The sequence below is a fragment of the Diabrotica undecimpunctata genome, chromosome 7 (genome assembly GCF_040954645.1).
Source record: "Diabrotica undecimpunctata isolate CICGRU chromosome 7, icDiaUnde3, whole genome shotgun sequence".
Classification (NCBI taxonomy): Eukaryota; Metazoa; Arthropoda; class Insecta; order Coleoptera; family Chrysomelidae; genus Diabrotica; species Diabrotica undecimpunctata.
In genome coordinates this window covers 97566226-97781775 of record NC_092809.1, presented here as the reverse complement: position 1 = coordinate 97781775, position 215550 = coordinate 97566226, and the positions used below count along the sequence as shown (strand labels likewise).

Sequence of the window (215550 nt, the reverse complement as noted above, 5' to 3'; positions counted from 1 at the left end):
CATTTTGTAATAAAAATTGACACGTTACTTTCTTGTTCTGAAAGCATTTTTCATACAAAAGAAACAATAAAATCTATGCGCACAGAAACATTAAGTGGGGTGTGCAGCCCTAATTCCCCCTAAACTTTTGAGTACGTTCAAATGAAATTAATTTTGTGGCATCATTAGTTTAACACATTATTTTTAAAACATTTTTGCCTCTTATCACTTTTTTCAAAAAATAGTTTTTATTGAGTTACGGCTTTTTTCATTAACCTTTAAAAAATTATGTTCAACTAAATAAATGGCTTAAATGAATTAACAAGTACAAAAAATGTCTATAACCTCTATAAATATGGTATTACAATAAATGTTCAAAATGACCCCCATTTTCTTTAATTCGGTATCGTTTTAATAAGGAAAACCGAATGCGCTGAAAAATCATATTTTTTTGACGAAATTGATTTGCAGCTTCAATTATTCTAACCCTCAATTGTTGTTCTTCCTCTATTGTAACAGAATACACTTTCCCTTGCATAAACCCCCAAAAGCAAAAGTCCATGGGATTAAGACATGGACTTCTGGGTGGCCAAAAAATAGGTGCGTCACGACCCCTTCCAATCCACCGAGCAGGATACTGCCTGCAAAGGTATTCCCGGACTTCATTGCTGCAATGCGGTGGAGCGCCATCTTATAGAAACCACATATTTTGCCTTATTGCAATATTCACTTCTTCCAAATACTCTTGTAAATCGTTTACCAAGAACTGCAAATAATTATCACCATTTAAATTGTTGGGAAGAAATACAAGGACTATTAGATTGTTATCCACAATTCCTGCTCAAACATTAACTTTGAAAGTCCTTTGGTGATGAGTCGTTTTTTTTGCGTGAGGATTTTCGTCGGCCCAAATGTGCTCCTTATAATGGTTTGTTATTCAATTTCTACTGAATGTAGCCTCATCGGTAAACAAAATATTTCTAATAAAATTAACATTTCAAGTATTTTCCATTAACAACCAATCGCAAAATCCAATCCTTTTAGGATAATCTTCAACCAATAACTCTTGAACCGTTGTTAAGTGATAGGGTTTAAGCAGCTGATCCTTCAAACGCCTCCAAACCCGTACGTGAGGAACATTTAGTTGAGCAGCTATTACCCTTTTACTTGTTCCAGGGACTTCTTCAATAATTTCTTAAATGTCTTCATCAGTTGCATCCATTATTAGACGACCACTATTGTCATCAACTTGCGGTTGGAATGTACGGATTTAGGGCTGCACACCTCCCTTAAAAATTTTTTGTGCGCTTAGATTTTGTTTTTTTTTGTTTGTATGAAAAATGCTTTCAGAACAAGAAAGTAACGTGTCCATTTTTATTACAAAATGTCAAGTAGTTTGAGAGATAATGCAAAAAAAAACAATTTTTATTTTGTAACTTCAAAGGGCTGTAACTTTTTTTGTGTACACTTTTGTACTAAGGTAAGTTGGATTCAATCAATTTATTTTTCTCTCCGGAATGCGTGCTTTAATTTATGACATACTTTTTTAAAACACCCTGTATAACGCCGCAATCAGTGCAGAAGAAACGATTGTGAAGGTCGCTTATCGCTCTAAACTCAGAAGGTGTTAATTCAGTACATTTTCTATTACTTTAAAATGCCATATAAACTCTTGTAGCTGATAATTGTAATTTTATCGTTAAACCCTCTCTTACATGTTTTACATACATTGTTAACCCAATAATGCCCACTGTATTTTACACACACTGCTACATATTTCGCCATCTACTAGTGAGAAAAAAAGTAAACATTAGTTGTTTTCCCAATATAGGTTACAGAATAGAAGTTAGAAGGTAACTGTTTATCATAACATTGGAAATCTAAAACAGTTTGGCGGTAAAGGGTGATTAGGTTTGTGCCCAGTTTTCTTAGGTTATATTATAGTTCTCCGGTTGCATTTAATGAGAGTGTATAGGACTTTGTCGACTTTTTAAAAAATCTCTTGTAGTGTTCAACTAGTAAGGCTTCTAAATATCAAATAGTGGTATAAAAAATAGTATTGAAATTTATACTGGTCAGTATTTTGAACATCTTTGATTCTTACGTATGATATATTATAATACGCTGGGCAATCGTGGTAACTAATCAATATTCTTTCTGTTTTAGAAAAAATCACAAACACATAAATATGATCCTTATTATCCCAAAGATGCAGAGGAATTGTTCAAAATCTATGAGAGTTTAGAAGATGACCATACTTTGGCTCAGGAAATTGACCAGTGTAACGAAGTTTAACTCACGTTGCATTATCCAAATAACGGAAATGATTCTGACAGAGATGATACCGGAAGTGATGGGGAAGATCAGTTCAATTACATTTTTCAAAGTATTGGCCGAGGTACACTATCTCAAAGCATGGATATTACAGCTGTTTCTCGAAAAATTACGGCAATTGATAAAACTGTGCTGTCAACTGCTGAAACTCACGTATGAGGTAACAAAAGAAAAAGGGAGGTTGCAGAAATTACACAAGATTCTAAAAAACGGGAAAAAGGAGGATTTTTTTTTTGATAAAAAATTCATGGACTGTCTTTGTAAAGAAATGTTAAAGTACGCTTCACAAAAATCCTGCCCTTTATCTTTGTTTGTTGATGATGTATGTAAATACTTTGGCATCCTTATTCTCTCTGGATACCACCCATTGCCTTCTAGGAGAATGTAGTGGCTTCTTTACCGCAACATTGAGGCAATTCCTTTATTAGAATTTTACAGGCGAATTGTGGAGACCCTGCTTACAGCTCCAGGTATTCCAACGCCACGTGGAGTACGTTTAAAATCTTCAAAACATTTTCTGATAAAATTCGTTTGGATAATGTGGGTCATTTGGTGGACAAAATTAAAAGATAACTAAGGTGCAGCAAACGTGGCAAGTGTATCAAATATCGATGCATTAAATATAATGTAGGACTTCATCCCGACCAATATTTTATCAAATATCACCCGTTGTAAAAATTTTAAAATAAATAATGTTTTATGAAATATTGTGCCCTTCATTGCCCAGCATATGATATATCATACGTCAAAAAAAGACAGTTAAAAAGAAAAAATACGTTAATTTATTTCATTTTGAAGTTTTGATTTCGTTTTGATAAAAATTTAATTTTGGGCATTAATGGGTTCATACTCATTTTTCACAACTCTGGAATAATAGTTAGTGCGCCACTGGAACTTCCGAAGAAACAAAAAGTACTGCTTTTTATACAACACAATTAATTAGTTGAATGAAAAGAAAAACCTTTTTCAAATGAGTTCCCATAACTAATAAGTACAAACAAGTTTTTACAGCATCCTGTAATTCACAAATCGGCAATATTTACGGACGACGCGCGACGGTCACGGACCATTTCCAAAATACGATTTTTAATGCGGACCGCACATTCAAATGTTACTTATTTAGTGTTTTTAGATCAGATACGAGTATAAATATTAATAAAACTATATTTACAAAAAACTTATTTATTATTGACATGTTATAATAACAATAATGTTAGAGACTAAAAATTTTACATTTCTTAAAAGGGAAAATAAAGAAAATACAATTCCAATAATATAGTACAGTCAGAGATTTAGTCTACAAAAGTCAATTTTGGCACCTCAAAATATACAAAAAAGTTTAACACTCCTACCCCACGCTTCCCCCTAAAACCCACAATACGGCGGGAAAAACGGGCAACAGGGAACATCGATTTACCAAGAATCTATACGCCGAAGAAAAAAGTGTTTTAAACAAAAAATGTAGCTCAGATAATTATTTTATAGCACTTTTTGTGTAGAACGAATTTTTCTCTAAGAAACAGCTTAAAATAAATTTTTTAAATAAAATTTGTATCATCTCTACGATAAAAATTCGATATCTTTTGATCAGAGTGTCCTATCGACAACAATTATAATGGGTTAAAGGTTAACACTGCAGCATAATTTTTGCGTTTTTCCGAAAATAAAGTCAGATTTTTTTTTAGATGACGCATCAACCAAGCAGGGTTATCAGCTTGAATGGATTGTTTCACAAAATTAGAACTAACTAAACCGGAGAACACATCTTAGGCCAGCCACGGACGTACATGCATGCATGACATGCATTCATGAACAGGCCTGCCTATCATGCAGAGAGCAGGGCACACACACGTTCATTCATATGCTCACCTTCTCAGTTCACCATGGACCAAAATGGCAAAAAATGGTGCAAAGAGTGGATGCAGAGACGAAATAAATTTACACACATTTCTCTCCTTATAGAATTAACAGATGAACCGGCTGATTATCAGAATTTTCTTTGCATGAATGAATCTGTGTACAATGAGTTACTTGAACTAGTATCTCCCTTGATTCAGAAGAAGGACACGGTTATGAAAGAAGCCATATCCCCACATGAAAGGATGACGCCACTTTAAGATATTTAGCAACCGGGCAATCAAATGTCTTACATTTTCTACAAGAATTTCACCACAAGCTCTTGGCCAAATTATTCACGAGACATGTGTGGCCCTCTACAAACTTCTAAGGAACACATAAAGGTATGCAAATTATGGTGTTAAATAAAAAGAATTTATTTTATTTTTATTTTTTTTTAACCTTCAAAAAAGGACCCTTGGGTCTAATTAAGGAATGGAAAAAACGACTTGGTAGGTGCAGTTTTTTTCCTAGAGAATTATAAATTGTCAAGTGCAAAATTTGAAAAATAATTTGCTGTTGAGCATGATGTACCTGTACTGTCTTCAGAAGTGCAACTGTGTAGACTTGGAGGGGGATATGTGGTGTAGTGCTGTAGACTTGGAGTGGGACATGGGTTGTTTTGTTGTAAATAATTCAAAGTTGAGTTTGGCTTGTTAAACACTCATCTCCATCTCAAATAAAATGTCATTAATTCGTTTTTCGTATATGAGGTGCAGACGCTTATCTTTGATTCCTCTCATTTTTACAGTGACTATTTTACCTAACAGCTCGCAGCAGTCGACACACACACACACACACACACACACACACACACACGCAGTGATCAACCCTGCCCCTAGGAACATGTGTATACCAATGTAAGAATGGGATCCACATGTCCGAAGATCAAACCGGTCACAGCTCGCTAGTCGAAGTGGTACCTATCTGACCCCCAGGCTTTTCCACCACCCCTCCTCATCGTATCACTTACGTGAGGAGGCTTATGATCTGAAATTTACTTAAGATGCCCTGGGTAATAGGACATCCTCGGATTTAGTGAATGTGGTTATGCCACCTAACTGTAGGGGTAGCCACATCTAGGCTTTTCTCCCTATTTACTTTACTGACTCTATTGATTTTACTCTAGCTTTACGTCGGGACTTGAGTCCCTAAAAAAAAGAAAAAAGAGTGTGTGTTCCGACCATAGAGCCATCAGCCTGAGTTGATGACTCTATGTCCGGAAAAGAGTGTGTGCTCGGTCACTCAGCCGCCGATTTGGCAAAATAAATTTTGTTCTCCTCACCGGCTGAGCACCCGAGAGGGGTCCGGCCACCAAGCCCATGTATGCCGCACATGACCTCAGTGCTCGGATTTCGCGAGTAGATCTTTCATTCGATCTGCCTTAAAGGCCTAGTCCGCGGAGCGGTATATAGAAGGCCTGACGGGCCCCTTCTATATTTGCTATATAAGGTAAATTTACGTTAAACGGTTTAATGAAAAGTATGAATATATCAATATGAATTTACGTTATTTAATCAGAAAACACATTTTTTTTTGTGGACTTCCTTGTGGCTTCGGGACTATAAAATGCCTGGGCAACAATTCTTTCCTTTTTTCCTTAATCCTATTTGTGTGCGTGTATTGGGGTGTGCATTCCCAAGTGTATAATGCTCTCACACACCCCGGTGTATATTGGACTTATAATTACCTAAAAACCTAAAAACCTAAAAACCTAAAAACCTAAAAACCTAAAAACCTAAAAACCTAAAAACCTAAAAACCTAAAAAGAAAAGCGTACCCTCTCGCCAGAGTTTTTTTGGTGTGTTTTCTGATTGACTGCATTTCTTTGTTTTTTCTTCTTGCAACCATCTCATTCTTTATTTATTCGTTCGGGTTCTCCCTATATCGAGCTATCTGTTGTTTTGGTCTTCTGTGTACCGTCCTTATGTTTTCATTGTAGTTAGTCAGCTCTCTTAACATTCTGCTTGGGTGGTTTCTTAGTCCGTTGAAAATTTCATATGCTCTCTCGTCTAGCGTGCGTAGGATTCTTGTTTGTCCTGAGTCTCTATATACGTATCTCAAGGGTACGTACCTTGGTATCTTAAGGGCATCTCTGACTATTTGATTCTGAGTGGTCTATATCTTTTTCCTGTTTGTTTTACAGGTGTGTCCCCACGCTGCGGATGCATATGTTAGGACTGGCAGGATAATACTATTCGCAACCCTGATTTTGGTTTTAAATCGTAGTTTACTTTTCCTTCCAATAAGTGTTGAGAGCTGACTTTTCAACGCTTTGGCTTTGCGTATTTGCTGATTGATGTGCTCAGTGAACGTTAGCTTCTTGTCTAGATGTACCCCTAGGTATTTAGCCTGGTTGGTCCAGTCTACTGGGGTGTTTTCAATTGTAATTTCGCGATTTGGTACACTTCTTCTGTGACTAAACATTACAGCCTGTGTTTTGTCTGGATTTAGGGCTATTTTCCATTTTATGCACCATCTTTGGAATCTGTTTAGTGCTCTTTGCAGATGATTAGCTGCATGATCCGGGTTTCTCCAGCTAACAGCTATTGCTGTGTCGTCAGCGTAAAGACTCAACAGAGAGCCTGGCTCTTTTGGCGTGTCGGCCGTATAGATGGTGTACAAGTAAGGAGACAGCACCGCTCCCTGAGGCACACCCGCCTCCAGGGTCCCGACTTCGGATAGGGTTGCCCCTATTCGAACTCTGAACCTTCTGTTGGCAAGATATGACGCAAGAAGGTATGTCATCGCCTCACTGTAACCAAATTCATTCATTTTATAGATTAATGCATGGTGCCAGACTCTGTCGAAGGCTTTGCTGACGTCCAGAAAAGCTGTAGCTGTGTACATTTTTTCATTAAATCCTTTGGTGATAAATTCTGTAACTCGTAGTACCTGTAATTCACAGGAGTGTTCGCTTCTGAACCCGAATTGAGCCTCTGGTATGGTTCCTAGCATTTGAGATTCTTCTTTGAGTCTTCTTAGTATGACTCTTTCCGCTATCTTGCTTATAGATGATAATAAGCTGATAGGTCTGTAATTTTGCGGAAATGTGCCGTTTTTACCAGGTTTTGCAATCATTATTACGTGTGCCTCTTTCCACCTATCTGGGAAATATCGCAGTTTTAGCATGCTGTTTATTATGTTAGTGATATAAACAATAGCTTTTGTTGGTAGATTTTTCAGCGCCCTGTTTGTGATGTTGTCGGGTCCTGGGGCTTTTTTGGCATTTGTCATTTTTATAAGTTCCTTTATTTCTTCGGGAGATGTATGTGTAATACCTATTCTGCCCTTTTTCCTTCTAAGTCTTCTCGCTGCTCTTTCTACCTCTTCTTCAAAGTCTATGTCATCGTCGGGGTGTTCGTTGTTTGTACACGCCCTTTCTAATTCGTCCTTCATGACTTCGGCTTTGTCGATTTCCGTATGGACAATCCCATTTACTCCGTGTAGGGGAGGTATGGGTTTCTTGTCCTTTCGGAGGATTTTAGATAACTTCCAGAAGGCGGATTTGTTAGGATTTAGCTCATCGATATAGGAGTCCCAGCTTTCATTTCTATGATTTTGAAGTTGTTTTTTCACTTCCCTGTCTAGCTCATTTGCAATCCTTTTGTCTTCCACCGTTCTTGTGCGGTAGGCTCTTCTTCTTTTCCGGTTTTTTTCTTTGATTAGGTTTTGAAGTTCTATACTTATATCCCTGAATCTTCCTTTTTCTCTTGTGATTGTTTCGGTTTTGGAGCTGGCATCGATAGCATTGTTTATTGCTTGTTCTAGTTTTATTGCACTATCTTCTAGTTCTGTAATATTATTAATTGTTGGGATGTTACCGATGTTCTCGCTCACAATTCTTCTGAAGTTTGGCCAACTTGTCTTCTTTCTGTTGTGGGGCTGCAAATAGTTCAATTCTAATGCACCCAGGGTCAGGACGATTAGGTTATGTATCGAATCACCTTCATTTAGAGAATGTATCTCGTATTGTTGACCTACGTTGTGTAGGATTGCAATGTCAAGATACGTAGGGAGTTTTCCGTGGAAACATGTCGGTTCTGTTGGTCCGATGACATGTGTGTTCAGTCTGTTCTCGAGATGGTTGCAGAGATATCTTCCGTTTCGGTTGGTCGTCCTGTCAAACCAATTGGGCGATCTAGCATTTAGGTCTCCAATAATTATAGTTGGCTCTTCTGAGTTCAGTATTAGGCTCAAATCTTCGTTAAAAATCGGATCATGTGGTCTGACGTAAGCTGACACTATTTTTAGTGTTTCGTTGTTGGCCTTAAGTCGAATAATTGTGGCTTCCATTGTCACCAGTCCGTCTGGTGTTGGGATGTGCTCGTGTTCGAGTCCCTTTTTGACTAATATAGCTGTTCGTCCTGATAATGCTCTATGATCCGTTCTATAGATATCGTAGCCTGGAAATTTTGTTTTTTTCCTTTCCACTAGTTTAGTTTCTTGAAGGGCTACAATATCGAGCTCTAATCTGTTTATTATTTCATCCAGAAGGTTGATCTTTTTGAATATTCCGCCGGAATTCCATGACCCAATGCGTAGATCTTCGTTTTGGTTTGCTAACATTTTCGGACGGCTTCTCCAAATGCAGTCATCATTTTTGTTGCTTTGTCCATCATGGACATCATTTCCATCATTTTGTTATTATACTCTGTATGGAAGTTTGCGATGAGGGTAGCTGCGTCCTGTACCGACACTTCTTGTGGTTGTGCTGGAGCTTCTGTGGTGGTTTCAGCGGATTTTTTCGCTGCCTGTGCGTAGCTGACTCCTTTGTTGATTGGAGCGCTGTTTATGGGTCTTCCTACCGGTCTTGTTGGGGCAGGCGTTTTCTTTTTGGGGGCCTTAGAGCATCCTCTATAATTTGCTGTGTGCGCTTCACCACAGTTTGCACATTTGGGGTCGGTTTCCCGGCTTTTCTCACAGTCGTTACTGATGTGGTTTTCTTCGCATTTTACACATCTGGATCCGCAATGGCAAGCCTTTGAGCTGTGATAGAACCCTTGACAGTTATAACACTGTAGGGTGTCTTTTGTGATTTTGAATTCATCCTCCACATAGATGCGCATGTAGCATATATCAGATATTTTTTTAATTTTTGCAACGTCTTCCTCTTTGAGGGTGACGATGAAATGTGGCAGTACTTTTTTATCAGCTTTTTTGGAGCTCATATTGATCACCCTTGTTGCTTCTAGTCCTTTATTGTATAGTTCGTCTTTAATTGCTACTGTGCTAGTAGTAGCAGATAGCCCTTTTATAATGACTCTTTTTAGTTTATCGCTATCTATGGGATATGCGATGAATTCTACTTTTGGAGTGTGTTCTTCTAGGATGTGTACCATTCCTAGGTAATCTTTTCTAGTTTTTGTGTTAATAACAATAGATCTGCCTGATCGTGCAAACTTATTGACTGATATTATGCCTTGGTTGGCTGCTCTCTGCAGGATTTTTTGGTGTTCTCCTACAGTTTTTAGGATTATCGCCGGTGGTTTCGGCTCTTTTACTATTGGCTCTTTACTGTAGGCTCCTCGCTTGTTTGCGGTGAGTCTTTTGCTACGTCGTTTTCTTTTTCAACTTGGCTATTTTTGCTCAAGTTATTTTGGGCAGTTTTCTTTTTCTGGCTTCTTTCATGAGCCTCTTTCGCAGCCTTGTTAAATTCGTTTTCTTTCCGCTGATTTATTATCTGCGTCTGCTTTTCGGCGACGCCTATTTTTGTTTTCACACTACTGTCTGATTTCTCAGTAGTGGTGCCTGTCTTTTTTCCTTTTTTGTTTTGGACTTGTGTCCAACCTGCAGGTTCTTTGGTTGTTATAATTCTTTCCGGCTCTTTAGGCTTGCCTTTGCTACCGGATGGTTTTGCGGGGGGAGGTGAACCGATTCCTAGTTCAACTAGCTTTACAACGTCGTTATCGAGGGAGGCTTTCCACGGGTCGATCTCCATTATTGACTCTTCTTTCTCCTTGGCTGCTGTTAATGCCATTATATGTTGTACAAGTTTTTGTATCTCCTTGTCCTTTTCCTTATTTTCGTTTCTCAGCTCAGTCATCTGAGCGAGAAGGTCTTGGATTTGTTTATTCGCCTTTTCCTCGCGGATACGGCTTTCTTCTTTTAGAGATTTGATCTGTTCCGTCAGTAGATTGACCGACCTTAAAAGCTCATTGGCCTTTTCCCTTTCCGCCATTTCTCTGGCCTTTTTCTTTACTTCTTCGTCTTCCGGAGAGTCTTCTTTGGGCCTTAGCCTTTTCATTTTCTTGCCGATTTCGGGCTCGGCTTCATTTTTGGAGACGTTGTCCACGACGGGTGGTGTCTCTACTACAGTTGGGGGCGGGGCTTCGCGTGATTCTGCGGCTGGGCTCGGCTCTTCGTCGATGGCGTTCATCGTATTAACATCGTCATCGGTGTCGATTTCGCTTTTTTCTTCCTCCGACTCGGGCAGATAGGAGTCATCGTCAGAAGATATCACGATTTCTATGTCATCGATCGCGGGATTAGTCGATTCAATAAATTTATTATATAGCTCAATCGAGCTGGCATCAGAGGGGTTTGATGATTTGGCTAAATCATTATCTTCTTCTTCTTGTGTTGTCACCTGCGTGACAACACTTTCTGGGGGGGGAATATCACTCATATTGCCGTAAGGCAGTGAACAAATAGTTCATAAGATATAAGAAAATTTTACTTAGACGACTCTGTTTTTTTTCCACCGACTGACCGCTGTCAGTACGGCTTACTGGGTGCCGTCCCAGGTACCTCGCGGTAGTTCACTCCCTGTATTCACAGTGAGGGATCCTCTTCCTGTTTCTCACACCTCAGGAGCACGGGCCGTTTCTGTCCGACCTTGTCAAATGTCAAGGCCTTACAGTGTCATCCCTGACGACACACTGAGGTGATCCCGAATTCTTCGCAAACGCGAAGCTATTATAGCCTCCGCGAGGAGCCTATAAAAACAGCTCCTCGACGGTTTAACTAGTAACAACCTCGCATCCGCTTTTCGCTAATATGTAGGACAAGTGCCTATGCCACACTCGGTGTCTTACCCACCGGGAGCTGAAAAGCTCCGTTGACAATAGGTCAGTCGCCCCCACCTAAGCACGCTTCTCTCTTGAGCACGTCCGTACTGTACGAGTCGAGTCGAACTCGCAGCAGTCGACTTGTGCTTTAGGGGCTTTAAATTGATCACGTACAGAGGTTATTATTTCTGTTGACAAATCATCATTTTCTTTTCTCTTTTTATTTGACCCAGGTCGTTGATTCCTGGTCGTGGGTGTGAGTAACAAATCCTGTTGTGCCATGGGTCGCGGTTGAATCTCCTCTGGAGGTGCTGGTCAATGTTTTCCTGGAAACATAAAGAATTCTCTTTTTTATAGTTCAAAACTTTAGTTTTTTATGCTTAAATTTTTATGTTTCAGTTTCCTAACACTGAAGACGAATGCAAAAATATATCCAAAAAATTTAAAAAGCGGTGGAATTTTCCACACTGCATCGGTGGCATGGATGAATAACATATTGAAATTATTCCCCCAAGAGATACTGGGTCTTACTATTATAACTACAAGGGAAAACATAGTATGGTTTTACTTGCTATTGTTGATGCAAATTATCGTTTACTTCTAGTGGACTTTGGAACCAATGGTCGCAAATCTGACGGCGGTGTATTACAGAATACACGCTTCTATGAAAAATTGATGGAAAAAAATACACATTTCTCAACCTGACAATGTCACTGAAAGTGTTAGAAATGTTCCATATGTATTTGTCGCCGACGATGCATTTCCTTTGACAGCCAATATTTTAAAGCCAATTAGACAGGAAAGCCTTGATTTGCCCGAGAAAGAGGTTTTTAAACTATCGGATATCTCGAGCTAGATAAATAGTTGAAAATGTGTTTGGTATTCTCGCTTCCCGATTTCGCATTTTCCATACGACAATAAATTTGGATACAGACAGAATTGGAAAAGTAATAATGGCTACTTGTGCCCTGCGTAACTATTTGATAGACACAACCTACTACCTATGCACCTGCTAATTGTTTAAATCAGGAAAGTCCTGAAAATGGAAATATTCTGTCTCTTGGCTGCGACAGTTCATAATCAAGTATGAACCCACTAGAAACTCGAAATCGAGGAAACGTAAGTCAGGATGCCAAAGAAGTCCGCAAACAATTCATGGAGTATTTTATGAACGAAGGAAAAGTAATAAGCACACAATTAGAAATAAAAGTAGGTCTATCAGAAGTTAACAGGTTCACTGTCCACAGACCACATATGGCCTGTGAACTAAAAGCACTTCCAGTTCACAGACCATATGTGGTCTGTTCGTCGATACAATTTTCAGGTTGTTTATAAAAGTGTACGTGGGGAGAATGGCCTTTATTAGACGCGGACTTGACAGAACATATCTCATATATTATAAATAGTGTTGGGACAAAGAGAAAAAATGTGTAATTTTATCGTAATTGCTATAAAATGTAATATCGAAACTAAACACCTATATTTTATTGCGTTTTCACTTTTAGCGAACTAAAGAATGGATATGTGAGATAAAATATTATACATACAATATAATGAAAAGTAAATATTTACTGAAAAAGAAAAAGCATCGAAAAAAAGTTACATGTTCAATGTACTTTTTGGAACCATTGTAGACAATACGGTTTGGTATAGATGTTGCATATATGTGAAACTCTTTTGTCTTTATTAGTGGCAGCTGCTGATGTTTCTCCTTTTTGACGAAATTCATTATAGCATCCGGCACACCTACGTCTAGTAATTTTTTCGTCCTTTCTATCCAGCGGTTTAAGAAAATGCTGTACTTGTGACGTGGACGGCGTAGATATGGCAGGTGTCTGGACAACGTTTATACCCAAAAGATTTTTTACAATACTCATTTGGACCTGCAGTATTGTACATTTATTTTGCTGGTTCAATTTATTGTAAATCACCCATTTAAAATAAACTGTATTTATGATACCCACTCCAAACAGAACATCGACAGCAGCTTTTTTGTACCAAGTCAAGGTCTTGCGAATTGGTGAATAGTAGCTAGCCAATTCGTCAGAAAGATCGATACCTTTTTTTCGATTATTTTATTCCAATATCATATTGGGCTTTGGACGCGGATTTCGACCTGTACTCATCGTTTCTTCATCTGCGTGACAAGTAGATATCATAAGGACGTTCCTCTTGTCCTTTCAGTGTATGATCGTCACATTATTTTTTTGTGCGGCAATTTGCTTTCCTCGCTTCAGTTTCTTGTTTTTGACCAATAAAGGTAAGTTTTTACGATTTTTTCTCAATGGCCCACAAAGGTCAGTTTTGCGTTGAAGTAAGTATTCAGCTAATGGAACACTGGTATACCAATTATTTGCAACAACCATTTTTCGCTGGCCTAAAAGTTCTTCACAAAGCTCGACAATTACGCTTCTAGGTTTATCAAGATTGGAGATTTGTGGATATTTTCCAGAATAAACTTTATGTTTCCAAACATATCCATCATCAGTTGTGACTTTGTAATTCTTTAGTCCATACTTGTGAGTTTTGTTTGGATTATGTTGACGAATCAGCAGTTGCCCCTGAAAGGGAACCATGGATTCATACACAACAACTCAATCTTTTGACGAAAGAGTCTTTCTGCAATTTCTCATTACAATGTCTATAACGGGTTGGATTTTGTATAAGCGATTATTGGTATCCCTTTCAATTATTGTATTGTCAATAAAATGGCAGCAGCGTAAAATTGTTACGAAGCGATTGTAGGACATTTGTATCTGGTGCAACAAAAGATGATAAAAAATGGGATATTTTTTCCAGTAGCATTCTAATGTAGGGAATTTGATTACACCAGTTAGCAACTTAATGCCCACTTTTACATTTCTTCCTTGTTTACCGGTTTCCAGCGACTCAAACGACCTCTAGAATTATTTGCAATAAGTTGTTCAGCGTATAGGTTGGTTTGTTCTATCACCAACTCAAAGAAATTATCATCAACTAAAAGACGAAATATTCGAAATATTGTAAACACGTTTGCATTTTCTGGAATGTTTTCAGTATGTATATAATTTTCTGAGTTACTAAATATTTGACGATCTAACGGCTGAATATCGTAATTATATCCATTTTTCTCATCATGTTCTTTCATTTGACGCCCTGTAGTTAGTATCATGCCAGTTTTTAGAGCTGTATTTACTTCAATATCTCTGTTGTCGTCAGAATCGAAATCATCCATACGTTGTTCAATTGCATGCTGAACGTTCATGTTTTCATTTATTAAGTACTGATTTCGATGCTGAGTCGTAAGCTATAGCCGCGTAGTCTAGCTGAGATCGTATAATAGTTCTGTATATAATTAACAATGTACTCCTGTCTGAACCCCAATTCTTGTGTGCTAGAATTTTTAGTAAATTTAATCTTCTGTAAAATTTACATGTTAGATTATTGATATGTTCTTTCCAATTCAACTTTCTGACAAAAGTAACTCCTAGCAATTTTAGCGTATCTTTTTGTTGTAGTGATTGGTTGTATAGATATAATGAGATTGGTGTTCTGACTTTGTTTTTAGAAAATACTATATATTTAGTTTTAGTTGTTGAAAAAATAAATCCAGTTTCCTATGACCATTTTTCAATATCTAACAAGAAACTCTGCGCAAGTTATGAGAGGTTGTTCAAGTTTTAGCTTTAACCAAATATTACGAGATCGTCAGCATATAAGCGGCCTTTAAGTGGAAGTTTTAAATTTCGTAGAACATCATTTATGGCAATTATAAATAGTGTAGGACTTATAACAGATCCCTGAGGAATTCCATTTTCCAATTCCACTTTTGACGACAAATTACCATTTACTCTTACTTGCATATACCTTTTATATAAGAAGTTTTTTATAAATGCAAGGCAATGTCCTTTAATTTCTAAATCGTACAGTAATCTGATGATACGGTGGCGCCAAGCTGTATCAAAGGCTCTTTTAATGTCGAAAAATATTCCAATACATTTTTGATTAAGGGAGAAGGCTTCATGTACACTGCTTTCTAGGTCTATAATATTGTCTAGAGTTGATCTATTTTGTTGGAAACCACTTTGTTCTGAAATAATAATATTTCGATCTTCAAGTGTCCAGAGGAGACGACGGTTGACCATTTTTTCTAACAGTTTGCATGCAGTACATGTTAGCGCAATTGGTCTACAAGACTCAGGATCTGTTTTGGGGCATTTTGGTTTTAATATTGGTATTATAATAGAATCTCTCCATGCTGTTGGAAATTTCTGTACTATCCAAATAATATTAAATATGTTAAGAAGATGATTGTGTGCATTCTCAGGTAAATGCTTAAGAAAAACCATTGGGATATTATCTGGACCCTCACTAGTCTCTTTAAATGAGTTTAATGCATATTTGTATTCATTTATATTAAATTTGGTGTTTAAAGCATCTGTGTCATCTACAAACGGTATAATTACATTGCATTCTTCATTATATTTGAAGTTGATAAAATTATTATTATAATTGCTTGTATTAGATCTATTTTTATACGTATTAGAAAATTCTTCTGCTATTTCTAGGTCATCTGTGATTATTCTATTATCTTTCTTTAGTTGAGTGATTTTGTTATAAGCCGGTATTCCAGATATTTTTTTGACATTCTTCCACATTTCAGACATAGGGGTCCTACTATTTATACTGGACACAAATTGAGCCCACGAATTTCTTTTTGAAGTTTTTATTGCTAACTGAGCTTTAGCTTTAAGTTTTTGAAATTCTATTTTATTGTTAAGTGTTTTATGTCTTTTGTATTTGTTAAAGGCTTTTTTGGAAGCTTCGATATATGTCTTACATTGTTCATTCCACCAAGGAACTGGTTTATGTTTTGTAACAAGTGCAGTTTTACCTCGGCCGCTTTTAAGATGCTGAAGAAGGTTCCGATGTCTGTGTCAATATTGTTGGATATTTTACAGTTTGTGACATGTTTTTCTATGATATCATCAAATAATGTCCAATTTTCTTCCTTCGTTTTCCACCTAGAGGCGTGCTTTCCATTTTTGGGCTTGAACAAGTTATTGGTGATTATTATTGGGTAATGATCACTGTTATAAGTGTAGTCTAATCTGTCCCATGTCATTAATACAGAGAAGTTATTATCCGCTATCGTTAAGTCCAAGGACGTTGATTCGCCTATTTGTATATTGAATCTTGTAGGGCGTTCATCATTCAACAGTGATAAGTTATACTGATCTATTAATTCTTTAATAATAAGTCCTCTTTTGTTATCATATTTAGAACCCCAAATACTGTTGTAAGCATTAAAATCACCTGTTAAAATACGCGGAGAATGTATTTGTCTCACGAGGTTAAAAAGGTCCTTTTTATCAATTAGTTGTCCAGGGGGTAAGTAAATCGTGCAAATATTTATTTTTGTGGTCCCTTCTAGAGAAATAGCTACAGCTTCTAAATGTGTTTGTAGGGGTAACCTACCTGCGGTTAATTTGTTATTTACAAGAATTGTCACTTCACCGCTTGCTATTATTTGGTTTACTCTATTTTTTGAAAAACTTTGGTAATTATGTAAACAAGATTCTTGGTTGCTCTTAAGATTCGTTTCTTGAAGACAAATAATATTTGGTAGATACTCTGATTGTAGAATTTTTAACATCGGTAAGTTATTATAGTATCCGTTTATATTGAATTAAACGACGCCATTTTTACTTTCTAGTTGTAAATAAGTTTTAATTTTATTAAAACTATGGGTCTATGTCATGTAAAAGGTCACTTCGTTGTCGGTAGAAGAGAGTTTTTTCTTTTTTCGTCATTTAGGTGTTTTGTGATTTTTTTTCCAAGTTTGGTACGTTTGATTTTAAGAGATCTATTTGTTATGTGAGCATATAAGTTACTAATCATTGCTAGTAATCCAGTAAAATCATGTGTATAATTAGTTATAGTGGTGATAATATTTGGAGAACCTGGTGCGTTTTCTAACAGATCTATAAATTGGTCGTGATTAAGGATATATGGTAGTGAATGTTCATTTATTATTGTTTTTAGGTCAGTATCAGAACTTTTCTTGGGTTTTTTGTTGGGTTTTTGTGTAGGTTTCCTAAAATTTATTTCTGTTTGTTTATCTTTTTTTGACAGAGTTGGTGTATATGTTGGTGAAGGTGATAGAATTTCATCTACGTCACGTTTACGGCTTGTCTGTTGAGTAATATCTACATAGTGATATAGCGCTGTTATTTTCTGGAGGTGTAATGGTATTGGTAACTGAGGATTCGTTTGGTTCGATATGTTCAGGATTTGTACTATTTGTTAAGGAAGTAGATTGCTGATTGGGAAGTTTTTCTATGGTGTCTATTTATGAAGGAGAATTTAACGATGTTGAAATAGTTTGAGGTGTGGGTGATTGTTGAGAGTTTGTGGGATTTTTACAATTATTAGCATTATGTCCTTGCTGTTTGTAGTTAAAGCATAACTGATTATCTTGGGATAAGAAAATTCGATAGGATTTGTTATCGTAATTAATCAAAAGACTCTGGTAAAGGATTTATAACAGGGTTGATAAAAACTTATCTTCTAATACTGTAAATATGATTGAATTCCGGTAAAGTATTGCTAATACGAAGAAATGCCATTGATGACATTTTCTTGAGACCTAGGTTTTCTAATTCGTGAATAAGAATATCATGGGGAATTGAGGGGCATACATTTGATAGAACTAACCTATCCGCTGGAGTAATATATTTTCTAGCTTGAACTGATTCATCATTTATTAGTATTACACCATCATATACCTGCATAAAGTTATCCACAATTTCTTTGCTTGCTAAATACATGCATACTCGATTATTGGACAGCCTTAAAGAAAATAAGATGTTTTTGGGCTGTATAAGTGCTTCTAGTGGTATGAGGTAGTCCTGTAGGCGTAATCCATCCTTTGAAGAGAAAACGATCGCTTGTTCAGGACTAAGGTATGTATGTTGGCTTAGAACTTTTGAGTAGGATTTAACTGTGTTGGTATGTTGTGAATCAAATAAAGTCCGACTCTGTTTATTTTAAAATAAGTTGATCGGTCTGGTATTTACCAAATTAGCTGAATAACGATATGAGTACAATTAGTTTTTTGGCTAATTTGTAACTACAATTATTGATGAGATATGTTATTGATGCTTAAAAGTGATATTTCTAACCAAACTAGGATTAATTGGAAAAGAAGTACTTACAGCACTTAACAAATCACTGTAAACTTCTTTGATATACCAGTTTTAATTATTTAAATTTATACTTTTTCTATTAAAAACTGTAAAAGTTGTGTAGCTTGAAACTAAGTCAACTTTCATGCCTGACATTCAGGGCCGGATTATTTTTAATATTCTTACCTCATCATTGTCCCTTTTTGGAGATGAGATGTTGGAGACTGATGCTCTAGGAGTGTCCTGGTCCCCCAAAAAATGAAAAAGGTCATTATTGTGACTTTTTCACTTACTTATTCACTAACTATAAGTAAGCTGCATTTTTCAGGTCCCTATTGTGGTATTCAGGGCACTTCACTTTCCACAAACACGAACACTATTTTTATAAATGTCAATAAACTCAGAAAGCACAGTCTATTCTAGGGTTTTGCGCTCTACAGTTGCCATATTTTTCAACAGTTCAACTAGTTAATTAATCAATAAACACAACACCTTTCGCTGGTATGATTCCAGAATGACTGGACTGACGCCTGCGACAGGCACTCTCCACACACGCTCAGGCATCATACGTGCGTGTCATGCATGCTGGTTTAATGATTGCATTTTCATCAGGCAATAGTCAGCATGAAAGAGCTTATGCGTGTGGTATTTTTTCACCACAGACGTACATGCATGCATGACAGGCAGGCCTCTTCATGCATGTATGTCATGCATGCATGTAGGTCTGTGGCCAGCCTAAGCGATCACGATCGCGATCGCGTCCACGATGGCAATGGCGATCTCGGTTTCTGTAGAAAGCGAACACATCGGACTGATAGGGACCTGCGATTTTAATAGTATGAATAATAAAATTGGAAATATAGTTTATAAAATGTGCGATTTACAAAAAGAAGCATTGTAAAAAATTAATAAAATTTAGGTTTATTTTGCAGAAAAACACGAGATGTTTGGGTACATGACGTAGACACAAGCAACAAAGACAATTTCATAAATTGTACCCAGAACTTCGCAGAGATGTGAACCGTTTCTATATACATTTTAGAACGAATTTTGAAAGTTTTGATGAAATTTTACATCAGACAAATAATTACAAGCAAACAGCAAACAAATTTTTCAGAACTAGTTAATACTAAAAAACGATTTTATTTTTAATACGTACGTTCTTGTAATATGGGTGGGACAAGTCAAACAATATATCATATTTTTTACAAATTTAATAAGTTTTTTAATATCGATTCTTATTTTACATCGACGGGACCAGGCATAAACGTAAACTGTTGCGTTCTGAACACTAATTATATTGCCGTGATTGTCGTCAGTACGCTGCACAAATTACTTTGTCAGAAGATCACGACCAGTATGTACTGGTTCACTTATTTGTTTGAGACGAGTCGAATTGTGGTCGCCTTTGTAAACGCCATCTCGTCGTGATCGTTTAGGTGTGTTTTCCGCTTAATAGAAAATTAAAGGCAGCTGTCCACTAGGAAGTAACTTGCGACAGTTCTTGCGAGAGCGACTTCTGCAAGTGTGTACTTCTTCTTCTTAAAGTGCCCTCTCCTCAATGGAGGTTGGCTACTACAATTTTAAAATCTTCTCTATCTTCAGCTGTTCTTATTAGCTGTTCAAAATTTAGCCCTGTCCATTGTCGGATGTTTCTGAGCCACGATAGTCTTTTCCTTCCTAGGCCTCTCTTTCCCTCGATTTTTCCTTTCACTATAAGTTGGGCATATTGGTACTTATTATTTCTCAGTATGTGGCCTAGGTATGATGTTTTTCTAACTTTTACTGTGTTAAAAAGTTCTCTTTCCTTGCCTATTCTATGCAGCACTTCTTCGTTTGAGGTATGCGATGTCCATGAAATTTTGAGCATTCTCCGGTAGGTCCACATTTCAAAGGCCTCCAATTTATTTACGGTTGATGTTTTTAGGGTCCACGTTTCAACTGCATATAGAAGAGTCGACCAAACGTAGCATTTTGATAAACGTAGTCGAATTTCGAGTTTTATTCGAGAATCACAAAGCAGTTTTTTTATTTTTTCGAAAGATTTTCTGGCCTGTTCTATTCTCGATCTTATTTCTAGATCAGGATTTAGGCTGCTATCGATCCAACATCCCAGGTACTTAAATCTATTGACCTGTTCTAAAATGTGCCCATTTATTGTGCAAGGTTGAGGTACGTTTTGGTTTTTTCGGATTGACATCACTTTGGTTTTTTTAATGTTTATTTTCATACCAAATTGCTCACAGGTGTGTACACATAACGCAAATATTGAGGCAAGTTGATCTCTGCAATTATTGTCGAGAGAGGTTTGTAAAGTTTTTGTGGAATAAATGTCGGAGGTTTATATACTGAATCTTGGAACATTTTGGCAAGTAGTTCAAGATCAGAAGTTGAAATGTTGCCTGTAAAAGTTAGATGTGCTGTTGCGTGTGTAGTAATTAAAAAAAAAACAAGAAATGTTTGGGTAAAAGATTGGATTTTAAGAAGAGACGAGGATCCTATAGAACTTAATAATTTCCTGCGTATGAGTATTATTGATTTCAATTATATCTTGAAACTTGTTAGCCCAATATCAAAAACTGACACAAAAATGTTTCAGTATATTTCAGCAAGAGAACGTTTAGGTGTAAGCCTGAGATTTTTGGCAAGAGGTAAGTGAAAATAATAATAAAATATAAGTCAAACGTATACTTATAGAAAGTTTTAATGAAGATCTGAAAACTAAATACCTTAGATTAAGTATAACTTGTTTAATGTACAAATATAAAATAAATAACCTTCTTGTGGTGAGCAAACATTGAAATTGGAAAAAAATGAGGGTGTTGATGAAGATCCTGAGGAACCTGATATAACAAGACTTGCAGTAATAACATCATCAATTTCTGATATTGTTAGAATTGCTCTCTGAATAATTCTTTTCAGTTTTGTTTGGTTTGCTGGGGACCGCAGATTTCTTAACGTACGTATGCTACGTAGTCACCAAAAATTTGAAATTCGTCAGTTTATTTATCGATAATTTTCATTGCTTTCTGTAACATAAAAGCATTCTCTGTTTGTTTAGATATTTTTCTTCATTTTTTTGCTTTCCCGGTTAGAGTTATCCAATTCTACTTTTCCATCTGTTTCTCATGCAAATTGACTACATTCACCCCTATTTTCAGAATCTGACTTTTCTGTTTTGGTATTATTAAGTTTTAAACTCCACATTAGATGTTTTCAATTGTAGTCTTTGTCACAAATAAACCTAGGTCCAAGTTTATCAAAAATGGTGTTAAATTCTATTTGCTTTTTTGGTGGCATTTTTTTGTGGACAGTATATAGCTGAAAATGTGTTCTTCTACCTCTAGAATTTAAATTATCAATACCTGAATCCGAAATATTACATTCACCACATGCTAGATTATATTCACTGTACGATTTAAATATCTAACTCGTATGTTTTTACTTCCTCATATAACGTCTAAACGAACTGGTCTATTTCATGATATTCAAAAAACTTCCTTTTATTTCTTTATCAGCCAACTCTAATGACCTATACATAATTTATCGATTTGGCAATAACTGTATATTTTAATGATCACCAATTCATCCTATTCGGGAAAACTATGTAGTATGGAATAAAATTTTTGCTATATATGAGTTTTCTACAGCTGGCACCGTTTCTCGCATCCTAATTTCCAGCGTTTTCTGTGCATCTTCGATATCTTCTCTCCATGACCGTCTTGGTCTATCTCGTTTTCTTATAGTGGGCAGAGACTATCTTTTTTGACCATCTATTTTCAGGCATTCGATATAGTATCTATTATGTCTAGGCATTAGGTTAATTTCAATTTCTCTCCTAATGTCTACGTTCCTCATCCTAACAAATCTAGTATGCCGGTAACATCATCTCTAGTCCATTTCTATTGCCTTCATTTTTGATTTGTTTTTTGATTAACTTCCCAAAGTTCGGCGCCGTACTACCCAACACTTTCTATTATTGTTTTATAAATTCTACTTTTATTTTCTTTTGTTATTTTATTATTCCACAATAGTCCGTGTAGCTATCTAGTGGCTTCTCCTCCAGTTTTCTAAGCATATAGTTTATATCGCTCTCGTCTTCAGCTAGAATGGCTTGGTCATCAGCAAAGTGTATCATGTACAATTTCTCGTCTTCGATTGGGATGCTCATATTGCAACATTTTTTTCTCCACACTGAGAAATGCGCCTCATTCAGATATATTTTGAAGAGTGTAGTGTACAGCAATCTTGCTTTAGACCCTTACTAATAGGAATTTCTCTAGTTAATTTTTTTCCAGTTTTAAAGTTTCTTGTCATATTTTTGTAAAGCTGTTGTACTGTCTTTATATTTTTTTTATTCCTTGTTTTTCCATTGCTACCCAGAGCATTGAAAGTGGTACACTATCGTATGCCTTTGTCAGATATATATAGACTACATGAGTTAAAAGGTTGTGGGCTAATCTTTTCTCAATAACCTGCTGTAGAGAAAATATGCTGTCTATACAAAAACTTCCTGCAGGAAAGCCATTTTGTTATTATTTTTTTTTCAATTTTAGTGTTTGCTAGAGTGTTGAGTGGTATAAGTCTTTGTAATACATAAATAAAGTAATTGTTTAAAAGTTTATTAAAAAATTACATATTTATATTAAACATAAATATTACTATTTATTACCAGCTTTAACGACGAAATAAGCTTATTTTGTAATTACTTAATCCTGGCTTAATCCACGTCCAATTTTTTGAAATTCCCATAGTATCCCAAAATTTCTGAATTTTCCAGTGGTTCCGGCCTTAGATCTTCATTTACCCTCATTTTTGTTTTTTTGTCAAATCTATCAGACCATGTAATAAACTCCTCTTTCCATAATTCTAAAAATAATAATAAATTTAATGGTAAGAGATAAATTATTAGGAAATAATACTAATAAACGTTCAGAGTGGTTACAAAATCATCATCATCATCATCTTGGCTTTACAACCCTGTGTGGGTCCTAGCCTCCCCAAGAATTTTTTTCCAGTCGTCCCTATCCATCGCCTTCCTCCGCCAAGCACGTATTTCCCTATTTCTCATATCTTGATCTATGTTATCTAGGAATCTTGTTCTGGGTCTTCCTCTTCTTCTTTTACCAATAGGTCTATCAAGGAGCGTTTTTCTAGCTGGGTCGGTTTGCTCCATCCGCATTACATGGCCTACGCACCTCAGACGTCCTATCTTAATGTGGGTTACAAAATCATTTGATCTAATATGTAACAAACGTTTTGGCGTTAATTTATTAAAAATATTACAGTAATGTTTTGAGTGAACAATAAGAATTTCCCTTTCTCGTATTTAAATCTTAACAAATATTGAAATAAACACCTTGATAAACTGATCTAAGAATTAGCAATCTTTACTAGAATCAAACATCGTCTATCCGTACAGAGGCAGAAGAATCCGATGATATCAAAATCAAATGTGAGGCCCGACAGGGATGTATACTATCACCCTTTCTATTCAACATCTACTCTAAAGATATATTTCAAGAAGCAGTAAATGATGTTGAAGCCGGAATTCGAATAAACGGAGAATGTATTAATAACATCAGATACGCGGATGACACGGTGGTATTCGCTGACAGTTATGAAGCCCTCCAGAAGTTATTGAGTAGAATCACAGAAGTGAGTCCGAGATATGGACTTTCAGTGAACATTAAGGAAACAAAATATATGATAATCTCTAAAAAGAAACAGCTAATTGAAATAAAGAATAGCTAATCTATTCAAATGCCATGATTTATGATTACCCATAAAAGTCAGGTTACTACGATGTTATGTCTTTGCTATACTGTTGTAGGAGTTAATTCGTGAACTCTTACAGAAGTTACCTGCAAGATGATTGATGCTTTCGAAATGTGGCTTTATCGTCAAATCCTAAAGATATCCTATACAGACCACGTGACTAATCAGGATGTTTTATTAAGAATGAAAAAAGCAAAAGAGTTGTTAACCACAATAAAAACAGCCAAAATCGAATTCCTTGGTCACATCATGAGAAACAGCGAAAATATATAGGTTACTGCAATTAATTCTACAAGGAAAAGTGGAAGGAAAACGCGGATCAGGAAGGCGAATGATTTCCTGGCTGAATAATTTACATTGTGGTGTTCTTCTTTTTGTTCTTTCTCTAGATATGTATGTTAGTATTTTTTTTCTTTATTGCTCATAATCTATCTATCATCGATATAGATTTTAAATTAGATGGAGCAGCGGTACATTGTTTTATAATGAAAGACAAGTGGGGGCGTGCTTAACGGGGACCGACTCAATTTCTAAAGAACGAACTTCATCTAATGAACTTAAAAAGTCAGCAAGAACTGAAGGGGAGCGAGAAATATTTGTTAAATAAGGAGCTAGGTCTGGTCTACTGGAGACTTTGGAATAAGAAGCTACAATATCTTCGTAAGTTTTCAAAAAAAAAACTCTCCAGTCTATCAATGATAAATATATTCTAAAGAATGTATTACAGAAGTCTTTCTTATCAGAGATTACGAATTTGACCCTACCAAACTCATGTCACATGCATATTGTTCCACATTTTACGAAAGTGACTGATGATGCTACCTTTAAGCCAATATCTTGTAGGGACTGATCAATTTAATTTAAGGTACCAATTTGGGTCTTTTGTCACTACGTCGATGATAACTTGATAGAATTATATTATTAATTTTACATTAAATCGTTAATTGTAATTATAGAAATAATATCTACTTATCATTTGTGCCTTCTAGACCCATTGCTGGATGGATAATTTCCATCGTTTTCTGTTCTTAGCTATCAGCTTCCAATCTCCCATCTCTCCTATCTTCCCATCTCTATGATATCTTCCATCACTACATCTCTCCATTTCTTTCTTATTCTACCTCTCTTTTTTTACCCTCATACTCTCCAAACAACATTCTTGACTAGTCTATTACTTTACATTCTTTCTAGATGTCTGAGCCATTCTAGTCTACGTCTTTTCAACACTTTTGTTATTGTAGGGTTAGCATACACATGGTACACTTCTGCATTAGTTCGTCTTCTCCATTCTCCCTCTACTACTTTTCCACCAAACATTCTACGAAGTATCTTTCTTTCCCATGCTTCCTCTAATCTGTTTTGTATGGTTTTATTTATAGTCCATGTCTCAGCAGCGTATAGCATTGTGGGTCCAATTATAGTTTTGTATACTCTTATTTTTGTATTACAAGATATATCTTTGGCCTTAATTATTTTGCTAATGGATCCAGCACATCTGTTGCTTTTAGTTAGTCTTAAGCTGATTGTTGATTTCAGTTTCTTCCTTACCTGTCTGATCAATAAGAGTACCTAAGTACATATATATTTATCCACCTTCTCGAATTCTTCAACTTATCCATCCTCCACCTCCAATTTAAAGGAACCCCTGGTAATTATTCCTTTTTTTGGTCGAGATTTCCATGTACTTCGATTTATTAATATTAACTTTCAGTCCCATTTTGGAACTTTCTCTTATCAGTCTTTTTGCTATATTTGCCAGTTCTTTTCCATTTCCTACAATGAGAACCACATCATCAGCATATGCCAAGCATTGGTGCAACTTACAATTTTTTCTAAAACTATTTTGAATAGCAAACAGGTCTGCTTGGTGAACACCTTTTTTCACTTCCGATTTTTCTGAGACTATACCGTTGCATTTCACAGCACAAATGGTTTGTCTAATTGTCATTTTTACCAATCTTACTATTTTTTCTGGCACTTGGTATTCTTTCAGCGTTTCTATTAATTTGTTTCTGTCTATTGTATCGTAGGCGGTTTGTAATTAATATAAAGTACTTAAAAAGTGCTAAAATGTTGTATTCATAGCAATTGATCAGGATTCGTTTTAGTATTTGATCGGTTGTTGATCTTCCTTTCCGAAATCCTCCCTGGTATTTTTCTAGATTCTTCTCTTTATATATTTCTAATGGTTTTTTAATTAGTATGGCGAGCACTATATATATTACCTCCAATAAGGATATTCCTCTAAACCTTGCGCATTCAGGTCTATCTATCTTTTTGTGTACAAAAATTATAATGGTCTTGTTGCATTCTTGAGGCATTTCGTCGGCATCCCACACTTCTAGTATTAGCTCGCTAATTTGGTTTATTAAAGCCTCTCCTCCATATTTTAAGTTTGTCTGCCACAACAATATTATCAATAAGTAACTATAAATAAAGCTTTATACATAAAGATTTTTATTTAAATGACTTGGAAAAAAGAGAAACACATTTTGCATGAAGTTCCTATTGAAGAAATAGTACGATCAAAAGTTGGTTTCATTTGCTTTGAATATGACCATTGTATGTTTACTACGTTCGTAAAAATAATCCATAAGCAAATATATAACAATTGTAAAGAAAAACAGAAGACACAGTTTGGTTTCAAAAATAACTCGAGCACAAGAGAGGCACTTTTTTGTATAAAGTTGCTGAACCACTGGAGAGAAATTCTTTAGGAGGTAGGACCTACACAGGGTTATTAAGCAAATATTTTTGTTATATAAAACAGGTTATTTTCTATAAAATTTAAACTATTATATACAAAATTTAAAGGATGAGATTATATTTATAGGTTATTACCGTTCAGTTCGTCCATTGACTTTTGTTTTCCGCCATAATCTTTTGGCAGGACTTCGGGAGAAATATGTTTGTAGAGATTCTCCAAGTTTTCATGTAAATATATCTGAAATAAATGTTTACTATATTAAACGATTTAAGTGAAAAGTTCTTATCGGTCACAAAATACCCTTTCCTCCTAACCCTAACCCAAAAACAATTCATTAAATCAATTTAAAATTTTTAAAAAGTTTTCATGGTTAGTTGAGGCTTTTACAAATCTTGTCAATTTTTTGTTTTTCCGTAGGTTGAGTCTACATAACCTAAAAATGCATTTTTTTTTCGAAAAAAGCGAACTAATTTTTTTTTGGAGATAATTACAGATTTTTTGATCAGTATTTTAAAAAAAAAATATATTTCTGATTTTTCCCAGATTTTTCCGTAAGCTGCGCCATCTTTAAAAGCCTGAAAAGCTGTTATTTTAGGAGAGTTTTGGAGATTTTCTTCATTTTATAGACTTCATTACTTAGATCAAATCAACCTTTTTTTATAGGTTATATATAATTTCAAGAGAGTCCTTTAGGACATTTAAGAGTTGAGGGAAACGTCTTTAAACTCCGAAAAAGCTATGTTTAGTCAAGGTTAATCATATTTTTTAGATTGATACAACCTGAATCAATGCGCCTTTAATTTATATTCACAATATATATGAAATAAAATATTTTTAGGCCTCAAAGAAAGAAATACACCCATCATTTATGCGAAAAACCCGGTTGTAAAGGGTTGTTTGTGGGTTTTTACTGGATTTACCCAACTTTTTTCACTTTACTACATCATTAAGTAGCGTGATTTCAAAAATTAGTAAAATAACATAAGACGATGTATTTCCCATATTCAGATAAGCTAGAGATTTCTTGAAATATGCAAAAAATCGCTGAAAACCAATTTTCACGTGATTTTTTTTGGGTTTTTGCTGGATTTTTCTAATTTTGTTGACTGTTGTGCGTTATGCTATAAGTTTTTGCCATTTAATGAGAACTATGTATATCTAGTCAAACCTGTTGCGTATAAGTTGGATTCTCAGTATAGTTTACTGATTGATTACTGATTCATACAACACTTCATCTACCTAATCAATTTCTGTCACCATATTAGTCCCTTCGATATAGATCGAACTATATTCTTGTACGAAATCATTAAAATAACTATCGTAAGCGTCTGTTTCTATTATCTCCAATAGTTCTTCATCAGTTACCTTTTAGATTTCGAAACTTTGTTGATTCTTGACAATGACTACAAATGTAATTAAACACACTACATACTAGAGCTAAAACTGTACTAGATAGTGAGGTAAACAAGTCTGCGTAGCAGCTATAAAATATATTTGAAATCTTCGAGAGCACTGACGTCGAGATACGGGCAATCCCCGTCATTCGAACATTTTTTTTGTAATTCGCTTACGTAATATGAAAACACGTAAAGTGTGGGCTAAATTAATGGTCGGATACGCCATTGTGACATGGCCTATCCGACCGTTGTGGTTGATTGTTGTTCTGTGCTCTAGATGATACTGGAGAGCATGGCACCCCAATTTAAGGGGGGCCATGTTGAGAGCCCAATTCTCATCCTTCTTCTTGGTTTAATTTTTTGATCGAGATGATTGGATAGAACGAGAATTTGCATTCCTGGTATGTGCTCAGGAGATAATAGATAGGGTTTGCTCAAACAGGATCATCCCTATTTGCTCTGACAGTTAAGCAGCGCTGAGGGCTTTGAAACTCAAGCTAAGCTGGTTCCTGAGTGCAAAAGAGCACTTGCTGATGTTGCGCGGACTAATAGGGATAATTTGGTATGGACACCGGGATACACAGGTATGGAAGGAAACGAATGGGCTGACGCTCTGACAGGGCTCATTCACTCTGCCAGTGAGATATAAACCTGTGATTGGAGTGCCCTATAGTACTGGTCGGGGTAGTCTCAGAGAGCTTATTCTGTGGAGGTTTCAGGATTCCTGGTCCAGTTGTGGAGGTATAATACAGGCTAGGGTCCACATAGTGGGGCCATCCAAAAGTCTTACAGCCCTAACTTCTAATTCTAGACCGTAGAAGGTGCTCTTTGGTGGTCAATATGCTTACTGGCCACTGTAGTCTCAGGCGGCAGCTTCATCTGCTTGGATTGGCTGAGTTATCCTTAAAGAGACTTGTGGCTTTCTGAGAAGCCACAAAGTTACTAAAGGATAAGACATACAGAACGGCAGGAAGGGCTCAGACTTGGAGCTCCTGCTGATTACTGCAGATATGTAAGTCCGGAATTGTCTGAGCCCCAGAAACGCTGAAGAATAGGTTTTTATGAGCCTATTCCATATGATAGGGGTAATATAATATGAAGGGCTTATAAACTTTGTTCTGCCCAGATCTACCATAACCATAACTACCATAATAATGGGCTGAACCCCAAGGAACAAACCTGATTATAACTTGTTGCAATAAACGGCAATCTATCAAAACTTTCTTATGCTAAACTATAAATATATTTAAGAATCAAATCTGAAAGGAAATTAAATAAATAAAATTATTTTTGAAAAAACTGATGACTGGGATTCTCTGCACTCCGCTCGGGTTTATGAAGGTTAAGCAATTATAGCTCGCTTGTCTAATTTATTATATTTACTAGGATATAACAGCGCTGTCGTATATCCTGATTGGTTTCTTAGTCTACGTGTACACAGAGCTCCAGATAATCGATCATCAGTATAGCCAATTGCTTCTGGTAAAGGTTGATTTCATTATTAATTTTATTTAATATTTTAACTAAAAATAGATAATTTTTCCCATTATGACCGAAAAGAGTGCCGCTTATACGCTATTAGAAAGATAAATCTTCTTTACTTACCCTGTCATATAGCTTCTTCTTTAAAATACCTTTGGCAACTGCCATTATTATATTAATATATGGGGGATAATGAAAAATATGAATTTCTTTTATTCGATTTCTCATTATGTTCTGTAACAAAGAGAGAGTATTTTTAGAACCTGTTTTATTTTTGTTCATCTAAACAAAATTAAAAAATTTTAATTTTTATCCAGATCAGATAATATATTAAATACAAGAAAAAAGTACAGGTAATGCTATGTATAGGAATTAATAGGTTTGATAAATTTGATAAGTTCGGAGTGTGTTCAGCTCTCAATTTTTTTTATTTAGCTTTACATGTATCGACAGCGTAGGTCACTGACACCGGTACAATTTTATTTAATTACATTACAAGAATATACAGTAACATTACAATCGATAAAGAAATACATTAAGTATTAGTACAATTAATAATTATCAAATTCTAAACTACGTTTCTCCTTTTAAATTTTCTGGTAAAGCTTGGTTTCATAGCGGAAATTAATAAGGTTTTGGAATTGATCTGGCGAGCTGAGAATATTGTGTAGATTTCGACTAAAAAGATTCTTTTTTCTGTTGTTGTTCTCAATAAATGTTTATGAGTTAGTCTTATATGGTCAATTCTCAGTCGGCGAATTATATTTTGTTTTTTCGTGTCATGGAAGGAAAGTCAAGATTTTAAACGCTGGGATGGATATCACGACGCTTAAAAGGGATTTTATTTCGGGGATCTTTCCAATACATTTGAGTGATGTTTTTAAAATACTACAGTCGTATTTTATGAAGTTGTGTTTTTAGTCTTCATATTCGAAGACGCGGCTTGTTTCGCAAAGTGGTCGGCTAGTTCGTTACCAGGGATTCCTACATGAGACGGAATCCAGATCATGGTTATGGATATTCCCAGTGAGATTAAACTTTCGAAAGAGTTTTGAATAACTTGATCCAAAGGACGTACCGAGTATATACTTTTGAGAGAATAGATAGACGCTAAAGAATCCGTACATATTGCTACTTTTTTATATTCTGGTGATAGTAAGTTTGTAGCTTGGAGAATAGTATGCAGCAGAAGAGCAGGAGATTATAAGATCTGATTAAATCTGTGTTTGAAGTCACAGCATATCCAACAACTAAAGGACTCTTAGAAGCATCTGTGTATACAATTTGGTCAAATCTGTTATTAGCAATTAATTATTTAAAGGTTTTCCTTTTAAAGGAAAACCTTTCTGGTTTTGTCTGATGCTTATTATAATTAGTTAACGAGAGATTAAAATCTACTTTCAGTTTATTCCAGGGAGGTTCAGGTGATATTAATATTGGAGTTGTGGCTAAAAGATCGATGTTATTTAGATGTGGTGAGAGATGCTGTGGCATAGATTGAAGTTTAATAGAAGAAGGAGAGTTTAAAAGGTAATTACTTAATAATTTATAGGCTGGATTTTCGGTATTAACTGAGATTCGAGATGAATATTTTAAAAGGAGTTGCCGGCGACGTCGTAGCCAGAGGGGAAGTTTATTAGCTTGTCCTTCCTCGATTTAGACAGAGATTTTAATATGTTAAAATTTGTCATGCACTTAGTTTGGAGATCTTTTAAATGACATTTCCAAGTAAGTTTACTGTTAAATGTGAGTCCTAACGTATACTCTTTAGTGTGAGGTAGACAAGTACAAATTACGGTAATGTCAGGATGTATAGTACTGGCTGTCCTGCGATAAAAAAATATGATTTTTGTCTTTTCAACAGAAAAGTTAAATCCACTTACTGAAGTCCATTCAAGCAATTGGTCAATAGCAAATTGAAGCAGTTTACAATGGCAACAGTGTCTTTGCCTTGACAGAAACATTTAAATCATCTGCGTAGAGTGCAAACTTGACTGGAAGCTTAATTTTTACATATATCGTTTAAAGCAAGTATAAAGAGTGTAGTACTCAATACCAACCCATGGGCCACGCCATAAGTTTGTTTGAAAGTTCTAGAGATTTTGCCATTTTCTCTTACGTCAAAGGTTCTATTTGTTAAAAATTGATTAATAAATGAAGATATATTTCCAGATGAACTATACTCCTCGAGTTTAGCTATAATAAGAGGCCTATGCAGAGTATCGAATGCTTTTTCGATATCAAACGAAACAACAATTACGTCTTGTTTGCACTGGAAGGCGTTAATGATTGATGTTTGGACTGCTAGATTGTCTGCTGTATTTCGATGGAATATAAAACCTGATTGTGACAAATTTATTATTTAAAATTTTCTAGGTACCACAGGATTTTTTTATTGATCATTTTCTCCCTAAGTTTGCACATTGTACATGTGAGAGAAATTGATCTGTAAGAATTTAGATCAGTTGAAGGTTTGCCTTATTTTTTAACAGAAATAATTATGGGCAGCTCTCAATTTTGTGTATATTGTGTTAGAAATAGAATTGTGTATTTGTTTGAGTAAAGAATGTTTTAAAAGAGTTTCTTCGTATTTAGTTCTTTAACGCAATAAGTAAGTATTAACCTCAATCAATGGATCAAGTCTAAATCTTAATTCATACGATACCCATAATTAGATATCGATAATGTACAACCAAATAAAGTTATAGTTATAACTACCAAATTTAAAAATATTTTTTATTATGTTATTAATTGTTTATGTAGTAATTACTCTTAAGTTAACTGATGAAGACGTTTTTAAACAATTGAAATTAATTTTTAGAAATTAATTTATTTTAGTGTTTAACTTTTTTCTGTTCGGTCATGCCTGTACAAAAAGTGTAAATATGTGAAATTGAAGACCTCTGTACAAGAACTAAGATTTATCTGATCAACCTGTAACGTTTTAGTCAACCAATTGGCTCCGCTTGGTACTTGTTCCCCGTACTATATTATTCCAAGCGACCTCACTAAATTATAAATATTTTTAATAGCCGTTCCATCCTATATAAGCCGATACAAATTTTTATTCGCTTTCTTTTCAATCATATCACTACAATCATTCTACAATGAAACTTTAGTCACACAAATTGGTTAGTCACACGGTGGTGAAAACATTTTAAATTTTATTTTTTTTTACTGTATACATGTACCTATATTACCTTATTTTCTTTAATATCTTTTCTATAATCTTTTCCTATAAATTTATTTTTATTAATGCCACGCTGTGATCAGAGATTTTGCTGAGATCTTTGTATGAATTTTCCAGCCACTACCGTAGGGAGCAAGCAATAGCCAACCACACTACCTTGGGAAGCAAACAACACCCAACCACACTACATTGGGAAATAATCAGCAACCCCTCATACTACCTTAAATCCACTGATGCATCAGAATATAATTTGAAACCCATTTACCAGCATGGGGACCAAAATGATTACTATAATCTAGACCAACAACCCCCCTTAACCTAACCAACAACCACCGACAGCGCCTAACTTCTACAAAGATCGGAACCCATCCTGGAGAACTGAACGACTCCTTTAGAACGAACTAAAGCTGAGTACTTTTTTATACTTTAATTGTTTTATACCCGCAACTGGACGAATCTTTGAGCCTCAGTTTAAAAATTATTTTTGTTTTACATTCATAATAATATGAATTCTGTTTATTATAATTTAATAAACATATATACCTTTACCACTACTTCGTAAGTTTTTTTTATTTCCTGTACCTTTTTGGGATTGGTCTGGGGAGAGAATGTACAGGTAACGAACCCAGGGCTGAGCAGTCGGACAGAGCATTTCTGATGGTTGGAATGGTGGGCGTTTTTCTCTTGAATATCCATAGGGATATTCGAAGAATTTCTCCCTTCGTTTCTTCCAGCAGTGTGGTGCTGCTTAACGTCCTGGTCTTAATAAGATTAGATGTTACAAACCATTACGGTTTAAGAATCAGGCAAGTCCAGAAGTTGCGTTGAGTCCAGGAGAGATCTGATTTTAGCACCGAAGTGGTCGCGTGTAGGGGGAGATATCGGAGTAGGGATAACACTCATTGGTCCGGTGGTAGAGTGGTACTGGTGTTTAGGTGTTTTGTTATTTGTTTTCAGTTTTGAAATTTTGTTAATAAAAACACATTGTAATTTTGTATTTATTATAGTACGTTTTATACTGTCATCGGAGTTGGAAATCGAGAACGCTCCTTTTCAAAATTCGGGTTGTGAATATGCTCCGAGTGATTTGGATCAACACAAAGAGACAACTTCATTTTTTCAAAACAACATTTTTGCCTCTACAATATGAATGAAAAGTAGAAAATAAATAAATAAGGCTTGTCTAATGTTCCTCTAAAGTGATTAATTTTATTGAGCATCACTTACTCACATTTTCTACAAATATTAATGTTTTTTTCGATTTCTCAACACCTCAGAAAATTGGAGTTACCCGGTTCTTGCACCGAGGTCTTCAATTATGAATATAATTGCGAAGTATGAGAACTGTATTAAATAGAGCTGGTTCAAAGTAATTAGGAGAGACATAATAGTCTCTCCTAGTAATAAACGGTTATACAGATAGGAACCAAATCAAGTTTATAAAAGTCTTACCAATATTGCTGGTGTATTCACTTACGAAATCGTAGTCTGCATATAGGTAGGGTTCACACGCGTGTTTTCTCATCTGTAGCGAACTAACGGTGTTTGCAAGTGTCTAGCGGTACTGTTTTTTGTCAACTAATATATCACAATATCAGGCCTTTCATGCACGAATACTAAGATTGAAGAGTTAAGCACACTGCTGAAGAATTCACAATTCGCTGCTGAAGAAGTCTCGTTGCTACCGGTACAAAAATCAGAGAGAAGTGTCAAAACATGCGTTTTTGACAGACATGCGCAGAGAGCGGAGAGAGTTTATTTTTTATTTTCTAAGTTATGTCTGTATTTCTTGAGGATAGAGTTAGAGTAAGAGTAGGAATGGTTACTAAGGGTTTGATTAGGGTAATAATTTATAATATTGAATTTAAAAATTATAGAAATTAATAAAGCGAAAAATATAACATGATTATTCGAATGTGAAAAATTGAACAATTCCCATGTTATTTGTATATGTCAATTTTCTTCGATTTTCTGTATTATCTTTTTAATTTTATGCCTTTGTACTTTTTAAATACTATTTAATAATATTATTTAATCTTACTTTAATTACTCATTTGTTAAACATAAGAGAAATTGTCGCCATTTATAAATTTTGATAGAGAAATAATAAAGTTTTTCTAAGAACTTACTTGTAAAATTAAAACTATTGTTTTAAACACAATTGGTGTGTATTTGAGCACATGACCCATTTTTAAATTACTTCCATCCATTATAAGAACTTCACCCATTACCAAATCAACGTGCGTCCTTATTTCGTACACATTTTGTAGATGAGTTACCATCATCATCGGATCAAAGTGAGTAGAGTCTTCTTTAATTGCAAATATTGATACTCGTTGTAAAGAATCTGTTAACTTCGGCATGGTTACTATCATTCTACAAAGTTAAAAACACAATTAATATTCAGCGATACAGTTTTCAAATTTGTAAATACGGTACTTTAGGCCAAAGTGAATGACTTTTACAATGTTAGCTTGTACGCTTCTATTATTTATCAGTTGCTATCAACAAGTCCTCACAGATACTTTGTCGCATGTAGCTAATTTCGTTAATAACTTAAACATCTTAGTTCTTTAACATCAATTTTTTTTATTAAATTTGCAAATCTACAATCTGTTATTACAAGCTACTAGTAAATGTGAGTATTGCAAATACATAAGAGGAGAAATTATCCACTGATAACACTCCCAATACTAACACTAAGAAATTAAATTAATGTAGGATTATAATTTAAAACTAAAATTGAAATGAAAATTAAAATTAAACCCGTAAAATAGTTTCGAAACACAATTCAGATTTCTGCCTTAATCTGAGCCTTCTAAAAATTGCAAGGCAAAGCAGACATTGATAAAGATGTTAATAGAGACATGAGGAATCTAAAATTTGCATTCCACGACATGTATCCTCAACTAAGCAGAAATAATTAGCGAATTGGTTTCTTGTACTCATACAGAGTAGATCCGAATAAAATGAAAAGACAGTCAAGATTTGATTTCACGTACAAAGCGTCTATGTATCTGTTTATACGTATTTCGCCCTAATAGGGCTCGTCAGAACAGATATTCATAGGCGTTCTCAACGTGAAAAATAAATCTTTTCTGTCTTTTAAGAAGCAACACTAAAATGGCTTCGAAATGGACGCAATAGCGACATCTGATCTGACAAATCCGTAAAATAGTTTCGAAACACAATTCAGATTTCTGCCTTAATCAGAGCCTTCTAAAAATTGCAAGGCAAAGCAGACGTTGATAAAGATGTTAATAGAGACATGGGAATTAAAATTAAAATTGAAATTAGTAAATAAAGTCTGTTGGCCACTGTCTCTTCAATCTTCGTCTGACTTCTGGTTGGAGGTGTAGTTGTCTTGTTTCCTCGTTGGAATGGATGGTTGGTGTTGTAAATAGAATAATGAGGTATCTTAAACATCATTTTGTCGGTGAAATGGGTTTTCGATATGAGCAGAACATCAATTTTGTTATGTTCAAGAAAGTTAGTAACTTCTGTGTTGAGGTTGCCTAGGCCGTTGGCATTCCATTGTGTAATTCGTGGTGACAAATTCCATTACTGAATTTATTTATTACTGTGAAAAGCATGTTTAAGATCACGCTATTTTGATTTATTAGTTGTTAAAACATAGCTTTGAATTCGTTAAGGAAACTCTTCATCATCTCTCCAATGTCACTGTTTGTATTACATACATGTGTTCCACTTGTTATTTGAGCGTAGGTTGCATGATTTTGGTTGTACGAGTTCGTATTATTAGGGACATTATTTACATTTGTTTCACCTGTTGCTTGTGTGTAAGTCGCGTGATTTTGATTGCTAAGTTTGGATTATTCTGTACTGTATTTCTGTTATATTGCAGTTGATTGTTCGCTGGAGTGTGCGATGATGCTCCTCTTGCTCTGTTTCTACTGCTAATTAACTCTTTATATATCATGCATCCTTTGTAATTTGCAATGTGTACTCCATTGCAGAGAGCGCATGTGGCAGGTGTGTCCCTAGATTTTTTAAAATCGGCTGACATATGGTTGCCTCCACATTTGACACAGCGATAAGGTCTATTACAGTATGTCTTAATTAGAGTGTCCATACAATTGGCATCTGGTACACTGGACAATATTATTCTTTTTATACATTATCATCATCACGTAGCGCTACAACCCTGGGTGGGTCTTGGCTGACTGTACAACTTTTTTCCAATTTGTTCGGTCTTTCATCAACCTAGGGTCAAATGGAATGTTCATTTTCTGGAGATCTGCTTGGATGTTATCTCTTCATCGTATTCTGGGACGTCCAAGTGGTCTTTTGCCTGTGTGAATCTCCTCCCATACACAATTCTTTTTATACGGTGGCTCAATAACTATTTTCGCGTTATTTATAAATTGAATTTCATATATCTTTTATTATTTTGATTAGGTTCTATATCAACGTAGAACATCATTAGAGGGTCCTTACTTACTCTGAGTTTTATATTTACAACATTGCGTACTAAATGCCCATGTTTTTCTATTTCACTTTTTATTATATTAATGGGCACTGTATGATGTAGATTACGAATTACAACTCTGTATGCTCTATCCTCTTTCATTTGGTACGTATGAAGCACAATTTTTTTGCTGTCTAAATGTCTTACCAGTTTTCGGTATGTCTCAGGGATTTTTTTTATGGTGTTGTTTTTTAATGCTGTAGAGTAGTATGTCTGTTTTTGTTACTTCCGATAGGTTATTAACCATTTTATTGTATTCAGTAATACCATATATAAAAATTGGTGGGGATTTAGAGGTTGCTGGAGTTTCGTTGGTATTTTCTGTACAGTTATTGTTGTCGTTTTCGTTTTCATTTTGTAGAATCTGAAATTTATTGCTGGTTACTACCGGGTCTTCATTTTCTGTTGATGTCGGAGGATTAATTTTACGTTTTTTGTTACTATGTTTTATAGTTTGCCATTCGTGGATGTCCGATGACTCAATGTCGCTGATTTCCCCTGAAGATTCTTCACTTTGTAATGTATGGGTTTGTAATGTATCTGTCTGAATAGAATCAGAAGCTTCATTTTGAGGTGTAGATAATGTGAGATTTATTTTAGGATTGTATTGACAGTTTGAGGAAGATTGTGATATTACTTGGTTAGGAACATAATATATTGTTGTTGGTGGGTTGTTTAAAATTTGTGCTGAATTTGGTTGTAAATTTTGAGAAAAAAAGACATTTGGGCATTCTGGTTGAATTTGCTGTTGCTGATATTGAATATTTGTAGGTTGGCCATTAACAGTAGCAGTATAAAAAGGAACACTCACCGATAAATCTGGTGGAGAATTCATTTTAATTGTTAAAACTGTATATTTTAATTTTTAAATAGTTTATAAGTAGTATATCCACTTGATACATGATCATGACGATAATAACGAGGCCGGAGCCCGTTTTTAATCACCACTATAAACTTTCGCCTAATTCCTATCGATGTTTACAGGTCAAGAGTCAAATGAATACTAACATCAAATATGTAATTTAAAATTAATTCAACAACATTTTAAGTGTTTTTACTTATGTATTTAGAAGATTCAAACATGCAAATCCAGATAGCACTGATGATGGAATAGTTATTCTGAAAAAGTTCTGTGATGTAGGCCGATAGGGTTTTTATATTATTAAACCTATACGATTTTTTTTTAATGAAGTTGCCCTTATGTTGTAGCTTATTTCATGAGAGTGCCGCCTCCTCAATACTTTGTCAGAGCTGTCCCTAATGCTGTCACGTCCAAAAATGACCTATAAAAAGCTGTACAACTTTTATACATTATTGCCAAAAATACACCTGTGAAATTTCCAAAATCGAAACAAAATTCATGGCCTGCCACGACAAAAAAAAGTTTCAGATCTGTATTGCTAATACCGGCTTGAAAAATCAATAATTTTAAACTTTTAGGATTTGACCTATCATACGGATATGCAAGTGACATATAAAATCTATCTTTAATAGAATTTGCGGCAGAATAAGAAGAATGATAGCTAATAAATGCACAAAAGATGCCTAATTAAAGTTTTGTAATACAATTGCTGTATCAACACTTCTGTATATTTGAGAGACGTGGTTAATAAAACAAAAATATATTTCATGAATCATCACGAGACGACAGAAATGAAATTTTTAAGAAGCGTTAAGGGATGTACAAAGATCAGTTAAGAAACATTGAAATCAGGAAAGACCTAGGCATATTCTCAATGAAACACAAAATACACCACTACCGTACCAACTGGTAGTTCTACGTAGATATATGTAGTGGATAACGCATGTCAAAAAAAGAAATAAAATACCACCCACGAGAAAGGCGCTGCATGAGACGCCGTCGAAAAAAATGGGCGGTTGAGGTGCAACAGTTCCTAATGCCTAATCCGTAAAGAAGGTGTCGAGGACGATGAAGGTGCTTTGTACCTCTTCCAAGCAATAAATAATTGATGGTTTAATTTTTCTGATACTACGATTGTCGTACCAAATAATGATAATACCGATTTTATTGTTAAAATATTCTTACAATCCTTTTGATAACTATTTCGTTGAAGTTCTGACAATTTTTTAAAGAAATATATTTTTTTTAAATATGTCAAGGAAATTTAATTCTCAGTACAAAATACGCAATTCCTTAATACTAGTCCGTTGGATTTTAATTTAATAATAACAAGTGCTAAACGATTACCAGCCTTGAGCCTTGTCCACTAACCTGCATCGTCGTTCGAAAATGTATTGCTTTTACTACCAAATATACAAAATAAAGTCCTACCAGAGATCTAAGAGAGTCATTAATATTTATTATCGATAAGTGTCTACCGCAAGACAGCGGAGTATCTTCCCGGGACAGAATTGTACTTTTATTTTCAATTTGCATTGCTTATTTAATTGTTAGGCGTGTTTAAAAGCCGGTCTTTATCTTTGTCTACGAAAGTTATAATAGTTGCAGAAATATTTACATACATTAGTCACATATATACAAAACTTTATCACTTCTAAATAGAGTACAAAAAGAACAGGCAAAAATACTTTGGAAAATTATTTTTAAAATTGAGGTGGGTCTAAAAGCTGGTTTTATACCGTTATCAACTGAATTTAAAAATATTTACATAAATTACGTATACATAGAAAGTTTACCATTTATAAATACAATTCAAAAAGTACTTACATTTAAAAAAAATTACATGGACAAGTCAGTTTCACTATCACTCTCGTTATCTAGATTTATAATAATTGTTTCTTTAAGCAACCTATCTGTATTTATATAAGATCTTTTTATTTTTAGAACATGGGCAACACTATTCTCCAGCTGTCATTGGCTATTTTCTCCATTTTTAATTCAATTTATATCATATGTGTTCAATCGGATTGAACATGCAATAGTAAGGAGGAAGTGTTAATACTGTATGACCCATTTCTTCCGCCAAACCATCGCAATAATATTGTTTTCTAAAGGAAAATGATTTTAAAGTTTCAATTAATTGTTTTTTAGAATAATTATCTTCATAATATATATCATTTTCCAGTATATATTCCTGGATTCTAAATTTGGTGTCATTAGAACATGAAACTTTATTCAGCCTACGACTGTGGTAGTGTGTCCATCATAATTACACTGTTTGGTGGTATATTTGGCAATAACTTCGTTGAAAATCAGTTTTCAAATAATTTTAGCATGAGATCATTATGATAGTCAACACGAGAGTTCTTAATGTTTTTGCATGGCAAGGCTAAAGCATTAGGTATAAAACCATTTTTTGTTCCTGCATGGATTATTGTAACACGTTTTCCTTTATTAGATAAATCTTTTGTTGTACAGCGACCGAAAGAATCTGCCCAACCATATTTTGGAACGTCATGGGTGTCAAACCACATCTCATCCAGATAAGCAATATTTCTCTTCCCCTTTCTCTGTATTTATGAATTTGAATTAAAAATTCTGTCCTCCATATTTGTAGACGAGCAGATTCCATAATCACTTGGCGTTTATCGATCATTTTTATTATAAACCCGTTTTTTAGACGACATTGACTTACTATATGACTGCAGCCCTTAAATTCCTGTGTCATCACTCTGCAAGTTTTGCATGATGGTTTTTAACATGGGGACCATCTGTTCTTCATACATGTTATACATTTTTCTTCTAATAATCTCCACATCACACCGGTCTAGTTTCCTACACATACCAGCGTGTTTTCTTTTTCTTCTACTTACTATCGATTGTTTTATTATGGACCACACTGTTCATTGGTCTTCGTGTTAAGCCTGCTAAGAAAAATTATAACATGTATGAAGAACAGATGGTCCCCATGTTAAAAACCATCATGCATATGTTGCAGAAGGTTAACATATGAATCAAGTGCTGCAGTGAGACAGTAAGGCAATGTCTTATAAAACACGGCTTTAAAATAAAAACAATCGATAAAAGCCAAGTGATTATGGAATCTGCTTGTCTACAAATATGGAGGACAAAATTTTTAATTCAAATTCATAAATACAGAGAAAGTGGAAGAGAAATTGTTTATCTGGATCGGATGTGGTTTGACATCCATGACGTTCCAAAATGTGGTTGGGCAGATTCTTCTTGTTGCTATACAACATAAGTTTTATCAAATAAAGAAAACGTATTACAATAATCCACGAAGGAAAAAAAATGGTTTTGTGCTTAATACTTTAGCCTTGTCATGTAAAAACATTAAGGATTCCCGTGTCAACTATCATAATGACACAACATCAGAATTATTTGAGAACTCATTTTCAACGAATTTATTACCAGATGTATCACCAAACTGTGTAATTGTGATGAACAAAGCCAGGTACTACAGTCGTAGGCCGAATAAAGTTCTAGTGACACAAAACTCAGAATCCAGGAATATATGCTGAAAAATGATATATTTTATGAAGATAATTATTTAAAAAATAATTACTTGAAACTTTAAAATAATTTTTCATCAGAAAATAATATTATTGCGACAGTTTGGCGAAAGAAATGGGTCATATAATATTAAGACTTCTTCCTTACTATTGCATTTTTAATCCTATTGAACCTAAAATGTTTTTGCCTCTGTTCTTTAGTAGACAATGATAAAGACCGGCTTTTAAACACACCTAACAATCAAATAAGTACTGCAAATCGAAAATAAAACTACGATTATGTCCAGAGGCGATCTCCCGCTGCCTTGCAGTAGCTACTTATCGATAATAAATATGAATGACTCTCTTAGATTTTTGGTAGGAGTATATTAATTTCGGCACTTCCGTTCTGATACAGTCAGTTTATTAAATATTTTTGTAGCTATTTTGCATATTTGTCGTACAAAATTAATATAATAAATTTATCGGTAAGGTGTTATCATCATCATTCTCTTTGCCTTTATCCCTATGCGGGGCCGACTTCCCTAATTACATTTCTTCGTAAGTGACTATCTTGGATCATATCAATATTAATACCCTTTACCGACATGTCCTGCAATCATATCAATATTAATACCCTTTACCTTTTTTGTTCTTCTCCTCCCACTACTTCTAGGAACGTGCAGATTAGCATTTCTTCGTATTGGGCGATTAACATCTCTACGTTAAACATGACCAAATTATCTTAACCTATGCTCTCTCAGCTTGGTAAAAATTGGTGCCACCCCTAGACTTCCCCTAATATACTTATTCCTAGTTTTATCCTTTTTTGTCACTACAATCATCCCTCTAAGTATTCTTAATTCCGACATACGCATTAAATGTATCTTTTTCTTTTTAACTGCTCAACATTCAGTTCCGTACATCATAGCTGGTCTTATGGCTGTTTTATAGAATTTTCCCTTCAGCTTCCTTGGAATTTTTCTGTCACACAATACACCACTCGCTTCCTTCAATTTTATTCATCCAACCCTATAGCATGCATCCTTATCTATTTCCCCATTTTCCCGTATTACCGATCCTAGATACTTAAAACTATTACTTTTCACAATCACTTCACCATCCAAATATATCATTCTATTTGTACTAACTTCGTCTTTATATAAATCTTCCAAATACACTGTTCACGTTTTTGTTCTCTCTTTCACTATTTTCTACTAACACTACATCACTAGCATACCATAAGCAGCACGAAATATTAGCCTGTAGTTTCGTTGTTATTTGATCTAGAACTAATAAGAATAAATAAGGACTAAGGCACCGAGCCTTGGTGCAATCCTACTTTCACATGAAATTTATCAGTTTCTCCCACACCTGTCATAAACTAGTTGTTACTCCCTCATACATGTCTCTCACAATTTTTACATATTCACCGGGGACTCCTTTCGTATTTAGTAACCACCACAGAATCTCCCGAGGAACTCTATTGTATGCTTTCTCAAGATCAATGAATTTCTCCCATATTTTGTGGTGTGACTAAGTAGTTTTAGGACTCTGAAGTTTGTACATTGTTGTACTGTACATCTCCCTTGTTTTTGTAGACAGGTACTAATAAACTGCTTCTCTATTCTTCTATTTGCATTTGTCCAACTTCCATAATTCTAATAAATAGACCTGTTAACCAATTTGTCCCTGTCGCTCCAAATGATTTCCACACTTCCCCAGGAATATCATTTGGCCTAACTGCTTTTCATTTCTTTATTTTTTGAATTGCTTGAGCAATTTTCTTCGTTTGTTTATTTCGGTCACCATTGCTGTTACCGTCTTCGTTAACTCAACTGGTTGTCTGTCAAATTCTTCATTTAACCCTCCAGTGTCCAAGCAGCGGCACTCCGTGCCGCAGTTTTAATATTTTAATAATTTTTACCAACATTCTTTCATATGAGCTACTGTCTATTTAGATATGTGCAGGTGACTATATTTAAAATATTACCTGCTGATGTCACATTTCCTAAAGTGTTGTATTAGTTTGATATTAACCATTGAAGTGGGAGTTGTCCAATAACGGCATTCTGTACAATTAAGTATTTGACAAAAATTGAGTTGCAAGAGATTGCGGAAAATCTGTCTGATTTCGACGAAGATATTGCTGATTTTAGTGATATAGGTGGAGAACAAGAAATTATTGAAAATGATAATCACGACAGCAAATCGGAACTATCTAGTAGCGATAATAACGATGATATATGTCCGTTACAAGAGCCTGACGATGGTGATTACCAATTTTATATGGGCAAGGATGAAGAAAATTTGAAAAAGTACCCCAATAGATTATGGCAATAAAACTAGAGAAAAGAATATTATGAAAGAAGTTCCTGGACCAAAAGGTAATGCAAAAAACGTATTGAATCCATTAAATTCGTTTCTTTTATTTATAAATGCAGCTATGATTGACAGTTACTTGCACTAATATATATCAACAACAGAAGAGCAAATAATCTATCTTGCCAGAGAGACGACAGAAATTGCAAATTATCCTCGTAATGAAATAAAAGCTTTGTTTGTAATCTTATTTATTCTTGCAGTAAAAAAAGGAAATCATGTAAACGTTCAAGAAATATGGGCATATAAAGAATCGGTATAATACGGGCCAGAGCTGCATTTGGTTACAAAAGATTCCTTTTTCTCCTTTGTGCTCTTTGTTTTGATTATGTTGGGACACGAAACGATAAATTAGCTGCTATTAAAAGTATATACACAGACTTACTGAATAATTGTATAAGTAACTACTGTTTGGGGAAATACGTCACTGCTTCACCCTTTTACCAAACCAGCCAAATATGTCATAAAACTCTATGCACTTTGAGATAGCAGGTTTTACTATACTTGAAATTTCGAGATATTGTCGTACGGCCGTAGCGTCCTCCTGGTTTTCAGGAGTTTCTGGACGATCTACGACCGCCGCTCTTGAAGAGGATCTCAAGTTTCGAGAGTCCATCTTCGTTTTCAAGGAGTTTATTGGGATACCGGCCGTTACGGGCAAGAAGATCCGCCGAACCTTTGTGGTAGGTGAGGGGACACCGGCAATCAGAATTCTCTAACCGTTCGAGCTTTCTTACAGATAAAATGTTCTTACATGAATTATATATATGTTAGAATTCTGATGCGTGGTGTATACCTCAAGTTCCACAGAGATGTCGGCCTTCTCACGTCGTGGAGCCGCGTTCCCTCTCCTCGAGAGAGGTACAAGAATGCCGGCCGTGTCGACCCTTCCTGCTGCCAGTCGCTTCGTATAGCTACCTTTTCGCTAACAGTATTTGATATAGTTACTATTTGCGTAAGGTTTCGGAGACGAAACGTTATTGCAGCTCAACCTGATCGGAAAAGCAATTACAAGTCCCCGTCGGGGCTTTTATTCGCTCTTTACCGTGACAGGCCCAAATAACGCTGTGGTCAGTTCGACACGATGTGAGGTAGTTCTAAGACCAATGTCTTTTCTATCTGAGTAAGTCGTGTTCTACTGTCAGGAAGCGTTTTGCAGTCGACACGCCGGTTCTCGTCCACTTGATGATTTAACTTCTAAATTGAATAACCATTATTAAGTATTTCTTCAATTCAGGACGTCTTCGACGATAACAGGATAGCGGTAATAAATAAAAACTCAAAGGTAGCTTGGTAGCGCACCGAACCAACAAGGTCTTACGGGGCTAGTAGTGTATGTGCGACTGGACCCCGATCGGAAGATGTGCTGTTCTTTTATACACATCGTGTTTGAGAAAATTCAGCACACTTCCGCCGAGAGGCCAATGACAGCGCAGTTAATAACGAGTACTGTGATTGGCCGGCCAAAGTAACAATCTTTGTCGTGATTGGTTACCTTGGCGACACTCCCTCCCCTCCGAAGACGTGTTGGTAGGGTGTTTTTTTATTGAAAAAAATTAAGAAAATTTACAAAAATTTTTCAGTAAACATATGAAATTCAAAATTAATAAACATATGTAAAAGAAACGAAAACATTGGTACAATATAATTTCAATATATAATTGTAGCAAAGGAAAATTCTTATAGCTAGGCCATTTATTAAAAATAAAAATAGTCATAATTAAGACATTAAATGTTCAAGTTATAAGTCAAAAAGGTATATATAAAACAAAGAAATTGTGATAAGGTTACAATTAATACACAGTGTGAAAATTGTTAAGTGGAATATCGACTCGGTATCTCTCCAAGTGCATAAATTCGTGAAACATATTTAATTGGTTACCGCAGAGTGTCTATCCAAGTTGAAATGTGCCTTGTACAATATTTTAAGGCATGAAATATTTATAAAACTTGAAATGATTGTGACACTTATAGAGCTGTAACGATAATATAAAATATATAATTTCACTCGAAAATACATGTTATGCGAAATATTCCTGCAAGGAAAATGTTTTAAGATAATTTATTAAGAAAATTAAACGTCAAAGTACAATAATTCTCAGCTAAATCTAAATCAGCTTCGAAATTATTCTAAGTTTTTACACTTCTATTGGGAAGTTGCCAGACAGACTAAAACTTTTGAACTGAAAATATATTACTTGTAAATAAAATTAGGTAAAATTGATTTCTGCAATCTTCCAATATAGTTGTAAAAATTAAAAAAAAATACTTAAAGAGTATGAAAAAAAAGAGAAAATTTTCAATATTAAATTGTCTTTTGAGGGTATAAAAATGTAGAAAAATCTAAAATGTCAATGTGTGGTGTTTAAACACTTGTAAAATTTCGCGGTTAAAATATCAAATTCACTTGGCAAAGTTTGTAAATATGACGAAAAGTTTTAAAGATTTACACTTAGAAAAGTTTGTAAAATGTTTTTATATGGGAAAAAAGAGAATTATTAGTCTGTTTAAACACTTACGTGGGGCTTATACGGGGGCATCCCGTGGTGGTGGAGCTGGCCTGATGTCGTCTACGTGGATGACTCTGTCGACATCTTGATCTCTACGTACTTCGTACGTATGGTCTCCTGCCACTCTGAGGATGGTGTGGGGGCCCGTCCAGGTGGGGCCGAAGTTCCCTCTGGTATGGTTCCTTACCAAGACTTGTTCGCCTTGTAAGTAGGTTCTGGGTTGGCGGACATCCTCGTTCTCTGGGAAGAGATTCCTGGCGTATAGGGTGGCTCGTTGAACGGCTCGTTCGACCCTCTGCTGGCGTGTCTCTTCTCGTCTCACCTGGTGCTCAGTTTCCTGAGATCTTCTCGGTCTGTAGCCCAGTAAAAGTTCCGCCGGAGTCTGGCCTGTGGCTTCATTTTGGCGGGTACGAAGGCTGAAAATAACATCAGCTAGGTAGGATTCCCATCTGGGGTCCTCAGTGGATGAATCTCGTGCACGAAGACCTTTCTTCAATTCTTGGACTCGTCTCTCTACCGGGTTGGCCCGCTGGTGGTAGATTGGACTCCGTTCGCCTTGGATATTATGTTTTCGGAGAAAACGTTCCCAAGCATCTGTCCTGAATTGAATACCATTATCCGTAATGATAGTGGATGGCCTGCCCCATATGTTACATATTTCTTCTTGTAGGAAACGGATGATGTCCCGGCTTTTTGCGGCTGTCGAACATCTGTACTCGATCCAATTACTGAGGCAGTCAGTGGCTAGAAGAACATATCTATTTTTGGTGCCTCTTGCGGCTGGATACGGCCCAAGAATGTCGAAAGATATCCTTTCCCAAGGATTTACAGGCTCTCTAGGAATAATGGGTGCTTTTGGCTGTCTGGCTGCGGCCTTCGTCGTGGCACATATCAGGCATGACCTGACATATTTCGTCACATCTTTTGCGATTGTTGGCCAGTAATATACTTCTTTAATGGCCCTTGTGGTCTCCTCCTGGCCGGGGTGATTTGCTTTCTCGCTGTCATGATAACACTCCAGGACTTCGGGTCTGAAAGCATCGGGTACGAGGATTTTTCTGGGGTTTTGGCCGGCTGTGTAGTAGGCTGTGTTGTTTTCTACTACAAATTCTTCTAGCAGGCTCTGCTCGAATTCGTTCCTCGGGCCTCTGGCGGTGATTTTATGCCATCTTCGAACGAACCTCTGCATGCCTGTTTGCACCTGGTGACTTCGTGCGATTCTGGTTTGCAGAGGCATTTCTCTCAAATCGTCGAGGATGGGGTGTTCTGCCCCTTCTTCTTCGTCGTCTAAAAGGCAGAGTAATGGGAAGTCCTCTGGTTCGGCTTCAGGCGGAGACTGTATTGGCCAGGAGATTCGGTCAATTTGACTGTCTATGTCTTCTTCTGTGGTTTGGTCATTTTCTGCTGGATTTCGTGAGAGGTGATCAGGAAGTTGGTTTTCTTTCCCTGGTATATGAACCACCTCGAAATTAAATTCCTGTAATAGCAGTGACCATCTTGACAGTTTGGCTTTGTCGGCTTGGTATTTGTCTAACCATAGCAACGCTGTACTGTCGGTGAGAAGAGTGAATTTTTTCTCCTGGAGGAAGTGACGAAATTTCTTAAGTGCCCATATAACTGCTAAGCACTCTTTTTCATTTATATGATATTTTCTTTCGGCTGGTCGAAGTTTAGTGGAAGCGTAAGCAATTATCTTCCGTTCTTCGGTCGAGCCTTGAAATAGGACAGCCCCCATACCATATTCGGAGGCATCAGTCTGCAGGCTAAATGGCTGGTTCATGTCAGGTCGCTCTAGGTGAAGATCTCCAGATAGGGCTGTTTTCAATGTGTTGAAAGCTGTCTCGGCTTCTGGCGTCCATTTGAAATATTTCTTTTTCGATGTTAAGTCAGTCAAAGGAGTGATAATGACTGCGAAGTTTGGAACAAAATCTCGGAGCCAATTTGCTGTCCCAATAAAACTTCTCAGTTGTTTGACAGATTTGGGTCGCTGAAAACCTTGGATTTTCTCACAATGTTTTTCCAAGGGTTGAGTATCTGTGTCGGTTACTTTGTGGCCCAAATACTCTAACGTGTTGGTAGCAAACCGACATTTCTTCAACGAAACCCAGAGTCCATGTGTTCTGAGTCGCTCTAGGACGAGGTGGAGATGCTTCTGATGATCTTCCCAGGAGTTGGAATAAATGATTATATCATCCATATAGACTTTTACAAATTCGTCTATGAAACCAGCGAAAACTGATGTAACGAATTTTTGGAAGGCTGCAGGTCCATTTTTGAGTCCGAATGGCATAACTACGAACTCATAAGACGATCCGTCGGGTAGACTGAATGCTGTCAGCGGAATCGAATCTTTGTGTAGTGGTATTTGCCAAAAACCACTCTTCAAATCTAATGTCGAAAATATTCTCGCCGTTCCTAGCTCTTTAATTGCATCGTGGATTGGCGGTAGGGCGGAGACCTCGTCGATTGTTATCTTGTTGATTTTACGATAATCAACACAAAATCGAGGCGTGCCATCCTTCTTCTTGACGATCACCACTGGGCTGTTATAGGGTGATCGACTTGGTCGGATGACACCTGCTGCAAGCATCTCCTGGACTTCATCGAACATTATTTTCTTCTTAGCTGGAGAACATTTAAATGGCTTCGTATTGATCGGCCGTGTGTCTGTCAGCTTGATTTCCATCACCGTGTCTCGGGTAGTGGGTTGTTTAAGTTTATCGTCGAAGACGTCTTCGTACTCCTGCAGGAGTTCCCTTACGGTTGGGACTGCAAATTGTGGAGCTTGGTCATCTTGGAGTTGAGTCTTTGAGTTGCATTGTTTGGCTGAATGCGACTTCCAGTAGAGGACTTTTCGTGATTCTTTTCCCACGTGTAGACATTTTCGGTTAATGTCTATTAGTACCTCTTCTTTTTGGAGCCATGGCATACCCAGAATTAGATCTTGGTTCAGATCTTTGACAATGGCACATCTCGTTGTGGACTGGAAACTTCCAAAATCGATCGTGACTTCGACTGTACCCTGACTATGTGTAGTGGTGTGTTTGCAAGCCAACTGGACCATTCTCCGCCTTTTATGGATATCTGCCGCTTGAACCAAGTCAGGATTGATATAATTCATCGATGCACCGGTATCGATGAGGACCTGGGCTTTCTTTGAATTGATGTTCACATCGATTCGTGGCAGATTTGAAACTTTCATGGCGTTGATTGGATTAAGTTGGGGCACCGCATCTGGAGAGAGGCTTAGTGGGTGCCCCTCTCGTCGTTTCCCTGGTTGTTAGGTTGTTGTCGGGGTTTCGGCGTTGGTTTCTGAGTTGGATTTCTATTTCTCCAATCATCTATAGTCTCAGAAGTTCTCGGTTGCCTCTGTGAAAATTGTCCCCTGGCTTGATTCTGGTTTGATTGTTTTGCGGCTTTTGGCGGGTCGGGTTGTCGATTTGCACGTCGTGAAATGTTCTCGTCTGCTTCCAATTCTTCGCAGATTCGCCTCAGGTCTTCTTCAGTTCTCGGCATGTTGTTGCGAAGACTTTTTCTGATTTCTGGGCGAATTAGGTTGGCAATGGCCCTGCACCGTTCTTCTTCGTCGATATGTGGTAATAATCGTCGAAAAAGAGCCATCTTGGTTGAAATAAATTCGGCTATTGGCTGATATTTTTGGTAATGTCCGTATAACTTGGACATTAGTGATGATCTCTTCGTTGTGTTGTCGAAGTGATCGATCAGCCTGTTTAAAAATGATTCGTAGTTTAGACCAGTCGTGAATTGGCTCTGTGCCCATTGAGCTGCCTCTCCTATTAGTGATTTTTCTAGGATGTAGGCTATCCAGTGTTTGGTATCGATGTTCATATTGCTCATGTGGTCTATTATGTCATCTACGAATTGTTGTGGATTTTCGGTATCATCGCCGGAGTATTGAGGTGGTGCAGGGGTCCATTTTGGTTGTGGGATCTCGATCTTTTTCTCCTGGGCTTCAGATTTGGGTTGTACCAGTGTTAAAGCTGTGACTGCTTGTATCAGCGTGGACAATACTGTAGCCAGGTCTGGGGTGTGGGTATCTTCTATGTGTTGGGCGCCATGTCGTACGGCCGTAGCGTCCTCCTGGGTTTCAGGAGTTTCTGGACGATCTACGACCGCCGCTCTTGAAGAGGATCTCAAGTTTCGAGAGTCCATCTTCGTTTTCAAGGAGTTTATTGGGATACCGGCCGTTACGGGCAAGAAGATCCGCCGAACCTTTGTGGTAGGTGAGGGGACACCGGCAATCAGAATTCTCTAACCGTTCGAGCTTTCTTACAGATAAAATGTTCTTACATGAATTATATATATGTTAGAATTCTGATGCGTGGTGTATACCTCAAGTTCCACAGAGATGTCGGCCTTCTCACGTCGTGGAGCCGCGTTCCCTCTCCTCGAGAGAGGTACAAGAATGCCGGCCGTGTCGACCCTTCCTGCTGCCAGTCGCTTCCTATAGCTACCTTTTCGCTAACAGTATTTGATATAGTTACTATTTGCGTAAGGTTTCGGAGACGAAACGTTATTGCAGCTCAACCTGATCGGAAAAGCAATTACAAGTCCCCGTCGGGGCTTTTATTCGCTCTTTACCGTGACAGGCCCAAATAACGCTGTGGTCAGTTCGACACGATGTGAGGTAGTTCTAAGACCAATGTCTTTTCTATCTCAGTAAGTCGTGTTCTACTGTCAGGAAGCGTTTTGCAGTCGACACGCCGGTTCTCGTCCACTTGATGATTTAACTTCTAAATTGAATAACCATTATTAAGTATTTCTTCAATTCAGGACGTTTTCGACGATAACAGGATAGCGGTAATAAATAAAAACTCAAAGGTAGCTTGGTAGCGCACCGAACCAACAAGGTCTTACGGGGCTAGTAGTGTATGTGCGACTGGACCCCGATCGGAAGATGTGCTGTTCTTTTATACACATCGTGTTTGAGAAAATTCAGCACACTTCCGCCGAGAGGCCAATGACAGCGCAGTTAATAACGAGCACTGTGATTGGCCGGCCAAAGTAACAATCTTTGTCGTGATTGGTTACCTTGGCGACAATATATTGTGAAATACAAAGAGACCCGTACAAATGTTCAAAGAAACCATTCGATATAGTACAACGTTTAGACTTTCCCAAAAAAAACTCCAAACGAAATATAACCATGGATAACTATTATACTAGTTATCCTTTTTTTTCATCTCTTTTTGACACCATTTTCGCGAATTAGTATCTTACTATTTTCGGTATAATCATGTTCACCAAAGAAATGACCACTTGCCAGTAATTTATTACTCTCTCAGTCCCAAATATCGTTTCAAATCTCTTGAAGTACTTACCCAAAGTTTTCAACTTTTTTCTGGTAATCCGGTAAATTGGGATGTCCCTTTTCGTACACCTCCGGTATTAATGGAGGGAGTGTGTAATACATATCAATATTCTTTTTTGCCTTTTCTATGCTATACTTGCAGTTAGTAAGAAAAAATTCTAACATGTTGTCATCTAGAAAAAAAATAAGTACTGGTAATTTTAATGTCATTTTTATGACAGTATCTTAATAGATATAAGATTAAATATAAAACCATAGAAAAAAGTCGTAAAAGAGATAGGCCATAAAATATGTCGTTTTTCTTTTGGGTAATTGGACGAAGTTATGCAAGAAGGAAGCAACTACCAAAATATTAAATTTGATATTATTGCCTATATGGCATAAGGAAGGTTAGAAAACTTTATTTAGCGAAAAGGAACCAATGGCTTCAGCATCAATATTTTGTGTTATAAAAGTTTGATTCAATTACCATTTACGTAACTATCCTTTTGAGATTTGCATTCAGGATCCAACCGCATAAAGTCAGTCGTGTGTTTTACAAGAGGGAACCATATTGCATATTGCGTCTTACAAAGGAGAACCAGTAACCAGTGTTGTTGACTTGTTGCTGTAGTAATTTTCCCTGTACCGCTATGTTTTTAGTTAGTGTTAATAAAAGTTAAATTAGTTTAAGAACATTCATTAAGAATGTATTTACGAGGCAAAATGATGGTAGATATGTGCAACGAACCACAGGAGAATAAAGCATCGTATTTTGAGGTTAGTTTGCTTTTTTTTTACTCTTATCAGATTACCGGTATCTACTTATGTTTTTTTAGTGATTTTTTTAACATTACTTTTTCATGTAATATTATCTATTGGCTGTTTTTTCCTTATCTACAATTTTTCCCTTAAACACAAGAAAGTTTTCTCACTATTTAATGGTGATTGGTTCCATATCGCAAACAGAGAATACAGAAATAATGATAGTTAAAGGTATGTTTGTGGTTTCAGAAAAATGTCCTGCTCCCTGTTTTTAATAGTGAAAATATGGTTTCTACTAGTAATGAGGATGAAACCATTGTGACTGACCTTGAAAATGTTCCTGGTAATAGCTATGATGAAAAATTAGTCATTAAAGTTAGTTATAGTGATGAAGATGTGATAATATTTACTGCAACATACAATAATGATAGCAATATGATCTCTAAGAGTAATAATGATGAAAATGTAATGATTTTTGAGATTCAGCCTAATTACGTAACTATCCTTTTGAGATTTGCATTCAGGATCCAACCGCATTAAATCAGTCATGTGTTTTGCAAGAGCGAACCACTACATCTGTGTTTACTAAAATAAATCAAAGGAGCCATATTGCGTTTTACAAAAGAGAACCAGTAACCAGTGTTGTTGACTTGTTGCTGTAGTAATTTTCCCTGTACCGCTATATGTTTTTAGTTAGTGTTAATAAAAGTTAAATTAGTTTAAAAACAATCATTAAGAATGTATTCACGAGGCAAAATGATGGTAGATATGTGCAACGAACCACAGGAGAATAAAGCATCGTATTTTGAGGTTAGTTTGTTTTTTTTTACTCTTATCAGATTACTGGTATCTACTTATGTTTTTTTAGTGATTTTTTTAACATTACTTTTTCATGTAATATTATCTATTGGCTGTTTTTTTCCTTATCTACAGTTTTTCTCTTAAACACAGGAAAGTTTTCTCACTATTTAATGGTGATTGGTTCCATATCGCAAACAGAGAATACAGAAATAATGATAGTTAAAGGTATGTTTGTGGTTTCAGAAAAATGTCCTGCTCCCTGTTTTTAATAGTGAAAATATGGTTTCTACTAGTAATGAGGATGAAACCATTGTGACTGACCTTGAAAATGTTCCTGGTAATAGCTATGATAAAAATTTAGTCATTCCAGTTAGTTATAGTGATGAAGATGTGATAATATTTACTACAACATACAATAATGATAGCAATATGATCTCTAAGAGTAATAATGATGAAAATGTAATGATTTTTGAGATTCAGCCTAATACTGATAAAAATTTACCGATTTTTCCTAGTACTGAAAATGAAAATTTAGAACCTCCACTTCCTGACAAAGAAATTATCATGCCATCTGCTCCTGATGTTAATGTTGCATTAACAGAAAGACAAAGTGTTTTTCAAAGTACTGAATATTCTTCTGATAGTTCAGTAGAAGTTACTTATACGAGTAGGCCCAAAAAGAATATAAAGAGAAAATATGGGAATTTGAGCAGGAAGGACAGAAAAAAAAAGAAAAAATCTTAATAAATCATATGTGAATACTAAAGGTGTTAAGGTTTATTCAAAGTCATTTAGAGATTATATATGTAACTGTAACAACAAATTTTATGAGCAAGTAAATGTTTAAGAAAGGAAAATTATATTTAATAAATTTTGGAGCTAGGGGATTACAACTCTCAAAACATAATGATTGGGACTACTTTTAGGAAATCTAAAGTTACATGTCATAGATGTAAGGATATTACCAAAAGATTATTCAGTAGAAAATATTACTTGGCTGAAAAGGAAGTATGTAGAAATTTTTTTGTACAAAGCTTGTGAATTTCTATTAAACGTATAGACACAACACTTAAAAAAATGCGTTCTAACTCTTTCCTAAACAAAAGAGGCATTAAAGAGGGACTCTGATTCCCGAAAAAATAATGTAGTCGAACATATAAATAAATTTCTAAAGTACAAAAGTCATCATCGACGAAACAATACAGATTCTTTGTACTTGCCAACTGATATTACGCTAATGAAAATGTATGATTTATATAAAAATGAGTACAACTTCCAATAATCATCCTCCATGGACCAATAAGCTACCTGCTTTCAATACTAGTCTAACTCGACATAAAAAAGAAGACACTCCTAACCACCTCTTTAGACAATTATTTCAAGAAGCAATAAATGCAAAACAGTACAATCAAGTTCTAACGTACCGACGCATCTAAAGATGAATATAATACTGGCTGTGTTGTCTGTACCGAAAACATACCCTTAGCTCTACACCGACTACCAACCACTTGTATTATTCATACTGAAGAATTATATGGTATCCTTAAAGCTCTTGAAATTACTTCTCATAATACAAAATATCTAGCTATCTGCACTGATTCTCTTTCTTCAATTTAGTCCATTGCCAACATATACTCGTTAAATACGATAGTCCAAAAAATTCAACACATCTGTCATCAAAACTACAGCAGAGGAACATCAATAACCATTCTTTGGACCCCATCTCATGTGGAGATGGGGTCCAAAGAATGGTTATTGATGGTGGAAATGAGTTTGCAGATATCGCAGCAAGAAAAGCAAGTTATTCTGACGTAAGTCTGGAAAAACTTCATCAAGATCTGACAGCAACCATAAAACAAAATACTCGTAAAACATGGCAAAATCATTGGAATGGATAAAATACAAAACTGTATATAATCAATCCCACTTTATACTCATTTAAGATACCTTGAATGACTAAGAGGGACAAACTCATCATTCGAAGACTCCGAATAGGACACACTCGCTTCACTCACGGATACCTGATGACTTCCGAAAACCCACCTGCTTGTGAACATTGTGATTCTCATCGCCTTACAGTAGAACACTAACTCGTTGAGTGCAGTTATTATAAACTATATAGACTAGGGCATAATATAAACGGTAACCTGAAACAGATAGGTACTTAGTTCGCCAAATGTGTACAGTGCTCTAATTGACTTTTTAAAAGATTGCAGATTATATTATCGTATATAACAAACATTGTTTGTTCAAAAAAAACAAAGTTTATAACACTATATTTTTTCAAATCTAATGTAACTTACTGTATTTATCTTATATAATGTAATAATCTTATATGTATAATGTAATACTCCAGACGTTTTTGTACCCGTGTCAATGGCCATAGATGTCGAGACACGTTAAATTCAAAAATTTCAAATTTCAAAAAAAAGAGTACAGCAACCCAGTGTCATTCAGCAAGTATAAACATATTTTTCTACAAGACTTTAATTTACGACGTAAACCCTTCAAAAAAGATACTAGCAATCAATGTGACACACTTATTCTACAGTTTAATGATGCTGAAAATAGTACTGAAAAACAGAAACTTCAGGATAATCATGAGGAGGAACTTAGCTCCAGTTCTAATGAAAGAGGATTTGAAGTTTGCAAAAGAAAACAAGCGTTTAGAGACATTAACCTTTGACTTGGACACTACAAAACTCTATTACAAGTATAGATATTGTACAATTGCGGAATCCACAGTGGCAAGAGTGGAAAGGGCTTTTGCTATGTTTGGAGAGAGGGACAAGCTGGTCGGGGCGCCCAGGAAGTTTCATCTTTATACAAACATATTATCGCTAATGTTGACAATAATGTCACCAATTTGACACTATGGAGTGATTCGTGTGGTGGCCAGAATAGAAATATCAAGATAGTTCTTATGCTAGAAACTGTGTTGGAAGTCCACCCTAGCCTTCAAAATATTAGGTTTTAGTCTCTGGGCACAGTTTCCTGCCATACGACAGTGAATTCGGTGACATTGAGTCTGCCCTGAAATTCCAGCAAAGTCTTTACACATCTGAAGACTATGGTTATGTGTTATGAAGAATGCTAGAAAACGAAATGTTTTAAACGTAGTAAAAATGGCATCTGTTGACTTTAAGTCTACAAGTGATATTGAAAAAATTATTGTCAACAGAAAAAAAGACACAACAAACACCAAGATAAACTTGTTGAAATTTAAACAAATCAGCATTATTAAAAATAAACCAATGTCTATTTACGTCAGTAACAACTACAATAACGAATTTGTTGAAATAAACGTGAAAAAAACGAGGAGTTTGCAGGCCCCCTTCTACGTCATCTTTGTTAAAAAGTCTGTGGCCAGAAGGAAAACCAATATCGCCTGAAAAGCTTAAGGATATCACATCATTTCTTCATTTAATTCCGAATGATTGTAAAAACTTTTATCGTAATTTATCATCTAATGAAGAAATTGAAGATGATATTGATAGGTACAATGGGATGGTGGACTTTAAAATTGAAACTGATTAAAATACTATTCCATTACATATATTAAAATTGAACAAAAACATCCTAATTTTTTCCATTACACTAGTATTGTTATAATTAATATTTTAAAATTTTTTTATTTTAGTTTTAAGATTTGCCTTTATTTTTTACTTAGTTTTTCGTATTATTATTGTCAAATAATTACAATAAAAATATAATCTAAAGAAGTTTGTGTTTTTATTTCTCTATTGTGAAATTTTATTAATTAATATGTATAATACGCAATAAGGAACCAATCATCATTTTTTGGGAATACCAAAGCTGCTATTATATATTATGTTAGTTTAAGTATCAACAATAAAAATACTATTTCTCTACAACACGGTACAACGTTCAGTAAGGTTGTAAGTTGTACCTGTAATTTACAACAGATAGCTTTGCGACAATGTCTCTCCTGAAAAACACACTTTCTGTTGCATAAGTCCTTGCATAACTACGTCCAATTAGTTCCTATTACACAAGAAATCCAACACAAATATAAAAATGTTCTAACTTTTGTAAATAAGAATTATAATTATATATAGTTTTTTTAGAACACAATTTCATGGAAAATAAAGTAATTCGTTACGCCAAGCCCTTGTTACACCCGCTATGATCCTTAACGGATTTACTTCACGGGGATTCAATCCACAACTGTTCTAAGGACCTGTACACATCGTTCACATGCAAGCGCGCGTTTAGAACCAAAGTCGTTAAAACGTAGCGTTCGTAAAATATACTTCAAACGCCACGTTTGCAGCACGATTCTAGTTACTAGGAGAGGTGTGTGATCGTACACATGTTCACAATTTTGCCCTGTTGACATCGGTATGCCATATTGAAAAGTGATCGTTTTAATGCGGAATTGTTCATCGATGAAGTATAAAAGAGAATATGTATTTAGAACATGGAATATGACTAATACAAGAACGGAGGTATACCCACTGCACTATTACACAACTTAGACTTAATGGTTTTCTTCCAATGATCTTTGATATCGTATGAATGAGATAACACAGCTCGGTACTTTGATAGATTATTTGCTTTAGTTGTACATTATTCGAAACTAAATAAACTTACTTTTGAGTTCAAATTTGTTCAAACAAATATTATTGGTCTTGTCTCTGTAAAGAAATGTCTCCGAAGGACATTGCAACAGTGGTGGATGTAACACAGGGAGTTGTGTCAAAAATTTGTGCTAGGCATCAGGAATTAGTAACGCTTCAGAATAGACTAAGGCAAACTGCCTAAAAAGTAACAATGACTTGCCACGATCGTTTCATTAGCCAATTACCTAAAAGACCCAACAATTTTTTACCCACAGCTACAAAGGCAAGTTTTAAAAGCTACAGGTGTAAGTGTTTCAGTTGAAATGATAAGAAAAGGACTTCGTACCCAAGGACTATACCACAGTAGACAGTTACGGGTTCTCGAGTTATCGAGACCACTCAATATTGATTGCTTAAATTGGTATCTTTAACATCAAAACTGGGACATTAGAAATTAGCAAAATGTGCTATTTTCAGTCGAAACCAGAATTCGTGAAAAATCAGATGATCGACGAATTCGACGATGATGAATTTGTGTACTAAGATAGTGAAGAAGACATGCAACCACGAAAATTACCAGATGTGTTCACAGAGGAAGTTTCATGTTCTTAAAAAAACATTAGGATCAGTAAAAAACTTCTTTAATTTTTATCCAACCAACTTTAATAGTCGAAGGTATGTTCATTTAGTTCTAGAACCTGCAGTTAGACTCTCGAGAGATGCACTGCGACAAAATTTAATTTTCATGCACGATAAAGCGCCTCCACATATCACCAGAGTGATTACAGACATCCTTGAAGCAGAAATATCACTGTTCTAGCGTGACCTGTTTGCTCAACCCTATAGAGCAATTGTGGGATATGCTCTTGAAGAATTTAACAACCTGCCACAACAAAATATTGACAACTTGTTCAGGAGCATGCCCACGCAAATTGAAGATTGCATAAGGGTTAAGGGTGGTTACACTGACCACTAATAAAAACACAAATAAATAAAAACAATTTAAAAATTAGTCGTTTCGCATTGAAAATTTTTATGTTATTAATATTAAAACAAGTGGTTTCAATTTATTATTTCAAGAGTTTACCATTTTTTGTTTTCTTTAGTTTTTATGTATTGGTGATTAAATTGCTAAATATTCTTTGGCTTCATATGTTGGTTTTTTTTTAAATTCGCTTTTTTAAATTTAATTTCGAAATAATAAGAAATACCAAATGATTCCATTTAAGTTTGGTTGTATATATATATATATATATATATATATATATATATATATATATATATGTATATATATATATATATGTATATATATATATATATATATATATATATATATATATATATATATATATATATATATATATATATATATATATATATATATAATAAAATAGAGGTTCTAACAATGTTGAGTGAAGACAATATAAAAGCCTTGGTAGATATTTTTAATGACATTTATGGATCCGGTCAAATACCACAGGATTGGCTTTAATCAACCTTTATACTAATCTCAAAAAAGCCAAACGCTAATAGTTGCGACCAATTTCGAATGATCAGCTTATTAAGCCAGGTCCTAGAGATTAGTAAAAAGATGTCTTCCTGTGCTTTATAGATTACTAGAAAGCGTTCGATTGTGTTAATTATTCAGAATTATAGTAAGATTGCTCCAGGAACGTTCGATAGATGAGAACGACCTTAAAATCATAAAGAACCTTTATATACTTGGTTGGCTATTTCCAGTCCGAACTGTCTAGTAAATTTAGTAATTATTTTTTGCGAAGTTAGTTACTTTTTGACAGACTAAAAGTGACTGGAAATTACTATACAACCAAGAACACGTACTGATAGCCAATAATAATAGTAAACAAACTAAATAGTAAATAAAATTGAACTTTGCGAATTACCGACAATCAATATTTATTTATCTGCACCATATAATAAATAGTTATGTTAAATTATAACAACTAAAATATATTTTTTAAATATATACTACCCAAAATTTGATGGGTTTATTATACACTTCCACTATTTAGAATAATTCTTCTTTTTTTAAAGAAAGAAGTCTGCAATAGTTGGATACTTGAGCTATTAATACTGACAAGTAGGAATTGTTGTGTTGTAGGTTTCCGACATCGAGTTAGAATCTATGGAGAAGCTATGAGCATATTAACGTATGTACTAAAAACGGCGTAGGTAGGCGTGGCTAACTGTGAAACCAATATGGCGGTGGAATCAGGGATGGACTCAATAATAATAAAACTACTAGAAAAATATGACTAGTTATTTAGAAGATTTAATCATAATCTAAAAAAGTGCAATACATTTTTAATAAAATATGATTTATTTATCCCGCGGTAAACACTAAAAACACGATATATTATACATAAAGATAAATTAATACAGTCAAATACTATTAATTTATTCTCTGAAGTACGGGCCATTACTTTGTTTACATGTTTGTATACAAACCTGTGGAACGATATTCCTGAAGATTTTTTATTAATACCGCTTCTGCTACTGCAACTACGTTGAGAACAAGAAACCATTATTATGCACTATCACAATATACTATTACAGTTTCTATAAAAGTATTATAAAACTAAAAATATTCGAAAAACAACCAACGTAAATAAACATATACGATCTGTCAAAAGTGGCAAAGCAATATGGCCGAAGTGAGGTCGTTTTTAGTCACGTGATGCCCTCTCTATAGATTCTAACTCGATGGTTTCCGACAATGAATCTGTCAAAATATGCCGGAGCTAAGCGAATGGAGTACATGACTCAAGTTACATCTGTGAGAGTAGGACTGGAATCTATATCATATTTCTCAATCGAAAAAGGTGTACGACAGGGTTGTGTTCTGTTACCCCTTCTTTTTAATCTTTACTCTGAAACGATTTTCGATAGAGCCTTAAGTGACACTGAAGATGAAATCAAAATCATCGGACAGACTATTAGTAATCTTCGCTATGCTGATGATGCTGTCATAATAGCTGATAGCCAAGAAGCGCTACAACGACTAATAGATAGAATAAACACTGAAGTAGAACGACTGGGCTTGAAGATTAATATAGACAAGACGAAGGTAATGGTGGTTAGTAGAACACGAAATATGCAATTAAATATAAGAGTAAACAATAAGAACATTCAAAAGGTCCCCAAGTTCAGATATCTCGGTAGTTGGATAACTGAAGATCTAAATCCAGACATAGAGATACGTAGCAGGATTGAGCAAGCCAGAACAGCATTTACTAATATGAGAACCTTGCTAAGCAACAGCAGCCTTAACTTAACGCTTCGATATCGTTTTGTAAAATGTTACATTTACTCCATACTGCTACATGGTGTAGAAACCTGGACCATAAAGGCCAATGTGACGAACCGATTGAAAGCCTTTGAAATGTGGGTATTTAGAAGACTACTTAAAATTCCCTGTATAGACCACACAATAAATGTCGAAGTATTAAATCGAATGGGCAGAGAACGAGAATTGTTGCCAATAATAAAAAGAAGAAAACTGCTTATGTGGGTCATATATTTCGAAATTCCAAGTACCAGTTCTTAAAACTTGTTATGAAAGGGAAGATAGAAGGAAAACGGGGCGTCGGAAGAAAGAAATACTCATGGCTTAAAATCATAAGGGATTGGACAAACCCCGATGTCCATGCACTCTTTAGAGCCACACAAGACCGAGAGGAGGATGCTAGAATTGTCATCAACATCCGCTAATTGGATAGAACACCATAAGAAAAACAAAATAAAATAAAATCATTAGTTTTAAGAATAAAGAAGCACCGATAACTGGTTATAAGCTAAGCTTAATTTAGTTTTAAACTTTTAATTATCCACCATATAGCCAGAACTTAAATCTGGTAGAGTACATATGGGTACAACTAAAACGTTGCTTAATAATTAATAATCATATTCCAAGTACAACAGAAGAACTTCGATTTGCAGCATAACCTAATGATATTGTTACGATAAATAATGACGCATAATATGACTCAAAACTGTAAACATGTTTTTCTAATAAGTATTTTTCTAGTAGGCAATATCCAAGGGACCCCTACGCTAAAACCAGTTCCATTGCGTTCGAGACCATTCAGCAAGGATCGCCGACCGAATTCTAGTAATTTCGCCGCTAAGCTGAAAGACCAGTCCGAGTGATCTTCTCGTCTATTCGAAGTGAATCGCCGGAATTCTCGATTAACGGCATTTTATATTTAAAGAGGGAATTTTGTTAAGGACAGTTAGTCTGAAAAATAACATCGCGTCGAGTTTTTAAAATATAACGCGCGTATCGTAATAAATGTAAATAAATTATTTAATTATTAGTGTGAAATAAATTAGTTATATTGTACAAATAAAGACTTTAAACTTGTAAGTGTTATATTGATAATAAATAAAGACAATAAATTAGATTAATAAAAAATACTACAATATATTATTTCTCAGAAAAATTCCGACCAGACATGAAAATTTTGGTTTAAAAAAATTGATTTTTTTGTGGTATTGGTATCATCCAAGGTACTGCCGTCCTTAGGAAAAACATCGCATATGTAAAAATTATGAAAATTTAGTTAAGCGTGGAAATTAGATCTAGAGAGTTTATCTTACATGATTATTTAAGAAGAGTACAGTATTTATAATCCCAAATATATATATTCTGAAAGAAATACTAAACCTAGCATCTACGAACACATGCGTGGAACTATGGAAGAACCCCGCAAATACAATATTACTTAACTTTACATAGGTAAAATCCAGCATATACATGACGGAGCCTGCAGTTTATTCTGTACACAATCGCGGTGTTTTTGCTACGTAATTCGCGCGTATTTCAATCGTCTACTCCTATTTGCTTAAAAAAAGATGGACGTGTGAAGGCGGCCTGTAAAAGCAAAATATCTACTCTGAACCTTGATGCTTGTATAAGGTTAATCAAAAGCATCTTAAAAATAAAAACGTATCTTTTACAAAGCTGGGCCATGAAGAGTGCGAACTGTGTAAAGCATTCCAACTACACAATAAAGAGCAAAATTCTGAGAACTTGAATCCAGCATGTAGTAAATATGATAGCTGTAAAGAACACATTCAACCTGCCAGAGATTCAAGAGAATTATATCATTTGGATACAAATGAACCAGATACATTAACGACCCCTAAAGTCTATGTTAGTAGAAGGGTAGCCACTTGAAGACACTTTGACCTTTGACCTCTGACGTCACAAGCGCCGTCTAAATTCGTCCCCACTCCACGCTCAAGCCGCTCAGGTCACGCAAACTGCTTAAAATTTGTTAAAGCTGTTCAAGACCTGATCAAGACCTGTTCGAGACCTGATCAAAACTTGTTCAAAACCTGATCAAGACCTGATCAAGACCTGATCAAGACCTGATCAAGACCTGATCAAAACCTGTTCGAGACCTAATCTAAAGCTGTTCAAAGATTGATCGTATACATACATTTTACGATGAATCAATCTTCTTGAATTATTTGTCCTTGTTTGAGTTGTCTCAATTTACTTAGGATGTTTCTCTGTTTTGTTATAAATTTTCTTTTCGAATCTTTATTCATAGTAAAATGTAGGTATACGATCAATCTTTGAACAGCTTTAGATCAGGTCTCAAACAAGTCTTGATCAGGTCTTGATCAGGTTTTGAACTGGTTTTGATCAGGTCTTGAACAGGTCTTGAACAGGTCTTGAACAGATTTTGATCAGGTCTCGAACAGGTCTTGAACAGGTTTTGATCAGGTTTTGAATAGGTTTTGATCAGGTCTCGAACAGGTCTTAATCAGATCTTGAACAGCTTTAACAAATTTTAAGCAACAAGGGAAATACGATTTCCTAAATTTTAAGCAGTTTGCATGACCTGGAGTGTGACCTTGAGCGTAGAGTGGGGATCAATGTAGACGGGGCTTGTGACGTCAGAGGTCAAAGCTCAAATTGTCTTCAAGTGGCTACCCTTCTACTTATGTTGACTTACAAAATGTTATAATGTTACTAAGAATCGATATGTTTAAGAAAGCAATATTTACCCAAAGAATATTGACATTCAATGAAAGCTTTGTATCCGTGGGTAAAGGAAAAAAACAAAAAACTTTTGCATGCCCGTGGTCTGACGATATAACTGGACGGGGAAAAGCAGAAATAATTACCTCATCAAATTCTTTCTTTTTACATTACAGGTATGTCGAACATTTTGTCCTTTGGGTTGATAAATGCTCAGGTCAAAATAAATATTTGAGTTTTTTATATTTCCTTGTATATATTGTAAATTCTTACGCTATATCTGATCAAGATATTTGTATTTAGTATTTTGAACCAGGACACACCTTCGTGTCCGCAGATGAGCTTCCACCATCAGGTGAAACTATCTTTAAAAAAACAAAAGAAAACCTACGATTTTAACGATTTTGTGACAGCTGTTGGAAATGCAAATTCAGAAAAGGTTAATATAAAAGCAATGCAGTATACAGGTTTTTTGTCAAGTGTCAAGATTTCGTGTCACAAGCAAAAATTAAAAAAATAGAGCCTCGTCCTCACTTGGCGAAAAAAGGAGAAATTGTTGTCAACAGAAGATCATTTTCTCTAAAGTACAAGTTAACAAATAACTCCGATAGTAGGTTCGGAATAAATTTTCTTGAAAATAAAGTTTTAAATAAAAAACTTCCCAGCCAGGCATTTACATCCCCATGTGGAGTATTAAAAAACAAAAAAGAAACCCTTATTAAAAATCTCGGGCAATACTCAATAATAATTTGTGTTATGAGAAGCTACAAATTTTAAATAAGTATAAAACTTGCCATATTTTTTTTGTAAACTGTATATGAAGGTTTAAAATATAAGTTACTTTTACGAAATTATAATTTGTATTATGAGAAGCTACAAGTTTTAAATAAGTATAAAACAAATATTTTCTGATGCTTTAAATGCAGTAAAATATTGTAAATTAGCACGTTCCAAATCTTATCTATTAGGACCTTATTATTAGGTGCGAATGGTCAACCCGCTACGCTAACTAATTTCAATGCATTTCTATTATATACGGTAATTTAATTAATACTATTAATTTTTTATGTCATTTTAATCAATTTTATTGTATATGCATTTAATTATTATCTTTAATTTAATTAAAATCTATGATTTTTTATATAATTTCAATGCATTTTTATAATATGTGAGAGTATGAAAAAACTGGAGACGTGGCAACTCTGACACCATTTAAGCGTATGTTAACTGTCATATAAAAGCTTGGTTATGTGTAGAGTGACCTAAACTGAGTATTGCCCAAAATCTCAAAACCATAATGCCTTCAAATAGATTACAATTTTGGCAAAACCTTAAGGGAGCTAAGGATTAATAAGATAATTTCTTTCTATATTTATTTTTTTTTCTTTTGTATTAAAATTTGTTTGTTACGGTTTATCCGGTCTAATAAATATGGCTATTTTTATTAAATATGCATTTTTAATGAATTATTCAAAAACTTATTTTGTTGTTTAATTATATTTTCTTTAACATTATGCTAAGAAAAAACACCGCAAAAACATAACATCCGTAGATGCTGTAGTTTTACTTAGCAATTCCTCATATTACTTACGCTTTTTTCCCAATATCTGCCATAGTAAGCATAAAATTAGGACAAACTACTGCTCCTTTTTTTTAAACATAGTTTATTTACAGATTTATTGATATAAATCCATAGTCCCTTGAAGTCCATTTACTCATTATTATAAGTACTTCAGAAACTGTGGTTTTCCTTAGGAGGGTAGGGTACTGCAATCATTTGAAATAAATAAGTCTGTAAACATACTGATACCGACTTTACTTTGGTAAACACTTCTTTCAAAAATATAGTTATCCGGCTTAACCAATCTTAATAGTTGATGCGGTCAATTGAAATAAAAAAAGCAACAATTTTGTGTTATCTAATGATTTAATTAGTTTAGTGAATTACCTGGAATTTCGGGAAAATGTTTTTGAGTTTCACACCACTCCTTTAATATCTGAATATCTTGGAGAACATCCTTTAAAGATTTACCCCATTGTTGACGCACTTTGGAATGTTCCGTTAACAACAACTCATTTGTAATCATACTGATGGTACTTATTTTGATCAAGAACGATAATAATCGGTTTGGTGTTATATTTATTTTGATTTGTGATTAAAAAAGGCGACTTTAAACAGCGGTCGAAAATAAAAACCAATGTCACTAGAGCTGTGTATAAGACAGAAATCAAGTTTTCTGCATAATAAATATTGCGGTTTGGAATATAATCTGAATAATGGAATTTGGAATATGATACCTGCTGATAAATCTAGTTAATTAACATACGTAATATATTTATAACTGAATATATTTTATGCAACGATTGTATTACAGTGTCGTATCAATGTTTAATTAAAATTTAAACCGTATTATATCTCTCTCTTTTAATTTTGGATTGTGAGTATTCAATACACGGTTTTGCTTTATACCGACTTAATCTATTAATCCCTGTTTTGTGTAAAACTAGAGGTCGCTGGTTAAATGAAATTAGAATAATATCGAAGAAAAAATGCAATATTTTGACTGTAAACAAATTAGCGAAAATAGCAAATATTAATTGTGAATAAATTACTAAAATTATCTAGCTTAACTCATTGCAGTTATCTGTACAAAGAAAAAGACTTACCTTTGAAATATTGGTGTATTAATCGCAGCCAGTGAAGTAGATTTGTATATGCCCGTCGCGACGCCGGTCGAGGCACGAAACAAGGACGTAACCGATCAACTGGATGTTTTCAGTACGCTGTCTCAATAGAAAGTGTGTTGAGATGGTCAGAAAAACCCTTTACCTGTTCTTAGGTGGTCTATGGGAGAAGCGCGTATTGTATTGCGATGTTGAATGGAAATAATTCAACTAAAATGGTCACAGAAATATGATACTTTACAGCGGTTTCTGTGTTTGCGACGTAATTTCCAAAATAACAAAGAGAAGTCAGATTCTTTGAACTTAAAAACAGACTAAATATGCTAGCCAGTTTAACAATGAAATATTACTGAATAGCAGAAAATAGTATCGTTTAAAGTAATTAGAATATACCATTAAATAAGATCATATTATAATAGTGATAACAATATTAAATGTAAAATATGAAAATAAATACTAAATACTTTCCCAAATAATCCCCAAAACTTGAAAATTAAATAAAGAGAGGTTGTTTTTAATAGCAATGTGCAAAATTTACGTTTTTTTTCTTTGTAACTGTCTTTTTTGACGTTTGATGTATCATACGCTTTGCAATAAAGAACATAATATTTCATAAAACATTATTTATTTTAAAATTTTTTACAACGTGTGATATTTGACAAAACATTGCTCGATATGAAGTCTTACATTACATTTTAATGCATCGATGTTTGGTACACTTGCCACATTTGCGCACTTTCGTTGTTTTTCAATATTGTCCACCAAATTACTCACATTATCTAAACGAATTTCTCACATCCAAAATTCTAATAAACAAATTGACTCAATGTTGTGGTAAAGAAGCCACATGTTGACTATAGTCCCATTTAAACAAAATCCAAATATCGCCCAATACCATTTTTTAGATCGAATTCGAATTGAGTCTATACCACCCATTTTCTTGTTATCTGGTCTTTTATGGACCATCTTTTACAGTCTCCCATAGTAAATAATTCTAAAGTTGAAATATTAGTTTTCATAGTAACTTTATTATTGTCATTTCAGTGAACAAGAGTGAGCTGATGTTCTTTGCTATGTAGAGCGTGGGAAGTTTTAACAATTTGTTTTTTTTTTTATTTCTTTGAGTGGGGCTCTTTCAATTCTGTCTTTTCTAATTGAGCCGATACAGTGCATCTTTTGATCTCGCAACCTTGTCAATAAAGGTAAAAATGTGAAAAAATTATCGGTATGGATAACAGATTCTTGTGGTAAAAACCCTGTACACAGATTTTCGGATATGGAACTTCCTAACGAGTTACCCTGTAATTTGTCTCCACTTCCAGTATAGGGATGAAATTTTGCAAGCTTACCTTTATTGATCGCAACGCACCAGAATTTATATCCGTAACAGATAGGTTTTCTTCGAATATACTGCTTCATTAAATGATGTTCATAATACGGCGTCGTTAATAATATGGCGTCGTCCACTACAAAGCTTCCGTTCACTGGCTGGAGGTAATGATGAAAACCTTCATTTAGATGGTCAATTAGAGGTTAAACTTTATTTTAACTCAATAAAGTGTAAAAATCTATGAATCTGTTCAAATCTGTTTCAACTCATAGTATTACTAACTAGATGTGAGTAAGAGTGCCCTCGACATTCCCAATACATTCTCCTAGAAGACAGTGGGTGGTCTCCAGAGAGAATAAAGATGCCAAAGTATTTATATAAATCATCAACGGACAAAGAGAATGGACAGGATTTTTGTGAAGCCTACTTTACCGTTTCTTTACAAAGATAGTCCATGAATTTTTCATCAAAAAATAATTTAAACACATCGATTGGCTTAAAATTTTGTTGTTTCTATTCATTTAGTATATGGGGTTTCATATAGGGCATCATTTATAGCTCATTTTTCCAATTTTTCTTCCCACTTACGAGCTATTCTTTTCGTAGATTTTTTCTGTTTTCAGAATCTTGTGAAATTTCTGCAACCTTCCTTTTTCTTTTGTTACCTGATTCGTGAGTTTCAGTCAAAGTTTTATTTGGACAGCACTGTTCTCTCAATTGCTGAAAATTTTGAGAAATAGCTGTAATATCCATACTTTGAGATAGTTTACCTCGGTAAATATTATGAAAAGTGTAATTGAACTGGTTTTTCTCATCAGTTTAGATATCATTTTTGTCAGAATTATTTCCGTCATTTGGATAATACAACATGAGTTAAACTTTATTACACTGGTCAATTTCCTGAGCCAAGGTATCGTCATATTCTAAACTCTCATATATTTTTAACAATTCTTCTGCATCTTTGGGATTATTAGGATCATATTTTGTCGTCATTTTTTCTAAAACAGAAACAATATTGATTAGTTAGCACGATTGCCCAGCATGTTAGTTATATATCATGCGCAAGAATCAAGGACCTTTAAAATATTCACCAGTATACATTTCAATACTATTTATATCTCTATTTGTTATTTAGAAGCCTTACTAGTTGATCATTACAAAAGATTTTTCAATATAAGTGAAAGGTGTTAAATTGTATATAATCAACAGCACTGTAATTATGCTCAGGTGTTATGACTTCATTACCCAACCATGCCATTCTGGCTAAATCTCTAGAAACCTACTCATCCTTCGTAGGCAGTTTCTGGCCACAAAACATATGAATATATTCCGGGATAAGGTTCACATAGAAATCTAATGAACTCTTAATGAAAAAATAAAAATTCTCCTCTCTTAGCTGAGGCTCTTATTAACATCAAATGGTGGTATAACATGTTAGAATCAATAAATATTCTTTTTGTCAGTTATTTACTCAGATCAGATACAAGCTACATATCGAGTTTACCTGACTCCAACTTGACTGAGAACACATAGGTAAAATCAGTGATAATAATTACAGGGTAGAATACACTAATAAGATTTTTGTTGTAATTAAGCCACAATTAAAGGGTAAACTAAGTTAATTGACGTTTCGATTTCCTGTTCGGAAACCGTTCTCAAAATACAAAACATTAATAAATTAAACAAATTTTATTTTTCTTCCTTGGTAAAATATTCTTTTAATAATTTTATTTTATCTGACTCATTCATATTATTAATTCAGACATGTATTATACATTTTAAAATAGACGACTTGCAAATAATATTGCCAATATTGCTAAGTTGCGTTCCTGGGACGACTTTATTGGAAGATAGTTCAATTAGTGTACATGGAATCTACTTTAACTTAAGAATACCTGTCAGAAAAATCAAAGGATTTTTGATGATGATTCAGAAAAGGATGTTTGTGGAGCCACAGATTCCTACGAAAATGAAGACTCCAGCGATATATTAGCCATTTTGAAGATGGACCTGAAAAAACACTTATACAGCGTGACAGCGGACTTGCAAAACGTATTCGTATTCTAAAGAAATTTATTCATTTGACATGAACAACTAAAACATTTTGGATACAGTATTTTAAGATTTTTACGTTTGTTTGATATTAGATTCGTATTTAGAAACGTCAAAAACCTTATAGGACACTGTTATGTCTAATTGTTGTAAATTTTTATAAGTTTTGTTCACCATTTAGGATTTGCCGTTAAGTCCATTCGTCAGAGAGTTGACCCCTAAAAATCATACAAACAAGCTGAATTTTGCCGAGAATATTAATTTTGGAACCCCAAAAACGATGCAAAAAAGTTTACCGCTTTAATCCCCGGGCTTCTCCTTAAAATACCCCTCGGAGGGAGGTAAAGACGCAAAAAAATCGATTTACCAAGAATCTTTATGCCACAAAAAAAAATGTTTTGAATAAAAAATATTGCTGAGATAATTTTCAATAAATATGTTTTCTTTTTCCACTTTTAGCGTGGAATGAACCGTTTTCTCAGAAACAACGCTTGAATGGACTTGCGATTTTAAATGTCAGTTCCGTGCGCCAAATCAATGTTAAATAAAATTTGTATCAACTCACCGGTAAAAATTCGATATCTTTTGAAAAAAGTGTCCAATTGACAAAAATCAAAATGCGTTTTAAAGGCAAAGAGTGCAGCTTTTGTATGCATGTTTTGTATTTTGCGGCAAATGAAGCCAGATTCTTTAAAGCTGTTCAATAAATAAACTTTGACCGCTTGTAGTAAAATTTTCATTGTTGGAGACCAGTTTTTAAAACCTATAACATGAAAATACAATTTTGATTTTTGGCAACAAATTTGAGGCATTTAAAATATGACTAAAAACGTAGAATTGAAACTTTTACATTACGAACGAATGCAGGTCACTGGAAATGCATCCGAAAAGACGATTTTGGATGTAGTGACTAGTAGTGTGTAGTGTAAGGTAATTTTAAAAAGCGTAATGGTTAAAAAAGAGCAATTTGAACGTTTTGGATCGTTTGTAATGTAAAAGTTTAAATTCGCCATTTTTTATGCATATTTCAAATGCCTCAAATTTGTGCCAAAACTCAAAACGAAAATTTCATGCTATAGGTTTTGAAAATTAAGTTATAGTTAGGGAAACTTCATAGTGGTCGGTCAATGTAAGGGATACATTGTATTAATCTCATGATTATTTATTCATCACCTTTATAAAATCTGAGTTCATTTCCAGCAAACTACAAAAATTGAAGACGAAAGTTGAACTCTTTACCTTTAAAACTCATCTTGATTCTTGTCAATAGGATATTCGGATCAAAAGATATTGAATTTTTTTGTACCTTTTTTAGTCTCCTAAAATTGACATTTTTGGTAAAATTCAGCTTGTTGGTATAATTTTTAGAGGTTCAGTGGCATTTTCGTCTCTGACGACTGGAGTATTTACAATATTAAAATTTTGATATCATAATTCGTATTCATAGCGGTCGAAAACCTTACAGTACCGACTTATCTCGAATTAATTCAAATTTTATGCGGTTTGGTCCGCAATATTTGATTCGCCATTTTGAATTTTTCAACTTTGTCGAATTAAATTCGTAATCAGCAAGGTTGAAAATCTTATAGTACACATTTATATCCAGATTGATACACATTCAGCAATTCGTCTCACTGTTCGCCGCGCGGCACCCACTGCAGAAAAAAGAAGAATTTTTAATCAATTTAGCTCTAAACTCAGAAGATGTTAATTTAGTACAGTTTTTATTACAATACTGTGCGAATTAATGAAATTATGGGCTGTTTTATTGATAAAACAGTTTATTTAGAAAAAAATATAGTTTGACAAAACTATAAAGGTAAACTTAGATTATTTAATAGAAAATATGTCCCCCTTTGGCTGCAATTACTACTTTTATCCATTTTTTCATAGATTCTACCAGCTTCTGATAGTTCCTAGATATCCTTTCATGTCGAAACCAAACCTAAATGATCTAACATTTTAATTTTTGTAAGTCGATTTTGCGCAGTCTACCTTTGTAAATGGCCCATAAATTTTCAATGTGGTTAAGGTCTGGTAAATTACCAAGTCAATCTAAAACATTAATCTTCTTATTTTTTAAAAATTCTATCGTTTGCTTTGACTTGTGACAGCGAGTAGAGTCCTGTTGTAGAATCGCTCCTCCTTGGGGCTGTCATTTCGTGAGTTCTGTATCCATACGCAGTTCCAACATGGATTTCTATATTTGGCTGTTCATCATGCCATAGACTGGTACCAAAGATCAAAGCTCCGTGTATGAAAAACATCCCAAAACATTTTTTTGACTAATGTTTTACGGTTTTATCAATATGAGATTTTGTAAGGTTTTCATTGTCAGACTTCCTGACGAATTTCGACCGCTGTCCATGAACTATAAAGTGAGTTTCCTCTGTAAATTGAACTTTTTTCCAGTCGTTCACAGTTTAATTAGAATATGTTTGGGGCACAATAGCCTTTGTTTCTTCATTCGTTCAGTTAGAAGCTGTTTTTTTTTGTATACACATTGTTATTCTACCATTCTTCAAAAGTCTTTTCCGAACAGTTGAGTCATAAATTACTATACCTGATGCTAGTAGATATTATTGAAGCTCTTGGCCTGTTTTTGTTGGGTCCAATTTGCTCTTTCGAAGTAAAAGTCTTTCATCTGCTGGTGTTGTTTTTCTTTTTCTTCTGTATTTTCCTAACCTTTTCACATCCATTGATCCCGTTTCTCGTTTACGCTTTAAAATCTTGCGTACTACCCCCTGACTCACTTCACACTTCTTGAGATTTCTCTTTGTGACATAGAAGTGTGTTCATTTAACGTGATAATCTTTTCGAGCTATCTAGGCGTAATATCCGTAATGCAATTAAACGAAACAAACTTACTAATTACCGAAAAAAACACATAATAGTACAAAACAACACAAACTTAGTGGGAAATGTCCTAAAACAGCCTCAAATATAAGGCAGAGAAAAGTAAGGTTATGTTTTCAATGCTTGGTTAGTGTTGTCAACTGTGATTATTGAAAAAAGTCACAATGATTTCATTAATACATAAAATACTGTACTATGAAATGCTATATTGTAGCTGATTTTTACAACTCGGGAAAAATAACTAGTGCGCCACTGTAACTACCGAAAAATAAAAGAATAAAAAAACGGTCCTCATCAAAAATTCAACTAATCAGTGGAAGAATACAAGTTTTTCCGCATCATGTAGTTCGGGGCTCGGCAACCTTTGTCGGACAGCATATCATCTCCAAATTTCCAAAAAACAAGTTTTTACCGTATCAAGTAGTTCTGGGGGTCGGCAAGCTGTGTCGGACAACGGACCATTTCCGAAATATATTTTTTTGCGGGCGGCATAGTCAAATATAACTTAAACAGTGCTTTTATAAATCATATACGAATATAAATATTAATTAAAAATTTAATATAGAATTTTTTTTTATTGACATGATATACCTAATAATAATGTCATCATCATCATCATTATCATTATCCAGCCCCCATTTATCACGTCCATTGCTGGACATAGGCCTTCCTTAAACTCCTCCATTCTTTGCGATTTTGTGCTCTTTGTTGCCAATTTTTCGTGATACGCCTAATGTCGTCAACGTGTAGGTGGTCTTCAACTACTACGTTTGTCTGCTTTTGGCCCACAATGTGTAATTTTGCTCGTCCATCGTGAATCATGCATTCTCGCTACATGGCCTGCCCAATTCAATTTTAGTTCCGCTATGCGTTCCACGTATCAGCAATACTCGTCCTTCTTCGCAGATCTTCGTTTCTTATTCGGTCCCGCAACGTCAATCCCAGCATAGACCGTTCCATTCGTCTCTGTGCCACTCTCAATTTCGAAGCCGTAGTCTTGGTTAGAGTCATAGTTTCTGCCCCATAGGTCATGACCGGTAATACGCACTGTTTAAATATTTTTTTTTCAGGCTAATTGCTATGTTGACCGTAAGTGTGTCTCGCAGTTTTCCAAAGGCTGCCCACGCTAAAGTAATTCGTCTTCGGATTTCGCATGTTTGGTTATCCCTGCTGATTCTTATTTTGTAACCCAAATACGTATATTTCTCCACATGTTCTACCACTTTGTTTTGAATAGTTAAATGGTTATTGGGGACCATATTTGTCATAAACTTAGTTTTGGACAAGTTCATTCTGAGGCCCACCTTCGAACATGCAAAGTCCAATTCATTTAATATATCTGTGGCTTCTCCTAAATTATCTGTCATAATGACATGTCATCTGCGAAACGGAGATGGTTAAGTTTTTCGCCGTTTATTGTTACTCCTCTGTGGTTCCAATTGACCATCTTAAAGGCATACTCTAATGCCGTTATGAATAATTTCGGTGACAATGTATCTCCTTGCCTTATCCCACGTTTTATTTTTATTGGTCGGGTTTTATCGTGTATCTTAACAGTCATAGTGGCATTTTTGTAAATGTTGTAAATAAGTTCACTATATCCATGGTCAATCCTGCTGTCATTCATTGCTTCTATTGTCTATTTCGATCGTGTCGAACGCTTTATGAAAATCTATGAAAGTGAGGACAAGAGGTTTTTTGTATTCTATAGATTTTTCAATGAGCGTCTTTACTGTATGGAGGTGATCATTGGTACCGAAATTTGATCCTGCTGATATGATTGAAGAATCCTGCCTGCAAGTGCTACTTTCATAGAAATCTAATTATTTCTCCAATCTTGATGTCCTTAACATAATGAAGAACTTGTATATGTGGTTCAACAGGCTAATAGGTCTATAATTCTCTAGGTCCGTTATTTATGTAAAGTAATGGTTACAGCATTGTTCCACTCTTTGGGCACCTCTCTTTGCTGCAAACATAGATTAAACAGTTTCCTTAATTGATAGCATATCTCCTCCATATACGATAGCTTCTATTACAATTTCATCCTTTCCTGGGGCTTTGTGATTTTTCATTTTTCTTAACGCTTGTCTAATCTCATCTAACTTTATTTCTGGCATTAGTTCGGAACCTTAATTCATGATCTTCTTTGAAATGGCTGTTTGTATTCCTGTTTGATCTTTTCGTCTACTTTCATATAATTCCTCGTAGAACTTTTCGACGACCTGTATTAACTCGTCTCTACGTGATATTATTTCATTTTGCTTGTTTCTTAATTTATGGATTTCGCATTTCCCATTCGTTAACTTTCTACGTAGAAATTTTAAGCTGGTATTTTCCTGTATAGTACGTTTAATATGATCGGTTTTAAATTTCCTTAAATCTCTCCTAATTGCCTTCGAAACAGTTTTATTCATTTCTATTAGAGTCTGGCTGTCTGCATTCTCATCGCTTCTCATTTGTCTTCTGTGATTTAGCAGCGTTTCAGTATATGGACTTATTTTACTATTTAATTTTCTTTTAGGACAGTGCACTCGGTGACTTTCTTGTACGGCGTTTATGATGCAATTATTCAAGTCGTTACGATCGTTCTCGGAGGTTTCATGCAGTAGTAGCTTATTATTGATATGTGCCTGATATTGGTTGATATCTAATGCGGGTATCCAGATACCATGAGATTTATTTTTAATCATTATGTTTAATTAATTGTTTTTCGTCACTTATGACGTAGTCGATTTCGTTCCATGTTCTACCGTTTGGACTTTTGCAGGTCCGTTTTCTGTGCATTTTTTGTAAAAGAAACTGTTCATATTGAATAAATTATTCTGGAATCCTAGTAGCGTTTCTCTTCTGTCGTTTCTTCCTGGCGAACCGAATTTTCCCAAGGATGTTTCTAGCTCTGCTTCTTTTACACATATTTTTGCGATGACATCGCCACATAGTTGATATCTACTGTTCCACTTCAGAATAAGATATGCCACTCTAGAGGATATACTTTGGATGTTTACTATTTTGTTCGCGTTCCAACTGATGTAGTTTCAGAGACAGTCTGATAGAATATATACCCTGATTTCAGTGTTTTTAAAGTTTCACCTCTCTTTCTATTTTCGCTGATACCTATGACATCTCATTTAATTTTATTCATTTCAGTTTCCATTTTTGTGATTCTCTCCTCGGATAGTAGACTTCTGGCATTGTATGTACTAACGTAAAGAGTTGTGGGGTTTTTGGGTTTCCGTATAGTCAGCTTTTTGTCTCCCACAGAATCCTTGGGACAGACTAATAAATCAGTGTGAGATTTTGGACGCATTCTACTCACCTGGGGTAAATCAGTATTTGTTTTAAAATCTGACATTGCGGTTTTAACCCTGCATTGGTGTGGTGCCTAAAACTTACGTGTCTGGTGTGGTGGGGTGTGACATACCCCATAGCAAAATACGTCTTGGAAAACTCAATACTTGAGTATCTGCATCAAAAGTATATACTTTTCGTTTGAAATAGTGCGTATTATTAAAAAAATTGAAAAAGTATTATCAGCTCAAACAATTTATTGCACAGTTCAAAAATAGCAGAAATAGCAACTTAAAATCATTACATTTTTCTGAAATGAAATAAAAGAACTAAAGACTTCTGAACACAAAACACAACACAATTTTCTTTATTGACTTATAAACAAATAAACATTATAAAGAATAATACATACATCAACAAAAGTTACAACATCATTTACTGACTTTCCTCGTTGACGCAACTATCGCATTTGAAACATGCTTGTTCTAAACAAACAAAATGTCTGCAATCATACCACACGTAGCGACTTTTTCTGTCTCTTGTTCTGGGACACACTACACATCTACCTTGTACTTTCTGATACATGATTGTGATGAACCAACGGTTCATCACAATCTGCAGTCTTATAGCCCGGTGTCTCACGCAGTTTTCTCGGCAACTGAGGATTGTGTTGTCTTTCTTCCAAATAATCTGTTATCAGTGACAAAATATAATATTTCATACTTATTATATTTTCGGCGCTTCAGAATATAGTCATTATTGTTGATCTTATAGATTACTTGGGAGTTAATTCCATACATATTCAAGAGCGCATAGAATACCGTCAACGGCCACCTTCTGCTGTTTCAGGAAACGTCGTATGTACCTGATAACTGGTCAACGGTGTCAACCCCTCCTTTAGTAACATTGTAGAATGTGACTATTTCTGACTTCCTAGCGTTTGCTGTAGATGAGTCTATTCTGTCATCATGGTGTAGTGTTGATAACAACAGAACATATTTGTTTTTCTGTGGGATATAGGATACTAAGGTTGTATTTTTTTGGAAACCCAAAAAGTGTAGAATACTGTTCTTGATTTTTTGTGTTGACCATTGTGGAAGGAATTTGCTTCTTGTTCTTTCGGACAGTACCCACAGATGTTAATTGGTGTTCTTCAAGAAGTTGTTGCATTAATGGATAATTAGTGAACCAATTATCGAATGTGATATTTCGTTTGCTGCCAGGCACTGGTGAAATCAATCGTAAAACTACATCTGTAGGCTTCATACTCAGTTGGACCAGGTCCAAAGGACCAAAGGCCCAAAGGACCATCCAGTTGAGAACCACAATAAATTTCCAAGTTTGTAGTATAATAACATATTGAATCGACTAAAGCACCTGCCACGAAATGCCTCCAATTTGACTGAAAATTGTCAACTACTCTTTGATTCTATCTACGCGTGTAGCTCCATTGTCAAACTGCAAGCACATTAGCAGAAATTGAAAGCGTTTTAGAGACATAGTTTTCTTGAATATTGGCATTTCTGTGCCGTCATTTGCCCAGAAATCTTCAAGGTTTCGCCGGGACTATCGATGAATTCCTGCTAAATAAAGTAATCCAAATAAAAAAAATTTCTTGCTCGGAGGTCACTTTTACTACGTATTGATGATCATCGTTGCAAAAATTCACTTACTGAATTGATTTTCTCATTAGTATGTTTTACAATATCAACAATGAGTATGTCACCCATGAAAAGCTTCCAACAATCAATTGCAGTTTTAGCTTCTTTATCGCGTCGTTTCACGCGAGGCAATTGAGAAATTATATTTTTGGCTCTAGTGTGAACCAATCGTAGTTCTACCTTTTTAGCCCATTTCGTCACTTTATCTCTACCCCAATAATATCTAGCAAATGTACTCGCATCATCTCCATTCTCTTGTTCACTTTCATCTTCCTCGCCATCTTGTTTTGTGTCTGTGTCATGCGAACTTTCAGTAACATTGTCGAGCTGCACTTCGTCTTCGGAATCAGGAATAGCCTCATCTTCATCACTTTGTACCTCTTCCCAGAATCTTAGCAACCTTGCTTGCTCTTGTTCATAACTACACATATTCATAACAAATTTTGAGCACAACAACCAGAGTAAAAACAAAAAAATCACGTGAAGTTCGGAAAAAATGTCCAGGCATCAACAATGATTAACTGACTGACGCCAGAGGTGTGGTGGGGTGTGACATACCCCTGCAGCATATTCTGACATCTATGTAAGTGGGTATTGAAGAAATTATGAAAGTAACAATGCTTCTTGATAGAGTGTTGTTATAGTAACAGCTACTGAACAGTAGAGGGCGGTAAGATGCTGTTTTTAAGAGAAAATCCATTTTTTGCATGCGTGGGGTGTATCACACCCCACCACACCAACGCAGGGTTAAGGGGTATATTGGCATTTAAAACACCATGCCTGCCAGACGGGTTGGTGAGTGTTCGCAGTATCACAGCCGGTTAAATCAACTTGATTGCCGCCTGTGACTTTGTGGTACCGCACCTATCAGGAATAATAATGTCAGAAATCAAAAATTTAAATACAATTCCAATTACATAACGTTTAAAAATATGCTTAATAAATATAAAGAAGACTTGATTTTTGCTAGTATTAAATTTAATTTTCTTTACATTTAATAAATATGATTGGTTAATATAATCTTTTATTTGTCCTGTGAAGGGCGGATACAGAAAAGGGGGCCATGGGGGTCATGCTCCCCCTCCCAGAGAATTTAAAAAAATTTATTATATATTTAAATATTTGCAATTCAAATGTTTTTAGTTTCAAATACATATCCCTCTTGCCACGAGAAACATTTTTTTAGTTTCATTTGAAGTACATATCCCACTTGCCACGAGAAAGATGTTTTTATAAGCTATGCGTGTATAAAGCAACCGCCCTCTGTTGGAGAAAACAACAGACTGAGCGACACTGAAAAGTAATAGAGCAATTTGCATATCAGCGAGCCAGACGACTCGAATTTGTTCTATTAGGTTTAGTGTACAAGAATAATTTTTCTACTAGACAAATAAAGTAACTTGACCAATATTATTCGTCTTTTATTTATGCTATTTTAATTTAATAAACTAAACTACACTTCTCTTTTTGCACTTGTTGGACTTCATAGGCTTTTCGGTTAAAATTTGCTGATTTTTCGTTGCTAGACAAATAAAAATTCTTTATTAATGATAGGTTTTAAATATCTTTATGGCACTCAAAAGTCTATGAAAAGTGCCTAAAATTCTGTTATTTACTGATTGTGTTAACGACCAGGCCTCGTTAGCTTTCTACAGACAGCTCTGCCACAAACAAACCAGTGAGTAAGTGTGTGAGGACATGGCAGTGGCGGCCACTACCATTTCGGCGTTGCTATCGTTCCTTCAGACGTTTATACATCTTCATCCAATTTCAGAACTGATGTATTGCACTAAAATTCCGTTATTCATCGTTTGCGTTAACGGCCAGGCCTCATTGCAGTTTAACAGTCTTAATCATCCTCGAACCAGTTGAGAAAATAGTTGCGACTATTTCTTCGTGTGGACGAACAGGTATCGTTGTTCATCCACCTCATATTCAATGAGATTGGGAAACCGCAAAAAACAACCAATCTCGTCCTGTCTGGGGTAAGGATAAGGATTTGATTAGAAATGGGTGCGGAATGCTAGGACTGAAAGGAAGATGAAGTTTTTTTTTATTTTTTGTGTGCGGGATCGTACGTGACTGTAAGAAGAACAGGAACTTTTTACGGCCTCTTGTGTGGAACGTAGCCGTTTATAACTTTGAAGGTAAAAACTTCCTGTTGAGAAAGTTTATTCTCTTAATAATAGTTGAGACTTTCGAGATATTATGAATTTTACGGGAGGGGAATCTCCAGCCTTTGTAGTTTGCACTACGGAAGATTTCACGTTCGGTTCTTAGAATTTTAAATGGCTGGTATCTTTTCAGTGGGCAGTATATGTTCGATTTATACTCTATGACAAGCTATGCCCCTCTCAATGTTTTTTCTAGTTACCTCCACCAATAATTAAGTTTTAAATTAACAAATATTTGTTCAGTGCACTATGAAAGTCGTTCCTGTCGAGATGTTAGTAAAAAATCTAACGCGGTCCCAATTACGTAGTTAAGAATTTTGATTAATGTAATATTATATTTTAAATATTGTTTGTAAACAAGACTTAATTTGGACTTTGTTGTTGTCTGTGATGGTGTATGAAAGGGAACACCAACGTTTACTAGCCCTTTGGGAGAGTGTAGAAGATGATCTGCAACAAAATGAAATCGATCAGTCGGACACAGAATTTTCAAAAGCCGCTTTACGTGACTAAGTAGAAGAATAGTATGCTTATACCCATAAGCCTTAATAATATAGAGGACATTATATTTAAAAAAAGGTAGTTTTGGTCAATTTTCAGATCACCAGAAATGGTAGTAGGCTCTAAATATTTTTAAATAATTGTTCATATCCTCATATCATAGATTTTTAATAAATATGTCAGGTTTCTCTAAAAGTCTAACTAAAACTCCAAAACTGATCCCGAAAAAACCCAAAAAAATCTGACGCCGAAAGTATCGAACTTGATGAACGACGAACTTTATATATGAATACAAAAAACAAATATTCTTATAACATAAATTCAAGTTGATCCCTTTTCAGCACATTTTGCACACCTTTTTTGCATAACTCTTACTTTCTCACTCTTTTTCTGACGTTTTGTCACAATATGTTGTTTTACAATTGACGGCTCTTCAGTTAGTTCTGAAGTCAACATATCTCTAATGACTGACAAATGAAACTCATAGAAGCTGATTTGTTTTCCGGATTATTGCTTATACAAGATGTGTGCATTTTGACTATCGGCTCTGATTTCATTTTATGGATTCCTTTTTTAAAAACAGTCTTTTGCATATTATTTCTAGTTTCTGTCGATATGTAAACGACGTATTTTTTCCTTGTATCCTTCCACTTTCCAATTATGGTACACCATCTCTGTATTTTGTAACGGTTTCACCGTTGATTATTATTTTTTGTGTAATATGTTTTGGATTATTTTTTCTCTAAGTCTAAGAGTGTCAGTACAAAGGGTCTAGCATCCAGAAGATTCTTGGCTAATTCTAAAGAACTGTAGAAATTGTCAGTAGTCTTGAACAGGTATCAGTCTTGAACAGGTAACAGTGATGTCGTCGAACGTATAGCCAAGCTGAAATGGAATTGGGCAGGTCACATAGCGAGACTGAAAGACACAAGATGGACCAGAAAACTAATTGACTGGCGCCCAAGAGAAGACAAACGCAGCAGAGGACGACCACCAACACGCTGGATGGACGACATTGGACGAATATCCAAGAAATGACAACAAGAAGCACAGAACCGTGAAGAGTGGCGAAAAATGGGAGAGACCTATGTCCAGCAGTGGACAGAAGAGGTTGCATGATGGTGTAGAAATTGTCCATGTAAACAGCATGAGAAACATTTAGTTTTTCCTGTAATAAATGCAATTCTAGATTCCTTTTTCCATTCCTTTTCCAAAGGTAGATATTGCATATTCGTTGGATTGGTTTTAAAGAGGTAATATTCTTGATTATTGTTAAGTTATTTTCCCATTAATAATTTGCTATTTTCTTTTTACGCATATAATCCATATTTATTAGTAGCAGAAATACATATCAATCCTGTCTACTTAGCAATAAACTAAAAAACCATGAATTCCTAATATTTAACATAATAAAACACTGATACATTATATCTGAGTGTATTTTTAGAAACAATATGCGAATTGGAAAGGAAGGACTTCTAATAAAAAACCAGAGTCAAAAATGTATGAAGTGAACCTTTATCTAGGTGCCTGCAAAACAAGAAGTAATTATGCGTAGAGCTGACTGGCAAAAGAACCTATTTATTTCCACAATTTGTGAACGTGAAGGCGGCAGTGGCACCTTACTGAAGTAAGGCGAAACACATTTTGGCGATAGTTTCACCATATTCACGCACGCAAAATGCCTTTTGGCGACAGGTGGCAGTGATTGTCTTAAAGAGTAATTACTAAAACTACGAATATGAATAAAACCTAAATTAATGAATAGAATTAATATTTTTTGAGAATGTTTATTATTTCCTTAGTCAATATCTAATTGTTTAAAATTTCCGTAGTATCCCAAAATTTCAGAGTTTTCTAGTGGTTTTTGTCGTAAAGCTTCATTTATTTTCATGTGGTGTAATGCATCAAATCTATCACCGTATTCTTTAAATTTAACTTTCCATAATTCTGAAAATAAAATTATATTACTTTTTAGTTTTGCACTGTTTAGATTAAGATATTAAAGATATTTTTCATTTTAGACAATATTTCAAATTAGGGAATATAAGAATTTGTTATTATTTGAGATGAAGAGTAAAATAAAAGTCGTTAGATAATTTTGAAGTATGTAAAAATTTTAATTCCTAGCTGAGCGCTTTCGGCTTACTAATCCATCCTCAGAGCTATGGTCAAGTTTTAAAAACCATCACTACCGTAAATTGTGGAGAAATTGATCACTCTAAATTTATTCATTCCAAAATATGATAGTAAATTGTAAAATTCACTTCATATTTTTTACTAATATGATTCAACAAGAGCTATTAAACATTTCTCCCTAAAAAATATTTTTTTGATTAGACTTTTAAAGACTAAAGAATTCAAACAACTGGATGAACAATTTCATACCGTGAATGGGGTGAAATTCATCACCCCTGTTTAAGCGAATAAAAATATCATAACGTCGGTCCAATTCCAAAACCGCGAATGTGCCGAATTGCCCATTTCCGCTTTATGTTATCAGCGTCTGTAATTATGTTCATAGTATACGGTGACAGAAGCACGAAAGTGTTGACCTATCCCCTCTGCCCCCCTCAACTGGAACGCATTCCACGAAAGCGTCAGTTGGAGATTTACTGCCATACCGAAAAGACGAATGTACCACGTTCGTGCTTTTGACGTTGCAAGTTATTTTACTATTTAAGATCCAAATTAACGAATGTGCCACATTCGTTGTATTGGCAGTGTGAATAATTAAGTTTCAAGGTATTCGTGAATTTAGTGATATTGTTGAAAAATGACTTCAAGGATAGCAAGAATAATGAAAAAGTGTCGATAATTAAAAGATTAAAGGTAAGTAAATATGTAATAGTAACTCTTATAAGGCCCGGTCTTTTCACCTCCGGATAACTAGATATTGGGAAGTTTATCTGACAGATCGGCGTGTCTGTAATCTGTCAGATAAATTCCCCGATAACTAGTTATCCGCAGGTGAAAAGACCGGACCTATGCAACTTATACAAAGTTTTAATATTTTAAGTTGTCATAACTTTGTTCATACACTCTTTTTATATAAATACCTGTGTTATGATTTTTCTTTTTTCTGTTTTCAGATGATCTATTTAACGAAGTTCTTTTAAGAACCACCATCAAGCATCCAGATGTACCTCAGTACCATGTAATGCAAAATGTACAAACATACACAGGTAAGAAAACATTAAAATCTTATTACTCCTATACAAGTTTTTTCAGTCATTGCCAGCAAAAAAATAAAAAAACCTAAAAGCTATGCTATGGCTGGCTTTTGTTTGGCTGTATGCACTTGTCAGCAATTTTCGATGTTGATTCTGAACAAATTGGTCTAAAAATCATGTCTGCATAATTTACGGACATTAAAACGTTTTTAAATGAAAATGGGAATGTGAAGAAACACGCATTCAAAAGTTCATTTTTATTTCAGGTGATATATCTGACCAGCACATGTCAACACCTCTTCTGGTTAACCATCCGAGCAATCTACTCCCAGCTTCGCCACAAACACTACAAGAAGATTTGATTGTGTCTGATTCATCTTCAGATGTCTATGAACCTTCACCTGCGTCAGACATACACAGTTCATTGGAAAGTGATATTGAAGGTGTTGCTGACCGTAAGAGAACTATACTAACAGACATAACACCTAAAAATCTGACGAAAAAAGAATCTATGAAGAGAAAAAGAAACGAGAAGTTGTGGCAGAAAAATGTTAAGAAAGTGAAAAGGCTTAAAGGAGAGTCTTACGTTGGCTATAGGGGAATCGAGGTACCTTCACGGCCTCTTTTGCCAGCACCTTGTCTAAATAAGCAAAAACATAAATGTGCAACCATTGTTTAAATAGAACTAGTTAGCCAACGCAATGTATAAATTTGTTTGATTCTAATTGAGACAGTCACTAGATGTCACCACTCTTTCTGTCTCAATAGATTTTAATATACCATTGTTTGTTTGATATACGTTATACTAGATGGTGCTATGTGAAAAAGTTAAAGACTAAACTTAACGTCCATTTTTGATCCATTGAATTAAATTCACCAGCGTTGCAATATTTCACTGACATAGTAGCAACATGTTTATTTACAAATAAACATGTAAAAAAACAGACCTTGAATAACTTAAGATATTCATTTAAAATAGAGTTATTACTATCAACTAGTAAATATCGTGTCAACTAAAATTGTACATAAACGTACTGTGGCTTCTAAATCTTCCTATATCTAAATAAGTTTAAAGAATTTAAATATTTTATTTTATTTGGAAGTGTATTACAAAAATTTGGTCCGAGGTAAGTAAAACATTTTAATTCTGTGTGTTTAAAATAAAAAACATTTGTATGAGAAATGAACAAATTAGGTATTTAGAAATAAATTTTAGCGGATAATACATACATTCGATAATATTTGAAAAAAGTGATTTTAAATTAAAATAATGTTACTTCCATAATAAATAAATCGTTTTTTACAGATGGCTGGAAATATTTTTGTTGTTATTACAAATGTGGTTTATCATCATACAAAATTCATGGCTTAAGAATGTTCAGATTTCCGACAAAAAATCTTTCGGCTTGTCAAACATGGATATTACACTCTGGTAAGTAAATAGAAACTTTTTTTTATATTCTTTTATTTTACACCGTTTCCGTTATGTAATTAACTTAAAAAAATGTTTATTTTTTTTTTTCATTCATCATTTGAATTTTACGTTTTCGTTGGTATTATAATTATGATATAATAAACTTCGGAAAAACAAATTATTGAATAAATATCAAGTTAATAAACATAAACAAAATATTAGATATTTAAATATGTATTTCTTTAGCTACCTATTTTTAGTTATTATACTGAAAAGTAGAAATAAGTTCATCTTTATCGGAGAACTAATTTATACACCAGTCCATCTGTAAAAAAATCATTGATTACACGTAAAAATCTTATAAAGATATTTGAAGGTTCTAAAAGATATACGAGTGTTAGTTAATAATAAATCTGTGAAGACATACAGGTATTTTGGTTTGTTTTTGTTTAAACAATTTTAAAAAGTGAGAGGTCATTCTTTTGCTTATAAAACGTTTTTTATCCAGTTTAGAGAAAAATAGTTAAAATAAAAATTGTAGATCTCAAAAAGTTCTTCCTTTTGTGAGTTTCTAAATTAAAATATATAAAGAATTCACCAAAATAGTTGCAAAAAACCCTTGATTTTGCAGAAATTTATAAATTTTAATAACTTTGTTTTTGCATAATGGTATGTAATGTAACTAATAAAAATAGTGACGATTTGTTTATCATGGAAAGCGATTATTTAAACAACTTTTTGTTGAGCTACCCCAGTTAAAAAAAAATTATGTTTTACGTGCCACAGCAGCCAAGATATTGCAAATTTTACAAGCGCGATTTATTTTAAAAAAGTTCAAATCTAAAAAAAAACGGAGCTCAGATGGTTCTCCATTCTACTTTTCCGAAGAGGTATTTTACGAGTACCATCAGTTTAACGGGTTATAAATTTTTACTTCTTTACCGCATATGCCATCTGTAAGCTGGATCGCACAATTCAGATCTTTATTTAGAGTCCCTTCAATTTTCATCTTTTACTGTTAATAGACAATGGAAGTATGATTTTAAGAATAAAATGCTTTGGTTTTAAATATAAAATGCTCTCTTGGCTCTTAATGGTCATAGAAGATTCTTTTTTTTTAGGAAGTGTGTTTTTCATCAGTTTTTCATTAGCCTCTATATAAGTTTGTGGCATAAACGATATCAAAGATATAAATGTTTATAAACAGATTAAATAACCTATAAACTATTTGCTCTGATTGACATTTAGCGCACTGTAATAACTTATTAATTTCCATAATTTCAAGGAGCTATGTTATATGTTTTTGCACAAAAAAGAGTTATTTTAATTTATAAATAACTGCAAAAATAAGGTTTTTTGCAACTATTTCGATTAATAGTTTCTTGTATTTTAATCTAGATACTCTCAAAAGTTACATTACTTTTTATGATCTACAACTCTAAAAAAGCTGAAAAAATCTTAAACAGATATTTAAAGTCTCTAAAAGGTATATGAGGGGTAGCTGATGACAATTATGTGAAGACTTTAGCTAATTTTGCTTTGCTTTAAACAATCGTAAAAAGTGAAAAAAGTTTATGCGCATAAAACGTTAAAATAAAAGTTATAGATCATAAAATGTTCTCTAATATTGATATTTTTATAATTAAAATACATAAAGAATTGACCGAGATAATTTAAAAACCCTTATTTTTAAAGTATAATTTATAAATGTTAATAACTTTCTTTTTGCATAACGATATGTAATACAACTATTTAAAATTATGGCAGTTTGATCCATTGAATTAAATTCACCAGCGTTGCAATATTTCACTGACATAGTAGCAACATGTTTATTTACAAATAAACATGTAAAAAAACAGACCTTGAATAACTTAAGATATTCATTTAAAATAGAGTTATTACTATCAACTAGTAAATATCGTGTCAACTAAAATTGTACATAAACGTACTGTGGCTTCTAAATCTTCCTATATCTAAATAAGTTTAAAGAATTTAAATATTTTATTTTATTTGGAAGTGTATTACAAAAATTTGGTCCGAGGTAAGTAAAACATTTTAATTCTGTGTGTTTAAAATAAAAAACATTTGTATGAGAAATGAACAAATTAGGTATTTAGAAATAAATTTTAGCGGATAATACATACATTCGATAATATTTGAAAAAAGTGATTTTAAATTAAAATAATGTTACTTCCATAATAAATAAATCGTTTTTTACAGATGGCTGGAAATATTTGAATCGCAAACTGCAGAAAGGCAACAAGTCCAAGTTTGCCAATTTTTCAGGAGAGATAAAAAACTTGGTAAACTCAAACACACTACTGGTATTAATTTTTTTGCATTTAAGGATTATGTGATTGGGCATTCTGGACTACTACAGACTTATAAAATATTTAAATATTTTAAGAGGAGAGGGTAGAGAATTTTTTTGTGTTAAGGACATTTTTTTGTTGAGCTACCCCAGTTAAAAAAAAAATATGTTTTACGTGCCACAGCAGCCAAGATATTGCAAATTTTACAAGCGCGATTTATTTTAAAAAAGTTCAAATCTAAAAAAAAACGGAGCTCAGATGGTTCTCCATTCTACTTTTCCGAAGAGGTATTTTACGAGTACCATCAGTTTAACGGGTTATAAATTTTTACTTCTTTACCGCATATGCCATCTGTAAGCTGGATCGCACAATTCAGATCTTTATTTAGAGTCCCTTCAATTTTCATCTTTTACTGTTAATAGACAATGGAAGTATGATTTTAAGAATAAAATGCTTTGGTTTTAAATATAAAATGCTCTCTTGGCTCTTAATGGTCATAGAAGATTCTTTTTTTTTTAGGAAGTGTGTTTTTCATCAGTTTTTCATTAGCCTCTATATAAGTTTGTGGCATAAACGATATCAAAGATATAAATGTTTATAAACAGATTAAATAACCTATAAACTATTTGCTCTGATTGACATTTAGCGCACTGTAATAACTTATTAATTTCCATAATTTCAAGGAGCTATGTTATATGTTTTTGCACAAAAAAGAGTTATTTTAATTTATAAATAACTGCAAAAATAAGGTTTTTTGCAACTATTTCGATTAATAGTTTCTTGTATTTTAATCTAGATACTCTCAAAAGTTACATTACTTTTTATGATCTACAACTCTAAAAAAGCTGAAAAAATCTTAAACAGATATTTAAAGTCTCTAAAAGGTATATGAGGGGTAGCTGATGACAATTATGTGAAGACTTTAGCTAATTTTGCTTTGCTTTAAACAATCGTAAAAAGTGAAAAAAGTTTATGCGCATAAAACGTTAAAATAAAAGTTATAGATCATAAAATGTTCTCTAATATTGATATTTTTATAATTAAAATACATAAAGAATTGACCGAGATAATTTAAAAACCCTTATTTTTAAAGTATAATTTATAAATGTTAATAACTTTCTTTTTGCATAACGATATGTAATACAACTATTTAAAATTATGGCAGTTAATGAGTTTTTAAAGTGTGCTAAATGTCATACAGAACGACCATACAGTTTATGAGTTATTCAATTTGTTTATCCAGGAGACCGATTATTTAAACAACTGTACTTGTCCAAACAGTCACTCTAGGGATATTTTGTAAATAGCAATCGATTTTTTATGGCTTCGTTTTAAATTATTTAAAAAAAAACATCAAGAATATAATAAATTTGTTTTTAAAAATCAGTTTGAAGAGTAACAAATTTTTAGCATATAAAAATTTCTAATAACTTTGACTTTTTTATGTCATACACTTGTATGTAGGCTCAATATAAAGCTAATAAAAAAACATTAAAAAAAACCAAAACCTTCTATGGCCCAGAGAAATGCAAATAGCATTTTTTTTTCTTGTTTAAGAAATTGCAAATATTTTCATTGTTTATTAACATTAAGAGCTGAAAATTGAACATTGTAAAAGAATATCTAATTTTTATAATTTGATTTATCAATAGCATACACAGTGAAAAAGTAAATTAGTTTTGAAACATTAAAATAATGGTACTCGTAAAATATCGCCACAGAAAAATGCAAGGGAGATCTGTCCGCTACAATATCTCATCTTGTTTCTTGTTAGTGGTTATAGAAAGTTCTGTTTTTTTTTTAAATTGTGCTTTTACGCCAGCTTTTCATTGAGCCTACGTACAGCCGTATGACATGAAAAATATCGAAAGTAGTATAAATGTTTAGAAGCTAAAAAGCACTTTTGCAAACCGTTTTTTTAATAATAAGTTTAATAAAATGGTGAAGTTTATAAATAAAGCTTCAAATAATCGATTCAAAAAACATCAAATCACTGTCAAAGGTTAAACACCCTTGTTAAAGTTCCTAATGGATTTTAAAGATTTAAACAGTGTTAAACAGATGAATTAATTCATCGATGAGTTAACAATACGAAGCGAAGTTCTTTAATCACAATGTGATAAGAAGACGAGTATCAAATTTGGTTTTATATTTCAATAGTCGAATTTAATTGTGGCTATATTGGTTTAATTAAAAAAAACCAGAGAAAATCCCAAGAAATAGGTGAGATCCTTTTTTTCTTTCTTTCCAGTTTGGGAGAGGGTCCTTTAGGTACTCACGTTTAGGTATTGTGTTACGGTCTGGGTAACCAGAACTACACATCATGAACAGTAATTAAATATTTACATTTACACAAAACAACTCCAGTTTCAACCCAAAATCATATGTCGTTGGCGCAGTCTCTAGACCTCCTTCCCGTTCGTTTTCTAAAAGGGGACAAGTTATTGTCATGCACTCCATTTTGAATACTGTTTTATTTGAATATATTAAAGAAATTGGTAAAATAGTTTATCCAAAAAATATTACTTTTAAATCTCGCATTTCGAATAATCGAATCTACATTTTCCTCACTTCTACTGACATCGTTGATCAACTAATACACCGAACGTCATAATTAATTTCACCGTCATCTTTATCGGCAGGCTTCTTTCTGTGACCAAAAGAATCCTTATTTCAAATGTATCTCCTTCCATCCCGCATTCACTAATCGAACAGTCCCTAAGAAATACGGAACATCAGATGATCAATAGGCATATATCATGAGTTTTCTGCTCTTTGTATATTTTTACTTCATCTTTTGCCAAATTTAGACACGATATTTAATTAAGTAAGAAAACTTTATGTACTTCAAATACTAGCCCAAGTCTAGTTTAAAAAAAATTGTTGATAAAAAATAACCTTAAAATATCCAATCCCTTTTTTAATCAAAAGGTTATACTTGATAAAATAAAAGTTTTGGAACAAATCTGGACCTAACCATATATATACTCTTTTCTTCCTTCACCCTTTCCTTATTCATCCTTAGTTTCACAAGATACCAATTATCCGAACTCTTTTATAAACTATTTCGAACTAAAAGCTGCACTCAAATCCTATAAATTTACAAAAATTAGGGTTTTCTAGAATTATCTTTAAAAATTTCTCGAAAATTCCTTAGGCACCAACGACCCTCTAAATGAAGCCAGTAAATTTACCACTGACATACCGCTGACAATCGTTAATGAAAGATCTTGCCCTAATCTATACTAATATAAAAGAAAAATCATTACAAAAAAAATTTTTTGTTAAAATCCATTATAAAAGGTATATAAATTAAAAAACCCAAATGGGCTATGTCATGAAGACAAAAGGTTTTTGGAATCTATATTCCATCATCGGTATCTAGGTGAACATCTTTTGAGCCGCTAAATATCTGGGTAAAAACCCGTTAAAAGTTATATGTTACAATTTAGTTTACATTATTTAGTCTTATATATTAGGATGTTAAAGCTACCAGTGGATATAATAACATGGCAAATGTTATCATATCCACTGGTAACTCAACCCTGGTGAGGTCCCAACCTCATATAAACTTATACAAAGTGTAGTAAATCTACTTCAAGATAGATCTAACGAACTAGGATTATCACTCACTGAGAACAAAACCAAATTAGTAAAATTTTCCAGAAGAATTTTCACTCCCATAACCAAAATTTTTATTTAACAATTCTCTACTTTCTGCTGTTAATTAATGTAAAATTCTCGGTTTTATGTTTGACTCCAGATTAAATTGAAAGAGTCAAATCTCTGAACTTAAAATCAATTGTTTTAAAAGTTTGTTTGTTTGTTTTAAAACCCTCAGTCATCTTCAATGGGGTGCCGATAAAACTTCTTCTAGGTCTGAGCGCTTTTCGCTTTAGTCCTATTGAGAGTGTATACCGTGAACCTAATGAACTTTCTCCTACCCTAAGACGATAATCACTTCTACTTTCGTATGCTGCATCAACATCCGCAAATCCATTTAATCCCGTTCATTCCCTAATTGCCACAATGGCGTCTTCTTCCACTAACAATAACCAACACCTTATCATAAAACCTATACCTCAATTAATTTGTCCACTACTTAAAAATATTGACCTTTTTCAGACTAGTTCATTTCCTCTAACTTTACTTCCCCTCTGGGCTAAAGATCTCCCTTCAATATATACCTCACTCACCATTTTTAACAAACTTGAATCTTCTAACCTTCTTGTAAAGAAAGCATTTTTAGAATTTAATTTTCTATACAGATGCTTCTAAAACTACCACTGGTATTGGTATTTCGATTTCCGAAGTGGAAATTGAAACGTCAATAAACGTATTTTAACCTTTAATTGTGGCTTATTCCCATTTAAATAGTAATTAATTTCTTTTTTTTCCTATCTAAAAATTTTTTTACTTACTCTTATATAATATATATATATATATATATATATATATATATATATATATATATATATATATATATATATTTATATATATATATATATTTATATATATATATATTTATATATATATATATATATTTATATATATATATATTTATATATATATATATATATATATATATATATATATAGATATAAACATATATTGGCATAACTGCCAAGTTATCTATATCTTAAATACAGAACTTATTTTTTTAATTTATTGTGCAGAAAGTTTTTTTCAGTTGTGTTAATAATAATATTATTGTTGTAGGTAATGCTGCATTGGAAAGTCTGGAGCTACCCGATTTAAAAAAAATCTATGCAGTAAGCATTTTGACCAAAAATATCTAAATGCAAAATATTTACCCAGTACTGCTATACCAAAAAAATATAGTGAGGTAGAAGAGGAAGGTTCGTTAACGACACCACGCGTTTTTCATACGTATTCAATAGAAAAACAACCATCAACCAGTGCCAATACTGTTTCGCACAGTGATAATTCTGAACTTGACGATTTTGTTGATGAGCTTTTTAGATATGCCGTTATCACCATTGGTCAAGAAAAAAAGATTTCATAATTATCACGCACTTTAAAGGAGATTACATGCATCTCGAATACGGATTAATCTTCTTAAAACTCGCATAACAGCACTAAAAAAAGAGACTGGTTAAGATTAGGACAAAATCTGTACAAACTGCACGAAAGCCACAAACTCAGTTTTCTGCTGCAGTTTTTCTTGAACACTTTGCTATCATAACGTTTGTTGGACTTGATACCATTGTAGTTAAACATCGATCTAATATTTTTAAACTAGTATTGCTGGTTCATACATAGATCCAACTCATACATTGCTTATTTTAGTTCATGCAAACAATGTTACAATCGATTTCTATAACTATTAATGTAAACAATTTTGTTTTGTTTTTTTACCTTGAATTATTATTTTGTTAATATTGTCTATGGTGTAGATATTAGAATTTTCATAAGTGTTATCTAACTATTAAAATAACGCGAATTTAATTTTTGCATAAACAGTCATATCGGGCGAGTTGATTGAAAAAAACATTCTCATTTATGTAAACAGAAATACAAAAATGGTGTGTATATTATAAAATACATAAATAAATAAAATAAAAAGTACTATTTATTAAAGTTTTGTTAATTATTATTCCTTTTATCCCAACACATAGATTAATTTGTCCCTAAATATGTGTTGCCTCTTGTTGTGGCATATCGATCTGTTTATTTGTTTCAAAACCATTATCAAAAAACCATACCCATAAATTTACTATATTTTCAAACGTCATTTTAAAGATTAAAAGATTGAAAATTTAATTTTCTCAAAACATACATAAAACCATTGTTTAAAAAGATTTTTTTTTAAACAATGATAAAACTCAAGTCTTGACTAAAAAATAAACCTCCGCATGAGTGTTCTAAGACGATAGCAGTCGAGTCTATTTCAATTAAATATTTAATCATTTTCTAACAAATCATATAACCAAATTAAATATCTGGTAAACTAATGAAAATTAAAAAAAGGCAGCATTTAACTGCTTCATTTAAATAGATTACTAACCGGTTTAGATTTATCAAGTCTCAAAGTAGAAAAACAATTTGAAATATTCGCTCGAAATAGTCAAGTTATGTTTCACAAAACGCATACAACGATAATAACAATAAGCATTTTATTAAAATCTTATATTTTCTTCACAATCTGGCACCCGTGTACAGGTTTGCATAAGTTACCAGACAGGTAAAAATATACTCGAATAGAATCCTGCTGAGAATTAAGTTTCTGTTAATAGTTTTTTAAATTTATGACTAGAGGCCGCCATATGACGGCAGAATAATAATCAAACGTTTGTTCCATAAGGATTGTCTAACTAGTCCTATTTAAACAATGGTGCAACTTTAATTTCCGAGCAAAACCGAATTAAAATTTATAATGATTTCCGTAATTTTACCTGCAATAACGATCAACGTCAATTTGTGTCTAATCACATTGAACAAAAAGATAAGAAACGCACGACAAGAGGAATCGAAAATTCAAGAAAAAATTACACCTACGTTTATAGTCTTACAGTTTGTAACCGTTTCAAAAGATAAAAGAAAATCATTATAAATTTCAATAATTTTTTTTTAAATAAAACTAATAGCCCCATCTATCTGTCAAGTACCTACCTGTAGCCGACTCAAGGATTCTCCTGTAATTCCCAAATATATCCGGTAGATGAGCATATTTTTCAACTTGTCACTCACGCCCAATTTCCAGATTCAGGCGCCATGACAGCGCTTCGCTCTTTTCTGTTAAGACCGTCCAACCGTTAAGACGTGTTTCCAAAGTGGGTCTCAATTCAGAGGTGAGTTAATAAATCCTTTTCTTGTCCATATTTCAGTTCAGATAGATATATTATTTTTTTAGACCCTCATTGGAGAGGCTATAATGCTGATATTATATTTCTAATACTCGTCGCAAGATAGTATTGCTATGGAGTTATTCCAGATCATGGCCCAGTAGCAGTATCTTTTTTTGGAATCCCTAACCCCTCTTATCTAGGATGGTGGTGATTTTATATAATACGTAGCTGAATCAATGGTTTATTTGGTGACTTATTAAACAAGAAGAGAAACAGAGCAGATTAAGGTTGTACCAATTTTTATTATACCTACTTTCAAGATAACAGAAATGATTATGAACTCAAAAAAAATGAAAATATAGTGAAGTGTTCTAATTTAATTTAAAGGTTTACTTTCTTCATTGTTGCTAGTTGATAAATAACTATATTATTTTCAATGTAAACAAATTTCGAAATTTGGGGTTAATATATATATATATATACATTCATTTTCTTTATAACCAATTCTTAATTTAATACGATACAAAGATTTTTTGTTTATGATAATGTTAACATAAAATAATATTTTGGAATCCCTTTGGGATGACGTAACTTTTAATGTTTTCTTTGTGTTCATTACTAAGAAATAATAAAGAATAGTTTTCTTGTAAACTTTCAATAAATCTTAATTTTTTTTTTCTTCCCCTTCGAGGATAAACCAGGGGTGGCGTCCAATAATAAATTATAACTTCATATTATCTAATTGTGCTTGGATTTAAAATACGATATAGTTTCTATATGTTTATGAAAACCCCGCCCAATTCTCTTCCGACAGTGAGCGATTCAGGCCTTGTGTATATTATTGTAGCATGGCAAGCGTTACAAAATGGCGCCCTCCGATGTGGGGCATGTATTAGATTTGCTCCATTTGTACCTTCGTTACAAAATGTCGCCCAGCGTGTGGGGCTTTTGAATATTCCTGTATCTTCAGTTTTTTTTCAATATTATTAGTTGTTTTGTACCCCCCTGTATATGTGGTTAATTAAGTCTGTATGTTTTGAACCATTTTTTTGGTTAAATTGTGTATTTGTTTTATCCAATTTTTCATTAAATCAACACTGCTACTATTTTAGAATTTTTTGCAAAGTATTTATATGTATTCGTTTTTAGTCTTCGTAAAATTACGTAGAAATATTTCCGTCTACTTTCTGAGATCAAAATAAAACGTATTTGGAATGATGTGATGTAAACATTCACTGCTTAATTTCTTTTTGTCGGTATTCTTAATGCGAACGATATTAATTTGTGTATTTACAGACTCGTCTATTTAAAGTAAACATTCCATAAGTGAAAAATGAATTTTGTTTATGTCCATAAATTAATTCGTATCTAAACGATGGCTTTCTTTGCAGTTCAGTCTTATTTGTTGATAGAACCATAATAATTATATTCCTCAATGTGTTTATTTTAAATAAACGAAATGGCTCTTAGGGTTTGTTATTTGAAAAATCAATTAAGTGAATTTTATTTCTTGACCTTGATTCATGGTTTCTATTTACGGCAATCAGTTGGGAATTATACCTATATACAGGCTGTCCCGATCTACCTAATTCTAAAATGTGTTATCTGGATTCGTGTAGAATACTTACGCGAAATATTTTTTTGCGAGGATTTAGTTGAGTTCCTTGATCTTGGATGTTTTTAAAATGTTTGGTCTGTTATCTGTTAAATTTTCTTTTTAATTTGTCTTTCGTTTATCTTAAAAATTTATTTTTTCATAGTTTAACTTTTTCGTACTGTGAAAAGAAAATTTTATTTCCTGAAGAGGAAAATGCTTTCTATAATTTACAGTCCATGGTTCTTTTGTTTTGTATGTATAAGGAAGTAATGATATAACTTCGTTTCTCTCTGCCTAAGGCGTCTTTGTTGAGAATATAGAGCGGAAATATTGTTATTCTCCTTCTGTTATGTTAATTTTATGTCTTTGTGTGGTCAGATGTAGTAGAAGTATGTTTTTGGTACTGGAATTTATTGTTATTTGTGGTTTTACCTTTTTTTTCTCGAGATGTCCTGTAGGACGTACAGGCACGTGACCTGTATTATTGTATCTTGAGTTATTTGTGTGATGTCAGACTGTTGTATACGCAGCAGCTTTCTTTTTTTTTTTTGTCGTTGACATTTTTGTGGTCTTCTAATATAGTTTACTAGACCACGTATATCTTTTTGCTTTGAAACTTTTGGCTAAGGCTCAAAAGCTTTCATTTATTATCTTGTGTTCATGATATGGTACAAGTGAGGTTGAAGTAGTTTGCTGTTGTCTATTGTGACTCTTTGTATATACAGAGGTGAAACAACCCGCTGCCGCCTATTGTGAATTTATCTTTTATCTTTATGTCGACGTTAAGACCACGTTTGTTTAACAATTGAAATAGTTCTGGTACTACCGTTAAATGACCCACTGAGAATTAAAAGTTTATATTATTTTGACTCTATTGGAGTTCTGCTAAAGAATGGTAAACATTTCTTTGTGATTTGTACGACGACCATATTGGATTCAATTAGGTGTCAAAAATGTTTTACTGTTCAACTTTTTTTATTGTTGTGGTGTGTTACATCCAACCTCACGATTTTTTTTATTATTGACGATGGATTGTAATATTTTTTTATTTCTTTGGAAGATTGTAATGATTCTTCCGTTCCTTTTAAGTCTTATCGTAAGTTTTTGTTTTGTGGAAGACTCTTACGATTTTTTTTGTTTCTTTTGGAAACATCAGTTTTAGACTACACTGTTTGTGTAGCGATTGTGGCTTGTATGCCATATACCCCTTTTCTTTCTGCTTCTCCAAGATGTGTATTAACGGTTTGGATTTATTTTCTTCTTTTTTCATTTTGGGAGTCTTCTTCTTGCTTGGAAATTTTCTGCTGTGATCAATCACAGAGGATATTCTTATGGAACTATTGGCCATCCTGTCTTTCTTCTTTTGCGTTAGTTTAATTTTCAACCAGTGGTTGGAAATTCATTCATTGCTTGACTGTCATAGTCAACTTTATTTTTGTTTGATGCTATTTAGGTTGTCTACCTAGTGGATAACCATAGCGAAGCTTGCTAAGACTACTTAGTTGGCCACCCGCCTTTGTTGAGCTGGAAGCATCCCTCTTTTCGCTCCCAGAAACTTTAACACTGGTCTGTTCCACACTTTTGGTTAGGTTAGAGCCATATTTATAGAAATCTGCCATTGGTCGTTGTGCCTAATAGCCAACGAACTGTACCTGATGTCGATTCATCAAATCGAGCATCCAGTTTAATTTTGCATGTAAATATGTCGTGATTTTTGTTTATTTTTTATTGTTTTATTTAGACCTAAAAGCTTATCAACCAGTCAGTGTTTCGACGGATAATTCAGATTTGTCTGAAACCGCATAAATCAGTTTTCTTAAACTTTTAATACCTTTCTTCTAAAATGTTCAGTCCATTCTTAATTTTTAATTTTTTGGTTGATTCCCTTTACGCCTTTGCGTACTTAATCTTTGCTACCTTCTCCAGCGACTATTCAATCCCTCCGTGGCCCGTGTACAGGAAGAGTTGCGCTAACGCGAACTTTATCCTGGAGAGGATTCGTTTCCTTTCCAAATTTTTTTTGGCGTGGGGTCAGTACAGCACTGATACCCTAGTACTTAGTACATTGAATACCACTTTGCTTCGGCAAATCTGTCCTTTAGTGCTTCTTTCCCTTCAGGAAGTTGACACGTTTCAATTTTTTTTTGAGCTGTCTCGACAACCCTTGTTTTATGTCGGTGGTGTTGACTATTAGTCAGGGAGCATCCTGCTATAGTCAAGTGGATTAGTGGACCTATCCCTATTCCAATTAATAATTTTGTGTATCTCAGATGTTGTCGCAAAGAGACGAGCCTCTGGAAGTAGTGTAGGAGACTCCGCACGTCGATCTCCAGAGCAACTCAGTTTGGCTCGCACCCCAGTTCGTTGAACTGTTTTACTTTTTATTATTATAATATTGATCATTTATTGTGTTCAATATGTCTATATATATGTATATATGTCGTATTTCTTTTCGACATAAATTTTATTTTTATCTTATCTTATTCTACTTCGGTATTATTCTCTCTCTAGTTTGTATTGATCGAGATCTTAAGTTTATGCTACCCCGACCAAGAACCTATATTGATTTTAAGGGTGTTTGCAAAATTTAATCTCATTTTATTTTTAGAATGCCTTGGTAGAATGTGATATTTTTATGCTTATGTTAGTTTATATTACAATAAATTGTACATACCTTTAGTTGTCTTCAAGTGGATACAAAATTCAATTTATCTTATTTTACGGATTTATAAATCCAAGTAATTTTTTTGGTATCTATACCAAGGATATCAAGATTCCTCTGTCTAGTTACCAATGATAGTTCATTATAGTATCTGTTCATTTTGCCTAAGTTTTACTCTTAGTGTGAAGACCTTAGAATTTCGACTCTCTATTCGAAACCCCCCAAAATAATGTTTGAAAAGATTATTGCTGTCTAACATCCTATATTCTGAATGGCCAGACACTGAGGAAGGCTAGGGATGAAGTAAGCGGATTCCCGCTAGTTGACTCGTCGGAATGATAAGCCATTCATAATTTTATTTCAGTAATAAATCTAGAATAACAGCCTCCCGCGTCAGGAAACTTTTTTAGTTCTCCAATACTTGTTTAGTTATGTAATCTAAACTTATTTAGACCCTACCCGGAGTTGACCCTACCCGAAGTTGACCCTACCCGAAGTTGACCTACCAATGTTGTCCCTATTATAGGCGGATGATACACGTTAGTTATCACAAATTCTAGTTGTCATACTAATAACTAAACATCAGCTTTTTTTGTTTCTAAATATAGATGTGTCTTACAGAAATTCTGATGTCTACCTTTCCCAGTAAACTTATTAAGGCTTGTCTTTGTAGAACTTTAATGTACCCAATTTTGAACTATTAGTAACTCTTTCCTTTTATTTGTGTATTTCTAAATGTGTCTATAATGACGCGCTGCGTTATTACCTTATGTTATTCGTGGATTAAGTCATAGATGAAAGACTCTATGCTTCCGAACAAACGATGACACATTTGTATTTTGTATCTTATGGCGTTAATGATACGATTGTATTATTATTCTTATGTTATTCGTGGATTAAGTCATAGATGAAAGACTCTACGCTTCCGAACAAACGATAACATTATTTTTTTTTGTGTTTTATTGTGTTAGGTCTCATAACGACTACGCAGTAAATTATCTGTTTTGTATCTTGGTGACAACACTAGTATGTTTTGCTTTATATTACTTATGAAATTTCAAATAATTATATTGTTTCGATTGAATGCGAGCATTTGGTCTCAAATAATGATTTGTAGATATGTTTTGTTTTATTCCGCTTTGTTCATGATATTGGTTATAGGTGAAATACCCTATGCATTTTGAGAGTGAGAATGCAATTTTTTTTTGTTTACATTTTTATAGTTGAGTCATTTCTATGCGTTCTGTTTCGCTTTGTTCTGAAATCTTTGAGTTGTTACCACGTGAGTTGTGAAAGAAGGATTCTGTGAGTCCAGATTGTAGCTACATTTGTCCATTCTGTTTGTCTTACCTCTCCGTATATCTATTTCCACTTTTGAAAAGGTTAGTATGGTGTGCCACCATGCCTAGTCCGATTCCACGCTGGTACCCAGTTGAAATCGTGGGGAGGGCTGTGTAACCGTTTCAAAAGATAAAAGAAAATCATTATAAATTTCAATAATTTTTTTTTTAAATAAAACTAATAGCCCCATCTATCTGTCAAGTACCTACCTGTAGCCGACTCAAGGATTCTCCTGTAATTCCCAAATATATCCGGTAGATGAGCATATTTTTCAACTTGTCACTCACGCCCAATTTCCAGATTCAGGCGCCATGACAGCGCTTCGCTCTTTTCTGTTAAGACCGTCCAACCGTTAAGACGTGTTTCCAAAGTGGGTCTCAATTCAGAGGTGAGTTAATAAATCCTTTTCTTGTCCATATTTCAGTTCAGATAGATATATTATTTTTTTAGACCCTCATTGGAGAGGCTATAATGCTGATATTATATTTCTAATACTCGTCGCAAGATAGTATTGCTATGGAGTTATTCCAGATCATGGCCCAGTAGCAGTATCTTTTTTTGGAATCCCTAACCCCTCTTATCTAGGATGGTGGTGATTTTATATAATACGTAGCTGAATCAATGGTTTATTTGGTGACTTATTAAACAAGAAGAGAAACAGAGCAGATTAAGGTTGTACCAATTTTTATTATACCTACTTTCAAGATAACAGAAATGATTATGAACTCAAAAAAAATGAAAATATAGTGAAGTGTTCTAATTTAATTTAAAGGTTTACTTTCTTCATTGTTGCTAGTTGATAAATAACTATATTATTTTCAATGTAAACAAATTTCGAAATTTGGGGTTAATATATATATATATATATATACATTCATTTTCTTTATAACCAATTCTTAATTTAATACGATACAAAGATTTTTTGTTTATGATAATGTTAACATAAAATAATATTTTGGAATCCCTTTGGGATGACGTAACTTTTAATGTTTTCTTTGTGTTCATTACTAAGAAATAATAAAGAATAGTTTTCTTGTAAACTTTCAATAAATCTTAATTTTTTTTTCTCTTCCCCTTCGAGGATAAACCAGGGGTGGCGTCCAATAATAAATTATAACTTCATATTATCTAATTGTGCTTGGATTTAAAATACGATATAGTTTCTATATGTTTATGAAAACCCCGCCCAATTCTCTTCCGACAGTGAGCGATTCAGGCCTTGTGTATATTATTGTAGCATGGCAAGCGTTACAAGTTGATGGTATTAAAGTTGCCGTATGTAGGGAATTTGTCATGGCCACATTAAACGTGACAGACGCCTTTATGCGAAGTGCAATAAACAAGCGCTCATCCCATGGAGTTTTAGAAAAAGATAAGCTCGGGAAACACCAACCATCAAACAAGTTAACCCAGGATGTCGAACAATTTATACGAAACCACATTCTATCCTTTCCAGCGGTAGAATCGCATTATTGTCGTAAATCGAGTACAAAGAAATACCTTGACTCATCCCTTAATATATCAATAATTTACAAAATGTATAAGGAGTTGTGCAGCACTAACAAAGACAAAACTGTATCATTTGAAAAATATCGCCAGATATTTTCCGAATATAACTTAATAATTCTCTCCCTAATATTCTCCGATCATAAGTTTCTTGAAACGGGACACACTGAAATGGAATGTGATTCCATTCATTCAAAATTAGAGAAGAAAGCAAAATATGTACCCGTTTATACCCCCGAGGGTTGGGCGCAACTTATAAGAGATGCACATATCACACCATCTCCCTTTGTTGTAAAGTCTTTGACGTTTGATGCCTTTTTAGATTTTAAAGGGTTTTTAAATAATAATTCCTTCAAATTAAGTGAAATTCCTTGGAGAAAGCTTTGCGGTCTTCAATTGATTAAAGAAAATAATGTCATAAAAGTTCTTTACAAAGTAAACTTTACCGATGATTTTATTGAAGTGGACTACAAAAAGAACACGAGGCCGCCCAAAACAAGCAGAGTTACAAAAGGCCTATCAAAATGACTTACCCATCAGCGAGGCAAAATGGAAGGACTTAGATAAAATGTGCAAGGATTTGACAATACCAAGAGATTACCATGATTTTTACGGCTCCCTAAAAAAAATCAAACGGTGAGGGACAATCTACCGGAACATGATATTGGTGAAGAATCCGATACTGACGAAGATTAAACGTTATTGTTTTATTAAGTTTTTAAAAAGAGTATACGACTATGATTTATTTTAATTTTCTTCTATAGAAAAAAAAGTTTTTCTTAGAAAACTTTGATGTTTGTTTTTTATTTTGTTCTATTATATATTATTGACTTATATTCTCAATAAAACTAGTTCATTTTATCGATAATATGGTTTTATTTGTTTTAACGAAACACAATATGACTTAAATTTTGAAAAGCCAAAACAACGAATATGTATTATTTTTTGGAAAAACAATAAAAATGTAGAAAATTTTCAGCCGTCATTATTTAATGCTGTATAAAAGTAATTTTTCAATAGTCGTTAGTTTCGTAAATTGAAATTTCTATTTTTAACAATGTCCCCAATGTTTAAAACGGCTCAAAACATCAAATATGCACATTCGTGACTTTGGCATTGGACCGACGATAATATGTAATGCCGGCTGATCATGTTCACTCAACGTTATAAATATTTTTCAAAAGCATTCTGAAAAATATATACTGGGTCAAAATTGATCATTGCAATTTAAACCACAATTTGCTTTTCTACAGATTTATTTTATTCACAAAAAACAAAAATATGCCAATACGCCCTAAATTGGGTTTTCCAAACAAAAGTTATCAATGAAAAACTAAACCAAACAGCCATATTCATTAAAAACCAATATTTTCCAAAAATTGTAATCGTATGAAACAGGTCAAGAAAAGTAAACTTTAATTAAAGTTTACTTTTCTACTACCAAGCATATTAATATGCTTGGTAGAATTAAACGGATATTTGATCAACAAATTAGGATGGCGATATTGCTACCATTTAAAACGTACTAAGTCTTGTAATTACTTCCTCCGAAGGATCACCCACTGGCGTGAGAAATAAGAACACAAGCAGTTCAAACAATACGTAATTTAATAATTGAATGTTACTACAACTAAGTTAATATCTAGCCAAAGTTTTAGCGCAAGTTCTTTATTAAAATAGCTCCGATCACTGTCTATACACTGGTCCACGACACACTACAAACACAAGCACTGATACAGATTAAATATTACTACTAACTATCACTTCAACTAAGGACGTTTTCTTATATATAAATAAACTTGATAACTAATGAGCGTTCAGCTTTTAACCCTAAGCTATGTAACGATAACTACAATGCTCGAGATAAAACTCTAAAAACAAGAAGCGACCAGCTCAGCTGGGATACAATTTGATACTGATTACGCGATAGTCTATAAACTCTACAATATTATACTGACTTAAAATTCCGATTTTCAATACCTGACTATTGCAAGGGATTTTCGAGCGGCGGGGGACAACTTCGATAGTTCTATACAGAGGTAGGTAAGAACCGACCTTTTGAATTCTTGTCTAACAGAAAATTTTTTTGAATTGGTCGGAGAAAGATAATCTACGGGTAAACATATCTTTTAAATACATTTTCGACTTTCATGAGAATTTACCTAGGTAGAAGTTAAGAATTGTAAGTTAATTGCTACCAGTGGCGTAGCAACACTTGGATACATTTCTTACAGAAATTTTATCAAATGCTTAAACCAAAGAATGACAAATTTCGGCTAGTACTGCAATGTAGATCACCAAAAAACATAATTCTAAACACCTTTGAACTTATGTATATTAAGTTTAAAGTGATATTCTACATTTACATTACATCAACCCGTTTTTTAAACATACAAGATGTTTCTGTTCAAATAAAGAATTCTGAATAGGCCAAAATAGCAATAATATCACTCACGTAAGCCGAAAATTTATCATGTTCGACCAGTTTGAAGGTCTTCTTTACTTCATCCGTAGATTTATATCCTACAATGTCTAGGTCGTTTTGGAAAATCTTTCTATCTATTGTGAATAATGTGGGGTAACAGTTTTTCCAATCACTAAAAGTTTCCTTCCAAGCTATTTGAAAGGGACGGATAAAACCGACATTATTTGGTTGGGTCAAATGTGTTGAGTTTTTGACCAATCATCTAAAGCCCAAGTTGTTTTGTTCGCATAAAGATATCACCTCATAGACAAAATGTGAGGAAAGGTTATCTCCTATGATGATTTTTTGCCCGTTAAGACATTTTGCATGTGGTAAAAAGGTCAAAGTAAACCAATCCCTAAGTGTCTATGAAGCTATCCATCCACGATGGGTGCGATTATATCGAGAACCTACAGAGCAGCATCTGTCAGTAAGGTAATACTTTTGGACCATTTTAGTCCATTGTAACCACATTTCTTCTACTTTATAAATTATATATGGTGATAACAGCAATCCTGAAGCCGAACCACACATCATTATTAAAATTAAAAACCTGTTCGAGATATTTCGTGCCGCGTTGTCAAATCATTTTCTTATTTCCGGGGTTATTTTGTGCATTGGTCGCGCCGTAATTAAATATGTTATTAGGTGGAATATTTTTCAATTCTCTACGCAGATTCTCGAAGTAGGCAACTAAAGTTTCTTTTGAAATATTAGCTCTAGGTCTTTTAATATTGGTCGCCACTTTTTGGGTAATTTCTCCTTAATGCCGTCTCAGTAATGAATATACCCAGTCAGTTTCAGGTAAATTGTTTTTGGAAAGGGGCACTTGTCGACCCCGGGCATCCAAAACACTTTTGTCTAAATATTTTTTATCTCGCAAGTCAAGCAAATTCTTACTCGCCGCATATTGTAGCACGCTGTATAATGGTTTTTTTTTCGTTCGCTGAAAATACAGTTTGCCCACCATATTTTCTTCCATGTCAGCCATTATAGCGATTATTAAGGGCTCCATAGGGAATTTTATATTCTTAATAGGATAAGGTAAAGAACATCTTTCCTCAAGAACTTTCTGGAGGGCGTTTTCCTCCCTTACTTTGTCATAGTCCTTATATAGACGAGCACCAAGTTTTCTTATTTAATTTCGAACCATTTTTTTCTGAAAAGACAGCACCAATTAACGATATTTTCAAAAAAAATGTTATGGAATTCGCTCCCGCTGGAGATCGATTTCGCCCCACAGACCTGATCAAATTAACCCCATAGTGAATTTTTAAATTTCCCGCGTAAACTATCATACCCTGAAAAATAGCGTGTTGATATATGGGTTGACAGAGATTGTAAATTGTTCCATCAAATGTAGTGATTTTTAAAACTTGACCGTAGCTCTGAGGTTGTCTTTGTAAACCGAAAGCGGTCAGCTAAAGGTGCGTACACATCTGACAAAGGCATGTGGCCGAAGCCTTGTGATCAAACGCCTTCGGTAAATATTAAAAAAGTTGTATTTTATTAATTTTATTTTTATTTATAATAAATGTTGTAAATTTTAAAATATGTGGTTCGTTGTTTAATTTACTATATAGCTCAGCTAGCTCAATTATGTGTTCTAAGCAATCTGTCACTGTGTGACGTCGACTCTGTAGTCTCCTGGTAGAGTTCAAAAAGAAAATAAACCAAAATTTACTTTAGACTTTTGATAAATCAACCCAAATGAAGCACGTTATTTATTAATATTGAACAAATTTAATATAAACAATAAAATTCGTCTGCAACTTGGGTTGCCTTTAAAAATTTACAAAAATAGGAATCGTATAAATCTTAATGTGGTTTAGTGTCGTGACAATAAAAATTTATTACAAAATGTGGAGACTCTCTAAAAGTACCTAAAAACTAAATAAATATTGCAACTTTATAAAGTGTTTAAATGAACTATAAAGAAAAAGAAAATGAACACTTTATTCCGCTGACTTTTAACTTGCATTCAAATATAATCAAAATTTCAAATGATCCCCACAATTATTATCCAACCTTACTTTAACACAGTTCTGATTTATTTAAAGAAAACTAACTACTCGCAAAATAATTGGTGAAACTGGAATATCAATCCTCTCTTCGGAAGTTAAGGTACGTACTATTCTATTTTTAATTTAATGATCATTAATATTTTCAATTTTTTTAAGGCCTATCGCAATTATGTTAATTCATGAATTTTAATTTTCTCAATTTAAATGACATTTCTGTACTCCAATAATAATTTATAAGTTAAATTGTTTCTCTTACTCTCTGGAACAAATTCTGGATATCTCTGCTGTGGAAACTGTGGAAAAACTAAAATTCTCTTTAGACGAGTTAAAAAAACACTCCCGACCTATTCCACAATTTCAGGACTCTCCTTTCAAAATTTCTTCTCGGCCTCGCCCAAAATCTATCATTCGTTGCTAACAGCAACCAACGTTCTTTTTTCTTTTCGTCTTCTATTTTTTTTTTTTTAAACCATAAAACTATCCTGTTCTGACACATTTGTCAATCCACATTAATTTCTCATAATCACTTTAATCACATCTAATTTGGGAATTTATAAAAAAAAAATGTTCAGATATAAAACTTATTCTATTACAATGCTAATACAATTTATTCTTTTCATCTCCACATCATTGTAATTTCTTATTTAACAAAACCCCTATTAATTTAGCTCCCATAGACTTGCTTGACAGTTTATTTTCTGACGTTTTCAAAATTTCTATGTTTAAATATTTTTAAGAATTCTTCTTTTTTTGTTCTTTTTAAGGTTTAGACGATTCACCTATACACTAGGCAACTATACTATTCAGAAATTATTAACACTATACCAGGTAAGTCAAAATTAATTTGTTTAACAATTTACTAATCTTTTTCTCTCTTTTATTTCAGAGTCGAACCCACATTGTGATGGCTTCATGAAATTCATGAACAACAAACTCATATAAAAATCCATTTAAGTTGTATCCTTTTTAACATATTGAAATCATTTCAATATGTACGCTCCAACAAACGATATCAAACGCAGAAGTTTGCATTCGCTAGAGTTCGCTCACTGAGCAGTACATCAAAAGAAAATTGAAGAACGAATTCGTTTGGCAGTGTTTAGTGTATACGCTTCCTAGTAAAAGTGTCGAACGTCGTCGCGATTTTTTTTTACTTTCTAATTTGCAATAATGTAGTGGACTAATTCTTCTTGTTTAAAACTTATTGGTTTATATCGAGAGCGGGAAGTTTTATTGAATCCAGTGCATAAATATTACAAAAATAAAATAAGGAATCAATCAATTTAAAATCAGTAGACTTCATTCTACAAAAATTTTGAAAAATCCCGTATTCCATTTCAGCTTTTAGATCATTAAATAAGTATCCCTCTATACCGGCTTCGGCTTTTGAACAATGATATTGTCCACCACCGCCTTTTTCGTCGTTTTTTTGGGGAGGTCTTTAACTGTTTCGGCCTTCGCCTCACTAATAATAATATACAACCAAGTTGCAATCATTATATCCTCATCCGATGTCATTTTTACTATTTACATCAAATAAATAACTGCCGCATCATGAATTGCCAAAAATACTCGCGAAACTGATCGAATGACTAGCAAACGAATTCGTTCGCTGTAATATGTACGAAACACCAAATTTTCCATCGAACGTCGAAAACATCGAATGAATTCGGTCGAAGGACTTCGGTCACATGTGTTCTCCAGATGTATACGCGCCTTTATAAATAAACTTTTACACACTTCAAAAATACTTTTCTTTTTCGTTCTCCCATTTTTGTCATAAATGTGTACAAAACATATATCAGTCTTTTCATTTATATAATATTTAGTTAAGGTCAAATAGACAAAATTAAAATAAACAATTAGGAATTGTTTTGTTTATCTCAAAGGTTTTCAAATATCCAGTAATTTCTTTTGGTCCATTTTTTTACTTTCAACATAGTTTTTTTGCACAGATCTCATATATATGATATGAATGATGTAATATATAATTTTAATATTATATCTATAGTAATATGTACCTTCTAGTTTATTTAATGACATCTGTTTACCGTCATAGTCACTTGGGAGAAGTTCTTGAGGAACTTGTTGATTTAGATCATTATAATCCTTATGAAAGAATATCTAAAAAAATACCAAATTAATTGAAATATTTATAACGTTAATAGATTGTTAATAATTCAGCTATTATCTTTAATAAGAATTAACAAGGATATTAGTTAAAAGTAAGTTTATTGTGACGTTTCGATTTCCATTTCGGAAATAGTTTCAAAAATACAAATTAAACAAATGATTAAAAGGAAATTTTAATTAAACATGGAAAATGACTCTTTTTTCATATTATACGAACACATTAAACAAACTATTTTATTTTATTACTTGATATTACAATATTTTTAAACCAAAAGCTGTAATTTTTTTTAAGCCCTTCTCTCTATTCGGATTGCCGAATATAGGCCTCTCCTAATTATCGCCATTCATCTCTGTTGTTTGTAAGGCGTTTCCACATTGGTCCTGCAGTTCTTTTAATATTGTCGGTCCAGCGCATTTGCGGTCTTCCTCTTTTGGCTTCATAGGGCCGCTAATTCCCGATTTTGTTATTCCATCGGCCATCCTTAAGACGTTCGTCATGTCCAGCCCATTTCCATTTCAGTTTAGCTGCCTGTTTGACAGCATCTTTTACTTTTGTTCTATTACGAATGTCTTCGTTGGTTTTATGGTCTTTGAGTGAGATACCCAGCATCTGTCTTTCCATAGCTCTCTGAGTTTTTTTGATCTTCTCCATGTTTATTTTAGTGAATGTCCAGGTTTGAGCTCCATATGTAAGTACAGGTAGGATACAGGAATTAAACATTTTGGTTCGCAGTTTCTGAGGTATATATTTATTTTTAAGTACGTGAGTCTTCCGAATGCTGCCTATTCCATTTTTACACGTCTGCTTATTTCGGTAGTCTGATTTTCTCTGCTTACCTTGACATTTTGACCCAGATATTTATATTCATCTACATGTTCTACCTCTGTCTCTTGGATGTTTATCATATGTTTGTCATCTTTGTTTGACATTAGTTTAGTTTTGCTGAAATTCATCTTCAGTAATTTTTTTAGGGATTCTGTGTGTAGCTTCTCAATCATCGTACTCAGTGCATTCCACGTGTCGGCTATTGGTGCTACATCATCTGCGTATCTAAGATGGTTCAAGTATCTTCTGTTAACAGGGATTCCCTTATTTTCCCAGTCTATTGACTTAAAAATATCTTCTAGGGCAGCTGTATTTAGGAGGTATTGTGTCTCCTTGTCTTTCGCCACGGTTGATTTTTACTGGTCTTGTATCGATTCTATTACCCAACGTCACTATCATTTCAGCTTGTTCGTAAATATTATGTATTAATATTCTGTAACTGGAGTCGATCCGGTTGTTGACTAATGCTTCTTCTATTGCCCACAGTTCTACGCTATCAAAAGTTTTTTTATAATCTATAAAAACCAGACATAATGGGAGATTGTATTCGTTAGTCTTTTCTATTAGGATTTCTAAAGTATATAGGTGGTCACAGGTGCTGTACTCTTTTCTAAATCCGACTTGTTATACTAGTTGATATCCGTCAAATTTAGTTGTTAACCTGTTTGTAATAATCTTTATAAAGATTTTGTAAAGTTGTGAAAGAAGTGAAATTGGTTGATAATTTTTCAGGTCTGTGGTGTCTCCCTTTTTGTGTATTAGTATTTTTTTAGCAGTATTCCATTATTCAGGTATATTGCCTTCGAAGAGACATTTATTAAATAGTATTTTTAGATATGTGGTGGCTTCTTCCCCGCGTTTCTTCAGCATTTCTGCTACGATTCCATCGCTTCCAGGAGCTTTATTCCTTTTTAATTTTTTTACTGCTCTTTCTATTTTTTCGTTGCTTATTTCGGGCATTATTTCTGAGTTGACATTTGTTATCTGCCTTTTCAAGTTCTGCTTTGAGTAGTTAGGTTGATCGTTTCTGGAACGACACAGATCGAAGTAGAACTTTTCAGTTGAGTTTGCTATATCAGATTTACTTTTTTCCAGTTGTCCTTGTTCATTTTTAATGGTTATTATGTTTTTCTTTCCTAGTTTCGCGTTGGTGCATTTAAGACTTCGATTTTTCTCTATGACTTGTTCTGTCTGGTCTTCTTGAATTTTTTTAATGTCATCTTTTATCTGTTTTCTAAATACTCGATATAGTTCCTTAAATTCTGCAGTGTTTGTTTTTTCATTTTGTCTCAGAAGATCTTTTCTTTGTTTCAGCATGTTTTGTGATTCTACACTTATTTTGGATTTTCGTTTTCTGTTAGCGGTCTGTAATAGAACATGTTTATTAACAACTTAAACAACTTTTTCGATACACCAAGAAGAAAAAAATTAAAATAATAATGAGCTGTTTAATTGCAAATATCAGGAAAAGGCCGAGTGGACAATATAGGTAATTATGGTTTAGAAACAAAAAATGCTAATGGAGACAGATTGGCTCAATTTTGTTAATAAGAGAGCCTGACAATAATGAATACATGGTTTCGACTACCATCCCACAGACTGTATACCTGGAGGTTTCTACAGGATGAACAAAATTATATTAGAAATCAGATCGACTTTATATTATTCAGCCTAAGATTTGAAAATTCCATTATAACCGATAAGATTTAGCCTATAGCAGATATCTCATCAGACCATCACCTCCTTGTCTCAAAAATGACTGTGAGGGTAAAAAAGATAATAAAATCCTATTTCTAAGATATCCTAAACACTCAGTTGTTTAGGATAAACGAAATACGTGATGAGACTTCAATTTGTATAAATCAAGAAATAAAAAGATTAACATTAGAAATGAAAAACTCTGAGAGTGTGACCATAATGTAGAGCAAAATCTAAGATTCTATTAGAAAGACAGAACACAACTTTATAAAAGCCAGAAGAAACCCACAAACCTTAGATGAAAAATAAAAATACGGAAAATCATGGAACAAAGAAAAAAATATAAAAACAAAAATCCAGATAAATATAGAGAAAAATATAAATTAATTAGAAATAAAATAAAAGAGGCCAAAGAATAGATGAGAATGGAAACATTGATTGAAATGAAGGAATTATAGAAAAAATAGGATCATTACAACATACATAAAAAATAAAGAATTTTCTGTAAAATTGCAAACAACGTCACCTAACTATTAAATTAAAAAAACAATTAACCTCTTAACAATGCAGATTAAATAAAATAAATAGGGATTCAATATATTAAAGATATTACGTAGAAGAGGACTCAACAAACTCAAATAGATAGCGAGAAAGCCTTAATAATATTAAAATCTGGAATTCACATCGAGTTAATTAAACCTTTTCATTCATGACAACAATTTAAGAGCAATAACTATGCTCTTTAAGAATGCCAAAAAACTCCTTGGTAACTTAAATCTCCACCATTCATGCCGTTTTTTGGTCAATCTTTTTCCTTACACTCGATTGTGCTGTGCGAATATTGGAGATATCTAGAAGTGTATGACTGAAAATGAATATTATTTAGACAATAATTTTGAATTTGAAGAGTAAACATTTACCACATACTTAGCTGCATCGAAATCCTTAGCTGCGTCTAAAAAGATTGTAGAGCGTACTTTGTTTTCTTCTAATGGTTTTTCAATTATGTTGGCAATTCTGTATACCTGATGAATCTTAGAATGTTTATTTCTGAAGCCAAATTGGTGGTTTGGAATCACTTTTTTCTCTTTTAATATTGGTTTTATTCTTTTTATTCTTTTTAGTTTTCTTTATTCTTTAATTTACTTTTTAATTTCTTTCAGATAGTTTCTTCCTTTTACATTTGATATTGAAGTAGGAGTAGTTTTCCATGCTAATTTTTGTATATTTTGAACAAATAACTCTACTAACTCAATTAATTGTTCAGGTTTTTTTAATGGCACTGCTAATTCAATTCTATCTTCAATAATTGATCTAAAACTTTTCCAGTCTGTTAATTTATTTGTTAGTATTGGATTACACTCCTTTATGATGACTATTAGTGAAATAGATCACTTTAAAATGGTACTGTCACTATTTTTGGAGTATATTTCTGGCCCGTCTGTATTAAAGAAAATGGAGAATTGAAATTAACCCGTAAAAAAATTATCACTTGTTTTAATATTTTAATATTTATAACGCATTAAAAGAATAATGTTTATTATTGTGTCAGAAACTTATTATGATTAATGATCTTGGATGTTCACGAGTCAGACTTTTCTTTTAGCCATGATCGGTCAAATAAATTATAATTTAATAAGGATAATAACTTACCCTATCCAAAAACTTTTTCTTCAAAAATTGTTTAGCAATCCTAAATAGTATTTCCATAAAACGTTGCTGGTGATTGATTATATGAATTTTTGCTATTCGAATACTCGAAGCATTCTGAAATATAAAAAGATAGGTGAATAAATATAGATGTTTCGATATGAAACATCTCTAACCATCTGCTTTCCATTATAAAAATAAATGGTCAACACACCAACAATATATGGTTTGCAGATAAAGACATAGCCTATGATAATCACAAAATTTAGAAATGTTTAGAATCCTTATCAATATACATGAAGAAACAATAAAGAATGTCCAAAACTAAAAATATATAGAAAAAGGTTATGTATACAAGTGTTACACTAAAGAACTGAAGGCAACAATATGACAAGCAAAAAATCCATTTATCATAAAGAAAAGGGAATGTTGTTTGTTCTTCAATATATTCCACAAAATGGAAGCTTGAACATTAAATATGCTCCTTGCATGTAGATTGAAGGCTTAACTATTATATGTCTACGTAAAAGTTGGTTAGATCTATTCACGAATATTGAAGTACTAAGAAGGATGGAAAATAATAAGGAAGTATGAACACCATCAAGATCAAAAAGCTACAGTATATACAGAATATAGCATGAGAGGAGAACTTTAACCATTATCATCATCATTCTGGCTTTACCACCCTACGTGGGCCCTAACCTCCTCAAGATTTTTTCTCCAGTCGTCCCTATCCATTGCCTGATCAAGAAACCTTGTTCTGGGTCTTTCTCTTCTTCTCTGACCAATGGATCGATCAAGCGTTTTTTAAGCTAGGTCATTTGGTTCCATCCGCATTACATGCCCTATCCACCTCAGACGTGCTGTCTTAATATGTTTTACGATATCTAGTTCCTGGTATCTTCTATAAAGTTCGAAGTTGTACCGTCTTCTGCACACACCGTTGTTATTCACTGCTTCATAGATTCACCTTAGTACTTTTCTTTCGAAACATCCTAACATGTTTTCATTACTTTTTGTTAGAATCCAGGTCTCTGAATCATATGCGAGGGCTGGGCGTATTATTATTTTGTAGAGTTTGTAGAATATATTTTTGTATTTTTCCATATAATTGTGGATTTAAGGAGGAGATTGAGCAAAAATAGCATCTGTTGCGGTAGTAATAATTTCAGAGTTAAGGAGCGCTTCCAGGTATACAAATTCGTTCACTGCTTCAATCACATCGTTTTCTATAACAAGTGGGCGTAGGATTTGTGGTTGCGTGCTTTTTTTCATATACTTCGTTTTGTTGGTGTTTATTATTATACCCATTTTTGTAGCTGATTCTTTTAATGCTAGAAACGCCTCTCGTACAGCTTTTTGCGTTCTCCGAACCATATTAATATCATCAGCATATGCAAGGATTTGCACTGATTTATTTTATATTGAACCACATCTCAAATGCTTTGAGTCTCTTCAGTTATGCTTCAGTTAAGGTCCATGACTCCATACGATATAAAAGAAAGGAGAATACGTAGCATTTTAGTAAACGAACTTTTTTTTCTTTTTATTTCCAATTTTATATCGTGGCTGTTAAAGATTTTTTTCATTTTGACAAAAGCTGATCTTGCCTTCTCGATCCTTATCTTAATTTCCGTCGAATGGTCCCACTGTTCATTTAAGTTTGCACCCAGATAACAAAAGTTGGTGATTTGTGTTATAGGTTGTTGGTTAACTAGTAATTGACTAGGTGGTATCCTATTTTTGCTTATAACCATGTATTTGGTTTTTTTGGTTTTAAAATCAAGCCCAAACCTGCTACTTACTTTTGCCACATAATGACAGTATCATCAGCGTATCTTATGTTGTTCAATCGTTCTCCGTTTATAAGTATTCCCTCGTCTATGTCCGTTAGCGCTAGGTTCATAATGTGCTCTGAATATGTATTGAACAATAATGGGGACAATATACATCCCTGTCGCACACCTCTTTTTATCTTTATGTCGTCTGTTAACTGATCCCCAACTCTAACAGCTGCAGTTTGTTCGTAATAGATATTGTGTATTATACGGCGATCTCTGCTGTCTAGACCAATTGAATTTAATATTTTCATCAGTTCGTCATGTTTTATTCTATCGAACGCTTTCTGGTAATCAACAAAACAGACGTATATATTACAATTCACGTCTCTACATCTTTGAAAGAGAACTTGTATTGCGAAAAGTGCCTTTCGAGTACCCAATGCATCCCTGAAGCCGAATTGTGTGTTTGTCATGTGTTCTTCACACTTTTTATAATATTCTTTTATGTATAATTTTTAAAAAAGTTTTCAGGAGATGGCTCATAAGGCTTATTATTCGATAATCTTCACATTTTTTGGCATTGGGTTTTTTAGGGATTGTTATAAAAGTTGATCTTAGCCACTGTTGGGGTATTTTTCCACTTTGGTTTATATTGTTAAAGATTAAGGTAAGTCTTTTTACTTCGTCTTTATCCATAATTTTCAAAAATTCTTAGTAGAACTCGTCTGGTCCTGCGGCTTTTCCCTCCTTAATGTTGTTTATAGCAGCTATCGTTAGGAGGTAATAGGAGACCTATTACCTCCAGGCAATATTGAAGGTGTGGATTATTGGAATAATTGAAAAACATACAAGTCACGCTCCGTATTCTTGATATTTAGGCATTTTATTTTAGTTTCTTTACGACAATAATTTAAATAACTTACCTCAAATATTGTTAAACCTTTTCTGAAAAATGTCGGTGTTAGTTTTTTAACATGTTCCATTTTCATATTTTTGTTGTCAAAAATAACAACCAGTCCCATCATAAGATCTTCATGAGATAATATTTCTAATAAATTAGCTGCATGTGCTATCATTTTGTAAGGACTATATGCTGAATTAACATTTTCACTGTATTTGACTACTACAATTCGCTGGAGTTCTGTCGTCATCTTTGGTAAAGGAATAATAGTCCTATAATTGTAAGTAAATAATCATGTTATAATGTTATGTTTATTTTTTGATGCAATCATTTAAAAGCTATTTACAATAGCGATATTTTTATTATTGAAAAAATAACTGTAATTATTAGCAAAGATACAAACTGGAAATGATCAAGATTCGAAATAAATTTCAACATTTTATTAACAATTGGACGGATTCCGGTAATATGATTCGCTCATTTCGTCTACAATTTCGCATAATTTTCATTTAGTACTTGCCCTCTTCTCTTTGATCATTTTAAAAAGCACAGCAGCATCCAATGAGAATACTGGTGATTATTGCGAGTACTTTTTTCTAAAAAGCTTAAAGTATTTTGTTAAAATAATATAATATATAATTTAGTGAACTGTTTGCTTGGCTTTTGTTACAGTATGCTGCAATAAATTTCTTTATATTTCGAAATACTGCAGAACCATTCTGGTCCATAAAAGGAGTATCACTAACTTCTCTTTTTAACAGAACAATATCTTCTTTTTTAAAGTTTAGCAGCGTTCTTGTAATAATTAAGTGATTATTCTTACATACCTTTCATCTAAGCAATATTTAAAGCAATAATGATAATCTCAACAAAATTTTTCCAGTTTTGTAACGTACATAAATTTAAAAAATCAAAATAATAAAATAATCAGTGGATGATCTGCAAAGAATAAATACTTACGTCATGGTGGACAGTGTTTCATGATAATATGGCAAATTAGGATTACTATTTTCAAAAATTTCTGGAAATATGAAACGTACTGTGTAGTGCATGTCCAAAGCATATTTTGTTTTTTCTATACTGTATTTACAATTTGTTAAAAAAAATTCTATTACTTCATCACCTAAAATGAATAAGAAAATGGATAAAAAGGTAAACTTAAAACTTAATTTTAAAATACTGCAAATCGGTCAAATAGTCTTTGAAAATAATACAATACCATTAAATTAAAAAAGCAAAAATATGGACCAGATATTGGGAGCAATAAACCATATTAAGAAACAAAACCAAAATACCAAAATTATAGTCACAGTGATAGCGTGAAAAACAAAATATAAAAAATATTGACAATTGACTATCTTAGCTCAGACGTCACAATGGGCGGAGTTTTTAAATTACCTTTCCAAACATTTCTAATTTGTGTGTATTTGCCCCTACTGTACTACTAACTAATAATAGTTAAACGCCACTGGCAATGTGCTGAGAATGGATTTTTTTTAATAACTTAGAAAGTTTGTGAATTGGCAACAACATTACGCAGTTCTCTATTAACAGTGTGTAAGTAAACAAGTGCAGTTATGGGAAGCAGAAGTAAAAAGTTGATAGACATGGTGTTGAGGCAGACGAGTCAATCGAGGTATTTACCTGATACATTACAAAATCAGAAATCGGATTCAATACATTCTTCACCAGCTCCCTCTGTTGATCCCGAATTAATGGACATTCATACCAGGTATGTTCCTGACGAAGATTCTGATAGTGAAGAATCACACAATATACCAACAGCTAAGACTTATTCGTCTGTAGAAGATAGCCACTGTTCTCCCAGTATATTAGAAAGGCCATTTATGGAAGTGGATAACTGCATCCAGAGCTCAAGTCAAATAAACAGTGATATTCATGCTGATAGAATTCCATTAATCCATTCCAACGCAGGAAGAATTATCAAATCATTTGCTAGAAAAATGCGAAAAAATAGAAAAAAATGTCTTCATAGCGGTAAAGAATTTGTAACTGTCAAAGACGAAAAAGTAAAAGCAAGGAAAATGTTAGAGTTGAAGGAATGCCGAAATAAGTATTGCGGCATTCATCAATAGTGCACAAAAAAAAACTATTCGTTCGAGAAATTTGGATAATCCCAAAAAACGTGAAGTGACACATCAATATTTTTTTGAAATAAGTGGAAGCAGAATTTCTGTATGCAAAGCATGTTTTTGTGCAACTCTAGATGAGAAACCAAGATTAATAACTGTTATAAACAAAAAAAGTCAAGTATATCAGGCATTCCAAGCTCTGACGCAAGAGGATGTAACGAAATATTTTGCCTACCCCATAGGGTATAATTATAGGGGGTTTGAAAACTGCGGACAGAAACTACTGGGGCAGAGATAGGGCAAGCAAAATAAACGAAACTGTGCGAACGGCACTCAGGGTTTGTTTGAAGAGCTGGGTCGTGGATAAGTGAATGGCAATGGGGTTGGATTGGGGCAACTACAATAATGAAACAAAGGGGTACTTACATAAGTCTCTTGGATCAAATAGGCAAACAAAACAACAAGAAGGACCTCTAGCAATTTAAAATGGACGCCGCTTCGAGGTACCAAATTATAACTATTACAACAACTAGTTGTAATAATTATTGGAAATGCAAAAATGGTTGTTTACAAACTCTGTTGCTACAAAACTTACAAATGTTACTGGGCTATAAACAGTTGCAAATATAAAATTATCTTTTTAAATAACGAAAGCAATTATTATTTTCAAAAAATGTCTATCTTGACGTTAAAATTTAACACAAAAAGTTACCTTAAATTGCACTAAATTTCACTCTGCATAATGTATGGGATGGGGAACTGGATCTATTAAATTTTCTGGGGGTAGAACTGGATGAAAAATTTCTGAACATGGACAAATTCATCTCCAAACTGCCAGAAAGCCTAGGATGACAACCAGGGAGAAACAAAACGAGGATGGAAATAACTATTCTTCCTAACCTCACTTAAACTGCAACTGAATCATTAAAGTGATTAAACTGCTACACATTTTCCATGAAAAGGAACAAAACAGAAAACTTTCAAATTCGACGTAGAATTTTGGACATAACGCTGAGGCCCACTGCTCTTGAAAGTGCCTCAGCGAAAGTGAACAATTATCTTGCCGATTTCAATTTAATAGATATAAGTACGAGGGAATTTCAAAATATATATCAAGAAAAATGCAAATGCTACAAGGACACAACCCACCACCATATACAAAGACGCCAAAAGATATGGAAGGTGTTAAAAATCATATACTTCCATTCCCATCGTACGAATCTAAACGTACTAACGACCAGAAATACTTGCAATTTCATTTTAACCTACGAATTATGTACGACCTATACTACCAAGACAAGGAAAATCCAGTCGAAAAATTTATGAGAAAACTTTCCGATCACTAAATTTATTAATTAAATAACCTAAACAGGATACATGCTGTACATATGATTTATTGAACATGAAAATAAAGACGGCAGTTGGTGATCCTGACAAAGCTGCCCTTACAATTCAACGCGAAGAGCATCACTCCAATGCAGATAAGGTATATAGCATGAAAAAATCCAAAACAGAAGAATTAAAAACAAGTGTCAAAAAGGCATGTTACACGTTTTACCTACAGCAATGTTTACTTACACCTTTCTTAGATCTTTCGTTGTGTTTTATAAAAGGCAGTAAAAGGTGAGAACAAAAATTCTCATGTGTCGGCGATGTTTTTGAAAAGAGGAATTCACCACTGTACAGATTATAAACCATAAGTTCTTAATTCCTGGGCACACACATATGGAAAGTTACATAGACCACGTCCTAATAGAAAAACAAAAGGAAAAAAGTGAAATTCCAATATACCATCCACATGACTGGTATATTGGTATTCGATCCACGGGGAAAAAGAACAAATTTGAGGTGTGTGAAATGAAGCAAGAAAACTTTTCCAAACTCTTCAATGACCAGCTAGTTTAGAAGAAAAAGAATGAAAATGGTTTGGTATTCAAGTGACAAATGATGTGAAGTGGTTGCAATATGATGTTAACGAGCCAAGAAAAATCAAAAATAAGAAAAACCTGACTGATGATAATTTTAATGTGATCAACTTTAGACGTCGTGGAAAATTTTCAACTCTCTCTGTATCTCACAGATATGATTCACAACTATGTATATCTACAGAGAAAAAAAAATTAATTTCAATTATTAATTTGATATCGGCTATTTTCCACCAATTTTATAATAATATATTGACATCCCTAATCTTCAAGATGAAACAGATGAACTTTAATGCACAAAAGTGTGCATTTGTGTTTTACTTTTATAATTATGTATTGATTTCAACTATATCTTAGTACCTAAAAATTTCAAATTTTTATTATGTTTTACTTCTAAATGGTTTTTAATAAATATTTATTTCTTGACTCACCTGTTTTATTATCAATCTATACAATATAACTTGGACCGGTAGAAAACACGCACGAAAAAAAAATTAATAAACTTTAAAAGTATGTCCTTTAAAAGTTACATTTTGGACATTGCTTCTATTGTACCGCCCTACATAGAAATAATTAACGATTTTGCCTTATTTTGTAGTTTTATAACCAACAAGGAGTCAACAAGTTTTAGCAGAGTCAGAGAGGGTGACTCGATTAGCCCACTTTTCTTTAATATAATAATGGACGAAATAATACAAACAGCACGTAAAGGGAAATCCAAATATTATGCTATGCAGACGACGCCGCATTAATTGCCGAGACAGAAGACGAGCTCCAAAGATTAACACACACCTTCAATACAACACCCAAGAAATACAATATGATAATATCAGCAGAAAAAAACAAATGTATAACAACATCTAAATACCCACTACGATGTCAAATGGAAATTGATGTGAAAATAATAAAGCAGGAAGCAAGGTTTAGATATATGGGAATAGATATAACTAGTTACGGATATGTTGAAGAACAAGTACGACAAGAAAGCTTAAAAGCAAGTAAAGCGGCGGGATCTCTTAATGACACAATCTGGAAGAACAAACACCTAAGACAAGATACAAAAACGAGAATCTATAAAGCAGCAATTAGACCTATATTAACATACACGGAGGAGACAAGACCTGGCACATCTAAAACGAGACGACCACTACAAACAACAGAGATGAAAATACTGCGACGAATATCAGCGAAAAGTCTGTTGGATAGGGAGAGAAGCGAAAACATAAAAAGAGCATGCAATATACAAGGCATAAATGGATGGGTGACAAAACGGAAATAGGAGTGGAACGAACACATTGGTAGAATGGCAGAGGATAGGATAGTACGAATAGCACGAGATATGTCACCAAATGGACGAAGAAGTTTTGGCAAACCAAGAAAAAGATGCTGCGATAATTTAAACAATTTAGGAGGCTAATATTAGAGAAGTAACAGACTTTATAGCCTACATACAAGAAGGAAGAAGAAGAAGAAGAAGAATCAACAAATTAATGTTACAACTTTTTGCAATCGCCATTTTAAAGCTTCGTTTTTATATTATAAGAGATAAAGTTTTGTAATTTTACCTCAAATATTAAGCTTTTCAAAAGTAAAAAAATTAAAAACATGAACGCCGAAATCTCTGCAAAACATGTATAATTTTTATTTCTATAGGCCTATAATAACTAAAAATAATTTCAGATATCTGGATGCTTTATTTTCCTTATATTTTTGCTTATTTTACTGTACTAAAAATGATTTTGGATGTAAGTACTAAGCAGATAAAAGTAAATTTATTTTTCTTCTACTAAAATCCCAAATATCGCGATTAGTAGCGAAAAATAATTTACGGTTTGTTTACATATGTGAATTTAAAAAGACTTCGTAATACAGCAGTGAGAAATTTCTGTAAAAAAAACTCACTTTCGGTAAAAACTAGTGTTTGAAGTGATAAAAGTAAGTAAGGTTCTCTTTCCTGTTGCCGACAGAATGTAGCTTCGACTTTTTAAATAATTTTAAACTATTTAAACTTGTTTGGTGTAGTGTTATGTTTAACTGTATGTTTAATTATATGTTTATGACATTCTGCAATTTTTGGATAGCCCAAAATTGACGAAATGCCCCTGAAGATGCTCTAGGGAGCGAAAGTACTTGGGCAAGATTTAATTAATAAAACTGTACTCGATATCTGCCTTTATTTTATAAAAGTTTAAAGTAGAAAGGATTGAAAAACAAATGAAAAGAAATAACATAGTAATTACGGGTCTATCAATAAACGCAACAGATGAAACACTCTTAAAAAATACCGTAAAATATTTTATACAAAAGCACCTAAAAGAGGATGTCGAATAGAATCTTCAATGAAGCTAAAAAAACAATATATGTCATATGGTACAAATGAAGGATTATGGAAAATTAAGGTAATGAAAGAAAAAAGCAAACTTAGATTTCTTACCGGAGAAAAAATCTTCATCAACAATGACCTGACCGAAAAAGAAGGACACATAAGGCAAAAAATCGTAAATAAGGGCAAAAAATTAATAGCTGAAGGAAAAAATGTGAAAATAGGGTACAAAAAACTAACTGTGGATGGCATAAAATGGGTATGGACCGGAAATGGTACTTTCAAACGAGAAAATTCTAGAAATATGGACCCAAAAACGGCATATAGTAGTGGAAAAAGAAAAAGATGGCCTATTATGCCAACGGACCCTAGCGATGAACAGGAAAATGAGTTTGAACATAAATAGCAAAATAAAAAATAAGAATATGTACCTAAATATTGCGACATGGAATGTACGAGGAGTATACGAGTAGGGAGCATTAATTTACCTAATAGAAGAACTTAAAAAATATAAAATACACATCATAGCAATACAGGAAACACATTTAACTGGAAACAACATCGAAAATATTAGCCCATACACGTTTTATACAAGTGGAGGCGACAGTAGGAATTTTGATAAATATACATGCCCCAACAGAAGAAAAAGAAGAAGAAGTGAAAGATGAATTTTATGAAAAATTAGAGTCATTGTCTGAAGAAATGCCCAGACAAGATATTAAAATTATTATAGGCGACGCCAAAAAAAAGGTCGGAAGAGATGATAATATATAAAAACATAACAGGGTGTTAAAGTAAACATTTGAATACAAATGATAAGCGACAAAGGTTGATTACATTCGCAATTGAAAACAGAATGAAAATAACGAGTACGTATTTCAGGAGAAAAAATATATATAAAGAAACGTGGAAAATTCCGGGATCGAATGAAACTAATCAACTAGACCACATTTTAATACAAGAGAAGTTCGCCAATTTAATAACAAATGTGAAAACGTGCAGAGGGGCTGACGTAGACTCAGATCATTTTTTGGTTAAAATTAATATGAAACAAGCAATAATTAAAAAGCATAAACGGAAAAAGAAAGTGCAACGTAAATTTAATTTTGAAAAACTGCTAAAATTTGAGGTAGCGCAAGTTTATCAAAAGGATATACAAAAAACCTACTCCAAACAAGATAGTACTGTTGTGACTAACATACAACAAAAGTTTCTTGAAAATGACAAACACTATAAAGGAAGCAACGTCGAAGAACATACCAAGAATAAAAAAATTTAGAAAAAACCACTGGTTTGATGACGAATGTAGAACAAAGTTAAAACAAAGATTAGATTTGAGATTAAAAAGTTTACGATCGCAAAAACAAGACGACCTAGAAAGGTATACCGAACAACGAAAAAAAGTAAAGAGAATCCTAAGGGAGCGGAAACAAAAGTATATGGATGATAAAATAAACCGCATTGAAGAAAATTACAAGAAAAATGAATTAAAAAATTTTTACAAAGAGGTAAAATATAATAAAACTGGGTACCAGGGAAGAACGATGAATGTAAAGATAAGTAAGGAAACCTGATAGTGGACGAAGACCAAATATGTGAAAGGTGGAAAGAATATTTCTAAGAGATACCAAATGACGGAGTGACTACTGAAGAAAATTATAATGTTCCTAAACTTCAAATAGTAATAGAAGAAATACCAAAGCCCACAAGAGAAGAAATTGAAGAAATAATAAATAAAAGATATGAAAAATCAAAAGAGCCCCGGTGAGAGCGGCATTGTGGCAGAGAACATAAAATATGGAGGAGAGGCCTTAATAAACCAACTTGGTGAGCTAATACTAGAAGTATGGGACCCCGAAGAAATGCCTCAAGAATGGAATAAGTCGATTATAATTTCTATACACAAAAAGGGAGATAGAACTAAATGTGCAAACTATAGAGGAGTATCCTTATTAGAGGTAATATATAAAGTACTCGCCATACTAATTAAAAAACGATTTGAAATATATATGGAGAAGAATCTACGAGAATAGCAGGGACGATTTCGGAAACATAGATTAACAACCGATCAAATTTTTATGCTAAAACAAATCCTGATCAACTGCTATGAATACAACATTTCAGCACAAGTACTTTTCATTGATTACAAAGCCGCCTACGATAAAATAGACAGAAACAAATTAATACAAACGCTAAAATAGTTCCAGGTGCCAGAAAAAATAATAAGATTGGTAAAAATGACAATTAGACAAACCATTTGTGCTGTGAGATACAACGGTACAGTCTCAGAAGAATTCGAAGTAAAAAAAGGTGTTCGCCAAGGAGACCCGTTGTCTACATTGCTATTCAATATAGTTCTAGAAAAAATTTTAAGGGTTAGTGGGATAAATAGGTCCAGAACTATATTAGATAAGGAGCACCAATGCTTAGCATACGCTGATGATGTAGTTCTCATTGCAAGAAATGGAAAAGAACTATCAAATATAGCCAAAAGACTGAGATCTCGAGCAAAAAAGGAATAAACACCAGGGGATCCTTTAAATTGGAGGTGGAGGATGGATCAGTTGTAGAATTCGAGAAGGTGGATGAATATATGTACTTACATATTATTATTATTACATGTAAGGAAGAAACTGAAATCAACCTGAGACTGACCAAGAGCAACAGGTGTACTGGAGCCATGAGCAAAATAATGAAGGCCAAAGATATATTATCTCGTAGGTAATACAAAAATATGAGTATACAAAACTATAATTATACCCACAATGCTATATGCTGCCGAGACATGGACTATGAACAAAATCATACAGAACACATTGAAAGCATGGGAAAGAAATATACTTCGCAGAATGTTTGGTGAAAAAGTAGTAGAGGGAGAATGGAGAAGACGAACTAATGCAGAAGTTTACCATTTGTATGCTAACTCTACAATAACAACCGTGGTGAAAAAACGTAGACTAGAATGGCTCGGTCATCTAGAAAGAATGCAAGGTAATAAACTAGTTAAGAATATTGCTTGGAGAGTACCTGAGGGCAAAAAAAAGAGAGGAAGACCAAGAAAGAAATGGAGAGATGTAGTGATGGAAGACGTCAGAGAGATGGGAATCAGAGATTGGAAGCTGATAGCTAAGAAAAGAAAACGATAGAAATTATCCATCCAGCAATGGACCTAAAAGGCCTGTTAACGCTGTTCATACATACAAAAATGATTTTAAGTAGATAACGTGCGAAAGTAACTAAACACACTTTTTGTAGTAGAAAACAGTAGGTATATTCATTTTAATAGTATATTAATATTATACATACATACTAGAGATTACCTGATATTTCGGGAAGATGTTTTTGAGTACCTAGCCATTTTTTAATAATTTGAATATCTTGTTCTATATCTGACATTGATTTTTCAATTTTTTTGCGCACTTTCTCACGTTCGGTTATAAGTAGACCTATTGTATCCATAGTCTACAAATTACATACTATTCTGTTACAAATAATGATAAACTGACTATGCCATTAAACGATATTTCAAAAGGCATTTAAAATGCATTTTTCGTGACCTTAGACTTTGATATCATGTCAAATTATAGACATTTAATTTCAGATTTTCATAAATAGGTATTTTTCGTAAAAATCATATGCAATTAGAAGTATTATTTTAAAATATACGGGGTATTATAAATCATTTACCAAAGATTGACAATTTTTTATTAGACTTTATTTGGTATCTTTAATTACAATTAACGACAATTTCAGTTGAAAATATATTTATTTTGATGTTTTTATTTTAAATTATATTGTCAATGTTTTTGGAGTGCCTTCCCGAGGTGACTTTATCAGATGAAAGATGATTTCTTTCTTTCTTTCTCCCCTTCCTTTTACCCTAACAGGGTGTCGGATTTGGGCTAGCTATTTTAATTTCCGTTTACCTACCTCTTCCGTTCTTTTCTGTTTCCTGCCATTATTTTCAATTCCTCGAGTGATTTTTGTTTAAGTTTTCCCGCCTCTACTACTTGCTGTATCCATTTTTTTCTTGGTCTGCCTCTTTTTCTTTTTCCAATGTTTTTTGCTTCATGAATTTTTCTTGTTATTCTATTGGATTGCATCCTCATCAGATGCCCATACCAGTTCATTTGTCTCTTTGCTATTTTGTTCATTATCGGTTCCTGGTTGGCCATTCTCCTAATAGTCTCGTTGCTTAATCTATCCCATTTTGTCTTTCCAACTATCCTTCTTAGATGTCTCATCTCCATTGCGTTTATCCTGCTCTTATGTTTTTCCAGAATTGTCCAGTTTTCACTTGCATAGAGCACAGTCGGTATCACTATTGTGTTATATATTTTTATTCTTGTTTCTCGTGCAAGTTCTCTTTTTCCCATTATTGGGGCTAACGCATTATATAACTTGTTTGATTTCTTTGCTCTATATGTTATTTCCCAGTCTATTTTTCCATCATTAGTTATTATACTTCCCAGGTATTCGTAAGTTGTTACTATTTCCAATTCTGAGTTTTTACATTTTATATTTATTTGATTATCTTCCTTATCTTCTTTGCCGCTGATTATCATTATCTTACTTTTTTCCTCGTTTATCTCCATTTTAAGTTCTTCTATTTGTTCTACCCATATATCCATTAGTTTCTGCATTTTATTCTCGGAATCTGCTATTAGTACTATGTCGTCTGCATACATTAAGGACTCTATTGTTACCGGTTGTAATCTACGGTAACCTATTATTGTCTGTAGTTGATTAGTTCTGACTCTAGTGTTTCTTATCAATTCGTTCATTACTATTATGAATAGCAAACGGCTGAGACTATCTCCTTGTTTAATACCTCTCTTCCAATTAAATGCTTCCGATCTTTCCCCTGTTATTTGTACCCTTCCTTTTACCTCTTTGTAAGTACTTTCTATAATTTTTATCAATGCATTAGGTACGTTAATTTTCCTCAAGCATTTCCCTATAATATGTCTTTCTATCGTGTCAAATGCTGCTCTTAGGTCTATGAATGCTAATACTAGTTTTTTCCCCGTATCTATGCTTCTTTCTATTAGGTTTCTAATGATATATTATATGTTGTCATTTGTCTGTCTTCCCGGTCTAAATTCCATTTGTTCTTCTCCCAATACCATTTCTACTTCTTGTCTCAGTCTCTTCTCTATTATTTTCGTATATATTTTAAAGCACACCGATGAAAGATGATAGTTCATTTAATTACGTAAAGCTGTAACAATTTTTATTTGCGTAACACGTTGGGTGTCAGCAAAATATCTGGGCATGAATCTAGATGTCAGGCTAAAATGGAAAGAACACATCAGAAATAACAAAAGATACTGACTCTTTAAAAGTGTGGTTCAACTACCTGTAAGCATTTTTCAATACACTGTTTTGTTTTCCATTGTAGTCCCCTTGATTTTCTTCTCAAAATTTGAGGCAATACTAGTTATTCTGCTGTCATTGTAAGAAACAATCTTCGCTTTTCATTTTTGTTTTCGTTCCATTTTGGATGTAAATTGGTCCAAGTAATAAATGAGGCTACCACTGCCACGTCTAAAATATTCGTAAAAGGCCAACGGTTAGTTCGTGTTTTGCACATATAAACCATTTGGTCTAGCGTATCGACAGTAGCAAAGTAAGCATTGTAGTACATGGTAGACAGGACCACGAGTCTTCTTTGTTTTTTCGGAATATGAGAAACAGGAGATGGCTTTCGGAGTGAATCCGAAAATTGAAGATTTCTCTAAACGGTTCTTGTTTGGCAGAAATTCCCGAATAACAATTCTCTTATTTTGTTTTTCATTGTCTCCATAAGAGTTAGTGAATTTACCAGTAATTCATGTGCAAGAGCAAGATCAGTGAAATAGTTATAGCAAGTCATGTTCCTCTTGGAATTATAATAAGGCTCAACGAGTTGCTTTACAACTTGAAATGCACGACTTTGGCTACTGTATTTCCGTTTTTCCCTGTATATGGTATTCCACCTAAAGGGTAATACGTTTCCGAGTCACAGACCTACCATATTTTTATGCCATACTACTCTGGCTTTGAAGACATATACTGCTTCAAAGGACATCTACCTCGATACGAAACAAGTTGCTTATTTACCGTTATGGTTTTTCTGGTAAATAGATTTTTTCAAAAAGGTTTCCGTTGACTTGATTTCTCACATCCCGTATTACTGCTAATTTGTCGTTCCTTCTTCGTTCAGACTTGATGTCCTTATCGTCAAATCGAACAAATCTTAACATATCTTTGAATCTTTTTAACCCCATGGTAGCTTTAAATATAGTAGGTCCATAAAACTTACTCAAAAATATATCTTCATTGGGTTAGCATAGGTGCCCTGCAGTTAGCAGTAGTTCACTAAAGGCATATAGCTCTGTAGAGTCGCAATATTTTCAGTTCTCTATCCCCAGGATTTTTCAGCTTCTTTATTTGTACACTTCACTACAAATCCGTCCACAAAGAAACAAATGGAATCAACAGGATCATCTACACTTTGACGAAGGGCTAACATTACTTTGTGCACTTTGCTTTTTATTATGTCGCAGGATTGCATACGCCCTGTCGGTTGTGGTTGACTCTTTCAGTTAATTCCATACTTAGTTTCAAAATTACTCTCTGAAATCTGGGAACTTGTAGCTACACATTCTTCTTCATTATCATTCAATACTACTTGCTGATTATCCTCTTCACTTGCTTCCAAAAGATGATCTTTAATTTTAGACTCACTTGCAATGCCACCTCCTTCAGTAGATTCTGTTATCTACACTAACATCAATATCAAACGACTGATAGCAGATGCTTTATTTATTTTAAAATATGTATAGGTCCCTACCTAACAATATTATTGCATTCCAACAATGATTAGAAGTTTTAAAATACTCATTTAGAATAAATATAACATCTATTGTAACCATCTCTTTGATGTTCACATCAAAGAGAAGTTTACATTGTTTGTTGCACGTTTAGAGTTTATTATTGGATTTCCGGAATCATAATCCACAAAACATTACCTCACTGCCAGATTATGTTCTATAGCAAAGATTTAGACTTAAGGTATAAATACAAATAGGGTCCAACGTGCTCGTGTTGTCCCTTTACTTGATAAAATTTTTCGACGCAATAATTTCAAAAATAATAATGAATATTTTGAATAGCTCATGACTATGTTGAAGAAAACATACTTCTAAATAAATTCAGTGACGCATAAAATTCAATAAAAATTGTTTTATCAGTTTATGATAAAAGAAGTCTCGTCTCGGGCCCTTTGGACCTACCTTGCCCGGATAAGGGTTAATGCGTGTGTGTTGTTGCTAAATAAAGCGGCATTTTACTTATGCTCGGGCGCCAATTTGTAATGGGTAAGTCTATTAGACATCAGACTTAGTAAAACGCAAGTTTACTGTAAATAAAAATACATTCTAATAAAATACCAAACAAAATATAATTAACTGATGAATTCATAGTGTGAAGGAATGTCTTTAGTGAATACCCAAAGATCGGGTAGTGATCGATCAAAACTTGGTCAAGGTGAGGTGCGGTACAGAAGGATAATAGAAGCTTTTGATCAACGTTCAACCGATGCAACGAGATGGACAGTGAGCTCTCATCACTACTCAGAGACCGGGGTAGAAATTCTTGACAGATCAATACTCCGGATCGAACTTAGATCTCGTCGCTCTGCACAGAATTTTATACTCGGTTTTCCATTTCCAGCGCACATCGATGGTAGTGCTCATTTGTTGGCAGAAGTGCAGGCATATGGAGACCTGGTTGTTAGCAAACGATGATGCTGGTTGGCGAAGATATCGTTACAACACCGTGATATACATAAACGTCGAAGAACTTTTCTTTTAAATATTACCAGTTCGTTCGAATCGTTCAATTTTGACAGTACTTAGGTAGGAGTTATTGGTGAACAAAAATACCAAAAAGTTACAAAATTTTTTGCAGAAAAGATTCAAGGGGGAATCAACTTAAAGAAAGCCTAGCTTTGAGCTTGGCACCTTACAGCCTGGACAAACGTGCATACACAAAACACATAAGAACATACACAAATAAGGAATAATGGAAAAAAAAGCGCTACCTTAAATAGCAAGTGGCTCAACCGCAAAATAAAGCGATTTGCCTTTTAATGTTTCTTAAAACAATTCCAAACGACAAAAATGACGATAGTAACCGCGCTACAAGTCCATATAATAGCATTGGGTAAAGGTGGTAAAGTACTTGTAGCTTGAAGAGAACTCTTTCTGAAGCACAAGACCTTCAAAGGGACTCCTGGCTCTTGGTCTTTTACCTGGTGCTCCACCTCTACGAAACTGAGATTGCAAATTTTTTGCAAGTGTAATTTTCAGCACTTAGACTCTTTATTAATCTTCAATTTTCACTTTCGTAGATAAATACTGGTGTGGTTATTGATTCAAAGAACTTCATTATTATTCCACTAAGTTTTTTTACAAAAAAGATTGATGTATATAAGGAACAGAATATTTACATATTACTTATTTAAAAATATAACGCAGTTTGTATTATTATGGTTAATTAAACAATGTAATATCATTAAAATATGTTAAGGTAAATTAAGTGGTCTATTATAATCAAATTACTTTATTAAAAGTTAGATACATGCAATGTATTTTTACAAGGTGCTTCACGATCTTAGTCAACTTCGATCTTTTTAAAATTGCCGTGATATCCTAAAATTTCGCTATTTTCCAATTTTTCTGGCCGAAGGCTTTCGTTTACTTTGAGTGTGTCTAATGTATTAAATCTTTCTTTATTTTCTTCAAACTTTTGTGACCATACTCCTAAAATCAAAGTATTTGTTTTTAATAAAAAATATTCTCCAAAAAAGTTGGTTTGCCTTTTATTGGCAGTTTATTTCTTTTTATATACTTAGAATAATAAATGATATACCGTAACAAAATATAGATGTGGAAGCCAATTAATTTTTTACATTAGTCTACAATTATATTTTTGTGTTATATCTAATTTGTACGTATGTATATAGAATATATCAGGAAGCACATATCGTAAAACATTTTAAGATATGACGTCTGAGGCGGATAGGATATGTAATAAGGATGGAACCAGCTAGGAAAACTCTCCTTGATAGACCCATTGGTCAGAGAAGAAAAGGAAGACCCAAAACAAGGTTCCTTGATAACATCGATGAAAACATAAGAAACAGGGGAATACGTGCTTGACGGAGGAAGGCGATGGATAGGGACGACTGGAAAGAAATTCTTGAGGAGACTATGACCCACGCAGGGTTGTAAAGCCAAAATGATGATGATTAATCTGTATTTTTAGAACAATTTTCAAATTATAAAATGGAAACGTTGAGTTTTCAAGTTTTCCTTAAAACATAATATAAGAATTTTCTGCAAATACTAGCAGTTGTTTTCACAAATATTTCCATAAAAGTTCTCATATCGGTTTTCATAAAGGTTTTCTAGAGATTTTCATTAAGACTTCCATAAAGGTCTCTCTCTCTCTCTCTCTTGTTGTTGCCCCATTAGTAAGAATCGTGATTTCTTACAAAATTCCTAACAACTTTTCTCCATTGGTCTCTATCTTCAGCTGCTCTGAGAATTCTTAATTTGGTCAGACCATCTAGTTGGTGATCGTCCTCTTGATCTCCTCCCCGGAACGTTTCTAGAAACAATTCATTCCTCCAAACTATCGTCACCTCTGCGTACCACGTGATCTAAAAATTGCAGAATACATGGCAGACATATTGTGGACAGCCTTTTTTTAATCTTGAGTTGGTTTAGAATAGAAACTGACTGACTGTCAACTGACATATTAGTCAGTGAAATAGTGTAGAATCTGTCGACAATCATTATTTTTGTCTTAGATTTATTGATTTCCAGACCAACTTTTGTCAGTGTGTGTCACCAGGTGCATTGTTGTGTCCATTTCTATTAAAATGGACCACAGATTTATCCAGCTTACACAATCAAATGCCTTTTGATAGTCAAGGAAGCTTATAATCACAGATACTTGAAATATTTTAGATTTTTTAATGAGTTGTCTCAGGTTCAGGATTTGTTCCTGTGTACCTTTACCCTTTACAAACTCAGCTTGTTCCTGAGGTATTTGGTAATGTAGATAGATTTTTAATCTGTTTTTGATGATATGCAACAACATTTAACTAGCATGTGTTATTAGTGACAGTGTGTGGTAGTTTTCATATCTGGCAGTAGTTCCTTTTTTGTGTAGCGGAATATAAATTAAGGTACACCAATCAGATGGCCATTTTCCTGAATTCCAAACAATGACACAGATAGAATAAATGATATGTAATCCTTTGTTATCTAATAACTATAGTATTTCACCTAGTATTGAATCAATGCATGGGGATTTATTTGTCTTTAGCGATTTAATTGCATCATTGACTTCAGCGAGTAAGACAGTAGGTTCTCTAAGATAGTCAGAGGGTCATTGATTTTCTGCTGGTACCTCGTTATTTTTATATAGCTCGCCACAGCAGTTTCGCACTGTTTCCAATATTTCGTCAGTATCGGTCTTTAAATTACCTTCCTTATCTATGACAGACCACGTTTGAGATTTAAATTTTCTGGTAAGGAGTTTGATCTTCTGAAATAAATCCCTCGGTTCATTTCGACAGCCATGTTCTTCTATCTCTCTGCATATTTGAGAGATCTAATCAGCTTTGTCGATGTGGAACTGTTTTCTCATTTCTTTCGATAACTCTCTGTATTCACCGTTTGTTCCCATAAAGGTATTCATAAAGAATTTAATATATTGCGTTTGGTAGAGGTTTCTTAGAGTATTATTAAAGGATTACAACTCACTTTCGTCTCCTCCTACATTTATCATTCAGCAACACCAGATACTATCGGATCAAACGCCTGCAGTCTCTACCGTGGTATCCTCTGTCGACAAGAACACTACTGGACACAATCTAACTCCAGTTATCCAGTTATCCAGTTGAATTTAACCATGGTTTGGTGTTAAACGTTACTTATCTAATTTGGTCTCTTCATGTTCAAAGACCGACAGAGGAGATAAGCAAAAAAAAATAGAGTTTGATAGTTCTCTGATGTAATTGTTTGTTAATTTTTAACATTTAATTAAGCTTATTTATCGTCAATTTACAAACAGTTTACAAGTGACATATTATTAATATCAAAATTTAAGATGAAAATAATCAAAACAAATATTAACCCTTCAACGGCTAAGATAACCCCATGTTAGAAGTGGCAACATGGTTTTTGGTTTCATTGGAATAAGTTGGTTATTTGTGAACATTCTTTTAGCACAGTATATTGCTTGAAAAAGTAGGTAACGGGTAGGATCTCCATTGGTTAGTCCATTGGATAGTCCTATCAGGGAAAATGAATCAATCCCTGCCTTCCGCAGATTCCAGGTGTTTCCTGGCCCGAGAAACTAGTACCTGTTTAGAGTCCCTTGTCCAGGGTTACGGATGAAGTCCACAACGGCATTCGTGGCGGGGAAGAATATCTTCACTACGGCATGGAGGGCGGAAGTGGCAACCTTTGATTTTAGGGTTTGTATAGAATCAAGCTGCTACGTTGTAGTTATAGTCGTTGGATCGTCAAAGGCTAGAGGAAGAAAACCTTGATCACAAATTACCCGGTCCTAAAGGTTGGGGGTTGTGGCATTGGACTGGTTCGCCAATACTCGTCAAAATTTTAACATACCAAAAATCCTAAACAAAGCCTCGGAACTTTAGATGGGTTTTCAAGGAAACGACCAAAGCTAAGAAAACGGATTATGAATATTGGTACATGGAATATACAGGGGATAAAACAAAAGATTGATATCATTGTGCCTGATCTAGAACAAATGAAAATGGATATTATAGCACTAACTGAAACAAAAAAAGGAACTGGCACTGATATGGTAGGAAATTATATACATATATTTACTGGAGTCCCGAAAGATAAAAGAGCCGCTAGGAGAGTATCAATACTAATAAAGAAAAAACTTAAGAATAATATCACAGACTGGGAAACAATTGATGAGAATATCCTAAGAGTAAATATAGACATATATGGGCACAAGATTACCATGATAGCCACTTATGCCCCCTCTGATGATGCAACAATCAACGTGAAAGACGATTTCTTTCAAAAAATCGAGGATATACTTATAACAACATAGGAAAAAACAGAGAAATAATTATGCTTGGGGACTTCAATAGTAGAACGGGATATCAGGAAAACAGTAGAGTAGTAGGACCTTTTGGAGAAATGGCAACTAATGATAATGGCGGTAGACTTATACACTTATGGGAGAGCTATGAGTTAAAAATTAGCAATGGATTCTACAAACATAAGGACATACATTCAACAACACAAGGATTCAACAAACACGCAATCTAAAATCAGTCATCGATTACATTATTAGTAAACAAAAATCTGTATTGCAGTGGAATGATATAAGAGTTCTCCGAGCAATAACATGTGGATCCGATCACTACTTAGTAAGAGCGAAAATTTTGTTCCCACTTAAGATAATACACGGAGACCAAAACCTAGAAGACAAGCAAGACTTGCAGACAGTAGATACTCCGAAGTACAACTTCAATAGTTTTATAAATGATAGTACTAAACAGCTATACCAACGACGACTGGATGAAAAACTACGAGAAATAGAGAGACAAACATTTTCAGATATTTACGAGAATATTATTGCTAGTTTACACCAGGCCTCTAAGGAGACACTCGTGACACAGCAAAACAAAATTAGTAACAAAATATGGTGGAACGCAGAAATCGAATATATGGTAAAACAGAAAAAAGAAGCTTACAAAGAAGCCGATAGACAACTACGAAAAATGATAAAACAAGAAAAGAATAAAACATGGGATCAGAAATGTCAAGAAATCAATACATACATCGGAGGGAAGCAATGTACAGAGGTATGGATCATACATACATACACACCTTAAAACCAAGACAATGGAAAGATCATTATGAAAGCTTGCTGACAGAGACAAGACAAGAATACCTAGCGAACTCCCCAACACAGTCAGTACATATACAAGGAGAGGAAGCGAGGGTAGACATCGAAACAGTAAGGAAGGCTGTAATGACCCTAAAGAATGGTAAATCCGCTGGACCTGAGGCAATCTATGCTGAAATGCTTAAGAATGGAACTCATAAACTATTTGAAATATTAACTTATGTGATTAATCAGTGTATAAATGGACACCCAGTAGCAGAACAATGGAGAACGGCATACATGTCCTCAATACACAAAAAGGGGGACAAAAGGAATTGTAATAATTATAGCGGCATCTCAGTAACCAGCACCCTGAGCAGACTGTATGGACGAATTTTGAGAAATATGATCGAGGAAGAATATAAGCACAATGAAGAGGAAGAACAAAGCGGGTTCCATGCAGGAAGATCGTGCACCGAAAACGTATTTTGTCTTAAACAAATAATAGAAAAAAGATCGGCTAAGAATCTAGAAACTCATATTACTTTTGTAGACCTGCAAAAAGCATAATATGACAACATCCCCTTAACAAAACTGTGAACAACGTTGAAAAGATCTAACATCAACCACACATTGATAAATGCTGTACAAGAACTATATAGAAACTCAAAGGCACAGATAAAAACAGGAAAATATCTAACGGAAGAATTCCTGGTTACAAAAGGCTTGCGACAGGGATGCTGTATCTCACCAACCTTATTCAAGATATATGTTGCAGCGGCATTGGAAAGATGGAAAAGAAAGGTACATAGGATGGGTATAGAGCTTAGCAATGAATGTATATATACACTCCAGTTTGCTGATGACCAGGTAGTGCTAGCGACCGACAGGGAAGACAAGCAGTACATGCTAAGAAAACTGATAGAAGAATATAACGACCGGGGAATTAATGTCAATACAACAAAAACCAAATATCTTTGTATTGGAAACGAGTCAGATAACATAGACCTCGAAAACGGACAACATATTTCCAGCTGTCAGAGCTATGACTACTTGGGTGTTGCCTTTGACAATACAGGAACTGATACACGGGAAATAAAAAAACGAATCACTCAAGCAAAGAAAGTCTTAGGATGTCTCAATGGTATACTGTGGAGTAAAGAGATAACGAAAGGAAGGAAATTTAATATATATGAGACCATGATTAAAACTACTCTTCTTTAGGGCGCTGAAACATGGAGAATTAGTGAAAAGAACAAAAAGCGAATAGAAGCAGTAGAGATGGATGCAATGAGAAGATCTTTAGGTATTTCCAGAAGAGACCGAATCAGAAATGATGTAATAAAACAACGTATGGGAATAGAAGGAAATATAACTCAAGATATAGAGATGAAACAATTAAGGTAGTATGGGCATGTTCAACGGATGCCAGCATCAAGACTCCCCAAAAAAGTAATAGAATGGCAACCGATAGGTCGACGGAAAAGAGGAAGACCCAGATTAGAATGGCAACACGGCGTAAACAAGTCTATGAGTGAAAGAAATTTAACAACAAACGACTGCGAAGATAGGAATATGGATATATATATATATATATATATATATATATATATATATATATATATATATATATATATATATATATATATATATATATTGCTTGAAAAGAATTGAAACTCTTTTAAGCAATAAACTGTGCTTTTATTAAGTAAACGAACTCATTGTTGGTTACATCGTCGACGTAAAATCTGTTTGGCAGTTGGTTTTTAAATTATCATAAAAAATACTTACAAGAGGGTATGATTATTATTCTTTAGTTCTAGACCAAATTTTGTTATGAAAGTATTTTAAGTTTTGTAATATTTTAGCATAATTTTTTTCAAGTATCGAATATTAAATATATAAAAAAATTATTTGATACGCCCCTGGCTGATGCGTGACAACGACATGAAATTGTTTATTTAAAAATGTTTTTGCCGAATTATCTGGAAACTAATATTAACGGCGTAATTGTCGAATTTGACCTCGCCTTAATTGCGTTTTAATTTTAAATAAAATTCCACATAAATTTGAAGACCCAGCAGAATCCAAGGCATTGCAGAAGAGAGATCCGGTTGGCTGCGAGTAAAATCTGATACAAAATAGTACGAACTTGATACAAGGAGTCAAGGAGAGAATTGGCGGTGGAGGAGAATAATTCAAGGTCTGGGTGAACATAGTTTTTAGTAGAGTTTTAAAAACCAGCAAAATTTTCCCTTAGTCCATGAGTTTTGGTGAGAAGAAGGTGATTTGAACTTAATATATTGCCTATTAATATGCCAGTAAAGTGAGTTAATCACCATTCTGTTGTAAGCAGTATCCTGTGACAAGAGATTTGATAACAGCATCCTGAGAGCTAAGAAAGCTGATATGGTTTTAAGTGGAAAATAGGCAGCTGAGTTTGAAAAATCACATATTGTTATCATCCAGGCTAACCTAAAGTACAGTTTTGGTATTTAATTTTATTTCTCCCAAGATTTGTCCAGCCTCGATTTATTTAGTGTCTTCCAAAGGCCAGGTTTTGATTGTTTGAAGTTTGTGTGACAATGTTTTTTATTCAAATGTTAGGAAAGAAAAGATAGCTTTCATTCTAAGGAGCAGAAGAATTTTTTAAAACGGCGTCCTAATTTTAAATAGTTTAGAAATCTTCGTGTTTAGTATTTTCCCAGGACATATATGTAAGTATTTTTTGATTTCTTGTTCGTAGTTCGTTCTTTCAGTTATCTCCAAAAAAGAAATTCTTGTCCTTGCTCACCAACCAAAACACGAGTAGCCATTCGCAAACGTTTTAATTTATTTGCTTACTCTATCTCCAAGCCCAATAATTGTTCAGTCACCCTTTTAGCACCTAATAAGGAAATAAAATTGTTACAATAAAACCTCAAAATATTGATATTAGCGTATGGTAACTTTGGAATTCATCTAAACAAGGTTTCTTCTTTCACTTACTTTGAAATTCATCTAAAGAAGGTTCCTGTCCGCCATAATCAGATGGCAGCAGTTCCCTTGGGACCATTTTAAATAGTTCCTCCATATCTGAATGTATGTACACCTAAAATTAATTAGACTTATTAGTAACTAATTAATAACTAATACTTAATTAAAGTATAAGAAAAATATAATTTGAATTGCTTACCCTTTCTTGTAGTTTTTTACTGAAGAACGCTTTAACTAGAGCCATGATCCTATCTATGTATACGGGAGCATTGATAAAATGCAATTCTCTTAATCTATTAGACCAAACTTTCTGTAATAAAAAAAAATATTTATTATATGTATTATATTAGAAAGGTTCTCAAATTATTTTTTTGTGGCATATTTAGGTTAAATATTATAATTACAGATGTGCAAACATGGGATAATACAATGAAAAGATGCATTGATATTCATCGATGCATTAACAAACAGACATGAAAAAGAGAAAATTAAAAGAAGTAGCTCTCATTCTACTTAATGAAGAAAAATGTATAACAAACACATTAGCAGATGTATACCGGGATACTTCACCGGGATATCCACATGGATATTCTACCCATTTTTTTGACAGTAACACATTAAGAAATGACAGTCCGATATCATATTTATGATTATTGAGATGCAGACGCCGTATATTGAATGTGTGGGATGGTACATATTTCGAAATCCATGATTTTGAAAAATGGACACTTCAAAGCTCTAGTAGTAAATAAGAAATACGCCAAGAATATTTCCACGAATACGACAACCAATGAGGCTAAGAGTTGAATATTGTGTCATGTTTTAGGGAGGTCATTTTGAACATTTTGTGAAGCTTTACGCCTATTTAAAATTTTATTATTGTATTAGATAGTTCTTGAGATTCTTCTTCTTCCTTCTTATATGTAAGCTTTAAAGCCTGTTTCTTTTTCAACATTAGCCCCCTAAATTGTTTAAATTATCGCCAACTTTTTCTTGGTCTGCCAATACTTCTTCGTCCATTTGGTGATTTATCTCGTGCTATTGGTACTATCATATCCTTTGCCATTCGACTAATATGTTCATTCCACTCCTGTTTACGTTTTCTCACCCATCCATTTCTGTCTTCTATATTGCATGCTCTTCTTATGTTTTCGCTTCTATTCCTATCAAACAAATTTTTCCCTAATATTCGTCGAAGTATTTTCATCTCTGACGTTTCTAGTGGTCGTTTCGTTTCAGATGTGTTAGGTCTTGTCTCCGTCGTGTATGTTAATATAGGTCTAATTGCTGCTTTATAGATTCTTGTTTTTGTGTCTTGTGTTAGGTGTTTGTTCTTCCATATTTTGTGATTAAGAGATTCCACCACTTAACTTGCTTTTAAGCGTTGTTGTCGTACTTCTTCTTCAACATCTTCGTAACTAGTTATATCTATTTCCAGATATCTAAACCTTGCTTCCTGTTTTATTATTTTCCCATCAATTTCGATTTTACATCGTAGTATTTATGGTAACACCAACTCCAACAAAACCATTAGAAATCATTCATATGGACACATTCCAAGCTAAGGGACAAAAATTTCTTATAATAATTGATGCATTCTCAAAATATGGCCAAGCATATCCCATAAAAGAATCCATCGCAATAAATGTGCTTAATTCCTTTATCCTCTTTATAACCCACCATGGACTGCCACACATGATAATCGCAGATAGTGGAACCGAATTCAAAAACGGCTTTGTTTAGGAATTCGTCGATACACACAAAAATTCGATTCAGTACACAACACCAGATAATTCACAATCGAACGGAATGCTAAAACATTTTTACTCTACAATTTTGGAACACCTACGAATAATTAGAGAAAAAGGAAGACTCTGAGTATTAAAGAACATATGTTATATGATATTTTAGGAAATAACAACTCCATTCATTCATCAACTAAAGCCAATCGAAATTCCCAATGGCAATATCGATACTCAAGATCCATTTGACGTCAATATTAATAGAACCCTAATAAATACCTATACACAGAGCCACAGATTAAAGACAAAAGAAATCTACAGTGAAATAAACAAAAAGCTACAAGAAACCAAATAGAAAAATTTTGAGAAAATAAATGAAAAAAGGCAAACACCAATAACCCATCACAAAAGTTTACACTAGAAAAACAGTAAAAAGAAACAAACTTCTTCCAAGATTTCCTTCCCGCATTGTGAAAAATATCAATCCTGTAACAATAGATACACAAGATACGTCGATATATAAAAAGAAAAACATGAGCCAAAGATTAACGCTAAAACAGCTTTACAGATGTAACTTAGTAGCAGCCCAACAAGTTCAAATTCAAAACCTGAAGGACAATCCGTAAATCCTCCCAGTTAAACTTGGACAAGCGAGGATAGAGACCAGCACTCATGATTTTATCCACTATTTTCGTCTAGAACCCATCGCTGAAGAGATTGAATCCATAGAATATTATCCTCAGTATATTACTAACAACAGAGCAATAGAAAATAAACTTAGTCAACCATATTTTGACAGCCTACAAAATATTAATAAAACTGTACAGTACCTTCTCCAAACAGCAAAAGAGAAACTAGACACAATATATCCAATATCCAGAAGCAAAAGAGGACTTATAAATGGATTTAGAGGTGTAATAAATTCTATTTCTGGTAATCTAGATTAAAAATATGCTGAAAGATACAACGCTTCCATTAAATCACTTGAAAATAACCAACAGAATATTATTACCGACATCAATATCCCACTCAGTCTCAATAAGAGAATATTGACAAATTTGAACCAAACAGTTTCATTACTTACACACACATTCAAGAAATCATAGCTGAAGAGGCCAACAAAATTAACTTAGAGATGAACCAATTGGTTTTCGATTTTAATGATTATATGCAAGTTCGAAATATTCTTGGCCAGATAAATCTAAATTTACAAACAATTATACAAATACTGGATGATCTACAAACAACAATTACATTTGCAAGAATCAAAACTTCACACAACGGTATCATCAAACCTGAAGAAATAAAATGGACTTTACAAAAGATGCTTGATGCCTTATATTCCAGAAGAAGATTTAACCAAATACTATGAAATCATAGACATTGGTGGTTATTACACGAATCACACCCTTGTTTTTATTTTACATTTTCCTATCTTTCATTCCAAGTCGTTCACATACTTATATTTATAGTCACTTCCAACTAATAATCACCCAATAATGATTCCACCTGGTCCATACTTAGTTCACAACTCGGACCTTTTTTAATATATGGATCTACTATGCAAAAGAGTCCGATCCAAATCATTCATCTGTCCTGAGAAATTTCCACAAGAGAATGACCAGACTAATGACTGCATCATCCAAATTCTCTAGTTAATCAATAATGCTGCCTAATGCCAAAGTATTCCTGTCACTGTCACTACAACGATCATCCAAACAGTATCGGATGCACAATACATTGCTATTTTTCCAAAGGCTACGAAAGTATCTAACTATTGCACCACCACTGAAATAGAAGTACTCGAAGGGAGCTATCTAATTGAGTTACCGCCAGGATGTGAACTCATCATCATCATCACTTAACCCGGATCTATCCACTGCTGGATATAGGTCTCCCTCAGTCTTTTCCATGTATTTCTGTTTTGTGCTGTTTGCATCCAATTTTTGTCGATCCGTTTTATGTCATCAGACCATCTTGTTGGTGGACGACCTCTACTTCGATGTGCTTCTTGTCTCGGTCTCCACTGTATTATTCGCTGTGTCCATCTGTTATCCGACATTCTAGCTATGTGCCCCACCCAGTTCCACTTAAGGGTCATAATTCTTTCTATGGCATCTGTCACTCCTGTTCTCCGTCTTATTTCCTTGTTCGTGATCCGATCCCTACGAGAAATGCCTAACATCGATCGTTCCATGGCTCTTTGGGTAACATAAATTTTATTTCTTACTTTCTTGGTTAGTGTTAATGTCTCTGCACCATATGTAAGTACTGGCAACACGCACTGATTAAAGACTTTTCTTTTAAGACACATAGGCAGTTCTGATTTAAAAACACAGCTTAGCTTGCCGAATGCCACCCAAGTGAGTCCTATGCGGCGACTTAGTTCGCACGTTTGATTATCTCTTCCTATGCTTATCTCATGTCCTAAGTACTTATATGAGGTGGTTTCTTCAATATGCATGGCATTTACTAAAATCTTTTCGCTTAACATAAGATTTGTCATGATTTGTGTTTTTGTGTGGTTGATTTTTAATCCTACTTGTAGAAAGGCTAGGTATAGTTTCTCCAGTTGCGATACTGCATCATCGATTCTGTCAGCAAAAAGGACAATATCGTCAGCAAACCTCAAATGACTAAGCATTTCTCCATTGACATTAATTTCTTTTTCACTCAGATTTGCGTTCTGAAACATATGCTCTAATAATGTTGTAAACAATTTTGGCGAAATTGTGTCTCCCTGTCGCACTCCCCGTTTTATTTTAAATACGTTGGTATTTCTATCTGCCAGTTTCACACTTGCTGTCCCATTTTGATAGATGTATTTTATCATGTTTATATAGCGATGATCTATACGGCTCTCTGTTAAGGCTTTTAACATCTTTTGATGACTTATTGTGTCGAAAGCTTTTTCGTAGTCAACAAATATCATGACTAATGGCTTGTTATATTCAACACTCTTTTCTATTAAGTTCTTAATTACTTGTAAATGATCATTCGTGCCATATCCTGCTCTAAAACCTGCTTGATTTTAACTATGTGAACTACGAATGTAACGTAGGATGTGAACTACGAACCAATAATGAAGTTTACACTAATTCCAAAACAACAATTAAAGAAGAACCACTAAAATTTCCAAAAGTCAAGACTACCACTATTTCAAAGAAACACCTAATAGTCAAACCTCCAAAATTGGACAGAATTCTTTTAAACGAACTACACAAGAAACAGAAAGAACAAAGGTTCCAGTACATCCTCCCAACACAAATGGACTACAGCTTCATGTAGACACCACCAATATATATTTTAGTAGCAATCCTTTTAATTTTTGGTTTTCTCAAGCTATACAAACTGAAAAAAAAAAGATGAGAAGGATCCAATCACTGCAGAAGATATCCCTGACCAAAGCCAAGAGTCCTCAGAAACAGTACACAGAGTTTTGTTCATCCCTCACAGAACTTCCTCAGGGGATGGAGAAATTACGATACATTAACCCCGATTGTCAGCCGTATTGCAATTCAATAGTCTAGCCGATCAGCAGTTTCGACATATATTGCAGACAGGTCGTTATCAGATCGTATATAATTTCCTGTAAATACTGTAAATTTTTATTTTAAAGTCAGTTGTAATTTAATTAAATAAAGTGCTGTTACTCTGTTAGTTGTACCTTTAAAAGGGTCTTTTAAAAAGTACTTTTGGGAATGAGTACATTAGTTGTACTTTTAAAAGGGTCTTTTTAAAAGTACTTTTGGGAATGACAACCCTTAAGTCGCTTCACGCGTTGTTTCTAAGAGAACGGTTCATACTACACGAAAAGTGCTAATTAATGTTTTTGTTCAAAATTATCTTAGCTACATTTCTTGTTTAAAACATTTTTTAACAGCCTATAGGTTTTTGCGTAATCGATTGTTTTCCGTATGCCCCTCTAAAAAATTTAGCTTGTTTGTCTCGTTTTTAGAGATCAAATCTCTGACGACTGGACTACTAGTAGCTATTTTTTTACATCTTGCTTTATATAATTTAAGGAGTAGATTATAAATTTACCTTCAATAAATAAAAAGAAACTTAATATAGATAATAAAATAACTTACTTCTAAAATAAATGCACAGTTTTTTGCAAACAACGGTGATATTTTAATAACGTGACCAAACTTAAAATATTTAAAATCAATTACGAATATTTCACCCAATGTCAGATCTTCTCGATTTTTAATTTCAAATATATTCCTAAAGAGAAACGAGGAATAGTTTACAGGAACGAATAAATCAGGATCACTATCCTTAAATTTTACCACTGTTATTCTGTGTAAATCTTCGGTTAAACGTGGCAAAGGTATCATATATCTGCAAAATAAAAATATAATTAAGTTAGTTTCTATTAAAGAAACTTAAGATTGTTTTGGTACAATAAAATAACAAACTTATAAAGCTGCAAGGGCAAGTGGGGGAATGCTGTGCACTTTCTTGCAACAGAAAACGCTTCTGTTGTAAATTCTTTAAATATATCGTAACTACCAGTACATTACAGTAAGCTCTAATTATTCTACTTTGTATATTTAAAAGATTTAAAAAAATACAAAGTGCAAAAGCGTAATAATTAAAAAAATAAAGAAATACCTTTATGCATGATTCCCATAAGGGTAATCATGCCCACGGATTAGGAAATGGTGCGCACCAAATTAATAGTAAAAAAAACAGATATTTATATGAACTTTGATCAGATAAAAGGCATATATCGAGCACAGTTTAATTAAATCTTGCCCAAGTACTTTCGATCCCTAGATCATCTTCAGGGGCATTTCGTCAATTGTGGCCTATCCGGCAAGAACAAGATGTCATAAACATATAAATGTACATTACACTACAATACAAATGGACAAACACTTTAAAATAATTTAAGGAAGGCTACATTACTTGAAGAAGCCGGAGACAGAATGGCTCCTGAGGAGCCCTCCTCAGGAGCCTCCTGAGGACTCCTGAGACTCCTGAGCCTCCTGAGGACAGAATGGCTCCTCAGGAGCCATTCTGTCTCCGGCTTCTTCAAGTAATGTAGCCTTCCTTAAATTATTTTAAAGTGTTTGTTTGTCCATTTGTATTGTAGTGTAATGTACATTTATATGTTTATGACATCTTGTTCTTGCCGGATAGGCCACAATTGACGAAATGCCCCTGAAGATGATCTAGGGATCGAAAGTACTTGGGCAAGATTTAATTAAACTGTGCTCGATATATGCCTTTTATCTGATCAAAGTTCATTTATTCGAGCATTCAACCTTATATTTAGATATTTATATAAAATCAATGGAATAAAAATATTAACAAAATTGTCAAAAGTATAATAATGTTAAGAAAATATATTAATTGTATGGTATACGTAAATGACAGTTAAAGAGCAGCTTATCTCATGCTGCTTTATGGAAAATTTTAGAGCTAAGAAACATCCCGCATAAAATAATTTCCATTATAAAGTCACTGTACACTGTGGCGAAATGCAGCGTGAGACACAATGGAATCAACAGCGACGAATTTGACATACTTACTCGAGTCAGACAAGGATGCGTGCTTTCTCCGTTTCTTTTTAACATAGCAGTAGACTATGTTCTCTCCAAACTAGACTCCGACACAAGAGGAATACAATGGACGTTAACTACACGCCTAAGCGATCTGGAATACGCCGACGATATCTGCCTGTTAGGACAAAGTTTCCAAGATGTGGCTGATCAATTGGAAACACTTTCCACTGAAGCCAATATCCATGAGGGTAAATGCAAGAAACAACACGCTATATACTATCAACAACATGCAGATTGAAAATGTGGAAAACTTTACGTATCTTGAAAGTGTCATAACGGAAATCGGAGTACAGAGGACGATCTTCGTATGAGCTTAACAAGCATTCAACATGCTCAACCCTGTTTGGAGATCTGGCGAGTATACTACAAGGACAAAGATCCGCATATTCTAGTCAAATGTCATATCTGTTCTTATTTTATGGCCTAACATCATCATAAACTAAGATCTACTATATCTGACCGAACAAAAAAGGGTAGAACATCAAATAAAGTCCAGAAAATGGGGTTGGATTGGTCACACACTCAGAAAAAATAATTCCAGTATTGCAAATATTGCCTTATTGGAATCCCACAGGGATTCCACTCTAAGACACAAACTTGGAGAAGATCCATTATGGATGAGATAAGAGGTCAAGGAAAGTCTTGGAATGAGGTGAAGGCCTTAGAGCAAAATAGAAACCGATGGCGCGTTTTCACTGAAGCTCTATGCTCCACTTAAGAGTTTAAGAAGCGTATGGAATATTTTTTACAACAAAAAGTCGCATTTAATTTTCTGGTATATTTACATCTGTAAATTCTGTGCGATTCCACGACCTACAGAACACACATCTATACCATATGTCTTTCTTTTTTCTCTTTCTCCACAAAGACATGTTTCTTTAGCTACAGTTGATTTTTCTAATGGTGATAGAATTAAGCTTAATTTAACATTATCTAATTCGTCTTAATCGATAATATCTGACAAATTACTGTCTGTTACATCAGACGACTCAGGTGTTAGCTCTATCTGTACTCTCTTTTTGTTTGTTTGCCTTTAAGTTGTTTTCTGTCTGGCGAGTCTTTATCAAAATTTCTTCAAACAGTTGCCTTTCTTGCTGCTTTCTCCTTTCTCTTGAGATTCTCGTCCCTAAATCGCGGTTTTTCTCCAATTTTGTCTTCATTGGTGTGTTTGTAAGAATTTCCGATTGTTGTTTATTACGAGATTATCTTTTAATTTCTGGTGTAACAGTTTTCGCTGTTAGCAAAAACAAAAAAAAAAAAAGAATTAACCTTAGATTTAGAATTCTGAACATTTGTAATACACTCTGGGCCAAAATTAACCGGCCACCTTAAAAATGGGTAATTTTTGATTTCTTATATCTCCTAAACGTGTTGTCCGATTTAAGTGATTTTTTTAATATGTTATAGCCTTATTCCTTGACAATATCTTTATAATAATACTGTTGCTAAACAGGTAAATTTTCATTGTATACCGGGTGTACAAATTAAACTGTGTTGTTTTCTTAAAGTTTGCATCACCCTGTGGAATATTCTAGCATTTGTAGAATACTGAAATTAAATTGTAACTATAGCCTCATACTTTCTCAACATTTTGTTTTTTGGTTGATTTGCTTATGTTGGACAATACAAAAGTTAAGAGCTTTAACAACTAGACATGTTTTTTATCAATTTTTATCTCCGCGGAAGAGAAAAAATATTTTTTTTGAAAAAAGTCATTTGTTAAAGTAAAAAATCTTCGAAGAAAATTCAAATTAACAATATTTTGGAAATCAAAGTCTAATTGGAAAAAAAAATAGTTATCAATAATGGGTGTTGCCGCCTCTAACCCTTAGAACTTCTTGGAGCTAGTTTGGCAATCCATTTATAATATCCTGGATATCAGATTGGGGGATATTGTGCCACTCCTCTACCGCAGCTGTCTTCAGCTTTTCAAATGATGCAGGAGCTAGTACTCTTGCTCTTACCTGTTTTTTGAGGTTGTCCCAGATATGCTCAATTGGGTTAATATCAGGACTGTGTGCTGGCCATGGTAGAACTTGAATCCCGATCTCATTAATGTACTCATATGTATATTTTGCTGTATGGCAACGTGTATTGTCTTGCATTAGTCTGAAGTTATCACCATGACATGGTCTTGGAGAACTTCTTGCATTCACACTATCTCTACCGAACACAACAAGATCAGTACTCGCTTCGTAAGAAATACCTCCCCAAACGATTTTTACCCTCCTCGGTAAGCCACTGTTTAGGTTATAGCGCATGCAGCAAACCTTTCATTTTGACGCCTATAGACACGTTGGCGTCCATCTGGACTTTTTAGGGCTATTCTGCTCTCATCTGAAAACAGTATATTCTTTCATTACGCCATAGTCCAGTTAGCATATTCTCGCATAAAATGAAGTCTAGCTCTACGGTGTTATGGGAGCAGTTGTAGTGCGCGAGCTGGACGAAAAGCCCTCAAGTTTATTTTTGACAGTCTTCTTCTAATTGTTTGTCTACTCACACTAACATTTCTTACCTCAAGAAGAGACCTACGATCTTCAGAAGCGGTGCAAAAGCGATTTCTCAATACTTTAGTGACAATGAAGCGGTCATCCCGAACTGAAATACATCATTTTCGGCCTTGACCTGGCCTGCGCTTGTACGATCCTTTCTCTCGAAATCGTCTGATGGCATCTTTTACCGTAGTTCTCAGTACATCGAGTATACCAACGATATGAGGTTGACTGTAACCAGCATCAACTAAAGCCACTGCCCTAGCATCATCAGTTGGAACCAGTGGCATTTTTAAAATCACAAACAATAAATAAGCACTAAAATTTCAACTTAAACAATATTCGCTCACAATGATATAAAATTACAATTTTAATTACAAATTTAATTTTAATTACAAATTGTTCAAGAATTGTTATTAGCACGGAAACAGATTTGCAACAATATCGTACAACGACTATATGTCAAAAATCCTTCGATAACACAAATTTAGGAAACAAACTGTCACAGGTAATGTAAACAAAACAATAATAAAGGTGGTGGGGTTAATTTTGCTGGTGAGTTAAATCGTCTGTATTGATGAAAAACATGGCTAGTTGTTAAACTACCTAACTTTTGTATTATACAACATAAGCGAATAAATCAAAAAACAGAATGTTGAGAAAATATGAGGCTATAGTTAGATTTTAATTTTAATATTTTATAAATGCTAGAATATTCCACAGGGTGATGCAAACTTTAAGAAATAAACACAGTTTAATTCAACATTTGTATCAAGCACCAAAAGGTCTATTCTTTTAAGTGTAAGAGACATTTTTTTTTCTCGAGGATAGATCATCACGGGAGAAATATAATTTCCTGTAGTACTCACGCAGAAAACGATTGTGATAGTTTTTCTACGTTCGGCAGATACAGCAGATCCTACGTTTTTGGCTCCTTTAGGTCCATAAACCTTTAGACATTTTTTTGGACTGTTGTAATGCCAGTTTCATCTATGTTAAAAATTCTATTTCGCTCAAACTTAAAATTGTCCTTAAGTAATTTGATATTAGAACAAAATATCGTTGTTGACTTTCTGATTAAGCACCAATACTCTTTAAACTTGTTCCTTCTGGTTGTCTTAATGCTACATCAGGATTCCTTTTTATTAACCCATAAAGCCAATCTTTGCCGGCTAACCTCTTTATTAGAATTATTGAAGATATTATTTTCTTTAGCATACCTGAATACCAATCGTCAAAGTTCTTTAGATGTTTAAGTCAAGTCAAGTCAAGTCAAATTTATTGATCACATGCGACATTGCACAAAGTACATGTATGAGACAAGTCAAAGTTACAAACATACATCTTAAAAGTATATAAATTAATAAACACGATAAAACAGACTTAAAATTTATCTTTAGAATATGGCTCTAGCTCACAAATGTATTGATGTACACACCTCCGAAAGTTTGGCTGATGTAAATTCATTCGTATATCTATTGGTAATTTGTTAAAGAAACTTATGGCTGCATAATGTGTGCTACCTTCCAACAAAACAGAACGATGTTGTGGAAGCATAAAGTGATTGTCTCTGAATTGAAATTTATTAAATTCATAAATTTTGCTATGTAAATACATTATACACGAAAATATATACAGACCAGGAATTGAAAGAATATTGTTTTGTCTAAAGATGCCTCTACAAGAATCTCTAAATTTCATTTTATACATTATCCTAATAGCTCTTTTCTGAAGTACGAATATCTGCTCTAATTCAGAGGTACAGCCCCAGACTTCAATGCCATATTTGGCTATTGAGTAAAAATGGGCAAAGTATACTGTTTTTAATATTGATGTATGAAAGAGACGTGAAAGAATTCTCAATGCATAACATGCGCTACTTAATCTGCATTTCAAATTAGAAATGTAGTTTGACCATTTAAAATTACTGTCTAGAAGTACCCCCAGCAACTTCGTGCAGTCTGTTTTATCTATTGCTGCTTCTATAGTGGCTTGATGGTTTAATAAATTATTTGACGTGAAAATCATATACTTTGATTTCTCTTAATTCAAAACTAATTTGTTGGGTAAGAAATAACTGTTGATGGTGGATAGTATCTGTGTAGTTTTATTTTGCTAATTTTGATCAGACGTTCCTGTGACTAGAATGTTAGTATCATCCTAGAATGTTAACCCCAGTCAGTGAATTAGTTACCAAAGCTATATCAATAATAAATACTATAAAAAGTAGAGGACCGAATACACTACCCTAAGGATTACCATAATGGATATCCAATGTGTTTGATTCGTTTACAAGTTCATTAGATGTTATCTTTACTTTTTGTCTTCTATTCGATTTATCCTCAGCAGGAATTGTATTAAATACTTCTGACCAATTTGTTGACTCAAGGGTTTGAACAAAACGATTTATTTTCCTTTCACTATAGGCATCATTGTCTGTGTTAATGCTACATTGGAACAATGGCGCACGATGATCAGAGATAAAACCTTCCACAACCATTGTTTTTTGTGGGTGATTTATATTTGTAGCAATATAATCAATTTGAGTTTTACTAGTTGCAGTTACTCTTGTATAATCATTCACAGTTACGATTAAGCCATAAGAATCTAAAACATTCACCAAGTTCTGCTTACTACTTAGTGCATTTAATTTGAAATCTATAATAAAATCAACTCTTATAGCCTTACCTTCGGAGACTAGTACATCAAGTATTAGATCCAGTTTTGACATAAAAACATCAATAGAGCCACGTCCAGGCAGATAAATACACAACACAACACAATTAAAAAGGCAATAGTCTATTTCAACAGCACTAACTTCAAAATAATATTTCTCAGATTGAGAACATATATTAGAACGTTCCTTCCAAACCACACCCTCTTTCACATGAATTGAAGACCCTCCATGTTCCCCTTGGTCACGGCAGAAAGATGAAGCCAGAGAAAATTTATTTATATGGTGTCGTTCTAGTTGTTCTTTAGATTTCCAGTGCTCAGTTAAACAGATACATATATTATGTAGACCTTCGCACTGCAGGAAGAACTCTAGTTTTTCAATGCTTGTTGATATACATTGTATATTTTGATGAAGTAAGCCAAAACTTTTTGATTGAAAGTTGAAGCATTTTTACCAACTGTGTCAAAATTAGGAGAATTGAATACTTCTAACTTATCCAATTTAAAACCAGTTTTCTGACTAACGCTTGGGATATTTAATAATGTAATATCTGGATCAAAAACTAAGCTTCCTCTGTCTGTTTTTTCTTGCGGTAAAAAAACGACTTACAACAGCTCCGTGCGGCCAAACTTTGGCCTCATGGCTTCATGGCTTCATGGCCTGGTTTGAAGTTCCCTGAACATATATTTACTTTGAACGATGAGTAAATTGTTGTATGTTTTGATTGAATCATTTCACATGTTGCTTCAGGAAAATTAACTTTAATTAACTCGGTTAGAGGGTCAGTTGTAGTTTCTTTATTAATTCTTGTAACATGTAGAGTTGAAATGTTTGGAACACCCTTAACCTCATCGCTATCTCTATTGCTACCTACTATAATTTTTCTTCGTCCGTTAAACTAATGTCGCCTAGGCCTAATTGTTTTCCATTCTTGATCATTTTTCGCCTCATTTATATGTATTTCATCGTTAGTCGGTTTTTCGTCCTGTACTAAATTAATAAACTGATCCATTTTTAATCTGTTTTGTTCAAAAAGCAGTCCTTTCGAAACATCTGTTTTTGTTATTGTTTGGGAATTCCCTTGTTTATTTACGTCAGGCTTTTTCTGAGTAATTACCAGTTCACTTTTTGCTGCTCTGCCCATAAAGTTTTGTTTGTGTACTTCTTTCTTTTTTTCGGCAATATTTAAATTGGTCTTATAATGTGTTTTGAAGTTCGTAATAGTACTAGTAGATGGCGTTATATGTATCTTTGGCAAATCTGAATTCTCTTTTAATTGTTTTACGAGAAAAATTAGATCTTCTTATTCTTGGCACCTTTTTTCTAGATGTAAGTTTACTTACAGCGCCAAATTCCTTTTTAATGGTAATGGTCCTGTCTGATAATTTGTCACAGTGAGAACAGGTTATGTTACCTATCTACCAAATCATAAAATTTATTGTCGCTCTTGCTGTTTATAAATTCACCAATTTTATTTATGTAGGCAATCACTTGTGGATTTGCAACATTCACTGGTACTTTTAACGTCACAATTATGTCGATTAGTTCATTTTTCTTTAATTTATTTAATTCAATCGTTAACATGGTTGTATCACACGCCGCCATCTTTTTCAATAATAATCTTTAAGCCACAAAATAATTTAGCAAGCGTTAACACATACTTTCTTAATTATTTTTCTACTTTATCAGAAAATACAGCTGTCAGACCTGTTAAAGCCGATTCAGGAATGTTGAAAGCTCTTCCTGTTTCCGTTATTTTTTGCCGTCATTTCTAATTACATATAGATCATTTTGTAAATCTTGTAAGAAAATATGTAAGAATCGTAGATTATCTATTACAGTTTCATGGCATTTGGAAATAAAAATGGTAATTTTTAGCAGAGAATCTTGCGCATACTTATGCACTATTTCCCAGCACTATTGCCCCTTATGCTACTTAAATACCAAACGTCATCACAAACAGCAAAGTACTTAACGATATGAATCAACAGATGCACCAAAATACGGAAAATAGCATGTTTTAAATCAATAATAAATTCATAGCAACTAAAGAAAGCTTACGTACTTACCGCCTTAATTTTTTATGCAAAAAAACTGGAAGAATTCTTGCAATTTTTAATAATCAGATCTTGCTTAGTCCATGTGCAACGACGGTCGACTTAAGATGGCGTCAGCCGTTTACGAGATCGGTCAAAAGGAGTAGGATGGATTAGGTTTGTAAAATCTTTCACGGAATTTTAAATACAATGCAGTGCACCCGCAGAGCACCATTCCTCCACTTTCCCTTACTTGTACGGTTCACAGTATATAAAAAAATATATGGTAAAACAACTCAAAAAATATAATATAGACAAAAACAACAAATATGTAATGTAGAGTCCACATTATTATCATCATTATTCTCCTTGCCTTTATACGGTGTATTTTGGATCATACCAATATTGATCCCCTTTATCGACATGTCCTGTCCAAGCGATTTCCCAGGTCTTCTTTGATCTTCTTCTCCTACTTCTCAATCTTAACCTTTGGTCTCCCATTTTGGCATCTATTGGTGCTACCTATAGACTACCCCTAATCTACTTAATCCTAATTTTTTCCTTTTTAACACTCCGCTCATCGATCTAAGCACTCTAATTTTCGCCAATACATTCGTACATCTTTTTTTTAAACTGTTCAACATTTAGTTCCATACATAAATAATAACATTTTTATTAATGAAAGTAAAGAAAAAACACACTTACGCAACTTCCTTTACTGCTGTCATATTATCTCGACAAGGATGCTTATTTTCATACATTTCTGGCAATAAGTTTGGAATTGTATAATACATGTCTAAATTCTGTTTGGTTTTTTCGATGCTAAATTTGCAGTTTGTTAAAAAATATTCTATCGTATTATCACCTAAAAAATATATTTAATCATAGTATGCTAGTACTCGTAGCTGATATAAAATATTATTTAAATGATATCAAAATGCTTTTTTAAATTTATTTATGCCTCAGCCTTAAACAGTTTTTCGTGTATTTCTTGTCAAATCTAGGATCCATCTTCAAAATCTTGCAATCGCCACACCCACTTGATGCACAGTAAAATTACCGGAAATATATTAGTAGAGGTAAACAACTCGACCTGTTAACTTGGGTCGGTAAAGTCTGTGACAGTTTTTTTGAAGAACAGTGACATTGATGTGAAATGAAATATTTATCAACATTTCAATCGAAGACTTTTGTCCAGGCAAATGTTATGCATTTAATGCAACTAGAAACGCGTTGCAACAGTAACAGGTATAGCTTTAACCACCATAAAACAATTTTGAGGTAAATTAAGTTCATCAAGGAAGGTACGGCATCATCATTTATTACTCCAAATAAAAAAGAAATGGGTGAGCTTTAAAATCTAAGTGGGAAGAATGCAACAAAAGAGAGTTTCGTAGATCTATAATGAATTTTTTTACTACTACCGAAAACTAGGTTCATTGTATTTCCGAAAACTAGGTTCCAACTCTACGACGACTACATAGAAGATATATATCTGAATACAACTATAATAAAAGCCACCGTTCATGTCGGCACAGTGGTAGGTGTGTTGTAGTTTGGCGATTGACTGAGAAATCAGGACCGTACGGGCTTCGTTTCAAAATTTTGTAACGTTATAAACGTCACATCTTTATTAATTTATATTTAAATAATTATTTTATTTTAATTTCTTTATTAATTTATTAATTCCTTTACCTTCAGTTTCTTTTCTTAACTATTTTTTCTTCAAAAAGTAGTTGGCACCCTCTTCTATAATCTATATTCTATAATTCTGACAGCATTCTCAATATTGATAACCTTACTTCTTTTAAACCACGTTTTTCAATTTTGTTAAGTAGGAATCTTAACAAAATTTGGTTAAGTTCAATAAAAATTAAATTTCATTTTATCCTTGCCATCTGCTATTTGTTTCATTGCTAATTTTGTAAAATCGCAAAGTTTTTAAACCCCTTTTGATGTTGTCTAACACAGGCTGTTATTGCATTTTAATTTATTGTCTATATTCAAGATTTTATTGGCTGTATTGAAGATTTTACTGGATTTATTAAAACACTTTATTGGATATTTTATGGGATATATCTAAACCTTATATATTTATGGAACAACATGCTCTGGAGGACCTAACCACCTAATTGGGAGGCCACACAATCGCCCATCGATGCCATAAGTATCGCCAAATTTATTTATTGTAAAGCATTGGCAGGGTTTTTTTCTGCTACTTAAATATTATTTTTTTATTTTAAATAAATATTTCTAGTTAAATAATTGTTTTATTTGCTATCAGCTAAGAGCTCATGGTTTAATTCCTAGTTTAAGACAAGACGATAGACGATAGACGATAAGCTTCCATGGTTGATTAAAGTATTATTTTTATTATAGTATTTCAATTCTCTTTGGTAGTCTTATCGTTACAATTTTTACTCATTAATTTAACTGACTAAAAGAAGAGAATAAACAAAAAAACAAATTAATTCTATAAAAAATGCCTGTATACATAAAATATCTAATACCACGTATATACTTATATACATACTGCTAGTAGTTTACCCTATACGACACAATAAATATAGATTCATACAATACACAAGAAGGTCATAACTGAAATTAGCTAAAAAAATAACTTAGATATTTCTCGTTAAATAATAATAATCGCAATCCATATCTAAATCGTCCTTATCCTTTGAATCATCTGTATCTCCTCTTAAATCATCTCCTCAAATTGTCCACCGCAAACATTTTTTCTTCTACTTTCTTGACATCTTTCACATAATTATGGCACTGCTCTTTAGATACGCGTTGGTATTTTGGTGAGCTTCTTTTATCAACCGTTCTATAGGTTTTTCTTTAAAATCGACGTTGTTTGAAGTCACGTACCTTTCCACTAGACTCGACACCATCTCAATTAGATTCAGCTAGCAATAGTAAGGCGGCAGTCTCAAAATCTTAACGCCATATTTTTTCTCAAAGAATCTTCCTCAAAGAAAATGTTCTTTTCCATCAGCGAATCCTTTAATTGCCTTTTGTTGCAAAATTTTTTCAGGAAATCAAATTTGCGGGAGTGACTTGACGCGTTATCCAAAACAACAACGTTTTCTTTTTCTTTTGGCAAGTTTGGAATTAACGTCTTCTCAAACCATTCGTCATATAGATCCTCGTCCATTTCGCCGTAGTAATCAGCGGTTCCCTTCTTGACCAAAAAAGTTAATTCGGCCTATGCCACAAAACCAGTTTCGCTTCCAGCATGAAAAAGAACAAACTGAAGACCTCGTTGGGTTGGAGCTTTCAGTCCAGTAGAGAGCCCTTTTATGAAGGCATCTCGTGAATTCTTCATCGTTGTGTCCCTCCATTCTTTTTTGACTGAAGCACCGACGTTAGTCCAAGATTCATCGGTATAAATATAGTTTACGTAATCCTTCTTCTTTAATGTTTTTATTTGCCTAAGATACTTGTGTCTTCAGGAAATGATATCTTTTCTTTCCATTATTATCGAATCTCGACCTCTTTTACCATATTTAAAACCCATGCCATTTAGCATGCCATGCCTACAAAAACGTAGACATTTACAAAAGCAAACATGGACAAAATCATAAAAACCCACAGAAGCAATGGAAAGACAAATGTTGCACATAAGACTTATGGATAAAAAGAGAAACGAGTGGATAAGAGAGAAAACAAAAGTGAGGAATGTTAGACAACAAGTTGCAAAATTAAAATGGAGATTTGCCGGACACAATATAAGACAAAAACAAGACCGATGGAACAAAATTCTTATAAGTTGGAGACCGTGGGAATATAAACGAAGCAGAGGAAGGCCCCAAATGAGATGGGCAGATTATAAGAAGAAGCAAGTGGGCTCTAGGTGGATGACTATAGCGACATACAGAGAAGAATGGAAAAGGCTTGGGGAGGCCTATGTCCAAAGATGGACAAAAGAAGGCTAATTAGATAGCTAGTATTTTTCTTCATGTTATTGTTTAGTTCGACAATGTAACGCTGTTATTTATACATCGATGATTGAATAATGCTTTAGTTGAACCGTAGTCTTTTATACAACCGTAGGCAATTGGTGTGTGCGTGTATATTCCAGTGGTATGATTCTTAAATCCGGTCCTGATGCGCCGCTCGGGGCAAACCGGCAACGTGGTTGGCTGTTCTCCCGTAAGAAATACATTGCCTATCTTACCGACACTGCATTCTAACTGTGGCTTCTACTATACAATAGAATTTTATGAATATTTCTGAAAAACCATGAAAAATAGGGTTCCTTTAATAAAAAACAAAAAGTATTAGACAACTTGTAATGAAATAACCGGAAATACAATAATTAAAAAGCTTTTTTTCGATATCTTAAAAATACTGAAAAGAGAAGTGACCTATAATATCCATGGACGAGACCTACACTCATTACTTCTATATTTACTCCAAAAGTTGAAGCGACAACTTCAATGACCGATTAAATGCTCCGTTTTCAAAAGGTCAGTGACTGTTAATGTGAAATAAATTATGAAAATTATAAAAAATGGCTTCAAGAAAAGCTTATTCTCAATTTTTCTCTACATAGTGTACTAGTTTCTGACAGCGCTTATTATCACAACGTGCAAGCTTAAAAATTTCAGTTCAAGTTCAAGTTCAGTTTCAGTTCAGTCAAAAAAAATTTGAGTTCAACGAAAAATGTAATGAACGACTAGCTAAGACAATAAGTGTATTGTCCTTTTTCAGAAAATATATTAAAAGTTGATTGTTACAGCCTTAGACAAAGCAATAAATGCAGATTTAAAGTGTATGAAATTGAGAGAAACTGTAATAGTGATTATTCGGTTATTAGGCTACCTCCTTATCATCCAGATCTCAATCCTTTAGAATTACTGTGGGTATCTCTTAAGAAATACGTCAAACATTAGTTTTAAGATTGTTATAGAGAAAATTTGCTCGTTAGACTAATCTTTTGTGACTAGTTGTAAGTAAGCAAGGCACTGATTAGCTGTTCTTTTAAATAAAAATAAAATGTATACAATTTATAAATGTTTAGTGAACTTACATGGTATCTCCGGAAGGTGCTTCTGCGTTTTACACCATTTTCTTATAATATCAATTTCTATGCCAAGTTGAAACTCCGATTTTTTCCATTGCTCCCTTATTTTTTTCCGATCTGTGAGTAGAAGATTTGAAGTCGTCAACATGGTGTTCCTTTTCTGTAACAAAATTTTAAATTATTACTATATCCATTTTAAATAACAAATTTTATCAAAACTGTTTTACGGCATAAAGTCACAACTGGACTATTATCCATTATTATATGAAGCGTTAAAACCCATTATTTAAGGAAAACATATTAGGTTTAACACGTTAGCTGCATTCAGAGATATGAATGCAGCTATAATAATTATAATAAATTATATTATTATAAACTTACTTTGAGTGCATTACGAATCATATTCTGGGTGTAGTACAAGGAAATCGTAAAGTCGAGTCCATCGATATTTCGTCCGTCGGCAAATTCAAACAGATTATATTTGTATGTTATGAAATTCGAGTAACCGATGTCCAGGGACGTCTCGCGATATTGGTTTTTTCATCGACACAAATTTTTTGATACAAGTATTAAACCATAAAATAACGATGTGTAATGTGTATATTATAGTCAAAGAGTAGAAAATCTGATTTTGGAAAAACATCTGATAACCAAAAACATATGGTTATATTTCTTTGTTTTTTAAACGGTTGAAAGTGAAATGTAAAAAAAATTATCACTCTACCACCCTGTCGAAAAATATACTGGGTGATACAACGGCATCTTCTATAGGACTTTTTAACGCTTCTCATTTGTTTCAGGCACTTGTTATATGTCATACAATTTTGTCTACCTCATACGTCTTTGGTATGTATAGTTATTGGTATATACTATTATACCAATAACGTATGACGTAGATAGGTATATTAAACTTATACGACATATCACAAGTGCCTGAAACATATGAGAAGCGTTGAAAAGCTCTATTGGCGTTTAACGATGACGTACATAGACGAAACTGTGGAAAAGTATTTTACGTTTAAGAAAATATTGTTTTAAACAAAGTTAGCAATTTATAATGAAAAACTGAGTTGTTTTAACTGAAATAATCATCATATTGGCGTACCTTGTCTAAAATATTCCTCCTGCAGGCGAGCTCTCATCATCGTCACTATCCACCAGATTAATAATAAGTTGTCCACTGTTTGAAAATAATTGTCCTAGTCTTCTGTACTCATTTTCTACTTTGACTACATGGTTTACTGCTTTTTTCCAGTCGACACTTGTAATCTCTGATAGTTCATATCGAATTAAATCGACCACTTTTGCGTCAAATTTTGGAAAACTATTTTTCCTTCGAATCCGTTTTTTACTTGTCCCCAAATAAGTTTCAGTATATATTGTTTCTTATAAGCTTTAGTACGAAGCACTTCAAGTAATTGTTTCTTATTATAGTTGTCTTCAAAATACAAATCATTATCTGAGAGGAAATCTTTTAGTGCCTATTTTGAAGACGAACTGTTAGGAATTTTTTTGAGAAGCCTTGAGTGGTAGCTAGCATTGAGAGCCTTTATTCGGAGGTACTTCTTTCAACTGGCACCTAAGTGAACCATCAGTCCAACCCTTACTAGCGGTGTCATGCGTTTCATACCATGTCTCGTCTAAATAATATATAGTCTGCTGTTGGTCTCGATATTCTTGAATTTTTTTTAAATAATCTAGTAATCAACGCCAGTGTACTATCCTCTTACTTTCCATAATAGACACCCGTTTATCAACGATTTTGTATTTGAACCCAAATTTTTTCAGTCGTCTACGTAAATTGGTTTTAGGGCAGCTTCTTCTCATCACAAGCTTAGTGTATATAATATCAATTGTTGGTATTACATTTTTTTTGTATTCCCCGTAAACCAAATTCCTTAAACATTTAGCAGTCACGATAATAATTTGTTTAGGTTTTCCAGCATCCGATCTTTTTTTTGTCTCTCTTTAACACCACTTTTCAAGATGTCGCGGATGATAGAATACGGAATTCCTGTTAGAAAGGCCGTTTTTCTTATATTACTGCCTTTACAACTACATTTACACTTAAAAGATTGTTGCCTACTACACTTTCTCTACTACTACTTGGGTTTTCTTGCTCCCATCCACGAAAAACTGTAGGTGATTTTTCCCATGGTCTAAACATTTTTTTTATACACAAATAAACAGTTTCAAAAAAACAAACAACAAAAAATATTACAATTATTATAACTACTCACAACAAAATTTCAACACAACTCAAAATTAAAGCAATGCACAATGCACATCTATCTATAAACAAGCTAGTTGCAAAGATACAACTAAACCAAAAATTTGCAAGTCCAGTCTTTTAGATAAGGCAAATGCCGGTATTTTTACAACCGGATTACTCATCGTAAATCAATCAGTTTAAAACTTGAAAATTGATACTTGGGCATTAGTACAGTTAAAATTTGTAGACGATTATATTTAGACGAAATATTAAGTAATATAATTCAAACTTTTTTTTACTTTTAAGGACAAAAAAGCAAGTTCATTAGCGGAACGTAATTCAAAATTATTCTGCACATTATATTTGAAGCATTATTTGGCTAAAATATCTCATTTTTGGTGGTAAAAAATATATTAAACGCATATATTAATTTGTCTGGACTAAAGGTGGTAAAAGATGGTCTGGAAGTTATATTTTTATTTGAATTTGCCGACCGACGATAGATAGGTGGTGTTAACTATAATTACTCATTTGTCGTATAAGATATGAAAAAAATTATTTAAGTAAAATCTAGAGCACAGATAGGAACAAACTTTAAAATAGTATATTAAAGTATAAGTGGATATTAAGGTCTTTAAAACACGCGCGATTTTTCGAGCATTACGGCGCATCCGGAGTGCTCGAAACAATATCATCTATTTCAAACAATACCAACTGTACTTTTCACATTCATTTAAAAGATTAAGATTTCCAAATATTTGAATAAAGCTTTTGGAATATTTGTTAGTGATAGTTTATTCATATTTTATTTATTTGACGTTACAATGTGTCCAATATCAAATCTTTAGAATTCATATCCGAAATTGGACAGTATAATTTTATCACCCAGTAGACCGAATGAATCTATTTGTTATTAAATACACACACGTAGTTAATTAGGTTACATACACATTTGGTCAATTATCAATAATATAATTTGGACATCAGTCAAAAGTGCTGACAAAGTTAAACTATTTACATAAATTAAATACATATGTCACGCGAGGTCCGCGAAAATATTGACCCAATTAAAGTTTATATAAAACTAAGATCTCTTGCCTAGAGAAGCATTCAATTAATATTCACTCAACGAACTTGATAGTCTTCAACGATCAACTTCGTCAGTCTCTACTCAAAGTAATCCCGGATTTACACCCATAGTGTATGTCTCTACAATAAACTCTGCTACTATTATTTGGTGTTTCCATTACAACTGAACGAACATCTTCACTGAGTCAACGAAGGGGATTTGTTCATGGTCCTATCGAGAAACAGAATACTTCAAGGAAGTTTGAGAGAGCCTATACAGTCCACGCCAGCAACACCCTCAGTAGCAGAGAGAGACCACTAGACCCGGGAGAACGAGAGCCATACCAAAGCCGAGAGCCACACTAGAGCCGAGAGCAGTACCAAAGCCGAGAGCCACACTAGAGCCGAGAGCAGTACCAAAGCCGAGAGCCACACTAGAGCCGAGAGCAGTACCAAAGCCGAGAGCCATACTAGAGCCTAGAGCAGTACCAAAGCCGAGAGCCACACTAGAGCCGAGAGCAGTACCAAAGCCGAGAGCCATACTAGAGCCGCAGAGCAGCCAAAGGACAGGACCGATTGCAGAACCCACCAGAAGCGAGGGATCCTCAACGTCTAAGAACACAAAAAACCGTAAGTTTTTGAATAATTACAAAATCTTCAAAATTTTACAATCTTACAATTTAACAAGTTTTTTTTTATTACAATTTAACAATTTAGAACAACAATCTCCACTCTATCAATCGTATAATAATGTACTTTAGAATGTATACCATTTAAATAATACAGAGAATTGATAAAACAAAAAATAAACGTCATTCACAACTATTATAACTTACTAAACAGTAATTTTGTATGACAATTTGAAAAAAGAAACGTTCATACATATAGCTTGCTTTTAATTTCAATTAAATACCTTATTTCGAAAAATTAAAATAATTACGTAGCAAATAATTTCATTTATTTTGATAACAATATATATATATATATATATATATATATATATATATATATATATATATATATATATATATATATATATATATATATATATGTATATATATCATTATAAGAGTGTGTGGATTACATCTTGACCTACCTCAGTACAAAGAATAGCACAGCAGGCAAGGTCAAACTCATATTTCGCTAAATTGCACATTCCGATAGAAAAGAAAGTGTTATAGTACAGGTATACTTATTTAATAAATAACGTACATTTCGTATTGTCTAATATATTTACCGCTGAATGTAAAAATTTATAAGAATAATCATGGAAAGCATATACCTTAAGCAAGCGGAATTAGGAACACAAATAACGAAACTCGTTTCAAATACAAAAAAGGATTCCCAATCTCGGAAAAATCAACAATACATCCGGGATAGACAGGAAAAATTAGAAGAATATTGGGCAAAATTTTTAAATAACCACGAAAAGCTGCTAGAAGGGGGTATAACGAAAGAAAAATATTTTGAAACAAAATACTATGATCAGGTATTTAAGATATACATTGAGGGGAAAACCCTGTTGGAAGAATATGGAAGGGTGCTGAAAAGAGGAAAAGCACCGAAAGTAAAGGAGATACAGATAAGAAAACAAAGAATCGAGGAATTATTACGGCCAGAAAATGAACAAGACTTGCAGGAGGATGAAGAATTGCAGTCAGAGTTAAGAGAATACATGGAAAAGGTGAATACACTAATGATTGAAGCAGCAGTAAATAAGGAATTAGACGCTACAGATAATGGAGAAGTAGAGAGAATAAATCATCTAAAGAGGAAAGTCAGGGAAGTTTTAAAGAAAATAAGGCCAGGAATGCAACGGCCAGAAAGCACACAGAGGAGGGACGGTGTGACATAGCCGCAGGTAAAAATACCTGTGTATGAAGGCAGATATGAAACGTGGAGAACTTTCCACGATCTGTTTACTAAAGTAATACATGAAAACGACCAGTTATCAAACGCAGAAAAAATGCAGTACCTAAAAACTCAAGTAAGAGGGGAAGCCAACAGAATGATACAACACTTAAACATATCCGAGGCCAACTACGAAGTGGCCTGAAACATGCTAAAAGATAGGTATGAGAACCCAAGGATGATATTGTTTAAATTAATAGACAGGATGCTACTAGCGCAGGAAGTAAAGGAATCTTCTGCTAGAGCATTGAAATCACTACATGACACCTTCCACGAAAGTCTGGAAGCCATAGGAGGGTTAGGAACAGACACGGAAGCGTGGAGCCCATTGATAGTCCGAATTATCATAACGAAATGGGACAATGAAACTAGGAGGCTGTACGAAAACCACATTGGAGAGAGTAGAGAGATACCGACGTACAAATCGACACAAACATTCTTACGGCGAAGATTTCAGACACTGGAACTGCTGGAGTCAGAAAAAAGACAAGAGAAGCAAGGAGGATCTCTTAGGAAACCAAGAACACATTGCGTGATATGCAACGGAGATCACGGAGTACCGAACTGCAGAGAATTTCAGGAACTCAATGTAAGAGACCGGAACAGGATGATAAAAAAAAAGGATTGTGTACAAACTGCCTAGCACATAAAAAAGAAAAACAATGTTATTCACAATATAGGTGCAGACACTGTGGCGGAGACCACCACCATATGTTGCATTATGAAAAAGGAAACACAAGCAACAAAAGAAACTCCAATGGAACGAAAGGAGAACAAACACAAGAAAGAAATGGAAGAGATTCAAACAATAGAAGAAACGGGTACCAAGCTGATAGGTACAGAGGAGGAAATAATAATCCATACAACGCCAGAGAACAAAATAACGGAAGGCGAGAAAATACACAAGATACCAATGGGCCTAGGAATAGCAACGACCAACAAAGAGGGCTGAATTCAGTAAACTGTGCAAGCCATAAGGAAGGTAAAGCATTACTAGCGACAGCTGTGGTACGCATAAGAGATGCGAAAGGAGATTCACACATAATGAGAGCACTAATCGACCAAGGGTCACAATGCGCATTTATAACGGAACAAGCTGCGACGACGCTAGGAACAACAAGGAAGCCCATACAGGCGACCATATCCGGGATAGGCTCGTCAGGAGAAAAAACAGCCAACTGGAGTATGAAACTTATAATCGAAACTCATTACGAAAGTGACTTCGAGATGGAAATAGAAGCACTAGTACTACCGAAGATAACAAGGAATTTACCGGAACAGGATATAATTCTACCGGACTATAACGAGAAAAATGCAACACTGGCAGATCCAAGATATTACAAGGTAGGGAAGATAGACTTACTACTAGGAGTAAAAGAATACAGTTACATATTGACAGAAGGGGTGCACAGAATAAGTAATGGACTCCTGAGTCAAAACACCAAACTAGGATGGATAGTTTCGGGAATAGCACGAGAAAGGGAGAATATAAAAGCAGAAGTATGCTGTATGATATCAAGACAAGAAATGGACGTACAAATAAAGAACTTCTGGGAATTAGAAGAAGTAAATCAGGACACAAGTTTCTCAGTGGAAGAACAAGAATGTGAAGAACTGTATCGACAGACTGTAAAAAGGAATGAAGAAGGGAGATATGAAGTAAAAATTCCGTTTAGGGAAGACGTCGCAAAGTTAGGAGAATCTAAACAGCAAGCATTCGCCAGATTGATGCAACTAGAAAGGAAGTTTGCAAAAGACAAACAGTTAGAAGCGAATTACAGACAATTCATGGAAGATTATAAAAACCAAGGTCATATGGTAATAGCAGAAAACCAGGGAGATGGGTACTACTTACCTCATCATCCAGTGAGAAAAGAGGACAGTACTACAACGAAAATAAGAGCCGTGTTTGATGCATCAAGCAAAAGCTCATCGGCAGTAAGCCTGAATGATATTATGCACACAGGGCCGAAATTACAACAAGATTTGACAAATATACTATTACGATGGGGATCCAATAAGGTAGCATACTCAGCGGATCTGGAAAAAATGTTTAGACAAATCAGAATGGCAGAAGAAGACCAAAAATATCAAAAAAAATTGTGGAGAAAGGACACAAAGGACCACATACAAGAGTATAACTTAACGACGGTGACATACGGCACGGCCGCAGCACCCTTTTTAGCGTTAAGAACAATACAACAATTACAAGAAGACGAAGGAGCGAGGTACCCGTTGGCATCGAAAATTGTAAAAGAAAACATGTATGTAGACGATATACTAGGAGGAGCTGAGACAGTGCAGGAAGCAGAAACAGCCCAAAAGGAATTAATACAACTGTTCAGAAAAGGAGGTTTCATTCTTAGAAAATGGTTGAGCAACGAAGAAAAAATAATGGAGAACGTACCGGAGGATATGAGGAACGTAGACTCCAAGGCATTCAAATAAGAAGAAGTACGGAAAACGTTAGGAATACACTGGTCACCTAAAGAGGATATAATCACATTCAAAATAGGGATAACGACGGCAAAGAAAATAACGAAAAGACACGTACTGTCAGAAGTAGCAAAATTAAACGACCCACTGGGATGGATAGCACCTGTAGTAATTCAGGCGAAAATGTTCATACAGGAATTATGGGAGCAAAAGACCAGTTGGGATAAAGAATTAACTAGCAACCAACAAAGCAGGTGGAATACATACCAGGCGCAATTAGTAAATCTGGAGAAAATAACATTGCCCAGGTGGAACAACTTAAGCAAGATAAACAGAGTAGAACTACATGGATTTGCAGATGCGTCTATGAAAGGATATGGAGCGGTAATCTACTCAAGGGTATTAGGCCCAGAAATTAAAACGAATCTAATGATAGCAAAATCGAAAGTCGCACCATTGAAAGGGAAAACGACGTTACCGAGGCTCGAGCTGTGTGCCGCGGTACTACTAGCAAATTTAATGAAGAAAACCCTACAAGCATTGAACAGGGAAAACATTGAGGTATATGCATGGTCGGACTCAACGATAACCCTGGCTTGGATAAGGGGATCATCAAAAAGGTGGAAAATGTTCGTCGCCAACAGAGTAGAGGAAATAAGAGGCGTTATAGGACCGAAAAATTGGCATAAGGTAGATACAAAGGAAAATCCAGCGGACATCCTCTCACGTGGAAGTACCGCATTAGAATTATTAGAAGCAGAGCTATGGTGGAAGGGACCAACTTGGCTGACTAGTAACAAAACTTTAACGCAGGAATCAGAAGAAATACCAGAGACAAATGAGGAGGAAGTCAAAACGAAAATAACGGTGCACACGACAACGATAAAGGAGGACATATGCGAGAGATTCTCAAATTTAGAAAGAATGAGAAGAGTACTTTCATATTGTAGGAGATTTGCAGACAAATGCAGAAAAAAGAAAGACAATGGACAAAGTCAGCTTACAGTCCAAGAATTAGAGGAAACGCTATTAAAGGCGATAAAGCACACACAGCACGCCTACTTCAAACAAGAAATAAATAAGCTGGAGAAGAAACAGCAATTAGACAAGAAAAATAAATTAGCGTCATTGGTACCATTCCTGGATAGACAAGGAATTCTAAGAGTCATCGGAAGACTGAGACACACGAATCTAAAGTACGGAGAAAAACATCCGATAATTTTGCCAAAGGATAGTGCATTAACAAAGTTACTTATAACAGATAGTCACGCAAGAAATCTACATAGCGGATTACAACAAACACTACAGTACATAAAAAGGAAATACTGGATAATCAACGGCAGAAGAACCGTGAAAGATCATCTAGCAAAATGTTTAAGGTGCAGGAGGTATAAAAGCCAACAGCACAACAATTAATGGAAGATCTACCGAAAGACAGAGTGAACCACAGGGATAGATTATGCCGGGCCAATAAAAATAAGTACCACGAGAGGCAGAGGACAGAGGAGCTATAAGGGCTACATCTCAGTATTTGTGTGTCTGTCAACGAAGGCAGTACACCTTGAGGTAGTAAGCGATATGTCTACGGATGCATTCATCGCAGCGTTCAAGAGATTTACGGCACGCAGAGGACAGTGCAACAACGTATACAGCGATAACGGAACCACATTCGTAGGAACAGCAAATTTGTTGAAAAAAGAAAATCAAAAAATAGATGACGAGATAAAACAAGGATTACTGGCACTAGGTACCCAGTGGCATGTCATACCTGCATATGCACCACATTTCGGAGGATTATGGGAGAGCGCAGTGCGAATAATGAAATATCACTTGAAAAGAATCATCGGGGAAACAGTTCTAACATATGAAGAATTGAGTACGGTGCTGGCACAAATAGAAGCATGTATGAACTCGAGACCATTATGTGGGTCATCAGAAGACCCTGAAGGGAAAATAGCCCTGACACCAGCTCACTTCCTTATAGGAAGAGAAATTATATCACCAAATCGGGAAGAAGAGCTTACGACTTATTTGAAGATGCCGACGAGGTGGAGATTAGTGGAGAAAATAAAAAGAGACTTCTGGAAAATTTGGAAACAGGAATACCTGCACCAATTACAACAGAGAAATAGATGGCATAAGGCGCACCCTAACATAAAAGAAGAAGAAATAGTTATAATTAAAGAAGAGGATACACCTCCAGGCAGATGGCCATTAGCAAGGGTAACAGAAACACACCCTGGAGCGGAGGGATTAACCAGAGTAGTAACAGTGAGAAAGGCAAACGGGAAACTGACTAAAAGACCCATACATAAGCTAATACGACTGGAAGAAGAGAAACAGGAAAAGCCGAAGAAGGCAGCAGCACTAAGATGGAAGAAAATACTAGTAGCTATAATGTTTTTAACGATGTTAAAACCCATAAAGGCAGAACCGTATAAAATATATAATCCGGTACCAGGATTTTTCACAGAAGACCTTGGAGAGGTCGTCATAGACCGGGGAACATTTCGAATAAAGGTGTTACTCGAAAAAGGAAGAATTCGAACAGAGCACCAACTAATAGGAAATATGATACAAGGCGTACGAGAACTGTGTCATGAGATAAAAATCGTGAATTGTAAGGATATAATAGAGAAGTTAGAGGAAGGACAAAGAAAGGCGGAGTCAGTAAGCGAGGGGTTGACAGTAGAAATAAAAGGAAGGGAAAGAAGAGGAATATTAGGAACAATATTAACCTCAGTATTTGGAGTCAATGACGAAGCCTACAGTAACATTGAAGCATTAGATAATAACCAAAAGGAGCTAATAAAGGGATCACAGCACCAGGCGAAGATAATGTTAGAAACAATAACATCAATCAATCACACAGAGAACAGGATAAACGAGAAAATGAACAAGTTTAACAAAGCACTAATCACAGGTCTACAAGAAATATCTAAAGGACTTAACGAAGTAGAAGACAAAGCACAAAAACTAGAAACCGAATATAGCACGTTACGAATACAAACGATAGCATTACAAGTTATGGACTTCATAAACGAATATACTCAATTTTACGAGGGAATATTAAACCTTCACTATAACCACGGACACTTCATTGATATAGTGAAACCGGGTGAAATAACCAAATTAATAGGGAAAGCAGGGCAGATACTGCCTCAAGGGGTCGAAATACGACGACAACCCATTATAGAAACAGAAGTCAGTCATGACGACAAATATATAACAGTCATCGGCTACTTCATAGTGACAGGGAAAATAAGTACAGCATGCTCAAAGTCACGGCCATACCACTTAACGTTGAGGGGTCGGTGTTGCGCACATTTGTCGCCCCAAGGAATCTACTGGTCGTAGATTATAACACACTGCACTACTTCGAATTGACCGCGGAAGATAGAGAAAGATGATTACTGTTGACAAAGGCGCAGATAGCGTGCTCACCAACGGCTATAAGAAACATGGATACCCAACCAAACTGCATACTTGAAGAAATTTATGAGCGATCTAAGAATAGCACATGTCCAGTGGTAGCCAGGACAATACAGACAGCTCAATGGAGTAAGATGGGTACTCCCAACCTCTGGCTAGTTATCACGCCAGTCACGATACACATATCCATTATTTGCGATGGAAATCGGAACGAAAGAGTACTGGAACGAGTCAAATTCATGAAGCTTTCACCCAAATGTATCGCCCAAACGAAAAATATTACATTACTCCCCACTAGCAGTGGGGTGGACAGAGCAGTGACGAGTTACCTGAAGTCGCCAATCACGCCCGTGGCCCAACTGTTGGCGAGGACACCCCGCAAGTTTAACACGCCTCTAAACACCTACCTTGACATACCAGGAGGAGAGCTACGTCATGTGTTACTTGAGGAGGAGAGTCTGGAACAAGAAATGACGCATACGCAGTGGCGATCGATTCACGAATCTAATTGGCATTATTTTGTGGCCACCGGGATCATTACTATAATGGTAATAATTGGGATACTCACGTTATGGAAGTACCGTCCTGTTGCACGACTATGTCGTTCAGGGAATCCACAAACTCAGACTAACGAACAGGAAGTACCTGTATTAGTTAGTAATCGGCACAACAATGTACCGTCGACTTCCCAAGTTGACATCCCACTTTCCACATTTTCATCCAATTGCCCTAATTTTAATCTAGAGATAGAGTCGGACATTGATAGCTAGGGTACGGTTGGAAGATTGTTGATTATTCTTAAACTATTTATAATTTATCATGTTTGAATTTTACTATGTTATGTAATACTTATATGTAAACTTTGAGTATTGACACTTGGGCCAGATTGCCCGATTCCGCAGTATGTCCAATATCAAATCTTTAGAATTCATATCCGAAATTGGACAGTATAATTTTATCACCCAGTAGACCGAATGAATCTATTTGTTATTAAATACACACACGTAGTTAATTAGGTTACATACACATTTGGTCAATTACCAATAATATAATTTGGACATCAGTCAAAAGTGCTGACAAAGTTAAACTATTTACATAAATTAAATAAACATGTCACGCGAGGTCCGCGAAAATATTGACCCAATTAAAGTTTATATAAAACTAAGATCTCTTGCCTAGAGAAACATTCAATCAATATTCACTCAACGAACTTGATAGTCTTCAACGATCAACTTCGTCAGTCTCTACTCAAAGTAATCCCGGGTCTACACCCATAGTGTACGTCTCTACAATAAACTCTGCTACTATTATTTGGTGTTTCCATTACAACTGAACGAACATCTTCACTGAGCCAACGAAGGGGATTTGTTCACAATGTATGTACTCCTGTTAGGTCAGATAATAATTTAAAACTGTTAATGTAGCCATAGTGAAGTCGTTTCACCCTCTAGTATTTCGGATTAACGCCCGAAAAATAATTTATGACTCTAGTTACAGCCACTCTGTTATGCTTTCCCTTTTCTACCTGCTTTGTGGTATCGAACCTTCTACTGGTCGTCTTTAGTACTTGAGGATAAATCAGCGCTACCAAAACAGTTTTTTTATAAATCGTGAAAAAACGCAAATTTGATGCGTTGTGATGATAATTTATTGAAAAAACTTTTATATATCTCCGAGTGAGCGTCGAATTGTGTTGAAAGTGGAAAATTATTTTACTTTAGAAAAAATCAACATGGAACCAATTACATCAGTACTGGCAGTTCAAAAAAGAACAAGTGCAGCTTGTGGAATTTCAGAACGGACCTTGCAAAGAGTTTGCAAAATGAGTGAGGAGGAATTAAGTTGGGAAAATAAAAGTATTCGTTTGCATCCGAAAACCCTCGACTTGCCACAAGGTATTAAAACCTCAATCAGAAATATCATTTATGACATGTACAAAGCAAAAGAACATGTTACGAGAAAGACACTTATTTAAAAAATAAAGGACAGAGAACTTTGTGATATGGGTTTGACCAGTTTATCAAAAGTATTAAAAGCTATGGGTTTTAGATACAAAAAAACCAATAATCGTAAAGTGTTGTGCGAGCTGTCCAATGTTGTTGGAAAAAGGTGTAAATTTATAAGAAACTATTTAAAAAACAAGAATTCCGAATTTGCCAAATAATTTGTGTTTCTTGACGAAACATGGATTTTTGCGAAAGGAAATAATACCAAATCATCCTGGCAAGATGATTCTACCAAATGCTATTCGAGTACTAGTTCGAGTAATGGCAAAAGATATATTATATTGCATGCAGGAAATACGGAAGGTTTTATACCCAATGCTAGTCTTATATTTTCTTCGACAAAAAAAACTGATGATTACCACGGAAATATGGACGCTGATATTTTTGAACATTGGTTTGAGAAAAAATTATTAAAAAATCTGGAAAATCCGTCATTAATAGTCTTAGACAATGTTTCGTATCACATCAGAGAGGAGGAAAAGTTTCCCACAAGCAGCTGGAAAAAAGAAGACTTAAGAAAGTGGCTGTCGGAGAAAAATATAGAACACGAACATCTAGTTTTAAAAGCTGAATTATTAAATAAGTGCAAAGAACACATTACTGAGAAAAAATTTGTCGTTGACCAAATGGCACTAAAATATGATCATGAGGTCCTAAAACTACCACCATATCACTGCCAGTACAATCCAATTGAATTGGTGTGGAGCATCACTAAAAACTACTATGATAAACATGCATGTAAGACCACCGACGAAGCCAGCGTTTTACAACTCTGTCAAGATGCACTAAACCAAGTCAATAAGGAACAATGGCGGAAATGTATTGAGCATACTGAAAAAAAATTTTTTAGAGTCATATGAAATAGAATAAGTTGTTGATGAAGTAAGACCTTTAATTATTCGTAATGATGAAGATTCAGATGGATCGGATAGCGAGACAGATAGTGATGATACCTGTCCATAGATTAAGACGTAGATAGAAAAATTAACACAAAAGGGTACCAACCACCAAAAAAAAAACAAAAAAAAATAAGACAAAAACCGCATGCAGGAGAGAGCCGGAGGCACGCCGCACGACGCTCTTGAATGCAAGCACCAAAAAAATTAGATTAGCAAGTAAGGTAGATTAAGGACATGACTAGACAAATGACTGGGTATTAGACGACGGATGAAAGGATTCGATGCTTGCTCGCTCTCGACTGCACTTGGTGCAGAAAAGGGAAAGCAAGTATCGGCACACACAACCATCATTAGATCGCCAAACAATTGCTTTGACCGGTAGTGATAAAACCAAATGGGCTAACCTACCACTTAAATGTAAATACACAGAACTCCCATTGCCTGACGGGGGATACCGCGAAATAATCGAGACCTGGCTCCAAAGACCAGGGGGCGGAGAAAAGCCGGGGCTGGTTGTACCGCAGGAGGACAACCTATCTCGTTGGGTTTGGGAAGGTGTGTGTGGGAAGTAGGAATAAGTCTTTGTTTTATATATATATATATATATATATATATATATATATATATATATATATATATATATATATTTATAGATATATTTATAAAATATATAAAAATAAAAATATAATACAAAATTTGGAACACCCAGTATTAACATTGGCAAATTTTTTTATGCTTAAATAAAAATAGAGTTTAGTACACGCTGAAAAAGAATTTTTGTTTTTTCAGCATAAATATTAACCACAATATTAATTTTTGAAGTTGCATGTGTAACATGAAAAATTTTTCAAAAACTTTAAATATTTCAAAAACGGCTATTTTTTCGAGAATGTTATCCCAATAAAAATCGATCCAGAATTTTACGTAGATTCTAAAAAAAATAACAAAAAGCACAGTTTCTATTTAAAATAAGAAACTTAATGGCGACTTCCGGTACAACCGGAAGTGCTAGAAGAATGCAAATATATATACATGGTCACCTATATGGAGAGGATGGAACAAACTTATCTTTTTTAATGGAACACCCTATATATTTTTACACTTTTGGACTTTTATTGATGATGTATTTTTTACAATATACGAGTTTGCAGTATTATACGAGGTAGTTTAAAATATAATTAAGTTTTTTAATGAATTTCGTAACAAAATTAACACCCTATAGAAGTATAGATATCTGACAACAAAAAATATATTTATGTTCAGAAGATTTTTCATGTACTATACGATTGTCCAATAATATCAACAAAGCAAAATATTTAATTGTAGTATACAGGATTGGTCGAAACTTAAAGTAGGTATTTTTGGAGTGAGTTTTTTTTTTAAATGGAACACCCTTGATTTCAGAATCATAATGGAATATTATCTTGTGGTACTTTATTATTTCTTAAACATTTCCTTTACTTCATCATCATCAACTTATTATAATATTTTTTGATCTTTCTAAAGTATTAAATAGACAAATTAGAAATATTTTCTTTAAAAGGAAACTTTCAAATTACCTTTCCAAAATGCAGGTACTGGTTCGGCTATCACACTTTCTTTACAAAATAAATCCACCAATAAAAATGATTTAAAAATTGAACTAAACTGTAGTTAAAGTTAGTACCTTTGCTAGTTAATGTTATTTAATACCTGTTTATTACTGCTTAATATTTCTTTATGTATATTTAATGTAAATATGTTTTTAACAACTTTTTATCAGTTACTGAAGGCTACAACTTAAACCAACCGATAAGAGCACAAGAATAATCAAATCATTTACCTAATAACATAATTTTTAGTCTATTTTCATTTCAGTAGCAACTGAGCAAATCCAAAATATATGATTTCTAGTTAGGCACGTAATTAAATCCAGTTAATTGAATTCAGTCTAGATAACAGTTCGGAGTTTTAAATTTTTAAAACATTTTGATAGATGTATTTTTACTCACTTCAATTAAAGGTGAGTGTCCAAAGGGATACTAAATTTTGTTGACACATGAGAAATTTATTTCTGATGCGTTTCTACAGAATATGAGATATTTCTCTGAAACACCTGAGTTTATGCTACTCGAATGCAATATGGACCAAATACATACAAGAACTCTTTGGTGATAATATGTTCCAACAACCTCCGTTCTATATATGTAATGACCACTTACCAATAACATCAGATGAGGTGGACAAAGCAATATCACAACTAAAAGATGGCAAAGCTTCTAGACCTGACAATGCATATGCTTGATTCAGAAAGCTATTTAACACCGACGGTAAACGACTAACAAAAATATTCAATGACATATATTTAAACGGAGTAATAACAAGATGGCTGAAGTCAATGTTTATCGCTCTACTCAAGAAAACAAAACCCGTATCCTGCAATGATTTCCGAAACATCAGTTTAATAAGCCACATTTTAATGTAATTTCTGAAAATCATACATCAAAGGATATAGACTATGCGAAGAAAAAATCAGCCGTACACAGTTTGGTTTTCGGAACGCAGTGGGTACGAGAGAGGTTCTCTTTTGCATACAAGTACTATTTTAACGATGTAGAGACGTAAAAAAGCTAATGTATTTGCAGAAAATTAAGAAAATATTTATTCCAAATTTAGGTCAAAATATAAATGATTATGTAGTTAGCGAATTACCAACTGATTGGTTAAAGTCGACATTTGTCACAATACCTAAGACACATCGTCCAAAGACATGCGGTGATTATCAGACAATAAGTCTGATGAATCACGTTTTGAAGATCTTCCTGCGAGTAATACACAGCAGAATTTACACGCTGTTAGAGGACAGAATTAGCAATACTCAATTTGGGTTTAGGAGTGGCTTGGGTACAAGAGAAGCCTTGTTTAGTATACAGGTGCTAGTACAGAGATGCAGAGATATAAATCAAAATGTGTAAATTTGTGCAATCGATTTTGAAGAGGCTTTTGACAAAGTGCGACATAACAAAATGGTAGAAATATTGGAAACAGCTGGATTGGACGATAAAGATCTATGAATAATTACAAATCTATACTGGCATCAAGTGTCAAGAATAAAGGTTGAACAAGAACTGTCGGATAAAATAAATATAAAAAAAGGAGTGAGACAAGGCTGTATATTGTCGATTTTACTTTTTAACTTATATTCGGAGGAAATATCTAAGGAAGCCTTAATGGCGACAACCGAAGGTATTACTGTGAGTGGAGTAACCGAAGTAACAATATTAGATATGCCGACGATACCTTAGTGCTTGGTAATTGCGGAGAAGACCTTCAAAATCTAATGAACAAAATAAAACAGACTTGTGATCAGTATGGATTCAAACTCAACGTTAAGAAAACTAAATATATGATAGTTAGCAAACAAAATTATATACAGGATGACGGTATCAAAATCGGAGATGCCACACTGGACAGAGTAGAGAAACTCGTGTATCTCGGCAGTAATATCAATGAGAGCTGGGATCCAACCGCAGAAATTAAAAGCCGAATAGAACAAGCCCGAGCTGCCTTTGTAAAAATGAGAAACGTACTTTGCAGTCACGATCTTAGCATTGACCTTAGAGTTCGAATGACATCTTGCTACATCTTTGCTGTCCTGCTGTATGGAGTGGAAGCGTGGAATTTGACTAAGACTATCCTTAGACGCTTGACAGCCTTTGAGATGTGAGTATACAGACGACTACTGAAAATAAGCTGGGTCGACAAAGTTAGAAATAAGGAGGTCCTTAGACGGCTGAACCAAACAACACAACTGGTCAATATAATAAAGACACGCAAGCTGGAATACTTTGGCCACATTATGAGACACCCCGAAAAATATGATCTTTTACATCTGATCATTCAGGGAAAGATCCAAGGTAATCGTGGTCCTGGTAGAAGAAGAACATCATGGCTGAAAAATCTAAGGCAATGGGATGGAAAATCAACTACATCGTTATTTAGAGCTGCTGTCAATAAAGTCACGATAGCGAATATGGTAGCCAACATGATATTTAACGATCGATAACGGTCATGGAACTAGAAGAAGAAGTTAGTGAATATCTAGATGCACCCTGCCAACTATCATTTTCAATGAAAGCATTCTGTCCATTCAATAATGAAGTAAAACCACAAAAGGGATCAATTCGATTATATTTTTTAAGATATATACGCAATACTCTACTAAACTAATACTCTAATAATAAAACTAATAAATAGAAAAATATTATAAATTGATAAACCCAAATTAAAATATAAAGCTAACATTTTTATTGTGTGTTTCAGAATAGAAGAAATCAAATACCAAATTATATGAGACGTTGGGAGAAAAAATTAAATTTATTTAAAAACCAAAGAAAACGTGCTTAAAAAAACACCAAATTACAAGCATCAACTATTTTTGACATTTATTTTCTATACTAATTATATAGGTTGTAAAGTAGGATTGTAAACGAATTAAATTCCATCTTTAACCTCTTCCAAACCGACTTAATATATCATATTTCGCTACCGAAGGTTAAGTCAAGATTTTCAGTCACGCCGACACGTGGCAAAGAAATTCATTAATTAGTAATACAGTAAAACCTCCGTTAACAGAAATAATTGGGGGGGAGGCCGTTTCGGATAACAAGAATTTAGGTTAAAAATAACATTGTTTTTTATAATATTCTTGATCAAAGTATTGGTATTAAAAATACTATGAGTTGATTTCGTAATGATTTCTAATAAGTAAATCCAAAATAAAGTAATAAAATTAAGGAAAATGAACAAGTTTAACATGCTTTTTTTACAGAAATCTGCTATTTTTTTGCGTTTTCGTTTGACAACGATGTTTCTCTCTCCCTCCATCGTTAATTTGCAGAACGTCATGAGTTTGCCTTATTCGATTGTTCGACGAAACGTAAAGCAATCTGAAAAGGACAAAACTTTATGTAATGACAACAAAAATTAAGAATCTAGTCGTGTCCCTAACTAATTAGGCGTACTGTATAAAATTCTTTAAAGCATTGAAAATCTCGTCTACGATCTTGTGCTGCCTGCTCTTGGGTCGTCATCTTCGTCATCTGATATGCTCAGGTTGTCTTGATAAAGAACCATATCAATGATGTCCTGGTCGATGAATTCACGTTCTGAGTCATCAGCTGCTAACCAGTCACGTATCTCTTCTTAGTTAATTTCGTCATGTCCCGGCAAATTTTTAATAAAAGGTTTAATTTTTTCTGTCATTTTCTTACCATTTTCTTCTTCAGGATCGTCAAAATCGATCAAAATCTTATCAAAAAGTTTGTTCCAGCATTTTTCCAAAGTTGAAGATTTGATCTTGGCCCACGACTCAGCTCACCAATAAAAATGTTTTATTGTTAAAGATTTGAGAATTTCGGGAACACTTTTGGATTAATTCGTCTCCTGTAATAACAGATGTCTTAAGAATGCTTCTCTATAATGTCTCTTGAATGTCTCTATGACTCCCTGGTCTAACGGCTGGATTAAGCTTGTGACATTCGGTGGCAAAAATCTGATAATTGTCACCATTTTGTAGATTTTGAGGGTGAGGGCGCATTATCAACAAGCAACAATGCTTTGATGGGAAGGTTTTTTGATTTTAAAAACGATTTTACACTTGAGACGAATTCATTTTCAAACCATTCTAAAAATAAAGTGGTCGACATCCATGGACTTTTTTGGCTTCTATACCTTAAAATGCCTTTTCGGAAATATCTTTTAGAGCTCTTGGTTTTTGTGATTTCCCAACACACATAGACATCAAAATTGGTGAGTGAAATTAATGGAATTGTTTACGTTCTGCGACAAACATTTACTTTTTATTGAGAAAATTATTGAAACTGTCAGCTGTTTCGGTTAAACGATGTTTCGGTTAAAAAGATTTCGGATAAGGGAGGTTTTACTGTATTTATTTACTTTTCTTTATCATACAAATTTAATCAAACGCTATTTAGACAGAAAAATGCATAATATTAAATTGTTTTACTTATTATTGTTTAATGTTACATGTCAGAAACATTATGCATTATTTTTTTTATATTGTTGTATTTATATTAAATTGGATTTACTCTTTACCCTTAGCTGGTGATACCAAATTTTCTGGTGTAACATAACTGGTGACAAAAGGTCTCTCAGATTCGTTGTCTATATTCGGGTAAATTTAATATACAAAATTAATTTTTTTTATTAAATATTTATATTAAATAACAACTATCTTTCTTTTATACATTTCTTTATTTGAATTTTTACACAACAAATAAAACTTCCCTCTAAATAGAAAAAAATTGACACTGGAAAAAATATATTAAAAAGTCAACGTAATCAAAAATTTAGATATGTTATATATAAACAAGCCAAATGATGATTACATTTTTTTTCATAAAAAAGTGTTTTTAATAGGTGTCCTATCGTAAATGGAATCTATTGATTACGAATCTGTATTTAGTTTTTTTCCAACACGTCAGGTATTCAAGAAAAGCGTGTTTGAAATTTTTCATAGAAACTACCAAAAATACTGAGAAAATATTTATTGAAACTTTATTTATTACAAAATTACACTGCAAAATTGAGTTGTTCATAAAAAAAAATAATTCAGTAGAACCTACGTTAGACAATATTTGATTTTTTTTTAATAAAACCGTTCTATTTATCCATGAAAACTGCGTTTTGTGGTCGTAAAGTCTCTCCATCTCCTTTATATCTTGATGGAACCTCTCTACCTGCTCCTTTTAAGATGCATCCCAATTTTTTATAATTTTCGACCATGTTAGCTACAATTTCTTTATAGTTTGGAGACTTTTTGTTTCCAATAACACCGTCTATGACTTCTACGAAAGAACTCCATGCTTCAGATTTATCCTGGGTCATTGTATTCTAAAACAATCTGTTTGATTTTAAAGTTCGAATTTGGGGGCCTACTAAAATTCCTTCTCTAAGTTTAGCTTTAGAAAGTGCAGGAAATTTTTTGCACAGATATTTAAAGCAGTCACCTTATTTATCTTAAGCTTTGATAAACTGCTTCATCAATCCTAACTTTATGTGAAGAGCAGGCAAAAGAACTAATTCTAGGTCAATTAGTGTATCACGTTGCACATTTTTTTGTCCTGGTACAAATCTTTCTCTGAGTGGCAACTCTTTCTTAACGTAATGTAAATTTCGCACTTGACTATCCCACTCGCACAAAAAACATGAATACTTTGTGAATCCAGACTGCTGACCCAAAAGGATAGATATTATTTTGAGATCTCCACAGAGTTGCCAACAATATTCGCTATACTTTATTTTATTTAGCAACAGCTCAAGATTCTCATATGTTTCTTTGAGATGTACGGAGTGAGCAACAGACACTGAGGCATAAGTATTACCATTGTGCAACAAGACATCCTTCAGACTTCTCTTAGAAGAATCAAGAAATAACCGCCATGATGTGGAATCGTAGTTGTCAGCTCCCAGTTTCATAACTACTTCAGGAATATTATGACAATACACCAGTGAGCCCTCTTGAGAAAAATATTTCGCGAACTCTTTTTCACGATACCCATACCACGAAATTTCGTACCTGGAGCCAATAGATTTTTATCTTTCAGTCGCGATTCTAAGATTTGTGGAGCATGCTTCGATAGGCCCAAATCTCTCACTAAGTCATTTAGTTCAGCTTGGATAAACTTTTGAGCATCGATTTTTTCATCTGAACTTTCATCTGATGATTGTTGTTGGATGGTGCGAAGGAAAGGTGGAGAAATAGATGTTTCTGTTCCATATGATGGTCGTTTAGCAGAAGGTACTTCAGGATATTGAATTTTGTGTTTATTTTTTGAATTGAAACCATTTATATGGCAGGAGCAAAAGTAGCAGTCGTCTTCATGGTTTCTTGGTTCCCTATATACCATAGAAATGCGGAACGGTAAAGAGTTACCTGTACCTTTTGTCCATTTTCTCAGTAGTTCGACACTGAAAGCACAGTTTGTGTGGTACCCAAGATTTGTCCTGATCACTAAGCTTTACACCGAAGTAAGCGTGATAAGCTTTCTTTATCAAGTCTGTTATGTTTCGTTGATGCTTTTTTATTGTTAAATCACCACACACGTAACGTGCACTTTTATTGATGACATTATGCCGCGATAAACACTTATAAAAGAAAATACAACTCTATAACTGCCAGTGCCGTCGAGTTGACGGTATCGGCAGTGTTGTCATTCAAATGAAATTAACATAATGTATGAAAATATTGAATAAAATAAAATTAATATAGTGTATTTCTTTCGAAAAATAAGTATTTTAAATAAATAATTTTAATGCAATTTACGAAATATCAATAAGTTACTTGTTTGCGCTAGTATGTAATATCCCACAAGGTTTTTCTAATTTTGTGAAAAATTTTGACGTGATGGGCTTAAACCGAATTTATATTCAGAATCAGCGGACCCGTATTAGCTAAGGACACAAGGACACATGTCAAACTCAAAACACCAAATATCATGTCGGCCTGTGTTATTTAGTTAACACTAGAAGCACTAGAGCGGTCATTTTGACTGCTTTTCATTTTTGACACTCTGTATTACCTATTCATAAATGTTTTAGAAACTTGATAATGTATGACTTTTCCTAGATCTATTTGAAGATTATAATTTCTCTTTTACAGGTACTTAGCGTAATTACTTTTTAAGATATGGTAACGTATACCTAGAACTACCATATAGCAGTCATTTTGACTGCTTTCTATTTTCGACCCTCATTAGTCTAGAGTATTACTCATTCATATTTATTTTACAAAATTTATGATTTGGGACTTTATTATTTACTTGAGGATTATAATTTCTCTTTTACAGGTACTTAGTATAATTACATTTTGAATATATTTATGTTGATGTCTACCTAGAAAAATGCGGTCCTAATGACGAGGTAGTCTAATTTTTGTTCTACTTTTCTGGGAAGTTTTTACTTATTTTATGTATAAAATACATCGAAAATATTTGTTATTATGTAGTTTGAGTATACTCTTTGCAATTGCATGTTCAATCTGTATTTTGATTAATTTTACATTGTGATTTTTATTATTTCTGCTGTTATCATGTCTCGCCGATATTTGACTCAGCAGGAGCTATTAGAGTGTCTACAGAATTTGTCAGAAGATGAATCTGTAGCAGAGTTATCTAATGAAGATGTATCCGATAATGAAGTTGACGAGTATGTGCCTAATACAGTTGATCAAAGACATTCATCGGGCAGTGATTCTGAAGGTGAAGTTGAGATTGAGGTGATGCCCAGTACTTCTGCTTCAACTTCTAATGCAGACTTCAATACATCTTCAGAAATGATTACCAACCAGGTAAGAGGAATTCGCAGAAGCAATTAAGAGAATTCTTCCATAGATACCATAGGATGGGAGTTACTTGACAACAATGCTAGTACACCAGGTAAGCAACTATATTATATTAGTAGCTTCTATTTATGTATTCACTTAGGTGTATAATATTTTTGAGCATATTCTTCTTGATGTCACGAATATTGGCGATAATCATGGCAATATTTACCTTATCTGCAGGATGTTTTTCTTCCTGGATCCCGTTTTCCAAATATTTTTCCTTGCAGGATGGCTTGTAGAAGGGCGCATTTAGATTCATTTCGCATAATGTTTTCGAAATATTGTAACTTTCGAGATTTGATAGTGGTCCACGGGATTTGAAGTGTTCTCCGATTTAGCCACAGCTCGAATGCTTTCAATTTTCTGCATATATTTTCGTCAAGGTCAACTATTCAACACCATAAAAAAGAACAGAGAAGACGTAGCATCGCAGCATCCTTACTTTTATACCAAGAGAGAGGTTATGGCTCTTGAAGAAGGCCCCCATCTGGTTGAAGGTGGATCTAGCTTTTCCGATGTGCGCTCTTATTTCTTGGTTGTTGTTCCATTCTTTATTTATTAAGGTGCCATTTATTTAAATAAATAAATAAATGAGTATATACCTGCATACTAATTTATCTCGTTCATTTTAGGAAGGCGTACCATGACATGAATGCGTGCCCTCCAAGTAAAAACTCGGCAGGACCCTGGGCTACCTGGCCTTTCGGCATACGCCCGTTAACGAAACCTCTGCCCCTACGAGTCCGACACCAAAGTGAAGGTGCCACGGGGCGCGTACCAAAGACGTCCCGTGGGTCCCCCCGTGGGGGTACCCCGTAGGGTTACCACGACACGTCTAGCACACGCAACCCGCGGAGGCTCCACCTTCCCCGTAGTACCTGTGTTGTGAGTACCTTGCCTACCCGTTACTCCCACACTACGGGCGGGTAGGTTCGGCAGGCGGAGGAATTTCCACCTCACACGTAGACAGGTCGCCGCCGAGGATCTCTCCTCTACCACTCTTGGATCTCCCGGTGGGTACGTGCCGGGGCACCTACACCATTCCTGACCGCCGTCAGGAGCGGTATATCCACACCCCTCCTGACCGAGGTCAGGAGAGGTATTTACGGGCCCAGCTCGTTCAACCTCACCAGGCTCTTTTGGAATGGGAGTAGAGTGGTCCCACGAGTAGTCTCGTCTCGGATACTAGGAGTGTAGACCGGTGACCGTGTCGCCGAAGCGACCGTGTGCGTTTCTACAAACCCGACACCTCAGTCGTACCAGTCAAAATGTTCTAAAGGAAGTTGCTGGACCAACCCCTCATGCTAAGAGAAGCATTATTAGAGATTCTGCAGCTAGTGCATGGCGGCTGTTGATTGATGAATGCATACTCCGTAACATAAAATCATGTACTGTTGCTGAAGGTAGAAGAAAACTCAAAGATGAAAATTGGCAAATTTCTATTGAAGAAATGGAAGCATTTATATCCTTACTGTATGATAGGGGAGCTTATATGGCACGAAATGTTAGCATAAAGATGCTGTGGTCTGGAACATGGGGCCCAAAATTTTTTCAAGGGGCGATGTCTAGAAACAAATTTACACAAATAATGAGTTTTATCCGTTTTGATATGAGAAATACCAGGACTGAGCGATTATCAACAGATAAATTTGCACTTGCGTCGGGAATATGGAACCCATTTATAGAGAATTGTATATTATGTTATACACCTGGCGAAAATATAACTATCGACGAACAGCTTTTTTCCACGAAGGCAAGATGCCGCTTTACCCAGTACATGGCGAATAAACCCGATAAGTTTGGAATTAAATTCTGGCTTGCAGCTGATGTCGAGTCCAAATATTTGTTAAACGGATTTCCTTACCTAGGGAAAGATGAACAACGACCAGCCAATCAACTTCTGGGGGAACATGTTGTTAGCCGTCTAATGGAACCATTTATAAATAAAGGAAGAAATGTCACGACGGATAATTTCTTTACGTCCATAAAGTTGGCAAAAGAATTACGAAAGAAGGCTACCAGCGTTGTTGGAACAATCAACCGAACAAGAAAGGATATTCCACCGTCAGTAAAAAATAAAAAGATGGAATTGTACAAAACAAAAATTTTCAAACACGAAGACTTGAGGCTAACGGCGTACCAGGGAAAAGTCAACAAAAATGTTCTAGTGCTGAGTTCTTTACACTCGAATGATATTAAAATGGGCACAGATAAAAAGAAAAAACCGGAAACCATCATCTTCTACAACTAGACAAAATACGGAGTAGACGTTGTAGATCAGATGGCTGGACTGTATTCAACCAAATCTGCTTCAAGAAGATGGCCGTTGCAAGTTTGTTTAAATATTTTAGATATGGTAGGAATAAATGCTTGGGTTCTGTATATCAAAGTTACGGGCAGTCAAATATCTAGGCAGGATTTCCTACTTCAGTTAGCAGAAGAATTGCGAGAAGATCACATGAATAAGGGCAGGGCAACATCAACGGATACAAATCCAAGAGGTACAAAAAAAACACCAAATAATAAACGTAAGCAGTGTCAAACAGGGAATTGCAACAAAAATAAAACATTTGAAATTTGTCATATATATAAAAAATTTGTGTGTGGGTCATGTACAAGCAAAATTGAAAAATTTGGCCGCTGCATAAATTGTACTTAAATAATTAAATAATTTATTTAAATATATTAAACATGTCTTTTATTATTAGTTATTTACTCAATATAGGTTTTTATCAAATAAAAAAGAATACAAAAACGGCTGGCAATAGAAAATTCTAATATCCGTCATTTTGACCGCCGGTGGTGCTTCTAGGTATACACAAATGCTGGTGCTTCTAGTGTTACAGGGCGATTTTTTCTTGTAAAGTAAAAACAACAGAAAATAACAAGATATAAGAAATCGCTACTAAAATTAATGATAATTCTTATATTCGCAACACTTACATTATTTTCGGCAATATTTACGATAATACTGAAGACAAATTGGTATATTGCAATTCTTACATAAACAATAGGTTTTCCTTCGCTCTGAAACGGACAAACTACAATATTTTTGAAATTCAAAGTATAATTCTTCGATTTCCATCGCGATATCTTCAATCTTTAGGATCCTAGAAACAATACTTCTCAGTGCGCGTGGAATATTTGTTTGTAGTCTTCTGCGCATGTGTTCTTTGACCAATTCTCAAACCAAAGCCTTTATTAAATTGCATCTAGTTTAATCATTTTCCATAATAGAAGTGTATATAATACATAAATTCACACTACACATATTTACAATTTTATAAAAGATTGCCATAGACCACCTTCGAGTTAGGCAACTACAAGAATATTTGGCGGTTTTTTTATCCAAAGTATCCACACCCCCTTTTGTAAGATTACACCGTAACATAATTTCTGGCTTGCTCGTGCCTTCGTCGATAACTTGCATAGATAACAGCAGAAGAACATATTTATTTTTCTTTGGAGTGTAAGACAACAATGTCAGATCTTTCGTAAAACCGTATAAGCTTTCACCAGGTTCTCTTGTTTTATTCGGTTAAAATAGTGGTGGAATTTCTCTTTTAATGATTTTAGGGTCCTAACAAAAGTTAACTTGTTATCCAGTAAGTGATTAGCCAGTTCTACCGAACTGTACCAGTTATCAGCTGATACATTTCTATTAGAATTATACAGTGGCTTAGAAAGTCTGATAAACGCTTGAGTTGGAATAGATTTATTTTTTTCCTTATCAGAAAGACAAAGACCGAACTAAAATTTCTGATAAGAGACTGGAATGCACAAATGGGTGGATATGAGAACGAGATAATAGGATGTACAGTGAACCACAAGGAAATTAAACTACTAATTGAACTATTTGAATTTTGTCTTATGAACATTTTTTAAATCGTAACACAATAGAAGAAAGATATTCTTATATAGGAAAGCAAAAAATTTGAAGAGGAAGAATGGCATTATAGTATACATACAAAAGATCCATGTTTTGGTAGAAATCATCAAGACAGTGCAGATTAAAAACACAGCACAGATTATAGTCATATGATGTTTGAAAAATATAAATAAAGTACCTACTATCAGAAAACAAAAGACGAAGTGTGAAACAAGAGATAAGATAAATAAAAATTGGAAAATATTTGAGATCTGTTTAGAAATGCTTTGAGGCCGGTGGGTGGATTGAGTAGCTTATCAGCTGTCACTGCTGGTCCTTAGACCTGATAAAGGAGGAAGGAGTCTTCAGACCAGGTTAGTACTCTATCTGAGAACTATAAATACAGCAGTGCTCATACAACCAAGGATGTGCCACACCGAAGACGACAAACTTCAGTAATCGGACAACGCACCATTAAAAAAAGAGAATATATTAGGAATAGCCGCTTGGAGCATTAAATCTCTAACAAGAGAACAAGAACTCATTAAAGAACTCGCTGATGCTCAGATATAGATATGTGCTATCGAAAAAAAAACAGAAGAAAAAAAGTAAAAGACCAAACCATGTTAGACAACTACCTAATGGTATGCAGAGGCGTACCAAAAGAAACAAGACCTAAAGAAGGAATCACTTTATTAATTAATTGAAAATTAATTATTTAGGTAAGAGAGTGTGAGTGGAATTTAGAAAGAATTATTGGTATCAGAATAAAACTAGGAGGAAAACAGAATAATATCATCAATACACGCACCGGAAAATAATAAAAAGCAACAGAGCAATACTTTATCCCTATCTATATTCATACCAGTACTCGCATTAATCATTTTTTTATTATAAAACATTCTGGCGTTTCTTGCTACAGGTAGTTGCAGCTTCCTCTGTGGCTGTATTAGTTATAGCTGTGGAACTTCAGGGTTTTTTGACATTATTGCCACAAAATAGTCATATTACTTCTGTAGTGATCCTTTCCAAAGTTAATTTACTCCTGTTCTTACTTAGCTGTACCGTACTGATGACAACCAAATAGTCAGAAATTCGTATCTACAGTTTCCTTCCACCTTTTTTTATCTACACTTGAGTGCAAAAAAATTGACTCAAAATTATTTTGCGAAAGTTCGTCTCCTGTTTCAATCAAAAAAGGTGTAAATTTAAAAATATTTAGTATACAATTATTAACCTCATTATTGAGTTTGAAAAAAGTTTTGATTTTTGGTAAATCGGGTGACGTCTTACAAATAAATAATGCAATACGTAGAGAGGGGGTCAGAATTTGACTCATTGAAATCGACACGCACCGACTTAACGCGTTCGGTGAACATCGTAAGCATTAATTTCCATAGCAAACCACTAATACATCAGTCAATTAAGTTCGCAACTTCATGACAAATGGATACCACATCCGTCAAAGCAGCTCAAGCAGTAGCATTATTGAGAGAAGACCTGAGCCAGAGAGCCGTGGCAAATCGACTAAATTTAAGCCAATCTGCTGTGTCTCGAGTGTATCGTTGGTACCAAGATACTGGTGCTTATGTCCGCCGACAAGGAGGAGGTCGTAAACGAATAACAACAGAGAGAGATGATCAATTTCTTGTATCTAAATCTCTGAGAAATCGACATTTGACTGGTGTTAATCTCAAAGAAGAGCTTAGAGAGGTTCGAGGTGTGGTTACCAGCGTTTGGACAGTCAGAAGGAGACTGAAAGCAGCCAACCTGACACCAAAAAGGGCAGCTACGGATCCCAAGCTAACTGCAGCCCACAAGCAAAGGCGACTAGAATTTGCTCGCGAACATCTGGATTGGGACGACTATTAATGGAGTCCGGTATTATTCTCCGACGAAAGTAGGATCTGCCTACATGGCAACGACAAGAGGCGTCGAGTCTATAGAAGGCCAGGGGAACGATTTGCTCAATGTTGTATACGAGAAATTGTGTCGGCAATGGTGGCGGTTCTTGTATGTTTTGGGCAGACATTTCTATGGATGGGAAAACCGAGTTGGTTTTCGTGCCTGGTGGAGGACGTGGAGGAGGTTTAACGGCGGATCGTTACATCAGAGATATTTTGGAAGAACATGTGGTTCCATACGCGGGATTTATTGGTAATGCCTTTATTTTATTGCATGATAATTAACGATGTCATACCGCACGAGTCACCACCACCTATCTGACTGAGATCGGTATACCTACAATAAATTGGCCTGCGTTGAGCCCGGACATAAATCCAATAGAGCATGTTTGGGATGAGCTTAAACGAAGGGTCCGGAACAGAAATCATGCACCAAGGAGCATAATGGAATTGAGAGCTGCACTTAATGATGAATGGGAAGCAATGCCTCAAGAATTTATTAGAAAAGTCATCCGATCCATGCGAAATCGATTGAAAAGTGTAATTAGGAGTAGGGGTGGTAATATTAAATACTGAATAATTAAGAAATTCATGTTGTAACTGATGATTTCTCTGTTCATAATGTCTTTCTTGCGTTAGTTCCAATGATGAATATTTAGGAAACTCTGTTTGTATTGCATATTATTTTTAAAATGCGACTTTCAAATAATGAAATAGAAGTTTTTGTAAGTTCAATAATAAAGTTATTGTTTGCACATTATTTTTTTTTATTTTCATAATTTTTACATTGAAACAGAAGGTGTAATCTCAAATGTTGCTTTTGAGTCGATTATTTTGCACTCAAGTGTAGTTTCCTTATTATAAGAGCGGGAAATTAGATGAAGGGCGAGAAATTATAGAATGGAGCGAAAAGTCAAGAGATTCATTGAGATAAATTAATGTTAAACCCGATTTAATTGATGAATGATGGGCTAAATGACAAAAGCTACCAGAAAACTTTTTTTAAAGACGTTGTTGAGTGACTTTAATAGCAATCATTTGAAATAATTTATTGAAATGGTAGGTTTATCTACCTGCCAAATAAATAACTTGAACGTGTGTTTTTTTATTAGATGCTTTCTTACGTAAATATAAAATTTTAATTATTATAATAATAATTCTTCGAATTAATTATAAATATTTAGATCTGATATTTATTAGTATTTTGCATAATACATTAATACGAAATTTTAGGAAAAGAGTTACGATAATTTGATTCAAATTTGCCTATTTTGCTGGACAAAAAACTAGATATCTTTATCTTTGAAATTATGACGCTAATATCATTTAAACGAAAATGTGAATAAAAGTTAATATTATGCAAACCAACATCAAGTTCTGTCCATTTCTCCAGCCCTTAATCTCTGCGACTTCACAAATCTCTTCAAACATAGATAGATACGGCGAAAAGATCGGGTTCGTTCAAAAAAATATTTCCATAAGATACTTATTTGCTTAATAACTTCTTGAGCTTCCGCATGTTTAAAGAGAGTAACAAGATTTATGGCAGAAAGCGTACTCCCGTTAAGATTGACAAAATGCCCTTAATCCTAGAATTAAATTTTTTTCATTTTTTTGTTTTTATGTAATTAAAAATAAGGCTCAGGCAATTTTAGCCCAACACCCCCTCAACCCTGCCACAAAACTTCAATTTTTTGGTTTTTATTTTTTTTTTTGAGGTGGAATACATTCAACTTGGGAATTTCATAAAATTCACACATATAACTGAAGCTTTTACAAATATTGAGTATATAACCTAAGAATTGTTTTTTGTATAACTTTTTTTTTCGAGGTATCTGGAGATTCATTTTTTTTTATTTTGTGTATTTGATTAAAAATTATATCTCTGACTTTTTTAAGATGTTTTCATATGGAGAGCTCTTCAAATTTCCGAAAAACTTTTTTTTAAGGATTTGATATATTTTGAAATCTGTAAAATCCCACAAAATCCCAACTATCAGTTTTCGGATTTTTTGACATGGTGCACCTTAGAAAAATATCTGAAAAATCAGAGATACAGTTTTTGAACAAATAAACAAAATAAAAAAATTTGGCTTACAGCCATCTCCAAAAAAAATTGTAACCTAAAAAAAATGAATTTTTAGGTTATGTACATCAACATAAGAGTATATAAAACATAGAAAAGTTTTGTATAAGCCTTAGCCATGCCTGTGAATTTTTTGAAAGTTTTGGTCACAACTTACAAAAAAAAAACAAAAATCACGTTTTTAGGAAAGGGCAGGGGTGTTGCAAGCTAAAATTACGTGTTTTATTTTTTTAATGACCTAAAGATTACTTAGGATGTATTGATTTTAAAAATATGATTAACCCCGCAAAAACTCTAAAAAACTAAAAAGAAAACATGGTTTTTTGGAGGTTTAAAGGTGTTTCGCCTTATTTTTGAATGCTCTAAAGTCCTCTTTTAATTTAAAATATTTATAACCTATAAAAAACTTAGTTTGATCCATTTCGAAGTCTATAAAATAGAAAAAATTACCCAAAACCCCTAAAATAACAGTTTTTCGGATTTTTTAAAAATGACGCACTATACGGAAAATTGTGAAAAAATTAGAGAAATAGTTTTTAATCAAATACACATAGTAAAAAAAATTGGACCTGCAGTCACCTTCTTCTAAATATGTCTATCTTCTAGAGATGTTGGCGACCACATTGACCCATTTTATTCTATTCACAACAGCTCGCAGCCAAGATGTATTTTTAATCACATAAATGGTAACATATGAGAAAATTGATTCAGGTTGTGTCGATGTCAAAAAATATGATTAATCTCACCAAAACCCTTAAAAACCAAGAAAAACTTTAATTTTTAGGACGAGCTTAAAGGTTTATCACCCAATTTTTAAATTGGGTGATAAACCTCATAAAGTCATAAAGATCTCATTTAATTTAAAATATATATAACTTATAAAAAAACTTTGATTTGATCTATATAAGTCTATAAAATGTACAAAATCCCCTAAAACCAAAAAAAATACAGCTTTTCGGATGTTTTTAATTCGAAAATATCAAATATTCTGAAAAATATCAAAGATATCATTTTTGATCCAATAAACAAAGTAAAAAGAAATTCACCTGCAGCCACCCCCAAAAAAAAGTTCGACGTTTTTTAAGCATTTTTAGGTTATGTACATTCAACATAAGATGAAATTATGAGAAAGTTAATTCAGGTTGTATGAAAAATATAATTAACCCCGCCAAAACGAAAGCCAATTTTATTTGAACAAATCAGGTCTTTCCATCTGTATGGTCAGACAACATTATAATTCCTCTGGCCAAACCCAACAAAGATAGAACAAACATAGACTTGTACAGTCCCATATCACTTACTAATGTATCATGAAAAGTTCTAAAAAAAATTATAAATAAAAGACTAATGTGGTACTTAGAACAACAAAAACATTTAATTTCTCAGAAAAGTGCATTCCATCAAAATAGATCAGGCGATCAATGGATCAACAACTTATTAGATTTAGAGTCAGAGATACACGAAGGTTTTCCAAATAATCAAGAGACCATCGCAGTATTTTTCAATATTACCAAGGCATACAACACGGTTTGGAGGTTTATTATTATATCAAAATTACGCAAATGTGGAATCAGGATAATATTCTTAGATTAATAAAAAACTTTCGTCATTCAAGAGTTTTCTGTGTTCGAACCAAGAATTTCACTTCAACAAAAATGAATCAGTAAAACAGAACACCTCAGGGGTCAGTTATGAGCCCACCTCTCTTTCTCGTAGCTATCAATGATATACTGGATCACTGCTCCCCGCTAATTAAGGGAAGACTATATGCGGACGATTCGGTTGTATTTGCAAAGAGAAAGAATATAAGAATGATTTAAAAGCACTTACAAGAATCCATATATAAACTAGATATATGGTATGATATTATGTAATATCATATTTACAATATATTTCAAAAATAAAAAAGTCCTGCCAAAATGGATTAAATGTAATGAAAACATTATCAAATAGAAAATGGGGAACCGACAAAACTACATTATTAAATCACTATTTAGATCAAAAATAGAATATGAGGCTATTTTATAAGCCTTTGCTAAAAAACATGTTACCAAGCAACTTGAAATCATTCAAAACACAGCACTTCGCATTGCCACAGATGCATTTAGAATCACACCAGTTCAGAATCTTCAATGCCTAACAGGAGAACCACCTTTTACCCTAGGAAGGAAGTATTTATGCCTCTCATATGCATCTTCAGTTGCCAGTAACAAATTATAAGAATAACATATTATATTATTATATTAGAAACTTATAAAAAAAATGAGTTCGATTCGCCATTCTACGAAAGAGTCCAAAGAAATTAAAAAAATCTGCAACTCCAAATTCCTGACCTCTCTCCTTCAAATGTAAAAACTCCCCCTCCTTGGTTAATCATGATTCTCGAAATCAATACGACACTATTCCAATGTCACAAATCAGAGACATCAACCAATGTAATTCGACAGTTATTTTTAAAGGAACTCAAGACTTGCAGGGAAAGTTTCTGCATTTATACTGATCCCTCCAAATCTGCAAACAGCGTAAGAGCAGCAATTGTCACTCCACATTCCTCTTCTTAATTTAAATTAATGTCAGCCACTCCTGTGTATACAGCAGAATTATATGCAATATTACAAGCCCTCATGGATTCCAAAAGTATAAACCATTCTTTCTCCATCATTATCACAGATTCTTTAAACTCGTTAACAACAATTATTGTTCAACTATACACTAAGAACCTTATAGTTTTACTGGTCAAGAAAGAACTTGCTACCTTACAAGAATCTGGTTCGGAAGTCAAATTTATGTGGGTTTCATCTTACATTGGAATACAAGGTAATGAAAAATCAAACCTCCAAGCGAGAGATGCTACCAACAACGGCCATGCTATAATAGTGTGAAAGACTATCTCCAGTGACATAAAACAGTTCGTCAAAGAAAAAGTGAACAATACTTGGCAAAATAAGTGGGATTTATCGGTATCTAAGTTAAAAGAAATTAAATCGACAGTAAACCTATGCCTAAACCTAAAAAGAGCTCACCAAGTCAAAATTTCTCGACTTCGAGTAGGTCACACTAATATTACACAAAAGTATCTAATGACCAAGGAAGAAATTCCAGTGTGTGAATATTGTCGTCAAAGTTACTGTTAAACACCTCTGTGGAAAATATACAGTAAACAGACAAAACAACAATATTTCCAGTGATTTACAGACAATATTAAGTGAACATTTAACTTCCAAAAACTTAATTAGCTTTCTTAAAGATACGTCTTTATATAATTTAATATAATGTAATAACTAATGTCGCTAATGACTAATGACCCAGGTGGTTAAAGCGACTATTTTTTGAAAACAAAAAAAAATCATTTTTTATAAAAAATATTGATGAATAAATTACTAGTTACTATAAACAATATCTTTTTCTCTTAAGAAAAACAATCTACCATTCATTTCTATTAAGCTACTTTAAAACCTATTGTAATTGTATAATAAACTTGTTTCACTCACCGCTTTTAAGGAAAATTTAAAAATATCCGTTATTTTCTATATATATTGATCGGAGTTGTGACGGAACACCGATGGTTTGCAGACAAAGATACCAATGTCACAATATTAACACGATGTTACTACTTGGCATAAAGATAACCTCTTTAATACAAATGTTGGGATGGAACTCGACTGGGTGGAAGTCAAGGACGATAATTTTAGGAAGTTGGGCTATAAAATCCGACCGGTGAATTAAATTAAAACTATTTATATTTTATCAGCTGATAAAAATTGTATATGTAGTTGATTACTCACATCCAAAATAAAAAAAATCTTTATACGCATAAGATCGCGATAGCTGAAAAAATAGTCACGGTTTATTATGTATACTTGGATTAAAACGTACCTTCTATCTGGTATTCTGTACTGTCATTCTGCCTGTACATGCCCGTACCACTGGAGGGCTCTGTTTTCCAGCTCTTTTGTAATTAAGCATTCTACTTCAATTCTGTTTCATATTTCCAGTGTTCTGATTCTATCCTTTCTGGTGATTTGTACATATCCTCATGAAGTCTAATTCAACTGTTCTTATTTTATTTCGTATTGTTATTGTCATTGGCCATACTTCCGCTCCATATAGAATAATATTCAGCAGTTTGCTGAAAGATCCTTTTGTTGTTGTCTTTGTTTACAGTTTTGTTTCATATCACTCCATGTGAGAGTTTTCGTGGCTTGTTTACTCCGTGCTATTTTCATTTCTATAATTTCATACAAGTACCTTCTCGGACTATCGGCACTACCGTCTCGGCAACACCAACTGGCATATCAATCTACTGAATTAATCTTATTTTGTTCTTGAAACGATACGTTTAATTAATAGTACAAAAAATATTAATTACATCCTAATATAATTAATAATACGATTATTTTTTTCGCAAAATTGCCAAAAATATTGGTTGCTGTAATTTTATAGACACTTATTATATCTAAGACACATATTGAGATACAATAAGTAGGTGCTGTCTACTTCAATTGATTATGCAGGAAAAATTAGGCGGGGACTAAGCAGAAGAAAACACTCGTGGCTCCAAAATCTGCGACACTGTTTGTAGGTTACATCAGTGGAGCTATTTAGAACTGCCGTAAGCAAAATCAGAATTACCATGTTTATAGACAACTTTAGCGATGGATAAAGCACCTGAAGAAGGATTTGACAGATACAAGGTAATCGTATTAAAGTATCTTAACCGAATAAACCACGAACATAATACGATGTCATTAGTATTATGATCCAATAAAATGTAAGTTCTAATGTCAGTAGTCTTCTACTAAAGCCCGATTAATCCTTGCTTATCTTGTCAGATCCAAAATACGGAAACAAGTAAATATAACGTGTTTTAAATTTTGTTTTAAATTACATTAAAATCATCACGTTTTATATACTTTATAAATCAATTTATATACAGTTTTAAATAAAAATACATTATCAAAAAAAAAGTTTTGATTAATAATAAGTAAACACTTCTCTTACGAAGCAAAAAAACTGCCAGAAACCCAAGCAAAAAAAACCGAGGGAAGAAGATTCAGAGGATGAGGACGACGTTATGAGTATATTTAAGAAGATAATGGGAGAACTAAAAGAAATCAGGAACGGAAATAAGGAATATAGAGAAGAGATAATACCGCTGAAAAAATAAACTACAGCAAGAATTGGAAGATTAACCCAAAAAGCAGATTAACCCAGGTTGAAAACAAAGTAAAAAGAATTAAAACACAGATGAAAAGAAATAACATAGTAATTACGGGTCTACCAATAGTCGCAACAGATGAAACACTCTTAAAAAATAACGTAAAAGATTTTATACAAAACCACCTAAAAGAGGATGTCGAAATAGAATCTGCAATGAAGCTAAAAAACAATGTCTGGTTCAAATGAACGATTACGGCAAAAATTAAGGTAATGATAGAAAAAAGCCAATTCAGATTTCTTACTGGAGAAAAGATCTTCATCAACGATGACCTGACTGAAAAGGAAAGACACATGAGGCAGGAAATTGTAAATAAAGGCAAGGATTAATAGCTGAAGGTAAAAACGTGAAGATAGGGTACAAAAAACCAACTGTGGATGGCATAAAATGGGAATGGGCCGGAAATGGTATTTTAAACGAAACAATTCTAGAAATATGGACCCAAAAAACGGCATATAGTAGTGAAACAAGAAAAAGACGACCCATTAGGCCGACGGACCCTAGCGATGAACAGGAAAATGAGATTGAACATAAATAGCAAAACCAAAAATAAGAATACGTATCTAAATATTGCGACATGGAATATACAAGGAGTATACGAGGAGGGAGCATAATTAATTAATCTAGAACCTAAATAAAAGAACTTAAAAAACATAAAATATACACCATAGCAATACAAGAAACACATTTGACTGGAAACAAGATTAAAAAGATTAGTCCATACACGTTTTATACTATTGGAGGCGATAATATTAATTTTGGAGTGGGCTTTTTGGTACATGTAGTAGAAGGTGGATAAATATATGTACTTAGGTTAATCAGAAGTGTAAGAAAGAATATGAAATCAACCTAAGACTGACCAAGAGCAACATATGTGCTGAAACCATGAGCAAAATAATTAAGGCCAAAGATATATCTGGTAATACAAAAATAAGAGTATACAAAACTATAATTAGACCCACAATGCTATAAGCTTCCGCGACATGGACTATGAAGAAAACCATACAGAGCAGATTGGAAGCATGTGAAAGAAGGATACTTGGCAAAATGTTCGGTGGAAAAGTAGTAAAGGGAGAATGAAGAAGACGAACTAATGCAGAAGTATGCTAATTATATTATATATTATAAATTGTATGCTAATTCTACATTAACAAAACTGGCGAAAAAACGTAGACTAGAATGGCTCGGATATCTAGAAAGAATGCAAGATAATAGACTAGTAAAGAATATTGTTTGTAAAGTACCTGACGGCAAAAAAAGAGTGAAAAACCAAAAAATAAATGGAGAAATGTAGAAGAGGAAACCTGGGTAAATAAAAACAATGACCAAAGTAGAGAAATAAGGACATGTATTGAAATTGCAAGACAAGAATTTATAAAAATGAAAACAAGGTTTGTTAATTGAGACCTTCCTCTGGAGCTGAGGATGAGCCTTAGGATGCTACGTGTTCTCGACTTTGTTGTATGGAATAGAAAGCTGGACACTAAAAGTGAATAATATAAAGAAGTTGGAATCATTTGAGATGTGGTGCTATAGAAGGATTTTGAAAATACCATGGACACAACGAGTTACAAATGCAGAAGTGTTAAGAAGGCTACAAAAGGAATGCGAGGTCATAAAGCACATCAAAACAAGAAAGCTGTAATATTTAGGTCACATTACCAGAGGTGCGAAATATAAGAGATTAAGGCTCATAATGCAAGGTAAAATCAAGCGTAAAAGATCCATAGGAAGACGAAAAATTTCTTGGCTAAGAAACCTAAGAGAGTAGTATAGTTGCAGCTTAGTAGATCTTTTCAGAGCAGCCGCCAATAAGGTACGGATAGCTGTGATGATAGCCAATCTCCGATAGGAGATTGAACTACAAGAAGAAGAAGTGATGGAATATGTCAAAGAAATGGGAATCAGAGATTGGAAGCTGATACCTAAGAACAGAAAACAATGGAAATTAACATACAGAAATGGGCCTAAAAGGCCCATTAACGCTATACATACGTACCTAAACTTCTTGTGTGACGTTAAACTCAAGGGTGACTTGTGATCTTTTTATTACATCCTGTTTTCGCTATGGCACTTTATTATGACTTTTTTTCGATGGTTAGTTACTTCTGTCGTGAATGTAATACTACATAATCGATACATTGTTTAATTTATAATTCATGATAAGTTGTCGTTGAACTGTGTATTATCTTATGTCATTTTCCATAGATATACAGCAATCGAATATGTATTACCATAGTTAATTGCGTTATCTCATGGATTAAGGTTATTTATAGACGCTTAAATACAATAAATCTTAAGTAAAATATTTTGACGTATACGCATATCCGAAAACTGAAGGATCGCAGGTATATTAAAATATTTTATTTTGTAGAACAATTTAAAATACATTTAAAGGAAACTTACTAGTTCTATTACCTTTTGTAATGGGTAGTACCTAACTTACTAGTTCCATTACCTTTTGATACGTTTTAGATGAAGACTTTAGAAAACTAAAACTCTATCCATCTATAGCTATAGTTTAACAGTTTATGCGTTCACCTCCTCTTCTATTTTTTAAGACATCTTCTAAGACATATTTTTCAAAGTATAACATTTTAATAGAATAGAATAGAATAGAAGGAATAGTGACAATTTACATACATACATATAAAATATTTGCAAATTTAAACATTACAAACAAATATTTAATATTAACAATTTAAGAAACAACAAACACACTAAATAAAAATATAAAACCATAAAATATCATCATAATAGGCAAATACACTGACCAAACTAGTACTATTGTGTAAAAACTGTACTTAGGTACTCCGTTTTTGAATAGAAACAATGTTTCAAAAAATGTGATTTGATTTTAAGCTTAAACGATAACAAGTGAAGACTTTTTACTTCATCTGGCAAAAAGTTATACAAACTAACAGTCGAATTTTTTATACTCTTTGTCAACCTAAAACGTTGTGCTCTAATAGCATCTCTAGATCTTGTATGGTGATCATGGAAGTTGGAGTTTATATTAAACTTACCTTTGTTGGCATGAAAGTAGTAGCATAATACCTAAATCCAGAAATAAAAGTTTATTGTGCCCTATATTCTGCTCTTGCAAGTATCCTAACTACTCTTTTTTGTAGTTTAAAAATTCGATCTGCGTGAGAAGAATTAACCCAAACAGTTATTCCGTACTGTAAATAGCTATGAAATAGTGCAAAGTAGCACATTCTAAGAGTACTTTTAGGAATCATCTTATATACTAAAAGGCTAAGCCCTTTTCTTTCTCTAAGTTTTTCTCTAAGTAAATCAACAGAGACAAGAAAATTTTATCAGAGACTAAACAAAAGCAGAAAAGACTTCAAACCGAGAACAACGATGTGTAGAGATAAGGAAGGTCATATATTGACAGAACAGCAAGAGATACTAAGTAGATGGACAGAACATTTTACGGAAAAGTTTGAAGGAGACAAGAGAGAGACGACCCCTGACATACCATTAGACCAAACAGACAACAGAGAAAAGACTCCACCAACAATAGCCGAGATTAGAGCAGCAGTAGAAAAATTAAAGAACAATAAAGCACCGGGATCGGACCAAATAGCATCGGAGTTACTAAAGGAAGGAGGAGACGCACTACAAAAAACAATACATGAACAAAGATATGGTCGAATAAACAGCTACCAAGGGAGTGGAATAGTGGTATTATTGTACCATTACATAAAAAAGGAAATCAGTTAGAATGTGGAAACTACCGTGGAATCACGCTGCTGAATGCAGCATACAAAATAATGTCCAATGTCATTTATGAAAGACTTAGACCACACGCTGAAAAAATAGTTGGCAAATACCAAAGTGGCTTCTGTAGACAGAAGTCAACAATAGACCAGATATTTGTTCTGCGACAGATCCTCGAAAAAACAAGTGAATATAACATCGAAACACATCATCTCTTCATAGACTTTGAAAGCGCATATGACAATATAAACCGAGAATTCTTAATAAAATCAATGAAAGAATTTAATATACCAACACAACTAATAGAACTGATAAAAGAATCTCTAAAAGTAGAAAGTAGAATCCGGATACAAAATGAATTAACGGAAAGAATAGATGTGAAAAAGGGACTACGCCAGGGAGACGCTCTATCATGCATCTTGTTCAACATCGTACTCAAGAAAATACTGAGGGACACAACAGTCAATACACGAGGAACAATCATTAATAAAAGCGTGCAAATACTAGCATTTGCAGATGATGTTGACATAATCGCAAGATCAAGAAGAGAAATGATAGAACGAGCTGCACAAAATAGTGGTCTTAAAATCAATCAGACCAAAACAAAATATATGCAGGTAAGTAAAAACGCAGAAATAAGGCAGCCACGAAACATAACAATAGGAGAATACAATATAGAGGGGGTAAAAAACTTTATATACTTGGGATTCCTAGTCACGTCTGATAATAACGTTACGGAGGAAGTGAAGAGGCGAATATTTATTGCAAATAAATGTTACCATGGCTTAATTAGACACCTAAGATCAGATAACGTCGCAAGAAAGACAAAATGCCAAATATATAAAACCCTAATAAGACCGGTACTCACATATGGCTCAGAAACCTGGACACTCACTAAAAGAGAAGAAACGTTGTTAGCCACCTTCGAAAGAAAAATCTTGCGACACATATATAAGGGCACAAAAGAAAACGGAATATGGCGAAAACGATACAACTCTGAACTATACAAAATATACCAGGATCCGGATATTATCACATTCAATAAAATAGGACGGCTGCGTTGGATAGGACATGTAGAAAGAATGGAAGAAGGCGAAATACCAAACAAAATATTCAAACAGATGCCAGTAGGAAAAAGAACAAGAGGAAGACCGAAACTGAGATACTTAGAACAAATAGAAAATGATATAACAACCTTAAAAATAAAAAACTGGAGAAAAAAAGTACGAAACAGATCAGAATGGAGAAGAATCCTGGAACAGGCCAAGACCCAAAAAGGGTTGTCGAGCCAGTGATGATGATGATGATAAGCCCTTTTCTTGCGCGCAATACTCTTCCTAAACGGTGATAGATAGGAGAATAATTTTTACGAATAATTAAACAGATTGTTGGGTAGATTCCCCCTAAGGTTTAAAATTCGAACCGGTTTAAAAATGGCGGCCATAAAATGAATTTTTCCTATAGTAAAGTATAGGAATTCAATATTATACACAATGCAACAACGCGTCAATTCTCGAATGCTGGAATGCACCAACAAGTGTTTCCACTTAAGGAATAACGATAATGACCACTTAAAATTCGGGATCCTCCTGTCTCCGATTTTAATTTATGGGGTCTGTTTTACACTATCTGATGAGTTGGTATTTTTTTAATTTTTATGTTTAGTTAGACAGTATTCTGTTTCCAACAAGTGCAGCGTGTGTGAGGTGTTGTGATTGATATTTAGAGATTTAGACTAAATTTTGAGTTTAATACTTGAAGAATTAAATAATGAGGTAAGCATTACTTTGTTTTTAATTTATTAGTTAGAAATATATTATTAATTTTGTTAGGAATAAGCCACAATTTTACTTTAAATTAGGTTTATTTTAAATAAATAAATAAAAAATAAACTTATTATAAAGTAAAATTGTGGTGTATTCTCAAAAAAGTGGAACAGTAGGCGGTAGTGTAGACTAGCGCGGAGCATCATACTGTTTTCTGTATTTTTTAAATTTAAATAATATTTATATATAAATTTAGTTAGTTAGTTAGTTAGAGTTCTTAAACCGACTTCTTTTTCTTAAACGTGGCATTTTACAATCTAAAATATACAAAAAAAAAGTTACTTTCGGTTTTACTTCCGTTTTTTATTTAAGAGGGGCGGAGTCTAACAATCATATTGTTTCCGTTTCCTAATGTAAATCTTCCTGTAAATCCTAAAAAACTACTGTATAGATTTTCAATTTAAGAAAATTGGCGTCGATACAGTTTATTTTTAGGATTTTTGGAACATTTACACCAGGCGACGGAAACGATGGATCGTAAGACTCCGCCCCTCTTAAATATCAGCAAAACTTACATCAAAACTCAATGTCGAGTTGGTCCGCTAGTATAAACTAAGTTGCGTATTAAAAATATACTTGTAGCAAGTCTAGAACTTATGTAATCAGTATGAGCACTCCAATTAAAATTATCATCTAGAAAGATTCTTAATAGTTTAACACTATTTCTTAACATATACTTCCAATCGGAACTAAAAATCAAATTCTGATTTTTCTCTTCATTTAGCTTCAGCCCATTATGTACAAACCAGTTTTTTGCTTTCTTCTTCTTCTCATTGCGCCGTCTCCTTTCGAAGGTTGGCGATCCAAATGGCAATTGTAGTTTTGGAAACTGCTGCGCGAAAGATCTCTGCGGATGAGCGGTCGAACGATCTCCTCAGGTCTTTCAGCCACGAGTTCTGGCATCTTCCTACTGATCTTTTGCCCTGTACTTTTCCTTCCAGTATAACTTGAAATAATTCATATCTTTCGCCTCTCAGCACATGACCCAAGTATTGCATTTTCCTCTCTTTGATTATTCTTAGTAATTCTTTTTGTTTACACATGCGACGAAGTACCTCAACATTAGTAACTCTTTGTACCCATGGAATCCTCAACATTCGTCTGTATATATACATCTCAAAGGCATCTATTCTTTTTTCTACTTCGGAGTCCATTGTCCAACTTTCACAGCCATACAGTAAGACAGAAAAAACGTAACATCTGATCATTCGGATTCTAAGCTGTAGACTAAGGTCTGATCTTGTAAAAAATGTTTTAATGCTCATGAATGTTTTCCTTGCTTGTTCGATTCTTGACAGGGATCTTTTGCTTTCTGGGTATCACTATTTATTTTAATTTTTAAATTATGCTGATTAATATCAGTATTAATGAGAGTTGTATCATCTGCAAAGCAAACGCATTTTATATGAAAAGTATAGTGAAATAAATCGTTTAGATAAATAAGAAACAAAGTGGGTCCTCATATCGAACCTTGAGGTACCCCATATTCGACAGTGTTAAACTCAGAATAGCTGTTATTAAGACAAACTGCTTGTTTTCTATTTGTTAGGTACGATTTAAATAGATTAAGAGTGTTTCCCCTAATACCGTATTTATGCATTTTTTCGAACAGTAATTCATGTGAAAAACAGTCAAAAGTTTTGGATAAGTCACACAATGTCAAAGACACAAAATGACCTTCCTCCAAGCCATCAACTATATCTCTTACTATTTTGTGTATAGCTAGTATAGTGCTACACTTTTTTCTAAAGCCATATTGATTACAGTGAAGTTTTTTGTGTTTTTCTAGATATTCTATCAAACGAACATTTAGAATACTCTCAAAAATTTTGCCGAAAACGGGAATGATTGAGATGATACGATAATTTCCAATTTCATCTAAAGCTCCCTTTTTGAACACCGGCAGCACTTATGTTACTTTTAATACATCTGGGAAAATCCCTACAATAAGCCAATTATTATAAAGTATAATTAATTTTGTCAATTATTTGTCAATAATTATGTCGATTGCTTCCACAATTATTTTTTTGTTTAAGAAATAAAAATTCGTTCAGTGTGAATTTTTCAATCTATGCAAAACATTTCTGATTTCAGTATCACTAACAGGTAATAAAAATAAAGAGTCACAAGGAGAGTGTACATCTTTCAAAAAATCTATGGCTACTCAAAAAATCGTTTGATGTATTTGCGCGTGGACAGACTTTTTTATTTTTAAAGTTATTTCTCTGATAATGTATAACTTTTCAACTGTTACGAGATACATTTTCTGAATTGGAAAAGAAATTCTCATAAGCCAGTTTTTTCTTTAATGATATTGTTGATTTATAGTGCTTTTTAAACTTTTTATACTCACTATATTCCTTTGTAACCTCCCAACAACCTTGTAATCAGCCATTATCTTGACTGTGGCAAGATTTTCTCGCAATACTCTTAGTTCATCATCAAACCAAGAAATTGGAGTTTTACTATGAGTTCGTGATTTTTTTATTGGAAAATTAATTTCAGTTATCTTTTGTTTTGAGAGAAACAACTGAAGCCCAGTCAACGTTATGTAACGACTGTTTTAACATCAGAATGCCATTGCTTGTTATATGTCTTCTGTATGTATTAGCACTATGACTTTTTTCAGATTTTATTTTTAAGTAGAGAAATTGAGCAATATGATCAGAAATACATGGGTCCACAATTATTGAGAACCTTGCTGCAAGAAGGGGGTAGATCAATTTTTGGTCAAATTTTAGTTTATAGATGCATATTATGTAAAAAAATTAGTTGAATCGATTGGTGCAAGAAAGAAGCAGATCCATTTATAAATGGTAAACCTATAACTGTTTATGTACCTGCCTCCGAAATTGTTTGCTGCAAGAAGGATGCAGCTCCGGAGCTGCCCCCTTCTTTCGTCGAACAACGAGACGCTTCGGCTGTAACCATTAGCTTGGCCTCGAATGGAATTAACGGAAGTGTAAGTTTAGTATTAGTATTCAGTCTATGATTCAGTCCATTCAAGTACATTGCTCTAACGGTCTAACGTATTCTCGCAGTGCATTTTACGAAAGTTGACCACGTGTGTTTCTATACAACTGTTTATTTATTTTTTTAAGTGTTTTTTATTATTTATTTGTATCATTAGTTGTACAGAATCTTATTTTGATAATGTTGTCTGTTTAGTAGAGGTTCGTCTGATCTGTATAATCCATCCGAATCGGAAAAAAGCTCTGATCCTGATGAAGCAGGGCCTTCAGTGAAAAAAAGGATTGTAAAAAAACTCAATCTTCCAATCAATATAGTTGAAAACGAGATTCAGAGTGTTTCGTTTGCGAAGAATAGAAAAAGTATTGATCCAGCTAAGTGGAAACGGAACATTAAGAAAAAGTGTATTGCAGAAGGAAAAAGTTATGTTAACTAGAATGGTAGTAGTGTGGGACCTAGGCAAAGTAGACCTAATTGTGAATGTAAGTATAAATGTTTTGAAAAGGTGAACGAAGAACAGAGGCAATCCGTTTTAGTAAACTTTAATGAAATATGAGACAAACAGATTCAAACTATCTACTTGGATGGTTTAATAACAACAAGCAATGTTGCCAGAACTCAAGCTAAAACTGGTGAGCGAGAAAGGCATAATTGTACTCACAAGTACTATATTAAGCTGGGTATGAAAAAAATACGAATCTGTAGGAGTGCATTCGGAGCAATACACGGGGTATCCAAAAAACGAGTGGATAATATTACTAAAACTTTGCGCAGTAACATTACATCCCCGAACAGCAAACAAGGTAAACATAAAAATAGAAAAAACCGCATTTCAAAAGATTTACTGCAGAAAGTAGATATTCACATAAAAAGTTTTCCACGACGTGTGTCACACTGCAGCCGAGTGAAAACGTCCCGTTTTTATTTGTTTCCTGATCTCAATGTTAAAAAGATGCATGTACTTTATTTGCAAGTGAATGAACCGGAAATTGTTGTTGATAAAAACTATAAACCTAAAGTAACCTAACATTTTTATTTTAGGTATTTTAAAGCAAATTTTAATTATAGTTTTGGGGCGCCTCTATTAGACACTTGCAAAAGATGTGACATCTTACACAATAGCCTTCAAGATCGAGCTCTTAATGATACTGAAAAGGAAAATTTACGACTTGAAAAGAAAGTACATGAGGTTAAAGCAAGTCGTTTTTTACAGACTTAAAAGAAAAGATAAAACTGAGCTAACAAAATAACGACATAGACATTTTAACGTGTGATTTTCAGCAGAATCTTCCTCTGCCGAAAATTCTGGCCGGCGAAGCCTTCTACAAACTTTAACTATGGGTCTACAATTTGTGCATACATTTGGGCAAGACCGACAAAGCTCATTTTTACATTTACGATAAAACAAACACTAGAAAATCACCGAATGAAGTTGTTTCTTTTCTTTATCACTACATAAAAAATATCCTTCCAAAAAATGTCAGACAACTGTACCTCTTTTCTGATAATGCTACAGCTCAAAATAAAAATTCAACGATACTACAGTTTCTGCATCATCTTGTAAGAACCACGTCTTTGGAGAATATTCAACATTATTTTCCTGAACCAGGGCACAGTTTCCTACCGTGTGACCGTTGTTACGTGTTATAGAAAAGTTTTACGAAAAAAAGATTATATTTTCTCTCCTACACAATACTGTCTAGTTTATTCAACAGACATCCAAATATTTCATACCCATTATGGTTCATCAAGATAAGATCTTCAACTTTAGCAGTCATTTTGAGAACCATTTTAAAAAAGTTATAATGAATTCTCAGAAACAGAGGTTTTAGATTTCTTAACACCGGATTTTTGAATACAGCAAGGACCACATGGATACAGTAAATGTGTCTGTTACAACTGGTATTCCTATTTTTGAATCGTACTACATTTTGAGGGACAGTAAAGACAATCTTTCACTTAAAGCTAACTTGATGGTGTACGAGTCATCAATACCCGTAAAAAAGGCCAAGTACAAAGACGTAATTCAGTTAGCTACCAACTACGTTCCAGCCAACGAAATGGATGTTTACCAATCCCTTAAATTTGATGACGTTGGTAATGATAACCATGATTCCCAGATTTCAGGCACGGATGACGACGACCAAGCAGACGAATAGACTGATTTTCTGTTTGAATATAAAAGAAAAATTTGGTTTTTTTGTTAATTTTTAATAATAATAAACATATTTTACAGTAACTTTTTTTATTTTCCAATATAACTACAATGGATATTATCTCCAGCTCCAAATTTTTTGGAAAAAGAAGCTTAAATAAATAAAGGAAAGAGTTGGCAGGTGTACCAATATGATTATCTTTTAACTAAACTGCTTTATTGTTATTAATACATGAGTAAATTTTTATAAAACATTTTTTCTATTTTCCCAAAAGTTACAATAAATGGAGCTACCCCCTTCTTGTAGCAAGGTCCTTAACTCCACAACCAACTATCTCACTGCTTATGTTTGTTAAAATGTTATCTAAACAAGTTGCTGATCTAGTTGTGATTCTAGTAAATTTATTAATGTTTATGGTTATTTATTTATTAATGGTTAAGCCAAAATTAGATCACGGAAACTGTTTAATTCATTAGAAGCTTTTTTGAAATCAATGTTGAAATCTCCAATTATTATTATTTCTAAAAAATTAGTAGAGCAAAATACCAATAACTTTTTAAATAGGTCTAGAAAAACTTTAAAATTACCTTTTCCAGTTTTATATACTGTTACTAAAATAGTTTTAATATCTATAATTTCTAATGCACAAAATTCACCCTCATATTCACATGATATATCATTTTTTAGATAGAGATGTTATTATCGCTAAAAACTGCAACACCTCCATGTTCCCTTACCTTACGACAATAAAAAGTTGACAAAAAATATCCATCAAACTTTAATGTTGTTAATTCGTTTTCTATGAGCCAGTGTTCAGACAAACATAATAGATTGTTGTATCTTTTATTTTTCAAACAAATATTAAGCTGGTCTATTTTGTTTAATAAACTTTGTGTGTTTACACGAAAAATATTAACTAGACTAATCTGGCCAGCGTTTGCTAAAGATTTTTGTTTAATATAAAATGGTACAGATGTATTCGAAATAACACTTTCACTTCTGTTTTTTCGGTTAATGTATCTGGTTTGCCTATAAGATTTATCGACGGAATGTTTTCTACACCTCCATGAGACTTGACCGTCCTGCAAAATCCAGAAACCATACGATAGCTTTTAATATTGACAGTATGTAGCTCATCAGGAAGAAGCCAGTGCTTATTAAGACACAAACAATCAGCTGAAACATCATTGACTAGAACTTCAAAATTGTTTATATATTACATACAAATTGGTAGAAGGCGTTAGTGGCAAAAATGCCAACATATTTAATCAGTTTTGTATTTATTCTATCTATACCTGGATGTTTTATAATTTTCATATTTTCAATTGAGTTTACAGGTAATCCATTGGTATTACCTGTGTACATTACATTGAATTGCACTGAAAACTTTTGTTTACTAACAACACGTTAAAGGTTATCATGTGGCCGTGAAGTTTTAAAGTACAATTATAGTAACCTTAAATAAAATCACATACATTCTGTTCGAGGAAAACCAGAGTGCAATTTTTTAGATAGCGCAAAGATAATTTTAGAAATATAAAATATATTTAACATTTTATACGCGAATATGTATATTTCATTGCTTCAAAATCGACATACATTTACATACTTTTACTGTATTGGTTTTACGTGGAATAAATTATTTTCTCAATGGAAAGCTCTACCGGTTAATTGATTATACAGAGTGCGGCTAAATTATCGAACCAATTCATTACTTTGCAAAAAATTTATTTGAGACAAAAATTCTGAAATACCAAATACAAAAATAAATTTTTAATTTTGAATGCTCATTTTTTTAATAATGTGCGAAAGTGTGCATATCACCAGTTTTGACACGGTGGCGTAATCATTGATTTTTTAACTTAAAATGTGGGCCTTGTAGTACCTCATTTAAAAGAGCTAATGTATTCAGAAGTATCGTACTTATCTGTATAATGCTTATACATAGAAAATAAAATTTAATTAATTGCAATATTAAATTAATTATTAAATAATACTTTTCAGCTAAATTAAATGCTCAAAAATTCATCCAATTATGTTTTTCAACAAGCAAAGTAACGCACATATTCTTTTTAAAAATTCTGAATGACTTCCGGAGTAATTTTATTATCTTCGTCTCTAATTTGGTATTAAAACTCCTGTAGATTTTGCGGTTTATTTACATAAATCTTTGATTTTAAATAACCCCACAGAAAAAAATCTAGCGGTATAAGATTTAGAGATATTGTGGACTATTCTATTGGTCCTCGATTACCAATAATGCAGCATCTGCACCATCTTGTTGTAATTAAATACTATTATCTAGTCAGTTAGGATTGTTGGCATTAGAAAACATAATGACAAGGACTGGTGTAACTTCTTTTCGCAGAAATTGCAGAAGACTTTACCCCGTAAGATTTTCTTCAAAAAAACAAGTACCAATAATTTTTCCATTAATAATTATTCCCACCCAGTCATTAATATTTTGATAATGGTGTTTAGTATGACCTTTAGTTATCCATTGAGGATTTATGCTTATTCCAGTATCTGCAATTTCACAGGACCGAGAATCGGCGACGGGTAAACCCAGAAACACGTGTTAGAGAATGGTAAGAGACTCAAATTAAATTCAAATGCAACCGTCTACGTATATTTATTTTGTTATAGTCCTTATTCGACGAAATGAGAACAAAAATGATGGTAATTTATATGAGTAAATTTTTGATGCATAGTGGAATATAAATATTCCCAGCATCGCTCTATATGGCTTGATTAAGCTTGGGTATACAGTTTACTTTAATTGCTATCGATATTTCACTTCATCTTCCCTAGCTAGAGGTCGCTAGTAGCATACTCTGGTAATTATTTTTTCTATAATTGCCATACTGGTCGGTGCATTTTGATTTTGTTTGAGTCTTCTTACAAGTCTCTTTGATGACGGGTAGACCCAGGAACACGTGTTATAGAATGGTAAGAGACTCAAATTAAATCCAAATGCAACCAAATTTGAAATTTCCGCGGGAGCTATATGTGGTTTCAGTTATTTTCCGGGTTTGACTCCGCGTTAAATAGTTTTGGTTTTTTGAAAAACCATTGTTTTGGCGACGTTTCGGCAAAGTCATACTTGCCATTGTCAAGTCAGATTAGTTCTGCTTCTTCTTGGTGTTCCAGGAGAACTGATTAGTTCTTTACTGTAACCTTTTTTTCCGACATACACCTACAGTTCTCCCTTGAAAAAACACTCTTTTTTACTGTTTACATAGAGAAAAGACGTTAAAATGATAGGAAACGATTCATTTCAGTTTAATTCGTTTCACCATTGTTCTCAACGTGTTTCGATTTATATCAACCTTGTTAGGAACACTTGTGGAACTTCAAAGAAACTAAAATTAAATGCACTCTGGTATTTGGCCGTTATAATAAAAATAACATGCCTGGTACGCTAGCAGCGACATCCATACGAAGCAAAAAAATAGTCGGGAGACCTCTCTACGATATCGAATTAGGTAAACCGCAAATTCAAACCTTCTTGCTAGAGGCTATTGACGGTACCAGGTATAACTTTTGATTCTGACATGCATTTACAGTTCACCTTTGATAACACTATCTTCTTCACTCTTTACGTGGAGATAAGACGTTAAAATAATAGTAAAAGATTGCATTTTAATCAAAAATACGTGGAAAAAAAGAACTGCTTCAATGTGGATAACAATAAATGGAATTTTTTTAGCGGTCACTATACGAGACCAATCTGTAGGAATGTAAATTTCTTTATACTACTTTTACTCTTTATCGACAATGCCGAAGTCCTGATCACAAGCAAGATACAAGTGACCAAAAACTAGAAAATTTTCATTCACTAATTCTTTCGCTTTGATCTCTCTAGATAAATAGTCTGCTGGATTTTTTTTTACATCTACTTTAAACCAGCGATCAGGTTATATGATGTCTACTATTTCCGTTACTCTGTTCGCTACAAATATTTTCCATCTATTTGGTTGTCCTTGTATCCACGCCAGAGTTATTGTGGAATCAGACCATGCATATATTTCCGCATAACTGCAATTTAGCGCTTGAATTGTTCTTTTCATGAGTCTGCTAAGCAGCAATGCTGCACACAATTCTAACCTCGGCAGTGTTGTTAAACCTTTAACTAAAACTGTTAAACTTAATTAAATCTTGACTATTACTAAGCCCTTTTCTTAATACAAAACCCCCTTTCTTGAACATTTCTGTTAACTCTGTTTGAGCTTGATAAGCTTCAGCCAACGTTTCTGATTCAGCTGGAGTGGATATTTTAATTTCTCGTCATTATATAATTCCTATATCGTTCTTAATGCAAGCTATGGCGCTGCCTTCGTAACGTATGTTACTGTTGACAACTGATACTCCTTTATTGGTTCTTTTACAGACTGTCTCCATAATATCTTCTGGTAAACTTGAGCTTCTTTAGCTATCTTTATTTGCTTAAACATTTTCTCTAGATTTGCCGGATATGCTATTTTGTACAACTTTTAATTTATTAATACATTTGTAAGATCTTGTTGCAAACGAGGTCCAGAGTGCATTAAATCATTGAGACTGATTCCTATTGAACTTTTAGTAGAAGCGTCAAACACGGCCCTGCGTTTTGTTGTGATACTATCCTCTTTTAGTACTGCTTATTTATGGTTTTTGTTTTATTCAATTTCATATCACATAAGTCTTCATATTCCTTGATAAATTTCCTGTATTTTTTTTCTAGGTTTCTGTCTCTTTGAAATTTCGTCTCGTATTGCAGCAGTCTCGCATATGCTTGCTGTTTTGAATTCCCTAATAGGCTCGTATTAGAATTGAAGGGTATTTTAACTTCAAATCTTCCTTCGTTATCCCTTTTTACTGTTCTTTTATAATATTCTGCACACTCTTTTTCTTCTACTGAAACAGTACTGCTTTGATCTACTTCTTCTAACTTCCAGTATTTTTTATTTCTTCATCCATCTGTCATCTAGATATCATGTTGAGTACTTGTATATTAGGGATATTATCTTGCTGTGCTATCCCTGACATTATTTAACCCAATTTTGTATTTTGAGTGAGCAAACTCTCCTTTGTTCGATCTACTCCATCTAGTAATATCAAACTATATTCTTTTGCTTATAATAGAATATCTATTGCACCTGTTTCATTAAAATTTGGATCCGCCAGGACTAAGTTCCTATGGTTCCTTTCTTTTATCTGTATCTCCTTCTCCGGTAGAGTTTTTGTTATTTTTCGTAGTACAAGTGCTTCGGCCTTCATTTCAAATTCATTTTTGAAATGCGCCTGTAAGTTTAATGTAGTTGAATATCACGCTCCACTTCGACGTCCTTTGGCCTTCATTGCCAATTCCAGATATCTGAGCGTAAACAGCCTTTATTTTTATTCCGAGAAGCGGCCTGCTCCGTAATGAATGATGATTGCGAGCCTTGGTCAATTAATGTTCTTATCAATTGTGAGCTTCCTTTTGAGTCTTTTACTCGTAATAATGCCGTTGCAAGTAGCACTTCTTCATTTTGATGACTTAAACAGCTCACAATATTCTCTTGTCTTCTTGATGATCCGTCGTAACTGTTGTCACGTCTGGTCCCACTAGAATTGGGTCTATTTTGTGGTCTTCTGTTTTCAGAACATCTGTTATTATACTGACCTTCTAACCCACTAGAATTTGGTCTGTTTTGTGGCCTTCTGTTTTCGTAATTCCTTCTGTTATCATACTGAACTTCTGACATGTGTAGTAGTGAATGGTGCTGTCCACCATATTCTGCACATCTAAGGACTAGACTTAAGGACTGCTATTCAAGTTCTCTGGTGCTCAAAGGCTCTTGTAAGGCTTCTACTCCTAATTTCGGGACTTTCTGGTCTTTGTTTTATTTTTTCTTTTCTCCACACTTCAAATTCGATAGTCGATCTTGTACGGAACTGGGGAACAGCTATTCAGGTCGCTAAGGGTCGTCTCCTTTAAAGCTCCAATCCAATTAACACCCTTTTGATGTTTTTTTTTTTTCGAAGGGCCAATGGACAATTTCGAATGTAGTTATAAGGATTGAATTGTTTTCTGATGCCCCTTTGTCCGATTCTTCTCGATCGATGATAGTAACTAAATGGTTGAAGAGTGGAGAAAAAATTATAGTTTTATTAATAGCTACTCATAATTACACTCTAGTTGTTGGTTAGGTAACTTTATACGTTAGATAACTTAATACAATAGACTGCGCTCAAATGAGCACAAATCCCCAATTTATAATTTACAAATTAATAATGTATACCTCAGCATAGAGGCTAGTGCTTCTATCATACTAACAATCTTTGTACTATGAGCTTACAATACAATTTAATCTAGGCCGCTATTGCAACACTTAGAAAGTTCAATTAGAAAATATATTATTGGCAATTTATTAAGTTTGCTGATTTGCTGGTTTAATGGACTCTAATTATTAAAATATTACTCGATATATTTCACAATGTTTCAATTATACACGGTGAAAGTATAAAAGAAGAATTTTTAGAAGAATTCGTCAAAGGAGGATGAAATCGTAAATTAAATTCCTTATGAACAATGTTTCTAAAACGGAACATGGAAACGGGAGATTCACTTTGTTCCATGTATAAATTATACGTTTTGGTAAACACAAGTCAGGTGCCAAGTACTGCCACTCAGGATTCTTCTTTTTTGAATAGTGTGATTGGTATACTGAAAAACGGTTTTTAAATTGTTTAACTTCATTATCTTCACCTTCTGAAGGTTTGTTTGACGGTATATGTTTCCTTCTCCTGTCCACTGGTAAAGAACCCACAGTAGCTTTATTCTTGAGAGCCCGAGTAATACGACTATGAGATACTTAAAATGCGGTCTTGAAGAAAATTGTGCATACTTTAATTTTATCACCATTTTCCGACGCTAAATATTATAAACGCGTTTTTTCTCTTTCCTTGATTTCCCTTTACATTATTCATAACGTCGTGAAACATTAGAAACTTTTATAACAGAACAAATATTTGCAGTTTTGGAGATCGAATGATGCTGTAAAAAGCATTGAACAAGTTTCTTTGACGTTCTTCTGTAATCGTTAGATGACATTATTGTACCTTTCGAATTAGCGTATTCCTGCTGCTCTCTTTCTTTGCGCTATAGTTCTTCTAGAAATGTTTCGGATTCCTCCCTTTTTTGGCAGCGGCATTTGTGGCTGTTGTTATTTAGAGCTTGAGTGTACAAACGGGTCCTCCGGACCAGAAATATCGACGTCTGGGGATAAAAGAAGTAAGAATTAGTGACTTCATGAAAACACTAGTTGGTTGTATTAACGAAGCTATTTTTTATTTATGGACTTCTCGCCTAGTATCGTCGGACATTGCTTTTTATTAGAATGTCTTTCTACACAATTCCTTTAATTTTTGACAATTTTCTAACCAACAAACGGAAACAATTTTAATATTGAACAGTACTTAACAAAATCATTAAAAATGGTTAAATTTTACTTGTGCCAGTAAAAACACTGAAATAATCCTCCTAAATATTTTCTCCTTCGCAAGGATGTATTGGCGTCATGTAATTTGTTTGACTATTTTTGTCCAATTATCTCTCTCCTGTGCGTGTTGTTTTGCTTCGGAGAATGAGTAACCAGGCATGTCCTTTATTTGGTCCGACCATCGTACTGTAGATCTTCTTCTGGATCTTTTACCCGCTACGTTACCTTCAACTATCATTCGCTCCGATAGTTGTGACGAGTCTAGTTTTCATTTTAAATTTGTTATTTGTGTGGTGGGTGGTCCATGGTATGCGCAACATTCTACGGTAGACCCACAGTTCAAATGCCATTATACTCTTTTTTTATTGTCTAAGTTTCGGAAGCATAGGTGGCGATAGGAAATATCAATGCACAAACAAGGTGTATTTTGTGTTTTTTATGATGTCAGTGTTCTTTCAAATTTTTGTAAGTTTGGCTGTTGACGATCTGGCTCTTGTGATGCGTCGACATATCTCGTCTTCGCATCCTCCACTGTTAGGAATAACGAAGCCTTAGTAATTAAATTGCCTCACCACTTCGTAACCTGGCATGATTCTTGTCTCTTCTTCTTCTTCTTCTTCTTCTTCTCGTAGCACTACAACCCGAGGTGGGTTTTGGCTGACTGCACAACTTGCTTCCATCTTGAACGGTCATCCATAATAGTTGGGTCAGTGGGTAGCCCCATTGTTCTTAGATCTGACCATATATTGTTTCTCCATCGCATTCGTGGACGTCCTAAGGGCATTCTTCCTGTGGGGGCTTCTTCCCATATTAGCTTGGCAAGGCGGTCATTAGGGAGTCTATGGACATGGCCAGCCCATCCTAGACGTTGGGATTTAATCTCTTGGACTATATCGCTCGTTCTATACATCTGCTTGACCTCAGCATTTATTCTCATTCGGTATTGGTTGCTATTAATGTCGTGATAAGGCCCAAAGATTCTTCTTAGGATTTTCCTCTCAAAACGTCTAAGTTTTCTTTCAGTTTCTTTGGTCAGGGTCCACGTCTCACATCCATACATGAGCACCGGTCTAATCACCGTTTAATTAATTCTAATTTTTGATGTTCTTGCTAGGCTTTTAGAATTAATAGTATTGTGGAGGTTGTACATACATCTATTTGCTGCCTGAATTCTTCCTTTAATCTCTTCGCGATATCGTTATCTGCAGTGATTGTTGCTCCGAGATATTTAAAACTCTCCACTCTTTTTAAGTTATATGGGTCTATTGTGACATTTTGCCCTATTCTATCTTGTCACTTTTGTCTGTTAATGCACATGTATTTGGTTTTCTCTTCATTTACTCTTGGGCCAGTTTTCTTGGCCTCTACCTCCAATTTATTAAAAGATTCTTGTCTCTGCCTGGTTGTTTCTAATTCAATCGATAATCATCACTTTGATTTTCTGCATATTTATTTTTAAACCATATTTCGTACTCACCATGCCTAGCCTATTCATAATTTGTTCCAGTTCTTCTGGTGATGACGCCAATATAACAGTGTCATCAGCATAACGTAGGTTTTTGATTTTTCTTTGATTTTTTCCTCCTATCGTTGTTCCACCTTGCCATTCCTCAAAAACTTGACGCATAATTTGTTCACTATATATTAAATTGAATAGAATAGGGGATATTATACATCCCTGTCGAACTCCAGATTTTAATTTGAAGTTTTTCGAAACCACATTATTAACTCTTACATTAGCAGTATTATTTACATATAGTTTTTACGACATCGAAGGCCTTGGAATAGTCAGCAAAGCATAAATATGTTTCTATGTTAAATTCTCCAGATTTTTCGATAATTTGACAAATATTAAGAATATGTTCTCTTGTTCCTCTACCTGGGACGAATCCACATTATTCTTGGGGAATTTGTGGTAAGAGAATTGATTTTAGTCTTTCATTGTTGATGGTTAGAAGTACTTTGCTCGCGTGTGATATCAATGCTCCTGTACGGTAATTACTGCAATCTGTCGGTGAACCTTTTTTATATATGGGAATAAACGTGAGTTTATTCCCATATATAAAATTGGAATAAACGTGAGTTTATTCCAGTCACTTGGCCACTTTCTGGTATTCCAGATCTCATTGCAAATTTTAAGCATTACTTGCGTCCCTAATTCTATCATTTCTTTGAGTGTTTCAGCTGTTATTCCATCTTCTCCTTGTGCTTTTCTGAATTTTAGCTTTTTAATTGCCGCTTAATTCTGATTTCAATATTTGAGGTTCTTTTTCATAACTTATTTTCTCTGTATTGAAATAATACCATTGACAATATAAAAAAACTATTCATAGGCACAACATTTTTTTCTCAAACCGTATTATTTAGTTGTTACCATAACCCCTTAAAGTTACTTTCATAATAAACTAGATGTAACCAATATGCTTGTTGTAACCTACCCAAATAGGTACCTACCGATGCTTTGTGCCATTTTGCACCAAAAATACACCTTCTAACGACAATAATTTTCTTAACAGTACTGTATATGTGGGTTAAGTCAGAATTACGTTTTGAGATACTATGAGAATAATTTAAATGCACATCTACCAATCGGTAGCCGAATGTTGCTTGAGCCACTCTGTATCTGAAGATAATTAAATAAGGGACAACCATAATGTAATAAACGCGTTTTGATACAATTGTGGGTTAGGCCACTTTGCATCTCATAACGATATTATATTGTCACACATTTGATCATTTCCAGGACTCCATTATATTTGATATTAAAAAATTAATTTATTATCTAAAATACATACCGGTAATAGTTATTTAATCTACGTTCAAGAACATCTTTGATTAATTGGAAACGAACTAGAGAATGAAATGTTCTGAGATATTAAAAATTGCAAAGATTCTCACATTTAAAGGTCTACTTTCTACTATCAGGAGTATTAGCAGGGAAGAAGAAGGCCAAAATATATATAAAAAGATCCAGAAGATTTTCAGAAATCATATTTTATTATTCATCCATAGTTACCAAAAAGTATTCTCGATTTTAACTATAACTATAATAAAATTCTTCGTTCATAATCTGGCTAAAATTTAACCATAGTTTATTTCTAGAACATCTTAAGGTCAGCGCCACGTTAACGTCGGCCCAACTGGAAAAGGGCACTACCATAGAGTAAATTATACGACCGACAATTACGTTCGTATAATTTACTCCAAGGTAATGGCATTGTTCTTATAATAACGAATCTATCGGAGATTTAATTAGGGTATTTTTCGAATCTCTCATTATCTTCCTTATACTGGCTTTACAACCCTGTGTTTGATTTTAGCCTCCTGAAGAATCTCTTTCTAGTCGTCTCTATCCATATGTTCCGGACTGGGTGTATTATTATTTTATAGAGTTTTACCATTGTACTTCTCGATATATTTGAGGATGTTGAAGAAGGAGATTGAGCTTAAAATAGCGTCTGTTGACCGTGGAAATTTTACGGTTTATCTCTGCGGTAGTGATATTTTCAGTACTGACGAAAAGTGCTACTCATACAGCGTTTTCCGTTCTCCCAGCAATATTAATATAATCAGCATAGGCAAGGATTTAAACTGATTTGTTTTATATTGACTCGATGGTTGTGATTTTTGACGTACGAATTAGTTTTTCAGAGCCAGATTGAACAGTATATAGGAGAGAGGCTCTCTTAGTTGTTTTAAATGGTTTAGACAGTTTCCCCTGAAATCATATTCTACATTCAACTTTTTTAAGTTTTGTTAAATTTACCAACTGATTTGGCACGCCTAGCTCTTTCATTGCTCTTAACATTTATCTTTTATTTATAGAGTCGGAGGCTGCCTTGTAGTCCATAAATATGTGATGAGTATAATGCCATATTCCAGTATTTTTTCTCAAATTTATCTCATTGTTTCCATCCGATGAATTTTCGATTTTCAACTTATGAAACCAGCCTGGTATTTTTCTATTATTTGTTCTGTATATGGTGCCATACGATGGCATAGTATAGTGGAAAATATTTTATAGGCTACATTTAGAATGTGTGCGTGATTCCTTTGTGGTTAGAGTACTCAAAGAAATCTCTTTTTTGTGTATGGTGCAAAGTATTCCAACCACTGGGAAGGGATTTCTGTATGCATATTTCTTTTAAGAGCTGCTGTAGTGCCG

At 34.0% G+C, this 215550-nt stretch overlaps 4 protein-coding genes across 9 annotated transcripts; 1 reads left to right on the top strand and 3 right to left on the bottom strand.

Annotated features, from left to right (window-relative positions):
• Window positions 1-22996: 22996 nt before the first annotated feature.
• LOC140446887 (alpha-tocopherol transfer protein-like) lies at window positions 22997-66443 on the bottom strand. The gene is made up of 6 exons (XM_072539471.1): window positions 66116-66443; window positions 52037-52199; window positions 35069-35315; window positions 29873-29983; window positions 27005-27107; window positions 22997-23254 (listed from the first exon to the last, which is right to left on the bottom strand). The coding sequence occupies exons 1-6, from the start codon at window positions 66252-66254 to the stop codon at window positions 23106-23108; spliced, it is 912 nt and encodes a 303-aa protein (XP_072395572.1). The 5' UTR covers window positions 66255-66443; the 3' UTR covers window positions 22997-23105.
• Window positions 66444-82492: 16049 nt separating this feature from the next.
• Window positions 82493-124847, bottom strand: LOC140446886 (alpha-tocopherol transfer protein-like). 4 transcript variants are annotated; one of them, XM_072539467.1, is made up of 6 exons: window positions 124670-124847; window positions 115969-116131; window positions 115031-115280; window positions 112330-112443; window positions 108041-108143; window positions 82493-82667 (listed from the first exon to the last, which is right to left on the bottom strand). In XM_072539467.1, exons 1-6 carry the CDS (start codon window positions 124806-124808, stop codon window positions 82519-82521), a joined length of 918 nt encoding a protein of 305 aa, XP_072395568.1. In that variant the 5' UTR covers window positions 124809-124847; the 3' UTR covers window positions 82493-82518. The 4 variants fall into 4 exon arrangements, with proteins under 4 accessions (XP_072395568.1, XP_072395569.1, XP_072395570.1 ...); XM_072539468.1 differs by having other exon boundaries at window positions 108071-108143; XM_072539469.1 differs by having other exon boundaries at window positions 124656-124793.
• LOC140446885 (uncharacterized) lies at window positions 83299-84792 on the top strand. Its single transcript, XM_072539466.1, has 3 exons — window positions 83299-83549; window positions 83810-83902; window positions 84157-84792. The coding sequence occupies exons 2-3, from the start codon at window positions 83878-83880 to the stop codon at window positions 84567-84569; spliced, it is 438 nt and encodes a 145-aa protein (XP_072395567.1). The 5' UTR covers window positions 83299-83549; window positions 83810-83877; the 3' UTR covers window positions 84570-84792.
• Window positions 124848-129940: 5093 nt separating the features above from the next.
• LOC140446884 (alpha-tocopherol transfer protein-like) lies at window positions 129941-195408 on the bottom strand. Of its 3 annotated transcripts, none has more exons than XM_072539463.1 (7): window positions 195241-195408; window positions 156823-156976; window positions 152490-152649; window positions 143095-143347; window positions 137461-137571; window positions 137274-137376; window positions 129941-130156 (listed from the first exon to the last, which is right to left on the bottom strand). In XM_072539463.1, the coding sequence occupies exons 2-7, from the start codon at window positions 156962-156964 to the stop codon at window positions 130008-130010; spliced, it is 918 nt and encodes a 305-aa protein (XP_072395564.1). In that variant the 5' UTR covers window positions 156965-156976; window positions 195241-195408; the 3' UTR covers window positions 129941-130007. The 3 variants fall into 3 exon arrangements, with proteins under 3 accessions (XP_072395564.1, XP_072395563.1, XP_072395565.1); XM_072539462.1 differs by lacking the exon at window positions 195241-195408 and adding an exon at window positions 191515-191680; XM_072539464.1 differs by lacking the exon at window positions 195241-195408 and adding an exon at window positions 172340-172422.
• Window positions 195409-215550: the final 20142 nt, after the last annotated feature.

What these genes read in the sequence shown, in the direction of transcription:
- LOC140446887 (XM_072539471.1), bottom strand. Translation starts at nt 66,254, where the DNA reads ATGATTACAAATGAGTTGTTGTTAACGGAACATTCCAAAGTGCGTCAA. An exon ending in AAAAAAGTTGAAAACTTTGG is followed by an intron (nt 35,316 to 52,036) that starts GTAAGTACTTCA and finishes TTAACTTTGTAG; the next exon opens with AATGATAGTAACCATGCCGA. An exon ending in AGAAGAAGCTATATGACAGG is followed by an intron (nt 27,108 to 29,872) that starts GTAAGTAAAGAA and finishes CATTTATTTCAG; the next exon opens with ATATATTTACATGAAAACTT.
- LOC140446885 (XM_072539466.1), top strand. Translation starts at nt 83,878, where the DNA reads ATGCAAAATGTACAAACATACACAG. An exon ending in AAATGTACAAACATACACAG is followed by an intron (nt 83,903 to 84,156) that starts GTAAGAAAACAT and finishes TTTTTATTTCAG; the next exon opens with GTGATATATCTGACCAGCAC.
- LOC140446886 (XM_072539467.1), bottom strand. Translation starts at nt 124,808, where the DNA reads ATGGATACAATAGGTCTACTTATAACCGAACGTGAGAAAGTGCGCAAA. An exon ending in ACATCTTCCCGAAATATCAG is followed by an intron (nt 116,132 to 124,669) that starts GTAATCTCTAGT and finishes TATTCATTTTAG; the next exon opens with GTGATGAAGTAATAGAATTT. An exon ending in GTCATTAAATAAACTAGAAG is followed by an intron (nt 82,668 to 108,040) that starts GTACATATTACT and finishes TTTTATTTTCAG; the next exon opens with AATTATGGAAAGTTAAATTT.
- LOC140446884 (XM_072539463.1), bottom strand. Translation starts at nt 156,964, where the DNA reads ATGTTGACGACTTCAAATCTTCTACTCACAGATCGGAAAAAAATAAGG. An exon ending in GCACCTTCCGGAGATACCAT is followed by an intron (nt 152,650 to 156,822) that starts GTAAGTTCACTA and finishes TATATTTTTTAG; the next exon opens with GTGATAATACGATAGAATAT. An exon ending in TTCTTTAGATGAATTTCAAA is followed by an intron (nt 130,157 to 137,273) that starts GTAAGTGAAAGA and finishes CTTTGATTTTAG; the next exon opens with GAGTATGGTCACAAAAGTTT.